Raw genomic sequence first — 270,212 nt, 5'->3', positions numbered from 1 at the left:
CCGGTTGAAGATCAAGGCGTTCCGAGCCTTCCATATGTGCCAAAGGAGGAGGAGCATGATGTCGGGACGAGTCTGATCTGGGAGGGGGAGTTCACTGCCAAGTGCCCATGGAGTGCGGTGTTGTCCAGACAGTGGCAGGTGTCCAAAACAAAGCCAAATATCTCTCGCACGTGGGCACTCAACAAAAATGTGAGCGTCAGTTTCCAGCTGTGTGTGGCACATTTCACAGTTTGACTCCTCGCGGGCTCGCAGATTTCTATGAAGAAGGTGTGCTCGAGTGTTTAGGCGGCCAAGGAAGAGCAACCAGCCGAAAAACTTAACCTTGCTCGGGAGCTTCATTTTCCAAATGAACATGAAATCCGTGGAGCCGGAGGCCACAGGGTGTAGAGCCTGATAAGCGCCGCGTGAGGTAAAGACATCATGTGGCGTATTTGACAGAAACCGCGTGTCAGGCAAGTCTCGGAGATGAAATGGAGCAAGGCAATCCCGCAGAATTTGGAGTTCTATAGTAGCAGCCGCAGAGAGCCTTGGCCGGAACAAAGCCACTTGTGCAGATGAGCAGAAAGACGCCACAGTGACGCCAGGCCGTATGTAGTGAGAGTAGAGCGCGGGGAAGGCCGAGGCCAGGGTACCACCAAGCAGCCAGCAATCATGCCAGAAGGAGGTCTGGGAACCGTCGCCAACCTTGACCACAGTGATGCTTCGGAAGCGTGGGAGCTCGGAACGGACCAGTCGCCCAAGGTAGGAGTCGCTCACCAGATCACTGGAATGAGAAAGGAACCAGCGTTTCCATGGTGGGAGCGATGGGCCGAGAAGTTTGTGGAGAAATTTCATGAGGAGGCAATGGTTGACATCCTCAAAGTTTTTGACACTGAGGCCACCGAGCTCCTTGGCAGTACAGACTTGATCCCAAGAGAGAAGGCATTGCGAGCCATTGCAGTGGGAGTTGCCGGTCCAGAGGAAAGCGCGGCGCTTTGCATCAAGCAAGCAGCGCACGCCTTTCGGAAGAAGGATCGAGGACATGTGGTAAATCAGTAGGCTGCTGCGGACGGCATTGACTAGAACCACACGGCCACCAGAGCTGAGAAGCTTGGCTTTCCACCCAGTCAAGTACCGATCAAAGGTGTCAACAAGAGGCTGGAAGTCGGCAGCACGAAGCTTCCAAGGGGAGAGCGAGAGCCCCAAGTAAGTTTGAGGGAAGCTAGAGGGGGAACACCTGAGCGTGGTAGACATGAGTGCGGTGGTGTTGGGATCGACATGGAGAGGAACAAAGGTGGACTTGTGATAATTGATTTCAAGGCCAGTGACGTTGGAGAATTCTTCCAACAGAGAACGCAAGACAACCATAGAGGACACATCACCCTTGGTCAAGATAAGTGTATTGTCTACGTACTGGAGAACCGGAGCCGGGAGAGAAGGGTCCACGGGGTGGCAGAGCAGGCCGGATCGTGAGGCACGGAGAATCAGGTGCTGGAGGACATCTGCGACAATGATGAACAAGTAAGGTGATAGTGGGTCGCCTTGGCGCAGCCCACGCCGGCAAGTGATCCAACGTCCCTGAACACCATTCAGAAGAATGGAGGTTTTCCCGGTAGAGAGGATGTTTGTGACCCAGCCACACCAACGGTCGTCGAACCCCCTGGCGAGGAGAATCCGATTCAGAGAGTCCCAGGAGACCGAGTCGAAGGCCTTCTTGAAATCCAACTTGAGGATGGGCTTGGCTCTTTTGTGGCAGCAGCTGAGTAAATCGGTAGCATACACAAAATTCTCAGTGATACTGCGGCCATGAACGAAGCCAGTTTGATTCGGGTCAATGAGGATCGGGATGGCGGGTTTGAGACGGTTCACCATGACCTTGGAGAAAAGCTTCATAGGGCATTTCTGGAGGGAGATGGGCCGGAATGCGTCGGCAGTCCGGACACCATCCTTTTTCGGGAGTAGAACGAGTAGGGCACGATTCAGGTCGTCTAGATCCAGTGTCCCCGCATGAAAATCATGGAAGAGCCGAAGCAAGTCGTCCCGAACAAGCGGCCAGAAGGCCTTGTAGAAGGAAGGGCCAAAACCGTCCGGACCCGGGCTGGAGTGCATATCCATGGCGAAAAGTGCAGCTGCAATTTCGTCCAAGGAGAAAGGGGCAGACAATGGTAATCCATGCACCGTAAGATCGGGGGACAGATCAGGAAGGGAGAAGCTCCAGGAGGTGTTCCGTGTGGTTCCGAGCAGGTTCGAGTAAAAGTTGAAGAGCAAGGTGCTTTTGGCGTCATGAGAGGAGATAGAGACACCGTTATGCTCAAGGCACGGGATCGTGTTTTTTTTGCGCCGCCCGAAGGCCCCGACGTGGAAGAACTTGGAGTTCTCGTCCCAGTCCAGAGCCACCTTAACGTTAAAACGTTGGAGCCAGTAAGCAACTCGCTCAACATGGATAGCCTGGAGACCATTGGCGGCAAGACAGAGGACCTCAGCTTCCTCAGGGTGCAGAGGACGGGCTTCCTCCAGGAGGTCGATGGCACGAATGAGGATTTTTGTGTCGTGCGCGCGCTGGTCAATGGGCTTGACGGCCTTGGCCCAGGAGTGGCAGGCGTGCCGGCAAAGCTTCAGACGACGAACGAAACCACGTCCAACAAGGCCGGGGATGGTGAGCGCGAGCTCGTGGCCTAAATAGGTTCTGGAGGCCCGATTGTGCAGCCACGCATTTTCAAACCGGAAACATCTCCCGCGTGGGATGGTGGTGGCAGCCATGGTTAGCAGAGGGACATGATCCGAAGCAACACGGGTGAGGGACGCCAGAGAAGTATTTGGGAAAATGGCCTCCCAATCGGTGTTGACAAAATAGCGATCAAGCCGGACGAGTGTGGGCACAGAGCGTTTGTTGCTCCAGGTGTAGGCACGATCAACAAGTGGAATTTCCACAAGGGCAAGGGAGTTGATCAGATCGTTGAAACGCCCGGCTTCAAAAGCGTTGAATGTGGTGGTGTTTTTGTCATTGGCGAACCTAGCTAGGTTGAAATCACCCATGATGATCCACGGTCCTTGAGCAAGGGTGCTAATCTCAGAAAGCTCAGCAAAAAAATGCGGACGGTCCGCACTGATTGTGGGAGCGTAAACATTTGAGACAGTGAGACGAGTGTTGTCAGCAGTGAGGTGGAAACAGGTGGTTAAGGAGAAGGTACGAGCATGGGTTGATTCAAGGCGGCATACGGTGGAGTCCCAGGCAGTCAAGATGCCCCCCGAGGCCCCCTCGGCATTGACCGTGGCACAAGAGGCCAGCCGAACAGGAAGGAAAGAGTTGTGTTTGACACCAGTGAGATGGGAGAGCTTTGTTTCTTGGAGGGCAACAAAGGATGGCCGTGTGCTAGCAAGCTCGGCGAGAACATCATCGCAGCGACTGGTGTGCCCAAGACCCCGAATGTTCCAAGAGAAAAAGGTCAACATTTTGTTCAACATGAGGGGGGAGAGAGCACCAGGTAACAGAACGAACTTAACATATAGCACGAGACAAACGCGAGAGTGTACATGTTACACCGGCCACCTCTAAACCGGGATCCCAACAACACACAATACTCGCTAACACAGCCGAGCAGGGACGGAGAAGAACTAACAGGAGAAACACCACGGTACAGGGAGCACACAACACAAGTAAGTAAAACAGCAACACTTAGGTGGGAGGAGCGCAAGCGCCGACAGCCCCTGGATAGCCCCAACCAGGGGCACAGCATCGACGTGAAGAGCAGCATCAGGCGACCGGAGGCGCCACCATTCCTGCTTCAGCGGGGGGGGGGGGGGGTCCTAAAGGCCGCAGATCCGGCCCAGGCAGCGCAGCTTGCCCGGGGGGATGCGCGCTGGTGGAGGACGCTCCAGGATGCCCGATTGAGCCAAGGCCGCATGCATGCGGTCGGAGGACCGAGAGAGGTCGAGTTGTGCCGACTTGACGCGGGTAGCTTTGGTGATGGCGTCGGCGTAGTAGGGGTCCTCCTTGGCAGCCAGGCGCCGACTACGGCGGAGCTTGGAGGCATTGTCGGAAGCGCGCTTGCGGCGAACGCGGCGACGACGGAGAGACACCTCATGTTCCTCCTCAGCGAGGAGGTCGCTGAGAGAAGGAAGGCAGGACGGCGAGTGTCTGGGCCGCGCGTCGTCTGAGGCGCTGGTGATCTCAGGAGGAGGAGGCACCGGGGCCGGAGTCCGTGGGCGTTGTGGCGTGGGCAGATCCCGTATCACAACATGGGGCACACCCACGAGCGAGGCAGCACGCGCCAGGGCCATCGAAGCGCCTGAAACAAAAGACCAGACAGGAGCAGAAGGGTAGAGCACCGCTCCCAGGGAACGGCACGTGTTGCGCGGCCAGGGGGTGCTAGTCGCACCGGGGTACCGTGCCGACGACGTGGAACCGCTAGTGCCCGGAGTGTGGAAACCGGGCGAGGACCACCCCGCCGCCGGAGGGTGGGGGGTGGGGTTGTCGTCGCTGGCGCCGTCATCAGAGAACTCATGCGAAGTGGGCAGCAGCTCGTCGGCTGGGTGGGCCTAGCAGCGCACCACCTGAACACAAGCAATCCCGGCGAGGTCACCCCCCAGGTTACGGACAACCAAGTGGGGGAGGACCTCGCGCTCATCGTCGAGGAGGACAAGCACGCACACGGCAGAGTAGTCGGCGATGTCGGCGACGCTATCGGAGTCCGCCCCGTCCACGTTGCGGATGCAGTCAGGATCCACGACGCAGACCTGCCCGTACACCTGGAAGACGCGAGTAATGCGCTCGCGCGTCCAGTGCTCGGGCGGGAAGTTGGTGGCGGCGAGCTCGGCCATGCGGTGGTAGTGGCGGGAGAAGCGGAAATCCGCCTCCTCGTGCCGGATGAGGCGCAGGGTCCGACCTCCCAGGTTGATCGGACCCCTGCAGATGGTGTCCTACCTGAAGAATGGGTGGCGGAAGACCACCATCATGACCCCGTGGGAGGAAGGGGCCAAGCGGATGGGAGAGTCCCCGCCCCGACGCTCCAGAGCAAGCCTGATGAAGAGACCGGGGTCAGCACACTCTGGCTCAACGAAGGCGTAGGCAAGCGTAGCCACGTCCAGCGGGAGAGTGGAGGGTGGGTGGGGAAGGAGCACGAGCTGGGACGAATGGAGTGGCAGACCGCCAGGCAGCATTGCGGGGGTGTGCAGGGGGAGGAGCAAAGGAGGCGCTGTCGAAATGGACGGCGGGAGAGCGTTCCCGAGCTGGAGGGGAGGGAGAGCGGCGGCGGGCAGCAAGTGGAGGGGTGACGGAGTGTCCGTGGCAAGGGTGGGGCGGAGGTCGATGGTGGGAGACCGCCAGAGCGCCGCGGTGCGGAGCGTCCACGAGGATCTCCCAGTCGGGAGAAAATGGGGGTGGCGATGGCGTCTCCTTGTTGGACGGCGACCGTGGCTGGACCGGGGACCGAGGCCGGTCGAAGCGGAAGCTTGAGCCCGCCATGGAGCACGCCGAGCTGCGGTGGCCAAAGCGGAGGCACGCCCGGCACCGGACCGGGTCTCTGCAGGCGGCGACGTGGTGGTCGGCGGCGAGGCAACGGAAGCAGTAACTATGGAGTGAAGGCAAGGACTTGCTGCGACGAGGACCAGGCCGCGGGGGCGAACTTATAGGCTGCTGGGCGCCTGAGAGCAGAGCTTCAAGGTATGGCCGTGCAGTTGGGGGATGTGATGGAGGAGTGCTGAGATCCAGGAGTGCAGAAACGGCGATCACCTGAGCTGGCAGACCTGCGTTCGGCGCGGGATTGAGACTATCGCACGGCGCGGGATGGAGACCGCCGTTCGGCGCGCGACAGGACGCAGCAAGCTGAGGCCATGAATGCACCTGCAGCTCGCTGAAAGTTCGTGGAGTCTCGATCGCAGGCGCGCGACAGGACTCAATAAGCCGAGGGCATGAATGCGCTTGCAGCTCGCTGGAAGTCCGCGGAGTCCGTTAGCAGCAAAAGATTGGATTGTGTGGGGACCGGGTAGTTCGGTGGAAGAGGAAATGAACTCTGACACAAGTGAGTTCAATGGCGAGGACAACGGCAGCGCGGGAGAGGTGGACGGCGGCAGGGCGCGGGCAGGGTCAGGGGTGGAGGAGCGAGGCAGCAGCCCAGTAGAGGCCTGGCACGGCCCGGCCCAACCGGAAAGGCCGGAATTTTGAATTCCGGATCCCGGGGGAGCGGCAGCGAGGCTCACCGGCAGGGAGACTCTGGACGTGACGGCAGCCGCCGAAAAGGCATCGCTGGCGGGGAAGATGAGCAGGTGGAGGTCCCCAACTTTGCAACGCCCGCGCGAGGCGATGAAACGGGCAATATTCCCAGAGGAAGCCCAAGAACATAATAGGGACGGTTGAACAACTTGCACCTTGAATCGAAATTGGGGGGGAGGAGAAGGTGAAGTTGATGGCGTTCTGTGCTTGAACGGCAGAGCAGGGACGGGAATCCGGCGCAGGGACAAGCCAGAGCCTCGCCTCCGGATCCGGAGAGGCGGTTCCGTAGGCCGGGACCGAGAGGGCAAAGAAGTTGTGGAGAATCAGGTCGGAAAAGGCCGCACCTGGTCGTTGGGAGCCGGCGCGACGTCGCGGGAGCGCCGCCCTAAGCCCCGCAGCCGGGGCAGTAAGGGGAGCAGGGAGGTTCGTCACATCCGCAGCCGGGGCGGGCGAGTTGGAGTAGGGTTCCTCCGGATGCGAGGTCGACGATTGGGCAAGGGTGCAGTAGCAGCAAGGGCGTGAACTGCGGGGAGAGGTGAGAGGGTGCGGGTAGGAGAGGAGGGGCGGAGGTGGCGAGGCGGGGATAGTCCGGCGAGGGGTGGGTACGGGGGCGGGGGTCGCCGCCCGCAGAGTCGCCGGGGGAGTCCCCGCACTCAGCCATGGCGTGGCCACCGGTGATTTGTTGGTTGCCGGGGCGGATCTTTTTATTCCTTCGTTTGCATTGCAAGGATGGTTGTGTGCGTTCATCGGATTTAAGGTGCCTAGGACGTTCCGAGGTGCTAGCTTTTGCAGCAGTTGCCAAGCGTTTGGTGTCCTTTAGTGCAGCGGGAGGAGAAACTTTTCCGGCCACCAGTTTTCTTGCTGGTGGTGGCGGATGGTGCTGTCCTTGTTTTTCTTTGTCGATGGAATGGTCGATGTTCTTTCAGTGGCTTTGGTTCGTCGTGGATCTGCTACGGTGACGGCTCTTGCGACATATCCAAGGCTTTGGGGTTCCATGGCGAGGAGGACTGTGGACTTGGATGGATTCCGGCGAGCTGGAGTCGCCGGCGTTCGAGAAGACGGTGGAAGCTCCTGGGTGTGTGTGTTTAATTATCTTGTACACCAGGGTGTTTCCTGCAAATACGCAGGGTTGTACTATATGTCTGCTTAATACATTATTCCCTTTCGCAAAAAAAAAATCACACATTTCTTTTTTTTTCTTATAAAACACTCTCGCAAAGTTCCACTGCTGTTCGATCCTTCTTAGAGTGTTCTTCTCTCCTAAAAAAACTAGAGTGTTCTCACCTTCTGTTGGCTAAAGTAAACTGATGGCAAACGCAGCACTGATGTTCCAAATGGAACCAGTCCTCTGCAGGGCAGTACTGCAGAAGAGTCAGAATGGTACACACATCTTTGAACTTTATTTTCAAATAATGTGATAGTGAAACACACCTCTCCTTTAATTATTTACCAAAATTCGTAGAGATTTTCTTACAGTATTAAAGTCCTTTCAAATTCACCCATTTTTTTTCAATCGAGAACATGACCAGAACGAAAGCGTCGAGGTGACACGGTAGCACGGCGCGCTGCCAACTGCCGCTGCGGGTTGCCCCGTCGACGCAGGTGTCTGTGGAGGCGCAGTCCACATGTCCCCCGCTGCTTCCGCGCCGGTCTTCTCCCACCTTCCCCGCCCCCTCACCCTTCCTCCAACTCCAATGCTCTCCACTCTTCTCCTTCGCCATCGCCTAACCGCCGCCGCCGCCGCCTCCTCGCCGACCCGCTCGCCTCTTCGCGTCCTCGCTGCCGCCGCTGGCATGTCGTCGTCCGCGTCCGCGTCCTCGTCCTCGCCCCACGGCGGGCGGAAGCCGAACCGCCTCGCCGCCGAGCACAGTCCCTACCTGCTGCAGCACGCGCACAACCCGGTGAGGAGCGCCCTTCTGTTCGTGCGTGCGGCCGTATCCTCTCCCCGTGGAAGGGATTCCGTGGTGCCAAGCCAAGTGGGTACTGAGCTCTCGCTTCTCTTAATTTCACTTGGCGCAGGTTGATTGGTATCCCTGGGGGGACGAGGCTTTCGAGAAGGCTCGCGCCAAGGACGTCCCCATCTTCCTTTCAAGTATGAACTCTCCTGACACAATCGGGTTAGATTAGTTGCTTTTGTAGCTGTGTAGTGCCAATGTGTGCCATGCCAAAACAGTGTGGTAATGATGTTGTCAAGAGAAAATTGAGCTAAAATGTTGCCGAATTCATCAATTTAGTTTCAGCCAAACCAAAATGTTCTCTATCTGACATTCTTATTTTGCTTCATGGCAAACGGGAATGTACCTGTGAAGTTGGCTATAGCACATGCCATTGGTGAGTTTTTATTATCCCTATATATTTATTTTCTTGGCATTATGCATTCTGCTATTTATGACTTGTGCTCACATGTTCGATGTTAACTTCGGTTTCTGTTAATTTCTTTGGGGGCTGAATTCCAAAGGTGTCATGTGATGGAGGTGGAGTCCTTTGAGAATGAGGAAGTGGCAAAGTTGCTGAATGATTGGTTTGTTAGCATCAAGGTAATAAAACATTTACTTCGTTTGATCCCACTCGTGACCAGTATTTTTTGTCTTCAAAACAAAAAACTATATGTGGCCAAGTTACGCACATGCAATGTGACCATACTTCTTTCTTTCTGACTATTAGTTTTGACAGGTTGACCGTGAAGAACGCCCAGATGTTGATAAGGTAGTCTCTTTGTGTGACCGTGCATTAGTTCCATTTTTAGGATGTTGCAAATTTGCAATTCCTTCTTTACCCCTTATTTTGTATGGTTAGCTCAAAAAGGTCTTTAAGTGTGTTTGTTTGGGTGCCACACAAGGTTATTTCTTGACTATAACCTCACATATTTAGGTATATATGGCATATGTATCGGCACTACATGGTGGTGGCGGTTGGCCTTTGAGTGTCTTTTTGTCACCCAATTTGAAACCATTGATGGGTGGCACGTACTTTCCACCAGATGATAAGTATGGAAGACCAGGCTTCAAGACTGTTCTGAGGTATTAGCTGAAGTACATAATTTCTGATATTTTGAAGTTATTACTGCAGGAGCTTAGCTTCTAATCATTTACTGCATAACTTCTCTTCAGGAAGGTCAAAGAAGCCTGGGAAACTAAACGTGATGCGCTTGAGCGTACAGGAAATCTGGTCATTGAACAACTTACGGATGCATTATCTGCAAAGGCTAGCTTGCAGGATCTGCCAAATGATCTGGCTGATGTTTGTGTAGATCAATGTGTTGAAAAGGTTTGAAAAGTACCTGATTGCATATTATTTTGCACCACCATTCTGATACATTCTCATACAAACTACCATCAAAATTGACTAATTGTTATATATAACTGTACTGCAGCTACTAAATCATATCTTCTCCCAGATGCTGAGCCCTAGGTCCTGATTTACGCCATTGTTTATTAAGCTACCAAAAATCCTTAACTCATTGCCATAGCTTGGTCAGACATGACCTCTGGAATCTCAGCTTCCTTTTTAGCTCTTATTTTTTTTCTTAACTAGCCTATAGTCCTAAGTTGCTACATGGATTCTGCTCTGCTATTCTAACTTTCGATGAGTACCAGTCTCCAGTGTGGTTGAGCTTTTAAGGCTTAATGTGGATAATTTGAAACTCGATCTCACATTCAATTTCAAAGGAATTAAAATAAGCTGGTATGTAGATTTGTCTTCAAAACATTCTCGAGTATGTGGTTGATTAATTCTCATGTTTTACTTGGTCAGTTTATGGACAGATTTTCCTGTCTTGCATGGACACCAAGATTAGAATTCAAATATAAGCTTACTGAAATTTGTCCTTGTCACCATGTACTTTTGAAGCTGCCAAACTAACAATTATAAATACTGCCTTTTGAATGCATTGATACAATATCGCTAAAAATGTTGTTGACATGGTTCTACTTATACAGATAACTTGACAAATATGTCCTCTATCATTTTCCTTAATAGCTTTTCTCCTTATGTCCTTACAGTTAGCAAGCAGTTATGATCCTAAATTTGGTGGATTTGGCTCTGCACCCAAGTTTCCAAGACCTGTTGAGGATTATATAATGCTCTATAGATTTCGTAAACTCATGGAAGCTGGGAAAGAGAGTGAAGCCAAGAATATAAAGAAGATGGTGACTCACACATTGGACTGTATGGCAAGAGGTGGCGTTCATGACCATGTCGGAGGTGGCTTTCACAGATATAGTGTGGATGAGTGTTGGCATGGTAAGTTGACCCTGAGCTCAAGGCGAAATTTCTTTTAAGCACTTTGCAGAATTATCCTCTCACATGTCCTCTTCATATTCAGTTCCACATTTTGAGAAGATGCTGTACGACCAGGGACAGATAGTAAATGTATACTTGGATACATTTCTGATTACGGGAGATGAGTACTATTCTACAGTTGCACGCGACATACTTGATCACTTGAGGAGAGACATGATAGGAAAAGAAGGTGAAATTTTCTCAGCAGAAGATGCTGACAGTGCAGAATATGAGGATGCTCCAAGAAAAAAGGAGGGAGCTTTTTATGTGTGGACCAGTAAAGAGGTACATCACTACATCTATGTGAATTTGTTGTCTACTCTCTCCGTCCTAAAAAAACACAATTCATTCTAGGATTCCAAAATTGTCGCAAAAAACATGTCATTTTACCCTATTTAGAAAGTGCATGTGCATGTAAGAATCAATTTCTGCCAAATATGGGTAATAAATAGGGGCAAACATGGTCGTTTTACCTTCTGGATAATCTTTCCTAAAATTTCTAGAATGACTTGTTTTGGGACGGAGGGAGCACTTTTCAACATAAAGTATACTTCTGATCTCTCCCTAGAAAATGGGCCAAGGGTTTAAACTGGCATACCATTATCAAGATCACATGAAGCCCGCGTGCTAAGCTTGAGTCCATCTCTGGAGTTTTGCACTTTGTAGTGCCGTTGCTTTGGACTTGATTTGCAGATTTTGAAGCTCTTCACACCTAGTTGCATCCACTTTGATGAACATTGTGGTCGCTAACTCTCTATTTAAGATAATTTTATATTTCACAATACAATAGTTACTCCAAGTAATTACACTTCAGGAACACTGCATTCAATTTTTCTACTTTTAGTTTTGAGTTTTTCAATTTTGATGCTTGGATTTCCACCTAAAGAGTAATAGTATATAAAAAAAATTCAACAAGTTGGGACCAAAAAGTGGGGTTGGGCTTGGCATAGAACTTGTTTCATGCTTAATATGCTCATGTTTACAAAGATAGAGGACGCACTTGGGGAGAACGCAGAGCTATTCAAGAACCATTACTATGTTAAATCATCAGGCAACTGTGACCTTTCACCAATGAGTGATCCCCACAATGAGTTCAATGGTAAAAATGTTCTGATAGAAAGAAAACCAGCTTCTTTGATGGCATCAAAGTCTGGGAATTCTCTTGATGAATATTCTCAAATCCTGGGGGCTTGTCGGCAGAAGCTGTTTGATATCCGGTCGAAAAGGCCAAGACCTCATTTGGATGACAAGGTACTCTTTTACCTGTCCATCTCTTGTCATTTTTAATCTTCCTACAATCTACTAACTGCAGTTAGTTTTAGGTTATTGTTTCATGGAATGGACTAGCGATATCTGCTTTTGCAAGAGCTTCACAAATTCTGAAGTTAGGACAAAGTGGAAGCAGATTCAATTTCCCAGTAGTTGGATGCAATGTGAGGCTTTACACTTCTTCCTCAGGATAATGCATTCCATCATCTTTCATTTACGGTTACTGTAAAATTCATGCACATAATCAATATGGCATGACTTCCAGTACTCATATGCTTACTTCTATTCTCGTGCCATTTGTTATGATAGTTTCCCTTGTCCAAACCAATTCACGGGAATCCACGATAATATTTTCAGAACTATTAAGTGGGAAGTGACTCTGGTAGTGCACCTTGTCAAAGGAAGTACCATGATGTTGTGTATCGTATTTGAACCAGTTATTCACTTTGTTGCTTCATATTTATTTCTTTGCTGCCATCTCTTGTGTATGGGAGGAAAATGTATCAGATATATTTGTAATCATAAGTCTCCAACTATAGCTTTGAGCACGTGTATTTGTTTCTTGACAAGTTGTATTTCCGGACATTTTTGCAGCCAGTTGAATATCTTGAAGTTGCAGAAAAGGCAGCGAACTTTATAAAGGTAAAACTTTATGATGCAAGCTCAAAAAGGCTGCATCATAGCTATCGCAATGGGCCATCAAAAGCACCAGGATTTTTAGATGATTATGCCTTCCTAATTAATGGCTTGCTGGATCTCTACGAATTTGGTGGAAAGATAGAGTGGCTTCTGTGGGCTATCCAATTGCAAGTCACTCAGGCAAGTTAGTTGAACTTGTTAAACACATCAATGCTGTATCTTCGCTTTATTAGTCCATATATTACATCCTGTCAAGTCATAACTTTTTGTCATCTGTAGGATGAGTTGTTTTTGGACAAACAAGGAGGTGGCTATTTTAATACTCCTGGAGAAGACCCTTCCGTTCTCTTGCGTGTTAAAGAGGATTATGATGGTGCAGAGCCTTCTGGTAACTCAGTTGCAGCAATCAACTTGATCAGATTATCCAGTATACTTGATGCAGCAAAATCTACTGGTTACAAGCGCAATGTTGAACATCTCTTGGTATGTGGTTATTTTATGCTAAGGTTCATATGCAGTTATGCACTACATTCTAGTAGCAGCCATTATGATGTCATAGTAATTTTCATTTTGTAGTAATAATGTAATATAATCCTTTTCACTAGAAGATGATGATAGGGTAGGGAATTTTTCTTTTCTTGATGACATGTTGTCTGGATACAGTTTATCCTATTGAAATAGGCATCAATATTAGAACTTCTTCCTAACATGAATCTTGGCTAAACATGATCTTAATGTTTTAAGCAAAATGTTGTAGCTTCATCACGTAAGAGTTCCAGAAGACCAGAATGCTTCTACATACAAGCAGTCATGTTTTGAGCAATATATCTTTGAATAACTTATTTGCTTATGTTGTTTGCAATTGTTGCTTCGCAGGCGGTCTTTGAGACAAGACTACGACAGCTTAGTATAGCATTGCCTTTGATGTGTTGCGCAGCAGATATGCTCTCTGTTCCATCGAGGAAGCAGGTTGTATTGGTAGGGGAGAAAGGATCTGCAGAATTCCAGGACATGGTAGCAGCTACATTTTCATCATACGATCCGAATAGAACAGTGAGTGACGACCGTTCTGAGGTCAAATTGTTTCATTTTGGTTGCTTACTGTCCGCTAATCATGCCTATATCCTGGGCCATTCCATATTTCCATGCCCTAGCCGATTCAGTACTTCTTTTGCACAGGAGGACCTAATGTCGACTAGACGTTTTGTAGTCAATTTATCTGACTGTTTTGCATTTGTTTGATTCATGTACGAAGTCGATATGGGTGTTATTCCTTCAAATCTATACATTCTTCTATGCATAATTTTTTTGTAGCTAGTTATATCACTCACTTTGGGCACTTTATTGTTGAACCAGGTAATTCAAATTGATCTCAGGAACACAGAAGAAATGGAATTCTGGGACAGCAACAACGCAAATATTGTGCAAATGGCACGGAGCAGCCCTCTGGGTAAGCAAGCGGTGGCGCATGTGTGCCAGGACTTCAAGTGCAGCCCGCCCGTGACTTCTCCCGAGGCGCTCCTTGAACTGCTCAACAAGACACTGGCCGCTGCAAGTTCAGCTGCCCGAATCGGTTTCCTTCCTGCTGCGACACACCCCTTGAGCCTGCTCAACAAGAAACTGGCCGCTGCAAGTTCAGCTGCATGAGTCTTCCTTCCTGCTGCCGTGCTGTGAGACACTCTTGAGCTGCTCAACAAGACACTGGCAACTGCAAGTTCAGCAGCCTGAAGAGTCTTCCTTCCTGCTGCCAATCTGTGTATATATTTAGTAACATGAAAAGTTGTTTAGACCTGTTTATCAGCCAAGGTTCATAGGATGTTGAAGCCTTCGCAGCTGTATATAGATCAATAGATGTCACAATAAAGCACGGTACTGAAATGCTCTCGTTTTCATCGCTTGCTCGAGTCAACAATTTCTTTATGTATGAAAAAATTACCATCATGGCAAAACTAAGCAAGAAAACGCTGCAACTATAGGAGAAAGCTGACAGTAAGAGTAAGATAGTGCATATTTCCATTACATAGCTCTCAGAAAAAATTACAGAGCATGCATGTAAATACACCAAACGGAAAACTTAGCGTAACTCGCCCCGTTCTGACTGTTTATTTAGGCTAAAAATAATATGAACAAGGAAAGTCATCTCTACAAGCTGAAACCAGAAGCACATGAGGATGCATCATCTCTTCTCCACGAGCCTTTTAACTCCAGAATAAAGCCGCAGGTAGCACTGAAATGAAAACGAAATAGTTCGTAGGAAAGATTATAAAAGTTTAGATCATATTCCCTTTTCCCCGATCCCCGGCACGTTAATTCCCACGAGATACCTTGCCTACTGGTGCATACGAACAAATGAAAACCATCTAACTACAAAGCTTGAGACAAAAACCATCTAACTACAAAACTAGAGACAATTTAAATATAGAACAGACTCACCATGCTTCATAGCAACCAGGTATCCACATGAACTTGGCAATGGGCATACGGCTAAACATAGTATATCATGCCCACTTCTATCAGGCTAATGTGCGGAATGTGCAGTGTGACCGATGGACCTCTGCAGTTCTTCCGGAGGAAAGAGTAGCCAACATCAATAGCAAACTTCTTCAGGAAACTCGAACTCCTCCTAGCTTTGATATAAGAATGGCCCATGATGTATGCCACCCCAGCATGTTTCGCTTCCACAAGTGCCATGAGCTCATCTTTCACTTGCTGACCCATATCATCATCCTCTGGAACCTCAAAGCGAACACGGCGCCGTCGGCTTACACTCGGGTATTCTTGCTCGTAAGAGGACTGCAGACTCCGAAGGCTCTCTGATTTGCTGCTCCTTGTAGTCAAGGAGTCAGCTATGCCATTGAAATCTCTCATGGCCAATGGAGTGCCAGCATCATCAGTGGTTGTTATGACTGCCATCCTTCCTTCATTAGCAATATCATAACTTGCTGAAGAAGAAGCATCCTCAGCTTCCATCATAATGAACTTTGCTATACTCATAACTAACATGTTCTCAAAATTGTCATCGTCTCTCTGCACATCTTTGTAACCATATCTAACAATGCAACGGTACATCCGATATTCTTTAGGTCCAATCCTACCCACAAGGTATCGCTCATCTGGTGAAACATATGGCACTGGTACTGACTTCACGCAAAGAAAGACTAGGACTTCATGGAAAGCAGGGAGATTAGTGACAAAATGTGAGAAGATGGAGGGTACACCAGTCACCAACTCTGTATAAATTAATCCAATACCAGGAACCCGAACTATGCCAAGGCTTGGACCCAGAGACAGGATCGATCTCATTGATACTTTGTTCTGTAGGTCAAATTGGTATTTCCTCCTTAACCCATAGTGCCAGATGTACATGACAGACATGAATATGAAAGCAAGCACAAGTGGCACCCATCCTCCCTGAGGAACCTTCATGAGAGATGACGAAAGATATACAGCTTCAATGGATCCAAAGAAAACCAGAAAAAATAGGGCAAATACTATGTTCCTTTGCCAAACAAAGATGACAATCAATGCCATCAAGAATGTAGTGACAAGCATAACAGTCATGCATGCAATGCCTGGAAAACACAGAAAATTAGTGCTTAGACTCCCAGTGCATGAGAATGTTGGGAAAATATTTTTTTATAAAAAGACTACAGACAAGAAAGAACTTGAAGCTTGCAAATCAATAAAAAGCTCACCATAGGCATTGCCGATAAGAGTAGTGTCACGGAATGCAACCGTAACAGCTACGCAGAGCACCATAAGGATCCAATTTATTTCTGGGATATATATCTGCCCATAGATCCACCTCGATGTGTGGACAACCTTCACTCGTGGGAAACATCCCAAAGCATGGCACTGTTTCACAATGGAGAACGTTGCTGAAATTACAGCTTGGCTACCAACAACTGCAGCGAGTGTGGCCACCACGAATACAGGCCAAAACACAGGTTCTGCATGATATTCCAAACTTAAATTACACTGTCCAGGAAAAAATAAAGGAAACGGGTGGGGTGGGGTTGGGGGGAAGAGACGCGAACCTGGGATAGTATCATAAAAACCTGTTGGCATGTGAAAAGTGTTCTTGGATAGAAATGCAGCATGGCCCATATATTGTAGAATAAGGCATGGATATATGACAGTAACAAAAGCCACCTGAGTCAAATGAGAAAACAATTGTAAACTTAAACATGATTTTTCTTCAGCAGAGGAGCATAGTTCAACAAAACATAAGCTGTAGCCTTGTAAGTACAAACAAGACAGGCAATTAAAAAAAATTAAAGGAATTTTACCAATTAACTAGGCGACTTCTTTTGGGTTTCTGATCTGTTGCAAATATGCAGGTTATATCCATTTCAAATGAGCATGTAGAATAGATTTGTTTCACATATATTTTGTTTTGTACATCAAATTTGCTGCTGTTTCTACAATGAAGCATATAGATTATATCTCAGTTATTTTTCATGTCAAGCATATAGATTATATCTCAGTTATTTTTCATGTCTGCTTCACCGCGCAGCTACAACCACCAAACAAATTACAGAACAGGAAGGATATATCCAAAAAGAGTGTGTATATTTTCCAGTGGAAAGACTAATGGACAGAGGATCATGCTAATTCAACTTACCCTGACAGAGGCACTTGTGAAGTGACCAAGGTCAGCAAACATTGCTTCACTGCCTGAAAAATGGAAAATAGAGCTGGTGTTTAAATCTTAACTGCATACAGGTTACAAGAAGCATTAAAGACAAACATTATACATCACCCCCACTGACCATTGTACGGTTAGCGGTAACTAACCTGTCATTGAAAGAAGAATCCCTCCTAAAGCAATCCAGCCATCTTTACCTGTCTTCCTAAAGAACTTAACCATATAATACGGAGAGAGAGCTTGATATATATTTGGGTTCCAATGAAGTATGTTGTATAAACCAATTCCACCAATGGAAAACAGCCAGATGATGACAATTGGTGCAAACAAGAATGCAACCTTCTGAGTACCTCGATGTTGCAAGGCAAATAGACCAACCAATACAATGCACGAAAGGAGAACTACAGAACCTGGAAAGCAAAAAAAATTGCATGTGAGGCACAATATGATCCATTTCTGAAGTAAATTGGTGTTTCAGAAAAGCATGATAGAGAATATCAGTATATGCAATGACAGAGGTACAGGGGAAAAAGGTATGTGACTTTTAGTTCATCCAATCATATTCTATGATAATACGTGTGTAAGCAATGTATATTGCGGGGAATGATTGGATTGATTGATAGAGGTGCACAATGGGTTACATATATAGGCAGGGAACCCTAGATGGTTTATAGAAACACCACCATCAGGGGACCCTGCCGCCATCTACCAAACATAGGAGGGGGCGGCGCCCCCAGCCAGGGAGGCTGAGCGCCGGCCACCCAAGGCCCAACAGGGCCTGCTAATCATAACCCTAATAGCCTTGCTAACAACGTGCAAAACATGTACAGTTCTATGATTAGAGGTCTAAAAAAATTGTAGTTTTGAGATAATTTGAGAACATAAGTGTAGGTCTTTTAAATTTACTCAATTTATCAAGGTAATTCACATATTACTGTAAATGCGCAACCGCTAGTACCAACAGTGTGTGTTTAAGTATTTTTGCGGCAAGGGGTTATGAATTCACAGAGATGATATGTACTTACGATGCTCTAAACCAGTAGCTCGAACTTGCAATCCAGACATAGATGACAGAACTGCAAGAAAAGAACAAGCAGAATGAAGCACGATAAATACACATAAAAGGTTGATGATTGCAGTTTTGTATACATGAGTGGCAATCAAATAGATTACTGTGGTAGTAAGTATCGACCTGAGATTGCTGGGGTAAGGATACCATCACCAATCACCATGCTAGCGCCACACAGAACTATGAGAAGAAGCACGGTTCGCATTTTTTTGTGCTTCTCTAGAAACCTTCTTAGCCAAGGCGCAGATCCATTGCGAGGGGCAAACCCATTTCTGTAGTATGTCGATAGTTCCTCATCAGCTGCTTGTTGATTTGGAAGCAAGCTAAGTTTTGCATGCCTACAAAGGAGCGAATACAATGCAAACGGTCCACCTACAAAAGTGTAAGCAGCTAATTATTTGTTTGCCCTCAAGTGACCAAATATAAAAGTGTCAAAGTAGGCCTTGTTTCAGAAGATAGATTAAAGGATAAATTTGCTATAAGATTCATCAGGATGATCAACTATAACATATACTTGTGTTGAATTACAATAAAGTTATTCCAGACATAAAAAGATAGAGAGGTTGTTTAACAAGAGATCGATACGTACCTTCGCCATTATCATCAGCACTCAAGACAATAGTGACATACTTGAGCAAAGGAATAAGAGTGAATGTCCAAAAGATGAGGGAAAGCACACCGAATACTGTCTCCTCATCTTGGTATTGACGGAGCTTTCCAGCGAATGTACTTTTATAAACGTAGAGAGGTGATGTGCTAAGGTCCCCATAAACAACGCCAAAGCTCTGGTAAGCTAAGAGTAATAAATTCATGTAGTACTGCCTCCGCTGAAAATGCATGGCAGAACAGCTACAATTAGAAACTAATTTCTGCAGCGGAGCAGAATAATGCTGCATACATTCAAAAGCAGTGCTCTATAGCATCAAAACATTTGCTACTCATGTAACCGAGAAATGAACAGAGAAAATGATTCAGCTAAAAGAATTGTTCACCTAACGTGGTGATAAATAGGGTCATCTACTTAACATCAGCGATCCAAACCGTGAGAGCTGGCGACGTTGCCGCTCCAATCCATCGTGTCACCGCAACAGAACCGAAATGCCCAAACCAAATTTGCGGCGGAGGAAACATAACAAGTGTCGAAACTAGCCTTCAGATTCGAACCCCGGGGGGGGATGAATCGGAGAAAAAAAATAGAGGGAGAGGGAGATTCCGTAGACGGCGCGTAATCACTGATCCCGGTGAGGATCCGGCAATGGATCCCTAAATCTCACCCCCAAAGCAATCCCAATCGCAATCCACGCCCAGCCCAGCCAGCACCAGCGACAGGACAGGCAAACGATAGAGCTAAGAGGAAGAGCAGAATCACGGGCAATGAGAGGCGTCCCCTACCGGCAGCTGGTCGGCGCCGACGACGCCGGCCTCGGCGTCCATGGATTCGAGCGGCGGCGCGAGGCGTCCGACCGGAGGAGGCGCGGCGCGGCGCGGCTAGGTTACGTCACGCAGGGTAGGCGGGGGAGGAGGGGGCGCTGGCATGATTGATCCCCATTTATTTATTGTTATAAATTATACTGTGCAATTTTACCCTCATTATCCCCTCGCAAGCGGGTGATAATATTTTCGCGCTTTTATCAGGGGCGTTTTCGCTAAAAAAAATACCGAGGGGAAATCGACCGAATCTTTTTTTTGTTTTTTTTAGATCAAATCGACCGAATCTGAAGCGGCCGTGATGCGTGGGTTGGTTTTTGTTTGTTGCGGACAAGTGGCGGCAGCCGACGACGATGAAGCGACGGAGCGCGTCGCGTCGTCGGAAGCAAGAGGGAGGACGATCGCCTGCTCTCCCGCCCTCGCATCTGGCTGAGAGATAAGATGGAGACAGAGACACACTGCTTGCTTTGCGATGCACGCATCCCTGTTCTGTTCTGTTCCTCCTGCAATACAATTCCATGACACGGAACGAGCTCGAAAGTAGGGGTCGCTTTCTCCACATTCCTGGCGCAATGCTTGGAGTTGGAGATGGACAGGTCTTTTTTTTTTTGAAACGAACCAGGCAGGAGAGCTGCCGATTATATTAAAAAGAAGAAACAACATCCAGACTGGACAAAACAACAACGACAAAGAAACCGACCAGTTGGATTTGGACACGGCCACTCCAACTCCACTCGAACTCTACTCAACAAACAACCGATTGGATTGGGACATCAACGCGGCCGCACCACTCCACTTGACGAGACTAGAAACAACCATAAACAACAAAGACCGAAAAATAGCACCCAAGACTAACCAGGAGGCAAAGTAAGCCCCGCCACAACATCCCAGAAGTCTTTACTTTTTAGATTCGCTAAAGACTTGAGAAGGTCTGGTGGCAACTCCTTGAGTATGTCTGCACAATCTTGAATGGCATCCTCGTTAAGCTTCCCATCATTCGCAATGATCCCCAAGTCTTTTAACGCCTTGCGCTGGGCAAGGCGAACACTTCGACGAACTGACGATTTGTCATAGTGCTTGCACCTACGTCTTGCTGTTGATGTCGCCAACGATGTCACTATTGATGGGGGTTCTGTACGAGTGCAAGCAAGCTCCTCAAACTTCATAGCAGTAACATCTGTCATGGACGTTGTGTCCATTGAAATGTTATGCACCTGTACGGGCACTTCCACCTTGATCTCAACTGTTGGCTGGGTGCAATCATCCGCATCAAGGAGGAGGACAATGGGGTCCTCAATCGCCGTACCCACATCCGAGGTTGGTCTTTATGAGTCCAAAGGGATTTTTTTTATATCAAGTTCAAAGGGATTTTTTTTGAAGTTCAAAGGGAATTATCAGCATCAGTTGGAAAATGAGAGCGTCAGCCGTCAGCTCTGCAGCCAGTAAATAAATAGAGAATAGGAATAGGAATACAAACACAAATTGCTCGCGACGGCCCAGATCAGCGCATGCTGGATGATAGGGCCCGATCCCGTTCACTCGAGCCTGTCAAGCGCGGTCACCGAACAGAACCCAGCCCAGAATGTAGGTTAAATGGGCTTGTGGGGGCGTAACAGCTACACGAAAATATAATAGGAAAAATGATCTTTTTGCCTCTTTGAATTTTGGGCCAAGTCCGTTCTTTCTCTCAACTTTGAAATCGGCCGACCAATCTCCTCGGACTCCCGAAACCGGTCGCAGGACCTCCTTGAGCGGGTTTGAGGGCCGTTTTACTATTTTTTATGTTATTTTAACTGAATTTTTGAAAAAATCATAGTAAATAAAAAATTCATAAAATAGAAAATTCAATTTTATTGGACTCCATATGAGTAGATATACGCAGCAAACATATTATATGGTATACTTTAGTATAATTTTTTACTATATCTTTAGATATATACTTTTTCTGTAATTAATTTATAGCTATAATTTTTGTCGTCCAATTATGGTGAAATTTTTATGGCGGACTAATCATTATATGATTGAGATGTAGTAAAAATTTTATAATTATTGGATAATGTTTGACTGATCTATAGATTTATTTATATAAAACTAGAAAAATCTATAGAAAAATCTAGACGAATCTATAGATAAACCTATATAAATCTATAACTCATTCATACATGATCCAATAGTTATAAAATTTTTACACTCAATCATATAATGATTAGCCCACCATAAAAATTTCACAATAATTGGATGACAGGAACTATAGCTATAAATTAATAACAGAAAAGTATATATCTAAAGATATAGCAAAACATTTATACTAAAGTATACCATATAATATGTTCACTGCGTATATCTACTCATGTAGAGTCCAACGAAATTGGATTTTCTATTTTATGATTTTTTGTGATTTACTATGATTTTTGAAAGATTCAGTTAAAATAAACATAAAAAAATAGTAAAACCGCCCTCAAACCCGCTCAAGGAGGTCGTGCAACTGGTTTCGGGAGTCCGAGGAGCTTGGTCGGCCAGTTTTAAAGTTCAGGGAGAAAAAACAGATTCGGCCCAAAATTTAGAGAGGCAAAAAAAACTTTTTCAATATAATAACACGATGAGTCAAAGCTTGCGGTCTTCAGGCATGGCTGTGACTTCACCGGCACAATTTCTCCTCCGAATCTTGTGCTGGTGTTTCTGAACAATGCATCAGCTTATCAATCATGTCTGTGCAGTGTGCGTCGTCAAGAGTGTCCTTATCCCTTTTATTTACTCGCTTATAAAAAATCGGCTGTCCGATGGCTTACTTTACAATGAGCTGTGTACAAAAATGAACTACCTTCGATGTGCAAAGCAAAACCCGGGATCAGGCCATGTACGCGCGCGCGCGCACATGAAAGCAACTGCAGGTTCGCCACCGCCCACCGTTTTGAACCATTAATTATTACAAAAAAAAACCTTGACACTTGCAAAATGTCACTAGCAATCTAGGATCGTCATTCAAGTGGTATTCATGCAAAAATAAACGAGTGGCGATTTTCACAAATGATTCTCTGACAACAGTGTTCCAGATACTTGTACAGAAGCAGCTGATTAGTCCTGATCGAGTAGTATGTAAGCTGCTGCGGCAAACGCTAGGCTCAAATGAGTGTTGCGTTCTTGAGACTTTGTTCCAGACACATGTACAAAAGTAGATGAATCATGATCCACCAATAACAGTCTTGATCATCATCCCGAGATATTTTAAATTACATCTCAATCTCGTAAAGGAAGCTATATTTTAAATTACTCCATTGATCACAGGTCACAGGAGGATGGTTTTGAGCCCCAGGGTTGCCACTCTAAGTTTAGGATTAGAGAAACAACTACGGACCAACCACCCAAAGTGTTTCGTCTTGCGTCAGAAAAGTCACAAATCATGTAGCACTAGCAGCAACGACCATCGCGAAGCAAATCTTCAGAGCTAAAGCGCACTGCCACCCGCTAGCTCTGAAAACATCCACTGCATTTGCTCCTTTTTTTTCTGCGCCTTTGGAAATTTCTAGAGCACAAAACGTGAAGAGCACAAATTGGACAGAGTGCTATTCCTCGCCTCTCTTGTGTCTGCTCAAACAGTCAAGCTTGCCGGCCCGCTTGATCCTCAAGCTTGCTTATGGCTGTGACTTCACCGGCACAAATTCTCTGAATCTTGGGTTCTTGGTTTCTGAACAAACAAACATCCACCCATCAGATTACAAGCCGTCATGGACATATCACGAACAGTATATTGGATTGCTGATGCCGCCTGCCACCACTGAGCTCGAATCGAATGCATGTGCCAGAACACTGGACTGGACGCACCATGGTGCCATGATGGTATGCACAGTGCAAAAAAGTGACCGGTCACTGTTCACAGATGGCGCATGGGGGCATGGTAGGCCAGCCCCAAATGCAACCTTCTCTCCTTCCACTAAGCTAGTGATGACCAAGTTGATGATCTATCGAAGGAGGACAAACAAATCATTCTACTTGCCAATAAATTGGACGGCTACGAGCAAATCCTGGTCCCCCGGTATACTCTCTCCGTTCCAAATTATAAGTTATTCCAAGAATCTTGGAGAGTTAAACTATCTCAAAATTTGACCAAAATTATAGAGAGAAACATAAAGACTTATGACATCAAATAGGTATACTATGAAAATATAGCTAACAAAAAATCTAATGATACTTAATTAGTATAAAAAATGTTATTATCTTGTTATATAAATTTAGTCAAACTTTAAAAACATTGACTCTCCAAAATTCTTGAAATGACTTATAATTTGGAACGGAGGGAGGGAGTATATGATTAGCCACCTCCAACAAAGATACCAATGCAAAGATCATCTTGATCTTCAAGGAAGATCTTGTCGTAGCATATGCTATGGCTGCTGAGGCTGAGATCAAGATAGGTCAGGTTGATGACGTCCAGGAGCTGCACCGGGCGGGCCTGGAGACAGTGCCGGATCGCTACATCAGGCCCAGGGATGGGGACGACCGGCCGGGCGGCGACAACGTCTGCGCTCTCGCGCACATCCCGGTGATCGACGTCGGCGAGCTCACGCGCGACGACGAGCTGAACAAGCTCAGGCTCGCCTGCGAGCAGTGGGGTTTCTTCCAGGTAATCGATTCTCGATCTGCTTGGAGAAGATAGCTTATATTATTAGCTAGGTCAGGTTGATGCAGGGGTTAGTTGATGAGTCTTTTACCTACATGCCATTATAAAAGATGCATGTTACCTCTATGCCATCGAAATTTTAAAATGTTCCTCCATACCATTGAACAAAGTTCCTTTTACCTGGGTGCCATTGCCGTCAAATTCACCCCTAACATCAGTTAACTTGCTGCGGAAAAGACCATTTTGCCCTTGCTTGTAGAATGCAGCAATTTTACTATTTTTCACTCTAGTGGCATTGCACAGGAACACAGGTTATATGTTTGCACATGAAAATTACACCCTCATCACATTATTGGTTATAACCTGTGTTCCTGTACAATGCCACTAGAGTGAAAAATAGTAAAATTGCTGCGTTCTACAAGCAAGGGCAAAATGGTCTTTTCCGCAGCAAGTTAACTGATGTTAGGGGTGAATTTGACGGCAATGGCACCCAGGTAAAAGGAACTTTGTTCAATGGTATGGAGGAACATTTTAAAATTTCGATGGCATAGAAGTAACATGCATCTTTTATAATGGCATGTAGGTAAAAGGAATGATTCATTCATATGCATCATTATATATATTTGCAGGCTGTGAACCATGGCATCGAGGACGAGCTGCTGGACGAGATGGAGAAGCTGACGAGGGAGTTCTTCATGCTGCCTCTGGAGGAGAAGGAGAAGTACCCCATGGCGCCAGGCGGCATCCAGGGCTACGGCCACGCCTTCGTCTTCTCCGAGGACCAGAAGCTGGAATGCTGGACTGGTGCAACATGCTGGCGCTGGGCGTGGAGCCCGGCTTCATCCGGCAGCCCAAGCTGTGGCCGACGACCCCGGCCAGGTTCAAGGAGACCCTGGAGAGGTACTCCGTGGGAATCAGGGCCCTGTGCCGGCGGCTGCTCGCCCACATCGCCGAGACGCTGGGCCTGGCGCCGGGCACGTTCGGCGACATGTTCGGCGAGGCGGTGCAGGCGGTGCGGATGAACTTCTACCCGCCGTGCCCGCGGCCGGAGCTGGTGCTGGGGCTCAGCGCGCACTCCGACGGGAGCGCGGTCACCGTGCTCCAGCAGGACATGTCCTGCGCCGGCCTGCAGGTGCTCAAGGACGGCGCCTGGGTGCCCGTCCACCCCATCCCACACGCCCTCGTCATCAACCTCGGCGACTCGCTCGAGGCAAGCAGTGAAACAGATCGATTTGCCTTGCCTTGGGTTTCTGTCTGACCAACAAGCTGCTCTCGCTGCACAGGTTCTGACGAACGGCAGGTACAAGAGCGTGGAGCACCGGGCGGTGACCAACGGCGAGCAGGACCGGCTGTCGGTGGTGACGTTCTACGCGCCGGCCTACGACGTCGAGCTGGGCCCGCTGCCGGAGTTCGTCACCGACGAGGTGCCGTGCCGGTACCGGAAGTTCAACCACGGCGAGTACAGCCGCCACTACGTCACCAGCAGGCTCGAGGGCAAGAAGACGCTCGAGTTCGCCAAGATTGATCAGACCACTACCACTGCTCCAGAAGAACCCTGTAGTTGCATATAGTTTGGTCTGGCTGCCTCTCTAGCTGTGCTTGGAAATTGCAGTTGCAGACAGATCAAGTAGTCCTGATGAGTGATGAGCCAGAGCCCAGAAGGCCAAAACTACCTCCTCTTAGTAGTTCAGAAGTATATAAGCAGTGCCGTATGCCGTATCCCCTTTCTTATCTCTAAAGGAAAGTACTGCACGGATACAGTATTTGGTGCTTGTGACTGAGGACACGTGTTTTGATCTCCTACCAGCTAGTATCATTTGGTGCCAGCAACAGAGCTACTAGTAGGTTAAAAGCATGCACCTTTTAGTTTATATGCTATCAAAAGGTGATTTTACGCCGAAGCACCAGCAAAGCTGCTTTAAACCCTGAACATCAACCAGGCGGACCCTACAGGGATGATCGGTCGAGCTTATCTCCTGAACTGGGACACCTTGAACGCAAGGCGTAGGAGATAATGGGAGCAGTACAAAAAGGCATGAGAATTAGGCCAATTAGCACTTCTGCAAAAGCTTGTGATCATCCTCCAAACCCAATGTTCTTTCTTCCAGGATAAGGGCGAGAGAAAAAGTTAAAAGGCAATATGGTACACGCTTGAGTGTAGAATATGGACACACTTGGATAATCACACGAAATCAACACAATAGGATAACCCACGTTGCTGCATCGCCATGAAACTGGCTTCAGAATAGAACAGTAATATCAGAATGCGATTAAAAACAGCACAGCTGCCCCAGGACGAACCTGCATATCCAGCGATCACAGCAATCAACACTCAAAAGCAATAAAGCAGTATCAACTCAATTCATCGAATAGCCAAACTAGACAAGCCTTCTCAATCAAGGGAATGGTTACAGGCAAGCAAAAGCGCGCACACCATTTACCCTGCTGGCATCCCAATCCTCAAACAAGTTTTAATAGTAGATGATAGAGAAACGAGTATCTTCATCACCAGAAATCTACCATCATGTGCATTTCCAACGGTGTTGGTTTTGCAGAATGACGGTGAGCGAGTTGTAACTCTTAGCTGTGCTCCGATCCCTAGATCCTGGAGCCACGAACAGCATATGTAGAAATCTCAACTGAAATCTCACCATTCAGATCAGCAGACAAATCTGCTAGACAAGTCAACAAGCTCTAGACTGGGAGCTGGGTAGCTTTGAGCTGTACCGAAAACGATGTAAGTCATGCAGGCCATGTTCTAAAAGATCTACTGTATGTAAGCTGGGTCATGGTGGATGTTAGGAAAAGTTGCCTTTTGTACTCCACTCAATCAAAAGAATTGCTGCCTGAACAGCCACCAAGCGTCAAGCTACTGCATCTGTCAAGCAGTTCCTCCTCAACAGTCTGAGGTGAGTGGAGGATGGGGTCAGATGTAAGCTAGTGGCAAAAAACAAACAAATTATCAAATGGCACCAGGGAGTGCAATTGGGTTTACCTTGTATGTTTGAAGCAAAAGCTGACCACCAATTTGTTTCTCACTTGCGTAACTGTCGTAAGTTTCCATCAATGGAGCATTAACAGCCTGCGATGAGAGTAGAATCAAGAAATTACCACATGTAGGTTGCATGCACCATAGGGGTGGTAATGGATCATGGCCCAACGCTGCCCCCTTCACAATCTAACTCAGCCCTTAATCATCCTTAGCTCAAATATATATAAAAATATGAGCCCAATCTTTAAAATTTCTAAGCTAAATTTTTAGGCCCCTTACCACCCCTATATCCATGTAGCGCACAGGATTCCATTCATAGGCAACAGCAGATTTTATTTTAGAATTCTAACACTTATGCTGGTAACCAAGTGCCTAACTTGCAAATGGGCAAGTAATACTAGTCCAAAATCAAATTTCCTTGCCCACATGCAAGTCTAGGCAAGGGCAAGGAAACCAAAAACATAAACAACAATGGATAACCTATACTAGTATCAACAGGCAACAGAAGCAAGTGGGACAAATACTATTGAAGTGGCAGTAGAATACCTGTAAACAGAGGTCGAAGCTCTCGTCACTTGAAATATTCAGATAGTAAGCCAGTCTATTGGTTTCCTTTTCCATACTTTCCTGAACCTATAGACAGCACGCACCAACAGTGTTAAGAAACCAAGAAAGACAGTATCATTGACGCATCAAATATTATAAATATACTGACCTTGGCCAGGTAATCTGGCAGAGAGTAGTGCACAATCCATTCAGAACTTCTAATGGAGTAGTAGTCATATGTGTCTTGAAGAACAGCATTTTGCATTAATGTTTTGACTTCAGAACGACATATGCCATGCATAACATCCAGAAAGCACTTAAGATCCATGTTATTTCCATCACGTTCTTGACGGATCTGGAATGAATTGTTTCTTATGTACAGAAGGAAAGCACTTAAGATCGAAACAAAATACAGCTATTTAATAATTACCATAGTAAGAAGAGCAGTTCTCACTTCATCACCGAAGTAGGAAAAGACCTAGCGAATGGGCAAAGGACATAATACAGGTTGCAGACACAGAAGTGGGTAAGCACTTCATCTTCACAAGCAACAGGAAATGTGGAAGCAAGTAAATTCGTTGCATGATACTCACTGGACCAAAGAAAGAAGTAGCAGCAGCATCGCTTAGTGATGGTAGTTTGTACTGCTCCACATAGCAGCGGTCCAAATAGCTAAAGAAGCCAGTTACACATCTAACCATGATGGCATAGTTTGACCACATTTTCACAAGCTCTCTAAAAAAGCTGTCATTTTTCTTGTGCATGAGATGTGGCAGAACCTAATAAGCATACAAAAAAAATTTGAAAAATGTCATGTCAAGCAAGGGGGGAAAAGAAACAGATATCCAAAGCTAAACTAAATTGGTTAGGTAAGCATGTTATTGCGTTAAAATGACATTATGGTGGTCCTACATTAAAGCAAAGGATATGGCAGTGGTACATCTCATCCTTCCTTTGTTTCTCTCTGATCCATATATATTGCATTTGTAAGTTGTAATAAACTATTATTTTTATTTTATCAATGAAATTTCAGGTAGGAGGCTCCTCTCTTGATTTTCTAAAAAAAACAGTATGTTTTATTATTTTGGTACATTGATACTATAAATATCAGAAATTGCACATGCCTACTTCATAACATCAATATAACAACACCATGAAAGCGTATGTGCTTGTACCCCTGAATCTTATTCGCTTTCTATAAAAGCGGGTTATCTTTCTCGAAAAAAAAGGTGTATGTGCTTTTGTTGCTAAGGCAAGAAGGTACATGATGGTTTTTGCAGCGATTCTTGTTGGTGTCAGCTCACGATTGTCTCAAATGAAGCCAAAGAAACAATAAATAAAAAGCACCTAAATATTGCAAGTAATAAACATTCAGCAAAAAGTCCAAACACAGATCTAAGTTCCATTTTCTATGGGCAGCAAGACTCTGCTCTAAAATACTATCCTGTCCATTAGTCAGGGTTTTAACTAAGGACAAATATAGCAATAGCGCAGAAGTTGCCATGAAATAGCTCTGACAACACACATCACAAGACACAAGATACGATACACTGAGGCAAAGAGATGGAAAGGAAAGAACTGCACCCACAGTGATACCTTCAGATATATGATTTCATTCATCAGCATTAGAAGTCAGCATGCTCAACTCTAGATATATTTTGCCTCAACTACAGAAGATTACACAGTCTAAAGCAAAAATAAATATTGTACCATTGCACGGACACAATCTGAAAGCGTTGTCTTGAAACCATTGTACATTTCCCGACAATAGTCCTGTTTCTGCACAGCCATCCTGTAAGAACAACTGGGAAAATAGAAGACAAAATGATGAACTGCAACTTTGAGAAACACATCGATAAGGTATGCACTGCATCATGAAGTGATAGAAGCATACTCATAGTAATTCATGTACTCAGCCACAGTAGGCCTTGTACTAGTGCACTCCAAAATCTTTGAGCATTTTACAATACCCTGTTCCAGGACCTTCCAGCCTTCCTCAAAGTTTAGGTGGCCGTTCATTTTGCTGCTTTGCTCTCACACTGGAACTGCAGTTGTAAAAATTGTATATTAAGAAGAATTCTTTTTTGGAGAACCCATGATAGCAGAAGAAAAAAAAAATTGCTGTTATGCAAGTGCTTCTGGAACACATGGATTTAGCATTGCAGCTGAAAGGATATATCAATCAAACATTATAAACCTCAATGTGAATGTTTTGTGCATACAAACCTATTTATATCCAAATTCAACTGTCAAAACTATCACCTCTCACAAATACGACATGTGTAAGCATGCGGGGAGACTAACTCCCAGGCTTCAACATCAATTAGCCATATTATCAACTTATCAGAACATAAAACAGTGTAAAGCTATTGAGACTAACATACTGATGTAATTCCAAACAGATGATGTTACAGCAATCACAATGTACTAGCCAAGGCAATGATTTCAAATCGAGCGACTAATCGCGATTAATCGACCTTATCGGTCCAGCGTGCTCGATTAGGGTCCACGACTCGATCAGGAAGCCTGATCGACCGATCGACCGACTAATCGGCGATTAGAGGCGATTAATCGTCCGACTAGGGGTGTTCTCGATTAGGTTTGTGTAACTGGGCTGGATTGCTTGTGGGCTGGTGAGAAAATGAGAGGCCCAAAGCCCACTAGGGCTAGAACTTAAGAAGCAAGACTAGAGAGGCTCCCAGCCAGGCAGCCACCATTCCGTCCCGACCGAGCCGCGCCTGTGTCGGCGGCCGCCGCTCCCTCCATTGCCGCCGCCGCCACGGCCTGTCGGCGCCGCGAGCGAGCTGAGCTGCCCCGACCGGCGACCTCCTTCCCTCCTTTCCCTCCAGCGAGCTCCCTTCTTTCCCCCGTTCCCTCCGGCGAGCTGCCCCGACCCGCGACCTCCTCCTGTCGGCGCACGAGCGCGAGCACGGGTGACGGGTCCGGCGAGCAATCCCTTCTTCCCTCCTTTCCCTCCTCTATTCCAGTGTGCCGATTTGTTGCCAAGTACCATTGCATCTTGTGATTCGTTTGCGTTTTGAGCAGAAGGGGAGCTGAGGCGCGCTATGGTGGAGGTTATAATGCTCAAACCAGATGCACCCAGTGCTGGTGGGAGTGGTGACGCTGCCGACCGTCCTTCAGTGGTTGCCTCCACTGATGTTGTTGGTTCTTCTTCCTCAACTGCTCCAGATTCTGCAGCATATGCTGAGAAGGCTATAGCAAAACTGTCACCGCACCTTGCTAGTACTTCAGTACTTAACTCCTATAAAGGGCGTACCCAGTGCCGTAGGCTTCCCACACTGTGTGGGGTCTGGGGAAGGGTTGTCTTTAAGCCCCAAGCCTTACCCACACAAATGTGCAGAGGCTGGGGCTCGAACCCGAGACCTTCCGGTTACAGATGGTAGGCTCTACCGCTGCACCAGGACCGCCCTTCAGTACTTAACTCCTATATTATACAATAATATAAGTATATATATATATATGTGGATCCTAAATGTCCTGGACGACTAGTGGACGACTAGGGTCGATCAGACCCGACTAATCGACCCTAGTCGACGACTAATCACGATTAGTCGTTTGGTCCACCCATTGTTCGACCAGACGATTAGGCGATTTAAAAACATTGAGCCAAGGCACGACCAGACAACAGATTGATTAACACAATTTCTAGCTGAAACTTCAAGGGAGGTGACGGAAAAGAAAACTCTAGCTGAAAAACAGTAGAGCTATAGATAGGTCACACGTAAGAGAGACAGCAAGCAAGAAATAGGCAAGCAATCAACCAAACAATCATACACACAGTCATGAACAAACCCTATAGGTGGATTCTCACAACAACTTGCAGAACTCATTGGTTAGCTTTCAGTCAATTCAAATTCTTAGAGAAACGACAACTACAAAATATTGGGGGGAACAAGAACCATCCAACCAGCCGATCAGCAGTAAGGCGAGCAGGAGGGCAACTGAAATCTCTATGAAAAGTAAATAAACATTCACGAAACGTCACAGCAGCACATCGTTCCCTGCACCAGCTTGTGCGATTTCTGAGCACATCATGCACCGCATTGGTCACATGTAACAATCGAAGCAGGTGCGACTTAATCGAGACACAGGGATTTAGGGTTGTTCAATCAAAACCCCTAAATTTTCAGAAAAATGAACCGCACGCGCACCATGGATTATGTTGATTTCGCGCGCCGAGGAAGAACCTAATCTACCCATGGACGGATCGAGGCGCACGGCGCGCAGCAAAGCGACACGTGGGCGACGAGACGGAGGGATTCCGATGTGATCGCTCGCGGGGCCGCGGCCATCTTAAAGGTTGGGGAAAAGCGAGACCGAGCGAGCAATCGGTCGGCCTTGGCGAGGGGTCGGAGGGGAGGAGGAGCAGCAGGGGGACGGGCTACTACCCACGGATGTAGAGGCGCCGGTGAGGATCTCGCGTCCTGCTCCCCGCCCCCGGCCGTCGCCTGCTCTGCCGCCCGTCGGTCGCCGCGCGCGCAGTGGACAGCGGCGGCGGCGGATGGTGTGAGGGGTTTTGAAGGGATTTCTTCTCTCTCCCCCCTCTGTCCTGCTTTGCTCGTGCCGAAAAGGCGGAGAAGGCTCGGTAGTGCGCCCCGGGGACTCGGCGAGGGCCGTGTGGGCTGTGCCCTGCGTAGCGTAGTTTATTGCAACTTTGCAAGGCAAAACTCTCCAAAAAAAACTTTGCAAGGCAAAATGTATTTTCAAAAAAAAACTTTGGAAGGCAAAGGGTTAATCGGACGGAAGAATCAGTTATTTTGCAGCGTTTTCTTTTGTATTTTAAAATTCAAATTCAAATGCAGCAAACAATACCAGTAAAATATTGTCGAAATATCAAATTAATATTTTAAGAAAAAACAAGGAACCGCCGTGTTTGCCTTTGTTCTCTGGAAAATATAAAGTGAAACGGAGTCCTCTTCCTGGCCCATATTATGAAGGCTTTCGGCCCAATACGCTTTGGAGGCCCTAGTGGCTGAATGGGCTGAATTCATTTGTTCGTGTAGAATCCTCCCACTTTCCTTTTCCAATATTTTCTTTCTTTCTTTGAAATTAGATGTTGCCGTGGGATTTTGATTTGAATATACGATTTTGAAAAATGTGACTCTGGTACCATAACTCGCTGTCGACACTAGGCTACAGGCCCATTGATGTGCACCATAAAAGATAATAACTAGAGATCGTGCCGTTGGCCGTTTGGGCCCAATGGTCTTCGGCTAGCCCTGCTAATGGGGCGGGTCGAAATGGGCATTTCGGGTCGGGTATTTGGATGGGGCTTGTTTGAGTGGGTGGAAATGGGTTGTAGGGATTTGCAGGTCGGAGCGGGTTGGATACAGTGGAACTGCGGGTTGGGGCGGGTCGGTTTGACTCCTCCCGTCCTCCGCTTGGGAAACAGCCATACGGGACTCGCGAGTCGCGAGCTCCCATGCGACTCTAGTCTCGGGAGACCGCCGCCGCCGGTCGTCGCCACCCCGCCGGCCTATTCCGCCCTCCTCCACAACAGCTTCAGATCCAGGTACACTCCTCCATACTCTGCATCGCCTCCTCCCCCGTCCTTTTCCTCATCAGCTCAACACATTCATCTTCTTGCTAGATCTACGGCGTATCGAGCAGGCTGCAAGAGCAGCGGCGGCGGCCGCCGCTCCTTCCCGTCGGCCTAAATTCTCGTAGGCCGTCCACGCCGGCCACCCTCACCTACGAACTCCGCTGCCGTCGGTGGCTCCTCTGTAGAAAGGTGCGCCTCTTCCGTACTTCACCAAGATTGATCCAATCCAATTCCAAAAGGGGCTGGGGAATCACGTAACTGCCTTTTGTTCGTCTAGGGCTGAGCTGCTGCCTTGGACTGCCGTTTGCACCTGAGCCACCAAACAGACCCCCAAGTATTGCTTCTTTTTACTTGTACTATTCCTCCTGAATACTGATGCATGTAGTGCTAGCCAGTTAATCTTTCCCGGTATGCTGGGGTGCTGGATTGCTGTAGCATCATGCTCTGGTGGCATGTAGGATGGTAGCAGCATGATGATGCATTCTGAGAAATTATTATGTTGTATGGAGATATATGATTCTTGCTTCTGTTTTCTGGAAGACATCAAGACTGCACTTTTACCATGATCTTGTTTTAGTTTGTGCAGGCTGCAGGATTGGTTTCAAATTGGTCTCCAGATATGTGTGATGCCAATTTGAAATGAAGCTTTTTTTAGCAGAGTATGAGCAGCCGTAGCAGAAGAACCTGGTTATTTGCAACATCCAGTCATTGACATCTCTTGAGAGATTTTGGGGCGCCAGAATCAAGACAATAAGCTTGTATCTTAGAAAAAAGATGAACATTGTGCCTGCCTGCTATATATACACACGTAGTAGTGTAGTACTATAATTCCATTATACTGTTTTCTTGAGAAGGATGAAGCCTGAGAATTGACAGCATCTATCCATCTTTAACTGAATTTTGTTCTTCTCCAAGCACAATTATCTGCAAATCTAGACTGAGCAGTGTGATCCTTGGTTCACTGGCACTAGCATTGAGCAGTGCAGGTTGGCAGGTCCTTGGTGCAGGTCGGCAGTGTATGAGCAGTGTGCTTGCTTCAGTACCGGCACGGCAGTGCTTGCTTCAGCACAGGGCGTTGTGCATGCTTCAGTACCGGCACGGTAGTGCTTGCTTCAGTACGAGGCGGGTTGGGGCATCTGGGGCGGGTCGGGGCGGGTGATGAAATAATTGGGCAGGGTCGGGGCGGGTGATGAAATAATTGGGCAGGGGCAGGGTGGGTGAAGGACTGCTCCTACAATGGGTAGAGGCGGGAGTGGGGTGGGTGAACACCCATTAGCAGGCGTATCTTCGGCTAGGCCTGCTGAGTGCTGTGTGGGCCGAATTCACTTGTCCATGCGGAATCAGTAACCAACCAGTTTTACCTCCCCTCTTTCTTTCTTTTTTCTTTTCGTTTTTTCACGTGTGTGCTTTGAATTGGATGACGCCAGATCATGCGTCACCTGTTATTTTTTTTTAAAGAGAAATATAATAAATGGTAAACTGAGTGCCTCAGAATGAGGTCACACCATGATTTGTCAGGGGATTTAAGCAGATCTGAACCAATCTGCACGGCTATCAGGTCAGCGACCCTCCTAGGCCCAGCCCTCGCGTCGCCCTCCTCCAGGGGCGACACGGGCGGCCGCCAACACCGCCGCCACCCCTTCCCAACCTCGTCCACACCTCGCCGCTGCCTGAGCAGGGGTCCGGAAGTCCGCGTCCCACCTAGGACGGCGGCAGTGGGGTCCTTTCCTCGCGTATGGGCGTGGCTGGCGAGGATCTGGGAGGTCTCGCGAGTGGCCCGCGATGGCTGTCGGCTTCAGGTGGGTCTGCCGGATCCGGTGGCCACGGAGTCGGAGGTCCCTTGTTCAGCACCCGCGGCGGGCAAGGCGGCGTTGCCGCATCGCTGGGCCGGCCGCGCGCGACCGAGGACGGCGGCGGCGGCAGCCACGGGCTACAGCGGTCGGGCTCCTCGGGGTCTTCCCGCATGGGAGTCCGGCGGCTGGCGTGCGACTCCAGCGGGTCTGGGGCGCGACTGGATCCGGATCTGGCACCGCCGGCTCTGCGGCCCCGTCTTCGTGGGATCCCGTCGGTGAGTCTTTGCTACAGCCACGGCCGGCTGCCGTCGGTGCGGTGGCTCGGGCAGCGCCGGGTTCGCATCCGGATCCGGCAGCCCCGGGGCAGGGGACGGTGCCCTCGGTGGGTGGCTTGCACAGAAGGCATTGAGGCGTGGTGGCGCTGGCTTCACGGAGTTGGAGGTGACCTCTTGGGTGATCTCACCGGCGTTTCCGACGCAGCATGGAGGTCTCGTTCTTCCCAGCGCCCGGCCGTTTTGGCAGTTCCGTGTGGTTCGCGATGGGTGGCTTCGGGGCTCCCGGATGCAGATCCGACGTCGGCTTGGCCTCCAGTGGCGACTCCTCTCCGGCAGATGCGCCTTCGGCTTTGGTGTTGGAAGGGCTAGCTCTGGATTTTGCAACTACTTCTGGTGATGACATCTTCAATTTCGCCTTTGTTTTTCATATAGACCAAGAGACATGAGTCACCTTGGCTTCATTCGCGGATTCTCTTACTCGAAGACGGATTTCATCTGCACTTTGTTCCGGTGGATTATGCACGGGTACCCAGTGGCTACTTTGCAGTATGGTATCTCAGGTTACGAATTCAAATGGTCTGCCAGATTTGGAGTTCGTGGCCGTTTAAAGTGGGTCAGGTCTGGTCTATATGGAAGCATTGGCCTGATAAGAAGGGGGAAGCAACACGGTGTGACTTTATCGTGGTGGTACTTGTTACTAATTCACCGGTTCCGGGAAGAAATTCCTAGGTCTGACCTTAATTGGTTGAACCTGACAGTGACCTTGTTGAATGCATTGTTTGGATTAAGATGAATTACTCCCTCAGGTAAAAACCTTTGATCTGGCCTTAATTGGTTGGGTCACTGCAATGTCGGCACGTGTGCGTGCCGTTTCCTCGTTGGAGGTGTTGTCTCGGGAGCCTACTTCATAGTCCAAGAGCTGCTTTGGTTTGCGAAGCGGATGAAGGTGAAGTCGCTTGCGGTAGTTTGCTGCGGCATGATCTTTAGGTCATGGCATTCTCTCTTTTTTTTCATAGGCTGTGTGCATCTTAGTTATGCAGAGGCCGGGATGGATCTTATATAATTGTATCATCTTGATGTAATTGTCTAATATCAATAAAGCTTTCCTTTTCCAAAAAAATAAAAATAAAAAAAATCAGGCTATGTCACTGCAACGGCTGTACAATCGTTATAGAGATGGTAGATCCTTTAATTTGGCAGAAGCTAGCATCCGTGCATACGTGAGCCGGCGCGCTGTGGTAAGTAGAATGCATGCGTGGCTGCTGCAGATCTAACTTCTTCACCAGCAGTTCCTCCGATTCAGTTGTACGTGTTACCAGCTCTGCTGGCTGCAGGCGCCCAAGCAACTAGCTGCGAGCATTCAGAGCTCCTCTCTTCAGCCCTTGCTAGTACATTGAGCCATGGAGCAACTGGTGCTTGCTGTTGCTGCGGCCTTGCTTGCTGCTCCCATGCGGGATGGACTCTGAAACTGTGGGCAGATCATCTAAGACTAATCTGTATTTGTGCTGACGACGTGTTAACCCTGAAAGATTGTATACGTAGGGGACAAATCTTTTAATCTTGTCTGAAAATGACTGCAACGATTAATTGCTGAAGCTGAATGATTTGGATTGATGGAGACACGGGCGAGCGCGCGCGCGCACACAGGAGCCGGGCCTATAGCAAGCAAAGCAAGTCGCTGGTCCGCACGCGCGCGACCGGCGTCCTGTGGGGTTTCAGTTCAGGCATGGAAAAAATGCCGGGTGTGTTTAGATCCATAAAATAGGGGTAAAAATGGTCGTATCGGATACTGTGGCACACTGTAGCACTTTTCGTTTGTTTGTGGTAATTGTTGTCCTACCATGATCTAACTAGGCTCAAAAGATTCGTCTCGTCGTGTACATCAAAACTATGTAATTAGTTTTTTTATTTATCTACATTTAATATTTCATATTTGAGGTAAAAGATTTGATGTGATAGATGAATAGTGAAATTTGGAGAGAGAAATTTTGGAGGTGAACAGCCTTGGATGCATCATGCATGGTGGAGCTGCAGCGGCAGGCCTGCGTCGTCGTCAATCGACCCGTCACCTGCTTATGCCATCCACGCAGCGTCAGACGGAGCATGTGCCGATGTTCCGAGGACTAGGCCCCGTTTAGATCCCAAAATCCTCCCAAAAAACCAAATTTTCTATCACATCTCCGTCACATTGAAACATTAAATGTAGCAAATGACCCATGTATGGAGTACTAAATGTAGTTAAATAAAAAAACTAATTGTATAGTTTTGATAGTTTTGATGTACGTTGCGAGACGAATCTTTTGAGCCTGGGATGTCGGAGGCGGCCCGTCGCGCGGGAGCCGAGCACGACGCCGCCATCCCCGTCGTCGAGTGTGCCGGTAGGGAGGGCATGGGGAGGCGGCGGTGGGAGGGGGCGTGGGGAGGGAGGGACGCAGGGAGGCGGCGGTGGGAGGGAGGGATGCGGGGAGGGCTGCGGGTCTACCCCTTTGTTTCTTTTTCCAGTGTGTGGCAAAATCGGCGCCAATGGGGATCGGACTCGCGTCGCGAGGCGCGGAGTGCGGAGGGCGGGGGCGGAGGTTTGATGTGCGGGATGATCCAAAGAACATAGGCCGTTGGATGGGTATGAGCCCATTATGGAAGAGCTGTGGATCGTTGATTTCGATGGAGGTGGATTTCTGTGTGTGTTTGTTGGGTGCATAAAGATTTTCCTACTCAACAAGGGACGTTTTCTATGTGGCCGTAGCTTAATTTGAATCGGTCCTTTAGGGTCGATAGATGAGCGAAAAGAGCGCCGATGGATCAACGACAAAATGTCGGCACGGGCACCACACCTCGATATATCTCTACTGGGACTGGACCATCTCACGGGAATGTCATGAGCGCATTAACACACTGTAAAGCCTCAATCCAACAATAATGCAGGGAAAGAAAGACAGCTTTGCTGAACGGCTGACGCTCCGGGCCCCGGGGACGACGCCCCCAGCTAGCTTCGATGTGACGCCCACCCCGGGCGGCTGCTAGCTGCAGCGTGCTAGCACTGGCAGGGAGCCAGCAGGGGCGGCGAATTGAAAGCCCAGGTCGACGCGTGCCGTCGTGCCGTGGCGCGTAGCTGCGCAAAAGTTTTGGACAGTGCAGCAGTCTCGTGTTGTGTGTGCCTCCATCACCGGACATTGCAGTTGCAGCCTCCTGCCTTCCTGTGCAGTGCAGCAGCTTCATCACCACCAGAGAGACTTGCCAACTTTGGACCTCAACGTTACATGCATGAAGAAGCTACTGCTCCAATGCAATAATACAATGCAGCTCGATCTCGATCAACTTCTAAACTAGTAGTACAAGTGTACAACCAAACAATATATACAAATCCTATACCGTACCCTCAAGTCCTCAACTAAACTGTACTATCTACAATTTAATTAGAAATGCCGCCGGAGCTACCAGCAAGTCACCTGCTCACCGTACCGTATGAACCAACCACGCTCGGCCGGCAATCATTCAATAATAACAAATGGAAATAATATGCAGCAGTTGCATGTGATGCCAGTGCTTTCATTCATATTCGCGAAAAAAAATTATGTGATTTTTTATGTAATAATAATTAACAAGCTTTCGCATAACCAACGTAACTGATGAACTTGCAGATATTCTCTCTTGCACTTTGCTATGCCGGTCGAGTTAGTGGTCCGGTTGCAGATATTCTCTCTTGCACTTTGCTATGCCGATCGAGTTAGTGGTCCGGTCAAATTGAAGAGCAGATAGATCATCGATCACCTTGTTGTTGCTTGACAGATGGATTGCCAATTTTTCTATGGTTAAGTACGGATGCAAACAAACCACACACCTGACACCAACAAACTCTGTCTCTTTGCGCGCGCTTTTCTTTTAATTTCTTATTACTTTCCTCTTCTTTTAATTTGCTGGTCCAACGTTTGGATCCAGCATGCAGCAACTTGCAGGGATCTTAATTACCCTGCTGGAATCTCTTCTAATGCATGGCATGCGGCTCCATTTCTTTATGCCTCCTCCTTTGTTTTGTCCAGTTCACTTATCAGAATACTCGACCAGCCTGTTCGGACGATAGAGCACCAGCTATCTCCAAATCTAACGAAAAGAGTAAAATATTTTGGGCATGACAAGAAAAAAGTGTCGCTGCTGCTTTCGTAGGGGCATATCGTCGAACGCTTTACCAGCAGGGGCGCAACCAGCGCCGTCCTCCTGCGATGAAGGCAGGATGCACCTATTCTCCCGTCGCCCATGGTCGTGGCTAGAGGAGCGCTGAGCAGATCCGGCCTTGATAGCTGCACCGCGCCGCGGGCCCTGCTGAAGCTCTTGGGCGCTCCTGGTAGTATTGGTGATCCACGCAATGGAGGGGAGGACCGCCGACGAGACGTGAAGTAGCGCCGTGACGGGTTAACCTTACCGGTGGGAACCGGACCGGATCCGGTTTCGGCCGGTATACAACCGGCCAAAATTCAAAATTTAAATTTAAATTCAAAAAATGAAAAATTCCTAAAAATACTTCAAGTTGCGATGAATCTAATGGTATCAAATTTTCGCAAAAATTCGTTTATTTAGTATAGTTTGCGGGGATTTAAAGTTAAATCAAAAAAGAAAAAGAAAAAAAATAGGCCGGCCCATTAAGGCCCACCAGTCAAACCGGTCAAACCGGCCGGTAAACCGGTTGCACGGGAGCTTTTGAATTTGGATTTGAATTCAAACTGGTCAAACCGACCGGTAAACCGGTAAAACCGGCCGATAAACCGGTCGGAACCGGTTGCACGGGAGCTTTTGAATTTATTTGAATTTGAATTCAACCGGTTCCGACCGGTAACCGGTCAAACCGGTCCGGTAAACCGGAACCGGAGCCCGGCGGTTAGCGGTTACCGCTCGGGAAATAAAACCCTGGCGCCGTCACGGACCTCGAGCCCATGCCATGCATCCTGCTATGCCAGAGCTGCGGCGTCACCGGTGGATTGCTCATCGCGGGTCCTGCTCAGGAACAAATCTGGGTGGCGATCATCAAGGAAATTTATTGGGATACTTTGGCGTGCATCCAGAGATGAAAAAATAGAAATTTTTGGAGTGGTTAATTTCGTAATCAATAGGTGGGTGTGCTGGCCCCAGAGCCGAGTGGAGCCGTGACATGGTTTTGGGAGCCGAGCCGTGCTGCTGGAGCCGTGAGCGGTGCGCGGATGATGGAGGTCGAATCGGGGGATCGAAACTGGCTATAGAATTACTTATTTTGTAGCCGGCTACAGGGTAAGACTTATATATATATATATATATATATATATATATATATATATATATATATATATATATATATATATATATATATATATATAGAGAGAGAGAGAGAGAGAGAGAGAGTATAGTAAGCTTCATTTGTTCTTGTTGCTACTGCTGTTGGTACTATATGTGTTTATTCTTCATTGTCTTCGACCCCCTCATACATGTGCAGGCATTTGCTCCGTCTTATTGGTTTATTAATTTATTTGGTCTAATTAATGAGGTGAGCCGGCATCACAGGTTACTTAATATTATTATTCTACACAAGCGCAATTGAGGAATTAACACATAGACCCAATCCATATAGAAAGGGGTCTAAAGTCCAATATCCTATATTTTAGATTAATATGGATGCCTCCAGGGGATCAAGATTCTTTCTATAGTTAAAGTTTGTACTAGTATGTATATATTCTTCGATGGAACCTGGCCTGGAGAGTGAACAACATGACAAACAACGAACTCATGTATATGGTCCCTGTTGTTGAAAATTTTGGACCACTGAAACGAGCATGGACAAAAACATAGACATTGTTAAATCTTGAAGACATATGATTCCATGTTATTGCCTCATATGTTTATGTTTGGATCCCTGGATCATTATGATTTGACCAAATTACATGTCTTAGGAATCTCCTCATGGATTGGGCGGCCTCACTTTAATTTTCTTCTCTTTCCTTGTTTTGTAGTTCTTTTGGGTTTCATCTCTAGCCTACCCCAACTTGCTTGGGGAAAAAAGCTATGTTGTTGTTGTTGTTCCTTGTTTTGTAGGATATATGACAACTTGGCCAATAGATGGGCAACTTCCCCACTTCACGCTTCTTCTAAAAACTATGTTTTTTCTTCCAAACATTCGCAACCACGCCAATTGCCAAACTTTATGGAAGCAGATAACTGAGATCTCTTGTAGCTCTAGTAGAGAAAGCCGCATTCATCCTCCTTATTTGTCTTGATACAATTTAGAACCGGGAGTAATATGAGCATTATTCCTGGGTCTAAATTTTATGGATGTTGGAACCCTTTTAATCCCGGTTATTGACACTAACTGGGACTAACAGTCACCCTTTATATTAGCCTTGGCTGGTGTTGACAGCCGGGACTAATCGGGACTAATGTAGACCCTTTAGTTTGGGTTTGTGTTATCAAATGGGACTAAAGGGTCCTTTAGTCACGAACTCACATTGTGGATCTTCTATGAGCTAGTTTAGCAAAAGTACATATCCTACGTAGGATCACATGTGTTCTGCAAGTGGGATAGTAGATATTTTGAGTTTGAATCCCGCGGACTGTAGGGTTTGGTTACGTTGGCTAGCCGGTTACCCAGGACTAAAGGGCTGAGACCTCTAGTCCCGGACTCCTAATCCTGATTGGAAAATCGGAACTAAAAGGAGTTGTTAACCGGGACTAAAGGTCGATTCTGCAGTAGTGGCTTACATGTTGCATGCTCTTTATAGGTCCTCCCATGCTCATAACTTGTGGACTAGAAAACATGCTATCAGTTCACCAAGTACTGGTAGGAAGATGACCCTATACTAATTCTACTTTTTGAGATGGATGAAAAAGTTCAGTGACCTTTATTAGTACCGGGTGGTAATACCAACCGGTACTAAAACCTAAACATTAGTAACAGTTGGTGTTATCACCCGGTACTAAAGTTTCCACCCACATTAGTACTGGGTGATAACACCTCCCAATACCAATGTCTAGGCTAAGTATATCGGTTGGTGTTACCATCCAGTACTAATATATATGTGCCGTGTCCTCCATAGATTACTTCAAAAGGGAAGTATCTCTCTTCCCATCATAAGTGTTGTGTAAGTGAGATGGTAAGGAGGCACCGCACGAGGCAAGAGGTCACGAGTTCGACGTCGCACTTGTGCGGGCCTTCTCACCCGGATTTAAGATGTTTATTTGGACTCGTACGCTTTTGGTACCGGGTGGAGAAAACCACCCGATATTAAAGGATGGCCCTTTTAGTACCGGGTCATTTACCCGGTGACAAAGATCAAGACACTTGTGCGGGCCTTCTCACCCGGATTTAAGATGTTTATTTGGACTCGTACGCTTTTGGTACCGAGTGGAGAAAACCACCCGATATTAAAGGATGACCCTTTTAGTACCGGGTCATTTACCCGGTGACAAAGATCAAGACTTTTATTTCGGTCTCGTAGTACCGGTTGGAGAACCGGGACCAAAGCTGGTTTCTAACCGGTACTGAAAAACGGTTTTCTAGTAGTGGGTGGTGCTTTATGATAACCAAAATTGCTTAGATGCAATAATCAATAAAATAATAATCTTCCTAGGGTCTTCAACAGAGGAATGCGTGCTATAATACAAAAAAAACTCTAGAAGTGTAAAAGCAAAAAAGAACATATACTCGGCGTGTTATATAATTATATTATATGTCAAGACTTGAACTTTGTGCGCATCTTTTCTGGAACATAAGTGTATACAAAGTTAATGCTCGTGTGCTCAGATTTGCATTATCGCTCCATGGAATAGTCCAAAGCGGCAAATTAAAGCCTGGCAAAACTGCATTGCACCTTACAAAACACACAACTAGTAATGACATGTGGAACGACTAGGGGGCCCACATGTCATGCATTGACATAATATATATGTAGTATATTTTTTTAGAGTGCCTGGTGGTATACTGGTAACATATGGTCCCCTTCCATATTCAAATAGTACTTATCTTTCTTTAGTAAATAACTAAATATATCAGCATATAGGAATCCGCATGAAGTACCTTTGGCTAAAACCCAGCTGAGTTCTCTGAGGCCTCCACCTCGACTTGTTGCCTAGTAGGTCTTCCTGGCTCTCTTGTCACTCTCATGAAGCATAGTGCTGTTGCCACTTGCTGCTTGTTGCCATTCCTATGGTCTGTCACGGCAAATAAAAGCAGCCCAAAGGCAGGAGTAGACGAGTAGTCCTACCAATGAAATGCCTAGCTTGCACATCACAAAAGCTGATCAGTACACACATACAGAAGCATGACACACACACATCACACGCCGCACTGCCAAGTGCCAAGACCCAAAAAGGCTCATGCATCGTGGACATGTTCTTCTATACATGGAAATTCTGTAGCCCTAGGGCTGTGTTTAGATCCGCAAAAAGTGATAAAAAGGGTTACATCGGATACTGTAGCATACTGTAGTATTTTTCGTTTGCTTGTGGTAAATATTATTCTATCATAGGCTAACTAGACTCAAAAAATTCGTCTCGCAACGTACATCAAAACTATGTAATTAATTTTTTATTTACCTACATTTAGTATTTTATGCATGAAGCAAAAGATTTGATATGATAGATAAATAGTGAAGTTTGGAGAGAGAGAGATTTTGCAACTAAACACAGCCTCGGTGCACTCCTTCCAAGCTGTTGAAATTGGTTTTGATGCAAACAAAAAGAGAGCCTTGCTTAAAAAAACAGAGAGGAGATACTATCGCGAGTGCACAGCTGGAACCGGGTCCACGTGGACTACACAGAACGCCGACACATGTGCACTTGCCCTATGCTGGCTTCTGTGATTGGTTCGTTCTGCATGCATAGGAGACTGTGCACTGTTTGTCTGTACGGTCAAAAAATTTTATTTTACCGCTGAAATTATCCGTAATGCTGGCTTCCCGCCCGTGTTCTATGGCCTCTTGCCACCTCGAGAGAGGTTAATGGAGGGTTAACTAATGGCTAAAGCGACAAAAAATCAGTGCTTAGCGATGCTAATCTCAAGCGATTCGTACGTTGAGTGTCCCCATGGCTAGGAGAAGAAGTTACATGTACTGCTGCCAGTAATTAACTCGATCCTGTGTATGCAGCCTAGGAGTAGCTAGCAAGAGACGCACATAGTGGTGGTGCATGTGCACATCGTACTACTATATGTATAGGGAGCAGGAGCACCACACTCTAGGCTACCAATCTTGGCAATTTAGCCACATGTTTCCAACCTCATTGTTCTCAAAGTGGCCAAGCAGAGCGAGAGGTTCCCATCTCGTTATCTGATCTGGTATATTTTTATTTTTTTATCTTTGATGTTGTAATCTATTTTATTCTACTACTAATTTGATACTCTACCTTCGTCCCAAAATAAGTGCGCATATTTATTTTTTGCACCTGGATAATAGCAGAGTCATGGAGTTTGGGTAGGATCGGAGGCCGAGTGTTGGTAGTGTGTTTATGTTTGGTCTCTTCTTGGTGATTATGGCATCTTAGGCAGAAAGCACAAGGCTAGCAGGGAATCAGCGAGCACTAGATAAAAACATTCCAATCCTTTTGTCTCCAAAAGAACAAGATTAATACTCCGTGTAGTACGTCTTATTAGCTTAGCACACAATGGAAAAGGGATTATATTCCTTTAACAAAAGTCACTGTTCTTGTCATGAACTGAGTCATGGATATATATCAGCTACACGTCTCATGTTGCAAGTGGACACAGGGCATGACATTGACAGGAGCCCTGCTACTAGCTTTTCCTTTCTTTCCACCTGCTAGATGGAGGTCGAGTGACCAAGGAGTACGTTAATTAGTTCATATATTGTTTATGTTATGTGCCTGCCTTCTCTCCCACTGTTACAGGTACTACAGGGTACGGAGACAAAAGAACAAAAAGGGTGTGGTAGACCTTTGGTTTGAACAGACGCCTTCGGTTGGCTCTCGCCTAATCCTCTCTGTATCTTGAAAAAGGAAGGGACAATATGGTTCTTAATCTATGGCAGTTCACCATGAGTTTATATAAATATGCATGGTATGCAACCACTCTGATCTTTTCATGTATATTGTGGCAGCAACATAACCACGCAGATAGGAACAAACCTACAGGCCTTGCTGACACAAAAGAGAAAAAAAAGAGCACACAAAATATTAAAAGTGTTCCTTTATACTTGCACATATACACTCGCACTAAGTTATTACCAGTTCTTATTAAGAGAAATTAACTAGAAACCACACCACAGCTATGTACCTACCCATCCAAAAGATACAGTTGGATGGGGTTGCCTTATTCTATTGTTTACGCTATATATATACTCTGTTTCCTTTTAATTTGATCTGTTGAATTTTACATACTTGGCGGTGTGCATGTTTACTTTTTTTTTTCTTGTTATCAGCTACTCAAAAAGACAAGGATGAGGTACACGTTATATATGCATGTATGTAATTATCTATTGACAAGACATTTAAAAAAAAACTGTACTCTGCTCTTCAATTCCATTGGTTTATGCTCCGGTTAGCAGTCATTTCATGCATTTAAAACACAGAACCCTTCAAATCATGTTGATACCACATATGTGCATCTCCGATGTGACGGTTATTGATCATTTAAACTAAACCCCATGGTAGTGTTAATTGTCCATCACGGTAACATTGTTTAGGTGTCCTTAGCTTATTTTGGTTGTTGCTCCTGGATGGAGTAGTCACGGTTAATGTCAGAATCTCTCACACTCAAGTGCTCACGCTCAGTCGGCGACTCTCACAACACTCATGATTTGTCCGCATACAATTATTTAAGGCGGCAGTTGATATATTATGCATGAACCCATTTGGAGGAAACGATCAGTACTAATTGTATTATTGAAACAAATTAATTTAGACTAGTAGTGGTTACCCTGATTGGGGTCTAGCTGAAGCAACAACCCAGAGCTAGGAAGCAATGCATGCAAGTGCCCAGTTCCCCGGCCCTTGGAACTCCAAAGAATATATATACCAGCTGGACAGCCACACGAGCATAGAATAATAACACATTGATGTATGCATATACTATATATATACTGATCGATGGCCGCGCCGCTCAATATATATCATCCACTGTACCTTTTTTGTAACTTGCGCGCAATGGACGACACAAGCAATATATATATATTACAATTGTTTAGTTACCTAGCCTTCTATATTTGGATCCTTGCCTTTGTTAAAAAACAATATATGTATAGTTATATATATATATATATAATTTATATATGTATATATTATATATATATTATATATACTCCACATATATGTGGGTGTGGATCGGATCTTCTAGTACTAGCTCCCTGTGCATAGACATGGAGGCCGCCCGTACTCAGCTACTACCACTAGTGCTGCTGGTAATGCCTCTTTTCGGCAAGCTGGAGCTGGAGATTGGAGCTGGAGTGGTGTGAGAGAAAAATATTGTTGTCTGACTGGTGGCTAGAAGCTGGTGTTAAAACGGTGTGAGAGGGAAATAATATAGGGCCGGAGGATGGTACACCAGGGCGAGGATCGGAGGAGCGGCGAGGAGAGCACCCACCCCTAGCGAGCGGCCGGCTAGCGCATCGATCGATCGATCACGTGCGCATGTGGACGCTCCAGCCGAGGCTGTACGGCGACCCACGCATTAAAATTACGGTGCAGGGAGAGCAGAGGCCGGCCATAATCGGCGGCGGGCCGGGCGGGCGCGCGGCATGAGCAGAAGATGGAGCTAGGTAGCTCGCGAGGGCAGGCCATACAGTATATGCAATGCATTCCCGATAAGTTTTAATAACCAACAACCCGGCCGGCTGCTACCAGCAAACCAAGAAGCGGCTACATGCGGCATGCTGCAGAGGTAGGAGGACTCGACTGGAGGAGGCAGCAAAGACAGAGACGGGGACCAGCCAGCAGAGCTGAGCATGGCAGGCATGGCTGATTGGCTCAATCCCTGAATCGAATGGGGAGGCCGGCCACATGCCTGTGTTCTGTGCCTGATTGGAGAGCCAGGCCAGCCAGTGATTGATCGAGCAATGGCTGCGTCTGGCCGTCTGCGTGAGCGTGGCTGCCGCGCGCGCGCACACCGGGCAGGGCACGAGATCGAATCGATACCCTCGATCTCTCGCTCTCTCTCTCTCTCTCTCCAGTCGGCCGCCGGCGGGCACTGCACCGCCGCGGGTACGGACGGTCAAGCCGCTCGATCTGGTGGTAGTACTAGGCAGCTAGCCCAGCAGCCAGGCACGCGGAGACAATTCAACGACCCGGGCGATAGGCTGGCGCGCGCGACATGGCCCTGGTGGGGTGTGGGGGTGTGGGCACAACCAGGCCACAAGCACAAGCGAGCCGCCCGCCTACTGGTCCAACTGTCTCTACGCCAATATATAAAACAAGAGAGCCACCGTATAAAACACCAGAGCGAGGCAGCAGAGAGACCGACCGACCGACCGATCGATCCATCGTCACCACTCACCACACCGGGCGAGCGGCCGAGACTAGTAGTATGTAGAGGGGGGCCAGCAGCCAGCCCGCCGGGAGCGAGCAGCTGAGCGGCCTATAGCGACAGCGACAGCCAGCAGCAAGAACACGCGAGCACGAGAGAGAGAGAGAGAGAGAGAGCGCCGCGCCTGGCCGGGAATAAAGCCAGCCAGCGAGCGCGCGCACGGCGGCGGCATCCATATGGCGGCCGACCACCACGGCCAGCAGCCGCCGGGGGCGGGGGCGGAGGCGGAGATCAAGGAGCAGGACCGGCTGCTGCCCATCGCCAACGTCGGCCGCATCATGAAGCAGATCCTGCCGCCCAACGCCAAGATCTCCAAGGAGGCCAAGGAGACCATGCAGGAGTGCGTCTCCGAGTTCATCAGCTTCGTCACCGGGGAGGCCTCCGACAAGTGCCACAAGGAGAAGCGCAAGACCGTCAACGGCGACGACGTCTGCTGGGCCTTCGGCGCCCTCGGCTTCGACGACTACGTCGACCCCATGCGCAGGCACCTCCACAAGTACCGCGAGCTCGAGGGCGACCGCGCCGCCGCCGCCGCCTCCTCCCGCGGGGGCGGGGGCTCCACCTCGGCCGGCCCCGACGCCGGGGCGGCAGGACCCAGCACCGGTCATTTCATGTTCGGCGCCGCCGTGGACAGGAGCGATAATAACAACAGCTCCGCCTCCAGGCCCTTTTAAGTTTTAATCCATCCTCCATCTCTTAATTAGCTTGCTAGCTGCTGCTCTTTCTTGTCATCGATTTCTTTCTACTCATTTTTGGTGGAGAGGTGAGGCGTCCAGCATGGCGTATCCAAGCCCCAATCAAGCTCATACCACTCCATATAGCAACGACCAGCTTAATTATATTATTCCTCATTAATTAATTATTAATGGTAGTGTCGCAGCAGCAGTAGCTAGCTAGCAGCTAGAGTATTATTATTGTTGATGAACAAGGTGGGGATTATCGATCGAGATGAATGGCTGCTACATACTGATCGATGTGATGTTGAGGTAGGCAGCAGCGTGCGTATTTAGATCGATGGGAATATATACCACAAGGGAGGAACAGGCTAGCTAGCTTAGCTAGTATATACTTATATGATGTGGGTGAAGATGCATGGAGCTAGCTGAGACCTACCGGATCATACCGGAGGTGTATGTTACTGCACTGCACTGCACGTGATCGATCGATCGATTCGGTCTGATTTCATTGGCATCGATCACAATGTTAATTTGCACTGTCTCTAGCTGCTAGCTAGTCTGCACATTTTTACGTATGTAGCTTAATTAATTTCAGTTGATTTTTGTAGCCCGCCGGTAAGAATAATGATATATTCTAGATTCAAAAGTTATTGATGCTGCTGCTCGATCTTGATTGGCTCGTAATTCTTTCTTGTGCAGTCATTATATATATTGATTATTGGTTCAGTCGGCAGGTTATTTCGATGATCCATCTAGCTGCTAGCTAGCTCACATATATCAGGCATATATATAAATCATCTTATTAGCTAGTAATCAAGATTATTATTATTCTAAGTCTTACTAATGGTTCGTTGATTCTTGCTCCAAACAAGACTCATTCTAAACCTTATTATTAGCTAGGATGAGCAACGACGACCTAGTAGTAGACAGTAAGTCAGTAACACGGTGTGATTAAGTAGCTAGCTTAGTGCTCGCTGGTTCTTGCAAAAATCTATCATTATATATCGAAACACCACTACACCAGTATATATATGGTTGATTCTTGCTACAATACAAGACTCATTCATTCATGTTAATTATTAGAGTGCATATATATTACTCAGTCTTGGTGATAATTTCTAGCTATAGTATGCATGCTTCTATGAACAGATAATTGTTTGCACATGCATTCTTCTGTTTAGACTGAAGCTGAGAGCATTTTTATACATGATGCATCTATCTCGATTTTTTTAAGTTTTAATTTTTTCTCATTTGGATCCTATGCTAGGTAGTAAAAAGAAGTAACCAGAAACTTTAATTTTGAGTATATGCATGCGGTAGTTATATGGAGTATATACTCATCATCTGGTGGTGCAGTCTTGTATTAAATGTTCATAGGACACAGAAATTGATGTTCCATTAACCACTGACATAATAAATGGCATACTCCAATCATACGAAAACACACAAACCAGTTGCAAAACTCCTGTAAATCTAAATGAGTGGCTTGATGAACGAGATAGAAATTGCCTTTTTTTTTTAGAAGAATCGTTTAGACGTTTGCAATATAGAAAGTCTCTCCTACTTTCTATAGTTAAATTATCCTCATTTTGTTTTGCTTCTTTCGGTTTAGTTTTCTCGTCTTGATCTCATTGACCATGTTACTTAATAATTAAGTACAATTGTTGAAATAATTGAACTATCAAGAACGAGTTGACCTTTCAAAGGCCTTACATATTTTGGCACTTCACATTTGCGAGATGCTTTTGGTCGAATCTATTGGAGATATGATATTCGAACGGACTAATCATACCATACACTTAGTGGTATTTTAAATGCACATAATTTGTCAAGACATGCATGCATGAATAAGAGAATTTAGGAGGGTGCAGAGTGTTCTTGCTACTTCCCAAGTTTCATCGTAGTCGTACCACCTGCTTCCAAACAATCATTTGAATACAATTGTACAACGTTCTACTAGAACCAGACGGATTGAATTAGTGGCTAAGATGTAGCCAAATAATACTTATTACATATATCCGAGAGGATGGTGATGTCATTTGTACAAACATAACGGGTGACGTAGAGCCTGCACGGTCTCTAAAATAGTGTATGTTAATGATAAGTTCCTGTGTGCAAAAAAAATGCATGGTAGTGGTCCTTTGAATTTGTTTGGACCCCGACCATTTGGAACACAACGGGATTAATGACACATGAATAGAAGAAATGTAGGATTGAAATAACATATCAACGTAACTTCAATGCAACAAAGAGAGCATAGGCAGGGGCGAAGCCAGGATTCTAAAGTAGAGGGGGCTGGAGGGTCGTCTTCAACCTCAGAACGGCATCTCAGCTCCTCCTACCTTGCAACAATGGCGAGAAAAATCAAGGGGGGGCTCAGGGGGGGATCCACTGCTCCGTAGGGGGTAGGGGGGCTCGAGCCCCCTCAGCCCCCCCTGTAGATCCGCCCCTGAGCATAGGAGAACGGCAAGAATGGTCTTCTGGATGGAGCAAATGGAGAAAAAAAAACGGTAATCAGATGGGAGAGGTAGCTGCAAAGGAAACTTTTCTATGAGGTTGGGATTTATTTTAGAAATCCTCCAAAAATCCTATACGAAACAAGACATAACTCAACAGAATTTTTCAACAACTCCATTCCTTTATCCTAAACTTAATAATAATGACCCTTGTAGGGAAAATTCCCAAGTTAGATAACCTTCAAAAATTGCTATGATAATTTTACAATCCAAAGAGGCATAATAAGGAGTTATTTGAATTAAATCATGGAGTACCCCTTATATTGCAAGTTTCATAGTACACCAACATGCTCTTATTTTTCTGTATGTACAACACTAATTGGATATTTTACTCTATATATATAATCCTTCCACAAATTGTACTAGGCCACCATTTTTTTTGAGAATAATGAATTATTTAAAAAAAACTTTGAGGTTATTATTTGCGCAATCATTTGAGTGCAAAAGAATCAATAATTGTGAAATGGGACGTTGTGACTGCTAAGATAATGATCACGATTCAGGAAGACTCTAGTACTAGTAAATTGCTTAATTTAATCAGTAGGACAACACATTGGCTTGTCGCATATAATTGCTGCTGATGATCGACTTGTCAAACCAACTTAGAGATAGAGTAGACCATTCGAACTACTTTCGGCCCTCTCCTCGTCAGAATATTTTTGAGGCATTAATTGATGCCGTCCCCAGCTATGAATTTTTTTTTTGCTCCCAAACAAGGGGCAGGACCACCACTTTTTTCTTTTCTTTTCTTTTCTTTTCTTTTTTTTAAAAAGGAGCAGAATCACTTAGACAAAATGTCAAGTGTTTAATAACTAATTAAGCTAGTACCATATGATCTGTCTAGTTGGCAGCAATATATTACACAACTACACAAGGTTTTGAGACTTGAGAGCCTGTTTTTTTTTTGAAATAAATTGAGAGCCTCTTTCACCAGGTAGGAGCATGAGCATATAAGAGGAATCTTACTATGGCCCTGCTTGGATTCTGAAGGATAAAAAATAGCTCTCTGGGTTCTCGATATTTAGAAGTATTAAACGTAGATTACAGATAAAATCTATTCCATAACCTCTAGGCTATTTTGCGAGACGAAATCTAATGACTCTAATTAATTCATGATTTGCAACAGTGATGCCACAACAATCATCCACTTATCATGGATTAATATATCTCGTTAGATTCATCTTGTGAAATAGTCCAAGGGTTTTGCAAGTAGTTTTGTACATATACTTTATTAAATACTCCCTCAATTCACAGATGATAGTCTTATTTCAAAATCTGAAAATTTCAAGATTGATAGTCTTTTTTTAGCACACCCACCTATTGCCTCTTGAGCCCAACACACATTAACTGTGTAGGAGTAAATTTATGCCTAAAAAATGACGTAATATGATAAAAACTGGTTGCATGTAGGAGGGGCACTAAAGATCATTTGTTTTCATGAGGTTTAATCATTAAATATCACTTCTTTTCACTAGGTAAATAATGACGGGATACATAGGATTAGGGATGGCAACGGGTCTAAACCCGCTGGGTTTTGCTTGCCCAAATTCGTGCCCGCGAATACAATACAAACCCGTTAGAAAACCCACTACCCACCACGGGTTTAAATTTGTACCCAAACCCGTACCCATCGGGTTAGCGGGTACCCACGGGTGGCCCGTGGGTTTACAGTTTATTATACTAGTTTTATCATAATAAATAAGTTTAATATAATAAGCATCAAATTTATAGCATACCGAAGTACATGATGAACAAGAAGTCTATTGTGTTCGCTAAAAATTAGTAGAAAACATAAAAATATAAATATCAAGTTTTATATTCAATGATCATAACACCAACACAAAGCTACCAATCCATTATATGCATATACAAACACTATAACTGCAAAGCAACAACACCCCTACCCACCACCAAAACATTGAAAGTTCATCAAAATAAGAAGTGAGGGAGAAGGGATGTTAAATTTATTAAAAAATCATAAATAAATTAACAATTGCATTGGGTTGGATCGAGTTTAAAAAAACCATGGGTTTACGAGTCTGGGTATTGTTGGAACAAACCCGTGACCATAAATCCAACAGATAGGACTTAATTTGTGCCCATTAACAAACCCACAAGTCTAAAAGTTGATTCAAACCCATGCCCTAATGGAATAAAACCCATCAGATTTCGGATACCCATTGACATCCCTGCTAGGATTGATAAATAAGTTTTTTTTTCATTTTGGTTACTATAGCCATCACAAATAAAACTATCATACGTGAATGGAGGGAGTAGTCTACGGTAAATAGTAAGATTCTATATATAGGGCTATTTTTTAACCCTTTGGATTCCGAGAGAAATGGTAGCAAAATTTAGTTAAAGTATTCAAGGATGGTTCCATCCAATGGGGAGGTTCCTAGGGAACATCTAGTTCAGCAGGTAGCAGCAGCAGATGCATCAAAAGATGAACTACTACTCTGTTTTTTTTTTGGGTCCTAATTGGCTACCCCCAGCTCCTGCAGCGTCGCTCCATCGTCTTCTCCTTTTGGTGTGTGTGTGAGAGAGAGAGAGACAGAAAAGCTGCAAAATTCGTAGCCTTTTGCTTGTAGTATGATCAAGTGGCCTAGCTACACTACACGGCGACTTGTCGTACTGTGGCTCCGCGGGAGAACAGTGCAGTGGTGTGCGCTCTCGCCTCAACGTTGATCCGCCTGGATCCACGGCCACGTGCCGCGGCGCTGGACGCCATCATCGTCGCCATGCGAGGGCCGCCCCACCAGTCAGCACCGGCCCCGTGCAAAAGAAGGGCCACCCATTGGATTGGATGGCCGCGCCAGCTGCATGGTCGCCCTAGGCTATTTGCAACTAGCAGCAGCCGCCCAAAAGGTTATTCTTCCGGCCTCCTCCTCCTACTGGGGTGTGGTGTCCTCCTCGCTCTCGCATAAAGTTGGCAACCCCTAGCATCAGCTTTCACGTATTTCGTCTCACGGCCGGATGTCTTGGGTGTCTATCTGTAGTACTATCTGAAACCTGAATGTACATGCGATTGTATATCGATGAAAACCTATCTAGGACTGATGTACTAGGTATATGATGACCAACACCGTACCTTGTGAAGTTTCAATCAAAGTTACAACATACCATCAGAAGCCCTTTGTCCATCAACTACCAAATCCATCTCTTTTCAACAAAATAATAATAATTTGTATCTACGGAAGGGTTGTCGGGTAAAATGATAAAGCTGATATTTTCCCAGCAAGTTGAATATTTAACAATGGAGAGACGAATAAAATGCAGAGCCATACATTTTGCTTTTGAGTTACCGAATCATCAACACGCGTGGTGCGGCAGACAACTCCAGTTACTCTACACCTCGATATAGCATTATATGCTTTTTGAGAGGATCGAGAAAGTTCAATGAGTAAGGCGAAAACCCTCTGCACATCTATGTGCATAAATAGGACTACTATCCCTCTCTTCAAAATCGGCGAGAGTATTGAGAAGACGGTTTGTATCCAATACAAGAGCGAAGCTATATAGCATATCGCAAAGTAGATCATATTCACACCTTACCATATCAAGATGAGCGAGAATTTCGATTTCACCGGCTTCGCCCAACAGGGACAACCCCAACCCCAAAACCTTTCAAGGGATGACAACAGTAGGGCTGGGCACGACAACCTCCTGCCGATCGCCAACGTCGGGCGGATCATGAAGGATGTCCTCCCGCCGCAGGCTAAGATATCAAAGCACGCCAAGGAGACCATCCAGGAGTGCGCCACGGAGTTCATCGGCTTCGTCACCGGCGAGGCCTCCGAGCGGTGCCGCCGGGAGAGGCGGAAGACGATCAACGGCGACGACATCTGCCATGCCATGAGAAGCCTCGGCCTCGATCACTACGCCAACGCCATGCGCAGGTACCTGCAGAGGTACCGGGAGAGCGAGGAGCTCGCGGCCGCGCTCAACAGCGGCGGCGGCGGCATCCAGATCGACGTGAGGGCTGAGCTATCGATCTTCAGGGGCGACGAGCAGCAAGGTAAAAATTAACGCTGACGTGTACTGTTCTTGCAGAATCATCAACGCTCTTCTCACCTCTGACGCGATAGATGAGATTGCAAGAAGCTCTCCCTGCGTGTCATGGAGTCGTGCTCCTTTTTTTTTTCTTGTCCATGTTTGGATCTCGATCTCGATCTGCTGTAATGCGTCTAGTGTCCGTGATCCGTGTGAACGAACGTTTTGGAGGAAGACGAGCTCGAGGGTGTGTTAAAGGTGTCCAATAAACCCCTCATTCTGGTTTTGTCAGTTGCAAATAATCACACGAATCGTTTATTCCTGTTTTACACTGTGTAGACACGCCAAAACAAATTTCTGGGCCTAAGCTAGCTCGCTTTCCGCGCCCTATGATGGCATGCATAGCTATCCTGTGAATGTTTTGGAGGAAGAAGAGGATAACACTGAAACGAGCAAGGATGGCCCATCTGCTCCTGTTTGCGGCATCCTTTTGGGTAAAGAGAGCCGACACATCCCGAGTAATTGGGTCTTTTGATTGCTCTCAGGTGTGGACAGGAGGTGTGTCTGTGCAGTGTCCTATGATGGGTCCGTACTATAAAATTCAAGTGACCCAACGGCACAACAAAAAAGTTGGATCGGTGAAATCAAAAGGCATAGCAAGTTAGGTATAGTTTGCAATTCACAATAAAGGTCAAGCTCTCGTAGGGACCATGGCTTGAAGAATTGTTCTAGAGCGGTAGTCTGGACCTCTCAGGAGGATGTGTTCCTCCATCGCAAAGCCGTTTTGTGTCGGACATCATACGCAGTCTATTTATCTGTATATCCTATAGAAAGATGTTCCGTGAAGTATAATATCGTACGACAACAAGTGTCAAGTTGCGAAGTGAGGATCGCTGTGGAAGCGCACTACCCGAAAAAACCATCTTGATAAATGAAAGAAATGATTAGATATTCGCATGCGGACGCGCCCCTTTTACAGCGGCGCGTTCACATGTTAGTTGGTGTCGCGTAAACTATTACTTGGTTGAATCGTAAATTTTGAATTGAATATTGGAGTAAGCCATTGGTAGAATAATAATATTTTCATTTTGCACCATATGTAACAAATCATTGTATGGCATAGATAAGATTTTAAGTTCTTTGTTATAAAAGTAGAGGACAACATTGTACATAGAAGTGCTTCACGTTGCCTTTCCATGTGTTTCAGTTGAATTATAGTTTGAACTTTGTAAACTTAGGGAATTACATAGCTATTTACGAGGAGTTGGCGGATTTTTGTAGTAATAAAAGAGAACATAAACCATTTAAAGTAACAATACATGTAGCTATGGCCTACAGATAGGAGAAGCATGAATGCTTGTTGGTTTCAAAATAACCACTCTAATCTTACTCTAGAGTATAGATGGATGATACTGCTAGACTGCTCCTAACCGCACGCTGTCTTCTTGATATCTACTATTTAGTTTATTTTTATTTTTATTTACTTATGGTACGGTAATGTTGAGAAGAACAGTTGAGATAATTAAGATAAAAAATAAGCAAAATGTTTAGTTGGAATGCTGATGGACGCGCATTTTTTTGAGGGGAATGGACGCGCGGTTATGTGCAGTGCACAACAGCACAGAAGTGCTCTCGGAAAAGGAAAACCCACAGCCCGAAGCTGTCCTGTGCGCATTGGGCTGTAACTGATCGTGCCAAAATAAGTCGTACAAACTGATCACAAACTGGGCTAACCATATGTATGCCGGCCCAAGTAACTGATAAGTTGTGTCCGCAATCGGACATTCGGCCCGGTTATTATATGGGCCAGATCAGCTCCTAGGAGATGCTGGAGGCCCATGAGTCAATGACGGGTTGACGTGAATTGAATTTTCCTCTCTTTTTTTTTTTTAAAAAGGCTCTTGCTTCGACGGCAGTTGATGCCATTACTTTGGACGGTCCCTCCTATTGTTTGGATTGCAACTTGTGGATGACACGACGCTGCTCCAGATATGTCGGACACTTGAGTAGGTGAATAGCTGCAGAATCTGGCAGCACCGGCTTTGCTTCCGGTGTCTGCTTCTTTGCAGTGCTGATGATACTGAGTACTGACAGTGATACCTGTCGTCCGGCTGACCGGCGACGCGGGGAGGAGCGGCCGGCGCCCAATCTTCTCCGACGACGTCAGGGAAGGGGATGAGAATGCTTTCCCGAAACAGGCACCCGGTTCACGTCGATGTTCACCGGCGACCAGCAGTGCCCGCGCGCAGAAAGCGGCTTTCTGCGGAACCTGACTGATCTCAGCGGTGGGGCCGCTTCTCACTCGCAGTCGTAGGATTAGGCTGCCCGCAGCGGGGCTCTGTATCCGATACCGGACCAAACCGCCGCAGCGGGGCTCTGTATCGAGCACGCAACGATTCCGGATGGCCCTCCATTCTACAAATCGAGCGCAGATAGTGGCCGCGCGCTACGCCGCCACCATGGCACGGGTCCCGCACCGTCCAACGGCCTCACGCCGAGAGAGAGGGGGAGGGGGGAGAGGCGTCCGCCGCCGCGAGGAGGAGAATGCGCTGGCGCAAGGGAGGAGGGGGCCTCGCCGTGGGGTCCTCCACCTCCGGCGGCCACCGCGCATGCAGGGCGGGTCGAATGCGGGCCGCCGCACTTGCCCCTTCCTTGTCGCGTCCGCCCGCCCGCGGCAGCCTCGTCGCGGCGCGTCCGCCCCGCCGTGCCGTGGCCGCCGCCATGCTCGGTGCAGCGCCCCACCCCGCCCTCCTCCGCGACGCGCAGCGCCGCCGTCATGCTCCGCGCAGCGCCGCATCCACGCCCTCCTCCGCTCCGCCCGCCCCGCCGCGGGAGCAGGGGAAGGGGAAGGGGCCTCCGCCACCGTGCAAAGTGCTGCCCCCCGCCGCGCAGGCCGTAGTCCCGCCGCTTTGGCCGCGCGGAGCTCCAGCCCTCGCTGGCCTTGGCCGCCGCCACCGAGCTCGAGCCCTCGCGGCGCCAGAGCTCGTGCACAGCCGGAGAGGAAGGGAGGGGGGCGAGCGCCGCCGGAGAGAGGGAGACAGGCGAGCTTGGCACGGCGCCATGGCCGCCGAGGGAGGGGCATCCGCGCGCCCGCGCCGTCCAGCCCGCCGGCGGCGAGAGAGACAAGAGGAGGCCCGTTGGAGGCCCTCCTGCGCGCACCACGCCGCCCTCCCCGCCGGCGAGGAAGGGGGAGGAAGGAGGGGCGCGGGATGCAAGAGGGGGGACGAGGGGCGCCGGCCGCCAGCCCCGCCGGCTCGCACAGACCGCTCGCAGCTGTTGCCGGCCCGCACGCGCGCACGCCCGTCTGCAGCCGCCGCCGGGCGAGCAGAGGAGGGCCGGCGTGGCGAGCAGCAGCAAGGCCGCGGCGAGGCGAGCTTGAGCCACAGCTCGAGCGTGGCCGTCGAGCTCCTCGGCGCGAGCATCGGCTTCGCCATTGTCGCGGCCGCGATGGCGGCAACCGAGCTCCTCGCCCGGCGCCATGGCCTCCGCCCCGCCCGTCTCCGCCCACCTCTGAGCCCCGCGCTAGCAGCCCGCACACCGCCGCTCCGAAGCTGTTGCTGTTGCCGCCGCCACCGCCCCGCGGGTACGCCGCCGCACCTCGCACGCCCGCCACCCCGCGGGCATGCCGCCGCTCTGCGCGCGCCTCGCCGTCCCGCGGGAGAGGGAGGAGGAGAGGGCGCCAGTCTCGCCGACATGGGGAGGGCCACCCTCGCCTGCTCGCCGGAGCTCCTGTGTAGCGCCTCTCCCCGCTGCGTCCGTCCGTCCAGCCCGCCGAGCAGGGGCCGCGGCCGCGCCTCGCCGTGCCTCCACCCGCGAGGGATGAGCGGCGCCATGGCCACGCCCCCGCCCGTGCCTCCGCCGCGTCCCCGCCGGAGGGAGGGTGCCGAGGGGAGAGGGAGAGAGGAGGCGCGGCGTGGAAGAGGAGAAGGGAGGAAGGGGGAGAAAAAAGGAAAAAAATTCTGAGGTGTGGGTCCCACATGTGGTAGTTGGTATAGAGATGAGATATAGAGAATAGATGGGTGCGGAGAAACTGAATATAGAGTTGAGAATCTTGATGACCAGGACGGAATATTCTGTTTAGAGAGTGAATTTGGAGTATGAGAGTGCGGAGAGCCTTAGCAGGCATCCTTGACTTTATAGCCACTTAAGCTCGCAGTCGTATGATGGTCAAAGTTGAACAAGTTTGACTTTGGCTAAACCTAAAAATGCTTATATTATGGGATAGATGGAGTATTTGGTAATTATTACTCCGTCATGAGTTAATTAGGCTCAAAAGATTCGTCTAGCAAATTATAGATAAACTGTATAATTAGTTATTTTATTTAGTTACATTTAATACTTCATGCATGCGTTAAAAGATTTGATATAATGAGAAATCTTATAAGATTTTGGAATTTTAAAGGCAACTAAATAGAGCCCCAAATCTGAAGAAAAACACTCTGTTCGCTGTTTGGTTCCTCCAACCAGCCAACAATATTTTTCTTTCACATAGTTCCAACACCAGTCTCCATCACCCATCAGTTAATATTATTTTTCTCTCACACCACACTCGCACCCGCCACCAGCACCAGAACAGCTAAGCTCGTGCCGTCAGGTCTACTTCCTGAAGATGCGACTGTCAGGTATTCGTCAGGCTTACGGAGCAGCTACTGTGTTAGGCTGCCTTAAACTTTCCTTGCTACCGCCAAGGCAATAATGAGCGCCGGGATTAGGTGTTGACGTGCCATCGATCGAGCGGCGAAGATTCAGGACGCGGTTCATTTATATATGATGAATCGAGGCGCCAATGATTTGCCACATGACCATAGCAGATTGCCTATAGCTTGCTTTAGTAGTGGTGTAAGACCGTCCACAGTGAAGAAACCAAATGAAGGATCAAATGTACTGTTTGGCACTGTAGACGCACTATAGATATATGTGAAGGGGCGCGGAAAACGAGGAGGAGCAAATTTACTTTTGCCGTTGTGGATAGCCTAAATTACCATGATTTACCACATGACTTACTCTCTCTCTTTTTTTTTACCTCTCGGCAGCCTGCAGGCATCTTCATAGCTTCTGAATGTCGTTGCACATCGCCAATACTAAATACGCTCTCTGTTATCTAGCTTGAGGCCTTGCTGTCAAACAGTGCTCATACGCATTCTACAACTCTGATGCATTTTGTCATCTTTCGTCTCCATCAAAGTTCAATTCACTGGCGAAATCCTGGATGAAACAGTCCATGCTTCCAAATATACTGGAATACAGTGTATCAAATCAAAGGTGCACCATCTGAAAATCTTCAGACGTATACGCAGGCAGTATACCAACTGGACAAAAGCGACTTCTGAATTTTCTTCAGATCTAAACGAATCCAACAGCAGGGAGGCCTCGCCTTGGTGATGTCTGCAGAACAGATGCCACCGTACTGTTCAATCACAGTTACGTTAACTAATAAGCTATCTCCTGGAAAAACAAGCACAAGATTGCCGCCGGCCTCGAGCCTCCGCGGCAAGAACGAGTGGTCCTTATCGTCAGCAAATTAATATTTTTCAGTTCCCCACAAGTTCTGACCAAAAATCTGCCTGCCACGGATTGAAAGAACAAGTAAGCTAAGCACGCACGCACAGTATGTTTCCTCTTTCAGAAATGATCACTGCAGCAAGCTTGGCCGGCTCCTCTCCTCCAAAAGAATACGCACCGCTGCGATGAAAACAAAACGGAGAAGACAAGTAAAGTGACAAGGGCATCTATCATCAGGACCTCTACAGAATATGCACAACAATGACAATGGTAATATACTGATGATATTCATTCCACGAGCTAAGCTCGTACGGAAGAAACTAAACTAAGCAGCTAACTAAGCGATTAGTCATCACTAGATTCGTTTTATAGGATGCTAATCTAGAGAGGATAGTGATCTATGGGGCTTGTACTGAATAATCAACCATTTTCGGCTACTTGCAGCTAGCTCTGAAAGAAAAGTCTGGGTGAAACAATACTCAAGGAATATGTTATCTTTCCTTTCCCTCTCCATCACTCCACCTCACGATTGACGTTGTCGAACATCCAAGGCACGGCACGGCGTCGCTGTTGGTGGCATACGGATTCAATCAATCGCGCTGCTGTCGACCGTACCTACATGTCTTGAAACAGATGTATGCAGTTCACTGAACCTGAATGCCTCCTTCAGTTCCCTGTCGCTCAGCCTATCCATCTAACCGCTGGCAACAGATTGTGATGCAGTGGTAGCTGCTTGTGAACTACTATCAACTGTAACTGCTTGGATGATACTACATCGGTAGATCTTTCTCTAGGTTGGGGGGTGCAATTGGTGACACTGTACATGTTGGTAGCCTGTAGGCCTGATAATGTAGCATTAACTACTACATGTTAGGGGTCAAGGGGTCCATGTCAATCAAGAGCTCATTGACAGTGGGTTTTGTTTTCTGTTTCAGAAAACAGAGCAGTCCTAGATATTGCTGTTGGCTTAGACTGTTCCAGTACTTTTGTTTCTTGTCATTGTGTACTTGTTCTTTGTAGAACAAGAACAAGACATCATTGGCGCATGCATCGATCTTGTTTCTTCTCAGGTCCCGTTTGGGAGGGCTTCACGTGAAGCCGCCAGTGAAGCCCTCCCAAACGTTTGTTTCAGGACCGACTTCACGTGTGAAGCCGGTTCTGAAGCCGTCGGCGGCTTACACAGGCAAGATTAAGCCATGAAATCGTGGCTTCACGCGGCTTACACATCAATCTAACAAGTGAAGCTGTTTTGTCAAACATTTTCTAAAACGGCTCCAACTCCACCAGAAAAGCCGCTCCATCTGAGGAGCCAGAGCCGGAGCTGTTTTTGGAAGAGCCGAAGCCCTACCAAACGGGGCCTCAGTGTGTACTTACTCGATCAGCTTTCGCAATCTATGCCGCAGACTAAACAAATTTCGGGCTCCCCAACAGGTGATTTACTTTATGCTTATATGTAAGTCATCCAATAATTTGTTTTTTCTGTTGGGTGACTGATATTTAGTTTACATATATAAGTCACCAAAACTGACTATTGGGTTGTAATCAAAGTGTTTGGAAAAAAATGACCCAGTCTAAATACCGAGTCTGCTAAAAATGACCCAGTCTAAATACCGGGTCTGCTGAGGTTTTTTTAGCCCGTTAACATATGTTGGCCCAATCTATTGCCCCGTTAACATGTCTGTTTTGTCTGTTGGGCTTTCTAATGTTGGCCTGTTAATCCTAACGGGTCTATTGGGCTTATACATGCTGTGCTGTAATTCTAAAGGGTCTGTTGGGCTTCTTCGTGTTAGGTTGTTTCCCGGTGCTATAGTAAATTTCGGCTTCCTAATATTGGGCTGTAATCCTAATGAGTCTGTTGGGCTTCTACATGTTAGGTTGTTTTCTGTGTATTTGTAACGATGCTATAGTAATTTTGGACTTTCTAATATTGCGCTGTTAATCCTAGCGGGTCTATTGGGCTTATACATGCTGGACTGTTATCTACTTGATAACATGCCTCACGCCACAACAAACGAGGACATTCCTCTAAAAAAACAAACGAGGACATTGAAAACATGAAAAAAAAGCACAGAACTAATTGTTTTTTTCAACATTAGAGGAAAAAAAGGCGGCAAAAAAGATTGTCTGTTGAATATTGATCCCAAAAACACCAACTGAAAATGATCAAGTCAATGAAACAAAATGATTTTGGCTCAAGATAAAAGACCACGAACCACACTAAATGTTAGTGGATCTGGTCATATAAAAGGCTTCCAGATTTCAAAACAATTGATCAAAAAGCAAGGGAAGCCATTATAACATTGATTAACTAGATAAAGACTCATAACTTAGATTGAAAAAGTAAAATAACACAGATTTCATAATAATATTAATAAAGTAGCACTTGAATATTACACATCCGTTTGAAAATGATAACTTAGATAGTTCAAGACCAGTTTGGTACTGCAGTTCAAATGACAAAACAAAAACAAAAGAACTGCAGAGTCCTTGCTTCTGCCAGCTTCTGATCTTCAGATTTTGCATAACCAAAGATCAACAACTCTTGCATGCTGGTTTACATCTTCATGAAAAGGCAGATAACCAATGTTGGAAACAACATCGAAGAATATCTTCTCATTTCCATCTCTGACATAACGCCCTCGAAGCTTCTCAGCTTCGTCCTCGTCAGGGCATAGAATGAACCCATGGTTGCATGAAGGGTCAGCAGCAATGCGGTAATCTCGGACTTGCTTTGATCCAACAATACTCTCCAAAGCTCTAATAGTAAGCATGTGTCGATCTGACACCTTACTGTTGAACGACCAAGCTAACACAAGGCAAGTCTGGGGGCCCTCCTCAATGCCTAGATACGTGAAATTCTCACGAGGCAAGAGGACCAATTCCCTCCGAAAAGATTTTAACTTCTGTTGAGCCAATTGGTAAGGATAAAAACATAAATCAAAAACTGGAATGACAAACTTACATAACATTTATGAAAATAAATCAAAAATGCAGAGTTCATTGAACAATATCAATACAAACAGCCGCGTTGTAAGTATAAACTACATAATATGAAAAATATGAAAGTATAAACTACAAAATACAATATCTGTCGTGGTGTGCAAACCCACAGCCGGGTGGCGTAGTGCACCCGCCTAAACCCTGAGGGTGCGTACTCGGGGGTTAGCTAGGATTAGCCCAATCTCGGTGGAAAAACGCGATGAACACAGCAGTTTAGAGTGCTCTCAAACTCTCAAGAGTTTGAGAGCAGGGTTGTTCGGCGTGAAACCGAGCTTGTGTTGTGAGAGTCTTAGAGTATCTCCTGTCTGAACCTGTGTTCTAGCGGGCGTGCTCTCCCTTTTATATGTCCAAGGGAAGCACGTACACTGAGCGGGGCCCCGACAGGTGGGCCCGGCGATATATTATAAACTACACTTTGGCCTTCAATGCCTCAGATCCGGAGATCTTGTCGTCAGCTTTCGTGCGTAGCTTCTGACCAGGGATGGTCTTGAGCTGTCCTGTCGGAGTAGAGTCTAGCCTCTGTAGCCGCGCGTCGAGGTCATGATGAAGCGCCGAACTACTGGCACAGTCCACTGTAGCAGCGTGCACTGTTGCTCCTAGTCAGTAGCTGGTCATCATGACTCGTCTCCCATGCGCGCGGCGCTGAGTCTTTAATACTTGCCTTGGTAACTGACGAGCCGCCTCGGTAACTGGCAATCCACAGTGTGGACAGACAAAAGCTGCCCCGTGCCCAGTGGCAGCAGAGCACGCCTCAACCACACGCACTTAATGCGGGTGGGTGAGGGAGCTTCCAGCGGAAGGCTTGCGCCCGCGCCAACGTCTGCGTGACACGTGGCGGCTCCGGACCCCTCCCGAGCAGTTAGCTGAGCCGAGAGCTCACGGGGGTCCGGATAGGCACGTGGAGGTCCCGGACCCATCTGTGGGAGTCCTGATGGCACGTGGAGGTCCCGGACCCACCTGCAGGGGTTCGGGTCCACGGCCACTGGTGCTGAGCATTTCCACCTTTGGGACACGTGGTGACACCGGACCCGTCCCCGAGCGGGAAGCAGGTCTGGGACCGTTGGTCCGGTGAGATGGAGTCGGACCCCAGGGGTCTGGCTGCTCAGCTCCTTAGGGCATAGTTACGGATAACTACGCGAGTCTTGGCACAGTAGGAGTGGGTACCCCAGCTGCAGGGTACCGACAATATCAATACATTCTGCTCAGAGAAATGCAGATTCAACTTACTGAATTTCCTTTTGATCTTATATACTAACTATTATTAATAATGCTCTGACTGAAAGTAGTAACATGAAAGTACAGTCATCAAATGAAAGAGAACTAAATTATATAAGATGTAATGAACTAACAGGATAGTTTACAGACCTTGTATGAGCGCCTCATCGTGCAAACCCCTTTTGATTTCGAAACAGTGTCGTCCCTCTTTGATAATTTCTAAGAAAACATGCAAAACTATCAACTAAAAAATTAAATAAGACCAATAATACAACCCTGTACACATTTAATTATTACATTTTAAGTAGAAACTACAACATAGATAAACACTGAATATCTGCAGACAGCAGAGTCAGAAAATTTAAGACTGTAGTCATTGGAATGCAGATTTTAATTTCAGAGTTAACAACCAGGAACAATTAGCAACTTTACTAACAAAATTATAGTATAAAAATTTAGAAATTACAGTGCTCCATGAGATCATAAAAACCATATACTAATACTTTAAATATAGCAGTGACACAAGTCTGAAGCAAACTAAAACATCACATCTAGAAACAGAAAACAGAAAAATGACAACTAAAGTAGAATTTTTTTTACCTGACTTCTCCTTGGCCTCAAGTGACGAACTCCACTCCTACAATCGAAGAAAGTAAAAAATCAGGGCAACAATAAAAAAGAAATGCACAAAGAACACGATGAATTGAAGTTGGAAATCCAGAAAGAACAAGAACACGAGCAAGAGGAGAGGCAATCCAGAAACAACAAGAAGACGAGGAAGAGGAGATGAGATACAAAGTGTGAAGAGCAAATAACAACGGCCCCCAAAAGAAAACACAAGGAGTGCAGTCACTCCTGGGAAGATCAACACCAACAGAAAGAAAAGAAAAACTAACAACATAGGAGAAGAGACAAACCTTTTGCAGACCTTCTACTCCAGTCGTCTGATGCACTCTACAGAGCTTCTCCCCTCTTTAAGAAGTCAGACCTTTTGAGTTCTCTTGGAACACTCAGAACAACAGCATAAAGGGAACAGGCAGGGAATCGTAAATAAAGACTGCGTGGAGGAAGATGAGAAGGCTCGAAAATCAAAGAGGCCAAAGCAAGGCATTAACAGCACGCGAGACCCAAAAAAGGAGAAGGGCAGGAGCCGTAAAAAACAATTCATATATAGAACTGCGTAATTGATGACATCAGTTTTTGGTGCATGGGCCGCCGCATAAAAAATGAAAGGCCCACATAAAACTAAAATTGAGTAAAAGCCCATAAGAACAGAGATAGACGCAGCCAATTCCTACTGGACTTGTTGGGCTATTTCTACTGGACCTGTTGGGCTATTCCTATTGGAATCGGGACAAAAGACAGACATGAAAGAAGGAAAAAATGAAACAATTTTGCCTCCAAATAAAAGACCAAGAATCACACTAACTATCAGTGGATCAGGTCATATATCCAAACACCAACCAACTAGTAAAATGGATGTGTCCAATGAAACACATAAAAATATTGCCTCGAAAATAAAAGACCACAAACCACATGAATTGTTAGTGGATCTGGTCAGATAAAAAGGCTTGCAGAAACCAAAAGAAATGATGGTTGACCAAAGAAAAATATTGCATCATCAAAATTAACCACACTTAGTGGATCTGAACAGACTTGATTTCAATTCAAAATTAAAAAGAAATTACACATAATGTTACTTGGCAAAAGTAGATAGTAGAAATAACAGTTTCCACGTCTTTTCCTCACCAACTCTGAGATAGTTCCAACCAAAATAACAGACCAATGAAACTACTATCCAACTAAAACTAATCTCCAATCCAGTTGCGGGCCCTTAGGTGCTGGTTGGTGTCATCGTAGAAAGTCATCTTGACAACACTTTTCACTAACTCGAAGAAAAACTTGGTGTCACCAACAGTGACATACCTAGCCCTCAATTTCTCAGCATCAGCATGATCAGGGCATAGGATGAATGCAAAGCTGCGATCTTGATCAACAGCAAGGCGGTAGTCTTGAACATTACGAGGCCCAACCAGCCTCTCCAAAGCACGAACAAACAGCGTCCAAAAATTGCATAGATCACCAGAAGGAGACCACGCAAAAATCAGATGAGTCTGAGGTCCTTCTTCAATGCCAAGATTGGTGAAGTTGTCGCGGGTCATTGGTAAGTCATGACGGACAAAAGCATTGGGTTGAAACTTGCGAGGCGGCATCTCTAAAGAAAATGAAGTAAAGAGAAAATCAGATTACAGGTCAACAGAAAAAAGATTCAGACCAATAACAAACAATATCAATATGATATGTGGGTAATAAATTACAACATAAACATAAAGATATTACAATGCCCAACTAAATACAATTACAGTATATATAGTGCATATAAATTCTAACTATGCATGTATAATGGAGTATTCAAATTAACAAACATAAGGAATCTGAATCAGATAGGAGGGATAACAGAGGAATTACATAAAGATAAGCATAGTAAAAATTGTAGGATGTTCATTTGTAGCAAAAAAAAAAGGAATTTGCTCACGTGACTTCTCTTTTGCTGAACTGAACAAGTCCACTCCTGCAATCCCAAAAAGTAAACAGATCAGGGTATATTCATCTATGAAAAATAAAATAAAGGGGACACAATAAGATTCAAATTTGTACATGCACAATACAAACAATGGTACATATAACTAAGAAATTAGAAAACAATCAGAGCACAGCTTCTCCAAAAACAAGCTACTGGGCCACAAGCCAGAAAGCTAAGAAATTACTTTATGGTGGCCAGGACATTGCTTTATCTTACATGTAAGAAATTACTACTGACAAATTACTAAGAAATCACAGCCCACCATCTTACAAGTAAGAAAATACTATTGACAAATTACTATCAGGTTGATTGCTTTATTCTGCAACTGAGAAATTATTACTAACAAATTACTAAGAAATCATAGCTTCTCCACCACAAATCGATTCGAAATCCGACATGAAACAAAACACTAATACAAATGCACCTAACACTCACGCACAGATCAAAACACTAATACAAACAAAATATTAACATGTACTAACAGAATTACAGCATAAACAAAAATAAATATTACAGTAAACTACACAAGCAACTCAGATGTTACACTACACTGAACAAGCAACACAAATAGATATTACACTAAACTACCGATAAGCATACTAAAAAAAGAGCAAATTCTTTACCTGACTTTTCCTTCCTGAAGTGATCAGTCTACTGCTGCAAATAATAAAAAGTTAACGTGTCAGGAAAGATGAAACAACAGTAAAGTAGATCAAAAAACCCCCAACAAGTGTAGACTGAATCTAGTGAACAAACAAATCAAAAGCTTTTGCAGAAGATGGGAATACATGCAGAAATGTAATCTACAGATTATATTTACAAAACAAAAAAGGAACACGAACAGACTTGGTCCTTTCGACCTGATTTTTTTGGGGTTTTGTATCTTTTCATCCCTTGGACCTATAAGCCTGATAATGATTATCTTAACATATATATTAGTCCAAGTGTTGTGTGTGACATCAATCGCCAAAACATTATATTGAAATATGACATGAGAGACCATTTTCGCTACACCGGCCTAATGGTGACTTCTGACCTCGTATTGCCAATCTTTTGACCCTCTGCTTCCTGATTATAGATTCATGATTATCTGTGATGCCAACTGCTGGCATTGCAACATTTGGTGAAAGGGAATTCCGACGTGAATGAATACGGGTGGCAACATTATCACCAGAGGCATCGGGCGAAGAATTACATGCATTCCTCTTCTTTCCTTTGCTACAACCTGTATACATACAACAAACTCACTTTTAAAATGGAACCAAATACACAGGAACAAAACAAAAATCAGATAAATTTTCCAATAGAAATACACTAACAATTCAATTTTACCTTGGGACACTTTAAATTGGTTTGAGACATATGGGGAGCTTGTTGCAACTTTAACGGTGTCACCAGTATACACTTGATCAGATTGAGTCTGACCACCAGAACATGGTACAATAACTGTCTCGCCACTCATACAATGAGCAATATCAACTGATTGTGTACAAACATGCACATCAGATAAATTTTGTTGAGCTACTTGCACAAGAGAATGACCAACCACATTATCAGTCTGCTCATCAAAATGTCCACCATTGTCATCTGCTCCTTGATCAGGAAAATCCCCAACCACAATATCATCATGGTCATCAGAATGCTGCACATTAACATCTGCTGCTTCAACAGGACGATCGCCCACCACGTTATCATGATGATCATCAGTATGATGCCCATTGTCTTCTGGTGTTTGCACAGGAGAATCCCCTGCCACATTGTCATAATGGTAATCAAAATGGAGGCCATTATCATCTCCTGTATTATTACCAGCAGCAAAAATATTTGAACAAGGAGTAGAACAGGTAGCTTCCGCACTGTTCGTTGACCGCCTGTTGTCATTGGACTTGTCTTTTTGCGCTCGCTGATAAAAGTAGTCAATGATATCAACAATAATACTTTGAGCATACACAGGTGACACCTCATTTGGAGCAGCAGCAACATGCTTCTTATACAAATCGGTGATATCTTCCAATGACTGCATGGGGGAACAATTAATAATTGAAAGGAAAAAATATAATCCATTAACAAACAAGACACGGAAAAATAACAATACCTGTGGAGAGAAGGTTCCTAGAACTCTTTGCAGTAGCTCATTCTTGAAGTTCATAACGCTGGCATCACAAATAGGAGAAGGAGTTCTAACTTCAGGGCGGCGAGCATAACAAGTAGATTTGAAAGGCAAAATCTGCACATAAATAAATAACAAATAAGAACACGACAAACAAATTTCAGAAAATAAGAATTACAAAAACAAACAATACTTACAGGACGTTTGCCAAAAGTATGGCCGCGAACACAGTCCAACTCAGAAAATTCTTTAATCATGCCTTGCTTCCAAACAAATATCCGAGGTAGCATAGCTGGCAACAGATCTTGGGGGCCAAAAACCAAGTGGTCCAGATAAAGAACCTAATTCAATCAACAACAATAGATCGCATAAAGTACAAGCAGGATGAAGAAACAAAAAAAATCAACCAAAAAAACTATGACAGGAACACTCACACAAAGCACGTACAAGCAGCCACCAAGAGTGATAGAATCGTGAGTCAATGACATCATGTTACGCTGATACTTACGAATATCTTCCATGAGCCAGAAGTGCACATACTTTGACCAATCCCAGTCCTTAGCATTCTTAATATCAACCAAGGGTAGGAGGTGCTCGGTGCTCAGATAAGTGTTGGAGTTAGGACAAAAAAATGTAGCCAAGACAACAATCAAAAAACTGCGGACAAGATCATCATCAGAAATATCTTTTTTCTTCAATTTATCACCAAAATACTTGAAATTTGGCAGTCTGCTCAACCTAAAGACCGCAAGAAATTCCTTCTTCCCTCTCTCTGCATCACATTTTGTAACTGAAGATCCTCCAATAGGAATACCAAGAATATCATGCACAGCTCTAACAGTAATGTGTATTGACTTATTCCTGACAACAATGTCACTACTTCTAACTTGAACTTGGCCAGCAATCCAACAAGAGAAAGCCAAAGGGATGGCACACTTGTCAAAGTACAGTAATGACCCAAATCCGTAAGTCTCAATAACTTTACGTTTCGGCCCATCCAAAGCTTCAAGAATTTCAGAAAAGTAGGCCACATTTAATCTTGTGACTACCTTTCGAACACGAGCATCACTAACACCACAGCCACTATTACGTCTTCTGTTTCTTGTAATATTGGAGGGTCCAGCTTGAGAACCATTTCTAGATCTCATCATTTGCCTCAGTGAATTGCAGAACTAGTGACATAAAAAATAAAAAAGTGAACTAAAATAATTCAGTTGTACGATCAACAATTCAGTCGTACCATCAACTATTTGTCTAGAGAAAAAATTAAACAACTAACAATAGATAGAACAAGTTCATGATCATCCAAACTTGGAAAACCATTTGAACAGTTCATTCTCACACTCCAGCAACAAAAAAAGCAAACATGGTCTGAACCGTATCTAAACAGGGGCTATCGCAACAGCATGGGTATACAACATTTAAATGCCAATCAAATAATAAAAAGAAATTAATCTAACTTAGCAACCGTATCTACAGGATATTTAGCTGGATAAATGCAAGCAACTTTGGTATCATAATTATACCAAATATATTATAAAAGGCTTAAATATTTGATTTCAGTACATACTAAAAGAAATAATCAGTGTCCAAAATGGATATCATATCCATTACAAATTTAACGCTGAAGAATAAAGAGCTTGGAAGACAATGAAATTGAATACACTTGGAACAAATGGCACAAGGATTGTGTGCTTATATGCGACACATGGTATGAAACCAAAATATAAAGCACCTTACGAGTAGGTACAACAATATTATATATTATAGAGACAACAGAATCAGGAATTCAATACTCATATAGAATAATGCAGAACTCATTAGAATAAAAGAATTGGGGGCACATACATGCTTTTTAAACAGTCCAAAAAAGCATCATCATCAAGCATTTCCTCATCCCTTTGACTTTCTGGTTCCTCTTCAGCAAATTCTTCAGCATCTTCATCATCAGACATATTATCGGCATCATCTTCAAATTCCTCGTACTCTTCATCAACCTCAACGTGACGCTTCCGACGTAGAGGAGGCATCGTAGCTCAAATAACATATAAGATGAACCAAAAAAATTATTAGTAAGCCTAAAATTACAGCTCAAACTGTCAAAGACTCTACTAATACTGAAATTCTGCAGCATGAAACATGGCTTGCATCATGTATAATGACCAGCACACTAATGCAGTAATGAATAATTAATTTGACATATAATCAGTTGTAGTCATTACTTATTGTAACATGAAAATGACATTTCACATACTCTGTGAGCAAAGAACACATTGCTATTGTATTGCTTACTTACATGAAGTCAAAAAAAGAAGAAGAACATGAACCATACGAGGAAACATAATAACAGACAAACAAATGCTGAGTTGCAGCCATTGCAGAATAAATTGCTATGGGGCCAACAGTGAGAAATCTAAGCAATGGGTAATTTATCAAGCAATGAGTTGTTCAACATCTTTCCGCAACCCAATGACACACCTATTCTCGCTGCAGAGGAAGGCCAAAATCTCTTAGCAACACTAACAGATGAAAACTAAATCTCTTAGCAGCAACAACACAAACAGCCATTTCGAGCATCCTGTATAACGAACACCACTATACTCGCCGATCAAACACAACACGTGCTCTGCTCTGGAGAAACCCTAACAAGCCAGATCGAAACCCTAACAAGTCACACGCAGAATAGAAGCGAAAAAAGGAAGAGCAAATCTAATGAACTCACCGGTCTTCATGTGCTCTGACGAAGCCCCCACGAGAAGGGAGGCCCCTCGTTGCCGATCTCGCAGCCTCGACGAGCCGCCGCGCCCTAGTCGCCGGAATCTCCGCCACAACGAGGAGTGCGCCCTGATCGCCACTCTCTACACCTCGTGTTCACCCAACGGGCAAAAAATCAAGGGAACAGAGCAGCCGAGACGCACCTGAAAGCGGACAACATAAATGCTAAACGGGTTTCAGTCCAACACAGTCTTAAACCCAATAACGTGTACAAAGGGGTCAACAATAATAGAAGCGGGCCCGTTAAGCAAAATGACGGGTCACAGCAACACAACAGGCGGGCCCGACAACACAATTCCACATCAACCGATCTTAGCCATGGATGCCACATCCAACCGTCCACGTGGGTGATTTACACCAAAACAAGAAATCAATCGCCTTAAAAAGAGTAAATCTGATTAGTTACTGGGTGGGACTGATACATCATCTCCTGACAGAGTTACGCGTGGACACATTCACAGGTGAATTACGAAGCATACAAGGCAGAATCAATATAATGTTCTTGAATAGAAAAAAAAGTTAAGTTCGTCAATTTCCATAGGTTACTTGAGAACTAGGTGGAGGACGTCGGCTTATTAGTTATTATAAACAACTTGCATTGTGGTTCGATCGATAGCTCCACACTATGCACATCTTTATCGTTCTTGCCACAAAATAAACTAGGTGTCTAGGACAGTTTTACCGTCACATGTCATGTGATGTTTACCACCACTTCGCATCTGCGTATAAACACCAGGGGTAGTACATGTAATAATTAACAACTGATGGTTATGCTCTGTACACTCTGAAAAGGACACATCAATGGTGATGAAGAAATCGCTAGCTAGCTAGCCTGTTGTAAGAAGGATTCGGCCTACATACAATGCTGAGAGATCAAATCAGCTTTGCAAAATTTGTCTAACTAACGAGCTGATGTAGAAAAGGCGTACAAGGCGTATTATTCCATTAAATATTATCATTTATGTGATACAAAATTGTAAATTTAAATAAAAAAAGGCGTACCCAGTGCCGTAATCTTTCCGCACTGTGCGGGGTCTGGGGAAGGGTTGTAAATTTAAATAAGTAGTATTTTTAATACGAATTCTAACATCAATTATTTGCATCATAAAATTAAGTATTAGTAGATTAATTGTTGGTGAAAGGCTTGACCTAAATTAACAAGAAAAAATTATAGCCGAGCCATGATATCATCTCTACAAATACAAGAATATACTGTTCCAATTAATGGGCAACACTGCTTATATTACCATTTCCACACAGTAGGTAGGTTTATCTTTGAAATAGTTATAAAGTTGTCGGTACCCTGCAGCTGGGGTACCCACTCCTACTGTGCAAAGACTTGCGTAGTTATCCGTAACTACGCCCTAAGGAGCTGAGCAGCCGGACCCCTGGGTCCGACTCCATCTCACCGGACCAACGGTCCCGGACCCGCTTCCCGCTCGGGGACGGGTCCGGTGTCGCCACGTGTCCCAGAGGTGAAAATGCTCAGCACCTGTGACCGAGGACCCGGACCCCCGCAGGTGGGTCCGGGACCTCCACGTGCCTATCCGGACCCCCGTGAACTCTCGGCCCAGCTAGCTGCTCGGGAGGGGTCCGGAGCCGCCGCATGCCACGCAGACGCGGGCGCGGGCGCAAGCCTTCCGCTGGAAGCTCCCTCACCCACCCGCATTAAGTGTGAATGGTTGAGGCGGGCTCTGCTGCCTCTGGGCACGGGGCATCTTTTGTCAGTCCACACTGTGGATCGCTAGTTACCGAGGCGGCTCGTCAGTTACCAAGACAAGCATTAAAGACTCAGCGCCGCGCGCATGGGCGACGAGTCATGATGACCAGCTACTGACTGAAGCAACAGTGCACGCTGCTACAGTGACTGAGTCTGTAGTTCGGCGCTTTATCATGACCTCGACGCGCGGCTGCAGAGGCTAGACTCTTCTCTGACAGGACATCTCAAGACCATCCCTGGTCAGAAGCTACGCACGGAAGCTGACGACAAGATCTCCGGATCTGAGGCATTGAAGGCCAAAGTGTAGTTTATAATACATCGCCGGGTCCATATGTCGGGGCCCCGCTCAGTGTACGTGCTCCCCTTGGACATATAAAAGGGAGAGCACGCCCGCTAGAACACAGGTTCACACGGGAGCACACACAGACGCACGTTGAACTCAGCACCAAGCTCTCGCAGACTCTCTCGAGGCAAGGCAATACAACACACAGTGGATGTAGGGTATTACGCTCCGGCGGCCCGAACCACTCTAAACCGGCTGTGTTCATCGTGTTCTTGAGCGAGATCGAACTAGTCCTAGCCAGGGTTTTAATTTCCGACCGGTCTCCGGTAACCACCGGGCTCCGGTACCGGTATACCAGTCCGGTTTGGCCGGTTACCAGTCGGAACCGGTGGAATTCAAACTTGAATTCAAATGGCGCAGTTCAACCGGTTCGTACTGGTATACCGGCCGATTTGACCGGTTTACTGGCCGGTTTGACTGGTAACCGATCAAATTCAATTTTTTTTCTTTTTTGATTTAATTTCAAATGCCCGCAAAGTATACTAAATAAATATTTGTATAACATATTTTAGTCTAAATGAACCCTCCAACCCTCTTTTGTACTACTTTTACATTGTATTTGTATACTTTTGTATACATGTTTTTTTGTTTAACTTCAAATCCCCGCAAACTATACTAAATGAACGAATTTTTGAGAAATTTTGACACCATTAGATTCATCGCACCTTGAAGTATTTTTAGGAAATTTTTGGAAATTTTTCATTTTTTTGAATTTAAATTTAAATTTTGAATTTGGGCCGGTTTGGTACCGGCCCAAACCGGAACCGGGCCGGACCGGTTTGACCGGTAACCGATCAAACCGGACCGGTTCCCACCGGTAAGGTGAACCCTGGTTCTAGCTAACCCCCGAGTACTCACCCTCTCGGCTTAGGCGGGTGCATTTCGCTACCCGGCTGTGGTTTGCCACACCACGACAAAAGTATTATTGGTTCGGACCAAATTATGAGAAGGCTCCACAATAGTCAAGAAACTGAGGTTAGTTGGCATTGCAAGAGAGATTGGTTTTGGGGATCGGTAACCGCACTTTTAAATTGCAATATAATTTTATAGACGCTCAATTGAAAACGAGGGCATGCATTCAGGCCAGGGCCCTAGGCAAGAAAACAAGGCAACAAGAAGGCGAATCAACTTGACCACAGGTTGCTGTCATGGCAAGCTATTAACCCAGGAAAGCTTTGGCATTATCTGTAGCCGGCCGATCGATCCCGAGGGAGCAAACAACAAAGGCCAGTAGATCCAAACGATGCACATACTGCTAGTATATAAATATAAATCAAAATCTCTCTCTCTCTCTACTTGACTCCTCGCGGCTATTATACCATACTAGATTATAGAACACATTATTGTTACAAGGCTCCTCTCTCTCTTTCTAGATTAATCTATAGACATATACTCCCTCCATACTCAAAAAACCTGACGTTTAGGACAGCGACACGGTCTCCAAAACACAACTTTGACTTCTTATTTCTCTAAAAATATTTATCAAAAAGTGATATATGTATACTTTCATAAAAGTATTTTTCAAGACAAATCTATTCATATAATTTTTATATTTTCAAACTCAATAACTTGAGAGTTATTCATGATTTATATTCTCAAGGTTTGACTCAAACCTTGTCCTAAACGTCAGGTTTTTTGGGTATGGAGGGAGTACTACAATACCATGCGCATTCAAGTCAGCACTGACACACATACGGAAAAAGACAGGCATTAGCAGCACATCGAAAGGTAATAATTTGGAATGTGGTAAGGTGTGAGGAGCAGCATGGGAAAATGCCAAGGATAAATACAAGACCAACCCCTGCCCTCCCTTCTACTGTCTCCCAGAACTGAAGAACACACACGCTCTCTCCCCCGGCCCCAGCAAGAGCCCAGAAACAAAAGCCTAGTGATGTAAAAGGTATAAGTCTTCACTGCCAAATTGTTGCCCTGGTACATCCTTGCAAGTAAGTGTGTGTAGCTTTGATTGGAGCTTGTGCGCGTGCGCGTGCATGCAAGCTTAGTTGCTATATATTGCCATCCATGTCGGGAGCGGCTGCAAGGGAGTGTGCCGGCAGCTTCTCTTCTGTGAGCAGCAGTAATACAGCTAGCAGGGAGGTGGAGGAAGAGTTCTTGCAGCATCAGCAGCGGCAGTTCCACATCAAGCCGCTCCTCGGTAGCCCGCCGGAGATGGGCACCGACGACGGCGGTGATGATCTCCAGCGCGTCACCGGCCCATCGGAGGCGCCGCCTGCCCCGCCGACGGTGAAGAAGAAGAGAAGCCTTCCGGGGACACCAGGTGCGTGCGTCCGCGATAATTCTTACTGACGCTTAATTAGTTATGGTGACCTGCAGGCTGCAGCATCATATCAATTCACGTATATATGTAGTTTGTTCTTGGGGAAATCGATATGATGTTGGAGTAACGAATTCCTTCTAGCTATAATCCAGCCTGCGGTCTTTGATCTGTGTTCTTTCGGAAATCCGAACAGTAGTGGCCTCTCTATGATTGATAGGACAATTCAATTGCGACTGTAACTGTTTATTACTACTAGTCCAAATTTCCCTTTCAGCTAGCGAAGACTAGCGTGATAATTAAGATGACGACAGGCATACTGTAAGGGAATATTTGAACATCGCTTGTGGAAATTTGAGTAAGATAGACAGATCCATAACACTATTCAGAACACTCGTCTGGTTATGTAGTGCACAGGTTATGAGCCTTCTTAATTATACATTGAACATGAGAATCCTAGCTACTTGACAAACTATAAACTCCACAAAAAATAATGCAACGTTCTTCTTGAAGAAACTAAAAAGTAGCTGACAGTCCTTGCATGTCACTTTGAAATGTTTTTTTTACAGAGAATTAATTTATCAGATAGACAATAATCACCCCGTTCGGCTGGTGGACAGCCTCCAGCTTCTACAGTATTTTCCTCTCACACAACTCCAGCTCCAACCACCAGCCAAGCAATAGTGTTTTTCTCTCACACAACTCCAGCTCCAGCCTCCAGCTCCAACCTGCCGAACGGGGTGAATGTTATCTCCTGGATATATCAATGCAATTTGACAGCATTATTTTGTTCTAGCTAGCTAACAATAATGTTTAAATCCCACGAATTGGTTGAATATATGTACTGACGCCGCACGTCTTGCGTTGCAATTGCATTTGCGCTGCATGCGCCTGATGATGATGTATAACGAACGAACTGACGACGACGACGATGAATTGAAGACCCTAGCGCGGAGGTGATCGCGCTGTCGCCGCGGACGCTGATGGCGACGAACCGGTTCGTGTGCGAGATCTGCCACAAGGGTTTCCAGCGCGACCAGAACCTGCAGCTCCACCGGCGCGGGCACAACCTGCCGTGGAAGCTGCGGCAGCGCGGCGGCGCGGACGGCGGCGCCGCGGGAGGCGGCGGGCCGCCGAGGAAGCGCGTGTACGTGTGCCCGGAGGCGTCGTGCGTGCACCACAACCCGGCGCGCGCGCTGGGGGACCTGACGGGCATCAAGAAGCACTACTGCCGCAAGCACGGCGAGAAGAAGTGGAAGTGCGAGCGCTGCGCCAAGCGCTACGCCGTGCACTCGGACTGGAAGGCGCACGCCAAGGTCTGCGGCACCCGCGAGTACAAGTGCGACTGCGGCACCGTCTTCTCAAGGTCAGCCGTCACCTTGCATTTGCATTCTCTATCATTCTTCTGACGACCAAATTAACTGTACTCCATCGCCATCAGATTCACATCGATCACACGCATGCATGCATGGCGACACACACCAACACTAGCTACTAGTACTAGACTACTAGCTGAGGACACCGATCGATCTTAGTTAATTTTCAGACAAGAATGTATGAGCATGTACAGGCAACATGGTCCCTTGTGCGTTCATGCCATGCCATGATCGACACCAAGAGCTAATAGCCTCACGAATACTACTGCATACTAGCTCTAGCTGCGTGTGCTGGGCCACCTGACAATTAACTAGATTTGACAAGTCGTCCAACTAAATTCGGTCCCAAAGTCCATGTTCCAGTGTCGCCGGGCATACATTATACACTGTGCATGCTCGTACTACACAATTATTTGCAACCTGTTAATGTTCTCTACTGCTCATGTTGTTTGGTTTTTTTTTTTTGATAGCCATGTTGTTTGGTTGGCACGCAGGCGAGACAGCTTCGTGACGCACAGGGCCTTCTGCGACGCCCTGGCCCAGGAGAACAACAAGCTGGCGCAGCCCATGAACATGGCCACCGTGGCCTCCGCCCTCCAGGGCCAGGCGCACCACCTCGCGTTCCCGCCGTCGTCCCACTCCCACCAGGAGGCCGACGACGACCTCGACGCCGCCGAGGACGACGACTTCGACCTCGACACCAAGAGCCCGCAGCTCCGGATGCTCCCCGCAGCCATGTCGGACGACGCCGCCCCGCTCCTGCCGCCGCTCAGCATGGCCGGCTGCATGCTCTCCAGCCTCGCCGCCGCGAGGCCCGCGCCCTCGCCGTCGGCAGCAGCCTTCTTCGCCGGCGCCAGGATAGGGCTCGACGGGCCTAGCGATCCCAACAGAAGCATGGGCGGCTCGGCGACGGCGAGCATGTCCGCCACGGCGCTGCTGCAGAAGGCCGCGGAGATGGGCGCGACCACGGGCGGCGGCTATGGCGCGGGCTTCGCCACCGTCGGCTTCGGGCCCATGCTGGGTGGGCCTGACCGTCTGCCCATGAGTCCGTTTGGGCCTCTGAAGGCTCCTCCGCCGCCGCCGCCGTATGATGATGGGCTGCTGCCGTTGGGCCAGGCACAGCTGGTTGGGCTGGACGCAGGCAGGCTGTTGCCGGGTCAGCAGCTCTTCTACGGTGGTGGTGGTGGTGGGGTCGGCTCGATGACTAGGGCCATCGGATCGCGGACGCACGGCGGCGGCCAGCAGCAGACGACGGCGACGGAGCACCGGCGGCCCGACGGCCTGCGCGTCGTGGATTATCTCGGCGTCGACGACCACCAGAGGAGCTTCAGTGGTGGTGGTGGTGTGAGCCCCTTCGGGCCTCACATAGGTGGTGGTCCATGGGCCTAGATATCTTTGTACCACAAAATTCAGTGTACTGTGGGCCTGGATGAGATGATTCAGTGGGGAGGGGAACAAAAGGAACGAAGAGGCAAATTAATTGGGCCGGCCCACCAAGAAGATAAGGGTATTCTGGTAAATTCATGTCACCATATTCCGGAAACCCTAACCCCACAGACCACCCTTATATATACGACGGCTCTTTCCCCTCCCCCTGTCTGCCGCAATACTCTCGGCTGCGGCCACGGGAATCACAAGGTCTGGTCAAAAATCCGAGGCGACGGGTGCTTGAGTCCTCGTTTTGTTAGGTTTTCCACACTTTTTCTTTGGATTTTTCTCTTTTTCGTTCTTGTTTTCATTTGTTTTTGGATCTGATGATTGGAGGCTGTGATGACCAAAAAATACCTACCTATTTTCTGACTCCTGACGAGAGAAACCAATGGATCCTTCTGAGCCTTCCATGATCTATGCAATTTCTTGTCTATTGATATTGATTTGTCCTTGGATTTTTCTTTGGATCTTCTGCCGATGGGTTTTACGAAAACACAGGATTTTGCGCGGTTGATGTGATGATAAGCTTTCACAGAAACTCTAGTGTTGACCAAAAATTCAGACTACAATTATCTGATCACCTCCAAAATCTTGTTCTGTTTTTGCGCCTCCTGATTTTTTTTCACCCTAATAATGACAAGAAGAAATGCTACGATCTGTGCACAATAAGCCGATGCTCTGGATACTGAAACAGGAAGGAAGCATGGTAGTGTGTACGGAGATGGAAAGGTCTGCATGTCTGCTTGCTGTGATGCCTTCGGGCTTTGATCTAGCAGGCCTGGATTTGACCTACACACTCTTAACAGATTGCTAGAAAAGTATGAGGGTTGTTGAATCTGTCAGAATTTACGGGCCAATAGTTGCATATCCCAAATACCTGATGTCAAAGAGAACGATAAGTGCAACAGGCTAACTTTATATTCTTAACGAAAGATTATTTTTTCTTTTCTAATTGTATGCGAAGCCAGTTCTGAATGAGCACTCTGCAGAATTCCCTCTGGGCTATCCTTAGTCGGCGATTGGTGAAGAACTGAAGATCCTTCAGGCATGCAGTTGCAAACTTACAACTGTGCTTGAGGGGCAGACGGGCAGTGTCAGTCCAGCAACAATTTTGCTGCTGCACAATTGTAATCGACTCACCGTAAGCACAAGTGCAGCACTATACGAGCACAAGGGCCCAGGCCGAGGCCATGATTGATCACTCCATTCCGAATGCACTAGTCAAATTGACACACTATGCTTGGACTGGTCACCAGTCACCAGCTCCATCACTTTAAGCGATGGCGATCGAGAGCAGTGAAGAGACGGTTTGCAGTCAACTCATAAGACGGCTCAAGTTAGTCTTGCCATACTTTTCTGGCCACGAAAATTAACCACTTAACCTTAGGCAAAATTAGGCAAAAAAAAAGTCAATCTATGACATGTGGGCCAAGCGACTAAGAAATCAGACGGGCTAAGTTGTGGGGGCAACCAAATCAACCAGGGTCGAAATATTTCCATAGTTATTGCGCTTCGAAACAAAAATCCGAAGAGACTAATTATCCAGTGGACCACATGAGGCAATTTTAATTTAGATATGGTTGTCATGAAGAATCAGAGTGGGACTAGCTGACAGCTACTACTCTCGAAGAGTCGAAGTCTCGATCGCACTCCCATTCCCTGATTGCTGCAGCAGCGCCTCCTCCAGCGGCGTCACCTACCGGCTCACCGGCGCACGTCCGGGCTGAGGGCGTTGCCGTGTTGGCGAGGACCAGGCACCTGGCAGTCGAGGCGCCTGCTGAAGCTCCGGCAGCCATGGAGAGCAGCCGCGACAAGCACTTGATCCTCGTGCACGGCCTGTCCCACGGCGCGTGGTGCTGGTACAAGGTGGTGGCGAGGTTGCGCGCCGCGGGGCACCGGGCGACCGCGCTCGACATGGCCGCGTCCGGGGTGCACCCGGCGCGCCTCCACGAGGTGGCCTCGTTCGAGGAGTACTCGCGCCCGCTGCTCGACGCCGTGGCCGCGGCGCCCGACGGCGAGAGGCTCGTCCTCGTGGGCCACAGCCTCGGCGGGCTCAGCGTCGCCCTCGCCATGGAGAGGTTCCCAGGCAAGGTAGCCGCCGCCGTGTTCCTGGCCGCGTCCATGCCGCGCATCGGCAGCCACATGGGCATCACCATCCAAGAGGTTATCGCTAAAATCATTCTTGGTAACTCAGTGCTATGCTAACATCACCGCTAAATACCTTTTCTTTGTGCTAGTTCATGGAGACGATCGAACCAGGTTTTTTCATGGACAGCGAAACGATGCTTCTAAATACAGAGCAAGGACCTCGAGCTGCAGTTCTACTTGGCCCCAACTTATTGGCGGCCAGAGTGTATGATCGAAGCCCAACCGAGGTAACAAAACTACTTTGTCGCAAATTACGGTGAACAAACGTCATTATATTTTATTAATGATACTATATGTTAATAACAGAGGTAACCAGCAAACGAACACCATTATTTCCTTTCCCCTTGAATGAAAAACAAAAGAAATTTCTGTATGTGCTCGAGTGAATAGAGTTCTAAAAACTGACAGACATGCATCATCCGGGCAGGATCTTGAGCTAGCGAAGCTATTGTTAAGACCCGGCAGTCAGTTCATGGACGACCCAATGATGAAGGACGAGACGCTGCTCACGGATGGCAACTACGGATCGGTGAACAGGGTGTTTGTGATCGCCAAAGCTGATAGCAGCACCACCGAGGAGATGCAGCGCCGGATGGTGGACTTGAGCCCTGGCGCAGAAGTTGAGGAGATCGCCGGAGCCGATCATATGGCCATGATGTCCAAACCGAAGGAACTCTGTGATGTTCTGGTCAAGATTGCCAACAAGTACGATTGAGAAGGAGATCAATATATGAACGTTTCAGGCAGCTATTGCCTATTACTATTTGCAGCTGGTGTCGAGCTGTGGGTGAAGCAGAATTTGTAACTGAGAAATGGTGAAGTCACAGACGAAGATGATGGCCACACGTCACACAGACTGAGACTGGAGTTGACCAGGTATTCAGGTTCGGCAATTTTTCACTGATATACGGTGTATCTTTTATGTAAGCTGGGCTCAAAGCTCCAAATAAACGCATGTCTTTATCTTTGCCATGTTTGACTGTTCGTTCCTTCTTGCTCCATTAGTTCGTGCACTCCTCTGAAAAATAAATCCAGTTTTTTTTTCTTCGACGACGACAACAACAACATTAGCAGTACCTTCTCCGAAACGGATAGCAGCCAGCAGCAGCAAGCACTTCATCTTGATCCATGACATTAGGTGTCGTGAAATGGAATAAAAATATAAAATGCTTGCGTTTGCTTCCACCGTCCTCTGCTGACGGCTCCGTGTTTGAAATTAATTAGAAGTGGATGGATGTAACAACCACCACGCGGACAGTCCGCGAGGTGACGGCGGACAGTCCGCGAGGCGTCGCCCAGATATTTATTTGGATGGGCTTGGGACCCACTCGTCAATCCTCTCTTCTTCCTCTTCTCTTGCAGAGCCGAGCGGAGCTCGAGCTCCCGCGCCATCGTCGCCCCTTGCTTCGATCTCCCTCCTCCGTCCACCAGACCTCGATTCCTCGCGCAGGAACCTTCCTCGTCACCTCATCCACCTTCCCAAACCCCTAAACCGGCTTATCCCCGGCCGGAATCTTTCCACCACCGCCGGACACCATTGGGGGTGCTTGAAGCTTGCTCCACCGCCGATCCGCCTCTCCGGTCGTCCTCCACTCGAACCGACCGCGGGAATGGATTCGTGGTGAGTCCCTTATGCTTCACAGCCTTTTTCCCCTTCCATGACGTGTCGCCGGCGCCGGAGCACGGCCTCCGCCGTCGCCGCCGCCCTTGCTGCCGCCTAGGGCGAAGGTCAGAAATTAGTTATCGCGGACGGTCCGCCTGGGAGGCGCGGACGGTCCGCCGGTCAGGTTAGTTTTTGTCCAGAGACGATGTCGTCTCTGGGGGTTCGCAGGGGTGAACTGCGGACGGTCCGACACTTGGGCGCGGACAGTCCGCAGTAGAGTCTAGGAAATTGTCCAGAGACGTTTTCGTCTCTGGTGGGTTGAGTACTTGAACTGCGGACGGTCCGCCAGGGGTGGCCGGACAGTCCGCAGGTAAAATGGGAAAAAGTTCCAGAGACGTTGTTGCCTCTGCTGGGTTGGTAGGATAGTGCGGCGGACAGTCCGCCACTCGGGCGCGGACAGTCCGCAGGGTATTTCAGTTAAAGTAAACTAGTTACATTCTTGGGCTGCACTCATTTAATTCATATGCATACGTGTAGCATCCGCATCTGAGAGAGCCGTCTTTGAGGTGATCGCGGCACCACAAGAGCAAACGACGCAAGCCCAAGAGGAGAGGTGTGAGCACCCGGCCCAAGGCCCGTCTGGCCCCAGTGTTGAGCAGCAGGCGCAAGGCAAGCCCCGGTGCACATCCTAGTATTTTAAATTAAGACACCTATGTATGTTTCTACTACTTGTGCATTAAGTTCAGGAATTGTTTGGAACCCTAGTTGCATGATTCATAGGATTCCCGGAGTTATACTAGCATGTATAGGACGATAGTTGTGCTAAGCTTAATGTTACCGGTAGAAGACGAGTGGTCTCCTGCACTCGCGAGATGTAGGATGTTAGGAGTCGAGTAATTTCCGGTTACTCGCGAGATACGTTATTATCTTTATATAATTCAGTATGTGAGATTGGTTTCGAAACGAACATGGAAATGTGAGACCGGGCGGGGATGATGGATAGGTATGGCAGCAGGACAGGGTTCCTGGGTGTCTTAGCCCCGTCTGTGTCGATTAAGGACCGGTGGATGTGGCAGTGCTGATCGGGGATTGAACTGTACTAACCGCATGCCGGGAGTAGGAGGTAGTCGAAACCGGTAAGCCGAGTACTGCCTTGCTTCGAAAGTACATGAACCCGCACCCAACTCCTGGGGCGAGTCGAGTAGTCGCGGAGAATTGGGATGCATGTGTTTACTTTTGGTGGTCTCACGTTGAGCTCGGCTGACCATATGTCGTTGGGCTGGTTCCTGTAGTTCGAGGCGGGGAGGGGAATGGTTGGTATGTATAGTCCGACGGGGCAAATACGTGCCGTGTTGGTTAGGTCCACCTTGCAAGGTTAAATCGGATCGATTCGCCGTGTCTCGCGGTTATGAGGGCCTTGGTCTCTTTGTCACACCGTAGCAAAAATGTAGAATGTGAGTTAGGTATGTTTATATAAAATATGGAGCCATTGTTTTATTTTGCTTGCATCACCATGATTTCTATAGTAGGTCTTTGCAAATATTAGATAAGAGTTAGTTTATATAGAATCTGAGGCTAAAATAATGAAAGTAAGGAATTACTTTAGTTGCCTGTTTTCTGCAAAAGAACCACCAGCCAAAAGCCTTGCATGTCTAGCTATGTGGGCTAAGTTATACCCACTGGTCGGGTAAGCCTTGCTGAGTATTAGAATACTCAGGGTTTGTTGCCAACATTATTTCAGGAAACGCAGACACAGACTTCTGTCCCTGCTGCGCCAAGTTCATCCGCCGGGATGCAGAGGGATGGGTGGTCGTGGAGCCGGACGTTTAGTTAGGGATCTCTCTAGGGCTCACTTTTGGTAGCTGTAGGCCCCGTTCCTCTAGACGAACCAGGATTTCAGTATTGAAAAGTTTGTGAATTATGTATTTATTCAAACTTGGTTTGTAAAACTTAAGGTCAAGTTCTATGTATATTTGTTGTATATTCAAATATGTGTCGTGCTTGTACCATCTGCGCCCACCTTCGCGTGGGACTATCGGTGATGTTTCGATCGGGACGTGGGTTGCGAAAGGATCGCCAAATTAAGCCGTTAAGCTAATGAGCCTGATGTGTTCAAGTGACGGCCATTACGCTTAATTAGAGTTTTAATTTGGCGGTTCCGTCACAATGGATCAGCGAATCCTGATCCTCAATTATTAAACGCGCGCATTACCGACTCAATATAGAACTGTCCATTATTCAGTCAGTTGATTCCACAGACCACGCTTGCTGCTGCTTCTTCTTCTTGCAGCAGAAGATGAGGCGATCAACTTGAAGGAGATTAGGAGAAGGAACACGCTGAGACGATTAATCTCTTGCCCGTACACCATCACCACTTCTATATAAACATCAAACCCTTGCAAGGCCGTGAATCCAAAGCAGACAGCATCCATCGATCACGAACCCCACACGGCCACACCAGCACGTACAGCAAGCAGATCAGCAATGGAGAGCGGCGGCGGCGGCAAGAAGAAGCATTTCATCCTGGTGCACGGGCTCTGCCACGGCGCGTGGTGCTGGTACAAGGTGGCCACCGCGCTCCGGGCCGCGGGGCACCGCGTGACGGCGCTCGACCTCGCCGCGTCGGGCGCCCACCCGGCGCGCCTGGACGAGGTCGCCTCGTTCGAGGAGTACTCGCGCCCGCTGCTGGACGCCGTCGCCGCGGCGGCGCCGGGCGGCGAGCGGCTCGTCCTCGTGGGCCACAGCCACGGCGGCCTCAGCCTCGCGCTCGCCATGGAGAGGTTCCCGCGCAAGGTCGCCGCCGCCGTGTTCGTGGCCGCGGCGATGCCCTGCGTCGGCAAGCACATGGGCGTCACCACCGAGGAGGTACGAGCTGACACGTCACAGACTGAGACTAGTAGTCGTTATGGGAGCATCAACACATATTTAATTTATTATAAAAATCACATATTTAATTTACTAAGTTTTTTTTGGCAGTTCCTGCGAAGAACTGCTTCTAAAGGCCTGCTCATGGACTGCCAAACGGTGGCCATCAACAGCAGCAACTGCAACAATGGAGTAGCAATCGTGATGGGTCCAAGATTCATGGAAGAAAAGTATTACCAGGAGAGCCCAGCAGAGGTACACGACGTCCTCTTGATTGTTTAGGCATCTGTGCTTATTTGTGACATGATCAACACCTGCGGTTTGTGCAACGCAAATGATTGCAGGACCTGACCCTGGCCAAGCTGCTGGTGAGGCCTGGCAACCAGTTCCTGGAGGACCCGGTGATGAAGGACGAGGCGCTGCTCACGGCCGGCAACTACGGGTCGGTGAGGAAGGTGTACGTGGTGGCCAAGGCCGACGGCTCCAGCACCGAGGAGATGCAGCGCTGGATGGTGGCCATGAGCCCCGGCACGGAGGTGGAGGAGATCGCCGGCGCCGACCACGCCGTCATGAGCTCCAGGCCCAGGGAACTTTGCGACCTCCTGCTCAGGATAGCCAACAAATAAATACGACTACAATATACGAAGTCTAATCTTGTGGCTTGTAGTAGCTAGAGCCCATCTCGTGATTCGTGAACATAAGCAGCCAGCTTACACGCTGAGCGCTGTCGTTATGGAATAAGATGCTTGCGCTTCCTTGGAATTTCAGAGCGTTTCTCGCTTCAATTGTTTGATGTTGCATGGAGCATGACTGGATCATATCAAATGAAACAATTAGAGCGTACTGTTGCAACATTTATTTGAACTATTTACAACATTGAGAGTAAAATACACGAGCAGTCCTCGAACTTGTCTCGTTGTGTCATCCCGATTCACAAACTTTCAAATTGTATCATTTTTATACCTAAACACTATTTGGGACTCATTAGAGGTCCTAACGCTGTTTGTGACTTGGCATGAATACTCGTATTTTTTAAAAAAATTATTCTAGAATTTAATCGGCGCTATTTTCAAGTGATAGGCACTTGAGATTCAAGAATATGCAGTCACAGCCATTTGGATGGTGGAGTGTGCGTGCGTCAGGTGGCGCCAAAAAGAACAGACCCATGTGAAACGGGCTCCTTGTCCGTGGCAAGCGATTCCTCTAACAGAGGACAGGACGCCTCTTGGTGTTGTTCTTGCCAAAGCTTGCGTTGACTTCACCATCCAAAAGTTGAGGGATGGAGGAGATCGGCAAGAGGCGGCGGCATCATCAGCACCACTTCGTGCTGGTGCACGGCGTCTGCCACGGCGCCTGGTGCTGGTACCGGGTGGCCACGCTCCTGTCCTCGGCGGGGCACCGCGTCACGGCGCTGGACATGGCCGCGTGCGGCGCCAGCCCCGCGCGCGCCGAGGAGGTGGCGTCCTTCGAGGAGTACAGCCGGCCGCTGCTGGACACGGTGGCCGCGCTGCCGCCGGGGGAGCAAGTGGTCCTCGTCGGACACAGCTTCGGCGGGCAGAGCCTCGCGCTGGCCATGGAGAGGTGCCCGGACAGCGTCGCCGTCGCAGTCTTCGCATCGGCCGCCATGCCCGCCCTTGGGAAGCCCATGGCCTTCGTCCTCCAAGAGGTATACTACTGCATTTACGAAAAAGCTCAACATCGCCGTTGACAATGATTATTGCAAATATGATAGTTTTCTCAAGAAACGGGGCCAGATTTCTACATGGATTGCAAATACGGCGCCAGCACCAATCCTCAGTCTCAGTATCCGGTGGAGACACTTCTGCTAGGGCCGGAGTACTTGGCCAAGAGATTGTATCAGCTCAGCCCTCCTGAGGTAGGTGACAATAGCCAGATGGCCACTGGTAGTGGTTCCTGACACGCATATCCCTGACAACAAGTGCGATGCAGGATCTGACCTTGGCAATGGCGATGGTGAGGCCATCGCAGTGGTTCGCAGACGATGTGGTGCTCAAGGGGAACGTCCTGACGGCGCAGGGGTACGGCGCTGTGAAGCGGGTGTGCGTCGTTGCCGAGGACGACGCGTCGTGGTCGGCTGACTTCCAACGGCGGATGGCGTCGTGGAACCCCGGCGCGGAGGTGAGGGGTTTGCAGGGAGCTGATCACATGTTCATGTTGTCAAAGCCAAGGGAGCTCTCAGAACTGCTCGTGGAGATAGCTGACAGGTACTGCCGACAAGCACATACACAAACCTGATCGTACACCCATCAGCAAAAATTATGGCCTTATGTCAGACAAAGTTTGCATCTATGTCATGTAATAATATTAGATTATCAAGGCCTCAAGGCTGCAGTGGGGAAAAACTGTGATATGCCGACCCGGTGTTGCTCTGGTTTATTGTTTGGACTGTGCTATGCTATAATTCGTAGGGGAATTCTAATTTACGGCGGTCGATCTTCCAACCGTCTTTTTTCCTTTTAAGTTATTTTTTATCATTTTTTGATAAAAGTTTTATGGAGAAACTTTTCAAGAAAAACATTTGGGGAGAAAGGAAAGACACTTTGATGAGAAAATGTTTGAAAGAGAAAGTTTTGAGAAAAATTGAAGAAATTTTTTTCATCCAAAACAAAAATTTTGAAAAAAAATGTAATAGAAAATGAAAATGAAAAAAAAACACCGCTACCCCGAAAGTTTGCCATCCCCGCGCGCGGAGCTCGCCCGATTGTAGATTTGTTTGGAGCAGCGGAGAGAGGAAAAGGGGAAGGGGAAAGAGAAATGAGAGAGGTGTGAACCAGGGAGAATGGAGAATGGAGATCAAGAAAAAGGAAAAGGTCGTGGGAACCATGGCGTCCAGCCGCGTCATCGACCGTGAGGAAACGGTCGACAGTAAAATCAGCATTGGGTGATTTGTATCATATTGGCAGTATGCATAAATTTCAACTAGTATAAGGTGGCCACCGTCATGACATCTGCCTCCCACCACTTTGTCCTAGTGTACGGGCTCTTTGGTGAAGAGGTTATGTCGTTATGGTTTTTCATATGGCATGAGGAATAGGCAGGACGGCTATACAGATTTGATCACTAATATTCCCTTCAGGCCTTTTTATAAGGCATAGTTTGATATGATATGGTCTTCCAAATTATAGTTTGATCATTCATTTATTTATATTATAGTTGTTATGATTATAAATTTAGAATTATTGGATAGTACATTTGATTACAAATCTGTCCATATCAAAGTTGTCCTATAATAGTAAAAAAATGGTGGCCAAATTATTGGTCAAAAATTGTAAAATTTGAATCTTAATATTCACGCGAACGCCTGGTGGAAGAGTAAGGCAGCGTAAAAAGACGAACTGACAAGGTTCCATACGGTGGAACCTGTCTGCGCCGGGTTCGAGCATGCGTGTGTGATCGTGGGGTCGTCAGGCAGAAGCGCGAAAAAAAAAAAACAGAGCCAAGTGAACCGGGCTCCATGCTCTTGGTGCTGTTCTTGCCAAATCTTGCGTTGACTTCACCGTCCGTGGTGAGTTCAGGCCTTCAGGGATGGAGGAGATCGGCAAGAGGCGGCGTCAACACCACTTCGTGCTCGTGCACGGCCTCTGCCACGGCGCGTGGTGCTGGTACAAGGTGGCCACCGTCCTGGAATCCGCCGGCCACCGCGTCACCGCGTTCGACCAGCCCGCGTGCGGCGCTAACGCCGTGCGCGCCGAGGAGGTGCTCTCGTTCGAGGAGTACTCCCGGCCGCTCCTCCGCGCCGTGGCCGCCGCGCCGCCGGAGGAGAAGGTCGTCCTCGTCGGGCACAGCTTCGGCGGGCACAACCTCGCGCTCGCCATGGAAGCCCACCCGGAGAAGGTCGCTGTCGCCATCTTCGTCTCCGCGCCCATGCCGGTGGCCGGCCGGCCCATGTCAGCGGTCCTGGAACAGGTTCAGATTGCTCCTTTCTGTATCGGTGATATATATTTACAGCAAGTATCAAGGATCCCAAAAGGAATACAAAAAACAAAAAACAATCGATTCTTATCTGAATCACTTTCTTCTTTGATGTTCCACGAACACTAGCATCTCCAAGGAGATTCAGCGCCGCATTTCTTCTTGGATTGCACATTTGGAATCGTGGAGACAGGCTCGGAGAATCCAGCGGAAACATTCCTGGTCGGCCCCGAGTGGATGTCACGGAGGATGTATCAGCTCAGCCCTCCAGAGGTAACACAAAGTCTCTACTCCTGATTGCTTGTTAACCATGAACGACAGGGTACTGAGACTGCGAGTTGCTGTGGCGACGCATTGCAATGCAGGATCTGACACTTGCCAGGTTGCTGGTTAGGCCGGCGCAGATGTTCCTCAGGGACGAGGCCATGACCGGGGAGAAGGTTCTCACGGAGGGCAGGTACGGCGCGGTGAGCCGAGTGTTCGTCGTCGCCGAGGAAGACAAGACGTGGCCGGCGGAGGAGCAGCGGCGGGTGGCGGTCTCCTGCGGCCCCGGCGTGGAGGTCAGGGCCATCGGTGGAGCTGATCACATGCCCATGTTCTCGAAGCCAGCGGAGCTCGCGCAACTCATCATGGAAGTAGCGGAAAAGTACAGTTGATCGGGAGGAAGAGAGATTAATTTGAAAAGGAATGAGAGCTGAGAGAGATTTTTTTTTAAAAAAAAACTGGCTGTTCAATCATTGAGACAGACATTGATGCTATCGATCTACCGACTCACAAAGTCAGAACAGGACAAGTCAGGAATCAATTGCCTATTAGCCAGTCAATATTCGTCTCCGACACAACAGGACAAGTCTGAATAAATAAATAAATTACTTTTTTCAGTGGAAAAAGAAGAATTATTTTCACCACATGTCCTCTTCTAGTCTTCTTCCTCCGACGAAGTGTTCTCGCGAGCCTTATCAAAATAAAAGAAAAGTGTTGTTGCGAGCAAGCCGCCCTGATCCCTCTAACCGCAGCGATCATGGAGAGCGGCAAGCAGCAGCGTCAGCACCACCACTTCGTGCTGGTGCACGGCGTCTGCCACGGCGCGTGGAGCTGGTACAAGGTGGCCACCGCCCTGTCATCCGCCGGCCACCGCGTCACGGCGCTGGACATGGCCGCGTGCGGCGCCAGACCTGGCCGCGCCGAGGAGGTGCTGTCCTTCGAGGAGTACAGCCGGCCGCTCCTCGACGCCGTGGCCGCGCTGCCGGCCGGGGAGAAGGCGGTCCTCGTCGGCCACAGCTTCGGCGGGCTGAGCCTCGCGCTGGCCATGGAGAGGTACCCGGACAGCGTCGCTGTCGCGGTCTTCGTGTCGGCCGCCATGCCCGCCGCCGGGAAGCCCATGACGCTCGTCTTCCAACAGGTAACAAACTAAAAATTTAACCAAGGCCGAGCGTTGTTTCAATTACTCAGAAAGGACAAGAAGCGTGGCAGATTTCACCCTATTTCAATCTAACCATGATTGCCTGGACTAGTTTTTGCAAGAACAACAGCGGCCAGAAGATTTCTACATGGACTGCAAAATCGAAACGAGCGGCGATCCCGAGCACCCCGTGGAGACCCTTCAGTTCGGGCCACGGTACCTGGAGCAGAGACTGTATCAGCTCAGCCCCCCTGAGGTAGGTAACGATGGCCACTGCCCACTAGCTTGCTAGTTGGACATGACGCATCCTTGAGATGATCTGTCTCGTTCTGCTTCCTCTGTCTGAATGATGGCGCGGTGCAGGATCTGACCCTGGCGATGGCGGCGGTGAGGCCGTCACGGTGGTTCCGGGAAGACGCGGAGATGAACGGCGCCGTGCTGACGGCGGAGCGGTACGGCGCGGTGAGGCGGGTGTGCGTCGTCGCCGAGGAGGACGCGTCGTGGTCGGCGGAGTTCCAGCGGCGGATGGCGTCGTGGAACCCCGGCACGGAGGTGAGGGGGTTGCAGGGAGCTGACCACATGCCGATGCTCTCGAAGCCAAGGGAGCTCTCGGAACTACTCATGGAGGTAGCCGACAAGTACAGCTGAGAAGCAATGTATATCTTTTTTTAAATCCGAATTACTCTGCAGAATGGTGTTCAAGTATGAATGTCAGAATCATTGTCCCGGAAAAATTGTCACGAGGAGTTTGCATCTGCATTATTTTCATGAAATAAGATTTAGAATGTCCAGGCATTTGTTGCAGAGGAAACTTCAGACATGATTGAAACATCAGACAGTAGTTGTCAAAACGAAACCTGCGGTTTTCGATTGCATGGACTTGCTACTGTATTTGTTGCTTAGTACATTTTGATGACTTATACTATACAGATCAATTTGTAAAATCATACGAAGTTGAAAATGGAACCGCTAGAAACGCTCGCACTCGCACATGCCGCGGCTTGAAACAGAGGACATGGCCGGCCGGTGCGGTGAACCAAATAGCAACATGCTCACGGATCACATGGCGGTGCTGGCGAGTCATCATGCAGCTCGGTGGGTGGGTCTGGATCATCGCCGTTGAACTCGGCGACACGCTTCCGCAGCTCCGGGTTCAGATGCTTGGTCACGTTCCCCCGGCACAACGGGCACGTCGGCTTCTCCACGAACCACTTGGAGATGCATCGCCGGTGGAAGGCGTGCGCGCAGCCCGGCAGCTCCACGGGGACGCCGCCATTGCTCGCCTCCCGCAACGCCTCCAAGCAGATGCTGCACTTGCCGTCATTCGTCGGCGCCGCCTCCTCGCACGCCGTCATAAGCACCCTTGGCGCGCTGTACCAGACGTGACGGTCCACCGTCAGATGCACGAAGGCGCTGGTGTGGTCGCCGCTGTCGCGGCCCCGCCCCAGGTGGGCGACGAGCTGCGGCACGACGTCCTCGGGCAGGATCGCCTCCCACTCGCCGTCGGTGAGGTCGAGGTCCCGCAGCGGCCGGATCGCCCTCAGCAGCCGCCGCATCACGCCGCGGACGCCGTCCTCGTCGCCCGGGATGTCCCCGGGCTGTAGGTGCGCTCACGGCCCCGCCCCGCCCTGATGTACTTGGTCACGACGCATGTCAGCTGCGCCGAGAACTCGGGCTGCGGGGGCGTGTCCAGGCATGTGGATATATTTATGGTGGCGGTGGTGGCCTCGACTCGGCGCCTGCGACTCCATCGCTGAGGCTGATCGGTCGACGCCGGCCGGCGGCAACGACGACGTACGGCCGACCGAACAGGTAGCTGCCGATTATGCGAGTTGCATTACTGCCGGCGCGCCACATACTCTATATATATCGTGCTCGCCGCGGCGTTCGGACAATCGGACTCGTCTTCGAGACGGCGCTATCGCTGACGGATTTGAGATTCCGAGTGTCCGATTGCAGAAACATATAACTACCGACACCGAGTCCGATCGACGCTAGGCGTCCGCGGGCCTCATTGTTTTTAGTAACTTGGGCCGGTCGATGGTCAGCCCAGTTAATCATCAAATTGCGCAAAACTTGCTTGGCAGTTAATGGTCTATCCACAATATTACTACTTCCTCTGCTGTGTGGCACTGCAGTCTGCAGCTCAAAATCTGACCCTGGCTATCAGTTAAGTGGTTTGTCAGGTACAGGTGCTCAGTTGTCATTCAGAAAAATGGTGACACAAGTTTGGATCGACACAATGAAACAGTATTTGATTCTCTAGTCAATGCATGCAGAAGAAAACATCAGACATGATTGTAATTCGTGACAACGGCATTTATGATACATTTCTCCTAGCCTATAAATGAAACCATGATATCAAAAACGACATGCTTGTGAAGTTACAAGCTAGTCAAAAAACTAAAAACGCTCACTGGGTACAAAACTGCCCTTCTGCTATATCAAACATCGTTCACTAGGCTGAAGGAATCCGCCATTGCAAAGAACTCCTTCTGAACCGCTTTCCATGACGACTCCGGTGCTTGCGCGTTCATGGTGTAAAGCTTGCCGTCCCTCGCGCAGCAGACCGCAACATTGTGCCGTCGGAAAGAAGGGCTCTCGACTCGGAACTCTAGCTTGTAGTATTTCACATTGTCCGCGTCTTCTCTCAAGGCAGCGTCAATAAGCGTCGCGTTGATATCTGGGCTTCGCCTTGTCCTCGCAATCCTTCTGAGCACCACTTCTCCCACTTCTTTCGGACCACCAAAAGCCTCGATCCTGTGTAAAACAGTTCATTGCTTGTTTAATGGGAAAAAAACTACATTACACCTCAGATTGATGGTTTCTGTAAAAAAAAAGTTCTACTAGTTAAGAGTCAGCATGTGTGGCAATTTTTCAACACAAGCTTAACTGATGCTCTTTAATTTCTGTGTCCCGCTGATCGTTATATGCAAACTAAAATACGATGTTTAAATAAGCTTTGGAGTTTGGAGGAGCCAACTGCAATTGAGAAATTGAGTGGACTTACGAGAAGTCTTGAGGTACTGGCGACACAATGACACTGACATTGAGCTCCCCATTGGATCCCGGGGGCCCAAATGCTGCCACAGGCTCACTGATGTTCCGAGGTCTAGAAGACAATCTCCCACTTTTCAGGGGCGGGGGGTCCAGTGATCTCTGCAATTCTGCTCTCTTTACTTCCCTATATAGCAGAGTCTGATCTCCTACCCAACTTGACGGATAAATGAATTCTGCATTTTTCAGAGACCTCACAGTTAATAAACTTTGAATGAAATAGCCTGCGCAGTGTTGCTTATAGACAGACACTTCACATAAGTCTTCTTATTAGCACCAGTTTTAATACAAATATTTTAAAAAAAAAAACATCAAGCTTATGGTACCCTGTTCCTCAAGGGAAACATGTAGCCAAAAAAAATCTTAACCCATTACTAGTTAGGAATCACCCACAGATGACAGCAATGATTGGTTGTGATTACATGGAGCCTAGGTGGCATGCCATTCCTGGTCCTAAATGTGGCACAAGATAGCCCATGATCTACACATACAACACCATTGGAGGCATGACATGCAGGTTGGATATAGTAACTAGCAGCACCAGGGACCACTTTTTGTAGCCACTCGTGCCTTTAGCCAATTTGGAATATATGAAAATATGCATACCAGAGGTGACCAGCTTTTCTTAGTTTAATAAGATGTTCCCATTTGAAAGGAAAAACATGAAGACTGGAGAATCGGAGGCCTCAGAGCCAAAATTGTTTTGATTCTTGATTCAGGATTCAGGAACATAGGCCAAAGAAAAATTCACTTCTAGAAGCATATTTCATATTTCTTTGTCTCCGCTCAATTGCTGGGAAGAAACTATAGTTCTAAATCAAATGAAATGAGGTATTAGAAAACTAATTCACCTTCAGTCTGATTAGCAATTAAGCAAAGGTGATCTAGGATCTGTATACTTTTTCTGTCCTCTTAATTTCTGTAGGTGGGATGTGCACACGAATAACTTGGCATCCTATTTCTGTGCATTCCTGTGGGGAAGAAAGTTGCTAGTTGACAACAACGTGCACACCCGAATTAATTTCGTGGCTGATGGCAGGCGGCGTCACCTCTACCTAATGTGACCTCAGATTTTTTTCCCCCTCCGGTCAAACACTGCAACTAAAAAGACATTCCAATGTATTCTTCGCCGTGTGAAATTGGTGATCGGTATCCACTAGGCCAGGTCACCATGAATCAATAATAATCATGTTGATGTAAAGACGTGAAGTGCGCGGTTGACTGGCGGGCAGGTAGTAGGTCTTTGTTTTTCTGAAAGATGATTAGAGTGGTTAGCAACATAGCATTAAGAAACGCTAAGGTTATGTGTAACAACACGTTTTAAATTCAGAGCAGTAGCTCAAAGTGACTCAGGAGGAGGGGGTTTTACATTTTTACCATTATAACGAATGGCATTTATCAGATTATCATCTTTATATTGGCACCTACAACTATACCAGCAGAGAGAAGTTTAACTTACAATTTTACCACTTTTGCACATGTGGCAAGCCACGCAGGCATGACACGCTGGCACCCAGTCAGCTCGCTGGTGTCAAATGTCCTTCCTACCCCTGACCTGCTCCTCTCTCTCCCCCTCTGACATCTGGTCCTACACATCGTCTCACTGGCAGGTGGACCCCACTCATCAGATTCATCTCCCACCTATGGTAGGAGACACCTCGAAGGCGGCGGCCATGGCGAGCGCGGCCGCCAGCTGCGCGCGATGGCCTCGCGCTCGGCGGCCACCATGGTGTCGCGTCCTCCCAGACCTGCGGCCGCTCCGCCGGCCTCGCCTCCTTGGCCCGCGGCGCGCCCCTCCGGCCTCGCCTCCTCGGCCCGCGGAGCGCCCCTCCGGCCCTCCTCAGACCTTCCTCGCCGGCGCGCCCCTCCGGCCCTCCTCGATGGCGCCTTTTCCCTCCTGGCGGCGGAGGGACCACGGCGGCGCTCGGCTGCGGCAGAGCGACTCGCGAGGCGGAGCGGAGGCCGGCCGGGCAGTGCGAGGAGCGGCGCGGCGGACGGCCCGCACGGCGTCCGCAGCGGCTCGGGGTGGCCCACGCGCGCGGCGGCGGCGGCGGCTCGGCGTGCTTGTACTCCCTCGTTCCTCCCTCTTTGGTGCCCCTCTCTCGTGGCTATGGCGGCGGCCGGTGACGGCGGCCATGGCGGCACGCAGCGGCCAGGCCATGGCGGCGGCCAGGCCATGGCGGCGGCCAGGCCGCGGGGCGAGCGTGCGGCCGCGGCGGCCTGCGCACGGTGGCCTCACGTGGAGGAACCGCCCCTCCACGGCGGCCCTCCTCGCACCGGCAGAGGACGGCGCGCGCGCAGGGCCCCTGCAAGGCCTCGTGGCGTGCGTCCGCGGCGGCGTGCGTGCGTCCGCGGCGTACGGCGGCGAGCGGTGGCGTGCGCGCGTCCGCGCGGGGCCATGGCGAGCGGCGGCGACCAAGGCGATTGGGGAGAAGGGGAGGGCGGACGGCAGCAGCGCGCGCGTCACAAGGGCGGCCACCATGGTGTCGCGCTCGGTGGCCACCATGGGGTCGTGGTCGGTGTCGTGGGGGATGAATCTGACGAGTGGGGTCCACCTGTCAGTGAGACGATCTGCGTGACCCAGCTGTTGGAGAGGGAGTGAGAGAGAGGAGGTTAGGGGTAGGAAGGACATTTGACACCAGCGAGCTGACTGGGTGACAGCGTGTCATGCCTGCGTGGCTTGCCACATGTGCAAAAGTGGTAAAATTGTAAGTTAAACTTCTCTCTGCTGGTATAGTTGTAGGTGCCAATCTAAAGATGATAATCTGATGAGTGTCATTCGTTATAATGGTAAAAATGTAAAAACCCCGCAATAAACGCTTCATCTCAAGTTCTCATCTAGACAAAACAATTGCACGCAATCAACCACCCTCAATTCAAGCAAATGCAAATGGCAATTGCCGAGCTGACAAGATGGGGAAGAAGAAGAGGAAGAGGAGCAGGCGAGATCGGCGCGCTTACCGAACCCATTGTCGGAGTCGAGGCAGCGCGTGAAGCCGCCGACGGGGTAGAGCACGTCGAGGCGGAGCGACCTGCCGAGCTCCGGCGACAGGCCCAGCAGGAAGCTGGTGACGCCGCCGAAGTTGGCCCCCACCGCCGCGGCCGCCGCCGTCGTGCCCCCCACCACGAGGCGCCGCCGGAACACCGCGGCCAGCGCCGCGAACTCCTGCGCCGGCGACGACGAGCACCGTATGCCGGCGCGCCGCGGGCCGGCGCGCGAGGGCGCCCCGCGACCGCGGTGCTGGTGGTGCCTCGCCACGGCCGCCGTGGCCATCGCGGGGGTGCGGGACGGGAACCGGCTCGGCTGTTCTGGCTGGCCTTCGCGCTGCCTGCCTGGTGCCTACTATGCCTACGCGTGTGGCCTTTGTCTCGACGGGACGCGGCCGAGCAGAGGCTGGAGGTGGGGTGGCTTTTTCTTGTGGTTTTCACGGCGATTTTTTGCGTGTTTTTCTCGCCCTCTCTGGAGGCGGCGAGGGGGACTGGTGGTGGAGCGTGTGCGCCGACCAGCGGCAGCCGCCAGTGGAGCGAATGGGATGCGTGTCTGACTGCGCATCATATTCCGACGCGTGAGCAGCTGCCGGAGTCGCCGATGGGCGGCGGCTCATCGCGCTCTCTTTCTAAAAAAAAAAGCGTGCGGGAATAGTTACCAGCCTTGTACTAGTTCATTTTTAGTTCCAACGAAATTTAACAGCCTTGTACTAGTCCATACCAGAGGGATGCCCAAGAGTGAGTTCAATTTGCCCAAAATTAACGGGTCGCGATTCGCGAATGAACACGAGCGAAGGGGGAGAAAAAAGGCCAATCGTTCGATTCGATTCGAGTCGGCGCATGTCTCTTTCAGTTATTCATTCATTCATTCCTTCTTCTTTCCCCTCTACAACTACATGGATACGTTTTCTTTTGAGACAAAACTAGATTGACTATGGCTTTTCTCAATGGCCTTTGTGCAATCACAAAGCCCAATGTAACGAATCAACAGGCCTCACATCAAATCAAAGAAAATCTCCCAAGAACTAGCTAATATACAACTTCTGCTATCTCCTCCAATGATGATCATACGATCTTCGACCATCACTCGGGTTGTAAGGATCTTGCTTCCCCAGGTTCCATTGCCTCGATGCCTCCGGGTTCTGGCCCTGCTGGCCGGAACTCCAAGGCCTCGAGGGCTCAACATTGTAGCCCTGACGCTCAGAGCTCCACTGCCTTGATGGCTCGGCAGGGGCGTAGCCCTGATGCGCAGAACTCCACTGCCTTGTGGAGGGCTCGGCAGGAGTGTAGCTCTGTTGCGCAGAACTCCATTTCCTCGAGGGTTCAGTATTGTAGCTCTGTTGCCCTTGCCCTCCACTCCAGTGTGTCAAGGGCTGTTGATTATAACCTTGCGTGCCACCATAGTTACGGTCAGCACTAGGATCAGGTGACCTTGAGTGTCGCTGGTAGCCATCCCGCGCCATCGTTTGGTACTCCATGGGCCGGCTGTAACCATTTCTGTCCAGTCCGTGCCCTGGGAGTACAGTTTGCGACGAGACTGCGGCAGAAACATAAGGATTGTATGCACTGCGCGTTCTTTGATCACCGTAAGCATTCTGGCTAGCATATGGCACTGTGCTTGCAGATGCAGTATTATATGAATTAGTTGTGCGGGCAGCCCATGGTTCAGCTATTGCATTTCGTCCAGTGTTGGTGACATGAGCTGGATTAGATTGCCAAGGGAGTGTTGTGTAAGATGCATCTGGCTCAGGCACCGATGAGTGCACTACAGAATGGTTCGGGATACTCTGGAGTCCATAGGATGATTTGTTCACCGCTGCTTGCTGATGCAAGGATATAGCAACAGGATCAGACGCCAAAGCATATTGCTGGCCATGCTGATGTACTGAAGCTCTATTCAGATGGTTATTCACAGGGGAAACATGTTCAATTGGCGGATTTATGGAGACCGCCAACTGAGGTAGAGATGGGCCATTAGCTTGAATCTGTGCCGGTAAAACCGAAACTGGAGCATAAGGTTGTGAGGGTAACGAACTGATAACATTTGAGAAGCTTTGCTGCACGGTATTTGCAATGGGAGGTGTATTCTCCCGATTTGACAATTGTGGCTGCTGCAGATTCGGAGCCCTCGCCTGTGTTGGGTGTTCTGATCCCCAGGCAGCCTGCCAAAGAATATCATATGAATAACACAAGACAGTTAAAATTGGAAAACACGAAAAGCCAGCAGACAAACCCTTGTTGTTTGGTCTGATGGAGTTGGTGATGGAAGCGAAGCAGGAATAGGTTCTGGCTCTGGCTCTTTTGGAGCTCCAGCACCATTCCCCAGTGTGCTGACCAACTCTGAGAGTCCAAGGCCAGTCCGCTTCAGTGTATCCAAAAGGGCAACAGTCTGCTCGCTTGTCACATTCTCCCCGTTGTTAGATGTTAAAGCAAAGACAAGCTGTGGATTCTTGAGTAGCACCGTAAGCAACTCAAGATCGGGCTCAGGATCTTCCCTATTCGTGCCGTTAGCAACTGAAACAGATGTCGATGAGGTAGATCCAATTTGCTTGTCCTCAACAGGAGCCACTGCATTTGGAGCTGCGCCCACACTATCCATTTCCATAGTGTCGGCATCTGGCGCCTGATCAATTGGAATTTCTGGGGTCAAACTGTCATCAAAGTCCATTTCCAGATCCCATGGGTCCTTTGGATTCAATGGGATGTCCTTCTGATTTGCATAAAATGTTTCCTTTTCACGCCGGTTTCTCTGTGTTTGAACCTCTAACTCCTTGCTGCTGTCACCAGCACCTACACTCCAAGAGGGGTCTATCCATACCGCTGCAACAAGAAACAATCAATTTCAAACAAAGATCAAGTAAGACAATAAGTCAACCTTTTAGCAAAATCTCGGAAAAGAACATTGCAAGTTACAAAAGCTAAACCCTCAAAAACTAGGCAATGGGTAACATACAATTGGATTTGCTGCGTAGTTCCTAGTGTTTAAACTTAGTTTCTAAAAAAATAATGATCATAATGGTTAGTACATGGCATTCTTTAGCAGGGTTTGGACAAAAAGGATTTCAAGTTTTTTCTTATGAATTAATAAACTTTGTAAGTTACAATTTCCGAAATTACTGCATCCCTCACTGATAGTAGCCAAAACAACAGTAGCATACATCACAGGGCAGAGCTTCGCATATCTGGGGAGTCATTTTTCCATATGGAAGAGGAACCCAGAAAGAGATAATATGCCTACCACAAATTACGCAACTATATCTCGAAGTCAAATAAGACCAAACTATAGGCACATCAGACTATGTAATGATACTTTTAAGAAACAAGGAAATATGGTAATCCATTGAATCAACATTAGACTTCCTAGTCAATGTAGCAACTACAACATCGGGTACAGAACACATCTCCAATGTACTGAGCATCTAATATAAGGAAGGAACGCAGGCCTTTCCATCTGCTAAGTCCCGGAAAATGGTCTTGAACACAACTATCAGGAACCTCATTCTCCATGAAGTAATCAAGTGGAATCCACCTCGTCAATGCTTTTTGAGCAAACAAATTTACACTGGTGCGAAGCGCAATTGTATGCAGAGGAATGTCAGGTGTTCTCTGATGAATACAAATTTACTGAATTTCAGGTTTTACCTTTTTACTCTTTGATGCATTAAATTTTATCAAACCTGTTAAAATTTTGGGTGTTTATGGGGGGGATGCATTAATATCTGCAGTCATTGTGTTTTCGCAGATCTGCAAGCGCAGAAAAAAACCCACCGTTCCGCATTAGTCAGTGCACAAGCATTGTGGGCTTGCAAACCTTCCAACAGAAACATGATAGATCCTTGTTTGAGGATACACAGTACATAAACATGGTGGTTAATATCTCAAGCCATTCCGGAAAGGTGTACTGCCATCCACTGTTCTTCCAAAAGTTTGATGGACAAATGACAATTTTTCCATTCTGAAGCCTTAACCAAATATGGATGGCTGCTTAACCAGCCCTACAGAAAAACTTCATTTCATTACCAACTTTTTAAGGGTCAGGACATGCGGTGCTAACTGTTACCTTAGATGAGTTGATTATGGCATTAGAAAGCACACACCACATGTACAGGATTAGGAAAAACTAACTTCCGCATTCTTCAACATGAAAGGTCCATGGAGGTGTATTGTTTCCATTTTGACTGAAGCTGGTTCATGGAAACACACCGATCTGAAGAACGATACCTAATACATGTACTCCGTATTTCACGGATGCTTGCACAGGTAACAACATGCTTAATTCTTCAATCATTTTCTGTACAACTTTACTGGTTCTCATTGTCCAATAAGCAGTTCAACATTCAATAAAATAGCAAATGGAGGAGCACAAAGCAAAAATATACCTGGTGGTATCCTCCAAGGAACTCTCCTGGAATCCAACTTCTCTATAACATTCTTTTGGGAACTTATGCTTAACTTCAAACCGCCTGAGATTTCTGGCTTATCAGGCTGAGGAACTGTACTCTGATTAGAGGTTGATGGGCTTGTGTCAACAAGTTGTGCAGTTGATCCAAGGGGCTTTCTGGGCACAGGCAATACAGTTGAGTTGACTAATCCAGATGTTTTTTGTGTTTCCAGTGCTTGTAGTTTATCACTCGCTTTGCTTGTGTCAACCTTGCCATACTTCTCCTGCATGAACATGGCACGCATCTTTGCCTTTTGAATATCATCTGCAGATAGTGGTCTGCTATTGTTTGTAGAGATGTTCCTGACGGAGTTAACATTCTTCACCGCAGCTTTCTTATTTGGAGGTTCTACAAGTAGAACTTTTCTTTTTTGTTTGGATTCTGGAGATTAGATAAGGAGATTGACTACGGCAGTTTGAGCTGTACATACCAGATAGGTGAACTATTCTTACAAAAAATGCAATTAATAATATAATAAAATATATGTAGCCTGACCTAGAAGTACTTGAAAAATAAATAACCATTGAATTTAGCAAAGCCTTTGTTCACTAAACATTAATTAAAGAACTAACATAAATTCGATTTGACAAAACCTTCACTCCCTAAACACAATTACCTCAGAAGAAACTTTTACGAAATACTGCTTACCTAAAAAATTATTTTATAAAGTGTGTAATACACTGCTAAGTAACCATGAAAAAACATGAACATCTTAGAACAGAGTAATACAAAATGCAAGTTGTTTACTTCAGATAAGTAGTATATGCTTGGATATTGCAGATGAAATTAACATTTCTTTAAAAGCCCTAAGTTTAACACCGAATGGTATTAGTAGAAGAAAAATTAAGTAGGTGAACTTAAAATTTGGTAAAGGATACTTGTTTGTGTAGCACTCCTTTTATTTGTCTCATCAGCAGCAGCAGTGAGAAGCATTGGTGTTTTTCTAGGCTCAGGCTTACTGCACCATAACACAGAAACCAAGTCGAACAACTTGTCAAATGGATACTAAGTAAACGATTTAGTTCCACTACAATTCAATCATGCTCCATGAAGAGAATATATAGGAAACATACCTGCTCTCATTTGCACCGTCAGTCAAGGCAAGTATCTCTTCCTGTTAAGAGCACAAAAATTAATCTTGCAAATAAGTTAATCTTCTGACATATGCTATCACTTATAGATACTTACAGTAATATCAACTTCAGATTTCCAAGACTCATCGCGGAGAATTTCACTTATCCTGCAAAGAAAATATAAAACCAAAATTTGATCCTTCGAAAAAAAATATAGAAACAACCAACAGAGACTAACAGCACTTAAGTGTTACAGTGTGAGAAAGCAAAACTCACCGTTGTTTACATATTAATTCCTTCTGAGGTTTCTTCAGTGCCTGACTCCTTACAAGCACTTTGCTCAATCTGGAAAGGAGGTTCCTGGCCCTGCTTGATATGTCTGATCTTGGAATCAGATAAGTTCTAATAATGAGGCCAAACAAACAGGAAAAATCTATATCCGCATAACTTAATAGTTAATGCATTGTTAGTGCAGGATAGGTAATGGAAACAAATGCTATGACAGTTACATCAGACAACATTCTGATTGAAATGGAATCTTGTCAGTATTAGAGGGGTAAGTGAACAGAAACAAAATGATCAAACTTCAAAAAGAAAATCTAAGCTTTACTCTGGTCTCTTTGCCACTTTATAATCAAAAGGCTCACTATCACAACATTAAGGTGTTTTATTGGAGTTTATATTTCATCAGCTTAATGGGATCAATTATTGGAAATCATCAATTCAAAATATCACGTGGAAGGGTGCACATTAACACCTTTTTATCCTTGACTACAAGATCACGTTTGAAATAATAGAAAAGAAAAAAATAACATTGAATAAGCATGCGCAAAATAAAGAAGACTTATGGTAAGATGTACACACCTTGAGTCCTATAAAAGCGCAACCTGTTAATAGTTTGAAGCACAACTGACATGTGGGCTGGCAAAGCCTTATGTAAGGGGAGGTGGAGAAGCACCTGACCAGTAAGATGAGTCAAAGAATTTACATAACACACATAAGTGCATGTTTTTACTAATGAAAAATATAAGAACCTTGAAAATAACAAGAATAACCGATGTTTGTTCTTCAATTGCTGCTAGACTCAACCATGTTGACATAATGGTTAAACCACCCATCGTTACGAACCTGAAAGGTAATGAAAAGGTAAAGCCAAGCATAACTATGATCATTCAAAAACTTTGTTCATACTAAAGAAGTACTATCTTACCAACTAAGAACTGTAACATTATTTATTTGGAGAATCCATTCCAGCAATTTGACCTGTACAGAGAATGTTTCCTCCTTCCGCATTAGGGCAAAGATACTTTCCAAGAACTTCTTATCTTCTGACTCAACACCAGGATGGACTTCCTCTTGCTTAATTTCCTTTTGAACAGAGTCGGAACTAATCTTAGCATCAGTTGGTTGCACACCCATTGTTCCAGATGGCATCACAGGGGCTGCAAAGTTCTGCTGGGCTGTTGCCTGTTGCAATGAGTTCTGGAAGACCTCCATAGGCTGCAAAAGCCCTTGTGGGAGCCCCATTGGTTGCGAAGAGACCTGTGGGACACCCATTGGTTGTGAAGAGCTTTGAGGGACCACTGGTTCTAAAGTCCTCAAAGGTTCGATAACCTCAGCATGTGCCTCTATGTCAAGAGGTATCTGCTCAGTGCTTATGGAGCACACATTGTCATGCTCTTTGGATGCTTCTACTCTCAATGCCTTTTCTCGAGACAGTTGAACAAATTTTCTCACTCGCGATCGTTGACTTGTAAAGAACTCCCTAACCTAAAATTTTACAGGTCATTAACTGAAAATTACAGAAAAGAAAAATGGACTAAAATGGAAACAAGGTGTAAAATTAGATGCATTTAACAGACAGTAATACTGAAAGCAATCAGAGCTGACAACTCTGAATATAGTGGAAAAGAAGAAAGAAAAGCATAGTCCACCAGATAGACTAAAAAATAGAGAGGATATAAGACATAGACCAGCTCTATGGATTCTTGTAATGATGGCATTTTCAAATGTTAAACAAGTTCATAAGGGCACGCACAAAAGCATAAAGTACAGAGCAATATCCCATGTGAGATGAGGAGCAGACCTGAGTAACAGTAACTCCACAGAGTAAACTAATTTCCCGGGTTTCTTTTTTGCCAATAGTATCCTTCAAAGCAAAAAGTGACTGCATGCACTTAACTGCTTTTGGATTCAACAAATCCCTTGGCCTTTTACCTGCACAAGAAATTGCAAGAAATATGATCATGAAAAACAGATCTTGTGTCAGTTTTAGACTCTACGTGATTGCAAGCACAAGCGCTTCATCTATGTCCACAGTGCATGACAGCTCTTCAGCAATTAGGTTTGGAGTAATAAAAAGTTGTTGTATGTTAGCTCCGCTGCACCAAGGTTCATGTCATTTTTATCCCTTTTATCAATATCGTAAAGACACCCACAAAATGTACTGTGCCAGGGTGAACTCAATTGACATGGATAAACTGACCTATCTTGATGGACAATGCACCAGCGGCCTGCAAGAACCAATCAAATGAAACATAAGTCCATGGCTGAACCAAAATAATTTAGATGAAAATACAGCAGCAAGGACTCGTGGACATACAGTGTGTCCATAGCCTATAGAAAGCTAATTGCACAAAAAGATGGTGAGCAAGCAAAACATGGAAAAAAACAAGTGTGTGCATCCAACAATGTTCAAAATATATCTTCTGCATACACTCAAAAGTTTCCTCTTTCGATATTCATGATTTATAACACTTTTGGCATTCACAATTCATAATACTGCACAATACATCACAGCGCATATACAGACAGAAAAACAGCAAGTTTAACGGTGTTTCAAAGAAACAAAGGACCTATCCTGAATATCTGCAGCTAAGGAAGAATCAGCACACCTTCTTTTCCTAAATAAATTGTAGTTTCGTATTGTCACAGTCAACAGCAGAACTTTGCTATTAATTTGTAAAATATAGCATGCTTTCAGAATCATCAAAATGTAACATTACAGATGTAATAGGATCTAAATATTAGATGAAATATATCTAGAGTTTTAGAATGCTATCTACAAAGCTATTATATACTGACCTAATTTCAGGAATACAAATAACTTTCTGCCATGGGGCACTACCGTATAGGAACTACAATGCACGAGTTAAAACTAGAGCTGCAAATTCGGATCGTATATCACCATTAAGAATCTATGCAAAACCCGCACCCAATAGCATATAATCCCCCAGAAGCAATTCGCATGCTACTTCACCAAAAAGTTACCCAACTCAAAGCATGAAACGGGGGAAACGTAAGAGAAGCAGCGGCTAGAAACAAGAGCGACTCACCATCTCCTGGGCGAGGGGGTTGACGCCGGTAAGGCGGCACTGGGCGACGACGAGGCGCTGGAGCTGGTCCGCCTGCTCGTGCAGCATCTGCTGCTGCGCGGCAACCATCGCCGGGATCGAGCCCGCGCCGGCCCCGGAGCCCGCCTCGACGAGGGCTCCGGCCGCGGGCTTGAAGGGGACGAGCTCCATAGCCCTACCGGGAGGCTGGGCATCAGGTTTCCGCCTCCGCCGCTGCCCTCTTCGACGTCGTGGCCGAAGGAGGCCGGCACGGCGGTGGGGTTAGGGTTTGGAGGTGGGCCGCGACGGCCGAGGAGGCAGCAGATGGGGACGCGAGGGAGATGAGATGGAAAGAGTTGAGGTGGGAGTTCTTTCTTTTTTTTCCTTCCCTTTTTTAGCCCTTCGGCTTCGTTATTAGTTAATCACTTGAGCTGAGCGGTGGGGTCACGATGTCAGTGTCTAACTTCTAGAAATGCTACTCAGGAATCATGAATTGATTACTCAGCTGACATCAGCGGATGGCATGGTAACAGTTGCCATGTTCGTGACGTGGTAACCGGGCTGCTAAAGAGAAAAGATTGATGAATGACAAAACCAGAAATTTAAAATGAAAAAAATAGCAGAATGTTATACTGTGAAATTTAAAATTTTACATAATTGCTCCTGGCTTCACCCTGCACCTCGGACAATATCGGATGCACAATCTAACGTTACTGCAGCCGAATAAACCGCATAACAGCATAAGCCATTAAGAGCCTGCGAAATAACGAAAATTAATAGCTGCGCATAACAGCATACTTTTCTAGTTTCTCTCACATTCATTTAATGTATAGCCCACCATCTGCATGAGGCAAGCTCTCCTCTTTCTCCTCCATATCAGCATTGCTTGGCTGTAAGCCAATTATTGTACTTGCTCTTACAAGACTTCTAAATCACAACTTTTACCAGTGTACTAGTTAAGAAGAAGAAACAATGCCTGCAAATGCAAGAAAAAGTTTAATCGCCTATAACAACCATACGATTACCCGCCAAAAAAAATGACTGCCAAGTACCATCACCGAAGCAACAAAGCTTACTGGCCAAAGGTCGGGGATGAGTTAAGATTGGCTTATCATAAGCCATCTTAGTAGCATACAATGTTTGCTCCTACTAACACGGTAACATGACTTCAGCAGAAAAAAAAAAAGAATCGTAACACGATCTCGACAAAACTGCCGGCTGCTTTCGACTTTCGTCATGTGTCACGATCTCTACATCAGTTTTACTCAGCCTCGGTGTTACAGACCAACGAATGCACTATCACCACATTAGGCAATGGGGGCAAAAAGAACAAGAAACAGCAAAACGGCTCTTCTATGTAAGGCTTTACAGGTATCCGATCTCAAGGAAATGTATGCACTTGATGATTGACCTTGCGGTCTCCATCCGCCTCCATGTCCAGAGTGTGGGAAAACATTTTCAAGATGGTATCTTGATCGCTCCATGATCCAACAAGAACTCACTCAACTCCAGCCTTGCTCCCAACCCTGCAAACCAGTTTCAGGTTCAGTGGCTGCTTTGCAGGCGAACTATCATGCGCACACAGGAATACATAGAATCATCCAGCAGATTTTTAGAAGGTTCCCTAACCTTGTTTGGACTGCAAGATCCAAAGGAACTGCAGCCTCTTTCAGACAAATAATAGTACAACAGCATGGAGATCGGAGAAAGAACATAGACAGTAACAGAAAAATTGGATGATAAAGAATTTACTGTATCGAAGATTTTCACATCAGTATCGACTCTAACCAGTCTGAGATGTATTCATATGCCACAAACGTCACAGCACCAGCAGGGGCCGATTTCACCAAAGAGGGGAAAAGCCCCTTATAAAGGCCTCCGAACCCCTCCTTTGCGACGATCTCTTTTAAGGCGTGGTACATGCCCTTATATGTGCTGCTTTCGATTCGAGCTCCATACCTTGGATGTCTTCTTAGTCCTTCAATCTGCACCATGACAGAGGAAACCTGATCATCCCATGGCCAGCAATCTCAAGATAAATGCATCTAGAGTATAACAGAAGACATGAAATCTGTTATGATCCATGACTCATTCTCAAGTAATTCATCACCACACCTAATTGGTGGTTTGCATAAGAGGCGATAAGGTGGACTCATTCTTCAATGCAGTGGTATAGTACCACATACTGGCAAGTGGCAATGTTGGGTGTCAACCAGGAGAAATGATCCAAATACCAATAGTGAGTATATGTAACATGAGCTTGAGGGTGCATCAAAAGTTTTGTGTTGTTTTGAGCAAGAATTTCTTTCTGCGCCACAAAGAACTAATCAATCTAGTAAAGGAATGGCACGTGCTTTAGTCTTAGAGAAGGTCATATCCCGCAACTGCCTTTATAGTTCGGGAATCGTAACTGGTCCGCCCGAGCTTTGGTGAGTGTTAGGAGTATAGAGTCCTTTATGTATACATTAGCACAGTAATTTATGTATAAGTTCATAGGGTCCTTTTTTAGCACTTGTATAGAACAGTAGCTTATAGAAAAGGACTCTACTAATGCATACATAAAGTACTCTGTACTCCAAGCAGTGAGAACTGACAGACAACCATAGTATGATGAACCACAGTGACTGCATCTCAAAACCATGCAGTATTAAGTTATTTGCGTATATCTAAATACCATGAAGCAAGTAGAGAAAATCAGTGACTTTCAAGACAAGACCATCACCTGGAATCTTTTCTTTACAACATCAAGTGGGTGGCATGCAGCCTTTGAAAATGTCCCAGCAGCAAAACCACAAAGAAACAACTGGAAACTTGATACTGAATCATCCTCGCTACCCAAGTTAAGACGTGAATATCTATATCTGTTCCATGTCTACATGGCAGAAAATACAGTTAGGAAGATTCAGTTTCACCCACAGAAACAGAGAAGTATTTGGTTTTCTTGACAAACATGTATTCAGCATAGAAGCAACTGTCCATTAGTATAAGTAGTATGCACAAAACGGCGAGTTTTGTGTCATTACCATCATTGAACGTTTGAAAGTGTCATATGAACCAAATTGCAAGCCGGCATATGGTATGATTTCAACAAGAGTTGGAGATAGACCAGAATAAAGCCCTTGAACACCACGAGTTTTGATTATATCAACAAATGCAGACCTCATATTGGGGTAAACCTACAAAGAAAGGTACAAGTCTCTGTGAATCAGCAAACCCTGTGTGGCATACATAAGTTCTGAAAAGAGTGCCAAAGTAGAAGAAAAACTCAACAAAATGCATTGAATTCAGTAATTCACTAATAAAAAGCAAATGAACACAGCATATTTTCGTATATTTGCAGTGATGGGACAAATTTTCTCCAAGAAACTACTTCAGCCATGAAACTAAAGCATTTGCGATGTAAGAATAAGAGCAGTTCCAAACTCAAGTTAATAGCGCCATAAGTCATAACTAAACAGGGAGTTTATGATGAATTGGTGAGGCAGGGCATAGGAAGTAGAATTCAAAGCCCAACACCTCATTTGGCAAAGGGGAATAGGGGATGGGAAATTTATGGGACATTATTTTAAAAACAATGATGAAGGGTCAAGATGCATCCATTCATCTTCAGACAGAAATGCCCTTCCAATTATGACTCCTCTACATGGGTTTGAAAAAGTGGTTGCAGGACCTAAAAACTCTGAATTCCCTTCCTGCTGAAATCCCAAACACACAGACCAAACAAAGAACTTTAATACCTTTAACACTGAATTTCCCATCCCTCCTATCAATTACACAACCAGACAAGCCAGAAGTGTTCAAACAAAAATAAAGCAGAAATCCCGAACACACACTGACCAAACAAAGAACTTTAATACCTTTAACACTGTATTTCCCATCCCTCCTATCAATTACACAGCCAGACAAGCCAGAAGTGTTCAAACAAAAATAAAGCAGTTTCACGGACCAGATATATATCAGTCTTACCTTTGGTTCACCCTGAGATGCAAGAATAGTTCTCAGAAGGTCAAATGGATATGACCCTATAGTTGCTGCACATCCCGCTAGAGCTCCACTTACATAGGATAAGTAAGGGCTCAAGTGTAAATGATCCTCTGAGAGAGAGAGAAAACTCAGCAGATTAAATAAGATTGTAGAGATGCAGATAATCACAATAGAGCTTCGATTTTGAACATAATTTTCTGTTATGTCAGTGAGATGAGTTAAACCAGCTAACCAACATTGAAGGTACCACATTTGAAAAGGCATCAGTTATAGAGATATAAGTTCAGGGAAAGTTTCAGATTATTCAGCTAACAACAAATTGTGCACAACACCAATTTGAACCACCACCACTTACTTAAGTTAAAACAGGTTATGCTCATGGCATTGTAAACTCCTATAAACAACACAAACAAACAAAACACAAATCCTGTGGAGGTCAAAAGTTTGGTACATGTACCAAAACTCCAAACGAAGTTCACTAAAAAAAACTCCAAACGAAGTTGTGAGCTACAAAATAGTCCCATTATTTTTGTAATTTAATCAGAAGACTTCATCAAAGATTCCAAAAAGCAGAATATGGGCAATGCTTGTATGCCACTGAGAACTGAAAACCTTTAGTCTTTCCTCAATGAAAATCGTAACTGCCAATCCATCAAAAGAAGAAAACAATAGATGAAAACTGGATTCCTGAGAACACATAGAATGAAAAAAAAAGGACAGAACAAAGATTCATGGAAACAACTAAATGTCGAAGGAGCACAATGGTTAAGCCTAGGTGTACTCTTTTCCTCTACAGTACCACACTTTCCGGCCCTACTAATATGATGTGCAGGTAATAGGCAAGATTTTAGCATGCCACGCAACAGAATGCAATCTCCAAAGGGGGAAAAAAAAAGACTGACTGTAAGCATTATCATTAAGGTTTGGGGAATGAACATCGAAGCTAATATTTCAATATAGAATGACAAATAAAGTTGCATGCATGCCTTATGCAGAAAAGATACCTGTTCTAGATGAACCAGAAGCGAATGTTTTTAGCTTGTGGAGAACAGTGAATTGAATAGCTGTATATGGCATATACATAAACAGAGCAGGTACATTTCCTCTCCAAAATCCCTGAAATTTGCCAATCTTGCATGGTAAGAACATATATGATTAATATGAAGATTCATATACTAATAAGTCGAACAGAAAACAAGAAAGACAAGAAATAGGACGTATGAAAGAAAAGGAAGACTCGACACAGAGTGACCCACGCTATGCCTGGTTTCTTTGTCTAAACCAAAAAATATTTTGCATGTGAAATACTAACATTTCATGACATCTTTATGACATCATGGTTTTAGTATCACTGATTTCAGGAGTAAAACACAAATATCCCAGGTTAAGGACTAGTGAGTACTCTACGCCAAAATTTGCCAGAGATTATCACACTTCCCTTAGGCAGGTTCGACAAGATTAGGCTGTGCTTGGTTGCCAGCGACATCTTAGGCCTGCGAAGTACCAAAACTTTCATGGCCCCGGTTTTTTTCCGCCACAAAACTTAGGCAAGTTAGACAAATTTGTTTGTTGAGAGCCAAACAAGCTTCAGTGAATTGTGAGGTATCAATATGTCCATGTCTCGACAAAAAGCTACCCAACAGTATCTAACAAGCAGATGGAGATGTCAAAGTTGTGGAAAACCCTAAACATGGTATATTTAGTTTAGACATAGTACAAGACCAACAGATACAAGTCTATTTAGTTTAGCACATGGTATATAGGCATGCAAGTGCAAAAGCAAGAGTATCTATACAAAGACTGTGGTTCTCAATATGGCATGAGCCAAGGAGTGTTCAAGTCCAGGCAGATACCGGCAAACCTTCCTCTCTTAGAATATCTTTAGTTGCCTGCAGAAGCCCAGTGTACTTGGAAGGTCCATATACATCCCTCTGAAGAACACCCCACGAGGTTGTGGGTTCTAACTGAACCTGCAAATATCGAAGAAGCCCCTGAGCATCTAAAATAACCATAGCTTGGCCAATATAATGTGTGAAAAATCACAATGTACAAAAAGGGTAAGGTTTCGTTTCATCCAATGATATTTACATATTATCATGAAAATTTAGTGGGGAAGCAAACAAATCAAGTATAACATACTGGTATAAAATTATGTTGCGACATAAATAGTCTCTTGCGGTCTCTTACTCAGATAAATTTCACTATTTCTTGATATTTTGCAAAAAAAATTTGGAAAGCTTCAATTTGCAGAGTGAGCAGGAAAGATCAACATTAAATTTTCTGACAAACGGGGCCCTCAAAACCATAATCAAACATAACACTACGGATTTTTATTAATCTTGCGCTCAAGCCTGATCCCATATTCCCATTTATCCGAAAGGCATATTAGCATTTGGAAAGCTTAAAATAACAGGCTTCCGGTAAGTCTGCAAATCCACTAGATTAAACAGAATTTCCCGCCCTCAGTTTCAAAAAACAAGCAGCATTTCCAACCGTCCAACCTCAGTAGAACTCACCAGAAGTTAAGGCGCCAGCAACTCGTCAACATTACTGAGTAAGCAAATGTAACATAGTAAGGAAATATGCTAAAATAGGCTACATCATCCTAAATAAATAGCCATCATGCTTAGCAGTTAGCTCAGCAACGAAATAGCCCTCGAACCATGCAGCTAATCTGCGTGTAGCCCATAACCTCAAGTGTTCGTATAGTCCGTTTCCAAATTGATCGAACCAAGTAGCTCCCCAACGCTCAAACCACAAATAGAGACGAACAAACACAGCCGCAGGCACCCACAAACCCCATTTTCCTGCAGATAAGCAATGCAGTCTCGAATCCGCGGAGCTAGACGGCTTGCAGACTTGCAGTATACATACACCAAACCTACATCCTCCCCCTAGACACACCAACATCCCCAAAAATTCTCCCACGTGATCCCAACCGACCGATCTTACGATATGTAGCTCCGGATAGAACAGGGGTCGGGGCCCCAGCAAGGAGTACCTCAGCAGTCGGGCCAGCAAATGTAACCGCGAGAAGGGAATAGCGATATTAGGGGAGCGGGGGACCTGGAAGCGGATTTTGATGACGTCGAGGGGGGAGGTGACGGTGCGGGAGATGCCGCCGGAGATGGCCCCCGCGAGCGAGTCCACCAGCGCCCGCCGCATCTGCGACGGCTCCTCCTCGGAGCCCATCGGCGGCGGCGGCGCGGCGAGAAGGGACGAGACGGGACGGGTCGCGGCGAGGCGAGGCGAGGCGAGGCCGGGGTGGTTTGGCTTTTGGAAAGAGGCGGTTTGGCTCTTGGGACGGCGGGGTGGTGGTGGACTGGTGGGGCGCGTGGCCCGGCTCGACCGCCCTCTGCGTCTGGTCCAGGTCCACCAGCGGGGAGGCGGACTGCTTCGACGAGACTTGGAGACGGGGCTGCTCCTTTGTTTGTCCAAGAGGAACGTTCTCAGCGTTTTGACCCGATCGCCCGAATAGAGATTTGAATTTCTCCTGGTTGGGCGACCGCGGGCATGAAACCAAACTGACGCGTCAATCAAATTGCTTGCGCGGAGCTTGTTTCCCCGCGTCTGACAGGGACTGGGATATTCTAGGTCAAGGAATCTACAGCATTCTACTTTGTAAATTAAAATTACCCAAACCAAGTTGGAATCATACATTTCATTGAGCATGTCAAAGTGTAGCTTTTTTTTGAAAAGGAAAGTGTAGTTTTCAAATATGGTTGGTATTCTTATCCTGGATGTTGCTACGAGAGAAAGATTTGCACGATAACAAAGGAAGAAAGTAATGTCGTGGGAGAAGTTGCACGATTACAAGCACTGAAAAGCTAGAAAAGATTGACACACAAAAAATTGTTGGTGATGTGCAACAAAGATGTGTGACAACAAGAAACAAAATGAAAAAAAATTGTGGCAGAAAACACGCGATAAAAGGAGAATAAAAAGGAAGAAAGCGTTGGTGTGCGAAAAAAAACTTAAATGATAGAAAACAATAGAAAAAAGAAGACATCAAACGTTGCTGGAAATAGCTTGTTGCTTTGTTGAATTTGGCTTCGGTTTCTTAATTCCTTTGAGAAGAAAAAGGATGAAGTTCATATTATTCCAAAATATATATCCCACCTTGTTATTACATCGAAAGAAGTATTACAATCTACTAAAGTGCTCGCCGAGCTCCCTTTAGTGTCATCCAAAACTTTAGATTTTTCGTATGTTATTATTATTTATTCGATATAAGAACATATGTGCAGATGCTTTCGGTAGATATGGCGTGTACTTCCTAGCAAGATTGCAACTATGGTAAGTTAGTATAGTGTCAGCCAAGTGATTTGTATAAATTGGAAAGAAGAGATAGCATAGCATATGCTTGTAGAATATCAAATGAACACGAAAAAAAAAAGGAGAAGTGTAGGTAGTGGTATAGAAGTCATGCAATATGAGGCGTGAAGCCAGGCTCGGTCCATGTAGGTCCAATATTTTTGTTTTCTTAGGGTGAGCCATTGTTCTGCATAGGAGCATGCAACCCCCCAACCCAAATGAAATGCAAATCTAGCTCATCTGGAGAGGTAGGGCGAGTGAATGTGGGCAAGACGATGATGATCTCACATGCACGACACCCCCCGTTTGCTGATCAAACGATCCATATTTCCATACTATATACTTTTAAAACACAACATTAACAAAAGACCCAAAAACTTTTTTATGAGAAAAGAACCTTTAAAGTTTGATTAAATGTTTGTTGGAAACCTACGCATGTTTGATTTCTGTGCTAGCGGCAGAGGCTAGCCAACGCGGAAAACCGAATTGGCTCGTCCAACAAAGAGATAGCAGCTACCGTTCATAGCTAGACTAATTACATGAAATTCAAGAGCGAAGGAACGATTATACCACTAATACGACCAAAATTTATTGTCCAAAGAAAAATAGCAAAGCCAATATTTAGACATGTAAAAGTTATTTCCTACTGCATTAAGTCACAATTCCAAGTGAGTTTTCAAGTCTATTTACCAACTCTTCACTTAAATGCCCTTCCATGGATATCACTGGAAAAAAAGATGCTTGAAGGAAATACATAGTCACATATTTTAGCTGATCTAAATATCAGGATAGGACAGGACATGATATTCTATACAATTCAAATGGTAAAATACTCAACTAGATATAGCCATCTTACTATCGTCCGAATTGTTTGTAAGAAAAATTTCACCTAGTACCATCATTTTTATAATTTTTTCATGACGCTGGAAAAAGCAATACAGCAATGATGAAGTCACGAGAAAGGAGAATATGCATCTATTCAGAGGAAGAAAGCCACATCAACGGATGAGCAGCGTCGTTCACGCGTAGAGCATCATCGTTCAGGCTTACGGCGATGCCCCCCACACTCGGCCCATTCCCCTCTTTCTTTGTTAGGTCGTGTTTAGTTCGTGAAATTTTTTAGGTTTTGACACTGTAGTATTTTCGTTGTTATTTGACCATTAATATCTAATTATGGACTAATTGGGCTTAAAAGATTCATCTCATGCTAATCAATTAGACTGTGTCATTAATTATTTTTTCAACTACATTTAATGCTTCATGCATGTATCCGAACATTCGATATGATAAGTATTGTAGAAAATTTTTTAGGAACTAAACAGGACCTATCCTCGAAGAGAATCGTCGCCTGCCGCCACTGACGGCTGAAATTCGCGGCGAGCCACACCACACGGTGCCGGTCAACGGCGCAGAAAATCTCCACCACTCGAAGCACCCGACGAGGCGCGTTGTTCGTGGGCAGGCCCTACGAGCCAGTGCTCACTGACAAGACGGCCCCGCCACCGCACCGAGCAAAGAAACAGTCCATGGGCCGGGCGCCTCCATCCGTTGCCTTTGCGGCTGATCCGCCGCGTAGGAGCACAAGATTCGGAGCCTCCTCCTACAGGCCGGCCCACTGTCGTGTGAACCCAGACCACACCGTGGGACCACGTGTCATACATGCCCCGCTAATGACGTCAGCGTGGGTGTAAACCCACTTGCCCGCACAGGCGCGTTCTAGAAGGGCCTACACCCCGCCAAGCATATCCACTGACAAACGATCCCACTGGATTCTTAGTCCCACCCGTCATGGACTAAGCGAAGGATGCGCGTCCAGGAAATGTCCAGGCAACCTCCTCCGATCCCCCACTCCGATATAGTATAAGACGAACAAGGCTTAAACCGGCGAAACAATCCCCAATTCTTTGTGATCCGGCGGCGCACGAGCCGATCGATTCAGAAGAACCAATCCCCATCTTGACTCCCTTCCCTCTCGTCTCCACCGAAAAGTCTGCAGCCATGGCGACGAGGACGCTGGAGCTGACGCTGATCTCGGCCAAGGATCTCAAGGAGGTGAACCTGCTCTCCAAGATGGAGGTCTACGCCTTCGTCTCGCTCTCCGGCGACCCCCGCTCGCGGCAGCGGATCCAGGCCGACCGCACCGGCGGCCGCAACCCCACCTGGAACGCCACGCTCCGATTCAACGTCCCGGCCAGCGGCGCCGGGTCCCTCCACGTCCTCCTCCGCGCCGAGCGCGCCCTCGGCGACCGCGACGTCGGCGAGGTCCACATCCCGCTCTCCGAGCTCCTCTCCGGCGCCCCCGACGGCCCCGTCCCCGCCAAGTTCGTCGCCTACCAGGTCCGCAAGATCTCCTCCGGCAAGCCACAGGGAGTCCTCAACTTCTCCTACAAGCTCGGTGAGGTCACCCAATCGGCCGCTGGCTACGCCCCCGCCCCCGCCCAGTCCGCCTACACCCAGCCTCCCTCCGCCTACCCGCCGGCAGGCAAGACCGACGCGTACCCGCCTCCCTCCGCCTACCCGCCTGCGGCCAAGGCCGACGCGTACCCGCCTCCCACCGCCTACCCGCCGGCCGCCAAGGCCGACGCATACCCTCCTCCAACCGCCTATCCGCCCACCGGCAAGACCGAGGCGCCAGCAACCGCTTACCCGCCCCCATCCGGCTACCCGCCAGCCTCGGGCAAGCCGGCTAAGGCCGGCGAGCCGGTGACTGCGTACCCTGCCGCCGGCCCCAGCACCGCGGCGCCCTACGCCGCTCCTCCGCCGCAGTACGGGTACGGTTACCCACCGCAGCAGCCCGCCGGGTACGGGTATCCTCCCCCGCCGCCGCAAGCCGGGTACGGGTACGGTGGGTACCCGCCGCAGGCCGGGTACGGGTACCAGCAGCAGGCCGTGAAGCCGCAGAAGAAGAAGAACAACTTCGGGATGGGGCTCGGGGCCGGGCTGCTCGGAGGCGCCGTCGGCGGGCTCCTGATCGGCGATATGATGTCGGACGCGTCGGCGTACGATGCCGGCTACGACGCCGGGTTCGACGACGGCGGCTTCGATTTCTAGAGCGTTCTGGCTACTGGCTTCATCCTACTACAGTAGAGGCCTTTGTTTTGCATTTGACTTTGTGTTTCGTTTGTACTCCTACCTAATTGTCTCAGGACCGAATCAAACTATGCATCTTACTCCTGATGTCTCAGGAGTACCTGATGCCATGGTAATGTAAATATGATGCCGCAGAGACAGTATATGAATTGCAATTTCGTTTTTGTTCTGAATCGCACTGAATTTCAAAGTAGTCCGCTCGACTGATGTCTGTAGTTTGAATCAAACGCTTGGTTGAGTTGTGTTCACAATCCAACTTGGAATCAGAGTTCAATGGCGGCTGGCGACGCGCATTTGAGACTTGACTGGACAGAATTAGATGTGGAAATTCCTGCATGGTTGCGTTCTTCAACAACCCAGAGGAAGCGTACACCGCTGTGCAGTCTTACAAGATGCACCTGCTGATTCCTGCATCTCCATTTCTTTTGTTTTTGATAATAAGCGCTGCATCTCCATTAACGAGTGCATCAGTTGACTCCCAGTTTTCTCTGGCGCTGACCTGACCCAGCTCGACATTGACGAGTGCATCAGCACTTCTGCACGATGTCATAACTTTGGCGTCAGCTGGAGTAATTAACAAAGTCAAGCAAATTTTCGATTTTTTAACAAAGTCAAGCTTTGTATGTGCGGTACTACCTGTAGTTTGAATTTTGGTGCTGGTGGGTACCACTAAGGATCAGAGATGCATATTATATAATTTTGGGTCATAGTGGATTCAAAAAGTTGATAAAATGAATGTGTAAATAATTTAGCGGAGAAATAAACTAGAGTGATATGCCATATTAATTAGAGCAAGTATTATGATGGATCGTAAGCAGGTTGATATTTACGTGGAGGAGAGAGAAATGAAGAGAGAGAAGAAGATAGACGTCTCGCGAGACGCCCGCTCAAGCCGGCGAAGACGCACCGCGCGTCTAGCTATTGGCTGAGCAGCACTTGCTATTGGCTAAGCATCAAACTGGGTATTAATAGAAGCCGAGCCCGCCACTATTGCGCTTGTGTTGCAGTCAGGTGCCGGTGAAATCCATAAGCCTTGCTCTTAGTCTTAGGTCATGTTTAGTTCCCAATAATTTTTTTATAATACTCCCTCCGTTCGGAAATGATCTACATATTTTGACTAGAGAAAGTCATTCGAAGTAAAGTTTGACTTATTAATCACTCTTAGAATATAATGTCAATTACGAATAACTCAATGTCATCTCAAAACCTCTTTGAATACATATGTATTGACATAAATTTTATAAACTAATTATACATATAATTTAACTAATTATTAGTCAAAGTTTATAAAGTTTGACTTTTCCTAGTCAAAATACGTAGATCATTTCCGGACGGAGGGAGTATCTATCACATCGAATCTTCGGACATATGTATGGAGCATTAAATGCAGTTAAAAAATAAATAATTACATAATTATTGCATACACATACATCCTTATAACCACCTCTCCCACGGAAAAAAAGATGCGCAAAGCCTACGGCCCCAACCGTTCGTGCCACTGCCACCTCTAACATTATAAATACCTGCGTGAGCTTCATGATTTTCTGTAAAGAGAAGTGCTCTTTATACTTTGCAATATTATTCGTCGCCGAAATGATGATTCGACGTTGATACACCAATAACCTAAAGGAGAATAATGGTGGCCGACCCGAATTGTCTACTAGAATGGCGACGCGCTTCCTAGCCAAACTTGGCGAAATAAGTGTTCATATTTTTTCCCCATCCGATTGACTCGACTTGATTGCGATCCTGTAGTTGATCGTTCTCTCCCTACTCCACTGGCACCTGTGACGCAAATTGCCTATCCTCATAATTCATGAAATCATGATCGAATCAATAGTGTGTTCAGAGGCGAGCTACAACTTGTTATTGTTGTCAGTTGACAACAACAGATTTTAGAAGATTCAGTGTAAAGTAATATTTAAAAACTGTATCTAAAGTTAATGACATCAGTAAAAGAAGTGTCTCATGAGGCTGGCTTCGCCTCGGAGTGTGTTCATACGTGTGAAGTGACGAAAGGTAGTTACGGCGGAGCAGCCCCTACGCGCACGAAAGCTATGTGCTGCCTTCCCCGCTATGCCTACCGGGGGGGACACGACACGGACACGGCCAGGGCACCTCGACGGCTCCGATGGCAACACCGTAAATAAACCCTAATTCCAGCCCCACTTGCCCCACCGCAACCCCGACCTCTATCGCTAACCCCCCGCACCGCCCAGGCAACCCCGTGGCACGATACCGGTCGCCCATCGCTAACTCCCTGCCCGTTCTGCCCCTCGCCCATGGCGACGCCCGCCGCCGCCCCCCCGGCCCCACCAAACCCTAACCCCGTCCCCGACGACCCGCCGCCGCAGCAGGAGGAGGAGGCGACGGAGCCGGTGCAGGAGCCAGAGACGTCGTCGTCGCCGCCGCCGCCCGTCCTCACCACCTCGATCGAGCCCACCCCGTCCGGCGACGAGGGGAGCGAGAGCGATGACTCGTCGTCCGTCTCGTCGGCAGCCTCCTCCGCGCCGGCACCCGCTGCCGCCGGGGGCGCGGCCGGGAGGCCTCTCCCGGCCGCGAAGGACCTGCTCCACATCTCCTTCAACCAGGACTACGGCTGCTTCGCGGCGGGCACCAAGTCGGGCTTCCGCATCTACAACTGCGACCCCTTCCGCGAGATCTTCCGCCGCGACCTCGCCGCCGAGGGCGACGGAAGCGGGGGAGGGGGCATCGGCGTCGTCGAGATGCTCTTCCGCTGCAACATACTCGCGCTCGTCGGCGGCGGCGACAACCCCCACTACCCGCCCAACAAGGTCATGATCTGGGACGACCACCAGAGCCGGTGCATCGGGGAGCTCTCCTTCCGCTCCCCAGTCCGCGGTGTCCGCCTGCGCCGCGACCGAATCATAGTAGTTCTGGAGAACAAGATTTTCGTGTACAACTTCGCGGACCTTAAGCTTGTGCACCAGATTGAGACGGCGCCCAACCCCAAGGGCCTCTGCGCGGTGTCGCAACAGCCTGGGTCCATCGTGCTGGTTTGCCCTGGCGCGCAGAAGGGGCAGGTCAGGGTGGAACACTATGGGGCAAGGAAGACCAAATTTATCAATGCACACACTTCCCGTGTTGCGTGTTTTGCGTTGTCGCAGGATGGGAGGCTGATCGCCACTGCAAGCACCAAAGGAACACTAGTCAGAATCTATAATGCTGCCGAGGGCAATCTTCTGCAGGAAGTAAGTTTTCTTAAAAATTAACATTTATGTAACTGTAACATGCAAGTCCTGTTGGGGAACTTCGAAATTGACAAAAACTGGTTTTGGTCAAGTGGATAGGGAAAAACATGTCTTTGAGCAGCTGCTGGATGCGAACTTGGAATAGTTTATGATATGTTTAAATGTGCTACCTTTTTTTGCTAGCATGGTATAATGTTGCCTCATGTGGATCGTTTTTACTGTGATGGTCTTGTAGTAACTGCAGGCTTTGCAGCTAGCTTGACATTATTTACGGGTTGTTAGTAGAAACAGAACGTAGCCTTTTCTGATCATGACCAAACATGAAATGATTACAGATTGGCCGTGCATGCCTGATTTAATTAATCAACCGAACATAATTTGAGAGGGTGATAAAAATTGCATACTGGTAGCTTCTTTGAGGGAACTCCATGAGTCCCTTTGAACATTTCTGAACTGCACATATTTGTATTGGTAAATGATAACTGGATTTTTCTAGTACAATTGGCCTTCAGCATTGTGTTTATTTAGTTGAACTTATACCTTAGAAAGCTATAGGTGTGGAACAGGACTTCAGCTAAAAGGTTGCTCTATGATGTCACACATTGTGTGCTGCAAAATCTTCTTGATGCTAGAAAATTTAAGGATTGCAGCTGCCCATATAGCACTTCAGAGCTTTGGGAGTGGGTTCAAATGTTTTTTTATTTTTTTTCCTCTAAAACGTCGACTAGCCTTTATTCCTTGAAGTAAATATACCTCACCAGTCACCACTGATGCTATGAGACAAAAATTGAATTTCCATTCTTAACGTATCTGAACTTTCAACTACGCAATCAAACGCTGACATGAAGCTCTACATTTTTGTTTTCTCCAAGATCAATTTATCAATCCAAAATTGCCAAAAGTTTAAATTCCAAAACTGCACATTCAGCACTTGATTTTGAAGAACCTTCACCAAGGGCATCCCACCTGCCCAAATCATGGCAATAAGAGCAATGGCACCGCTGAAACTGGTGGTGGATATAGTGACATGCATCTAGTTAAGTACTTAATTATGACTAGATGATGTTGTAAACAGCCCCAGCGATGCAAGACTAGATGGCTAGGATTTTTGGTACTACCTTAGTGGCAGGGTGGATACTTGGATGTGGTGTTGATGATGCTGGCTATTTTTTAGCGCGTAGGGAAAATGCAGGTCGTGTCTAAGGTAGAGTTAGGTATTACTGTGTTTGTGGTGAAGAGAAAGTGATTGTGACATCTGGTGCTCTTCAGAATGGGTTTACTTTTGGAGAGAAAAAATTGAATGCATGCCAACAAAGTTTTTTGTATGACTGTTTAGATTTGATATTGTTTTTTTTAAAAAAAAACACCGTGAATTGCTTCTAATTTTACATTTCTTGATCAAGTTTACTACTTATGAATCTTGTTGTGCAACTATGACTGACCTATGTTACTCTTTTGTATATTAATTCTTGTATATTTTCTTTTGTTTTAAGCATCGGCAAACTTATGTCGTGTTCTGTACATATTTTTACTGAGGAAATGGTTATTAACTGTGTCTGCTTTCTTCTGTATTAGGTAAGGAGAGGTGCCGACAGAGCAGAAATATATAGCTTGGCTTTCTCAAATAATTTGCAGTATTTGTCTGTATCCAGTGATAAAGGAACAATTCATGTTTTCAATCTAAAGATCAATGTGGGATCAACCACAAATGATAAGCCTATGCCTGCTCCAGATCCTGAAATTCCCCATATAAGTCCTCCTCTTTCATTCATCAAGGGTAAGTTTGCTAGCCGGCCATTCAAATATCTTGACTCAGAACACACGTCTTGAAATAGTTTCCCTTTTGGTTACTGTGAAATAGTTTCCCAGATTGTTTCTTTTTTCTTTTATTTTCCTTTCTTGAGAAAAGAATACACCTATTCACTTCAAATGGTTTATATTTTGATACTCTGGGTGTAGCTTGATACCAGGACATGCGCGGCTTTGCGGTCTTTGGTTTGTAGCATAACTTACTTACCCGGGATGAGATCTTTATCTCAATATTGAAGCATATTTGCTGTTTCCAATTTTCCTTTCCTGCTTGGGCTCATATTCACCTGTTTATTTTCCATCATTGGCAGGCGTGTTGCCGAAATATTTCCACTCTGAGTGGTCAGTTGCTCAATTCAGGCTTCATGAGGGTGAGCAGTATATTGTTGCATTTGGACACGAGAAGAATACCGTGGCAGTTGTTGGTATGGATGGAAGGTACGGGCATGAAATTGAACTTCAACATTTCAGTGCTGTATTTTGCATCCACAGATTTGAGCTTGATATTTTTCATTCATGATTTTGCAGCTTCTACAGATGCCAGTTTGACCCTGTTAATGGAGGAGAAATGTTGCAGCTGGAATGCTACAATTTCCTAAAACCATCGGATCAACAGTAACAACATACTGTAATGATAAGCTATTCATCTCCCTTGTACCAGGATTGTACAGTATCTTTGTGCGCTCTCGTTCACCCGAGGGCTATGGAGAAGCTCATATTTTATTTGTAAATATATCTTGCTGCTTCCGGAGTATGTTCTGTGGAGGGTCAAAACACCCTTCTGCAGATGAACATAATAATAGAATGCATCTTGTTTTATGATGATGAATAAAATAGCCTAACCTTGTTTCTACATTTGTTAATCAGGTGCGAGAAGCTTATTCTGCAAATGATCTGGCGTTCATTTGGCGAATAAACCCACTGGCGTAGCACGTTTTCCCGCTGCGTTTGATTGCGTGACTGATGTACTGATCGTTTTGGGTGATGTTTCGCCTGTTTGATGGCTCCAGATGGATGAGCAATGGCGACTTCTCCCCTCGCCCCTTGTGATGAAAGAGTAATCAGTAGGGATGTTGTGAATATTTTACTACCGTATTCGAATTTTATCCGGTTTGAAAGAGTTTTTATTCGTCTGTATCCGATTCTGATTATCCAATATCCGTAACCGATCTGTATCCGAATGATCAAAAGTTATATTTTTATAATATCGATATTCATTATAATTTTATCTGAGGTAATGTTAGGCAAAAACTAATATTATCTGTATCTGACTCTGTATTCGAATACAAATATATAAATAAATATATTCGAAATATAAAAATAAATATCCTAGTAGTCAGCACGGGAAGCTAACGCTGTGCTGCAGGTGATGTCATCGAATACCCGGCATCCGCCCAACGACCCCGACCCAGTTCCTTCCGCCATTCATGCGCGCAGCACCGCGGCCCTACGCCGCGGTGCGCCATCAAGTTGACGCAGGCAGGCAGCTTCCTCCCCGCGCCGCCCCAACTTGCACACCGACGATGATTGAATTCACATTGAGGGTGTGTTTAGTTCCACCCATAAACGCAAAAAAACTATAAACGCATTAAAGTGAAAATGAATTTTACTAATTTGAAGTACTAAATAAAGTCCATTTATAAAATTTTTTGCATGGATGGCCTGTAAATCGCGAGACGAATCTAATGAGACTACTTAATCCATGATTTGCAACAGTGATGCTACAGTAACCATTCGCTAATTATTGATTAATCATAGATTAATTAGCATCATTAGATTCGTCTCGCGATTTACAACTCATCTGTGTAAAAAGTTTTATAAATAGACTTTATTTAGTGCTTCAAATTAAAAAGATTCGAAACGCAAAATTTTTTTGTGTTTACTACCTACCGAACTAAACACGGCGTGAGATTGCGGTGGCTGAGGAAACATCGCGTCTGCTCCGACGCCTGTCGATGATAATGACGTGGGCGCCATCCGGACTACTGGCCCGCCGCCTCCGCTGTCTTTTGTCTATCTATAAAAGAAGCGCGCGGGCCTTCTTTCTTCCCCCATCCGTCCAGCCATCCATCAAGCCATTCATCGCAGTGTGGACGCGTGCGACTCCCTTCCCTAGAATTGACTGACTTGCCCTGCCCTGCCCTGCCGGCCTTCCCCAGCGAAAGAGAGAGAGGAGGAGCCATGGCGCCGCGGAAGCTGTACGGGATGCCGCTGTCGCCCAACGTGGTGCGCGTGGCCACCGTGCTCAACGAGAAGGGCCTCGACTTCGAGATCGTCCCCGTCGACCTCCGCACCGGCGCCCACAAGACACCGGAATTCCTCGCCCTCAACGTACGCCCCGCTCCCTTCAACTCGGCTTCCATTGCTTTTCTTCTTACTACACATCCTCTCCTCATCTGCTGTTGTTCCCTCCTCGCACGCAGCCTTTCGGCCAGATCCCTGCGTTGCAGGACGGAGATGAAGTTCTCTACGGTATGTAACGCAACTGACGGACATCCCTGCTCCTTCACCGCTTAGTTGTTTACTAGTACTCCCTCTCGCAATTGATTAATGATTATTATCAGCTCACCACTCGCCATTTTAAATGAACCAACCACTAGATCCTGATCTCTCTCTCTCTCTCTCTCTCTCTCTCTGAGACCACCACTAGATCCTGATCTAGGAACAGTATCTATCTCCGTTGTACCTTACTACTAATTCTGTGTTTTATTTTTTTTAAAGAATGAGCCTAATACTTGCTAGTTGACTACTAGTACTTTAATGATTCCACCTGTCTGGGGAAAAATTGGTGGAAATGAGACTGGATTCATCGTACTGTCCGAACTCCCAACCTTTGTTGACGCTAATCTGAACAATTCTGAACGAGCGCTCGCATCGCATTGCATTTGCATCGCAGAGTCCCGGGCCATCAACCGGTACATCGCTTCCAAGTACAAGTCGGAGGGCCCCGACCTGCTCCCGACCCCGTCGGCGAAGCTGGAGGTGTGGCTGGAGGTGGAGTCGCACCACTTCTACCCCAACGTGTCGCCGCTGGTGTTCCAGCTCCTCATCAAGCCGCTCCTGGGCGGCGCCCCGGACCCCGTGGTCGTCGACAAGCACGCGCACCAGCTCGCCAAGGTGCTCGACGTCTACGAGGCGCACCTCGCCGGCAACAAGTACCTCGCCGGCGACGAGTTCTCGCTCGCCGACGCCAACCACATGTCCTACCTCTTCTGCCTCAGCAAGACCCCCAAGGCGGGCCTCGTCGACGAGAGGCCCCACGTCAAGGCCTGGTGGGAGGACATCGCCGCCCGCCCCGCCTTCAAGAAGACCGTCGCCGCCATGCCCCTGCCGCCGCCGCCGCCATCCCCCTGCCGCCGCCGCCGCCGTCCGCCTGAGCTCAAAGCTCAATTAGCTAGGTGGTGGTACATCATCCGTTGAATAAAAATAAAAACTGCGCGTTGGATTGGGTGTGCTCAATTATGTGAAAGAGCGCGGTGATGTGGAATTTGCCTTTAATTTACTCCTCACTCCTCAGATATTATTCTCTTCGTGCTGGCTTCTAGTAATTGTTCGTGTGATTAACGGTATGCCAGGTGTTGTAGAGTTGATCATTTGGGAACTTCGATGATCGCCTTTTTTCCCCCCTTATTTACAGTTGATCGCGCGTTTTCCCTTTTCTCTTTTTTTTTTTTTGAGAAAACCGGGTTGCATTTTATTGATTCATATAAAGTATTACACATACATCCTTGCAAAGACATTCCTGAATAAAAACAAAATTACATACTGGTCTTTGCAAAGTCTTCCCGGTCGTCTTCGTCACCAGGAAACGGAGCCACCACTCGACATTGGAACGAACACCGAGATTGCAGCTTGAGGCCGAATCCCACCTCAACGAAGAAGCTTCGAACGAAGCAATATATGGTTTTGAAGCCACATCGATCGGCACATAACTAGATGTGCACCTTGACCGCTGAACGCCCGGGCCAAAGCTGGCCAGTGGCCAAATCTTCGCCAAGAGTACGGGATCGGATGCCACAAGCACTGCTGACGACCCCGAAACACCCAATGACAAAGCAACCCTAAGGGAAAGCAACCACCTCGATTTCTCAAGCAGGGAGAAGACAAACCACCAACCCGGCTGCAGGAGTAGGTGTATTACATACCTCACAAGGTAATCGTCGGCAAAGATTGCACGGCGGTGGTCCATGGTGCCGTCCCTTCACCAGAAGTACCTCGGAGGGAAAAAAAACTGGTGGATGTCTCAGCCCACCGGGAATCCTAGACTACAGAACCTACCTAAACTATAGTATATCTATGCGACCAGCCGCCGATTGACCAACCCCCTCCACCTCCGATGCCGGCGAGGGCATCAGATTTGGAGGCGGAGGTCGAATCGACGGCGGATCGGATTTTCGCCTTGGTTTACCGTGCGGAGGGGAAAGAAGACTCGAGAGAGGACGGTTGTAATAATTCCCTTTTCTCCTAGATGAATTTGAGCTGCGTTTGGGTCTTTTGGGAGACCAAAAGGATTCGCGCCGGTACTAATCCCCGGGGCCGTGCCTAGGACTCAAGCCTGTTGGGCCTTTAGGCGCTTGGGCTGCGGACACGCCGCCGCCGAGCTGGTGGGTAATTAGAAAACAAATAGTGTTGGGCCATTTCTTCTGATGGACCGGACTTATTTTGTCCGTGCTCAGTCAGAAATCTCTCAGGAAAAAAAAAATCTCTCAGTGCTGTTCCATCGTTCAGAAAAAACAGAACGGCACAATACGCCACAGTTGAATCACGCCGCCTTGAGTCACCCGATCATTATAAAGAAGAGGTTGCGAAGAAACTATTTCCTTCCTCAAATCTTTGCACATTTGTCAGTGCTTAGCTGCTGGGCTCGAAGAAAAGAAGATTAGAGAGCTCGGCCTTGAGTCGAAGCCCACCGACATTCGAACCATTTATCATTTCTCACGGCTTCTGCAGAAATGTTTGTACGAAAGATATGATGCCAATGTTAGAGGTCGTTCGATCAGTGTCCGAAGGCAGAGGAGACCAGAGGACAGCAAGTCAGCAACATATATTCTCTGGTGTCCCCATGGGCTTAGCTGTATCCTGTCCTTTGCACCCGTGGATGATGAATGGTCACCATCGAGTACTCTTCGTATTTGGTTGGGGGCTTGGGGCTCTCGGTTTCCGATCGACGCCATGGCTACCAGCCGTCCGAGAATACAATAGCCATACGTACTCTACTACATACAAGTGCCATTAATTATTCGGTAATATACGTACTGCTTCTACAATGCTATGCATACCAGCCTAACAAGATCTAATGGAGAGTGAAGCATTGTCCCTAAAACTCTTTAGTAGCTGACTGAAAAAAAACTCTTCAGAACTGAATAATTTCATTTCCTTTTTTTAGACTATGGAAAAGTTCCGACCTTGATCATTATTCACAAGCGAATGACTACAGCCAATAATTCCTTTTCTTGAGAGCAACAATTGATGAAGCATTGACAACTCATGAGACTGAACACAGATCTTGAGTCAGTACCATCGAAACAACTCTCCTTATTTGAGAAATTGAAAAATTGAAAGGTGACAAAGAAACATCGCAGGAACGGATCAGTGCACACTTGCACGCACGATGAGATGCAAGAAGGCACAAGGCAGTGAGAAAAAAAAACGTTTTTTAAAAAAGAAGGCAGTGAAAGAGAACAACCACACGAAAACTCAGTACTACATACCATACTGGATGCGCGCGCGCGCGCGCACACACCACGACCACGGCAACCAAATCGATCCATGAATACTGACTAGAGTACTCCCTATGCAGGCGCGTATAAATAAATATACGTCGACAAGCCGCGTACACAAAAGGTACGTACATATACGTGAAAGCTAGATTGCATACGAACGAACGTACAAACTGATGATCTCGATCACACGTACACACTAGCTTAGATAGATGCAAGAAGGCTAGCTTGACGACGATGAGGAATTGAAGATGATGATGATGCAAGCGAGCGAGCGAGCAGCAAGAAGCTAGCTAGCTAGGCGTCGATGACGCGGAAGGCGTCGCGGTTCTTGACGACGATGTCGTACATGTGGACGGAGCCGAAGTGGGCGAAGTCCTTGGGCAGCGAGATGAGGTCCACGGAGGTGCGCTTGTGGTACTGCAGCATCCCGTCGCCGCCGCCGCCGGCGTAGTAGCGCTCCCACCCCAGCGCCGCCAGCTTGCGCTCGAGCGACGCGTAGGAGGAGACCACCTCCCCGGACGGCGTGTGCAGCAGCGCCTTGCGCTTCCCCGACGCCGACGCCGCCGCCCCCGACGTCGGGTTCTCCACCAGCCGCACCACGCCGTTCCGGAACACCCACACGCCCGACATGCTTCGATCTGCTGCTGGCTCTGGCTGTCTTCTCTTCGATCTGCGGGCAGGCGGCGCGGCGGGCGGCCCGGCCGGGGTTGGGATGCGGAGGAGAGGGTGTGCTGGGAGACCGGCTATAAATACAAGGGGTGGCGCTGGGTGGATTCGACAGACCGGCCGGCCCGCCCGCCCGCCCGCGTGCGCGAACCGTGCTTGCGCGCTGCGCCGGCCGTTCGGCGCGGCCCCGGCCCGGCCGGCTGTCAATAATGGACGGTCCGGGAGGCGTCAGATCTCCGGCCGTCCGGTAAGGATTGGTTGCCGTGGGGATGGAATGGAAATGGAACAGGAAGAGAATCCGTGCCTGCGGCTGCGGCTGCGGCTGCGCCCACCCCTAATGGTCGATCTGCTGGATTCATATGCATCGGCGCTAACGTATTTGCATCGTCATGATTTACGAGATACAGGCTTACGTAGATCAGTACGTAGGTTTGGCATGATCCGTCCTGTGCCTACCTATACAATACAACGGAATCCCAGCCGGCAGTGAGGGAGGGGATGGACGGATAGATGCCATGCGTGCACAGTGCGGAGAACAGTGATGTCGTCCATGGAGGAATCCAATCCTCGCTCGATCCACGAAGCTAGCTAGGTACCCACACCCGCGCACCTAACTACTACCTAAGCTAGCTGGCATGCACGCATCGCATCGCATATGGCCGGAAGCATCGATTCACCGCCGATGGATTGCAGCCGATCGATCGAGCGCCGCGGATAATGCGTCACGGGCCACAGCTAGCCAAAACAAATCGACTGGTGATCGATGCGAAATCTAATTCCTCCCTATCGTCGTCTCATCTCTCTCGATGGCGATCATCTGTTGATGAGTGAGAGCCATGGCCTGCCCAATTAAAATTAATGAGGCGGCCGGCCGGAGCGGGAGAAGATGGCGACCCATGATGCCAGTCGGCGTCAAAATTCATAACCCGACGCCCGCGTCGCTCCTCGGGGCGACTCGGGCGGACTCGTGTCCCGAGCGCCGCCGCCCTCTCCCTCTGCTTCTCTCCCTCGCCCGCTGCCCGAGCAGGCTGGCGGAAGTCCGCCTGGCTGCAAGGAAGGCGGCGGCGAGGCCCTCTTCCTCGTCGAGCGGGCGCGGGCGGGTCACGCTGCAGTGACGGTGCGGCTTGCCGCCGGGCTGGCGGCGGTGGCGGCGTGGCCGGATCCGGAGCCCCCGCGGCCGGATCCTGCCGCCACAGGGCCGGATCTGCCTGCGGGCGATGACGGCGGCACTCCGCGAGGTGGTGCGGCAGCGGCGAGGTATCCGCAGCGTGGCGGGTGGCGACGGCGTCTGGGGCCGACTCGAGTGCACCACGAGCGGCTGCGCGCGAAGGCGGGGGACGACGCGGCCTGCTGCTGCTCCGGCCAAGCTCACTGGCGGCGCGGATGCTGCAGGTGCGGCGAGCGCGCAGGCGGCTCGGCTCCGGCGGGCGTGGCGAGCAAGCAGGCGCAGGCATCGCGGCAACGGCTAGCGCGACAAGGCAGCCGTGTGCGTCGGTGGCGCAGCACCAGCAGGAGCGGCAAAGGGCCCGGTCTGCGTGTGTGGTCCAGTCGGAGGGGGTGGCGATCGACGCAGCTGTGCGGCTGCGACAACGCGGCCGGCGCGCCGACGCCCCTCTGGAAGGGCTTCTACAGGACATCAGGGCAACGATGGCGGTGGTGGCGAGCTAGGGTTCCGCCATCCTGGCGCGACGATGGTGCTGGGGCACCTTGGGCAAAAGCCTCGACGAAGACGCCGCCTGTGGGCGCCGTTTTCCCAGTTGAGGGCGTCGTATTCCCAGTATGTCTTCCAAGGGTGAAAACCCGGTCTATTGACGAGCGGCGGCGGCGGCATCGGCGTCGTTCCCTTCCTGAAGGCGTCGCTATTGGAACTCGTCTCGGTCAGGATATCGCTTCTGGTGGATTCTAAGCTTCTCGACACCCAATCGACGTGAGGAGGTAGGGGCTTGCTGCGTGAAATCGGAGCTGCTACGTAGGGGGCGTGGCTTGGCAACGATAACACAAAGCGAACTCCTCCTTCGGTGTTCGGTCTTTGGGAGGTTCAGCACTCACGGGGGGCGAGGCATGGGTCCTTTGCACGGAGTCGGAGCTGCTCTTCTTTTGAGCTTGGCAACGGTGACTTGTCGTTGCCTCTTGCTTCGGACTCTCTTGTTTTTGGCATCACTAGTTGTCGGGGGTCAGCCCTGGGGAGTCGGAGCTGCTGGCTACAACCATGCTCGACAACGATGACCTAGGGTTGTTGTGTGCTCTGCTGCGTCGTGTGGGTGGGCTAACCTTCGGGGGCCGATGTGAGTTTTCTGCTGATTTTTCTTAATTAATCGTGCGTTGCACGGTTTTCGGGCCTAGTTTTCCTTATAAACCGGATCAATTCTATTCTTCTTAAGTGAACTGCAGGAGCTCCCTGCCCTTCGGAAAAAAAAGATGGCGATCATTATCTCCATGCATTTCGATGGATCTCAGAATCTCACCCGGCCGGCCGGCGGCCTACCTGGTAGTTGAGTGAGAATATGGTATGGGCATGGGCGAGCGGAGTGATCCCCAACCTGTGGCCTGCGACTCTGCGTACGTGAGCTACAGAATATGCGGCAGCCTTCTTCCCCATGTCCTACTGTCCTGTGTCCACTGTCCAGTGCAGTGTGCCTGCCAGCCAACAGGCTCTGCCTCACGGGCTTGGCAGACTGGCAGCGGGCCAACGCCTGCCGTGCTAGCGGTACGAACTGAACGTCGCCGGCCAGCAGGGCACGCGTGCAAGCAACAATGGAGGCCAAGGCGATTGCTTGTCGTTGTACCAAGCTACCCTCTCCGTCCTCCCCACGAACACCACCCAGCGTGTAAGCAACCTCTCTCCATGAACAACTGACGGGCATGTACTAGTAACCTCTCCTCTTCTAGAGGGCTGTTACTCCAGCACAGTAATAATAACAATACGACGCCTTAGGCCTCCTCCAACGCCCGCGACGTCGCCGGCTAAACTAATTCTTTAATCGTTTAACAGTGGTAAATACCTCTAGCTAGCGCTCCAGTTCTCGCTGGGCGAGAACACCCTCCCCTCACACGCATGTAACCCGATGCACTGCTGCTACTATATTACCCAACGAAATCGACTGTGATGGCTGCAACCATTGGAGGAGGCTTTAGAGGTGCAAATTGGTAACTCTTAGACATACATCCAATCTGTTGTAATTCATCCAATATTTCTTTCGAATAGACTAATTTACACCCGTCGACCCACCGAGCGATTCATGGTGGGATCCCGTCACCCCCACCTACGGCGCGCCGCTGCTTGTGGTGTCTGGATGCCTGGGTGGCCTCGCCGTGATGGGGCTGGACCCTGATCCATCATCCATGATTGCCCACCTGCTGCCGCCGCTCCCACCACCTCCACTCCATGCTGTGCGCAGTACGCTACTAGGCTCTGCGCCGGCCCGGCCAGCCGAGACTTGCGGTCGTCGGCGTCAAGGAAGGTCGCCGGGACGATCAAATCAGATCTCGGTCAGCATGCATGCATGCAGGTGGCAGGCTAGCATTGATGTAATTGATGATCAGTAGAGTAGTAGTGACCTGCATGCGGGCCCGTCCCGTCTCCATCTCGCCCGCCTGCTCCGGCCCATCCCATGGGGGGATCATCCCAATTCTCTCTCTCTCTCTCTCTCTCAACCCAAGATAATACCAGTAAAAGGACAGCACAAATCCTCCATATCCAATGTAAAAAAAAGAAGAAGGCACAAATCCTCTAGCCCGACGGGGCGGATCTGGAACTGGAACCGATGCGCGCAGAAATGGGCGGATACCAGAACAACTTTTCCTCATTGGAAAAAGGCTTTGCATATATCATGGAACTGATCGAGACCTGCGGCATGCATGAATATGATGAGCGAGCGAGATTATTACTCAATTTCTACGACGGCGGCATGCAGATCGATCGAGATGTGCATGGATCGAATCCTTCCTTATCGCCTCGGGCATCATGTTACGATCGAGATGCTCACTGCACGCACGGCCAGCTTCCCTTGGAAGATGCTTACTCGCATTCAGAGCGCCGGCGGTTCATCGTATCGAGCGCTGCGCTGCGCTGCGGTCACATGCCCACAGAAACGATTCTTTCCGTCCTTGCATGCTTTCTTCAGGTTGCAGCGGACAATATGCATGCATGCACTGCACTGCATGTTGGTGGTTAGGCGGGCGGGCTTCAGGTGGGCTGGAGAGCAGCATGTTCGGTGGGCTAACTTGATTTGATGTGCCTTATCATGATTTGAAGCAAATGGGCCTATTTCACTTCATCGATCGCGACTTTATGGTATGGGCCAATGCTGATTATTTGTTCTCTGAAAAGTTGGGCCTATGCTGACTTGATGATGGGCGCGCAACGTTGTTGCCCAATCCGATGTAATCACGCCCGTTAAGGCGCTCGTTACTGCATTTCCTCTATACTTTTTTCTTGCGACCTCTAAACTTACAAATTTATTTATTTATTACCAAAGGTGAAAGATGCTTGATCAAACACGCGCGCGCGCGCACACACAAAGAAAAAAGGGGTGAAAGGCGCGAAAAATGTAGGACCAACATATTATCTTAGGAAGATCGGCCACAGCCTTTGTGCAGAATCAGAAATACGCGTCTTTGGTGTAAGGCTATTTATATTGTGCAGAAGCAGAAATTCGGGAAGAAAAAGAAGGATGAGTGGATGTTATATTGTGATCCAAATTCTGATGGGAGATTGTTGGAATTTGGGCTTGGCCCATTAAGGCCCATGTGGTGCAAATTTTTAATCCCACATTGCTAGTAGAAGTTGAGGAGACCACATGACTCTCCTATATATCTAACCCATAGGCTTCACCGGAGAATATCAATCCTATTATTCCTCTTGTAAGCCGCCGCTAGGCGTTGTACACAAACACCCGATATAGTGAAGTTCTTGCTGGCTGGCGCCCGTGGTTTTTACCCTTCGCATTGGAGGGGTTTTCCACGTTAAATCTTCGTGTCTTTCTGCGGTTTGATCTTTTTATTTTTCATCGTTTTGTTCGCCGTCGCTTCTAACAAGTGGTATCAGAGCCGTGGTTTCAAGTTTGGGTTTCGTGATGGCGTCGATGAAGTATGATCTACCGATGTTGGACTACAAGACAAGGTTCTCGCTGTGGCAAGTCAAGATGAGAGCTATTCTGGCGCAAACCAATGATCTTGATGAGGCGCTGGAAAAATTCGGGAAGAAAAAGAAGGATGAGTGGACCGATGAGGAGAAGCGCAAGGACCGTAAGGCTCTTTCTCTTATTCAGCTTCATCTATCTAATGATATTCTACAAGAAGTGCTGCAGGAAAAGACTGCTGCAGAATTGTGGCTAAAACTGGAATCGATCTGCATGTCGAAGGATCTTACCAGTAAATTGCATATGAAGTTGAAGCTGTACACGCTTAAGATGCAGGAGGGTGATTCGGTGATGGGTCACCTATCTGTCTTCAAGGAGATCGTTGCTGACCTAGGGTCGATGGAGGTTAAGTATGAAGATGAGGACTTAGGTCTTCTTTTATTATGCTCTTTGCCAAGTTCTTATGCAAGTTTCCGTGACACCATACTATTAAGCCGTGATGAACTAACCCTTGCGGAAGTTTGTGAGGCACTCCAGTCTAAGGAGAAGATGAAAGTCATGGTGCAGACAGATGGCTCGTCCTCTAGGGGCGACGCTTTGCATGTCAGAGGCAGATCAGAGCAAAGATCCTCAAGTGATAACAACGATCGTGGCAAGAGCAATGACGGTAGAGGCCGCTCCCAGTCCAAAGGTCCCAAGAAGAAATTCTGTAAGTATTGCAAGAAGAAATCTCATATGATTGAGGATTGCTGGAAATTGCAGAATAAGGAGAAGAAGAAAAATAAATCTGATGGTAAGGCTAGTGTTGCTTCTGCTGGTGAAAACTCTGAGTCAGATTGTTTGGTTGTCTTTGCTGGTTGTGTTGCTGGTCATGATGAGTGGATTCTTGATTCTGCATGTTCTTTTCATATCTGCACTAATAGAGATTGGTTCAGTTCCTATGAGTCTTTGCAGAACGGTGATTTTGTGCGCATGGGAGATGATAACCCGTGTGAGATTATTGGCATTGGCTCTGTTCAGATCAAGACCCATGATGGCATGATTCGCATACTGAAGAATGTAAGGCACATACCAGGGATGAAAAGAAATCTGATCTCGTTGAGCACACTTGATAAAGAAGGACTCAAATACACCGGTTCAGATGGAGTTGTGAAGGTATCTAAAGGTTCTCTTGTATGTTTGCTGGGTGATCTCAATCCTTCAAATTTATATGTTCTCAGAGGTTGTACTTTGCATGGTTCTGTTTCTGCTGCTAATGTTGCTAATGCTGAACCTAGTAAGACTGACCTTTGGCATATGCGTCTTGGACACATGAGTGAACTCAGTATGGCAGAATTGATGAAGAGAAACCTGCTGGATGACTGCATTCTGAGTGGCAAGAAGTTTTGTGAGCATTGTGTATTTGGTAAGCATAAGAGGGTCAAATTCAATACCTCTATTCATACCACAAAAGGTACACTTGATTATGTTCATGCTGATTTGTGGGGTCCTTCACGTAAGCCTTCATATGGTGGTGCTCGTTATATGCTTACCATTATTGATGATTACTCTAGAAGAGTCTGGCCTTATTTTCTGAAAAGCAAAGATGATACTTTTGCTGCTTTTATAGAATGGAAAGTTATGATAGAAAGGCAAACTGAGAAGAAGGTCAAGGTGCTTCGAACTGATAATGGTGGAGAGTTCTGTTCGGATGCTTTTGATGATTATTGCAGAAAAGAAGGCATTGTTAGGCATCACACCATACCATACACTCCTCAGCAGAATGGTGTGGCCGAGCGTATGAACAGGACTATCATCTCGAAGGCTCGTTGCATGCTGTCCAATGCCCATATGAACAAGCGTTTTTGGGCTGAGGCTGCTAATACAGCATGTTATTTGATCAACAGATCGCCTTCTATTCCACTCAACAAGAAGACTCCTATTGAGGTATGGTCTGGTACACCTGCAGATTATTCACACTTGAGAGTTTTTGGCTGCACTGCTTATGCTCATGTTGATAATGGAAAATTAGAGCCTAGAGCTATTAAATGTCTGTTTCTTGGTTATGGTTCGGGAGTCAAAGGATATAAATTGTGGAATCCTAAAACTAGAAAGACTTTTATGAGCAGAAGTGTTGTTTTCAATGAATCTGTGATGTTTACTGACAGTTTGTCCACAGATGATGCTTTAGTTGAGAAATTGCAGTCACAAGTTAGTGTGCAGGTGGAGCTTATGGATGACCAAGAAAATGAAGTTGTTGGTAATGATGTTTCAGAAAGTGTTCCTGATACTGTTCAGCACTCACCTCCAGTTTCACAGTCTGATTTGCAGCATGAGGAGGATGTAGATTTACCTATTGCTCTTCGCAGATCAAAGAGGAGTTGTGGACCTCCAAACCGTTTAATTGAGGAGTGTAATATGACTTATTATGCTTTGAGTTGTGCTGAACAGGTGGAGGATGCTAGTGAGTCAGCAACATATTCTGAAGCCATTGATTCAGTTGATAAGGAGAAGTGGATCTCAGCTATGCATGAGGAGATGCAGTCTCTTGAGAAGAATGGCACATGGGAGATTGTAAGTTTGCCTGAGAAAAAGAAGACTGTTCGCTGCAAATGGGTCTTCAAGAGAAAGGAGGGTTTGTCTTCTAGTGAGCCTCCAAGATTTAAGGCAAGGTTAGTTGCAAAAGGTTTCAGTCAGATTCCTGGTGTTGACTATAATGATGTGTTCTCTCCAGTTGTGAAGCATAGCTCAATTCGGACTTTCTTTAGTATTGTTGCTATGTATGATCTTGAGCTTGAGCAGTTAGATGTGAAGACTGCATTTTTACATGGAGAGCTTGAGGAGGAAATTTACATGGATCAGCCAGAAGGATTCATAGTGCCAAGCAAAGAGAATTATGTTTGCAAATTAAAGAAATTCTTGTATGGTTTGAAACAGTCTCCTCGTCAGTGGTATAAGAGGTTTGATTCATTTATGTTGTTACATGGTTTTAAAAGATTTGAATATGATAGCTGTGTTTACATTAAGATTGTTGAGGAATCACCTATATACTTGCTGTTATATGTTGATGACATGCTTATTGTTGCCAAGAGCAGAAAAGAAATCACTACAATAAAGAAATTGTTGAGTAGTGAATTTGATATGAAGGATCTTGGTGTTGCTAAGAAAATTCTAGGTATGGAAATTACTAGAGACAGAAAATCTGGTTTATTATTTCTTAGTCAGCATAATTACATTAACAAGGTTCTTCAGCGTTTCAATATGCATGATTCAAAGCCAGTTAGTACTCCTATTGCACCTCACTTTAAATTGTCAGCTGCTCAGTGCCCTAGTTCTGAGGAGGATGTTGAATACATGTCAAAAGTCCCATATTCTAGTGCTGTTGGTTCTTTGATGTATGCCATGGTTTGCTCTCGCCCAGATTTATCATATGCTATGAGTTTGGTTAGCAGATACATGTCTAATCCTGGTAAAGAACACTGGAAGGCAGTTCAGTGGATTTTCAGGTACCTCAGAGGAACGGCAGATTCTTGTTTGAAGTTTGGGAGAACTGATCAGGGACTCATTGGTTATGTGGATTCAGATTATGCTGCTGATTTGGATAGGCGCAGGTCACTCACAGGTTATGTGTTCACTGTTAGCAGTTGTGCTGTGAGTTGGAAGGCTACTTTGCAGCCTGTTGTTGCTATGTCTACCACAGAAGCAGAATATATGGCTATTGCTGAAGCGTGCAAGGAGGCAGTTTGGCTGAAAGGTTTGTTTACTGAGCTGTGTGGAGTTGGTTCTTGCATTGATCTATTCTGTGACAGTCAAAGTGCTATTTGCCTTACTAAAGATCAGATGTTTCATGAAAGGACAAAGCATATTGATGTCAAGTACCATATGTTCGTGATGTTATTTCACAAGGTAAATTGAAGGTATGCAAGATCAGTACTCATGATAATCCAGCTGATATGATGACTAAACCAGTTCCTGTAGCTAAGTTTGAGCTTTGCTCAAGCTTAGTTGGTTTGACAGTTTAGCCCAAGAGGCTATTTGGCGCCAGAAGTTCTGTTCTTTGTTGTGTTTAGGTGATGATTTTGATATGCTACAAGAAGGAATTTGTCTCAAGGTGGAGTATGTTATATTGTGATCCAAATTCTGATGGGAGATTGTTGGAATTTGGGCTTGGCCCATTAAAGCCCATGTGGTGTAAATTTTTAATCCCACATTGCTAGTAGAAGTTGAGGAGACCACGTGACTCTCCTATATATCTAACCCATAGGCTTCACCGGAGAATATCAATCCTATTATTCCTCTTGTAAGCCGCCGCTAGGCGTTGTACACAAACACCCGATATAGTGAAGTTCTTGCTGGCTGGCGCCCGTGATTTTTACCCTTCGCATTGGATGGGTTTTCCACGTTAAATCTTCGTGTCTTTCTGCAGTTTGATTTTTCTATTTTTCATCGTTTTGTTCGCCGTCGCTTGTAACAATTTTGGGTGGCAGAGGGAAACTACAACATTCTCATTCTCGAGACAGCGGCAGTAGCCTCTGCTTTCCTTTCTTCTCAATGACTCAATAAAAAGGAATCTTCTTCAAATCAAGAAAGAAAGAAAAAACTCTGCTTTTCTTTCCAATGTCGCATGCTTGCCATCCGCCAAACGCACACCGCTGCTGGCGGCCCCGCCCGGACGCCGACGCACGTGTCCATTTCTTGCGTCTGAATCTTCTCCACCCCCACTGCCCGCTGCCGCCGTTCCAATCCTTATCACCTTCCTTTTCCAATTCCATCACCGCCGCCGCATACGTGCCCGTCCGAGCTCAACTCCACGTCATGGCGATCGGAACGGCGGCCCGGCGCTGGCGGCCATATTCCTCCCTCTCTCAGCCCGGGACAAATTAAAACCCACAGACGAGACGGCGGCGGCGGCGACGCAAACCGCTTGCCAGAAAAGCATGGAGAAATGGCGGTCCGCGCCTGCCAGACGATCGCCACCACCACCTCTCGCCCTCTGATCTCGTCGCTTTTCATCGAGCGCGTCCCCACTGCCGCTTTCCTTCGTCCTCGCCCTCCTTTAATTTGCATTGCTTTCGCGAGCGTGCAGCTACCGGTCCGTGCCGTCGCTGTCCGTGGTATCTCTCCGGTTTTATTTTACAGCTAAGCTGGGAGGAGGAGGAGGAGGAGGGGGAGGGAGTGGTTATGGGAGGATCGGAGGAGGAAGCAACTCGGCGAAGGGGCGGCCATGGCAGTGCTGCCGGGATGGCGATCCGGCATCTTTCTTGGAGGCGTCACCGTGTATGTTCGTGACAGGAACGGAGAATCTCTGGTCTTGACTGTTTGGGAAGCTGTTTGGCGCTTTTAGAAAAGGATCATAACTAGTAGCTAGCAGCTCAAGACCAAAGCTATGCTTCCATAGCGATAGGATCTTTCCCAGCAAGTCCCTTATCGAAAAAAAGGATCTTTCCTACTAAACTGCTTGCTCAAAATCGACGGTGCTCGACAATTTAAGGGTCAAGAGTCTCCTTTTCCTTTTCATTTGTATCGGAGCGCCGCAAGGAAATGCACGGTTTGGATGTCACAATCTCGTTGACGTCCCTCCCAAGTCCTCCCAACACGTCTATTTCTACCGTCCGTTGAATTTTTGGGGTCCAACGCTGATGTTTAACATCCCCACGCATCGATCAATGTTTAATCTCGGCGTCCTCTATCTTCTCTGATCTTGTGGTGATCAGTAATAATCCACTCTCTAGTTAAGGGCACATTCAGATTCAGTACAATCCGCATCTAATCTTCAGAGTCCAAAACTAACAGGCATGTATACATGATCTGCATACCACTTTCCACAGCTAATGCGTGATCGCCTAACAGTAACTTTGCCAATTATAATTATAACCAACATAACGCATGCATCGATAACCGAACAGTATGATGCAAACCAATTCCAGATCACTCCAGAATTCAGCTTTTGCAAATGTGGCCAAGCCCCGGCATCAAGTTGCGCCTAATGATGGCTTAAATAAAGCGAGATACAATTAACTAAACACCCCCACGGACAACCAGCAAAGCATTGTCAAAAAAGGCTAGCTCGTCGTCCCCTGGAATCGATGCTTTCGTCCGCTAGCTCCTCCATGCAAATTAACAAACTAAAGGCGTCGCCACACCCCTCGTCAGTGCCTTTCGATGGACTTTCTGACGAGGCAAAACAAAACCCTTCTTCAGTTCCTTGGCACGGCCGGGGCAAATAAAACATTAACAAAACTACTCGTACAAAAGCTTCTGCTCAAACAAAGAGAGAAAAAAAACTTCAAAATTAAATTAAGCAGCGGCCATGCAATGGTTTGGTTATCTGGCGGCGTGACGAAGCTGGACACTACTAACCCGCGGTTGCCCGCAACGCTACAACACTTGTGTGGGAGGGCAAGGAATCTCGGCAACACGAGTCATGTCGCTGAATGCTATTTGGTTGCTCTTTGTGTTTGTATTTGTATTTGTAATTGTTAGTAGTGCCGTCCCCTTCAACGAGTTGCCTTCGCTTTTGTTTGTTTATTAAGACGTGAAACTTTGACTATACACAGTTAATAATAGTATGAAAAAGTTAGTTAAGGTGCTGAAAAGCGTACAAGGGATAGGGACGCATTTGTTTGTTTTTATTTTTCGGTGCTTTAGTTTTTTAGGAGAAGAGCATGCGCGGACAAGAGCGATGAGATGTGATATAGTTGGCGTTTATATAGGATTGTCAAGCAAAGACCATTGCGTACCAAGGAAAAATTGCATGCTTGTATGCCTGTCTTTGTCTGAACATAACATTTTTTTTTTGTTCCCAAGCGTGTCAATTCCATCTAGGGGAATTCTTTGTTGACTCTCTGTGAGCACACGTATCTAAAAAGTCTTGCTCTGCAAATACCTCACAAATGTGGATATTACATGAGGATTCGATGAAGGCACCGTATCTTATGAAAACCAATCCTCTTATACAAACTTTGGAAACTCCAACGGAGGCCACCGGATCCTCATCCGAGGGCACTGGACAGAGGTGGGGACATTTTGCATTTTGGCGCCTGCCTCTCCCCCACCCTGGCCTGCGAGTTTTGCAAAAGGCCCCTCCCTCTGAAACCCCACCGTCCGTTCCGTCTGGGCCAACCGCACTGTTCAGAGCGCACGCGTTCCGTCTCCCTCAGCCGCCGCCACCCTAGGGCTTCCCCTGCCCTCCCACAGCGCCGCCGCCCTCCATCTCGTCCACCTCCGCTGCCCTCCACCTCCTCCAGCAGCACCGAGGGCGGCCATGGAGGCCGGCCTCGAACTCCAACAGCGCCGCCGCCCAACAGCCATGAAGCCGGTGGCCGCCCGCAACGCCATGGAGTTGGGCACTGCCCGCCTGCGAGTTGGCCCTTCCCGCGCTCGATTTGGCGTTGAATGCTCTGCCACTGATTGTTTGCTCTGCCGCTATGGTTGCTTGTTGTATGCAGCAATCTTCAGTGAAAATTACGTCTAGATGTTGAGTTCCAATGAACTGGGAAATTTGATTCGTTGATTGTATTGCCTTGATTCGAATAAGCTTGAGAAGCAATTCTTTGTGTGATCCTTGTACTTGTTTTTTCAATATATATGTTTTGATCTGCATATTTGCAGTCCAGAAATCCTTGTACTTGTACCTGTTTATTGGTTGCAGGTTGTAACCCAAAATTGACACACAAGATTGATCTTTGTGTGATTTGCAGTCCAGATATCAATATTCTTGTAGTTGCAGGTGATCATGTGTTGTAATCCAAAATAGACATGGATCTGATGTCGAATTTATTTGGAATATCTGAACCTGCACATGAATATAGACAGGAACCTCTTGCATATCACATAGAATTGCTGGCATCATGAATCTCTTGCGGATCACAGAATGCTAGCATTGCAAGAAGACTGAACAATCGCCCACACTACTTGTAAATCAGGCCAGCGCAAAATCAAATAGCCATAACTTAGATTCAAACCACAAAACTTAATTTAGATAAAAGTCGACCAGTACTCAAGAATCTGGTCTGGACACCAAAATGTTTCCATTTCTGAAACATGCAATGATCCTGTACAGAATCTGAACCAGTATCAAACTGTCACCACAAGCAAGAATCTGGTTTCCACTTGAGTCAATGTCATTATCAAATGCTGAATACAATTCCATTACATATTTTCAGATGACAGAGTACAATTCAATGTAATTAATTTCAAATGACAGAACACAATTCAATCTCATCAATTATTTTTTTACAAATGGTGGACTGAATGTACAAACAGCTGGTCAATCATTTTAGTACACAATTCAATTTCATCAATTCTTCCCTCCTGAATTGCTGGGCAACAAACCAATTGTGCAAGGATCCTGATTCCTCTCAGGTATAGCACAACTGTTGTTATCCAAATTCATATCAACAACACAAAAAATAGAATCGATGTAGGAGATGTGAGTCACAAAGTATCTTCCTGTGTTGATCTGAACTATGGCTTGCCCTGAACTATAGATGTGCAATCACTACAAACTGGCTTGTATGCTTGAACTCCACATCCAGGGGGATCCCCACGTTGACAGGATACACTGCAAATCGAAACTCCACATCCGGCGTGGCGAAAAGGGCGACGGAGGCTCGGCGAAGGGGCGGAGGCGTAGGGATGGGTCGGCGGTCGCCGCGGTTCGGCGAAGGGGCAGCGGCTCGGCCAACAAATCGGCGGTGCGAGGATGGGTCGGCGGCGGCTCGGCGAAGGGGAAGCCTCTCGTCGGCGAGGGGGCCGCGGCGACCCGTGCGACGTATGCGGCAGCACTGCTGAAGGCTGTGGAGGGCGACGGCGCCTGGGCAGAAGGAACCATCAGCGCTCGTGACGGTGCTATTGGCCCAGTTCAGTGCGGGGGGGGGGGGGGGGGTCTCGTAGGGAGGGGCAAATTGCAAAACTTGCAGGCCATGGTGGAGGAGAGGCGGGCGCCTAATTGCAAAATGTCCTCACCTCTGTCTAGTGCCCTTGGATGAGGATCCTGTGGCCTCAGTTAGAGTTTCTAAAGTTTGCACAAAAGGATTGGTTTCCATAGGATACGGTGCTTTAAAGGAATCTGTCCATGCATGCATGTGCGTGTATCTATGTCAATATTTTACTCAATCAGTCATGGAATGAAGAAGAAGAAGGAAAAATCTCTCTCTATTAGCACAACGACCAGCAAAAAGAAGAGATGTCCAAGTGTAATTCTCCAAACAAAAAGCAGCTTTAGTTGCCATCGTCATCAAAATCTCAGCTCTACTGTACAGCTCATGATGAGCTCTGAATGAAAGAAAGAAAGAAAGAAGGAAGGAAAGAGAAACAACGAAAGAAGAGCACCACTAGCACCTAACCATCACCACCTCCATACGTTTGGTTTCACTTTGACAGCCATCTTTACCTCCTCTCCAAGCCTCGAAGGGTGTGGTGTGCTGTGCTGTGTCCAATTTGTAAAGCCGCCTCCCCTAGTCACGAACCGACTCAAAAAAATCACACGGCCAACGAACCCTCCACTAGGCTTCTGTATGGAGGCTGTTTCGATTCCTTTCACTTGATAAATTAGTGGGGAGTATATATAAAATCCTCTTCGGCCCTTCCCCACAGTTCACGACTCCACCAAACACACTTTCCCCTCCTCTGGTCCTCCGGGGAGCACCTTCGCCTCGCTCTCATGGCCTCAGAGCCTATAGAGTGCCAGGTACCTGTATTATTCTCTCTCTCTGGGCCTAAATTTTCAGTAAATGTTATGACTTTTTCAGAGCAATTATTCCGGTCATCGTTCTGATTCTCGTTCAGAGGATCCCTGTTCGAGCCACACTGATTTCTTTCTTTTTTCTTTGTCGTGATGATGTTCTTTAGGGCTGGTGGTTCATGGTCTGTTCTTTCAATTGATCATCTCAGCGTGCTCATACTCTTTTGGTTCGTGTGTCCTGTTTCAGGTCCTGGTGTTGAGGGTATCCATCCACTGTGAGGGGTGCAAGAAGAAGGTGAAGAAAGTGCTCCAAAACATTAATGGTGAGTTCTGTCTGCTCTCCGAATTGTAGTGTAGTACAACAATTTCTTACCATGTACTAGCTGCACATTTTTTAGTAGCCTTCCAGAGAGTTCCTCATGTCGCAAAAGCTTTTGGGTCTTGAATTGAGTTAGTATTTCACGCTGAATAACTGACAAGATGTAGCCTTGTTTGCAAGCGTGTGCCTCGTTTATCTGCATGAACATCCATAATCCATGACAGTAAAGTGAACACTGGACACAACAACCAACCTAAAATTGTTTTCTTATGATCTTGAAGGCGTGTACCGATGCGAGATCGATGCCCGGAGCAACAAGGTCATGGTGACGGCCTCGACGAAGCTCGATCCCTACGCCCTCGTTGCCAAGCTGCGCAAGTCCGGCAAGCAGGCCAGCCTGTGGCCCGAGCAGCCGATGCAGCAGCAGCAGCCACCACCTGCTGAGAGCCAAAGCCAAGAGCCCAAGAGCCAAGCCGACGAGCAGGGCAAACCCAACGAACCCGTCGAGAAGCCGGGCGCCGACAACGCCGGCGCCGCCAGGGCAGAGCCGAGCAACCCCCAGCCTCCACCGGAGCCTAAGCAGAGCACCGCCGGCGAAGCCCCAAAGCAGGAGAGCAAGGAAACCTCCGGTGCCAATGCGAACGCCAGCGGCGAGGCCGCGGCGGCAGCAGAGCCGCCGCCGCCGCAACCCAGCGAACCAAAGGGGAAAGCGAAGCAGCTGCCGCCGGAGCTGGAGAAGCAGCCGGTCGACGCCCGGGTGACGGTGGAGTACGACCGGGGCGTCGGCGGCAGCTACGGGAACCACATGTCGCCTCCGCAGCATGTGGTGATGAGCTACAACCAGGCGCTGCCGAGCATGAGCGCGTCCTACTACGCCCCCGCGCCGGCGCCGATGGCGAGGCCGGGGCCGTCGCAGGGCTACATCGACGAGCAGTACACGCCGCCCTACTACGGCCGGGCCTCGCCGTACGAGCCCTACTACTACAACGCTCCTCAGCCGTCGCCGTATCGCTACCAGTACCACCAGTCCGCCCCGTCGGAGGACTACTACTACAGCGCGCCGCCGCAGAGGAGCGCCTTCTCGCCGCCGCGGGACGGCTACGGCGACATGTTCAACGACGAGAACGCCAATTCTTGCAGCATCATGTGAATTGTGAAGGGAGAAGAAGGAAGCTAGTAGCTCGCTGTCATGTGATCGAGCACGGCTATCATGTTGCTAGAGGTTAGGATTAGTACACGTAACCAGTATGTATTAGCACTGCTCGGTCTTCATGGCGCTACAATAAGATGAGCTGAGCTGAGCTTGAATGCAGGAACAGCACTGGTGTTCATCCATCAGAGCAATTTTGTAACATTTGACTTGGTTAAACTGCACTGGAGGTATCCAATCCAATCTCTTCGAATCCAGTAGAGAACTTTTGTAAAAAGAAATATGAGCAAAGACACGAGCTATCATGTATCGTTGTTACCCTGTCAATCTTAGTACATGACACTGTGCTATGTTAATCGATCAGCAGGTTAATTAAGTGAATGTATTTCAGAAGTAGTATGCTTCTGTCTAGAATCCTGTTGGGAAAGTAATAGCTAACTCCAATATAAAGTTTCTTCGAATTCCTCGAAAGAACTTAATGAACACTCTTTAACTTTTTCATTGTTCCTTCTCCTTTCGTTTGAAACTTGCTACTGCTCCTACTATTTGTTTCAAAGAGTTGAGCCTCTCGTTTCCAAAAAGAAAAAAAGAGAGTTGAGTCTTGGGCATGATGCATTGACTCTGATCCCGACCTGAACAGAGACTCATCCAGAATGGAAGACAAGAGCGGCAGACAAACAGTGAACCCGGATAAGCTTGCCCCAAGTACAATGCAGAGTGCGCATGCAGGCATCATGATGCAGATGAGTAGGAGATGGCGGCTGAAACAACAGCAAGAAAAAGTTCATGAGCCTGATGTGGGTGGGGTCTAGATGGCGGCTGAAACAAAAGCAAAGCGGAGGAAGGAACAGATAACGGCGCCGGGTAATTAGGGGCAGCAAGTAGAGGATAGTATCAGACAGGGCCACTGGGACCTGTGATCTCTCTGAATATTCTCGACAGCTAATTGCTAGGATTCTAGAGAGCAGCAGAGGCGTCTGGGATTGACACGCCTCTGCTTCGGGTTTGCCGGAGGGACACCAATTATGGATTCCAAAATGCGGTTAGTTAACTGATACCGATGGTTGTGCGCTTTCCTTCACGATCCCCATGAAAGCAAAGCAGCTAGTACGTTAACAAAGCTGTTTCTTTAACCAAAAGCAAAGCTGGCATGAAAATTGCCGTCACAGTTTGCCATTTAGGAAGCAGGGGCTGCTAGTTTAAGCTTGTAGTTCCTCGGGGGAAAAATGTTTAAGCTTGTTAAAACATGGTGCCCGAGTCGTAGCTGCTCTGATAGAGTGGTCAGCTGATCCCTGTCTGAGAAGTACAGGGCCAAATACATTTTTCCTCACTCAGGAGTCAGGAAAGAAGCACGAGTCAACTCAAAAGTCAGAACATCAACAGTAAATTCATAACAGTGTAACATACTATTTTTTTAGGAGAGTTAACGGCATAATTTGGTTACACTAGTCTATCAATCCGTGCTCCCGCACGGGCTAGTTAGAGATGTCTAATAATTATCTATCTCACGCTCTTTTTAATCAATTAAATATTCTAATACAGTACTGCAAAGATACATATTTATTATTATATAATTGTAATAAGTGTGATAGATTTATTTACTAACAATTTTTTTAACTTTGCATCACAGCTCTATATATGTTTGATATGTGTTTAATTGAACACTTTGTTTGAGCTATGTAAACAATATAAAAATTGATATTCTTATCTCTTCTCTCGTACATGAATATATGGTGACAAACAACTTATGGTTAGTGTGTGTGTGTGTATACACACACACACACATACATACATACATAATATTTTAATAATGATAAGAATAATAATTTAAAATTTTATATTGATGCGCTATATGATTTTATTAAAATAACATAATTTTATTTCAGATTTGGGGTTGATTTTAATTTTTATTATGTTGTCATTGGATAATATATATGAAAATTTAGGTGGTTATTTGATATTATTTTATAATGGCATAAGTGGGTAATTTACATGAATATTAGGGGGTTACTTTAGATTATTTTTTATAATGGCAGAGGTGGATAATTTAGATGCATGTTTAAGGGGTTACTTTAATCTATTTTCATAATGACAAAGGTGAGTAATTTATTAAAAAAGATAATAGATCTAATGGCTATTATAATTAGAGTTGTCGAATTGATGGCTAGATGTTTCTGATTTTTATGAGAATTCGTAGGATTTCTCTATTTTTTTAAACTGTCCACCTAAAATCCTAGGTGGCTTCACCTGGAGGGTTCAAAAAGAACCTCCAATTAGTAATAGTAAGATATCATGTGGGGAGGTAAGGAGCCAGCCCAAAAAGGAGCTATCTAAAAATGTATTCAAGTGCTGGGCTGTAAAAAAGCAAAAAGTTCAGCAGCCTAATACTCTGGGCTTCTTCTATACAAACGATTGTTTGGGCCTCTGATGGGCTAAACACTATGGGCTTCTTATATACAGTCACGGCCTCCCGGCCCAAAAGTGATGCATTATGCATATCTCAGAATAGGTATCAAAACAAGGGATCTTTGACCTTTTCTTATCTGCACCGATGAACATGAGCTGTTGCTCCTTGCCAGTGCAACGCTTCAATATAATGATAATCACAGCGACAGCGGTGAGCGGTGAAGTGAGCCGGGCATGCCCCATTTGAATAACCGAATCTAGCCAGGCAGCTGCATATGCAGATGTCCGCCGAGTCTGGCACGCCGCTCGCTGCATATCCAGAACTGATGAGCAGACGACGAGACACGCAAAAACTAGGGCTGCACCGGAGCATACATCCAAACCAAAAACGGGGCGCCGGCACGTGCTCCCGGCCCCCGACGTGCCAGAAGCAGCCGGCGCGTCATGTGCCCGCGGGCATGGCGCCCCGCGCGCCCGTATAATAATATTAATGCCCGCGCGGCCGGCGTGCCATGTCGCCATGGATCGGGATCGTCCATGATCATCGCTCGCCGGCCACTGCGCATTCATTAGCCGTTTGGTCTCTCGCTGCAGAAAAAAAAAAACAATACGAGCAATGCCGCTGCCGCGCCGCGCCGCGCTCGCCGTCGCCGCGGCGCTTCTCGTTGCCGTGGCCGTGGCCGCGCCGCGGGCAGCCGGACAGTCGGCGGATCCGGACCGCTGGACGGCGTGCGCGGCGGGCACGGTGGAGGAGTGCGCGGGCGGCGGCGGCGGCGCGGCCAGGAGGGAGCTCTGGGGCAGCCAGTACATCAGCTACGACGCGATGAGCCGGGGGCGGGTGCCGTGCTCGTACCGCGGCGCGTCCTACTACAACTGCCGGCCGGGCGGGCCGGCCAACCCCTACTCCCGCGGCTGCTCCCACATCACCCGCTGCAGAGGCTAGCCAGCGATCCGGCGCCCGGGCCATGGCGGGCGGCATGGTCTCGTCTCGGTTCTTGCAGCAGCACCTTGTTTGTAAGGCGAAACTCCTTTTCTCTTCTCTTCTCTTCTCTTCTCCTTTGGTGTTCTATAGCTGGGTTTTGAGGGATGGATGGATCATTTGACAGGGAGCAAGCTTCTTCTTGCCCTATATTTTGTAATTGGCATTATTAATAGGCGGCATGTACGCATCAAGAGGTCCTAATGATTCGTTATGTTCGTGCATACAATGCTTGTAATCTTCCATGTTCATTGGGGTGGCGAACTTGATCCCTCCTGGGTTCTTGCTAATGGTGACTAGTAACAGCAATTCAGGGATACTCGCACAAGATGTGGAGATAAAAAGGGACATCAAGCCTCGTCTCTGCTTAGTTCATCAGAGGGAATCCGATCAACACACAAGTGGTTCGGTTGTGGTCCTGATCCTGTCCTGTCTGTTATATACAGGCGCGATTCCTTTCACATGGAATCTGATCAGTTCGTGCACCGACACTCTTTACGTGGGCGCACTTTTCGCAGCCCAGATCAGAGCATGGGGGGCAGATTGAGAAATAGTAGCCGCTGCAGCAGTAGTGTGCTTTGCAGGGTAAATTTGGTTGGGGTCTGGGCTGGAGAAGCAGTGCTTGCTGTGCTGTGAGTCTGTGACTCCTGGACATGAACAGTTGAATTCAAGTTTTACCGGAATGCCATGTTTGGTTTGCCTTGAAAAAGTTTTCATAAAAAAATTTCGGTGCTTTGACCACTAATTAGGGGTGTCGGCGTCCTGACCCGGCGGCCCGGACCCAACTAGTAATGATGCTGCGTGTTCCTCGTCCCAGATGTTGATGCAAGAAGCAACACAGTCGCGCACGAATTTATCCTGGTTCCGGCCGTGGGGCCGTACCTCCAGCAAGGGGAGTGGCGAGTGCCAATATCGGGGCTCAAAAGAGCGGTTTGGCCTCTGTGAGCAGTGCTGAGTATTGTGTTCTACCGGATTGGCCGACCCCCTAAAGAAAAGTCTGCCTCCTCCTTTTATAGACACAAGGAGGGGCGGTGTACATGCACAGGAAGTCGTGGAAGCCGCCGTCTCTTCCCCGAATCGCGGGGGTGCAGTGGTCGAGCACTGTGGAAAATATACTGTGGGGTATGGCGCCCGGCGTGGCCATCATCCTGGGCGTCGTCCTTAGCCTTGCGGAGATCGCGCCGGTGTCCCTGTAGCTCCAGCATGCGGCACGGTCGTTGCTGTAGGGGGTACCGTCCTCCAGGCGTGGCGTGACGACGTTCCGAGGGTCCTGCAGGTCAGGGTCTTGCCCCGGTCAAGGCCAGAGCCACCTCCGAGGGTCGTGCCCATGCCATTCGAGGGCTCCGCGGAGGGGAAAGTACGAAGAAGGTATGGGGAGTTGGCAGCACAGTGGCTGGAGCAGTGCCGAGCACGTCCTGCACTGCGTCGCAGGTTCCCACAGTGTCGCCACAGCGTCCGGTATGACGGAGCATTGACCGGAGTTGGCAGACGGGACTCCGGTCACTGCCACTATGAGGAATGGCGGCCTGACGCCGTCTGACCCGGGCGCTGTGGAGGAGTGGTTGGAATTTAATGCCTCCGTACGGCGGGCGGGTGAGCCGAAGGGCCGTTTGTCCTTTCCGTCGAGGAGTGGCCTCAAACGAGGCGGAGATGATTCGCTCCTCCGAGGGTAGGCTCGCTACCCTCGAGCGAGGCGAAGACGCGGGGCGCGGTCGAGGGTCTCAGCGGGGAGCCCTCGAGCGAGGCGGAGATCGCCCCGCGAGTTCGAGGGTCTCAGCGGGGAGCCCTCGAGCGAGACGGAGATCGCCCCGCGGGTTCGAGGGTCTCAGCGGGGAGCCCTCGAGCGAGACGGAGATTGCCCCACGGGTTCGAGGGGGGTGCGGATGGGCCGCACGGTGTACGTGGGCCGCGTATTGGGCTTCTTTGAGTCTTTTCCTTTCTTCCGGATTAGAAGGAGGCTGTAGACCTTCGTGGGCCTGGTTGCCTAACATGTGTTTGCGTTTTTAAGACGGTTTTAGTCCCATGACTAGGGTGTCCCTAATCATGGTACCCGACAAGGGGTATTAAATAAAATATAATTACAAAAACACATCCACAACTATGCTACTGTAGCAGTTGGTGTAGCTAATGAGGCATTTGACCGTACGGGTAGGGAACGATTAGGCGCGGTTACTGTAGCATTACTGTAGCCAATCATGGTGGAACTTGGCTCATTAGATTCGTCTCGAAAAATTACACCCATACGTGAAAAGGTTTCGCAAATAAACTTTGTTTAGGACTCCATACATGAATTCATCTTTTTTTTAAAAAAAATCATGGTGTAAACCAAACATGGCCGAGCATTCGTCTTGCTGAAAGCTTTGGTCGATCGAGCTGCTGCTGCAGGTCGTTGCATCTGGTGTGGGCCAGTGGGCTTAAATCCACAATCTGATAGAAACCCAACACCTCTGCCGCAAAAAGGCCCAAATCCATTATCATCACGTTGTTGTAGCCCCGCACGCCTTTTGCGTTGTCCAAAGGCAAAAGTCTATTTTACCTCCTCCAATTATCACCAAAGTTTGGTTTTCCTCCTACAACTATAAAACCGGGTATTTCACCTCCCTCAACTTTTCAAACCGTGCATTTTACCTCCCTCGAGCGGTTTTGAAGACTGATTGCTACAGTTACCGTAGTTTTGTCTTTTTCTTTTTTAAAAAAATTTCAGTTGAATCTTTGAAAAATCATAGTAAATCACAAAAAAATCATAAAATAGAAAATCTAATTTTGTTGGACTCCACATGAGTAGATATACGCACTTAATATATTATATGGTATACTTTAGTACAATTTTTGTACTGTAACTTTAGATGTATACTTTTCTGTAATTAATTTATAGCTACAGTTTTCGTCGTCCCATTATGGTGAAATTTTTATGGTGGGCTAATCATTATATGATTGAGCTATAGTAAAATTTTTATGATTATTAGATCATGTATGACTGAGTTATAGATTTATCTATAGATTCGTCTAGATTTTTCTATAGATTTATCTAGTTTATATAGATAAATTTATAGATCAGTCAAATATGATCTAATAATCATAAAATTTTTACTACAGCTCAATCATATAATGATTAGATCACCATAAAAATTTCACCATAATGGGACGACGAAAACTGTAGCTATAAATTAATTATAGAAAAGTATATATCTAAAGTTACAGTAAAAAAATTATACTAAAGTATACCATATAATATATTCACTGCGTATATCTACTCGTGTGGAGTCCAACAAAATTGAATTTTCTATTTTATGATTTTTTTGTGATTTACTAAGATTTTTCAAAGATTCAACTGAAATTTTTTTAAAAAAGAAAAAGACAAAACTACGGTTACTGTAGCAACGGTCTTCAAAACCGCTCGAGGGAGCTAAAATGCACGGTTTGAAAAGTTGAGGGAGGTGAAATACCCGGTTTTATAGTTGTAGGAGGAAAACCAAACTTTGGTGATAATTGGAGGAGGTAAAATAGACTTTTGCCTTGTCCAAATGGTTGTGCTATGAGAATGTCCTTCTGGGCCATGTCTTTCAACGCTAACAGCAAAAGATGTGGGTCGAAATGACAGCACTACTGGGCTCGGCCTTGCAAACGTTTGTGTTGGCTGCAGATGCCCGTGAATATGGAACTGAAAGCTTGGGTTAAGTATGGAAAGAAAGAAAGAAGAAGCAATGGTGAGATGCCACTGAGTTAAGTACCAAGGATTCCGCTAAACTCGGCACAGCTAAGCACGATTGCAGCTACCAAGTCAACTATAATAAGCCTATAAGCTTCTTCCCAAGAGGCCCAGCCAAATAAGTCAACACGATGCCACGAGGCGGATTCAACTTCAAAAGGATTCTGGCTAACAATGTAATTTTTCTATCCGGCATGTTACCACCGACACATTTGCGTGAATCTCGTGCAACGTTATTGCTCATGTATAGACAAAAAAGTGCACTGATCTTGTCATGTGAGGAATACAACATCTTAGCTTTTAGGTGTTTTTTTTTTTGGGGTGGTGTGGCCGTGTGGGGTGTGTGTGTTGGGGGGTGGGGGGTGTTTCCCATAAATCTTAACTCACCATGATCATCAGCAGCGCTCGCCGTAGATGCCAGGCTGCGCTGATCGGCTGACTGTGGCTGATGACTGGTGCTGATTTGCTGTGAGAGAAAAGTTCTGGTGGCTGGTGCTGATTTGGCGTGAGAGAAAAACACTGCTGCTGATTGCCAGCAGAACAGAGTGTTAGGATCCCATTATACTACTATGTCAACTTGGATTGAGCAAGTACGCTCAAGTTTCCAAAAGTAAGTTAAATATGAAAAATTCTTTTTAAAAACTTCAGATTTAATATAAAACATACATATGGAGTTCTAATAAATCCGGTAGAACCATACATACAGTTCGATTGTATCAGGCAAGAGCGTCTTGTACTTAGGATCCCGATTCTAACACCTAAATTTGAATTACAGATGGTTGAATTGGCCCAGTTTTTGTTTATGCTTGACACTTGTATGGTAAGTATAGGTAGTCCATACCCGCATCAGATCTAGAGCTACTACTTATAAAAAGGGTTAAAGTGTTTGCGAATTTCCACATGCCCCTCTCAAATATTTTTAACCAACTCGTCCTCGGATCTTTAAGCTGCCCGGGACACAAGCAGAAACACAGACAAGCAGAGGACTGCAGGGCAGCATTCTACTGCAGCAGCAAGAGTGCAACACCCGGCAGACGGCAGCCGGGTCGGAAGCGCACGATGCCGCCGCCACGGCGCCGCGCGGCGCTCGCGGTCGTTGTCGCTGTCGTGCTCCTCATCGTGGCAGCCGCCGCCCACGCGCCCGGCGACGGCACAGCGGGTGAGTGCGTGGACGACGAGGGTGCGGTGGCGAGGAGGGAGCTGGGCGGGAACGGCTTCATCGGCTACGCCGCGATGGGCGCCGGCAACGTGCCGTGCTCGTACCGCGGCGCGTCCTACTACAACTGCCGGCCGAGCGGCGCCGCCAACCCCTACTCCCGCGGCTGCTCCGCCATCACCCAGTGCAGGGGCTAGCGATCGACCTGGGTCCATGGCGCGCCAGTCTGAATCTGATGTCCATGTACTTTGTTCAGTTCTTTCACCTTGTAAGACGAAGTTTCCTAGCTGTTTTTTTTCTCTCTTTTGTTTTCGCTTTTGATTTTTGGTGTTGGTGCTCTTGTATGTGTTCTATAGCTGACACGGAGAAAGATTTTTGCTACATAATTATTTTGTTATTGGCATTAGATGGATATTTGATCTTCGTGCAATGGTCAGTCGCGACGACTCTCACCTTGGTCGGGCGATACATTCCTCTCACTACGAGCTACCGATTCTTCGTTTGAATTTTTGATAGCCACCAGCGGCTCCTCACCATTTAGCTTGCAAACGGCTAAGAATTCACCAGGAAGTTTTTCTAAACGAAAAAGGAGGTTTGACTTTTGAGTTCGGTTTTGAAATACTGCAAAGACACTCGTCATTTTTAGGTGCATAAAAAATGGCAATTTTACAGGAATTCCGTGATTACTCGGTGGTGCATAGCATCTCATGGTGCATGAGATATTTTAGAACGATCTCAATATAAAATATATAGGAGTATTTTTTTTTTAAAAAAAGGCCGTGTTTGGTTTCCGGTGAATTTTTTTTTACGAAAAAGGAATCTTATATGCATGGAGTACTTCTATGATTAGACTTTATTTAACACCTCTAATTAGTGGTCAAAGGTGCAAAAAGTTTTCGCGAAATTTTTTTCATCCCAAACCAAACAAGGCCAAAACTAAGATAGGTTCCTAAATTAATTTTGTTCAATTTACTCCCATGATTATGTCAATCAATCTAATTTACCTCTTTAGCAATTCCTCCCCGCCAGGTGGTAATCACATCTACTAAAAAAATATAATATGAATTTTTCATTACTTTTTTATAGGATTATGCCCGCAACAGACATGTGCAGTAGTAACGACGAAGGAACACCTCAATACTAGATGTTATATGGAAGATTTTGCGAAGTGGACGTCCCTCGTTCAATTGTTCTAGGTTTTCTTTTTGCCCGTGAACTCGTGCTACTGACTACACTCCATAAAATTACTGCAATGGTCAAGATAGCATCCATATAATAAAGGACTGTGTCATGACAATGATTTTTCATTTGGAAAACTCAACAGCTGCTACGAGTCCACATGGACCCAATTTGAGTCCAGAGCTTAAAGGTTCGCCTATACATCAAACACGAGCGACTATACAACCCTTATTACACACTTCGAGGGCATGAGCACATGATTAAGCAGTTCGGCATTTGAACGAGGTATATATGAGGAGAGTTATTTCGTAGGTGTCAACTACATACACTGCTGTGATATCACCAACCTTGCAAGTTGTTTTGTGCAACTGTTGTTTTAGACGAGCTGGACTACTGCAGCGATTCGCAGGGCGCCACCCTGGAGAAGATCCGCAAGCTCATCAAACAGTATAGCAGTGCGCCAGCCCCAGCCCTTTGGGGCTTTTGGTAGCAGCGTCCCAGCCTGCTTCAGGCTTCCGAATATCATGACCTCTCTCTTTGATGGACATATGAGCTACGAGCAACAAACAAATTGGCAAATTAGGCCATATCCACAGTACCTCGGCAACAAATGATGAACAGATGAAAAGAGGATAGTACCTGATACCGAGCAGTAACTTTTTCCCGAGGGTCGACGTACATGTGAGCCTAAGGAATACAGTTGATCAGTTAAGTGAACCACAATATCCACTGAAAAGTGAATTCAGTAAATTACTCACCTTCCTCAAAGGGTCTAAAAACTCAGCCTTGCGTCGGTGGAGAAAAAGTCCTGCATTGCCAGTTAAAGTGGTGCAAGACATTACTATATTTGTACAGTCATCAGAGGCAAGAGTTAAGATGTGAGAAGATGGTAATAAAAAGAATACCAAGGGTGCGTCGCCCATGAGGATCCTCATCATTGAATGCTTGAACACTCACCTGCAAATGAGTATACCACTTAGCTGGGCCTATAGAAGGATGGATAAATTTAAGACAACAAAGCTAACCTTCCACAGAGAGCCTGCATAAAATACTTCAGACGAATGTTTCACCTGACCATCAGCAAGCCTGTGCACATCCTCAAACTCAACCCTGTGAGCAGCAATAAGCTGGTCAAGTCATGCCAGAAAGGAATCAATGTGCACATCCAATTCTAGGTCATTACCGCCTACGATGATAAAGTATAAATACCAGAACATTGCTGGGCTAGCCTTATTGTTTTTTATGCAATAATTTATTTTTCTTATTCCTGCCATGGCATATTTATCAACAAGGCAACAACCCAACTGGTACTCTAGAAATATTCAAACGGATTGGGAGATATTACTTGACATTCAGGAAACGGAAAGTTTTTCCTAGAGTAGTCTACACAAAACTAAGTAATCTTACCCAAAGCGGAAAGGAGGAAAATGGCTAAGTGGTGTTTTCATGTCTAATGATATAGTTGAGTCCTCTGCAGTTTCCCAATCCGATCCAAGTTCATGCTCCTTTGACTCCTGCATCTGGACCGAAGAACCACCTGGAGTGGAAACAGATGCAACACTGCGATGTCTCGTCTGCATGCCAGTCTCAAACATACTTTCAGCCTGCTGATGGGCAGCATTGTTTTCTTGGCTAAGATTAACCAATGCATTCAGGCCATCCGCTGAAATATCTCCATTGCGGTCAATTCTAGGTTCTGATTCATCATTGGCAAATTGCTGACCATTTCTTGAACCGAGCCCATAAGGGACACGGGAGAAGACATAACGTGTAGGAGCCCAAGCTGCACCAGGCACATTTGAGTTCCCTCCTCTTCCAATACCAGCAAGTCCATCAACTGCTCCTCTTACATTAATACGGACAGGCCCAAGCACACCATTCCCATCACCCTGGGCATCTGCAAGATAGATATTACCTACTGTGCCAGAAGCACTGCTCCGGTCATGCTCCTGCCTGTAGTGTGTATGCGAGCTCACATATGCTTGCTTGCAGGAACAAGAATTACTAGTTAGGCAACAATTTCTGCAAGTATCAGCAACTATCGCTTGCACTCTGTGACACAGAAGCATCTGCAGTAATAAAGCATCAAAGTTTTTAAAAGGTCATAAAAGAACAATGTACTACGAGGCAGAGATTAGAGTACATACCTGTAGCCAAAGACCATCATTGACAGCTTTGCAAGGGAATCCAAATTCTTCAAGTTGCTTTCGAACGCTTAACAGCGCATCAAATGACATGTTGCAGTACAGAAGAGAACCCCTCTCAAAGATATTCATAAAAGCATTATATTCATCAGTAGATAGACAAGAGGCACCCCTAATGCATCTAACTTGCCGCCGTCCAACAACCCTACCACCCCAAAGTGGTGCATTAGGCCTTCCCCACTCAGTAGGAACAACCCCATTACTGGAAGTTCTTGAGAAATAATTCTTAGTTTGCTCACTAGAAAGCCAGATGTTTTCATTAAACTGAAATGAAGTGCTTTCTCCAGATGGTCCTCCAGTTGAACAATCATTCTCCATCCTCTTGGAAGCTTGACCATTCTAAATTTCAGAAAAACAGCAGAGTCTTAGTGCAGTTTTCATGCTTGATGTTAAATATAGCATATTGAACAAAAGGCAGAAATTTTGAGCATCGTCTTAGTTATGCAATGGGGTATGATATGATATTCCAGGGGATTACCATGTCTGAAATAATGCTGTGGGCAATTTCTGTCTCCAAGTTATCATGCAACTTCAAGTTCAGCAATTCTGACTCAATTAGCTGTTCCTCGCCAGGTTCATTCATTGGAGACTTCCCCTTCCTCATGGATCGATCAGCATTCGGTGAGCTTGCTTCATTTCCACTAACTTGTAACTCACACACGGTAACCTTTGCAAGTAGAGTAAACAATGCTAGCTCAAACCTTCAAGTACCAAGATAAGTTGTCATCACAAAAGGGGTCTTCTAATATCATTCAGCAGACAGATAAACACAACACATACCGTTTCTCTTCATTAGGGACCCACAATTCGTCAGACGTAAGGAGAGCATGCAAAGTTTGTGAAGAAAGCTTCGGTAGCACCTTTCAAGAACAAAATAAAATAATACTGTGAGTAACAAAAAGCCCCAGCATGTTGACAATTAATATAGAACGTATATTGAATAACAAATCCTAGCCAAGACTACCCAAACATGCAAGCACTCATGTTGATGAAAGAAAAAACTAAACTCGGATAATGCAAAATAGAATAGTTTTCTCAGCATTTTTTGTACACCCAATGGCCTATACAATACCTATTCACTACACAATAGAATACATGCTATCTGATGTAAATACCAAAACAAATACTCACAGCAAGACATTGCTGGATTTTAAGGCATGGATATGGTCCTTAAATACCAAAACAAAAAAGATCTAGAAGAAGTCAATAAAAATATCTTGGAAAGTTTCCATAGCATTTCAACAGCCAAGGTCCTAAAAATGATAAGTACCTCTCGTAGTTCCAGTGTGGCACTTTGACAAAGATAACCCCAGCAGGCATTTCTGACACGTTCCCCATGACTACCATAATCTTGACTTTCAGCAAACAACTATTGTCAATAACAAAAAAGTTAAGACCAAGGCAGATGATCAAGGAGAAGAAAGCAAATATTTTAATTTAAAAGAAAGTTGATCTCATCAATTTATCAATGTATACAGATCCAAGGAAAAGCTATACAACAATAATGACCTTACCTGATATTGTAAAAAGTTTGATGTCCAAAGCTCAGAAATAATAAAATCTGTACATATTGTACATAAGTCCTGCAATTGACCATATCATATGAGTCAAAATAACACAGCAGAATAGGGCACAAAGGAACATTACCAAATAAATAACTGAAATTTGACCTGAAGATCCAGAAATGATGCAGCTGCGAGCACCCGAAATGCATTGTTATCATTAAGCTTGGGAGGTTGCCCATAAAGATATGCCAAAGCGATTGCAATTGCCTCTGAATCAACATTGGCATCATCAATGTGCAGGACCACGGTAGGTGCTCCAGCCTCTCTCCAAGGACCATGTAGCATATTCCTTTTGGTCGTTTTTATAAAGAATTTGTTAGTATTTTACTCATTTTTAACGACAAGAACATTATATGTGCTAGTAGGAAATAATGTACGAAAAAGGCAAAATGGATAAAGTGTAGGAATGGATCGAGCAAGATCCCTTTTGAACTTATATAATTGTATAGAGATAAATGTACCATCAAGCTGAAGCGCAGAGACCATGACCATATGGTTAACGTCTAGTTGAATTGTATCATATGGGAGAAGGACTACATCTCTAAATTTTCTCCTAAAAGTGATAAGGGAAATATGCGTGCACAAATCTGATGGGATCCCTAAAGGGACGAATATAATTTCGTTTTTCAGGTACCACAGCCCACAGTACAGTACTCGTTGATGCCTAAGCTCCCATCCACAAGTTCTCACCTTGAAATCTCATGGAAACACTAGCTAGGAATCATTCTGTCAGATCAGTGTTAGCTTCAATAATGAATTAATGATTGACACCTTAAATCGGGAATATGGAATTTACAAGTGATAGAAGGAGAAAACTAGGTTCTATTGAACCGAAGGCTCAACAACAAGACATGCCAGCCTATCTATAACACAGAAGAGTACAAAGTAAGGTCTTACAGATTTTAAATCGACATGATATTTGCATAATGGATAAGTTCAGATTCTAATATATTAAACAATTCGAGAGGGATCAAAGCACATGAAGATTTCACAGGGAAAGGGATCGAGACGTCCCAACCACGCAACCAAACAGACAAAAATGTCACTTAGAAATGCAATTAAGTACTCTAGGCAGTTGCAGACGATCAGATCCCAACAGACGCTTCCATTCCCAAGGAATCGAAGGCGGTAGGAGCGTCAGGGCTCTGCATTCGAGAGCTCACCTGAAGTAGGCGCTCCGGGAGAGGATGAGGCGGTGGAGCCGGTAGGTGGCGCCCATGGCCTCCACGACGACATCGGAGAAGGCCCCGGAGCCGAAGCCCTCCGCCTGGACGTGGTCGCAGAGCGCCGCGAGGTTGCAGTCCACCGGTCGGAGCTCGGCCGCCGCGACCGCCACCTCGTACGGCCGAGGCCCCGGCGGGGCGGCGGGCAGGGGAGCGGCCGGTGCGGCCCCCTCCTCCGCCGGCGGCGGCTGCGGCTGCGGCGGGGCGGCCATCAGGCCTGGGGCGGCTAGGGTTTTAGCGCAGGCGTGTGACACGCCGCGTGTCGGTGGGATGGGGGAGTGGGAGCAGGGGCTGGGGTGGGGTGGGGAGAGGCGAACGAGTCGGGAGGTTGAAGAAAGGCGAGGGAGGGGAGGAAAAAGGCGATCGCTCGGGGTTCGAAGAATGCGCTACGGTTATTACAAACAGTCGCGAGATTTTCTTCTCTTCCATTGTCTTTTTTTTTCTTGCCCAGCAAGAGAGAGCTTTTTAGTGATCCTCAAGATGTGGATAAATAAAACTAGAATGACAAAAATAGGAAATATTTTATTTCTCGAGGGAGTTACCTAGACTAGAATCTTAAGAACTGTGCCAATAGAGTGTCATAGTGATTGGTACATTTCTTGAGACTCATATTTTTTCTCTCCTTATGCTATTGGTACATATTACCAAATTTAATATCAATGACACTCTTATGACACTCCTAAGATTGGCCTTATTAGAACATTGTATAATGTTCAACTAGCATATCCGATAATATCATGTTGCATATCTGAATATATGCATGACATTTGATAATTATATGCGGCAACAGTAAGAACTAGAATGAATTTCGAGCCATCGCTACAAAATTTATAAATGTGAGCAATCCGTATGCAAATTTGAGAGCTTGAAATTTGTCGAAACACAACCTATGGAGCCCAACCAATTAAGATCTCAGACCTAACTCAACCAAAAAAAAAAAACTAGATGAGGCTACACGCCGGCACCAGCCTCAGGTCCCACGGCGAGACTGAGGAACGGGCCGCCGCCGTCCAGGCTGCATTGCTGGCTGGAGGACAGCTCCGTGCTGCAACACCTGCTTCGTGTTGCCTGGGACTTGCCTGATGATTGGCGATGGGGCTCTCTCTCACCCCAGCCATCTCAGGTAACACGCGTCTTGCTAGTTAGTTGCTACGGGATCGTCTCCGTTCGTCTGAAGTGCTGTGCATTCAAGCAGCAGATCAGTTCTCATTCGATATCTCTGTTTTTTTTTCCAGTTCTTTCTGCCGTACAGGGAATCCAATAGAGGTCTTCCAACATCAAACAAGGTGAGATTAGTGGATCGTTTCCTCTGTTGTATTGACATGCATCTGATTCTGATAGAAAAGCTGTCAATAACTGTCAAATTGACCGACAATCTATTTTGCTATACCTGTTGCAGAGCATGTTGTCATCTTGAGCGTGGCCATCCTGCTCCTACTGTTCCTCGTCAGTGATTTGGCACCAACAAAGTGAGCGCCTCCTTCTCCCCCATCATGCTCGCGTGGTTCGGATCCATTGCCATGACCGGGGTTTGCAACGAGCCAACGACATAGCCAAGCTCAATCCACCTGTTCTGAAAGCTGTATCACCCCAAAAAGGTCGTCTGAGAGCAACTTGGAGCCATCATCCTGTGCATCACAGGCGAGAGATCTAAGCTGTATTATACCAATTTATTAGAAAAAAAAGGAACCGTAACGTTTTCCCTCTTCTATTTGATTTAGTTGGTATGAAATCTCAACATATTACTGAATATTTGTGATTATAACCTGGTGCTGAAGCTATGTTTGCAGATTTGGGTCACTTCAACAAGTCATCAATCCATGTAAACATATGACTTACTACCTATGATGGTTTCTTATTTATGCGTTTCCCAGACCAAAAAAAATGCTTCTTATGAAATTCCTGAATGCTAAAAAAAATGCTTCTTACGAAATTCCTACATTTCAAACTTGTGTTCTTGCCTTCCATGCAGGTGGCATTAATTTTTACAAAATGAAAAATCACCTTTGAAACCACCCTAAGGGCCAAACATGCCCGGTTTCGACAGTTGGATGGCATTCGTTATCTGGTGTGTAAACTGGTTTTTTTTAATGATAGTTCGAGTGTGTAAACTGGTTTTTCTCCTAGTTAATTCATAGTGATAGCGTGGGTGGCTTGGTTGAGCTCCATTTTGAATCCACAAAACCAGCAGTGACTTCAGGAGGATATCATCACTAACTGCAGCACTTCAGCTAAATACAATAGTTGTCCTGACCAACACCCAAGAGAGCTGAAAGTTCAACTTCTTCTCCAGTTTTCTCTCCTACAAAGGTTTGAAGAACGTGTACTTTGTAAACGGATTGCCTTCATTGTTGCACCAACTATTTGGAATTGCGAGGCAAGGGTTTGGTTCTTTATCTGAATCCAAGAGGAAACAGGTAGCGCGTGGGAAAAGATGAAGATAAAAGGCACGCACATGACAATGAACAAAGGGTACGAAAGTACACTGAAAGTGGGATCAGATCTTTATATGGGAGAAAGCAAAGAAAAATCGTAGAACTCTCCATCGACAAAAGTACATTGAAAGTACTGTCACTCACACACATAGTTCAAAAGACCCGCAACCGAAGGATGAAATAAAAACAAAAATTAAAGAAAGAAGATGACTTTCTTTCTCAAAAAATACTTTACCCTTCGGGTGGGGAAAAAATGTTTCTAAATCATGTAAAACCAACTAAACTCTGAAATGTTTCCCCTTTCCTCAATGAGTAAACACTGCAATTACCGCAAAAAAAAGAGTAAACACTGCAAGCAGCTAAAAAAAAATGGCGCCAGCATCCCTCTCCAATCTCCACCCATCAGATGCAGCGGCTGAGGAGGCCACACACGACCACAAGCCCGACAACAAGCAGGCGATCCGCCGTGGGGCCCAGTGTCAGGCTCAGGACGTCTTCTCCCAGCACCACCCCTGAGGCTTGCTCCAACGGTGCCCTCTATATGGCCCCCCACCCCACGTAGGGGGAGCTTTGGGGCGAAATCCGATCCAACGGTTCCCCCCAAAGCTCCCCCTATATACGGGGGAGTTGAAACTCCCTCCATATATAGAGTGAGTTTCAACTTCCCCCTATATCTCTAATCACACCGTTTTTTATGATATTAATCTCGTTTGAGCCCCGTAACATAATGATAATGCGTATTATGACAGTACAAATACTGTATGATTTTTTTAAAATTCAAAAATGATAAATAAATAGTTAGTTAATGAGTGATAGTATATAGAGGGAATAGATATGAGGGGAATGGTTGGAGAGAAGGAGTTATAGAGGGAGGAATCTTTTGGAAGGAGGTAGTAAAATATAGTAAATAGTACGTTTGGGGGGAGTTGGATGGGGGGAATGGTTGGAGATAGCCTTATGCTTCCTCTTCGTCTCCGCCACGAACTCGCCATCTGCGGTGGTGATTCTGTACTCTGATTTGTGTGACACGCCGTCGACCTTGTAAACCTTCCCACTCATACAAACTGTCACTACAGCGCTGCTGCTGTAATGCTCTCCCTTCCTCAGAATTCGATGAGCCTTCTGAACGCTGAACCATGGCTTGGAGTTCTCCTGTTCCAGGCCTGCAGGGCCGTGGTTATAAGAGTAGCCCTTCCATGTCTTGAACACCCCAAAATTCTGCAGCGAAGATCACACAATCGAAGTGTCAGTTATGCTGAAACTTCATCAGAGAATGGAGATACGGTAACATCTCGTGCATCTACCTTCTTGAGCAGCTTGATCAGCGTCTTGCCGTCACTGTCCATCACGTACACCTCGCGGCTGCGGCTGCAGGCGTAGTTGTCAACACGGTAGGCGACGCGTCCGTCCTGGCCATAGATCGTGCACCCGTGGCCGTTGAACACCAGCGATTTCATCCACACCGTGTAAACCTCCTTCTCGACCGGATCAGTCGGAGCAGCACAAGGTTGCAGGTGAGCAGAGAGCGGCTGGATCCTAACGATGGCCATTATGTGTTCTGAACTTCTGATGAGATGAGCTTCACTGCAAAGCATCTGCTGCATTTATACATGCAGGCATATGGCCGGCCACAACATGCTTGAATTTCAGATGCTACAATACTCGGTGTTAGATATGCCATATTTAAAATTTAAAAATTAGGTGACCAGCAATGTTCACAAGGGTTAATTAGAGAAAAAAAAGGGTTTAAGCGGTCAGCCAGGATCAGATACTGCACTCTATCTTTTGGTGTTCCTTCTGGAAAGTGATGTTGCATGTACATTATACACTTTGTACATGTTGATGGTATCCCATGTCCTGTCAAGTATTTTCTGTTCTTTCCTCCACATGTTTTTGTTGAGAACACGTGCACTGTCGCAATAGAGATATATTTTCTAATTTGGTTTGCTTTGTAGCAGGAAGACATCTATAGTTCAGACTCCAGAGTTCAGAGGCTGTATCCCCAACCGACTTTTTTTTCAGTGTGGGATTTCGTTATGCTTAAGCAATTGCTCTACACTGCTTTTCCTAGAATGTGTGTGCATTTGTAGCAGAACGTTGAGCAACAAGACTCAGGCGCAGCTTTGTGTGTTCACTTTGAAAAGATGTCCGTCATAGATTTGCCTTTATTTTCACATATCATTTTTATTTCTCTTATGCGAAAAAGAGGCCAAAATTTTACTTTAAAATAGTCCATAGTCCTACATAAATGTTATAATAGCATAATGCTATTATGCTCGAATTAGATATATCATATAAATTTTTTAAGCAAGGTTAGTTTTAACAGAATTTGTTTATGTAATAGTCAGGGATCAGGTGCTGTACCTTCTCTCTCTTTTGTACAGTATTTGGAAAGTGATGCTGCATGCACGATGGTTTCCCATGCCGTATCAAAGTAGTTTATGATCTTCTCATTACAATATACATGCTTTTGCTTAGGTGCATTGATCAGCCGTTATATTTTAGCTTTTTTTGGGCTCTGTAGCAGGAGAACATTTTTCTATAATTCTTCTTTTAGATTATTTTTAGCAGAGCATCTGTATTTCAGAGCTCAGAGACCTGTAGGTGCTCTGCTATATGCCTTGCTGTCCAGCTGCTTGACATTTGTCCATTTCCTTTTAATTTTTCAATGCCTGCATATGGGTTATTTTGTTATGCTTATAGATCTACACTCCTGTAGTCCTGTTGTGAGAATATAGCTTTATACTTTTTTTAGTATACAAACAGAACTGTCTAGAAACAAGACTCAGGTGCAGCTTTGTATATTGGCTATGAAAAAAAACGTCGGTAATAGATTTACCTTTAATTTCAAACTTTTGTTTTCTTTTTCTTGCCTTTATGAAAAGAGGCCACTGTGATCAATACCTGAATAAGAGGCCCCAATTTACTTAAAAGTAGTCCACACCTATTTTTATTTGACCAATTGATTTATTGGCAAGCGGGTAACACACATAAATCAAGGTAGGGGTATTTGTATTCTTGCCCCTACTTTACAGCGCAATTGTGATTTTACCCTTAGTATTCACACATCAACACAATTTTGCCCTTAGTTGACAGTCAAAACAGGGGCAAAACCGTGTTGACTTGTGAATAGTAAGAGCAAGTTAAGGAAAACGGGGGTATAATCATAATTGCACGGCAAAGTAGAGACAAGAACATCAATTTCTCATCAAGGTAATTCACCACTGCCATTTTTTTTTGAAAAGACCAACGCCAGATTTATCCTCTGTTTTTTAAGATAAGAGCCCGCTTACACTGGAGGATTATCAAAATAATATGAATAAGGAGTTATTTTTGTTCTATACAAATTATTAATGCTTATTTTTGAAGATAAGAGCCTACTTATTTCTTGATCCCAGAAAAATTCATGCACTAATCCGATATTAGAAAGCCAATGTACAGAGGTCTGGTCACATTTGCATTTCGGTTCTCACCTGGTATCTCTATCTAAGGAAATATATTGATATACTTTTTATTTTGTTTTATTTTTTATTTTACTTGCAAGAAGTTTGGAAGAGAATGAAGCATATGGTTCGGTCAACAATGTTTTTTTTGCTGCGTATTATTCAATCTCAGTTTTCAAGTTCAACTAGGAAAATATGCTGATTTTCAGTAGCCAAAAGATTCCTTCTGTCTTGTGAGCACAGATTATTATATTGCACTACATACCTTGAAGAAAAATAATTTGGGTAGATAGTCTTCAGAAGTCTTCCATGCATGCCATCACATCGATTGATGGGGTGCAACTAGTTTATGAACATTATTAGCTCAGATGCTAATCTGCACGAGCCTCCCAAGTTTCTGGCAGGCCTTCCATCAATTGTTAAATCTAATGACGTCTCTTGATTATCTTGTCGAGCGGGAAGCTAATTATGTAGCTAATTATGAAAATTAAACTTGCTAGTTAGGTGCTACTCCCTCCATTCTCAAATATATGATGTTTAGGACAAGGACAAGTTATTTAGTTCAAAATGACCTAATTTTGTTGTCCTAAACGTCATATATTTGAGAAAGGAAGGAGTAGTACTTATCCTTCATGGATTGATCCATTAATTTGTTATTGTAAATAGCACAGAATAGAACAATCTAATCAATATCAAATTCAATATATCGCACATGATCGGTGATCCCCATTGCTTTGATATTAGCTCGTAATCCTGAATTGCATTGGATGAAGCAAGAACATTATGAGAAGTGAAAAATGGTCATGAAAAAGTATGAGAAAACAAACAAACATTATATTAATCCAAATTAAATTCAATATACCAAGGCACAAAAATCAATACCAAATCTGATGTGTAAACAAGAACAAGAACAAGAACAAATTCAGTTGAAAATGCAACCTGAAAATTAGATATAAGAAGTAGAAGAAAGAGAAAATGCCACTGTTCCATAGCGTTTGAGCTTTTCACTTCTACCATAACGTTTGAGCTTTTCATTTCTAAAATACAAACTGTATTTGATGCTGAACTTTTGGAGGATAATTTTCCATGACCATATTTTCAGCATACACTAACTACTAACTAGCATAATTTCCCACAATCATATTTTCACTATTTTTCAAAAGATGATGAGCAGGGGAGTATGATGGCTTCTCGTTTCATGCGCATTCAAGCGCCAAACTGCCAAAGAACATGGAAAGTCTCGCCTCTCTGTTAAGCATGAAGAATCCCAACTGAATTTGTGCTCTGAGGGTTGTCTCTATACTCGCTCATACCTGCCAAACAGTAGAGCGCAGGTGTCTGAGTAGCATACTATACCCTGCCTAGTATAACCCTGAAAGTTTTTTGTTGCCTTAGCACCCTACGATCGATTAATCAAAGCAAAACTCCCAACCATCGGACACCGGGTAATAAAAACGTGATGCTAATGAAGTTGCTCGCTCATAGCTGACTCGTACATACAGAGGTAGATGAGCATAAGCAGCTTTAGTACAGCACTATTATATCATACAGTGCATGACGCGTATAAGAACAAGTACCCAGTGACCCCATTAATTTTTGAGTAAATTACACCCACGATACAACAACTTGTTAAGTAGGTGCAAATTGGTCCAACAATTTGTAAAATGCTCAATTTAATGCAATAACTTGACACATGGGTGCAGATCTGTCCAAGAACTTGTAAAATGCCCAACTTAATACAATAATTTGGCAAATAGGTGCATTCACAGTCCAAACATTACACGGCAATGTAACTAACGCAAAGTCTCAAAAAAGATTATATTCATGTCAGGATAAATTATTAAGTATTATTTGACCATTCATTTTTGTGCTGCGCCTACGTGGCAATATACTTGGCTAGGATAAAAACCCTCACTGTTTAGAAATTAATGTTACGTCTTTACATTAATTATTTTTGTATAGTGATTTAATTTTAACTAAAACTATTTAATTTGATATTCAATATTGAAAAATTCACCTTTACTGTTTCCAATATGTTTGATTATATGCATTGTTAACTAAAAAAGCCAATACGTTGATAGAAACTATTGATACCTTTTAGGAGCTTGGTACATATATTTTTAAAACATCAGATTCGTTAGAAAGGAAAAATGAGCTAAATAAATAGAAACAAACATGAGCATTGTTGAATACATGAGCAGAAGCGCAGAAGAAACCTAAGGTTTCATGATCTCTCTTATCGACCTCAGTATTTGAGTGATGCTAATGGTGTAATTCCAAAATTTGTTTGCATTTGAGCTAATAAAAAATTGTACAATCAATAATTTCTATTTGTAAAATTTAAGAATTATTGACGTTCATCTACTTTGCTTAATATGTTGTTGTTGTAATAGTGGTTAAATAATATATCAACTTTAATAAAATCATAATTAATTTATTTTGAGAATAAAATTATTGGTGTCCATTGCGAGTTTGCGACACAAAACTCTACGGTCAAATAATATGTTCCGACGTGAATATATTCTTTATTGTGACTTGACATTAGCAAATATATTGTCGTGTAATGTTTAGATTGTGAATGCACAAATTTATCAAGTTATTGCACTAAATTAAGTATTTTCTAAGTTGTTGGATCAATCTGCACCCAGTTATCAAGTTACTGTACTAAATTGAGCATTTTACAAGTTGTTGGACCAATTTGCACCCACCTGCCAAGTTGTTGTATAATAAATGCAATTTACTCTTAATTTTTTTAGTTGGGTTTCCGTAATATATATGGGCGACCTGCAGGGCACTGCCACACCATCCTCATCATTCGCTGCAGCTTGCCACCAAGATCCAGCCCTTACCTGCAGCCTCGCCGTCTCCGTCCGCCGCGGATGAGTGCCAAAGCCTTCATCCGCGAGGCGAGCAGGTGTACACGGTGTGGATGAAGTCGCTGGTGTTCAGCGGCAACGGCTGCACGGTGTACGGTGCCGACGGCCGCGTCGCCTTCCGCGTCGACAACTACGGCTGCCGGGGCGGCCGCGAGGTCTTCTTCATGGACCGCGACGGCAAGACGCTCATCAGGATCCAGAGAAAGGGCTTCAGGGTGTTCAAGAGATGGGAGGCCCGCCGGTACTTCGACGACGGCGAGGAGGCGAGGCCGTGGTTTACCCTGCACAAGGCTAGAAAAGGCGCCGCCGCCGTGACGATGCACGGCGGCGGCGGGAGGACGTACGCCGTCGAAGGGTGCTCGCGCAAGTCCGACTACAAGATCAAAGGCGCCGGCGGCGCCGGCGTGGCCGCGATCGCGCGGAAGCAGACGGCGTCCGGGATCGTGCTCGGAGAGGATGTCCTGACACTGACGGTGGGGTCGGAAGTGGATCATCTGCTCGTCTTGGGGATGGTCGTCGTCTGCGGCCTCATGAACCGCTGCATGTGACGGCCGATCGAAGAGGACGGCCGAGAGGATTCTCCAAGAGTGTGCATCACATGAACGAATATGTTCTCTTTTCATGCGTTTTTTTTCTGCTAGGCTGATTCTTAGGAGGACACATGCATAGTGAGAGTTTGCTTCATATAGGTAATAGCTGGTCATTTTTCCCCACCAATTTGAGGACACATTTCCCTTTTTGGTGGGTGTTTTTTTTCCCGGATCCTACGGATGTACAATTGTAAGGCTATAATCTATGAAGCAGGCTTGTTTTTGTTACACGCTTTAATCTATCTTTTCTCATCGGTATTGTTTTGATCATAAGTTTAGCATGAACAACCAAAGTTTGATATGCAAGTAAATTCCTATCCCGTTTTGCATATCCAGGAGCTACTAGCAAAGAAAGCCTGTACAAATTGGCTCGTGGAGCATAGCTGACTTGCATGTTTTTATCCACACGAAATGTTTAAGCGTGAGATGAATTCAGAGATGATTGACAATATGTCAATACAACATACTTTTTTTTTTGCTTGGTTAGCCTTGTAGGAGAGCATCAATATGTATAGCTCTCTGACTTCAGATTCAGAAGGCAGTTTCCAAAAAAACACTGTAGCATGTAGGCAGTAGTAGTTGTTGCTCTGCTCCCTGCCTTTTGTTGAACTGGGGCTTTACCCTTGCTTATCTTTATTTTCTGAGGATAGCTTTATACTTCTTCTCGGAGGACATAGCTTTAGAGTTTAGTACAGTAGAGTTGTTGTACCTTCTGAAGCTAGTCTATTTTTGATGCAATTGTATGCTGGTATATAAATTGATTAACCACTAATTGAAAATAAGAATAAATTTCAGATACAGGACTGAAAAGAAAAAAAATAATAGGACATATTTTGTTCTATAAAATCCCTGTAGAACCCCTATTAATAAGTTTTCTGCATAATCTAAGCTAGCAAGGCATTGCTGCTAACCTCCGAATACTTTGATCATAAACTTGCAAACCACATATGCTTTATGGAGAACGTGCAACGTGTACTTTTGTTCCCATCCAAACGTTGAGGTATCTTTATTTCAAAATGTTAGTGGATCAATTTATTTCTCTTCGGTACTAGTTCACAAGAAGTTCTCTTTGGCTATTTATTATTCAAACTCAATTCTCAATTCCATATATCTGCTAATTTTCAATACGCAAAAGATTCCTTCTGTCTTGTGTATATGTAAACATGAGTTTCATGCCTTAGAGAAAATAATCTTCAGAAATCCTCCAACTTCCAAGGCATATCACATCGATCGATCAGGTACAGCTGCATCTGCAAATACTTTACCCGCATTATTAGCGCAGTTGGTAATCTGCACAAGGCTCCCAATTTACTGGCAGCCTCCACATTGTTTAAAATTTAATTTGATGGCTCTTGTGTTCATCTTGTCCTTGCCGTTTGAAAGCTAATCAATTAGAGTACCAACATTACACATCTATTTTATGCCATCACCAGTAGCTGGCCATTTCCCAAAATGCAGGACAATTCATCTCAAAAGCACAAGGGTGCATGCACTCTAGGAGTCTAGGTAGTAGATCAGGGACATGATAGAGATTGTTTATTGTTATGGTACTCTGCCATGTGTGGATAAGTATAATATGTAAACTAAGTTATGGGTGTCTGTCCCTGTACATGACATCAGAGAGAAGGGAGGATGATCAACAATATAAATCGGCCGCCACATCATTTCAAGGAGAAGCCGCCAGAAAATCAAGCAGGTGTGTCAGTGTCAGCACTTATCCTTCACCATGCTTCCTTGTATATTTTTTTTTGCAAGAAATGCTTCCTTGTATATATAGAGCTGAAAAGAACAATGTTAAATTACCTGTCGGTCTGAGGTCAGATCGAAATCCTGACCTGCTTTTGAGCAAGTCATGGCCTGTCAAGACTCATCTGTTACTCTGTTTTAGAAACTTACTGGTACTGCTGAACTTAAGTAGTTAGTACTGGTTAAGTGCACATTAGTTGGTTTTGACATATATTGATATTCTGTACTTTTGTATGGAGTAAGAACCTAAACTGGACTTGGGTACTGACACTATAGAACGCATGCATGAGCACACAACGACACAAATAGAGCATTCATACACAAATCCAGCTGTTCTCTATGCGTTCGTTGACGCCATACATGATAACATGAATCACGAGCAGCTAGTAATGTCTAACACGAACTCTAGAGTCTAGAACACTGGGTTAGTTGATATGAAGTTATTAACACAGGCATGCTAATCCAAACCTGCCTGTAATAGTATAACTATAGCATTGGCATGGCAAGAGTTCTCTGAACTCAAAAGGCACTTGGTAAACGTGGTGCTAAACTGCTCATTGCTGACTCGTACAAGGCTAAGATTGAGCATATAAAACTCCGGTATGGCACTATTATATCATACCGCGTGACGCGTACAAGAACAAGGACCCAAAAACCTTCATGTGGTTTTTTAATCAAGCCTCAAAAACTAGATGCACCTATAAATGTGTGTGGGTGCCGGGCCACTGGTTCCCCACCCTCACCATCTCACTGCAGCCTGCAGGTAGCTACCGGAAGCAGCAGCAGAAGTGCAGAACCAGCGATCAGCTCTCCTCTTCCACAGTTCCACCCCTCCAATGGCCAAGATCCAGCCCCTGCCTGCAGCCTCGTCGCCTCCCTCCTGCTCACCCTCCGCGGATGAGCCCCAAATCCTGCAGAAACAGGCAGCGTACACGGTGTGGATGAAGTCGCTGGTATTCAACGGCAACGGCTGCACCGTGTACGGCGCCGACGGCGGCGTCGCCTTCCGCGTCGACAACTACGGCTGCAGGGGCGGCCGCGAGGTCTTCTTCATGGACCGCGCCGGCAAGACCCTCATCAGGATCCAAAGAAAGAGCTTCGGGGTGTTCAGGAGGTGGGAGGCCTGCCGGTACTTGGACGACGGCGAGGAGACGAGACCGTGGTTCAGCGTGCAGAAGGCTGGCAAGAACGGAGCCGCCGCGAGGATACATGGCTGCGGGAGGACGTTCGCCATCGACGAGTGCGCGCGCAAGTCTGACTACAAAATCACCGGCGCAGACGGCGCCGTCGCGGCGGCGATCGAGCGGAAGCAGACGGCGTCCGGGGTTGTCCTTGGGGAGGACGTCCGGACACTGACAGTGGGGTCGGGCACAGATCATCTGCTCGCCTTGGGTTTGGTGGTCATATGTGGCCTCATGAACCGGTGCTTGTGAAGTTTGGAATAGCTGCTGAAGATCCTCCATGGAAGTGTGCTGCATCACAAAGGCGTCAAGAACGAATTTGTTCTTTTTTTTGGTGTGGTTTTTGCAGCTATACTTTGGTTGTTAGGGAGGATACATAGTGACTTTAGGGAGAGTTTGATTCATATGTGCCAGTTTGGGTCCTTTTTCCCCACCAATCTGAGGATGATTTCCCTTTTTGGAGGATGGCTTTTACTGGATCCTACCTGTATTACAAGATTGTAAGGTGATAACCTTGTCTTCACTGTAATTTTTATGGGCATTATTTGATCATAAGTTTAGCTTGAGCAAATGCAAGGCCGCCTTGTGGTGGAAAAAAAAGAAGTGGTTATTACTGATAAATATAAGCCCCGTTCAGCATGTATTAGATAGGATTGTCCTCTATGGAAAGACTGGTTCATTGGGATCGATATACAAAACTTCTTTTCCATGTATGCCTTACAAGTTTCAAGTCACAGTGGTGAGGTTTGTAAAATTGTTTCGTTCGAATTAATTTATTTATTGCATATATCGTTTCAAGAAAACAAAAAAAAGAAGAAAATTCTAGAAACAATGCAATGGCCTGCCGATATTATTGGTGCACCCATGCCCGGCCTCATAATGCCTGCAAATTGCTAGATGTGCATGAGTATGGCTTAGATCATTGCATGCTTATGTTATAATACTTAGTATCAGATATATCATATTTATTTTTGAGAATTAGACGTGCTGTATGCAATGTTCACAAGGGTTAATTCAAGAAAAGATTGTTGAAAGGAGCTAATCAGGGATCAGATACCGTAGTAACTTTATTTATTTTATTTTATTTTTGCCTTTTGGAAAGAGATGCCGTGTGTACATTATTATACACTCCGCGTACGATGGACCACGAGTATAGTGAAATATTTCTTGCGCTTTTCTATGCAATTGTTGAGGAACTAGTCAAATCTTGGCAGCATTACAATGTGTCAATATCAATATTTTTTTTTGTTTTGACTCGGCTTTGTAGAAAGAGAGCGTCTTCATAAGGGAGCAGTAACCAGTAGACAACAAATTAATTAACCAACCTGTACTTGTCTGCTATATACCTTGTTCAGCTGCTTGGCATTGCCCATTTCTTCCATTTATTAATTTGGTCTTGTATTAGTCTTGTTCATGTGCATATAAGTTTACTTTTGAGAATATATAACTTTACAGTTCAGTATAGGAGAATGGTTGCATCACATGACTCTGCTTCTTTGTGTTGTTTTGCTTTTAAAAAAGATGTCAGTCCATACATGTCCATTACTGTTTGCTTTTCAGCTTTCTTCCAAGGCTCTTGCTTATTTCAAAAGAGGCGCTACACATCACTTGAAATTGAAATATAGCCCATTGAAACATTTTAAGGTGACCAATCGAGCCAACAGCAAGCCCGGAAGTGGATCTATCCGCGGGATTTCACTGCTGCCTAAACTAAACTGAATTGCTGAAACACTCTTTAAAACAGTATTAGAGTAAGCTTTTGTGCTAGTTGGAGGATTATTGATAAAAGAAAATGGTATATGTATACAGATTATCCTTTATCCACACAATGCGTTAAAATGGTTGGCTGGAGGCAGGAGAGTGGAGACCGTATACCTTGAATTTGATCATAGACGACGTGCAATATGTATGGAGAACAGCACGTATATATTGTACTATTGTACTATTTATTTGCCAGATCCAAACGTTTAGATGTATTTTTCTTTCCTTTTTATTTATTTGTGAGAAACAATGATTCAGTCAGCAATGTTTTGCTACTCATACATTATTACTGATTATTCAACCTCAACACCGTATATATACATGCAGATATTCAACGCCCCGAAGGTTCCTTCTGTCCTGAGAGCAAATTTTAATGCAAGCATGGGTTTCATGCCCATAGAAAATATTCGAGCAAATAATATCACATCGTATCCGATACAGCTTCATCTGCAATATGACCATAGTTGCTGATGATCTGCACAAGTCTCTGAATTTTCTGTTAGAGCCCTTCAATTGTTTAATCTGATGATCATCTATCTTATCTTATATCCTGCCGAGCTGGAAGATATAATTAGCAAATTCATGATCAGTGTTGCGCTTACACATACAGTACCTGTTTTATGCCGTGTCACTCACGAGAGAAAAATGCCGTTTCCTGAAAAGCAGGAGAAACATGCCTCAAAAAAGAAAAAAAAAAGGTGCGTGCACGCGGATGTTACTGTCATGTCGGAATCGATCCGCCTCCCTCACAAGCCACATCCTTTTTTTTAAAAAAAAAACGAGACCTCACAAGTCACATCGATCATGGCATTTTTTTATACTTGATCATGCCATTGAAGAGAAGTGGCCGGATAGAACAATCTGCAATACATTTATATCGATGTGTTGAAATCTCATATCGCACCTGCATTTTCACCACGCGCGTTGCTTGACTTGATGTTTGATCGTAGTTTCGAACTGAATTTTGATATAGGAGATCGTAATCTCGAACTGAATTTTGGCGTAGGAGATCGTAATCTCGAACTGCATGGCCGGAAGAAGGAAATCTAGGTCATGCAGTGGTCCTAGTTTTATGAACAACTGGTCTTAAACTCCATTTGTGCATGCAGAGGTCTTAATCTTAACTGAATTCAGAAGTTAGTTAATGTGTATTCTCAGTCAACTATATCTTTAATTTATAGGCACGCATTCAAACTGAACTTGTGTCATGGGGGATGCACATATATATAGTATACTCTTTTCAGAAGGCATTGCATTCCCACATGCACGCTTCCACAAATCCTACCGTTCATCCAAGGATATATTCACAACTTGCATGAACCACCAGCAGGTCATGTCAGGCATACACGGGGCTCTGGATCTCTAGAACATCAAGTACACGCTTGTCTCTGATATGGTGAACACATGCATGAATACACACTAAGAGCAATTGCATTGGTGTCGTTTTAAAGGTGGTCTCATACAGTGACACATAATCTTGAGACGACCTACCAGCAGACAGCTTCTACAATATTTTGTGTTTTTAGTTTTGTCTCATAGTTATATCATGTCACTTGATTATTTTTGGATGAAATAAAAAAAGATTTTGAGTTACATGGCAACAACGACTCGTACAATGGTGGAAAATAGTCTCATATTTCTAAATTTTAGCCTATGATACGGTTGTTTCGCGAGGCAACCACCTCTTTCTCTCACCTTGCTCTCTCTTCTCCATATCACCAAAATCCTATGTGGCATTGCATGAGACAACCTATGAAACTGCTGAGGTGTAGCAATGTACCTGCCCTAACTGTTGAATCACTCACCTACAACCGCCTGCATGCAGAAGTATATATATCACTGAATTTCTTTTCGTTGGCCACTACTACTGTGTTTGAATTGGCATTAATTCTTAGATTATATATGATGATATAGATCAGTCTAAACTCCAGAGCGAGGCACACCAGGTAAACGTGACGTTTCTTCATTAGTTTTGCTCATCATCGCTGAGTGACTGGTGAGTCGTACAAATACAAACTAAAGCTTGAATCGAGCATAAACAACCTTTGGTCATCCGTCCTACGCTATAGTATCACATCGCATGACGCGTTGACGGCGCGTATGATGAGATAATACAGTAGTTAAGTTACCCAATGGCACATGCAACTCATCTTTTTTAGTTAGGTCTCCCGAAAGTGGAAAAAAATGAGAGATGCAGCAAGCACATACACTCCTATCCTATAAATACGCATATATATGGAAGACCAAGCAACTGGCAATCCCCATCCTATTATTCCTATTCAACCAAGCGGCCAACAGCAACGGAGGTGGCGGGACGGGCGGTCAGCTCCCCGGCCCCTCCAATGGCCAAGGTCAAACCCTTGCCTGAAGCTGCTGCGGCATCATCGCCGCCGTCGCAGCAGGGCGAGCAGAAGCCGCCGGCGGTGTACACGGTGTGGATGAAGTCGCTGGTGTTCAGCGGCAACGGCTGCACCGTCTACGGCGCCGATGGCTGCCTCGCCTACCGCGTCGACAACTACGGCTGCCGGGGCGGCCGCGAGGTCTTCTTCATGGACCGCGGCGGCAACAACCTCATCAGGATCCAAAGGAAGGTAGTACGCATCGAACACGCCGCCATGATCGATCTCCCAGCTGTTTTCCGGCTAGAAAAGTTACTGTTAGAGACCAAACTGTCTCTCTCTCCAAGAATCATCCCGGCCGTTTCAACGTTATCCTTCTTCTGTCGCCATTGTTACGCAGAGCTTCTGTATGTTTAGGAGATGGGAAGCTTGCCTGTGCTTCGACGATGGAGAAGAGACGCGGCCGTGGTTCAGAGTGCACAGGACTTGGAAGAACGGCGCCGCGGTGGCGATGCATGGCAGCGGGAGGAGGGCGACGACGTACAAGATCGACGGGTGCTCGCGCAAGTCCGACTACAAGATCAGCGGCGCCGACGGCGCGATCGTGGCGGCGATCGCGCGGAAGCAGACGGCGTCCGGGGTCGTGCTCGGGGAGGACGTTCTGACGCTGACGGTGGGGCCGGAGGTGGATCATCTGCTCGTTCTGGGTTTAGTGGTCGTGTTTGGCCTAATCAACCGCTTCTTGTGATGGTAGCGGCGGCCAATCAAGGAGGTAAATTGTTCTTCTTTCGCCAGGGTTTTCTAGGATGGTGATAAAATGTATATAGTTGGTGCCGAGACTTAATTTGTTTCAGTTTGAAATTTTTCCTCCATCATACCGATCGAGGCCAATTTGTACCTTTTTTGGTGGATGATCTTCCCCGGCCCCTTTCTCAAGTCAATCAAGGGCATAAAGGTTGTACAATTGCTTGCAGAGTAGCTTCTTCGATCATCGATGAATTGGTCCTAAACTAATCTGAACATAAATAGCAATGATTTTGCTTTAAACAAAAGAATCGATTCATTACATATGCCATAAGCACCGCACGGTACAGATATTATTTGTTAAGTCTACTGTCGATTCGTGCAAGCTCAGCTCGGATTTTTTTTCTCGATAAACAAACAAAACATTGACCCAGTTAATTAATATGATAAAAAGGTACGGTAATGGGGGTAAGAAGGCGCATGACAATTACAGGTTCAGATAGTTATTTTTTCCCCGTCAGTTATTTAAGGGAAGTTTAGGGTTTAGAGTAATGGGAGAAGTTTCATAGGAGTTCTATGAGTATTAAATTTTAGGTCATATCAGCAAATCTGATGACATGACAGAGTCGATCCGAGGAGAGCTAGAGGAGGAGAAATTTCAAGAGATGAGAGAGGACTTCATGTCACTCCTCCGGCCGCGTGTTACCAAGTTCTCATTTTTTATAACTGTGCAATGATACTCCCAACTGAGACTGACCTAAGAGGATGTTTGCATCCAAGTGCTTATGCGCGCTAAATTTAGGACTAGTATATCCAAACAGAAGTGCTAATGAAGTTAGCTAAACTTTAACTAAGACTCAAAAGATTTCAGCAAAAGTATGAGTGCTAAGAGGTGCTATTAAGTTTATTAGCACTCAACTTTAGCTCATCCAACAGATCCAAAAGTAGTTATAAAGCCCTATTTGGATCCAAGTGGTAATAGGTAAAATGCAAAACTTTAGCATTAGTCTATCCAAAAGAGTGCTGAAGAGGTGAACTTTAGCCAAGACTAAAAACAAACTTTAGTAAAAATATATAAGTGCTATAAATTTAGCACTCAAATAAACCCTACTAGAGTGGTGGCCTACGCCACAAAGTTTACCAAGCCTTCTCAAAAAAAAAAAAAATTTACCAAGGCACACGAGCGACGCTTTTAATTTGAGGCCTAAGAGATGAGCATGTCGCTGTCGAATCCCGTACACACTGCAGCTAAGCAACAACCACGTCGGCGTATCGAGCAGTTTATTATTGGATAGGCAATGAGATCGGAGTGGAACAGCGCAACGCCCAGGGCGATTACGAGTTACTCCCTCGCTTCCAAAAAAAAAATGTAAATCTCGTTTTTTGAGGAGTCAAATAATTTCAACTTGATCGAATTTATACAAAATAATACTAATATATATATATTACAATATAAGTATCTTTAGATTAATCATGTAATATATTTCTATACTACATCAATTCGAAGACACAAATATTTGTAATTTTTTGTATAAATTTAGTCAAAATTAAAAGTGTTTAACCTCTCGGGAAACGAGATTTACATTTTTTTTATACGGAGGGAGTATTACGATCCGATCCTGCAACACGAGCGGCGTGTCCATATAGTAATTAATAATACTGAGTGCGTGGCTGCTGATTAATCATTATCATTATGCAAGCGATGAAAATAAAGCATACACAATGGAAATGTCATAGTAGAGGATTTTATAACATTAAATATCATTAATTTTGCTGATATGGTAAGAAGAGAGAAGAATACGAGTAGAATTTTATGGGATGAGAGGAGAGTTTCATCACCATAAAACTCATCTAGCACAGTTACTATGAAACTCCTACTGAGACTAGTCTAAGTGCGGCCTGACACTACTCCCTCCATTCCATGTAATATAGATATTAATATTAAATATCATATCAAATCAGCAAATTTACTAATATGACAGTATTATTACACGGAGAGGAGAAATTCTATAAAATATGAGATGACTTTTATCACTGTAGAAACAATCCGACACAATTATCTAATTTTTAGTCTTAATAATTGTATGTTTGGAGAGAAAATCACCACAAGATTTTCTCCGCATGGAAAATAAAGACGCAGGCGTGCCAGTGTATATAGAAATACACAAAAAAAACAAAAGATAGGAAACACAAGCTTTATTCATATTTTTAGAAATACAAATACATGTTCCCTTATACAAGTGCACGCTCCATAGTCTGCCGTTGGGCAGATCTGACTTGGGCGATGTGGTCTTCTGGTTCCCAGGGCCTCGAGAAGCTCCCGGTTAATTACTCAGCAAGCCTAACTTGCTAGAGTACCTCCGATTAAGCTGCCGTGGTCGTCGTTTTCAGTCTTCGCTTCATGTTCTCCATGCATAATGATGATGGTGATGTAGATAGGGGCGTCGGCGTCGTCCATGGCCTCATCGGTGTCCATGAGCCGGTGTAGCGTAGCTGGAACAGCGGCGCCCGCCTATGTCGTTCGGCCTCGTCGGTCTCGAACGGCGGAGTAGTCGTAGTAGTAGTAGGGGTATGTTGGCGATACATGGTCACATGTGAGCTAGACTGAGTCGATGTCGCAGCAGCTTGTCGCAGTGGGTATGGATCTCCTGACACCAATAATGGACTGTGGAGGGTGCGCTTGTCGAGGATGAACATGGAGGAGACCAGCGGCCGCTCCGCCGTCGGCCAAGCTGAAGTAGCGGCCATCGATGATGAAGGGTGTCGCCGCCCCGCCAGCAGCCGAGCCGAAGTGGTCGTCGACGTTTGAGGGGTGCCGCTCACCGCTGGCAGCCGAGCCGAGGTGGTCGTCGATGATGAGCAAGTGGATGTCGATGACGAGGCAATTCTGCTTGCTTCTGCTTTCGTGGCGCACGTATATCTCCGCTGTGCATGCCGCTGTGGCTTTTGTCTTCTCATCAACACACGTGCACTCGCTAGCTTGTAGCAAGGCACGCATGAATCCATGGTTCCTTCACGTACGGGTCGCTCAAGCTAATCTTGGCAGCCTCATCTGCGCACTTGCCGAGGGCCTGAGGTGGGCGCGAGGATGATGGGCACGAGGGGTACGGCCGCTCCGCCGGTGGCCAAACCGAGTGGTCGTCGATGATAAGCAGGTGGATGTTGTTGACGGGCAGAGTGCCACCCGGCGGGGCGTGAATGCATGTCGACGATGAGCAGAAGGGTGCCGCCGCTCCACCGGCGGTCGAGCCCAAGTAGTCGTCGAGACGCTCGACGATGAGGAGTGCCGCCGCCCAGCCGGCGGCCGAGCCGAATTAGTTGAAGGACCGAAGCCGGCGATCAGAGTGGGGTGAATGGGAGCCGATTAAAATTTCTTCGAAATTCGAATCGTCGGCCTATGTCCCAAAATCACCTAAGCCTTCAGGTGTTCTGACCAGAGTTTGGAATAGCTATGGAAAAGCTAAACCAACACAAAAGGCCTCGTACGAGCGAGCGAACCCACGAAGCAAATCGGAAGCGAATTGTGAAAACTGCAGAACTGATCTGCCTGGACCGGTCTGACCGGTGCACTGGACCGGTCTGACCGGTCTCGGCTGTTCAAGAACTAGCAGACCGGTCTGACCGGTCTTGCCTACCGGTCTGACCGGTGGCACCCAGAAAACCCCCAAAAACTTGGATTCAAACGACGAATCTCAACCAATCGTCCACGAAAATCAATGAAACTTGGGGGATAGCTTCGCCCCTACCCGTGATCATATCCATAAAAGATCTCGTCCTAAAGATCAACGAATCTTGAGAATTATGGGGGAGATCAAAAAGAATTGGGGTTTTCTCAAATACTCAAGAACTTCAATTCTGATGAGCTCGTGATTCCAGAAGGTTTGACACGAGGCTAGAAGCACGGGAATCACTCCAAAGAGCTCTACGAAACGTCGCAATCAAGTGCATCAAAATCGAAACGAAAATCCATCACAAAAAGCACAAGAGGGACACAATTGGATTGATTCAAAAGCCCAGAGGGCACAAGGAGGATGTGGCCTCCTTTCCCAATCAAATCCAATACAAAATCTCACAAATCCATGGACAAATCCTACTCTAAAGAGAGGAACGGAGGGAGAGGAACACAGGGGCGGCGGCCTGGAGAACATAAGTGTCCACGAACAGATTACAAAAGCCGCTATTGACCTAACACAAGTGAAGGAGTATTTATACCCGCGGGACCGGTTAGACCGGTACGCTGGACCGGTCAGACCGGTTGGTTAGACCGGTCAGACCGGTGCCAGGGACCGGTCAGACCGGTTGGCCTGCAGCACCCCCTGTACACGATCTCATCCGACGGCCGAGGTTCTTTCTTCGGAACGAAGTCTTCTCCACGATGCCGCCGTCTTGATGAAGATCCAGTCCGCGGTTTTGGAGGGTCCGCGAAACCCGGGTAAGTGGCCGGTTTTGAGAAAACCACCAAAACCTCACGCGCGGGAAGATTCCCGCCTCCACGCCGTGGCCCTAGACGCCGTTCCTGCCTCGGCCTTCTGACGGCCCTAGACGCCGCCCGACGCCCGTCACCTCCTCGCCCGCAGCGAGGCCCTAGACGCAGTCGACGCCTGTCGCCTCCGTCAGTCCCGAGACCGACGCCCGTGCCTCCACGACTTGGCGTCTTCAACCGCCGTCCGCCTCCTTGGTTTTGTGGCGCAAACCAAGAAACCCGCCTTCCGTCGCCGCTTGCGCCCTCGATCCAGGAGTGGACGCCACAACTGCCAACCGGTCCGAGCTCCGGTCCCGGCTGCCCTTCACCGCACGGTCCATCGGCCACAGCACCTCCACGGCAGCTCCCCGTCGACACTCGACGCCCGTGTACCTGCAATCCAAAGACCAAGCGCACGATCACACCGCACGATTGACAATTCACTCATTACAAGCAAGATAGAGTACTCAACATTCCTCAGTAGTCGTGGACCGCCGACGAGTTCGATGATTACTAGTGATGCCTCGACTCCGGCGCCCGGGCCGGCTCCCTTGTAGTGGCGCACGTACACTTCCATGCATGCCTTGTGTAGCTTGCTAGCTTCTCGTACATGTGCATTAGTGGCTGCAACAATGTGTGCTTGGTCTTGCATATGAGCGCGTGTTTAGGTGCCGAGGTGCAGATCGACCCTTCATCACAGCGTCATCTGCCGTCTCGATGTCACATCTTGTTTCGGCGTTCTTCGCGGCGGCGGCGACTGCTGGGCTTGAACGTGCAGCCTGTGACAGACCCGCCGAGTAAAAATACTTAATTAAGCGTAACCGCCATCATTTGAACACATCAAGCGCATTAGCTTAATTAAGTATAAGGACGATCGAAACACACCAGAAGTATCGCACGAAGGCGAGCGCAGAAGGTACCAGCACGATATAAACTTATAAAAATAGTAAACTACGTTAAGACTTTTATAAAACAGCTTTAAATTTAAAATTTACAAACGAAAAGATAGCAGCGGAAAAGAATTTAACTTACAGAGCATTTTTACTAGAGAATAAATAAAACAAACGAAATAAATCGAGAACTACCGAGACGTGAAGACAAGGCGCCACATCGAGCCCACCGATATGACACCTAGTTAGCTCCTAAACCTGAAATATGGTAAACAACAAACCCTAAACAACTAATACTCAGCAACACTTACTCGACTAGTGGGTATAACTTAGCCCACATATCTAGACATGCAAGGCCTTTGGTTGGTGGCTATTTTGCAGAAAACCGCGACTAAAGTGGGTCCTTAATTTCCATATTTTAGCTCCAGATTCTATACAAATTAACCCTAATCTAATATTTGCATAAACAAACTATAGCAAATATGGTGGTGCAATCAAGAATAATTCAAGGTGTTCAACATTATATATATATAATTCACCATCTAACATTTTGCTACGATGCAGCAAAGAGATTAAGGCCCTCATAACCGCGAGACACGGCGAATCGATTCGATTTAACCTTGCAAGGTGGACCTAACCAACACGGCACGTATAAGCCCCGTCGAACCACACGCACCAACATTTCCCCTCCCCGCCTAGAACTACAGGACCGCCCTACCATCATATGGTCAGCCGAGCTCAACGTGAGACCACCAAAAGTAATATATGCATCCCCGTTTCTCCGTGACTACTCGACCACCCCCAGGAGGTGAGATGAAGTCCTGTACTTTCGAAGCAAGGCAGTACTCGGCTTACCGGTTTCGACTACCTCCTACTCCCGGCATGCGGTTAGTACAATTCAATCCCCGATCAACACTGCCGACAACGACCGGTCCTTAATCGACACAGATGAGACTAAGACACCCAGGAACCCTGTTCTGCTGCCATTCCTATGTATCCTCATCATTTCCCGTCCGGTCTCAATTCTCCATTTATTCCATATCAAATTCGACATCTCATGTACTGTAATATAATTATATCTCATATCTCGCGAGTAACCGGAAATTACTCGACTTCTAAACATCATATATCTCGCGAGTGCAAGAGATCACTCGTCTTCTACCGGAAAACCATTAAGCATAGCACTTCTATCGTCCTATACATACTAGTATAACTCAGGGAATCCTAGGGATCATGCAACTAGGGTTCTAAACAATTCCTAAACCTAATGCACAATTAATAGTTATGTATATAGGTGTCATAATTTAAAATAATAGGATGTGCACCAGGGCTTGTCTTGAGTCTGCTGCTCAGAACTGAGGTGAGCTGGGCCTTGGGCCAACTCCCCACGATCCTCCTGCTGCGGGGCTTGCCCCTGCGGCTCCTGTGCCTCCGCAACCACCTTATCACCTCTTCCGCGGCGGCTGCTACACGTATGCATATGCATATGACATGAGAAAGGCATGCATGATTTATAAAAATTACAAGTAACCAATAACCAAATCAATTTTTATCTATTTTCACTAACAAACCCTGATTTAACCCTCTCGGCCCTGATAGCACCGGTCAGACCGGTATACCAAACCGGTCAAACCGGTCTTGCCGGTTTGCGACTCAAGACCAAAAATCCGGAGTATCCGGACGTATTCTCGGAGTATCTGGACTCCCAAGTCTGGAGAATTCGGACCTAAACCCGGAATGTCTAGACTATCCCAAATCCGGAGTATCCGAACATATGGCCGGACTGTCCGGACCCCTACCGGTCAGACCGGTCCCTCCGACCGGTCAGACCGGTCCTACCCAGACCAAAAACCTAGGATTCCTTGGCGCGGCGAAAATCGCCCACAAATTCTTAAACCCTTATAGCCACTAGTCCAGGGATACATTTGGATGTTTTTGACCAGAGGGAACTACCTGAAAACATCTAGAACTAGAAATCGACCATCACAAGCTAAAATACCTTGGGTGAATGTTTCCTCCGTGAAGAACTTGGATCCGACGCACTCCTGGGTAGGGAATCGTGGAGGAGACTTCCCACGCCGATTTGATCCTTTACCCGGCCTTGAGATTGAATTTAGGGTGAGGATTTGAAATCCTAGGGTTTGGGAAAGGAGGGGCTCGGGAAGGGAGTGAGGGAGCTGAGTGAGGCGAGTGAACTGATGAGGGAGAGAGAGAATATTTAAATGCTGTGGGGCCCAAAGTGGTTGAAACCGGCTCAACCGGTCAAACCGGTTGCCTCAGCCAGTCAGACCGGTCTGGCCAGGCTGACAAAGAAAATGCTATCTTATTTAGGTTTGAAACTAATTATGATTAACTTTAATTAGGATGGATTAACAGCGGGGTGTTACACAGCCCCGGCCTCACCGCCGGCTGCACTTACCGCGCCTCCGAAGACAAACGGAGGCGCCATGTCCTCGTCGCTGGACTTGTTCCTCGGCCTCTGCTCGGTGCCGGCGCGGTTGCTGACTCCGGCTCCTTGCCGATGGTGGACGGTGAGCCTGAAGATGACGGGAGGACGAGAGTCCCCGCCGGCTTGGTGCAGACAGCGAGGAAGACGAAGATGATGGCGGGATCGTCGCTAGCGTGCTGCAGACTCGTGGGCTCGACGAGGAAGCCGGAGGCGCAGGTGAGGTTGCCACGAGAGATGCTGTTGCTCCAACGGCAGCCGGGCCAAGGCGAGGCGGTGGACATCGATGACGAGCAGGAGGCGCGACGCCGCCGCCCTTGTTCTCTGTCGTGGATGGAGTCCTGTGGATGGAGTCCTGATGGCCGGCTCGATGGTGCCGGAGGCGAAGACCGCCGGACAGCCAGAGCGAGTATGGGCGTAAAGGATGAAGCCGTCTCCTGGCTTCTCCACGCATTAGCTTGGCCATGGTGATGGTGTTGGAGACGCCGTCTGCTTGGGCATGGGCTCCCTTGATAGACGCGGCTCGGACAGCGAGCCTCGATGACGACGAGGGCGAGGGCTGCCGTCGGCGTGGTGCAGATGACTAGGAAGACGAGGTCGTCGCCGGCGTGGTGCAGACTTGGACGAGGATGATCAGCAGGCGCGATCTCTCCTCTGCCTCTACTCTTCTTGCGTCCTCTTGTAGATGGATTCTTGATTGATGAAAGATGGATTTGATCCACAGTAATCTCATCTGTGTGTTCAACGAGCCGAGGTAGACGTGGATGACAAGAGGCAAGGCGGCGCTGCTCCGCTCAGTTGCCGAGCCGTTGATGACGAGTAGATCGATGGGGCGGTCGGACTCCTGCTCCTCCGTGAGGACCTTTTCTCGGGCGCCGGTGGCGGCTTGGGTGACGATGGATGCAGAGAGGATCAGAATGTCTCTCCTGGCTGCTCCGTGCTCCGGTCCTGGTGAAAGAGATCACCTAAACAACAACAAGAATCTCACCCTGGAAGTCGTCCGGTGGTCCGAGACGGCAAGCTTGATGGCGCGGCTGCCGATCCGGGTCTGACACGGGCACACGGCGAGCTCGACGACGGCCGGTGATCTCTCGACTCTGGTGCGGCTGCTGCGTGTGTGACTTCGGCGGCGATGGACGAGCACGCCCGCCTTCTTGGTTTCTCCGCTCGTCAAGGCGAGCAGGAGGGGACACGGCGTCGGCATCTTCGGTTGGAGGCGCGCCTCGCTCCCTGGCTTCTTCACCTGGCTTCTCCCCGTGGAGGAAAAAGAAGACCCCTGGCGCCGGCGGCGGCTTGGACCTGACTTCGTGCGCCGGCCTTGAATCCAAAAAAGAAGCCCCCCAGATGGGAACACACACATGCGGCCTTTATATAGACAAGGATTAGGGTGACGTGCTGCTGCCTCAGGTCTCCCATCCAGCGCCGCCGGCTTTCAGTTGAGAGAATTCCGCAGGCCTTATCCGCTCGGCGTGCACAAGAGAGCGCTGCATATCTGTAATTTTAAACAAAGAAAAGATAAGCATCCCGGCCATCGGACTCGCTGCATCGGGAGCCTGGCACACGTGCGTGATGGGAAGCTAAGAAGCTTAAGAACAATGCGTGCACGCGCATTCCTATCCCGGCCGTCTGCGTACGCATGGACTTCTCTTGTATGCACCGAGTCGCTGTCACGGCGAAAGTGTTCGGGAAGTCTCGATGCTTCTAGAACCTTCCAGGCCACGCCGGCTGTCACGCGGGCCCGGCCATACAACCGTTCCTCCACCTGTATATCGTACCGGGTTTGAGTACGTGTACGCGGCCTCGTACACACGTGCCGGAACTCCATACACGAGCTTCTCATACACATTGGTGCATGCATGGAGCTCTCCTAGCTCTCTTGATTTGCTTTGAGCTTCACATGCTAGCTCCCGTAACATGGAGTCCACACAGCTAGTGCTTAGTTATTTTTTTTTTGTTTTCTTCTCCGGATTCTCGTATGGCCCAAATATGGTTCATACAATTTATACAGTTGTATTCAAAATTATTGTACAAAATCTCGTCAAACACTGTATTATTAAATCGTGCACGGTAACAAGCTTAATAGCCTGACACTTAGCCTATAGCAGCAGCAGGCCAGCAGCTCCCCGTTGGGTCGGGATCACGAAACTACTACTGGCACAATCAGTTAGCCGAGGCTGCGAGCCTATTTGGGATGGCCCCACCAAGCCAGCGAGCGCGACGGGGCAAGGAAAAAAGGCGACGCTGACCGCTCGTTCGACGTTGGGAGTTTTTTTTTTTTTGAGAATTTCCACGTTGGGAGTTGGGTGGGACTCTCCTTCCCATCCAGCGGGGTCGTTCTGGAAGCCCAGCTCCTCCCATCCTGCCTGCCGTCCGTCGTCCCTCACATGAGAACTGGGGGCGCAACTCTTTTCCCATCTGTCCCGGTGTCCCCCCGCCCCCTCCTCCACACCGACCACCACCGCCCCCGCCTCTCCGCCGACGCCGACCGCCATGCCGCTGCCGGCGATGACCCACTCCTCCTCCTTCCTCCTCCCCGCCTCGACTACTACTCCCCCGCCCAACGACGCCGCCACGACCTACGCGCTCGTCGTCCTCAACCAGCGCCTCCCCCGCTTCGCGCCGCTCCTCTGGGCCCGCGGTGATGCCCCTCTCCTCTCCCTCCCTCCCTCCCTCCCTCCCTGCTTCCATGCCTCGCTTTGGCCATTGCCAGCGTGCTTCCTGCTCGCCTGATGGGTTCTCGCCGTTGCTGACTCGTGTGCTGCTTTTTTGCTCGAGGCAGCGCGCCTGCGCGTGTGCGCGGACGGGGGCGCCAACCGCGTCTTCGACGGCATGCCGGAGCTGCTGCCGGGCGAGGACCCCGCCGATGTCCGTGCCAGGTGATGCCGACCTCAACTTTGCCTCTGCTTCCGTTTGCTCGTCCCGTGCTTCGTATGCGTGTGTGTTTGACTAAATGCTCCTCATGTGCTCGATGTAATGGACCAGAGGCAGACAACCATGAGCTCTTCTCTAGTTGTCTGCTTCGGATGCGCCGCGAGAGCGACGTAGCTGTTCGCATGGCGCCAACGAGTGCCTTGCCGAATCCGGTTTCTAGTTGCTTTGATTCCCAAATATGTTTATTGCGTGTGCATCTGCAGTGTCACCTTTTGGAATACATGTTATAGCTGGTATCGTTTTCACTTTTGATAAAATTGATTGAAGACCCCCCTGGCCACCATGCTGTGGTTGATATTTGTTGCCATGGAACACCCGGCTGTTGGCGGATGTTTGGTTTGCTTGCCTTTCCTTTGATACAAGACAAGTAACTCCATTAGCTAACGAATTGCTCTTTCAGTTCTATTGTATCTCTAATAGTGTTGAAGTATGCTTGTTTTCCCCTGCTACCTATGTCTATGTGTGCCGGAGTGTTTATGGGCACTCTTTGGGCTTTGGTAGGTTGCCATAAGTTTGAGGAACTTGGATGTATTTCCTCTCAGATTCGAAAATTGTTATTCCAATCATGATTAATCAGCTGAAAATATTATGTATGGTGGGAAAATCGTTATGCCATCAGGCAATGGAGCATGGCTGGTTGTTTTGTCATACCTTACCTGTAGTCTAGTTGGAAGAGATTTAAGACACAGTTTGATTTGTTGGTAGTCGGGAAGGATTCAGGATGATTTTCATTTAATGTAATCTTATCTTCCTACAGGTACAAGCCAGATGTAATAAAAGGGGATATGGACTCAATAAGGCCAGAAGTGAAGGAATATTATTCCAATTTGGTAACTATTTCAATTTATATTTAACATTTCTGGCTGACAATGACATGCTAAGGATTGGTAGCCAAACCATATAGTTGTGCTGCATTCAAAACTGCCAAGGACAGTTTCCAGTGCACATGAATAAATATATCAACATTTTTGCCCCTGGCTCCATGTGAGACGTGACATGTGTTTGAAATTCTCCTTTTTCTGGTTTTTGTTGGCAAGCTCAAACTGTACATCAGACCAATCTGCTCCCTATTATTCCAAATGCAAGTTGTCTTGGGATCTCTTTTTGTCAGATTTCTTTCTTTCGACCATCAATATATCAACAACTATATAAATTGCTGAGAACATAAATTTGATGTTACTAGATTCGTTGAAAATAGCTTTACAACATATAATCACTTTCAATTTCAATTTGATGTTAGTGCCCTAAAGACTTGCATTTGTAATCAGGCAGTAGTATGTGAAGTGAAAGCAAAATACTAAAATTATGCGGAACATCTAGGCTAGGCATATGGTCTGTCCAAACTTCCTAGTCAGGAATGAGGCGATGCCTTGTTTTATTGTAGAATCTTGTCCAGAGAATTCTGTATCAAGAGAAAGGAGCGTGTAAGAGAAGTGCAAATGTAATAATGCTATGTTGTTTCATTGTTACTTTAAATGCTGCACCTCAATTTTCCTTCTGGACAAGTTTTGGAATATCCTCAGGAATTAGGCACTTTGATATCGCCTGTATTCTTGTTTCTGATTAACCTTCTGAGAAAATTCATAGAGGCCATTGGTGAATTGAGGAAGTACTTATTTTCTGGTCCACTTTCTGCTGTACCATTTCCAGTGTTACCTTAAATTGCAGCCTGCTGAATTCCGATTCCTGCAGCCTTGACACTTGAAGCTCTTTTGTTGACGACGAAAGGAATTTTTCCTGATGTGGCAACTGATACTTTTTTTTGTTTGGTTGCAGGGCACAAACATAGTTGATGAATCACATGATCAGGACATAACGGACTTGCACAAATGTGTATCATTTGTCACAAGAGAGCTCCCTGTCCCAGACAAGTCTAACGTACTCAACTAAATTGATCATAAATGTCCAGCTATGCAACGTCAGCTTAACAGTTTTTCTGTGATTGCAGCTGTGTATTCTTGTTCTTGGTGCACTTGGAGGAAGGTTCGATCATGAGATGGGGAACATCAATGTATTATACCGCTTCTCAGACACCAAGATCGTCCTCCTATCAGATGACTGTTCAATCTTTCTGCTTCCCAAAACGCATACTCACGAGATCCATATTGAGAAATCGGTCGAAGGTCCTCACTGTGGTTTGATTCCAATTGGTGGACCATCGAGTAGCACCACAACAACCGGACTTAGGTGGAATTTGGGTAAAAGCATCACAACTTATGCCCTCTTTCTTGTATTGGTGTATGCCAGCATCTAATAGTTAGGCTCCTTTTCCTTTCAGATAACACTAGTATGAGCTATGGTCGACTGGTAAGCACATCTAATATCGTGGATGACGATAAAATAACTGTGGCTTCAGATTCTGATCTGATTTGGACGATATCACTTCGGAATTAAGCTGAAGTAGCCATAATTTAGCATGGTTCCATGCCCAAATTTTGTCGCCTCAGTGTTACATGAGTTGAGTTCATATTCTGTAACGTGGTGTGATGTTTGTCTTCCACTGCATTTTGCAGCTGGATTGGTGTTCATATGTGTGATGTTCTGGTTCATAAATCATAACTGAGGGTTCCACTTTATGAAGTCCTCTACTGAATGCCTCTGATCTATTCAACTCAACTGTTTCGGCATCTTATCACCATTTTTTTTAAGGTCATGATTGCAACCATCTTTGTATTTTAAGATGATTTTCTTGGAAGGTTTTCGAACGCACCTGGGACCCGTCGCCGACGCCTTTCTGACCTGTAAATTCCTTATCCAATCACCGCTCGGGCATGCCATCATCCTCTCACTGCCACTGGGCCCAACTGGACAACTGGTCCATCTGACTGGGCCCACACCTGATATTTTCCGGTGGCTCTTCTTCTCTGCACCTGGGTCCCGCCACCTTCCCCGTCCTCGCTTTCTTCCTTGTTTGATTTGATGCAGCACCAATCGCAAAAGGCTTGGAAGTTGGAACTCTAAAAAATAATCCCTTCTCGACGCCTCTTGAAGGCTAGCAGCTAAACCCAGACAGCATCAATTTTTTTTCCCGACCGAAAGCAAACCCTAACCCTAGCCTGCAATGGCGGCCGGCGGCGGGGCTCCGTGGGCGGAGCGGGCCCGGGTGGTGGGGACAGATTCGCAACAGGTTCCGCGTGGCGCCCGTGGATCGCCGGTGGCTGTGGCGCCGGGCTGACGGCCGCGTCGCCACCGAGGCGGTCCGGCGCTGGTCGGATCGCGTTCGGACCCTGCTGCAGAGAGACCGGGCCGTGGATCAGAGCTCCACCTCGCCGGAGACGTCTATTGGGGCGGCGGCGAAGCCCTCGTCCAGTGCTTTGAGATTCTACCGAAAGAAAGGTATATAGCGGCGACTTATGCTCCAGTTTGGTTCAAACACGTCATAGTGATGCATGTAGCTATTGGTTCGTCGATTTGAAGCTAGTTAGTGTATTCACTTCAGTATTGTAGTGGTTGCTGCGTGTAAATGTTTACAGCTTCGAACAATACTTGGAATCATTTTTGGCAATATTTTAGTATCGTTTTTGGCTATTGGAAATTTGGAGCTGCAGCTCAGAGAAGCCTGATTATTTAGTAGTTTCAATTCTTTTTGGTTATTTCTCATATAACAAAAATAAAAAGAGATCCTACTGATTAATTATTTTTTTTGTTAATCAGTGGGCAAAGAGGTTGATGGTATTGAAGACTCTGTTATTTTCCGTTCACTTCAAGCATTGGCTGTTCCTCTTATTGGCAATGCCTGCTATCTTTTTATGCCTGGCCTTAATTCTGTCCAGGTATCCTAGTTGAAAATAGAACACTTGAGTACTTTAGTCTAGTATTCTCGTTTGTCTAATCTATGAGAGTGTACAGATTTATGGTGCAGAGAAGCTTCATCAGGCATTACAAGAGAGACCTAAAGGAAAACCGCTTCTAACGGTATGGAGCTTAATTGCAATATATCTGCTGTGTATAGCTGGGATGTAGCTAATACTCAACAAATCTGAATGCTCTTAGATCGTATCATATGTTCTCTTTTAGATGACTTTTGGTACCAGATATACAATAACTCTCCATTTGAGATCTTCCTGACATGCCAGATGTCTTCTTCACTGTATATTTCTTAACTATCCATTCTTCTATCCGTGTGCTCTTCTATCTTAGTTGTTATTTTCATTTACAGGTCAGCAATCATGTGGCAGCAATGGATGACCCATTCGTAATTGCCTCCCTTCTCCCACCATCTGTTATGTTGGAAGCGCAAAAGCTGAGATGGACACTATGTGCAACTGATCGTTGCTTTACAAATCCAATTCTGTCTACATTCTTCAGGTCTGTTAAGGTGTTACCTGTTTCTCGCGGTGATGGTATCTACCAAAAGGTATCCATCTTGTGGTTTATAAGTATTCACTGCATGGTCTAAAGTTTTTTAAATATTGAGGAACCAATTATCCATGTGGTTCATACTGTGAAAGCGTAGGTATTTAATTTAGTATGTGTGTTATTTTGGGAGTGTATCACTTTACTTCAACTCATGGTTCCCATCAATGATTTTGCAATGTGTAGTGTCACTCCTTTTAGTAACATGCTATACTTCTGGGGAATAATGGTGGGAGTACATAATGAAATTAAACCCCATGCTTTGCAACATTTCACAACCGGGAGGGAATTGTGACAGGTACAAGAAATATTAGAGAACAATTAGCAGATGTGGATTTGCAAATTATTATATGGACTAGGGAGTTCCTTGATTGAATAGTAGGAATTACAAGACAAGGGAATAAAAGTTACTGGTAGTTTGCTTTCTGTAAGGAAGTACTACGCTGAACCCAGCCCTCTTACCTTATACAATGTCAATGGCTTCATGTATTAGTATCATAAGTCATCTCTTTCTGATCCAAGATCATGGATGTATGGTTGAGTGCATTTGGATGTATTGAGTCAGATGCATCTCTAGGATTGCTCTTCCCTCATAGCCTCTCTTTTTTCCTTTGTTCAGGGAATGGATATGGCTCTTTCAAAGCTTAACAGTGGTGGGTGGGTTCATATATTTCCAGAAGGAAGCCGTTCAAGGGATGGAGGGAAAACTATTGCTCCCGCAAAGAGAGGTGTTGGAAGGTTAGAAAATTTGTTCCTTTCAACTGTCCTTTTTTGAAAAGAATACTTGATCATCGTTGATTTGCTTATGTTTTCGTAACGAAACCTGCATCCTGCTTATGCATATACATTTTAGCAATTAAGGTTCTTCTTTATTGATTTTGAGTTTTTACTTAATTTAATTTCCTCTTGTTGTGCCAGATTGGTTATGGATGCTGACAGCCTTCCAGTTGTAATACCCTTTGTCCATACTGGGATGCAGGATATCATGCCTGTTGGAAAACGTATCCCAAGAGCAGGGAAACAGGTGAGTGTCCCTATATTATTGAATGCTATAAAAAAAATCTTTTTGGAACTCTACATTATTTATTTGATTTTCTAGGTGATTGTGGTTGTGGGTGACCCAATCAACTTCGATGACCTGATCATTGACAACAGTGATGACACTCAACATATCTCTAGAGGTATCTTGTATGATAAAGCAACACAAAGAATTGGGCAGCGGTTGCAGGAACTGAAGGTTGAAGCTGACAGACTTGCATCAGAGCAGCAATCTGAACTCCGCAATCATCACATGCAAAATGTGAGCGATGATGGATACAGGCTGTGGCAGCAGGTTGATTGGGAAGGATTCGGCATAGGAAGCTGAGCCCGAACCGCCAGTGGAACAAAGCCTTTCTCCAGCCCCAAGTGCAGCAATCTCATTCAATGTTCCACACTGGTTCCAGCGTCACGTGGATCCTTCTGAGCTCATGGGGTTTGCTGCGCGTGGCCTGATCAAGAATGGAAAATTCTTAGAGGAAGGTTACAGGGAACTCCAAGAACCAGCTACACTGAACAGCTGGTGGCTGTCTCAGGCTAACAATGCTGTGCCAAGATGGAGCACTGCCTGACTGAGGCCGCACGCCCCCTGCCTTTGTACATATAAATCTCAGACAATTTTGACAGATTCCAATTTCTCTTCTTCATAGTGTTCGGAAAGTTGGAGCTTGGGTGATGACTGTACGCTCCATACAATACAATGTCTTACAGAGGTTGTAGGTGTTATTTGGGTTTTGGGCAGTAAATGCCATCTTCCATCTACTCGATGAAAATGTCTCAAATGCATAAATATGGAATCTCAAGTCTCAATACGTTTCTGATCATTTACCGGAAACACAAACGCACCATGTGCTTGTTGCCAAAATTTTGAACATTTTCCGTGATTACTTCATCTTTGTGGGGCAAGCGGTGGGAAACCCCACTAGCAAATGCCAGTGTTTTCTCGGCTAGTACTTTTCGCAGGTTTCCCCCAGTTTATCTCGTGATCATCCATGATTACTGCAAGCAGCTGTTCATGTTCACTTTTTCAGGAGTTCAGTTACGCCATATATCCACTCACTTCGATTATTTCTCTTTCACGCTAGGCGTGGCTTCAAAATTACTGAATAGGTAGATCAAAGACTGCTTCGTTTTTCTATAAAAAAGAAAAAAGAAAAATCAAAGACTGCAGGTCTCATCTCATAGGCCATACTCATCTTGTGATTTTGCTTCGGTTTTGATTTTTGAAAAAAAAATCGTTTACAAAACATTTTGGCAACGGTAAAGAAAGCTCAAAGCAGCATCACAAGCTCCCAACGTTCATCCGCGAGTTTGAACATTTTATAGCCGTTGGACGCGGCCGTGCATTCCATTCCCCACTCCTCCACCCTCCGCATTTAAAATTTCGAAGGCCCCTCATCCACCTTTCCATTCCCCCCTCTCCACTCCACCAGCATCACTCGCCGCCGCCGCCGTCGCCCGATCTCCATCTCCATCCTCGAGCACCATTCCAAGAATAGCAGCCGCATCCGGCGACAGCAACCCATGGCACTCCGCGCGCTCGACAACACGATGCCCGCCGCCGTCGAGGAGCGGCCCAAGAAGGTCGCTAAGGTGGCCGCCCCCGCCGCGGCCGCCGCCGTCAAGGCCGCCTCCCCCGGGAGCGGCAAGAAGAAGAAGAACGACGAGAACTCGGCGCCCAGGGCCACGGCCGCGGCGGGGGAGCAGGCCATGGAGTACATCCCGTCGGAGGAGCTGGAGGCGGCGGCGCACCCCAAGGCCAAGGCCGCGGGGCTGGTCGCGGAGCTGGACTCCAAGGACTGGATCCGGGCGTGCGAGGCGCTCAACGACGCGCGCCGCCTCACGATCCACCACTCCGCGCTCCTGAACCCGATCCTGTAAGTCGTCGCATTTGCATTTCTCGATTGATTTGGGAAATTTTTTGAAAAGGCCCTGATGCCTGACCTGATCCGGCAGGGAGAAGGTGATGCTGGCGATCGTGAAGACGATGAAGAGCCCGCGCAGCGCGGTGCTGAAGACATCCATCATGGCCTGCACCGACATCTTCAACTCCTTCGGCAACATCCTCTCCTCCGTCTCCGACGCCGCCTTCGACAAGCTGGTACCTCCTCTCGCATCCCCACCAAACAAGGAACACAGCCATGGGCTCTGTTTGAAGGGAAGGTGCTGAACAGCGATTCATCTCTGGCTGCAGCTGCTCCAGCTCCTGCTGAAGGCGTCCCAGGACAAGCGGTTCGTGTGCGAGGAGGCCGAGAAGGCGATGCGCGCCATGGCGGCGTCGATGCCTCCGCTGCTGCTGCTGAAGAAGCTCAAGGCGTACGTCCACCACGCCAACCTCAGGGTCAGGGCCAAGGCCGCCGTCGCCATCTCCCACTGCGCCGCCAGGATGGTACGCCCAGAACTCAAAATAACTCGTCCATCTGATCAATTTGAATGTAACGACGCAACACGATTCGGAGAGAGACGTGATGGATTGGTGGGTGGTCGCGCAGGACATCGCGGCGATGAAGGAGTTCGGGATGTCGGCGCTCCTCCAGGTGGCGGCGGAGCTGCTGAACGACCGGCTGCCGGAGGCCAGGGAGGCCGCCCGCAGCGTGGTGGGGTCGATGCACGGCGCCTTCGCCAAGGAGGCCGCAGCGAAGGGGAAGGAGGAGGAGGAGGCGCCCTCCGTGGCCGCCTCCTGGGAGAGCCTCTGCTCGCTCAGCCTGCCGCCCATCTCCGCGCAGGCCGTCGCCAAGATCGCCGCCACGCAGTCGCAGTGACCAATGCGCTGCTAGTTTGGGCTTCAGCTGGTTCACTTTAGAAATCAGAACCCGCTGCATGGGGCATGGCCCAACCGTTTACTAGTTTTTTTCTAAAAAAATTATTGCTGCAGCTTAATGTTTCGTTTGTTTATGCATGCTATCTCGCATGGTTTTGTTCTGTTTAATGTTTATCCCTTTGAGTTACTACAAGTAATAACATAGTGTTCCCATACTCTCTCCGTGCAGCTTTGTGGAATTTTTTTTTCAAACACAGGATTGCATTTTTCATGTTCTCCAACCCTACTGCAAAACTAAAAAGAATTGAAAGTGCATCAAAAAATCACCAATTTACGCTCTTATAAAGTTTCAAGTTTGAACACCCGATCGATCATTTGTGCATAGATAAACATCATACTTCTCCCAAAGCCTGCAGTGTCTACCGAAAGGACCCCTATTCCGATGGTGCATGAGAGCAAGGCTAATGATTTAGTTCATTGCTGGTTGTAAAAAGTTATACAGCTCATCTCTTAGCCAATTAATATAGTGGTTTAGCTCTCCACTATTAATAAATGATCCACTTGTCTATCTCATAAGTTTTTTTTGTTTCTTGTGTTGAAACTGGCTGCAAGCTTGCATCCCATTTCTCCTCTCTCTCCTCTTCTTTCTCCTCCATTTCAATATTTAGTATGCTTACAGCTTGATATAATACTTGCTCTTAAGCGCATGCGCACCGGGCTCTTCCGGCAAATGCAGGAACACCAAACTTCTCAATCCCCCGAACCTGTATGCGCACCGGGCTCATCCGGCAAATGCAGGAACACCAAACTTCTCAATCCCCCGAACCTGTCGGCTGTCGCATCCATCGGAAAACGACGCCACAATCGTCATCCTTCGCCAAGATTTCAGAACCCAATGCGTGCACTGCATTGCTAGTTCACTGCATTACTATAGCACATTTTATTATTACTTGACAAATAATATTCAATTATAAATTAATTAGATTTAAAAGATTTATCAAGTGCTAATTAATTAGACTGTATAATTGATTATTTTTAATTGCATTTAATGCTCGTTCAAACATTCGATATGACAGGTAGAAATTTTTTTGGAACTAAATGGGGCCTCAAATTTCAGAACCCAATGCGTGTTTACTAATTCCCCCCTGTTGCCTAATGTTTCGTTTGTTTATTATACACATGCTATCTCGCATGATTTGTTCTGTTTATCCCTTTGATGTAACTGCAAGTAACAAATCAGTTGTGTTCATATGGCATATATTGTTATGTTCAGAAAAGTTTCAAGTTTGAACAGGACGATTGATACACCTTGTATATTGTGGAGAGTAGCAAGGCCAAAACATTCAGCTTCAGAAATAAACAACATAGTAATTCTCCAAAAACCTGCAGTAGTGTGTTTATACATGCAAGCGGGGCGGGTTGCGGCTGCCCGCCCCCCGTCCGCACCAGCCGCAAATGCATTTGCGGGCTCATGCGGCGGCCCACAAATCGCTGCGATTGTTTTGCGGATTTTGCGGCAACCCGCACGCTGCCGCGTCACCGGGACTTGGCCGCATTTTCGAGCTTTACGCTGCGCGTGGAACCTGCTGGTTCGCTGGCTGAAGAAGATGGCTGCTTGAAGCAACCATCACAATCATTTGCGGCCAGATGGGAGTAGCGCGCGGCGGCAGGCGAGATTGGCAGTGGCGTCTATGGCGGCCGCGGTGTCTCTGTCGCTGGAGTCGAGAGTAAAAGAACAGCAAGAATGGGGATTGATCTGGGACCAAAAATTTGCACGCGAAATCTAGAGCACCAGGAACGGAGAGATTGAAGCCAAGAGAGAGGGGAAATGAATAACTCGATTTACAGGCGGGGAGCAAGGGATTTGGCGCTGGCAATGAATTTGGTGCGGGATTTGACGCCAGCGCTGGATTTGGAGGAGGGAGAGCGCTTGGAGATTTTGACGCGGATGGTAGTGGATCCACCGGCTACCGGCGGCAGCGGCGGCAATGGAGCCAAGAAATCCCGGCAGCTATGAGACGCCATGGCTAGTGCATGAAAGATGGGGACTGCAACGGCGACCGCTTCCTCCGCCTCGCTCCTAGCTGGAATAATTTGCAACGAACGTAGATCCGCTGCCAACAGCCGGCGGCGGCGACACACATGTAGACGGCGACGCCATGTCCCGGGGCACACGCGGATGGCACCCTCGCGCAACCGGCGAGGAAGCAGTGGGAGACTTCGAGCTGGACGGGGTGCTTCTTCGGGCCGTCGAGGAACTGCAACGCCTCGAGCCCGTCGTTGCCGGGAAGATGATCACGGGGAGCGGCCACCACCGGAAGGAACAGGCGCGCGCGAAGGTGGCCGGGACGGGCGGACCAAGCAGCGAACGGCGGCGGCGGCAGCACCTACTCTTTTTTTCTTCGGTTCTCTGGAGGTCGCGGGCTTCGCAGCGCCGCTGGGCCCGTTCGTACGCCGCATAACACCCCGCTTCAATTAGGATTTTTTTCATTTTTATATTTTAAAAAAAATAGAATTTCAAAAATATATGGCGGTTTCGAAAAATTTCAAAACTATACCCATGTCGCCCCCTGCCTGGGCGACAGGGGGCCTGTCGCCCCCTGGCTGGGCGACAGGACCTAAATGTAAAAAAAATTACATTTAGGTCCTGGCACCCGGGACGCATTAAACAGCGAACTTGTAAAATCGATATAAAATTGTATAAAAATTGGAAAAAAATACAAACTCAACTGTTCTGGATTCTATGAAATAATATCTACAACTTTTGTTATATAAAGTTTTTCATTTGATCAATGTATCTTGCTCTATTTTAAATACTATTTTAATGCACTTTTATTTAAATCTCAAGATCCATCCTTTGGATGCATGTCATCTTTGGCCAGAGTGTTGTATATGGTGAGCATAGGCTTGCACAAAATTGGTAGATCCAGAAAACATTTCTAGGATAAGTTTTTAAATTAAATCTTGCAATATGTCTAGTTTAAATGGGTTATTTATCCATGCTGCTATACTGAGTTTTAGAAACCATAACTTTTACAGTACCATTATTATATTTCCTAAGAGCTATGAAAAAAGTTTGGTAAATTTTAGATAAGCACAACTAGACCAAATGAATTATGACTAAGGTAAATGCACTAAATCAAGAAAAATAGTTCTTGTACCTAGAAAAATTTGAAATAATTCATCAACACGGGTAACCGCTCAACTATACTCACTGGCCAGTTGGATTGGGACATCAACACAGCCCAACTCTACCCACAAGACGACAGAGAGACAAGGCTCAACCGCAGTTTCCACCCATCATCACAATCATGTGGTTATCGAACCACTGAAGTGTTCCGGCATTGATAGAGGAGCAGAAGGGGCAGACACCATCGCACCAAGAGGCCACTGCCGTGCAGGACCCAACGCCGCAGTGCTGCTGCACCCAACTCAGCCGCCCGACGACAAGAAAACACCAAGTCCGGAGCAAACTCAACGCGCGGGGGCCTCGCCACTTCCGCCGTTGGACGCCTCTCTCGCGTGCGCGCTCCCATGTGCGGGGATCTCCAACCCGCCACACGGCACCACGCACCGGACTCGTCTTAGGAATTGCCGTCGAGGTAGCAAGAAGAAGTGCCCCGCCCCCGGGACCTGGACCAAGCCGCCAGACCACCGCCGTGGTTCGAAATCATCTCGTTTCTTTCCCCCTCGCACGAAGACGCCGCCCGCAAGCCAGAAGACCGAAAAAGTCACCCGCGCCGTCTTCCGACGTTGTACCGCACCGGTAGGCTCAGCTGCGCTGAACAAACCGCCGCGATCCGCTGCGGGCCAAGCCATCACCGGCTGTAGTCGCCGCAAGCGCCGTCCTTCAACGCTGTCCCACACCGCACTGAGGTTGCCACGCAACACTAGGCGCCGCGGAACGCTGCAAGCAGCCGAACAACTGCCAGAGATGACATTCGGCCACCAACAGGGGAGCAGACATCTTGGCGTGAGGTAGACAACCCCCATTTCGCATGTCCAGCGACAAAATTGTCACCGCCGATCGAGGTAGCCGCGAGCAGCAGGCCAGCCATGCCGCCGAACGAACAGTGTCTCTAGAGACGACGCCTCCAAGGAGGTCACGACGCCCGCAGGTGCCGCCGTCGCTCGTCCAGGAGCTGGACCGGGTTTTCACCCAGAGACTTGTGCAACAGGATTCTTGCTCCAGAATGACGCCCTCAACAGGGAGAGCGACGCCCGAAGGCGTCGCCGCCATTCCACCAGAAAGGATCTGGCGAGGGCTTTCGCCCGGAGCTCCGAAACCCCGCTGCACGTGTTCGCCGTAGCGAGCCGACACCATTGCCACGGCCTTCCCAACCGGGGGACGCAACTGTCGCAGCACCAAACCAAGCCGCCGCCGAGCTTCGTCTCCATGCCGCCGTCCTCCGCACCCAAGGGGTGCCGCACCGCCCACACCGGTGCGCCCTGACCGCGAGCACCGGCGACGGATGCCGCACAGCCCGCACAGGCGCACTCGCGGGCGTGGGCACCGGCCACCACCACGCGCGTTCCCGCGGCCCCGACCGCCGTTGAGGAGATTCACGCGCAGGCCTTCTCCGCGCGCCGCTCGCGTCGGTCTTCTCCGCATCCGCGCAGCCCCAAGCGCCAGCTCCACCCCAACGGTAGATCCGCCGGCGCAGTCGCCGGATCCGGCCATTGGGGGCCCGGATCCGGCCTCCCCGGCGGCGACGGCGCGCAGCCCGGCGACGAGCCCCTCCGCCCTCCATGGGCATCCGCGTCCGCCACGAGAGGGAAGGAAGGAGTCGGGGAAGCCACGCCGCCGCCATCCCGGCGGGCCGCACGGGCTTCCGGCGGCCGGCTCCGGCGGCGGCGCGGCGGGGGAGAAGGAGGGAGGGGTGGCGGCGGCGGCCGGGGTTGGAACCGCCCGAGTCGCCCTACGCGGGGGCGCTTACAGCTTAAATTAACGCAAATGTCTCCTGTACAGACATTATTGTGCTTCCATTTGTTCAGAATTGTGTGGATCGTATCTGAATTGCAGCTCGCAGGCCCTGAATTTGACACTAGCTGGTCAGCGCTCATGCCACCCTGCAAGCCGAGAGAAGCTAGCATGAGCCCTCAGGGTCAGAGCGCATCATGTCATGCACGGCCATGTAGCCCGGCGGCAGGTACTGAAGCTTGTCGTCCCGGCAGACCGGGCACGCCGCCGCCTTCTGGAACCACCTGCCGATGCACCGGCTGTGGAAGCCGTGCGCGCACCCCGGCAGGCGCGTCGCCCCCGCGTCCCGCGCCATCTCCTCCAAGCAGATGGGGCACGGCGGCGCTGCGCCGGCGCCGGCCGCCGTCCCCGAGGTCATCAGGGCACCGGCATCGGCGCACGCCCGCAGCAGCGCCGCCGGCTCGCTGTACGCGAACTCGGCGCCGACGCGAATGGAGACCTCGCACCTGCAGGCGCAGCCGGCCGGCAGTGCGCGGGCGCGTTCCGCGACACGCGCCTCGACGCCCCGGGGCACGGCCGCGTCCCAGTCGTCCGCGGACAGCCCGCGGAACCCTTCATCGCGGAGCACGCGCATCACCCCCAGGACGATGAGGCGGCGGCAGACGGCGGCGCTCCGCAGGTAGTCGGGGCCGGAGCTGGACAGGGGCAGCCGTTTGTCTCTGGTCAGGCGCCTGGGACGGCGGAGCCGCCCGCCCGCGCCTCCGATCCCGAACCACTGGTGGGTCTCCGTCACCGGCAGGTGCAGGACCAGTTCGCTCCACTGTCCGCCTCCCGGCAAGGTCACCAGGTCTAGCCCCGTCGTCTCGGCCGTGATGCCGTGCCCGTTCGGCCAGGGCGCCGCCATAGCCATCGCTTGCACCTGCGAGCCGTGGCCAGTGAATTTGCCTGAGCAGATGCGACGGCTTCAAGGCTGCTATATTGTGCCGTACATATGACAGGCGCGGCCATAAATCATCCAAGATCGTGGTCGGACTCCGATTCCGAGATCCACGTCAAAATTAATTGCACAGTTTGGATGTACACGACGAGACGAATTTTTTGATCCTAATGTTGATCTTAATTAGTGTATAATTAGTCATAAGTGCTACAGTAACCCATATGTGCTAATGATGCGGTCAAAGACTTCAAAAGATTCGTCTTGCAGTTTTCAGGTGAGTTCTGAAATTAGTTTTTTAATTATTATTTAAAAAACCCTCCCGACATCTAATCAAATTATTGATGTAACAAAAAAAACTTTCTATTTGGAACTAAACGGCCCCTTAGAACAGATCGATCGAAACCGTTTTCTGAATAATTAATTTATTATTAGAAAATGAAAGTACGAGACGAGGAGTTCAATGATGCCAGCCAATTCAAGCGCCGTCGACGCAGCTAACAGCAGCTAGCAAAGGCAGGCTAGGCGGCAATGGAGCGGCCGCCGTCGGCGCAGATGACCTGCCCGGTGATGTAGGAGGCGGCCGGCATGCAGAGGAAAGCGACCAGGGACGCGATCTCCTCCGGCTCGCCGATGCGGTGCAGGGGGACCCGCGCCATCTCCTGCTCCCACATCATCCGCGCCACCTCCGGGTCCAGCTTGATGCCGCTGCTGCCGGCGATGTCGGTCCGGACGCCACCCGGCGCGACGCAGTTGACGCGCACGTTGTCCTTGGCCCACTCGACGGCGAGGCTCCGGGTGAGCTGGTTCATGGCGCCCTTGGTCGCCGAGTACACGGCAAGCGACGGGTAGGAGACGAGACCGGCGATGGAGGAGACGTTGACGACGCTGCTGCTCGCGCCGCCGCCCGACGCCGCCGCGACGAGGAGCTGGTGCGCGAGCTGCGCGAGGTGGAAGCAGGACTCGAGGTTGGTGGCCATGATGCGCGCGTAGTCCTCCGCCGTGGTCTCCGTGACGGGCCGGAACATGGTCTGCCCGGCGTTGTTGACGAGGATGTCCAGCCGGCCGCCCAGCTCCTCCCGCGCCGCGGTCACGAGCCGCTCCCGGTCGGCACCCACCGCGACGTCGCAGGCGGTCCCCGTGACGCGCGCGAGGCGGCCGTCGGCGCCCCAGCGGCGCAGGCACTCCTGCAGGTCGGCGTCGCCGCGGGCGCAGGTGTGGACGCGCACCCCGAACCCCGCGAGCTCCTCCACGATGGCGCGTCTGCAGGGCGGCCGAACCATCAGGACCGGAGAAGAAGCACGGACGCACGTCGTGTCGTATGTGTACTCACCCGATCCCTTTGCTTCCTCCGGTGACGAGCGCCGTCTTGCCGGCCAGGCTCCACCGCTCCTCCCTGCTCCGTCCGCTGGCCGCCATAGCTAGCCTGTCTTGGGTCTGAGACTCTGAGGCAGAGCGAAAGATGAATGGATGGATCGTTGTCCATGGCAGTCGCGGTCCGGACGGGTATATATGGCATTCGTGAGCATGATGGTGGTGGTGGGTGGTGGCAATCACTATCGATCCCACTGCATGCGTTGGATTCTCCGCCGTGGCCCGTAGGATGAGCAGTCAGATGCCTTGCTCCGTGGCTTGTCCTCCCAGGATCATTTATGCCGGCCGGCTCCTGTTAGCTAGGCATTGACGACCCTGGCACTCATTGGCTGTGTTTAGATCCTCCAAAACGGGTAGAAAAAGGTCATGTTTGGTTGAAGGGTGGAAAAGTTTTGATGAAAGAGAAACGATGTTTTGACTACTAATTAGGGGTATTAAATAAAGTCTAATTATAAAATTATCTCCACAACTGTGGTACTGTAGCAGTTGCTCTAACTAATGAGGTCTTTGACCGCATGATTAGAGGATAATTGAGCGCGGTTACTGTAGCATTACTGTAGCCAATCATGATGAAACTTGGCTCATTAGATTCGTCTCGAAAAGTTACACCCATTCCTAAAAAGTTTTTGCAAATAAACTTCGTTTAGTACTTCATGCATGCATTCGTCTTTTTGTGCAAAAATTTTCGTGGAATCATCCAAACATGGCCAAAGTTACACAGGATACTGTAGTATACTGTAGCATATTTTATTTGTTTGTGGTAAATATTGTCTTACCATGACCTAACTAGGCTCAAAAGATTCGTCTCGCAACGTACATCAAAACTATGCAATTAGTTTTTTTAATTACCTACATTTAGTACTCCATGCATGGGTTATTTGCTATATTTAATATTTTGATATGATTTCGATGTGATGAAAAATTTAGATTTTTTTTGAGAACTAAACACAGCCATTGTTTTGTCATGGAGGACCCCCTGGATCAGGGTGCGAGCAGAAAAAAAGATCCACTTTGTTCGGCTGCGAAGAATATTTTTCTCTTACATTAAATTAAATTAGTACTACCTACTAGCATCAGAAAATCAGCACTATTTTTTTACAATAAATTAACACCAACCTTTCGTTGTCCCTACGGCTACGGGGAGGGTGCGAGGATAGTTATCTTGAGTGCTTCGTGTTCCTCTCTTCCTCTGGGCGTACGATACGGGTTGTTTCGTGGGCTCATGCGCAGGGTTAAGGAAACCGGTGGGAACAGGTACCGGTCAAATCGGTCCGGCCCGGTTATAGTTTGGGTCGGTATCAAACCGGTCTCAATTCAAAATTTAAATTTGAATTTAAAAAAAATAAAAATTCTCAAACCGGTCAAACCAGCCGGTAAACTGGTCGGAACCGGTTGCACATGCGATTTTGAATTTGGATTTGAATTCAACCGGTTTCTACTGGTTTCCGGTTAAACCGGTCCGGTAAACCGCTACCGGAGGGCGGCGGTTTGACCGGACCGGTCGGATTTGGAAACCCTGCTCATGCGCCAGCGACGAAGTGGTCATTTCTTCCTCTGTGTTTGGTTGCCGCCCTGAATTTTTTTTAAAAAAGACGAATGTATGCATAGAATACTAAACGAAGTTTATTTGTGAAAACTTTTTACAGATAGATGCAACTTTGCGAGCTGAATCTAATGAGTATAATTAATTCATGATTTGCAACAGTAATGTTACAGTAATCTTCCTCTAATCATTCTCTAATTATACGATCAAAGGCTTCATTAGCTACAGCAACGGCTATAGTACCATAGTTGTGGAGGTGGTTTTGTAATTATACTTCATTTAATATCTCTAATTAGTGATCAAAGAGATGAAGAGTTTTCGCGAAATTTTTTTCCACGAGCAACCAAACATGGGCCTTGTTCGGATGGAGGGGTAAATGGGATAAAAAAGGTAAAAGGAGCTACTTTTTACTTTCAACATCCAAATATGAGAGTAAAATGAGTTGAAGTAAATATTTTACCGCTCAGATTTTCTTTACCCTTTTTAGGTGTCAAATAGAGGTAAACATTTTTGTTTTATTTTACCTTCTTAATATATAACCAGTAGACCAGTAGAGGAGTACCTCTCCTGTTTCTTAAAAAAAAGCAATTATTGCCTGCTCTCTCATGACTATCCTACCAAGTCTAGCTACCTACTAAACATTGAATGTTATTCTCAATCACATTTACCTCTAATCCAAACACCTTTATAGAGTAAAACTATTAGAAGATAAATGGTAGGAGTAAAATATTTACCTTGAGGTAAATTTACCCCAAATCATCCAAACACAGCCATGGTCTTTGCTGTTTATCTGCCTAGCCTGCGCTGCGCAGAGTGAATGCAGAATGAATGCGCAGAATGAATGGCTGTTGCCTCGCCCATCATTCACTTTTGTCACCTAGTGCTGACTATGAACCTGCCATTTTGGGAGGCATCTCATTTATTTGCAGCCATCCGTCACTTGTGCAGCTGTTCAAAGTGTCACGACCCAAATTTGTTAAACATGATTAGCATTTAAAGCACACTATCATGAGCATCATTTAAACATAACAGGCATATGTGCTGGCATACACTTATTTAATTTTTGTGCCTTGTTTGAATGGTCACTTTGTGAAGGAAGTTTGTAAAAATCGCCTAATTTGAGACTGCTTTAAGCAAATCATTGGTCATCATTATTAAGATGAGAGATAGAGCTAGCACACGATCGCCTAAAAGAGTGTCACATGCTAACCCACATTTAGAGACTCCGACAATTGACACGACATTCACTTAAAATTATATCAAACATGGTATTCTCGGTATGTGCTCCACTACATGCCCAAGATCATGCGCACATACCGTTTATAATATATACATTACTAATGATAGTGATTATCTTAACAAGAATATGGCATCCAAAGGTAAAGCAGAAAGAGTCTACTAAGGTGATGAATAGTCGAAGGAAAATCAAACCAAAAGAAATAAATGTGAAGCTGAAGCTATAATCAAAGATTTCAGAAAGAAAAAGATTGTCTCAGCTAGTGCAAGTTGGTTCGCCCTCTGTAATTGCAGAAGGGTCCATGAGACTACCTCGAAGTGCTAGCTCTAACAAACTGCAAAATCTATGAACGGAGAACCCGTATTAATCTCGAGAAGCACGAAGTATGCATTGAAAATGGAGTATCTTTTGTCCCAGGGCTGGATGATAGCATCGTTAGAAAAATGCAGGATGTAGAATAATATCCTTTCAAGTACGATAAGCTTGTGCAGAACATAAGATACAGAACAGATCAAGTAGACTTTGACCTCGTTTAGTTGCGGGGTATAAATTTTTTGAAATGAAATCTTTTCACATTTGAAGTATTAAATATAGACTAATCATAAAATTAATTACAAAACTCGTCTATAAACTACGAGATGAATTTAATGAGCCTAATTAATCTATCATTGGCGCTTGATTACTGTAGTAATTACTGTAGCAATTTAGTGTCTAATCATGATCTAATTAGGTTCATTAGATTTATCTCATAATTTACAAGCAAACTATGTAATTAGTTATTTATTTTGTCTAGATTTAATACTCCATGCATGTAAAATTTCCGTTTAATGTGATAGATTTGAAATTTTGAATTTTGCAACTAAACAAAACCTATGTATTGAGCCACCTGGTTTTCATGGATTCCCTGGCTTGCACGGACTGCCTGGTGGTGTTGCCGGCTACGGGCCACATTTGCACCTGGGCCTGCTTCTCAGCAATTAACCTAGCAGCAATCCCAGCCTGGGATTCCAATATATATTTAAAAAAATTCTTCCCCATCTTCCACTGTTTGAGATTTGTACAGCCAATCTCATTCACTGGATCCTCATTCCTTCCCTCAACCCTACCGCCGTCGCCTCCATCTCCCGTGCATGCGCCGCCGCCGCCGCCCGCCCCTACGCCACTGAAGTTCCACCGCCGTCGGCCGACGCGCTCCTGCGCGGGCTTGCCGGATGAGCACCGCCGTCAGTGCAGGGAAAGAAGGCCGTCGCCAGTGCTGGGGAAGAAGGCATATTAGGCTTTCATGGTCTTTCGTGGACTTTAAAGATAGATGCCTTAACCATCTTGTGGAAGGTATATTAGAGACCAACATCTCGTGAACGCCTTTAGCACGATGATGACCCTCATCTCCGCCCCTGTCCCAATTTGTTGATTGATTGGTACCTTTACTCTGGTGCTACCTCACACATGGCCTCTAACTCTGGTGTTCTGTGCCACCATTCTCCACTCTTGCTCTACTCCCTCTGATGCTAGTGTATTGCCCGTGCTTACCCTACGATAAACGTCATATATTAGAAAATAAAGCAGAGAATAAGATAGATTAAGATTCATACCAAAAGAGATATCATTGAGAATAATATCTTGATTCACCATTTATAAGTCGATTGTCAACTATCAATGAATCAGGGGTTTTGGAATCAAGAATGCATCCTTTCCCAACACATTATAAAAGCTCACGTTCAGCTAAAAAAAATCTGAGTGAAGAGAAAAGACCTACACTACTGAGCAACAACTTAGTTACAGACGTGCTCGTGACATGCATCGGCACTGGACTACTACCATTGTTGAGTCATCATCTGAACTGCTTCAAGAATTCAGTTACCACGAACTGGCCAAGAGTGTCCACGGACAACTTAAACTCGCTGATCCCTTTGTTGATTCCTGAAATTCTTTGTAAACACAATGGTGTGAGTACCCAAATATGCACAACGTTTGCACCTATCGTGCAATGGAGGAGTGGATTGCTCATCATACGGAACACACTGCGCTGGAAGAGAGATTATCCCTTGTGTTGAACCTGCCACAGCAAAAAAAGTCCCTGTACAGAAGCAGACAACTCACTTTCCAGCTAGTGAATCTGGTGAACCAGGTGATCGATCACCAACGTGTCAAATCAAAACTTTCCTTCTCCTCTTCCGGTATCAACACCGGTAGCGACGCCAACAGCACTACACGATTCCTCGTGAGTGCTTGTGACCGCGTTGGGCCGAGGCACTGATCATCATCGCGGTGTGTCTTCCGAGGCTCGTCAAGGCTGCCAAGCTTGACGGTTGCTGGCGACGGTCTCGCGTACGATTTCAGGATAGGGATGTTGGGCCGAGTCGCAGATTCCAATCATCCTTCCGCCGCCACATGGCGATAATATCTAGAGTTAACTCGTACTCGCACGGTGAGACGGAGGGAGTCGGGCTATTATGTCAGTCTGAGTAAGGGTGTTATCGGCACAGTTATCAAAATCATGAATTAGTTAATTGAGTTGTAGGAGTGCGGTGATGACACTTCTCTCACATTTCATGATATTCTTCATCTTCTTTTTCACAAAAATAATTTTGTCATGTCAGCAAATTTAATCCTCATGATATTCCTATGGCATTCTCATTGAAACTGATCTTAGCCCTCGTAACTGCGCCACAATCATCCGGGGGCTCCTATCTATCTTCTACTGGAAGATAGATAAAATATTCATCTTTAAAGCCCACTTTGACCCAATTATGTGCTGCAAATATATTCAACATTTTAGTAAAATTAACTCAACATTTTGCTAAATATATTCAACATTTGGCTTTCAAGATGTTGAAACTGTAAAGGTGAAATGTTGAAATTGAAAATTTAAAATGTTGAAAATACTAAAATAGAAATGTTGCGTGGGTGGGCACAGCAGCAGTAGCAACAGCGCGTAGTAGCACGCAGCAGCACCACCAGCGCGCTGCGCAGCAGCAGCAGAGCAGAGCAGCTTGCAGCGCGCAGCAGCGCAGCAGCTCGCAGCGCAGCAGCAGCAGCAACGCGCGGCAGCGAGCAGCTCGCGGTGCAGCAGCGGTAGCGGCAGCAGCAACACGCGGCGGCGGTGCGCGGCGGCGGTGCGCGGCGTGCAGCAGCAGCAGCCGCGCAGCGAGCAGGCGGTCGCGGCTGGCGGGGCGGCGGCGGCGCTCATGAGGAAGGGAGTTGGAGGAGGAAGATTAAAGTTGAGAAGATCTAACGGATGAGATGACTTGCACGAATCTCAAACACTAGAAGATGAGGAAAAAAAATCTTTCGAAAAATGTATAGAATTTCCGCAATCATCCACCCTTCGTTGGGGACTGGGCCACACCCATCACAAACCATTGGGAATCAAGACCCATATGAGAGTGATCCCCGGCCCAGGCCTACGAGAGCTTGCAGCCCAGAACATTTGGGAACTGAAGAAAGAGGAAGTATATATAGATCTAGCAGCATGTGGATACTGGTGGTTCACAGGGCATTTGGGAACCGAAGAATGAAGGTCGTCATGGGCGCAGCTTGATCCCTTCCCTAGGGCGCAGGCTCCCACCCTGCTCGATCGCCATAGCTCGGTCAAACCATGGACAAGCTGTCAAACAAAGTACAAGTTGTGTCCGATTCTTTCCCTCTCGCACTAACAGTCTAGCGCTAGAGTCGACTCGCCATCAAGGCCGCGAGTAAAAAATAAAACCAATTGCACAGTTTGGATGTACGCGACGAGACGAATTTTTTGAGCCTAATTAGTGCATGATTAGCCATAAGTGCTACAGTACCCACATGTGCTAAAGATGTGGTCAAATGTCTCAAAAGATTCGTCTCGCGGTTTCCATATGAGTTCTGAAATTAGTTTTTTAATTAGTGTCCGAAAAATCCTCCCGACATCTGGTCAAACAGTCAATTTGACATCCAAAATTTTTCATTTTGGGAACTAAACGGCCCCTAAATAAATCATCCAAGATCGTGATGGGACTCTGATTCCGAGATCCAAACGGGTTGACTGAACCCGGCCATAATAATTAATTGGGAAATTTGTGTGTAGGACATTCTGAAAGAGTGGTTTTGTGTGAGGCACATCTTGAAAGTTGAATTTGTCTCCAACACATCGTGAAATTGCAATTTTGTCTCCAACACACCACGCCAAGTATATTAATCATTTTTAGCTGAGTGAAGGTGTAAAAAGACCATTTTACCCTCGGGCCCACCTGTCATCTTCTTCCCCCTCCGACAGGCCACCGCTGGCACTCCCCCGCACCCGCTCCAGCACGTCGACCGCCGCCGCTAGCCCGCGCCGCCGCTCCTCGACACTGGTCCGCGCCGCCGCTAGCCCACGCCGCTGCCGCCCCTTGACCCGGCGCGCGCGGAGGCCGGGGCACGGGACGGCCGCCGCGGCAGCGCCGTTCGGCGACGCCGGCTGGTGGCCCGGCAGCTGGGGGCCCGGGGCACGGGGCGGCAGCCTCCGAAGCGCCGTCCGGGGGCGCGGTGGCCGGGGCCCAGGGCGGCAGCCTGGGAGCGCCCTCCGGCGGAGTAAAGGCCGGGACACGGCACGGCGCGGCGGTCTTGCCTCACGAGTCCAGATCCGGCGGGGACGCGCTCGGCGGTGCTGCGGGACCGCGGCCCGCGGGACTGCGCGCTATGGCGGGGCACGCCCACGGCCCGGCGGCGCGGCTTGGGACGCCGGGGCACGCCCGGGTCCCCCGGGGTGGCACACGACGGCGGGACGCGTCCACGGGCGGCGTGGCAGCGCGCGACGGCGCGGGGTGGCGGGGCGAGGCAGCGGTGGCTCCGGCCCGCGGTCTTCCATCCTGTCCACTGCACGCGCCAAGACCGCCACCACGAGTGCCTCCCTCCACACCGCGGCGGCGCCGCCGGGGGCCGTCCACAGGAGCTCCAGCGCGAGCTTCGCTTCTTGCTGGACACAGGCCCGGCCGAGCCGGAGGGCCCGGCGCCGCCCAGGGACATGCCGCTCACCGCGCCCGTGGCCGACATGGGCCTGGCCATCCCGGACAGGTCGTCGCCATCGTCACGCCCGCTGGACGGCAGCGCTAGCGGCCTTGTGAGGGGGACGGGCTCGCCGGGCGGCTTGTGCGGCGCCGCGCTGCCGAACCCGGCCACCAGCGGCGGGGTTTCGTAGCTGGAGCTCACGGGCATCGGCGCCATCTCGTCGCCGTCGTCGTTGTGCCTGGCCTGTGAGCCGCGGCGGCACAGGCAAGCAACGGCGAGCCGCGGGCCGTGCAGGCGGGCAAGGGGACGGCGGCGAGCCACGGCGGAATGGGCAGGCGAGCAGACCGGCACGCAGCTTGGGCTTGCTGAGGGCAATATGGTCTTTTCGCTTTTTATCTGAGCTACAAACATTTACATTATTCGGTGCGGTGTGCTGCACACCAAGCCACTTTTTCATGGTGTGTGAGAAACAAAATCGGCATTGGTAGTGTGCTTGGTACAAATCCACTCTTTGGCAATGTCCCACACACAAATTTCCCTAATTAATTTATTTTTAGAAAATGAACGTACGAGACGACAAGTTTAATCATGCTAGCCAATTCAAGCGTCGTCGATGCAGCTAACAGCAGCTAGCAAGGCCTACTGGCTAGGCGGCAATGGAGCGGCCACCGTCGGCGCAGATGACCTGCCCGGTGATGTAGGTGGCGGCAGGCATGCAGAGGAAAGCGACCAGCGACGCGATCTCCTCCGGCTCGCCCATGCGGCGCTGGGGGGCCCGCGCCATCTCCGCCTCGCCCATCTTCCGCGCCACCTCCGGGTCCAGCTTCACGCCGCTGCTGCTGACGATGTCTGTCCGGACGCCACCCGGCGCGACGCAGTTGACGCGCACGTTGTCCTTGGCCCACTCGACGGCGAGGCTCCGGGTGACCTGGTTCATGGCGGCCTTGGTCGTGGCGTACACGGACATCGCCGGGTAGGAGATAGTCCCGCCGACGGAGGAGACGTTGACGACGCTGATGGCGTTGGCGCCGCCTGACGCCGCCGCGACGAGGAGTGGATGCGCGAGGTGGAAGCAGGACTCGAGGTTGGTGGCCATGAGGCGCGCGTACTCCTCCGCCGTGGTCTCCGTGGCGGGCCGGAACATGGTCTGCCCGGCGTTGTTGATGAAGATGTCGAGCCGGCCGCCCAGCTCCTCCCGCGCCGCGGCCACGAGCCGCTCCCGGTCGGCGCGCACCGCGACGTCAGGCGGGGAAGGTCCCCGTGACGCTCGCGAGGCGGCCGTCGGTGCCCCACTGGCGCAGGCACTCCTGCAGGTCGGCGTCGCCGCGGGCGCAGGTGTGCACGCGCACCCCGAACCCCGCGAGCTCCTCCACGACGGCGCGCCTGCAGGCCGAAGCATCATCAATATATAGTAATAATAATCCGGCGATCGCAACGACGACGTAACAAGTGAGTATATCAACTCACCCGATCCCCTTGCTCCCTCCGGTGACGAGCGCCGTCTTGCCGGCCAAGCTCCACCGCTGCTCCCTGCTCCGGCCGCTCGCCGCCATAGCCAGCGAGCTTGTTTTTGGTGGTCTGGGGCAGGAGACGAATGGATCGTTGTCCATGGTAGTTGCGCTCCTGACAGGTATATATAGCATTCGTGAGCATGATGGTAGTTGCGTTGGATTCTCCTCCGTAGGATGGGCAGTTGCCTTTGCTTGTTCCGGCTTGTCCTGACGCGGGACGCTTGTGGTGTGGATGGGTCCTGGGATGCCGGCCGGCTCATGCGGCGTCGCCGTCGCGGCATTCTCAAAAGTCAATGCTTAGCTACCAGCTCCCTCAGTCAAAATGCAACTATCAAATTCCCAAAAGTCAAATAACTTTAAATTTAACTGAATTTAATTAAAAACATTTTATATGTTAAAATATATTTTGTATAAAAATATATTATATAACTACTCTAAACTATTTATTTTATAATATAAATACTCCTCGGAAAGTGAAAGTTGTTTTTTTTTATAACTGAGGGGCTAGGCATTGACCAGTTCGCTCATTGTTTTGTGATGGATGTGGATCGGTGTGCGAGCGGGGGGAACCACTACCGAAAATCCCAGATTGTCGTGTGCCAAAATGTTTGCAGCAGTATGCGTAAACTCGGGCACACGGCAAATCTGTCCTTTGCCGTGTGCCAGTAGAAACAGCACACGGCAAACGTGATGTTTGCCGTGTGTCGGAGCAAAAAAACTCACGGCAAAATTCTAACCCGCGACAAACGTCGAGGTTTGCCATGTGCTGAAAAAGAAAGCACATGGCAAAACTTTAGCACACGGCAAAGAAGCAATGTTTGCCGTGTGTCTGATTTTTTACACATGACAAAATTATGAAAAAAATAGTAGATTCTGCACTCTCAATTTTTTCTGCTATACATATACAATATATTGTACTCCTTGTTAAAATTTGATATATTTCTCGTTATTTTTGCTATATTTAGTCATTTAATTTCATTTGTTTTTAAATCAACTATGCTCCATTTGTTCTTCTTACATGTCATAACTTGATGATGTGCAGGTGTCTCCGTGGTGGATTGCCTCGGATCATCCGTGCTGGGAAATGATAGTGGACCGGTGATGCTCGCAAGAATGGCTGGAGATGCACGAGGCTGCCCGGCAGCGGCGTTTGATGATGCCAGATGCATCGCACCATCAGAGCAACCGTAACCTCAAGGCGTACGCGGCTAGATATGTATGTGAATTAATTTCTTTATTCTAACGCTCAATTCTGCATAATTTCTAATCATCTTCCTTTTTTCGCAGTCGGCGGCACATGGTGGTGTGCCTTGCTTCCAAGTCCAGGCATACTATTTGGCCCACAAAGGGAAGGCGACGTCCGATGTCACCTTCAACCCGCATGATCCGCTCGAAGCGTACAGCAACGCAAGCATCCACAACCGTCTCAGTGGGTATACCTCGATGGCACAAGAAGTTTATGGACCGGAGTTTGATCCGATCAATGAGCCTATTGATGGAGAAGTCGTCATGAGGGCGGGAGGAGGTAAGAAGCATGGACGGTACTGGTTTGGCGACAACTTACACTCCCACTCTCTCGCAGATTCGAGCTAGGAGTACTAGCTCAAGCTCGGCCATACGCCCACGGCCAGACACTACACAGACTCAGATTGAGGTTGTCAAGGTTATTTTTGTTTCATCCGTCGTTCCTCCATTTTTACATACATTTTGAATTCTCACCCTGGGATCAAATCCTGTATGCCCAGATGGAAGTAGCCTTTCAAGCACGGCAGGAGGCGGCAGAGGAGAGGTGGCAGGCCGAGCAGGACGAGATGCAGTAAAAATTGAATCAAGCTCTAACATATATGCAAAGCCTGGGCTCGGCGATGGGTATTTCGCCTTCACAATTCCCTCTGGCCCCACTTGCTCCTCGGGCAGAAACTCCTCCTACCATAAGTGGCTTTGACTCCTATCGAGTTTCATTCGTCTTAATGACTTAGCATTAATCTAGAATGACTTAAAAATAATGCCTTATGATACATCTACAATGACTTATAACTTAGGATAATGCTTGTAGTTTCGTTTCTCACAATACACATGATCGCAACTTAGGATACAGTTAGAATAACTAAGTTTGAATGCCCGTAATTTAGTTCTTATGTAACACATGCAATACTTTGAATTCGCTTATGTGCAGAATCAGTCGGCGGCATCCAATGATGGGCTAGTAAATCCTAACTTCTTGCCTCCGGTGCGGCAACCTCAGCAGCCTCAGCAACCTCAACAGGTTGTGTGGCCACCGCTTCAATAGGTGGCTTGGCTTCAGCAGTAGCAGCAGCAGCAAGCTTGGTCGCTGACGCCTACATGGCCGCCCCCGCCGATGTGGCCGTAGCACCCGCCGCCGCCGCCGGCCCCGTGAGTTACGTTGTATGGACTTGCTTTGTACCAACTTGTATGGATTTGTATGGACTTGATTTGTTTGAACTTGTATGGACTCGACTTGTACTTGTGGTTGTCATGAACGAAACAAGACTTTATTTGTATCTGTATATCAAATGCCTCTGATGCTTATTCTGATACATAAAATGGTCATTGTGATATATATGAAATGCTTGAGGTACCATATACGTAATCAACAAAAAAATTGAATCTGGGACCTTTACCGTGTGCTTTTACCATGGCACACGGTCGTGTGCAAAAATCTCAGCACACGACAAAGTTTGAATCTTTGCCGTGTGCCATGTTGGCAGGGCACACGGCAAACTCACCCCCCCCCCCCCACGTCACATTTACTGAATTCTATTTTTTTGTCGTGGGCCAAGCTTTGCACCCGACAAAGGCTTTGCCGTGTATTGGCCGGTTTTGCCGGTGCCTGAATGCCGTGTATTCTTTGTCGTGTGCGGCACACGGCAAATACTTTGCCATGTACATATCGGCCTTTGCCGTGTGTCAAAACAGACGGCAAATTCGCTGTCTTTCGTAGTGAAAGATGGTTTCCTTTCGTTCTTCTTTATTACTGGTCAATTGCGAGCAGCATGGCGGCCGGCGCAAAGCGGTCGGTATCTGATTTACCGTCCAGGGATAGATCTTCTTCAATGGTGCCAAGTCAACTAGCTTATTGAATTAAGACATAATATTTTGTCAAGGTGGAAGAGAGAACGAAAGGAGCCATCTCTTGATCATCATCGTGGCTTTTCCTCTGTTCTGAATTCATCAACACATGAGACAAAGTTGTCTGTTAGCCCAAGTCATTTTCAAATTCTCAGTACTTTTTTATGCGGACTATAGTAATACTTGTCAATCTCGATCTAGCTCTCCCTCTGTAGTATTTTTCTTTTCAGCGACAGCCGACAGATGAGTTCCATCGCTCCATCTATATTTCTTCTCTTTCTATGTGCATACAGGAGAGAGTTTAAGGTCTCGTTTGGTTTTTTAAGTTGCTATCACATCGAAAAATTATATCTCAATTCGTTTAGATGCCAATTTAATATAAAACTAATTGTATAAGTTGTAATTAGGACGCTAGACGAATCTATTAAGTATAATTAATGCATAATTAATGGATGGTTACTATAGCAATCAGTGCTCACATTATGAACTAATTAGGCTTAATAGATTCGTCTCGTGATTAAGTTACGACTTATAAAATTAGTTTTGTAATATGTCTATATTTAATACTTCTAATTGGTGTGTAAACATGTAATATGACGGGACTTATAATTTAAACTAAAAAAGCCAAACTAATCTAAAACTGCAGCTCATAGTCACATCCAAAGAAGAGAGACTCCATCGCCACGCTTGGCGAGCTTTAGACTAGATGGGTGCATACGGCGGGCTGGAGCCCAGGTCCGGTTGCTCGGTGCGGATAGCGTACGTATTCAAGAAGGTCTTCAACGACGAGCAGCTGGAAAATGCTCCAGCCGCCGGACGAGGAAGAAATGGAGGCGCTCCACCACCTCGCGCAGAGCCGGGAACGCTTTGTTTCTTGACTGTCAGATGTTAGCATTCATACCCGAATGATAGTTGTAGATGACGTTCCAACAAATTTTCTGGATCCTACAGTGATAACTGCCTAACTGGATAGATGGAAAGGTTTGACACGTTCTTGCAGTTGCAACTTGTGTGCTCTGACAAACCTTACGTATGTAGGATGCCTGATCGACTGAAATCGGAGGAGCCCAATTCTACAACGCAAACCAGAACATGAAATTCAGATAATCAGAGTGCTCTCGAGTTAAACCAGAACATGAAATTCAGATAATCAGAGTGCTCTCGAGTTTTTTTTTTTATGCGAGCTGATAGCATCGAGACCCTCAGGTTTTACATTTGACTGAGCAAATCATTGTACTGGCATATGATGAGAATGAGATCACCACTAAGTTCTGATACACAAAGACTTTAAGAAGCTGACTTGTTGGGATCTTAGCTTTTTAGACGCCCAGACAGGGAGCATAAACAGTATGAAGATGACAATGAAAATAAGTGCTGAACTCTCCAATAATAATCAGAAAATTCGACCCTTTACACTGTGGAGAGAGGGGGCTATTTATACCCCTTGACTTCGGCCGGGTTTCCCTAAACTGCCCTCTTCTAACTCATTTACAGCTAACTTACAACCGGTTTCAGGGTAAAATTACAAGGTTAGAGGTGTACAACTCCGACCTTCTCATGTATTCAGGTGTACAAATCCGACCTTCTCACGTAATCACGTTTTACACGCACGCCTGCACCAGGTGAAGGTTTTCATATCCTTCGGGGAGCTCCGGGGGCCACAGTCATGAACGTTCCATCAACGAGCGATCAGCCGTCACCTTCGTTCCCGAAGTTGATCCCTTTACCCGAAGGTCCTGGTCTTCGAACTTGTGCTTCTGAGCAACCGTTCGTCACCTTCGGCCGGACGAAGGCGATATCCTTCGCCACCGAAGGTATTGGTCTTTGAGCTTGCGCTTCTGAGTGTCCATCCGACACCTTCGGGTATGCTTGGCTTCCTCTCGTTGGGGCCCTGCAAACGAGTTAGGGAGCGTTTCCGAGGGTGAGGGCTTGACCCGAAGGTCCAATCCCCAACAGTAGCCCCTCGAGGGCGAGGTCCGAAGCCGACGGTCCGAACCCGCATTGAAGAAGAAGATTGCATGTAACCTTCGGGAAGCTCCCGAGGAAAAACGTCTCCCGAACCGCCGGCTGTAACAGTCAGTTTTGGTGGTGTACGTGTCGGGCTCCTATTGCGCCGCTTGGGCGGCCGACTCCTCGATTTTACTGTTGGTACTGTTGCTTTCCCTCGCCTATATAAGCGGAGGGGGGGGGTAAATTTTGTGCCCTTTCGAGTTTTGCTTACCTTCGGCGCTTTCCACTATAAAGCATTTCTTTCGAAGGTTCCGCTTTCGTGCGTGGTCAAGCTGGTCGTTTTCCTCGGTGTAAGTGGATTTGTGGTTCATGGCTCGTACTAAGCAAACAGCGAGGTTGATCGAAGGTTCGTTTGAACCCTTTTTCCAAATTTGCCTTTCTTCGTTTTTGTGTAGATATGGCATTCATTAAGAGGGCGGTTCTTCGTGCAGACTCTGTTCCAGCTCCCGAAGGAGAGGCGGGTGGTTCACAGCCTTCTCAGCAGCAGCAGCAGCAGTCCAGCAAGAGCCTTTCGGCGGTGTCCGCGGACGTGTCGGAACTAATGGCTCCGGAGAAACGTAAGACTTTGCTTTTCGAGCCATCTGTCATTTCTCAGAGCATGATAGACTTCTACGTTTCGAAGGGCTATTTCGCCGAGGGGGTTTGTCGCCCTCAAGGGGCAGAAGTGATTCCTGTACCGGAGACCGCCGAGGTTGTGGTCTTTAAGGATTTTTTTACGGCGGGGCTTAGGCTTCCGATGGATCCAATTGTGCCGAAGCTTTTGGAGCCATTTAACGTGAAGCTCCACCACTTTACCCCGAATGGGATTGTTGCATTGGCCATGTTTCTGTGGGTGGAGCGGACCTTCGGAGGGGAAGTGTCCGTGGATGCCTTTTGTAGGCTTTTTCAGCTGCACTGACAGCCTCGTAAGGCCTATGTAGATGATGATGCCGAGCCTAGCGAGGTTCAAAACGGCTGCTGCACCTTCGTTCCTCGCAAGCCGAACAAAAGGACCGGCCTAGTGAAGGTTATGCTCTCGACAGCTTACAAGAACAAGTGGGAGGGGAACTGGTTGGGATACTGATTTTACGCCAAGATTGGCTTCCCTGATCCCGAAGGTTCTGTCGAGGAGAAGTATATGCTGTCTTTGGACATTGAGATGTTTGATCACGTCTATTAGCCTGCCTTCAGCAAGCGTGGGCCGGGTTTCAAATCGTGTCTTGAAGCCTTCATGATGGCTTGCCAAGTTTGTGGTGGCAGGGATGCTGTCGAGGAATTTCTGGCTGCGAAGGTTTGGCCTTTAGCTGCTGGTTGGTCTCCGTCGAGGTTCGAGCGCAAGCGCTTTGCTGGTTTGAAGTATGATGTGACTTCTCTGGTTTTTGGGCTTCGAAGGCCCGAAGGTTCCAGTGACAAAGTTATTGTGGGTGAGCTGGAGCGGTAGGCTGCGGAGATACTGGGTCCTTAGAACAAAAAGGAGTATCATTCTTTGGTGGAGGTGTGCGGTGGTAATCTTCGGTTGAACCAGTGTTTGGCTGAGATGGGCGTGGCCTACGAGGCTCGGTCGGTACCGGCGAACGCCGTTGCAAGAATGACTCCGCCGGGGAACGTTGGTTCGGAGGTTCCTGGGTCGAAGTCTAGAGGTAAGGCTAAGGTGGAGGAGGCGGGGAGCTCCGGGGCTGTTGGCATGTGAGGTTGCGGGCGCGGTCGGAAACCTTCGGGCACGAAGGTTTCTATTGCGAGAGCTGAGAGCGCCAAGAGGAAGGCGCAAGATGAGGAGGTTTCTTCGGGCGACAGCGGTACGCCCTCATTCATGTAAGAGCTCATGGGGACGGTGGGCGGGGACATTGTAGTTCCCGAGGGGAGGCTTTTTAGATCCTGTTATGATCTCAGCGATTAGTACGGGACCATGCTTTTTGGTTCCGGCCGTCGGGTTGAGGTGGCGAGAGCTCTGATTAACCTTCACTGTTCCTCCGAAGGTACGATGAAACGCCGGAGGATTCAGAGTCTTGTCAAGATTGGGGCCAAGCCTGCGGACATTCCGAGGCTGCCTGAGCCTAGGCCTACTGGGCCTGTGATTGGTGTCCCGAAGGATGCAGCGCCGACGGCGGCGGTCGCCACACCTTCCCTTGCGGCGGGTGCCGAGGAGGAGATCGCGGTTGGTGAGACGCTGCTCTCTCTCAGGGGCGTGGATTTCCAAGGCGGAGCCTCAGCTCTACCTTCGGATAGGGAGGTGGATGTTCTGGAGGGGTTGAGCTTCGATGAAGCCGGTAAGCTTTGTTTCCTTGGTTTTGACAACCCTTGGTTTGTTTGTGATCTGAGAGGGTCCCTCTTTTTATTTACTTTGCAGCTATGTCTGCGTCGATGAAGCAACTTTTGGCGGTGATGCACAGGCCTGGAACGACTGGGATTCTTCCCCCTGAAAAGGGTAAGGCGGGGTCGGATTGTGTTTAGCTTTTGTTCACTTTTTGTTGTCCCCGAAGGTAATTTTGTGTTTGATTCATAGTTTAATGCAGCCATGGCAGAAACGTCCACCTCCGATGCTGCATTCATCGTGGCAGACCCGAGCAAGAAGCTTGCCCACGCTAGCCGTATTTTGATGCAGAAGGCCAAGGCGGACGCTGACCTTCGGGTCAAGAGCGCCACTGAGAACCTGAGCCTATCGGAGAAGCTACGGCGGGCTGAGGCGGAAGTTCTTGCTTTGAGGGATGAGAATACACAACTGAAGGGGAAGTGTACCTGGCTGGAGGCGGCAGCGAGGGACAACGAGAGGGTTCTTGAAAACCTTCGGAAGACGGTAGAGGATGACGCCAATGAGAAGAAAGCTCTTAAGGATAAGGTTAGTGAGTTGGAGGCGATTCAAACTAGGGTGGCGGAGCTCGAGGGGGTTTTCTCGGAGGTTGCCGCTCGGGCCGGCGCGGTGTACCAAGAGTACAAGAAGGCTCTTGCTTCCCTTGGAGCGAAGCCTTTGCCCTTGCCTGAGCCGGCCGAAGGTCCCCAAGTTTTCTTTCAACTTTTGGACTGGTTGCTATCAGAGTTCGAGGGGCTCGGGAGGTGATGAGCGTTGCGAATGATAACACGGCGTCCGTCTCCTTCGAGGGGCTTGTTGGGAACCTTCTCCGTGCCGGCGCCGTCGACTTCTCTAAGATCGAAGGGGACTTTCAGTACATTCCCTATGAGGGTTTGTCCGAAGAGGTTGATAGGATTCAGAATGTCAAGATTGCATAATTCGAGCGCTTCTGGGAGCCTTCGGGGAAGGTCGCTGTTAGGACCCTTGCGGTTGCTGCGGCGGGGGTAAGCTTTCTTTCAGATGGCTCTGAGTTTTTTTGGTTTTTGGCTTTCTCGTGGTAAAACTTTGTTATTTGTGTGGGAATTAAATCCTGATCAACCTTCGGGGGCCGATGTGACACACGAAGCGAGCAGGTCTCCTTTGGGATGCGAAGCGGACGGATCGCCGAGAGCTCAGGTGTAAAGATTAGCTTGTAGGGGTTTGTTTTGGGGGCTTTAGAACTTGTTTGTAAATATTCCCATGCTGCAGGACGTGAACAACACTAGGGTTTCGATGAGCTGGGAGGCTTTCAGCCTTGCTCGTCCCGGATGCAGCGTTGCAGAATACTTGTGCTGGTCCGGACGTGATTCATTGTAAACTTTTTTCTTTCGTTCGAATGTTAGCTTCGCGTTGCTTCTCGATGTGTATATACTCTCGGGATTGTTTTTCCCGGGGCTTCTTGTTGCGCATCCTTCGGGCTCCCTCTCTATGTGCATCCTTCGAGATGCCTTTGTTCGGGCATCCTTTGAGATGACTCTTTGAATGCATCCTTCGAGTTGCTGTGTTTTGTGCACCCTTTGAGGTGCCTTGTGATGTGCATCCTTCGAGGTGCCTTGTGATGTGCATCCTTCGAGGTGCCTTGTGATGTGCATCCTTCGAGGCAACGCTTGTTAGGGTTTTGTTTTGGGAAAAACGTCTCCCCCCCTTCCTAACGAGCTGTTGCCCGGAGGCATTTTGTGTAGTAAGGTGAGTTCTCTTTTGTGTAACTTTGTTAGACTATTTGTTTACCACCGAGGCAACGCGAGGAAATTTCGAATTTTTTGAGAAAACGTCTCCCCCCTTTCTTGTGCGCTGTTGATTTCGGGGGGTTTTGTTCTTTTTGTTGTGTGGATCGAGTAATTGATGCCGAGGGGTTTGAAGGAAAAACGTCTCCCCCCTTTCTGGCATCCATGTTTCGATCTTTCTGAGGGTATTTTTCTTTTGGTTTTTTGCCGAAGGTCTTTTGGTTTGGTTCGTCTTTAAAGTCGAAACCCCCCTTGGCGTTTTTTTTGCACATTTCGTGACTTTAGTGCCGAAGGTTTTTTGGTTCAGACCTTTAAAAAGCCGATGCCCCTTGGCGTTCTTTTTACACATTTTGTGACTTTATTGCCGAAGGTCTTTTGGTTCGGACCTTTTTGAAGGCCGAAGCCCCTTGGCGTTTGTTTTGCACTTGTTGTGCCTTTTGTGCCAAAGGTTTTTTGGTTCGGACCTTTTTGAAGGTCGAAGCCCCTTGGCGTTTGTTTTGCACTTTTTGTGCCTTTTGTGCCGAAGGTTTTTTGGTTCGGACCTTTTGGAAGGTCGAAGCCCCTTGGCGTTTGTTTTGCACTTGTTGTGCCTTTTGTGCCGAAGGTTTTTTGGCTCGGACCTTTTTGAAGGTCGAAGCCCCTTGGCGTTTGTTTTGCACTTTTTGTGCCGAAGGTTTTTTGGTTCGGACCTTTTGTAAGGTCGAAGCCCCTTGGCGTTTGTTTTGCACTTTTTGTGCCTTTTGTGCCGAAGGTTTTTTGGTTCGGACCTTTTTGAAGGTCGAAGCCCCTTGGCGTTTGTTTTGCACTTTTTATGCCTTTTGTGCCGAAGGTTTTTTGGTTCGGACCTTTTGGAAGGTCGAAGCCCCTTGGCGTTTGTTTTGCACTTATTGTGCCTTTTGTGCCAAAGGTTTTTTGGTTCGGACCTTTTTGAAGGTCGAAGCCCCTTGGCGTTCGTTTGGATAAGTATGCAAAGTTTACGGATTCTGTATACTTTGTTAACTTATTGTTTTGTGTAGCATATAGATGCTTGCCGAAGCTTGCCATTTGGGCTGCTTAGGCGAAGGTGACACTTTGTTTGGGGGAAATTCATTTCATTGAAATGTTTTACAATGGGTCCGCCTCATCAAAAACCTCACGTCCGGTGTGGAGTTTCCCCCTGTGAGGAAAAGAGTACGGCCCTTTTACAAAGTAAAAAGAACTAAAAAAGTCTGCGAAGGTCCGCGATCGCTTATAGTTTCGCGATGCGGCCTTTTCACAATCTTAAATGTAGTACTTTTTAAGGCTATCTGCATTCCAAGGATGCTGCAGCTCATTGCCTTCGGCGTCAGACATGTGATATAACCCTGGCCTGTTGCTCTTGATTACTAGGAATGGCCCTTCCCACTTGGATTGAAGTTTGCCGGAGGTTTTGGTGTTTGGCTTTCTTTTTAGGACCCAGTCTCCTACTGTGATGCTCTTTTTTACGACCTTCTTGTCCCTCCACTTCGTGGTTTCTTGCTGATACTTTTCTAGGTTTTCCGAGGCTTGTAGGATGTCTAGCTCCATGAGGTCTTTGTCGTCCGAGGGGATGGCCTCAACTTGGTGGGTTACCCTTAGGCTTCGGTTTTTGAGCTCCTCTGGTGTCATTGCTTCGGCACCGTAGAGTAGCCTGAATGGGGTGAACTTGGTTGTTCTTGATTCTGAGGTGTTGTGCGACCAGATGACCTTCGGGAGTTCATCAGCCCATTTGCCCTTTTTCTGATCAAACATGCACTTTTTGATGCTGCTGAAGATTATGCCGTTGGCTCTTTCAAAGGCCCCGTTGGATTGCGGGTGGTACACCGAGGCAAAGATTACCTTCGTGCCCACACTGTAGCAGAATTCTCTGAAGAGCTGTGAATCGAATTGTTTGCCATTGTCGACAGTGATCTCCCTTGGGACCCCGAACCTGCAGATGATGTTCTGCCAGAAGAATTTTCTGATTGTTTCTGATGTGATGTTGATGAGTGGCTTGGCCTCGATCCACTTTGTGAAGTACTCAACAGCAACTGCTATGTACTTGTAATTGCCCTGAGCTGTGGGTAGAGGTCCAACTAGGTCAATTCCCCATCTTTATAGAGGCCAAATCGGAGGTATCAGCTGAGTTGACTCCGAAGGTTTAGAGGACTTCTGGCCCATCATTTGGCATGCTGGGCATGTTTTCACTATGTGCTGAGCGTCCTTCAGCGCCGTTGGCCAGAAGAATCCTTGCCTAAAGGCTTTGGAGACAAGTTGGCTGAAGCCAATGTGTGATCCACAAAACCCGGAGTGAATTTCCTTGAGGAGTTCGATTCCTTCGATTGTCGAGATGCACTTTAACAATGGGCTGGTGACACCTGACTTGAACAACTCTCCCTCGGATAGCCCCTCGCCCTCTGGAACATTTTTTTCTCCTCTTTCTCATTTGACAGCTCGATGTTTCCTCGAAGGTACTCCATTATAGGTGTTCTCCAATCTTCTGGTGAGATGACTGAAACTTGTTTTTCTTTTTTCGGCTTGACCGAAGGTTCTGTGATTTCTTCGAAGAATACATCCGAGGGTAATTGTTCCTTTCTAGATGCTGCTTTTGCCAGTTTGTCAGCTTCGTCGTTCATATGCCTCGGGATATGGACGATGTCGAAGCCTTTGAAATGCTTCTCAATGGCTTTGATGGCGTCGAGGTACTCGATTAGTTTTGGTTTTCTTGCCTCTGCGTCTTTTTCGACGTGGTCTCTGATGACCTTCTTTTTCGACGTGGTCTCTGATGACCTTCGAGTCTGTCTGACTATGAAATTTTGATGGCCAAGGGCTTTTATTTTGCGAAGGCCCAGGAGCAAGGCTTCATACTCGGTGGTGTTGCTGGTTGATGATTCGAGTTTGCCGAAGCTTAGCCGTGCTGCGTATCTTGTTTTTGCTCCCGAAGGAGATTCTATGATTGCAGCAATTCCTGCTCCTTTGTTGCACCAGGCCCCGTCGTAGTGCACGGTCCAGGTTTCGGCTGAAGGTTCCTCCTTGAAGATTGGGGATGTCCAGTCGGCAATGAAGTCTGCCAATACTTGTGACTTGATGGCTGTTCTCCTCTCGAAGTCTATGTAGAACTCAGATAGTTCTAAAGCCCATTTGGCAATCCTGACCGAAGCCTCCCTGTTGTTGAACAGGTCATGCAGAGGTTGATCTGTAACTACGATAATCTTGTGGGCTTCGAAGTAGTGTCGAAGCTTTCGAGCAGACATGACTACTGCATATGCAATTTTCTCTAGCTCTGAGTACAGGAGCTTCGAGCCAGCTAGAGCTTCAGATACGAAGTAAATTGTTAGCTGCTTCTTCTTCCCCTCGGTTTCTCTCTCTAGCACGAGCGCTGCACTGACGGCAGAGTAGGATGCCGCGATGTACAGGAGCAACATATCTTTTGGGTCAGCTGAGGTCATTTTGACCATGTTCTGGAGATGGTTTTTGAGTGCCTGGAGGGCTTCGCTTTGCTCGGGGCCCCACTCGAATTTGTTTGCATTGCGAAGGACCTTGAAGAATGGTAGGCTTCGGTTAGCAGAGCGAGGGATAAATCTGTTTAGGGCTACTATCCGCCCTGTGAGCTTCTGTACGTCCCTGATGGACTTGGGCTCCCCCATGTTCCAGAGAGTTTTTACTTTGTCAGGATTTGCTTCAATGCCTTTGGTGAACACGAGGCATCCTAGCACCTTTCCTTTGTGAACTCCGAAGATGCACTTGCTGGGGTTCAAGGACATGCCTGCTTTTCTTAGGCTTGCGAAGGTTTCAGCCAGGTCTGCCACATGATTGCCTCTTATTGAGCTGGTTACTACAATATCATCAACGTAAGCCAGAACATTTCTTCTGAGTTGGTGCTCCAGGACCACCGAAGACATTTTTGAAAAAGATTGTCCTGCATTTTTCAATCCTTCGGGCATCCTCACGAAGCAGTAGGTGCCGAAGGGGGTTATGAAACTTGTTTTTTCTTCGTCTTCTTTCCTCATCCAAATCTGATGGTATCCGGAGAAGCAATCCAGCAGAGACATCAGTTGACTGTTTGCCGCATCATCGACGACTCTGTCGATTCTTGGCAGCGGGAAGTCATCCTTCGGGCAGGCTTTATTGAGGTCAGTGAAATCGATGCACATGCGCCACTTGCCATTCTTCTTTTTAACCGACATGGTGTTTGTCAGCCATGTCGGGTATTTGACTTCTCGGATAACTTTTGCATCTAGCAGTCTCTGAACTTCGGCCTTGACTGCTGCGTCTTTTTCATCTGCCATTTTGTGAAGCTTCTGCTTCTTTGGCTTGATGTTTGGGTTGATATCCAAGCGATGCTCAATGATATCTCTGCTGACACCCCGTAGGTCACTGGCGGACCATGCGAAAACATCTTGATTCTTGCGGAGGAATTCAAGAAGCTCTTTTTCTTCCTCGGGCTCGAGTGTTGCGTTGATGGTTACCATTTTGTCTGGTAGATGTACGTCAAGGGGGATCTTCTTGACTTGGCAGTCTTCCTCGAAGGTGACTTTCTCGTTGTCTCTCTGCTGCTCTTTTGAGGTAGCAGGCTTAGGTTCAGTCCGAAGGTTGTGGACATTTTTCTGGCCTGGGGTGTATCCCCGCTCTATGTCCCGTGCAAGCTGCTGGTCCCCACGGACGGTGATGACCCCCGCGGGAGCTGGAATCTTCATGCACAAGTACAATTGATGAACGATAGCTTCGAACTTGTTGATTGTTCACCTTCCTAGGATTGCGCAGTATGGGTAGGGCATCTCTACCACGTCGAAGGTGATGTGCTCTGTTCTTGCGTTGGCCGTGTCTCCGAAGGACACAGCAAGCGACAGTTTGCCGATTGCATTCACTCTCTTTCCTCCGAAACCCATTAAAGGGATATTCGAAGGCTGAAGCAGATTTCGGTCGATGCCCATCTTGTCGAAGGTGTCGGAAAAAATGATGTCTGCAGAGCTGCTAGTGTCAACCAGTATCTTGCCAATCCTCCAGCCCTGAATGTTTGCCTCGAAGACAAGAGCATCTGTGTGTGGGTAGCTGATGAGGTTGACATCTTCTTCAGAGAAGGTGATCGGAGAGTGTGACCACTGGGTTCTCTTGGTTGGACCTTCGGAGACGATGCAATGGACTTGCCTGAAGTAGTCTCTGCGCTGTCTCTTGTTATCGAAGTGTAGGGTGGATCCTCCGGAAATGGGCATGATCGTTCCGAAGGTTGGCAGTGCCGCGGGTTGGCCATTTGTGGTTTGGTTTTCTTGTTTTGATGTGTGGGCTGGGGGTGGTGGTAGCTGCTCTTGTGTTGGTTGAGCTTGGGTGGTAGGTTGACTGGGTTGTGTTTGCGGGTTTGGCTGCGGCTGCCAGTTGTGGTTGTAGTGGTAGTTGAACATGGGTGGGAGGTATGCTTGGGTAAATGTGGGGGGTGGAGCGAACGAAGGTTGTGTATACTGTATTTGTTGAGGAGCTTGTGGAGTCTGGGGCCATGTAGTGTGCCCAACTAGCTTGGCTTTTTTCTCGGACTCTATTCTGTCGAGGGTCTTTTTCTTCTCCGGGCATTGGTTTGTTCTGTGGTCGGAGTCAGACCCGTGGAAGTGGCAGAAGAATTTTTTGGGTTCGCGCGAAGGTCCGCAACCTCGGCCCCTTCCTCTGCCGCGACCTCTGCCTCGTGCCCCGGACGAAGGTTGCTTGTCGTTTGAGCGTTGGGGCTCCGATTCTGGCGGTGTTATGAAGGGATCGAAGGTTATCTGATCCTCATCTTCATGCAAAGGTTCCAGAGGTAAGATGAGCTGGTGAGCTGGCTGCTTCTCTTGCAGCCATGTTTGCTGGTTGTATTTTTCTGCCTGACGCATGATTCTTTTTTGCTCGACCCTTCTGCGGTGGTCGGCGTCTGACTTCGCGTACTTTTCTGCTTCTGAATAAAGCTCCTCTAGAGTCCTCGGGGGCTCTTTTATGAGGTGGGAAGCAAGCTGGCCAGGCAGGAGACCCTCGATGCATTTCTCTATAGCATCTTTCTCTGGGAAGTTTGGAGTTTGAGCCTTCTTTTGGACGAACCTCCGGAAATAGTCATAGAGAGGCTCACGGTCATGCTGGAGGCATTTGAAGTCTTTCACAGTGTTGGTAGTGAGCCTTCTGAAGCCCTGGAAGTCCTGGAGGAGCCTTCCTTTCAGCTAATACTAGTTGTTGATTGATTGCGGAGGCAAGTACGAGTACCAGTTGGCCACAGAACGTTCGCAGGCCATGACGAAGGACTTGGCTATGGTGGAGTCGTCACCTCCGGCAGAGGCAATGGTTGCTTCGTAGGCCATGAGGAACTGAGTTGGATCTGCTGTAGCGTTGTACTTGGGGAGCTGTGTGGGCTTGTAGCCGAGCGGCCATGAAATTCGCTGCAGAGCGACTGAGAGTGGCGAGGTCGGGTCAAATGGGAGGTTGACCGGTGGTGCCCTTTGGTTTCATTGTGAGCGAAGGCTGTCTGGAGGATGACGCGGTTTTCTTGCTGGGATGAACCTTCGGGCATTTCTTGGTATGCCCTCTGCAGGCTCTCAACTTCTGCCTCCATCTCTGCTAGCCTGCGCCTAGCCTCGGCTAGCTTGTTTGCCTGGTCCAGTGCCTTCTTTTTGGTGGCAAGCTGAGCTTCGATGTTCTTTTTCTTCATTTCAAGGGCCTTGCGCTTGAGTGCTGCTTCTGTGAGTTGATGAGCTTCGGTGTTTTCAGTGTTATCAACCGGATCTCCATGAAGAGCAGCTTCGTTGGTGATGTCTTCAATTCGTGTGTTGGCTCCTTCGTGCTGCGGTTGAGGGCCATCGAGGAAACGGCCAGGCTCAGTGGAGGTGCTTGTGGTGCCGGCGGTGGCTTTCTTCTTCACTGGGGCCATCGTGGGTTGTCTTTCGAGCTGGAACGGTGAGCGCTGCTGTTGGAATCTTAGCTTCTTAGACGCCCAGACAGGGAGCATGAACAGTATGAAGATGGCAATGAAAGTAGGTGCTGAACTCTCTAATAATAATCAGAAAATTTAACCCTTTACACTGTGGAGAGAGGGGGCTATTTATACCCCTTGCCTTCGGCCGGGTTTCCCTAAACTGCCCCCTTCCAACTCATTTACATCTCACTTACAACCGGTTTCAGGGTAAAATTACAAGGTTAGAGGTGTACAACTCCGACCTTCTCACGTATTCAGGTGTACAAATCCGACCTTCTCACGTAATCACGTTTTACACGCACGCCTGCACTAGGCGAAGGTTTTCATATCCTTCGGGGAGCTCCGGGGGGCCACAGCCATGAAGGTTCCATCAACGAGCGATCAGCCGTCACCTTCGTTCCCGAAGTTGATCCCTTTACCCGAAGGTCCTGGTCTTCGAACTTGTGCTTCTGAGCAACCGTTCGTCACCTTCGGCCGGACGAAGGCGATATCCTTCGCCACCGAAGGTATTGGTCTTTGAGCTTGTGCTTCTGAGTGTCCATCCGACATCTTCGGGTATGCTTGGCTTCCTCTCGTTGGGGCCCTGCAAACGAGTTAGGGAGCGTTTCCGAGGGTGAGAGCTTGACCCGAAGGTCCAATCCCCAACATGACTATAAGAAACAGAAAGAAACAATGTATATGGTTACGTGTTGAGATGCTTTGCCCGTCAAACATTTGGGGGTGATGCCGCTGTCCACCGTGCGTCCTTACCTATGACTGGACGACGCGGCACCAAGCACCTTCCTATTGTCGTCCTGGTTTGAAGAGCCTCCTTGCGTAGAGTCTTCTGCGCCGGCAATTGGACTTCTCAACGCCAATGACAGGAGGGATGGAGGTCCCGTATTTTGCGGATCTAGGAAGAATAAGTTGACGCCATGGCTGGACTGGGGAAGAGGAAGATGGTATGCTCGGGCCAGGTTTTGCAGTGAATCAAAAGGTGGAGTTGTTGGGCCTCCAACTTCTGCCTGAGTTCTGCCTCGCTGAGTTGCTGAGCTGTAGTTCTGCCTCAGTACTCTACTCGTTCAGGCATGAAACGGGCCTGACGAAGGGAAGTGGTGGGACTAGCTTCGTACCCGTTCATCAAGCTGCACAAAAACTGATACACATCTACGGTAACAAACTTACTCGCCCGGCACCTCCGGAATAGCCACACGACTACCCCTCGTTGTTGCATAACATATACTGATTTCACGTCAACATAGACGCAATGCTTGCGATGTACAATGGCGATGGTGTGGTCTTGGTCATCGACATCGAGTGGATGGTAGTTGTGGCAGAACTGTCCAAATTAAACTGATTTAAGTACGCTAACTATCATCTCAATAGATAATCAAGTTACCACGCACTTAAAAATGATGCAATCTAGCAGTCTGTCAGATAAATCCCAATAAACCACGGTATTCGTGGATCGAAACTGTAACGTCCTGGGTTCCGACCGGTCCGACTGGTATGACCGGCCGGTCGACCGGTTGCGCTGCTTGCCGCGCGTCGAGCATCGCCGCCAGCGAGCGACGCCACATGCCGGCCATCCGCGGCGTCAACGCCGTCGTCGCCTCACCATGTCCCTATCCCTCTCCCGAAGCTTCTCCAAGCCGGCACTTCCTTCTTCCTCTCCCTTTCTTCTTCCCCGCGCCAGGGGCAAACCGAGCTCGAGCAGCTCGCTCTCGCCGGCCAAATCCCCGGCCTCCGCCCAACCATCTTCAAATCGCCGCCAACCACAGCTGCCCCACCTCCCTAACTCCCTCCCCAGCCCCTTGGAACTGAGCTCCGGCCGCCGTACGGCCGGGAAATGAGCATCCTCCGGCCGTCGGCCATCCATGGCCATCGAGCTCCACGTCGACGTCGAACTCCTAGCTCCGGCCACCGTTTTCTTCGTCCAGCAGTTCAAATCGAAGCTAGGTGAGACACTGATGCTCGTGCTCTCCTCGTTCTTGCATGTTCCATGAGTTTCCGCGCTTGTTCATGGCATTGCCGCCGCCGTACGTTATTCTACAGCTCGCTGCAAGCTGCAGGTGCGCTGCCCCTGCGTCGCGCCGCCGCGTGCGCCGGCTTCGCCCGGCAACGTTGGCCGCCGCACCGCCCTGCACCGCCGCCGTCTTGCCTCACCGCCGGCGAGAGCCGCTCGCCGCGCCGCCGGCCATGGCCCTGTGCCATGGCTATCGTCTCAGGCCGGTCTAACCGGTTGTATATACCGGTCTGACCGGGGGCGCCCTTTTATTCATTTGACGAAAACTCGTAGGTTGCATAACAATTCGAGGAAAAATTCTAAAAATACAAAGTTAGTTTTGTTTGAATGTTTAGATCTAAATCTCCAGGGGAAAAATGTTAATTCTTGTGAAATGACCTTTTTGCCTCCGTTAAAGTTTAGGTTGTTTTTTAGGCGTGTTTAATTAGTTTCGGCAAATATGTTAATATAAAAATTATGAAACTAGGGCAGTGGCTTGTTTTAGGAATGTGTAGTCTGCTGTAAAAGTTTCATGTCTAGAAAATATAGTTTGAGGTGTTAGTTGGTTTCTCCATGTGTTAGTATATTTAGAAATTAAGAAATATTTTACAATTAAGAAGAATTATGTTAAATTAAAATAGAAAGCTATACCAGTGTTTTACGACTTACTTAGAGTTTGTTTTAGGCCAGCCGGTCTGACCAGTGCTTGGACCGGTCTGACCGGTAGGGGTCCGGACAGTCGGGCCATTTGTTCGGATACTCCGGGTTTGTGGTGGTCTAGACACTACGGGTTTGAGTCCGAATTCTCCAGGCTTGGGAGTCCGGATACTCCGAGAGTACGTTCGGATAATTCGGATTTTGGGTTCAGAGTCTCAACCAGTCACGACCGGTCTGACCGGTTTTGTAGGCCGGTCAGACCGGTATTAGCAGTAGCCGAGTTGGGATTAATAGGAGGTAGAGAGTGCAAACTGTTAGCGTTTTTCTCGGTTATTGGTTGCTCTGTAATTATATAGATCATATTTGCATTAGTTTATATCATGTGCATACAAGTAGATTCCGCTGCATGCGATCTCGTGACTGCGGAACAGAGTAGCCGTGAAGCCCAAGAGCTAACGAAGCAGGCTTAGGAAGGAACCTGTGAAGACCCGGCCCAATGGTCGGAAGGGCCCAAGGCCTTGCTAGTATTAACACTAACTTAGTGTTACCCTTAGGCAAGCCCCGATGCATGCACTACTTTAAATTATAAAACATTATATATATATATTACTTGTGCATTACGTTTCAGGAATTGTTTGAAACCCTAGTTGCATGATCCCTAGGTTCCATGAGCCTTATACTAGTATGTGTAGGTCGGTAGCGCGGCTATGCTTAATATGTCTCGGTAGAAGTCGAGTGATATCCTGTTACTCGCGAGATATAGGATATTCTAGAGTCGAGTAATTTCCTGTTACTCGCGAGATATAGAATGTCTCTATAATTTGAATATATGGAATATTGGAATATGCAGGAAAGGAAGGGAATTGGAGACTGGACGGGGAATGTTTAGCCCCGTCTGTGTCGGTTAAGGACCGTCCGTTGTCTGGCCCTGCTGATCGAGTTTGATATTGTACTAACCGCATGCCGGGAGTAGGAGGTAGTCGAAACCGGTAAGCCTAGTACTGCTTTGCATCGAAAGTACAGGAACCCGCACCCAACTCCTAGGGTAGTCGAGTGGCCGCGGAGAAAGGGGTTGCATATGTTTACTTTTGGTGGTCTCACTGTAACACCAAAAAATTTCAGATTGTGAATTCAAAAGAATTTGATCAAAAGGTGTTTAAAGTTTGAAAAAAAAAACAAACTTTTCCCTCTCTTCCTCTCTTCCCAAACCAGCCCAGCCCACCCATCTCTCAACCCCTCTCTTTCTTTCCCGCGGCCCAACCCATCCCCCAGCAAACCAACCCCAGCTGGCCCAACCCGCCTTCCCCCTCCCTCTCTCTCTCTCTCACTCACTTCCACCTAGGGCCCGTTTGTCAGCGTCGTCCCCTACCTCCCGCACCTTCCTTTTCTGGTGCCTCCCCCTTTTTCCGTCGTGGACGCGCCCATGACCGTGGCTCTGAGTTCGCCGCGCCCTCTTTGAATCGCCGATTTGATGGCCATAACGGCCCCGCGACGCGCCTCCCCCTTCCTCGCGCGGAGAAGCCGCATCATTCACTGCCGTGACTGCCGCCAACGAGCTCGCCGCCTCCTCCCTGGCTCCCGGGCGCACCAACCCTCCCTTCCCCTATAAAACCCACGCTCGAGCCTCCCCTCTCTCCCCTTTGCACTCCGCGACGCTCCCTCGCTCTTGCATAGCAGCCAGCGCCGCCGCCGCCGAGCTCTGTCGCCACCGAGCCCCGCCGCCGCCGAGCTCTGTCGCCACTGAGCCACGCCGCCACCGTCGATCCACCATTCCGCCCCGTCCCTTCGCCGCATGTTCATCGCTCCCGCTCTACCCCGACGGGAATTGCTCGCCGGAGTTCCCTCTCCGCCCATCGTCGTGGCGCACCTCCTTCCGGCCACCGCCGCACCCCCTGGACCCCTGAAACGAGTTCCCCACGATCCTCTGTCTCTCCCCGGCGCTTCCTCCACCCGAACTGAGCCCTGGAGCACTATTTCCGGTGAACTCTGGCGACCCGCGGCCACAACCGCCTCGCCGTCGGCGTCCTGCGCCGCCCGCCCGAGCCGCCACCTCCCCTGAGCCGCGAGCCGAGCGAGCCAAGCCGCTAGCGCCTCCCCCGCACTGTCGGATCTAGATCCAACGGATCTGCACCAAACACGAGCCGGATCTGAGCCGCCCACCACCCTTTTGCAAATGAACCCCTAGATTTTACCAAAATCAACCCGCCGTCCAGATCATTTCAAAAATAATTCCAAAAAGGTCCTTTTGTTTCTATTTTAACCCCTGAGCTTCCAAGAATTAGAACCCGCCATCCCTGGACCTTATTTTTGAATGCTAGCCCCTGCGTATAGGGTTTAATTAGGTTTTTAGCCCCCGGTTTCTTTGTAGCTAGCCCCTGGAAGTTCTAAACTCTCACAAACAAGCCCCTGGTGCACTGTTTTAGCCATATCTTTCACGTTTTAACTCCGTTTTCAGCAATTCTTGCGCTCACACGATCCTTGCTTCGCGCTCTACACCTTTTTAACCTTTTCCAGTACTATTTTTACTGTTTTATGTGCTGTTTCTTATTTGTATTGTATGCTTTCCTTGTGTGATCGTGTAGACGACATGCCGTTTGAGGGTGATCAAGAGCAAGCTTACGAGGAAGATTTTCAGCAGTTAGCCGAGGAAGGCAAGTGGTTTCCCCCTCTGCATATTTTGATTTGTCCTATTAATAGCATGTTAATTCACCTTTACTTTATTGTTCTATGCATAAACTTGACGGGAACACCTATTAAGGACTTTACCTAGTCTTTTTACCTCAACCTTGAACACCGGGTTTACTATCTTGTTGGGTAGTTTTGCTTAGTTGCTTTACCTTGGGTTGGTTGGTATAATCTTCAAAAATATTAAATATGGCTTTATCATGGTTAAGGGAACAAGATCACTTCGATTAATTGGTACATAGAGAACCACTCAGGAAAACAGTGCAACCACAAGAACTATTTGGCTATGGTCTTGGCTAATTAATTAGAAACTCTAGTTTGAAGCAGTCTTACCGAAAGGGCAAGAGGGGCGGTGGTTGATGGTGTATAACCTGGTCCTCTTGGGAAGTGGGCTTTGCTAAGACACTATGCCCATTAGGGAGGCTTATGCTCTGCTACTGCTCCGGAACCTTAGCGGACTACTTCTTATTAGAGAATCTTTGTAAAGGCCTCGTAGCGTCCCTATGCAACCACACATGGTTGGGTTCAAAGTTCTTCGGAACTTTTACGCGACTTGTGGTGAAAGTGTACAACCTCTGCAGAGTGAAAACTGATATATCAGCCATGCTCACGGTTAAGAGCGGCCTGGACCCTCACATGATAATTGAACTTGAAGAGTAATTAAATCCTGGTTCTTTGGATTTTGTTGTTGGATCCTTTATGCTTATGCTTAAGTGGGTTGGTATAAACTTATACCTAATTAATAGGTGCTTGCTAATAAAATGTGACCAACTAAAATTGCTAACCGCTGCAAACCTTTAGCCCTTCTTGTTTAACCTTGTATGTTCCCCCACTTCCTGAGTACCCACCATAAGTGTACTCACTCTTGCTTAAACTGTTGCTCAGAAGAGAACTTTGAAATGGAGAACTTCGACGATTTCGAGGAGTTCTAGGCGTTCGTTCACCAGTCAGCTGCCTGTGGGAGAAGAAGTGCTGTGGACTTCAGCTAGGATGTCGGTGAAACGTTTAAGACCTTTTGATTCTATTTCGTTCGGAGTGTAATAATGTCGATTTACTCTATTAATCCTTTACTTTTCGAGCATTGTCTTTTGATACATTCACTCGACGTTGATCATATGTCTGTAAACTTGATCCTAGCGCACATATGAGATGCATTCGGTTTTGTTTTGAAAACCGGATGTGACACTCACGTAGGGCTCGGTTGACTATATGTCGTTGGGCTGGTTCCTGTAGTTCGAGGGGGGGGAGGGGAAGTGTTGGTGCGTGTGGTCCAACGGAGCTTATACATGCTGTGTTGGTTAGGTCCACCTTGCAAAGTTAAATCGGATCGATTCGCCGTTAGTCGCTCTCGGATATGAGCACCTCGGTCGTAGCACCGCATCGTAGTAATATGATATGGAACATGGATTATACATTTATGATGTTGGTTATATTGAATTATAATATATTTGCTCTAGCATGTGTGCTCTAGATATTATGCCAATACTAATTTATGATTAATTTATAAAGAACCTTGAGCTAAAATATGGAGAATAAGGATTCATTTGTAGATGCTTTTTCCACAAAACAAACTACCAGCCAGAACGTTTTGCATGTCTAAATATGTGGGCTAAGTATACCCAATAGTCGGGTAGTCTAGCTGAGTATTAGTTGCTCAGGGTTTGTTATTTACCCTGTTTCAGGTATAGGAGCTAACTAGGTTTCACATCGGAGGGCTCGATGTGGCGCCTTGTCTTCACGTCTTAGTAGTTCTTGATTTATTTAGTTTGTTTTATTTATTCTCTAGTAAAAATGCTCTGTAAGTTAGATTCTTTTCCGCTGTTATCTCTTCTTTTTTAGATTTCAAATTTAAAGCTGTTCTGTAAAAGTCTTAATGTTTTACTATTTTTGTAAAAAATTTATCATACTGGTACTGTCTGCGCTCGCCGTTGTGTGAGACTTCTGGTGTGTTTCGATCGGCCTGTGGGTTGGAAACAGTCTGTCAAGTTGTATTTAATTAACCTAATGCGTCTGATGCATTCAAATAATGGCGGTTACACTTAATTAAGTGTTTTAATTCGGCGGGTCTATCACAGAAACAAACCCTGGAAGTCTCACGCAAAGACAAGAACATATCATACAAGCATACAAAGGTTCTCAAATTAAATTACAATGCAGAGCTTTACAAATTAAATTTAAATAAAATAACAGATTTCAACATGCAGCGGAATTTAAATACCAATTCAGTTTAAGAAGAACGATAACTACAAAGACGTGAGGATATCATATCGAGCCAATCGATGTGAATCTTGATTAGCTCTAACCAGCAAAAGCTACTCCTAAAATAGGGTAGCAACGGATGTAGCTAGATTTCTCTAATACAATGGTGAACATGGCAAGCTTTTCTAAGCATTCGATAAGAAGAAAAAAGAAAAAAGAAGAATCGCCTCTTGCTAGATTCATGCATTTGCTCTTTTTAAGAGAGAGAGAGAGAGAGGTATCCTGTGACTTCACCTACCTGAAAATTGAACCTGATATATTATTGAATTACTGGTAGATGTTATAAATCTGGACCATTGAGCGAGGTAGTTGTTAATTCCCATTGTCATGCTCTAAACACTTCTTAGGTTGAAAAAGTCAACTGTAAGGTTACCTCTTGCAGATTTCAGACAGTCATTTACTTCTTATACTCCTCTATTTATATTTACATGTCACATTAGGTTTGTTTTGAGTTAAATTTGGTCAACCTTGCATTTGCATCTGATGGATTTTCAAAGGTTCCATTAAATTTCTATTTTTTGTGATCTATAAAATTTATGTGTTTTGTTAGTATGTTTTTCAGTCTTTTTTTACTATTTTTGTCATGAATTTATGTTCATATTTTCGATTTTCTTCCTGTTTTATTTTGGTACGTTAGTTTTTGATCGGATGGATACAAAATTCGGGTGATGGCTACCTCTGTTTAACTCGACCTTTTTTTTTGGTAATTTTGAGTAATTTGAGCGTCAGAAACACTCGAGTGATGGTAGACTCCAAATCAGTCGAGTAAGGAATAGATGGATCCTAAATTTATCAGAAAATGAAAGTACGAGACCAGAAGTTTAATCTTGCTATAGCCAATTCAAGCGTCGTCGATGCAGCTAACAGCAGCTTGCAAGGCCTACTGGCTAGGCAGCAATGGTGCGACCACCGTCGGCGTAGATGACCTGCCCGGTGATGTAGGAGGCGGCCGGCATGCAGAGGAAAGCGACCAGCAATGCGATCTCCTCCGGCTCACCCATGCGGTGCAGGGGAACCCGCGCCACCTCCGGGTCCAGCTTCAAGCCGCTGCCGCTGACAATGCCGGTCCGAAGTGTGACAGACCAGCCGAGTTAAAATATTTAATTAAGTGTAACCGCCATTATTTGAATATATCAGTCGTATTAGCTTAATTAAATGTAACTTGATATGTTGTTTTCAACCCACAGGCCGATCGAAACACACAAAAAGTCCCGCACGACGGCGAGCGCAAACGGTACCAGCATGATAAAATCTTACAAAAATAATAAATTATATTAAGATATTTACAAAATGACTTTTCACATTAAAGTGCACATAATGAATAATAGCAGCGGAAGAGAGTCTAACCTGAGGATATTTTTCATTAGAAAGCAAACGAAATAAAATGAAATAAAACAGTAACTATGAAGACATGAGGTCGTCACATCGAGCCCACCGATATGAATCCCGGTTAGCTCTTATACCTGAAATAGGGTAAACATCAAACCCTGAGCAACTAATACTCAGCAAGACTTACCCGACCAGTGGGTATACTTAGCCCACGTATCTAGACACGCAAAGCTTTTTGGCCAGTGGTTTGTTTTGCAAAAAATCACTAGAAGTGCATCCTTATTTTTCAAGTTTTAGCTCCCATTTATATCAATAGATTTACTAAATCATCTATGATCTGCAAATCTACAACAATCAAGTTGAGCAAACCATTAATTAAATAACATCAGCCCTCATTGCATCACATCTCCTTTTTCTCCATTTCTTTTCTACGATGTGACCAAGAGATCAAGGCTCTCATAATCGTGAGACACGGCGAATCGATCCGATTTAACCTTGCAATGTGGACCTAACCAACACGGCACGCATAAGCCCCGTCGGACCACACGCACCAACTCTTTCCCTCCCCGCCTCGAACTACAGAACCGCCCCACCTACATATAGTCAGTCGAGCTCAATGAGAGACCACCAAAAGTAAACACATGCATCCCAATTCTCCGCGACTACTCGACTTGCCCTAAGGGGTGGTGATGAAGTTCTGTACTTTCGACGCGAGGCAGTACTAGACTTACCGGTTTCGACTACATCCTACTCCCGGTATGCGGTTAGTACAATTCAATCCCCGATCAGCACAGCCGACAACGGAACGGTCCTTAATTGACACAGACGGAGCTAAGGCACCCAAGAACCCTGTCCTGCTGCCATACCTATACATCGTCATCATTCTCCGTCCGGTCTCCAATTTCCATTCATTCCATCTTGAATATAGTAAACCATATAATGTAATATAAAGACATCCTATATCTCGCGAGTGACAGAAAAGTCACTCGATTTCTATCGAGCCCTATTAAGCATAGCAGTGCTACCGACCTATCCATACTAGTATAAGACCTAGAAAAATATAGGGATCATGCATCTAAGGCTTCAAACAACTCCTGAAACGTAATGCACAAGTAATAATCATATATAATGATTCATAGGTTGAAATAGTAGGACAAGCACCGGGGCTTGTCTGAGGGTAACACTAAGTTAGTGCTAATATTATTTTCGGCCTTGGGCCCTTCCGACTTTGGGCCGGGTCTTCGATTGCTTCAGCGGGTCCTTCCATTTTCTGGAGATGTCCACCGAACTCCGTCTTGTGGTTCGGCTCCAACACCACGTGCTTCACGTCCACACGTTGCATCCACACGTATATCTAGCGTACCTAAATGAGGTGCAATAATGCCTATGAATAAATGCATGGATGATGCAACAAAAAGTGCAGCCATACAAACACAAAGTCACTATTACCTAAACCTAAACAACTACATAAACGGAGGTTAATTAAACCTTACACGAGTCTAACAAAGTTAACCCAACTGATTTTATATTTTTAGCACTTTCCTAGCTCCGATTATGCATTTACAAACTATAGAAGCATTTTATCTAGCATAATTAAATATACATAGTAAAATTTGTCAAATAACACATTTTATAGTTCTATTATATAGAGAATAAAAATACGAAGCTAACAAAACTAGTTTTGTATTTTTATCATTTTTTTACAATTTTCTACGTATTTTACAAACACTAAAGGTCTGTGCTGATCGGATGATCCGACCATAGGCCGGATGATCCGGCCCAATAGTTGCTTTTGCCACTGGAAGGTGCCGAATGATCCGGCCCTAGGCCAGATGATCCGGACCTGGGCGCGCGGGCGGCGTGTGGCAGTGTTCCGGTGAGAAAATCATGGGGAAACGGGCTGGGAAGGTTGAGGGCTCACCGGGGAGTCGATTCTTGGGGTCTGGGGCAAGGAGAAACGGCTGGAGGGAGCAGATCGATGGTGGCCCCAAGCTTCGAAAGGCTCCAATGGTGAACGGCCGGAGGAGGGTCGATTCCTGTTGATTCGGTCGGGGATGATCTCGGCCGGGGTTTGGGGAAAGTTGAGGGATGCATATAGAGACGATTGAGCAAAGGAAAACACTTAGAACCTCCTAAAAAGATAGATCGGGCCGGCACAAGTTGGAGTACCTTGAATGAGCTTTTCTTGCACGAAGAACTCAAAAATCGAAAGCTCCACGGGGAGGAGCACACAGAGAGGAAGGTCCCCCACACCGATTTGAAGCTCCCTTGGCCTTGAGATCGAGTCGGAGTGGAGGATTTGAAGTGTAGGACTTGGGGGAGAGGGAGAGCTCGTGAGGGAGAGGGAGTGCACGGTGAGGGAGTGAGAGGGAGAGGGAGTGCACGTGGGGGAGAGAGAGTGAGAGAGATAGAGATAGTGAGGTTGCTTTCCATTTTAATGACCGTGGACCGTCCGGAACAACCGGTCTGACCGGCGACTCACACCGGTCGAACCGGTCCGGCCCGAGTTAAACAGCAAAGTTTTAACTAGGGGATTTGTCGTCTAAATTTAAAACTAACAGCCATGATTAAAATTAATTATAGGTGATTAACACCCGGGGTGTTACACGGATGCCACCCGGCGCGACGCAATTCACGCGCACGTTGTCCTTGGCCCACTCGACGGCAAGGCTACGGGTGACCTGGTTCATGGCGCCCTTGGTCGCCGCGTACACGGACATCGCCGGGTAGGAGATAATCCCGCCGATGGAGGAGATGTTGACCACGCTGTTGGCGTCGCCGCAGCCTGACGCCGCCGCGACGAGGAGTGGATGCGCGAGCTGCGCGAGGTGGAAGCAGGACTCGAGGTTGGTGGCCATGAGGCGCGCGTAGAACTCCGCCGTGGTCTCCGTGGCGGACCGGAACATGGTCTGCCCGGTCCCGACGATGTTGACGAGGATGTCGAGCCGGCCGCCCAGCTCCTCACGAGCCGCTCCCGGTCGGCGCGCACCGCGACGTCGCAGGCGGTCCCCATGACGCGGCGCGGGCGAGGCGGCCGTCGGCGCCCCAGCGGCGCAGGCACTCCAGCAGGTCGGCGTCGCCGCGGGCGCAGGTGTGGACGCGCACCCCGAACCCCGGTCTTACGGGCGCAGGCACTCAAAATTCGTGATATATATATATATATATATATAATAGGTCTATTTGATCTCCTGTGTATGGAATAGCTTATTTCATACCCAGGCCACCCTATGCACCCGATCCGATTCGCTGCTCCCGGTTTTTCCTTCCCCGGGCCCGCCCCGGTTTGACTCGCCCCCACTACCTCCTCCCCACTAACCCACGACGCCTAGCTCCCACCACCCCGTGCTGCAGCAACTACCGCTCGGACCCCTGCCGCCGCCGCCCCCAGACGCGCGCCGTCGCCTCTTCCCCCGGACGCGCCCCCAATCCCGTTGTCCTCCCTCGCGCCGTCCCGGCGGTCGTCGCCGCTCCTTCACCCCCAGATGCGCCCCCAATCCCGGCGCCGCAACACCCTTATCCCGGCGCGTCTCGGCATCGTCGACCCTCGCGCCGTCCCGGCGAGGCGCTGCGCCGACGGCTTCCGTACCACCCCGACGAGGACGACCGCCTCCACGAGCAGCCGTTTGAAGCAGCTTCCAATTTCCTGTTCAGTTCCCCTTCCAATCCCGCTCGCCTGGACTGAAATCGCATTTCGGGGCATTCTTCTCCGTGGCGTCAGGTTCATATCCCTACGCTTTGGTGTGCATTTTATTTGGATTGATGGACTATTCTTCCGTAGCGTAGATGCCCATGCCCTCTATTCTTCTCCTCTATAATTTCAGTTGATTTTGACTAATTTTCCATGGAGGTACCGATGATTTTTTGAAGGTGGTAGAACAATATTAGCCTTAGATTATTGCAGTCTCGTAGTTGCGTGGTCCTTTTGCTTGTTTGCCTTTTGATTTATTAACATCTGACTTTTTTTCATATTCAAATTTGATCTGCAGTACCATGAATTGGACAGCGCTGCCAGCGGCATGCTATCGAATTCGTCGGTGTCCGTCTGCCGCAGGGCGAGTGAGGCCGCCTGCACCTGCCGCAGTAGGCTGCAGTAGCACATTTGGGGCACGAGGTGAGGAGGCTGTCGCGAGACGTTGTCACACCAAGTACTGTGGAGTTGCTGCTGGTGCCGTAGTCGAAGAATGATGGCCGCGAACTACGATGCTTCACGGTGAGGATACTGTACCAATGTCTCTTCTCTCCTCATCTGTATCAGGTGGAGCAAGGAACGAGGATACTGTGCTACTATCTCTTCTCTCCTCATCTGTATCAGGTGGAGCAGGGAATAGCGTATCTGGTTACATCAGTGTTCGTTGCACGTCAAGTGCTTGAGCAAATGCCAATATGCTATGAACTTAGTGGTATGTTGCATTTTAAGTTATTGTTTTCCTATCATGTACTTTGATTATAACTAGCATCCATCGATTCTGTTTATGAACTGTAACTATGTAATCTACTTAGTCATCACAATTTATCAATGTATATAGTTTAATTTTATAGTATCCTTGTTCTTCACAATTTATTATTAATTCAGAGTTGATGCACACCGACACAATGGAAAGGGTGAGCTACGCCGAGAGTGGATGTTGTAGCCTAGCAAACATGGCAGGCAGATTAGTGTGTTGACTGTTGACCATCATCATTTCTTACTCGTTGTGTATGTGTGCTTTTGGTGGATGATTAGATGAATCATCACTGATGCATGATCAGTGTTTGGGTAAATATCCCCATGTTGAGTTGACACAGAAGGTGCAAGAGGCCGTCAAGAGGAGAGCAAGATTGGGAGCTGGAAAAGGTGTCGTGGAGACATTTTCAGATGCTGAAGAGACATCCATGGAAGAAACTACAGCAGCAGCGGTAGCAGCATACCAAAACAGCATAGGGATAGATTAGATAGATGGTGTATATGTAGTATTTCTTAGAACGAATCCCGCTGTTATCCGTTTTATAGAATAAAAGTTTTTAGTATATTGTGTCCTCAATCTTCTTTTCCTAGCACCTTGCCGTGTATATATTCTGAAGGGGAAAAAGTTTACATGTATTTAGAATTATTTTTACTGTAGACCAGAATGTTAAACTGCTGTGCCTGTAATCCATGAGGAAATACCAAAGACAAAATTATACTACTGTAGGTAGGATAGAAGGCACACGCCAGCATGAGCGGTGCGTCAAGGAAAAACCAGGGACTTGACGACAAGCTAGAGACAGAGACGGTGCGGGCCCGTCAGGTCGCAGTCTCCAACTGCTCGCCAAGACGTGGGACGGGGAGGAGAAAATACAGCACGGGAAAAACCGGCCAGGCGAATGCGTCCGGACGGAGCGCGCGGACGCACGGCTCGGGCGGCTCGGGTATGGAATAGCCTATTCCATACCCAGGGTGGAGATTAGCTCTGAATATATATATATATATACTCCCCAACGCAAATTATTTCTTTATAAAAATTGGCACCAACATAAACAAGATTAGCGTGCACAACACCCGACCATCGCCCAAGTCCCTAGATGCAGTTGGCAGCGGCTCGATCATCCTTAAGACTGAGTCCAACATGTGAGGCATCGGATGAGGCAATTCCATTTTTGCCTCACCACCGGGTACTGTAGCGAATGCAACCATCTCCAACAAGAGATGCAAACGGAGAGGCAGAATGCCTCGGAGGAGAGAGGCGATGGAAAAATGCGCTCCCTCTCTCCTCCGACGCATTTGCCTGCGCGGGGCAAGCTGGAGGGGGCGCCGCCGTCCCGCACGCGGCCCGCCTCACCGCGGGGGAGGAGAACTCCGCGGGGGGGAGGAGTGCGCGCCCACGGCCTCGGCGCGCCATCCCCAACCGCCGCTACCAGAGCCGCCGCCGCTTCGCCCGGCCGGCCCGCTCGTGCCGCGCGCCGCGCCTCCGCCCCGCCGTGTGCCGCCGCCGCTTTTGCCCCGCCGGTCCGCACGAGGCCGCGGAGCTCCAGGCCATCGAGCTCGAGCTCGCCGGTGCGTGGCGGAGCAGGGGGAGAGAGGCCGGGCCGCTGCCGCCTTCGCCTCGCCTTGCGCCGTGCGCCACGGAGGGCTCGGCGCACGCAACCACGCCCGACGGCGTGTCCGAGGCGAGGCGCGGCTGCGGGGCGGAGCAGCAGCGGCCAGAGGCGTCGAAGGAGCGCCAGTGGAGGGCGGGCCTCGGCGAGCTTCCCCTGCGGGTCGAGCTTGGCGGCGTCGTGGCCCGGTCCCCTCTCCCGTGCCGTCCTTCCCCGGCGGCCGAGCTCGCCGACTCCGCGGCCGAGCCCTCCGCGGCCAGGGCCCTCCGCTGCCTCCCCGCTCCTCCACGCCGCGGAGGCCACTCGGCGGCGCGCGGGGGCGCTCTCCCTTCCCTCTCCCGCGCCGGGCCACGACGGCGTGCGCTGGCCGGGCCGCGAGCTCCGCGTGCACGGCGGCCGGGCGCGCGGGGGCGAGGCCGAGGTGGCCGGAGGCGGGCGGGGAGGTGGAGGCGCACAGCTCCGCGCTCGCCGCCGGGGAGATAGGATTTCCTTTTGCTTTTGTCTCCGTGTTGTTGGAGATAGGATTTTTGCCCACGAGCTGCATCCACTGTTCACGAGAGGCCAACTCGATTTGCCTCTCCAAAATGCACCTCGACTGTTGAAGTCAGCTCGATTTGCCTCTCCAAAATGCATCTCGACTGTTGAAGTCAGTCTAATCATGGCGGCGGCTCCGGCTACCAAGACTGGTGCAGACGGCATCGGGGCCCTACCGGAGGAACTCCTCTTGGAGGTCTTCTCCCGCGTGGGCAGCGTCAAAGACCTCTTCCTCTTCGCCGTGACATGCCGGCGGTGGCTGCGCCGCTTCACCGACCCGGCCTTCCTCCGCGGCCTCTGTCCGTACTCGGGCCAGGGCCACCCCTCACGCCTCCTCGGCTTCTTCTTCCGGCCGACGAGATTCGTGCGCTGCGACAGGATGATCAAGATGCGGATGACGCAGCGCACCTCCGTCTCCGCGCCCACCTTCTGGCCGATGCCGGGGTCGCCGCTTGGCCCCACGGATCGTGCCCTCACCTCCCTGGTCGCCGACGACGACGGCACCTTCAACTACGCCGAGCCCCTCGCGGCGCGCCGTGGCGTCGTCCTGATGCAGCTCGTACCCCGGACCTTCGGCCTCAACCCGATGACAGACACCAGCAGCAGCCACCTCCTCCTCGGCCTCTGCAACCCTATCACCGGTGAACGCCACGTTCCCCCGCCTATCTGCTTGGGCCGATATTACGTGGTGGGCGGCTACGCCATCGTCACGGCCGCCGACGGCGACCTCGACGGGGAGCAGCGGCCGTCGCCGTCGTCAGGGTGGCGCTCCACGCTCTCGCAGCTGCTCATCATCACCTACCTACGCGGTGACTCCAAGGGGCACCTCCACTCGTACTCCGCCACCGCGGGCACCTGGAGCGCGCCCACCGTGTGCCTGGACGGCCACCGCTTCGAGCTGGCGGGCGAGAGATCCGCCGCCGTTCACCGGGGCGCGGCGCACTGGCTGTGCACCGATCGCGCGGCCAGAGAGGTCGCGCCACAGGGTGATGATTACCTGTACAGGCTCAGCGCGGAGCTGGGCGGCGCGGCGCGCGTCTCCCTGGCAAAGCTCCCCATCCGCACAGGCCGCACCTCAGGGTCGGCGGAGACGACAAGCTCACAACTGCCTGCTTGTACCCCATGCACGTTACCGTCTGGGCCCATCAAGACAGGGACGGGGCGAGGCGTGGCTCCGCATTCGGGTGATCCGGATGCCGGTGGCGGCGCCGGGCCCGAACGGCCTCCAGCGCGAAGAGGAGTGGTTCGAGTTGAGCAGGGGATCGATGCTCGTGCTGTACAGGGGCGACGGCGCCTTCGTCGTCGACCTTGAGAAGGGGGTGATGGACAAGGTCATGGACTTCTCCCCGTGCCAGTTCATTGATAGGTTCGATAGATACACGCGTGTTCTGTCTTGGTTGTCTGTGCACAGGATAGTTTACACGTGTAACTTTCGATAATCCTTCTGGCCCATGACTTCGAATAATCATGTTGCGTTCCTGAACGAAGAAGACCAACGGGCTATACAGAAGAAAGCCAGCTATTATAAGGCCCATGGGCTCAAAATAAATGGGTCAGTATATGACTGTGTTGGGCTCTATAATCAGCCCAGCTTTCCTCTTGCACCTCGGAATTCTTTGTGTCAGTTATTTCCTCTCTCTCTTCTACTCCTACGGTCCTACCCGTCGATCCCTCTGAAAAAAAAAAATCAATTGTCGATCACTTCTGTGGGCTCTGGCATCATGACGGCACATATACAAGCTACGATTTGCCTGATGGACGCTGTCGCTCGGCAGAAAACCATGCCGGCCTCGCACTACCTGACCACTTGATCAGCCGAAGAGAATGGTGAAAGGGACTAAAAGGCCAGTGGCCACGGCACCGCCTGAAAAAACAACAATACTTGCGTGTGTGCGCTGCGATCTTCTCTTTTAGCACGCATGGACTTTCCGGGGTTCAGAATCCTCCTTTTCTTTTCCCAAGCTTTCCAGAACAGAAAAACTTGAAAGGGCAGCGCAAGTGGTCAGACACGACGATGGATATCTAGCTTCGACCCGTTCCCTGCTAAAACCGTTTTTCTTAGTTGGCCCGCGAGCGCTGCTAGCACATAGCAGCGAACAGACATACTAGTCTTAATATTTTTACTTTAGCTGATTATATTCTCTGTCGCCAACGGACATCTTCATGGAACATGGGTGTTCGCTTGCAACTGTAGCAGCGAATGGCGAGCCAACTCTAGTTGGAACCACGTGGACTCTTTTATGTCCTCTCATTTATCATCTTTTCATTTTTTTCCGTTTTGATTTTTCTCTGCAACATGAGCAACACGCCAACGGTGCATTTTTTTATAAGTTGGAATGTCTTCGTAGAGCTTTTGTATGCACACATATCTCATATTTCTAATACTACAAGCCGAATTCCTTATAGTGCGCGCGCGCGTCGCTACTTATTGCCACTGCGTCGCTACTTAGAGATACTACTTCCCAATTTCTGCTTCGGATTCAGCCCGTATCGACCGAATCTCAGCTACCGCTTCGTATATATATGCACCTTTTTCCTAACTTTTCCCCCTTTCCCCTTCCTTTGGCCCGGCCTCGAGCTGCAGGCGAAAGGGGATCGCCAGATTTGAGAGATTCGAGGGAGACAGGGCGGCGAATCACCAGAGACCCGCGTTGATCTCCACGTCATGAGCCTCACTTGCCGTGCAATTCATCCTCGCCGAGGCGGAGTACGCACGGGAAGCGAGCGGAAGCCGCGCCGAGCTCGTCGCGCACTCCGTCTCGTCTGCTTCATCGGGGAGTAAGCCAGAGACGAGGAGGCAGCCACCGCGCCGAGCTCCACCGCATTTTGTTCGACGCCGGAGTCGAGGAGGCAGCCGCGCCAGCTCACCGCGCACTCCGTCTCGCCTGCTTCGTCGGCGATATGTGTAAGGGTCTAGTTTTTTATATTTTTTCATTTTTTGTTCCAATTTGAGATGTGTGTATTATTAGTCAATTTGTGATGAGGGTCCTAAAATAAATTAGGTTATGTCAAAATATATATCTGCTGGAAGCTATTGTACACTAATTTCAAAGTTTTACATCTCTGGGTACAAAGTTTTCAATATATCTGTCCAAAGTTGTGCCCCCCTCCAAAACAAACTCCACATTATGACATGTAATTCTTTTTTGTTCGGCATATAGGTTTAATTAGTGCTGTGAATTGAGGGGTTCAAAGTTTTCATTCCATGGCTTGATATATTTATTACTTTTGTAATCATTTATCCAAAGTTTTTATATACATAATTTGAAAGTTCTCAATATTTGCATTCAAAGTTTTCAAGTAGTCAGTTTAGAGCCAAAAGCTTGATATATAAGTTTGGACATGTGATGTTTTATATGCTTCATAGTTTTTTTCACAAATAAAATTTCAAATACGTGCATTTGAAGCTAGGTATTCTATAAAAGTTTTCCACACAAGAGCCAAAAGCTTTCAAGATTCTACTATAAAGTGCCATATGTAGAACTTTAAGAGTCAAATATATGTAAATATTTGTAGTGTGGAGTGCATAGCTTACAATTTGGCGGTACATAGTTCCATATATTCATAGTGCAAAGTTTGGAATTACAAGGCCTTTTTTTCCATAAGTACAATGTTTTGAAATGTGCAAGCAGCAATCCTCTTAATATAGAATGTAAAGATTAGAATAAAAGTTTTAAATTTAGTTGTAGAAAATTCTGAAATGTAGTTTACAAAGTTTTGGAATTACACAGTCGCGGAGTCTGGTGTAGAAAGTTTGAAAGTATATTAGTAGAAAGTTTCTGAATTTAGAGTGCAAGGTTTGAATTAAAATTTTGAATCTGGGAGTACAAAATTTAAAATGGGCTAATAGTAGGTTTTCGGTGATAATAAAATTTATTAATGTGATAGTAAAAAGTTCACAACATCAGGTTTGAAAGTTTTGGAACTAACAAGTTATTATTATTATTATTATTATTATTATTATTATTATTATTATTATTATTATTATTATTATTATTATTATTATTATTATAGTACAAAGTTTATAGTTTCAAATTTTATAGTTTTTTAGAACTACAAAGTTATTAATGTGCTAGTACAAGGTTTCACAATTTTCAAATCTGAAAGCTTTGTACAACTACAAAGTTATTAATGTGCTAGTATAAACTTAATTTTTCTGATTTAAAGGTTTAGCAATTGTAAATTCTTATGTATCTAAACATATAGTGTAGAATAACAATGTTTTATATTTGGAAATACAAAGCTCCCAAAATTCATAGTGCATTTGCATTCTCCTTTTATTTTTATTTTTAATATTTTTTTATGTACAATAATATTTTAAATACAATTTTTTTCTCAGTTTTGCTAGTTCTACATGCATATGGATGTGAAATCCCCCGCTCATTCACTCACCCACACACCCGCTGTCCCGAAAAAAAAGAATAGAGTAGAAGGTAGAGTAGAGCACGGAACTAGTAAGTCAAATATTTATTCACTACTACTATTGGTATTGCACGTGCACTGCTTACTAGTTGGAGCGCTCGTTCGCTGCTTTATTGCCGCGGCGCACGATCGCCAAATAGCGCCCCCTGCTAAAACGAACTCCATGAGAGAGAAAATTGTCTCAGCTTTTTTTTTTGTCTTTTCATGCGGTCCGTTGCCCCTTAACTGAGGCGTGGATGGCAAAACGGGTGAGGACGTAACTGAATCGAAAACCAACAGTTCGAGGACTAATTTGGCCTACGGAAAAATATGAGGACGAAGTTGACCCTTTGCTAAGAGGTCAGGGACGATTTTGCCTATTTGTCCTTTTTGAAACGAGCTTTTTGCAGCGTTCGCAGTTTCGCACCTGTAGAAATTAGCGATGGATCAATTTCTTTATTCCTCGCGGAAAAAGGAGACGAGATGCTGGCATCTGCCGATGATTTAGTCAGTCCATGTTGTTTCTGCCACTTAATGAAAAACGTGCTCAGACATGATCATAGAAAAAAAAAGTCCATGTTGTTTCTGCTCTTTAGCCCTTCTTGATCCAGGAGGATGTCGATGCCCTTTTCTTGGAAGGCTTGTCTCTGCTGCATTCCGTGCAGCGGCAAGGATGGCTAATGCAAAATTCCGTGCTCTTGACCAACTGCCTGCATGAAAAATTCCTTGTCCCTTTGAATGGAATTGCTGAAGTGTCGCATACTTCCACCAATGGACAAAGCTAATTGGACCTGCCGCCGCACGACCAAGCCTGAGTTTTTTTTTTTGGTTCTGAAAATCTTTGGTAGTGGCAATATAGATTAGAGGTTGATGGTTAACTGCACTGCACAAAGTATGTAAGAATTATGCGGGCTCTAATCTGGTCAAATCTCAGGTCTTCATTATAAAGTCCTTGGGACTTAACTGATCCACTGATGTATGGTTTGCGGCTCGGGGTTGCTTATCTGAACAAGTGAAGAACAACCAACCCATGTATGGTTCACATTATTGTTTGCCAAAAGGAAGGCCCTCACGTTGTTCTCCGTGCCTGCTTTCCCCTTGGGGTCCTGTGAAAAGGACATGTTCTGGTGTGAGATGAAATCCGGGGAGATGGCTCACGGCTGCTCTGGCCGGTGTTGTCAAAAGGTCACCAGGTTAAGGCTTTCTCCAACCATTCCCCCATCCAACTCCCCCCAAACGTACTATTTACTATATTTTACTACCTTCCTCCAAAAGATTCCTCCCCCTATAACTCCTTCTCTCCAACCATTCCCCTCATATCTATTCCCCCTATATACTATCACTCATTAACTAACTATTTATTTAACGTTTTTGAATTTAAAAAAAATCATACAATATTTATACTGTCATAATACGCATTATCATCGTGTTACGGGGTTCAAACGGGATTAATATCACGAAGAAACGGTGTGATTAGAGATATATGGGGAGTTGAAACTCACCCTATATATAGGGGGAGTTTCAACTCCCCCCGTATATAGGGGGAGCTGTGGGGGGAGCCGTTGGAGGGCTCGCTCCCCCCAAAGCCCCCCCTACGTAGGGTGGGGGGAGGGATACGGGGTGCCCTTGGAGGTAGCCTAAGGAAACAAGATGCGAGCGACACGTGGCTGCCGCCAACCCGAGAGAAAACATAACTCTTGGATCATCTATTCATCCGATTGCTTTGGTATTGAGATGATTCCCCTGCAGCTTGATGCATGGTCGCATGGAGTTGCCTCTTTGTCTCTGAATTCTGAATGGTCCAAATTAAAACATTCAGAGAAAGGGATCAGGGCACTTGTCCACCGCTCCCCAGAGCTGCTATTTTCCTGATAAAGGGTGCATTTTTTTAGTGTGGCATTCTTATGTGCCAACTTACAGCCGGCAGCAAACGGGCGTCCCGTTTTGTGGAAGAAAGAACAAAAACTGCAGGCCGGCATGGCTGTAGAACACGGTGCAAAGGAACTCTCTCTCTAAATGAAGATTGATGCAGCATTGGCGCCTGAAGGAAATACTGATATCGTTATTCATTTCCTGATAGAAGAGGAGACGAAGTGCTAATATCAGTCGATGTCGGTGATCCAGTCCGTGTTCGTTGGCACTGTTTTCGGATGCAGTACCAGTACGTGCAGAGCAAGCTCTTGGCTTGGACTTTTGCAGCAGCAAGCAGCTAAGGATGGCAAACACAGAATTCCATTCTTGAGTCTTGACACCTCTACACAGCTGGTAGGAATAATGCAGAATACTACTACTCAGGGGATTCTTCTTCCCTTCGAACCAAGGAGCTGGATGGAGTATCGCTACTTTGATTAATTAATCAGCAAAACCAAAACTGGATCGACATGGGAGACCAAGATTAACTGTTTCCCCGTAGCAACTTTTTTCTTCAGGAGTACTAGTAACATGAAGTCATGAACTAGCTCTAGAGGAGTTCTTTTTTTTTTCTTTCTCCAGAACAAGAGCTGCAGAGGAGATAAGATAATCAGGCGCCTTCATGAAGTGTGGATTAGTTGGCCTTCAACATGGTTGGGCTAAAAAAGTAATACTATACTTTGGTCACAAGTCCAAGACACGAGCGTGAGCGTCCTGTCGAAACCGTGGCGCTCAGCGCCGGCCGCCGCGTCGTCCGTCAACTTCACATTGTTTTCCGTGCCCGACGCTTTTCTTCGTCCCGGTCTCGTGTTCGCCGTGCGTGAGGTGAAATGTGGCGGGACGGCTCGTCGCTGCTAGCACTTTGTCTTTGATCAGGGTCGATCGGCATCGCCGTCAGAGGTCACCGGATTAAGGAAACAGGATGTGGGCGACACGTGGCAGTACTGATCTTGATCTGCATGCTAGCTGCTGCCGGCGATCCTAAAGCAATCCCTGATCCCTGTCCGCATGCATGATCGCTGCCACGCGGCGCCGGATCTCATCACGCTACTACATACGACTCCAATCGCCAGGACGCGTGGCGACGGTACACTGTTGCCTGGCGTGCAAGTAGTGCGTGGCCTGCTTTCATCTGGAATCGTGACCCGAAACTAACAACCGCGAACGACTCAGGCACGGGCAGACAGCCCGGGCGGTTGCAAAGAAAAGAAGGCGAACGGCGTGTGATCGAATTCGATCGCTCTCGGGATCCATGCATGCATGCATGCATGATCCGTCCCAATCCCCTGCCGTGCTTTGGCCCGTGCAATGCGCGAGCGGCGGTTGGGAGGGCAGCAAGCAAGCGTCGGAACCGGCGGCGCACGCAAAGCAGCAGCAGCAGCTAGAAGGAGAGAAAAAGGCAGGCTCACCGTCCGTCGGCCACCCCTGCCTGCCTTCCAGGCTAAGCGAGCTACAGCATCCCTTCCTGCCGTGCCCGCCGGTGTTGGGTTTATATATACCTCCACGCACCACCCAGCACGGCAACAGGTACCCATTGCCAAACAACACGACGCCCCACCACTCCCCCGGCCCTAATAGAATGGAGGTGCACTCGGCGCCGGCGGTGGGGAAGCGGATGTGGAGCTACCTGCGCGCCGTCTTCTTCATGGCGCGCAAGGGCCTGCTCTCCAACAAGCGCAAGCTCCTCCTCGGCATGCACCTCCTCATCAAGCGCCGCAACAAGGCCGTCTCGCGCACCGTCGCCGCCCTCCTCTCCCACCACCACCGCCACGGCCACGGCAGTAACCACGCGCTGCGCCGCCGCGGCTACGAGTTCTCCTGCACCAACAGCCCGGACCCCGCCGCATCCAGCAGGCGCCACCTCGCCTACTTCCCCTGCCTCGGCGCCGTGGCCGAGGAGGACGCAGCCGGCAGGATCGAGTACTACGGCGCCGCCGCCGCCGCGTCCCCAGCGCCGTCGTCGTCGCCGGGGCTCCTGCTGCGGGAGGAGCTCGCGCCGGGGGAGCCAGCCGCAGAGGAGTCCTACTGCTGCGCCTGCGCGTCGCCCGCGCTGCTGCTGGGCGGCGGCGACGGCGCATTCTCGGTGCGGGTGTCTAACTACTCGTCCGAGGACGAAGGGGGCGCCGCCGCCGGCCATCAGGCCGTGGACGACGAGGCGGAGGAGTTCATCCGCCGCTTCTACGAGCAGCTCCGCCGCCAGAACACCGTCGCGCTGCTCCCCTACATGCACGAGTCCGCCGCCGCGTGATCCGATCCATCGCGCCGGCCCTCGCCACGCACGCTCGCGTGCATGCACGCCGTCACGCAGATGGCCATGTCATCGATCGAGTTGATCTTGACGATCAGCAGCAGCAGCCGCCGCGGAACTTTAATTTGGACGGATTGCTTGGCGTGGCGTGCATGTAAGAAATGAATGTACAGAGCAATGCATGTACAATAGTATGTATACGTGCCCACGTACGTTTTGCATGTATGTATGTGTACGTATATATTGTAATGTGAAGAAAGGAAGATGTTGATCAGCCCCCCATGCTGGTTTTGGTTGCTGTTACTAGTTGCATCACACATATTGTACACCCTGTTTTCCCTCTCAGCATCTTCAATGTCTGTTCTCAGCATCTTCAATGTCTGTTCTCAGCATCTTCATAAGACAGATGATACGTCATATCTATGGATGTAACATATGGTGTGCAGATCCGGAATATAGTACATGTCAAGTACAGTGCTTTATTTGCCACCTTAAAAAGTGTCTTGTTCATCACCATCCGGAAAACGCATGATTTGTATGATGTGCAGGACCAGAGTTCCATCGTCCTTTGCTTTTTGAAATGAACTACCACTAGTATCTTACTATTTGCTAGTCTTTGAGATGAGTACTGAAGATCATCAGTTAAGTACCTGTGACTGGGTAGTCTCCGCGCCTTCAATAAAATGAAACGAGAGGCTAAATTTTCTTCAGAGTTCAGAACTCCGATCCATCCTGACACTCTGTGCAGAATACATTCACCGTGTTCGGTGGTGGGTAGGGCTCCAGCCCTACAGTAATTCCCTCTCACACCACTCCAGCTCCAGCTCCAGCCACCAGCCACCAGCCAAGTAACAGTGTTTTTCTCTCACACCACTCCAGCTCCAGCCTCCGACTCCAGCCTGCCGAACGTGGTGATTCCTAGCAATTGCAAGTGAAGTGCGCCATGCATGCCCCGCACCTGCAAGTGATCAAGATTGCACAGAGCGTACGAGACAAGACTCTAGTATCATTTCCATGGAATCGCCCATCACCACGGAAGACGTGTGCTTGATGACGATGTGGATAACGGATAATCCTCTCCTTAATCACTCGATCGATCCATGCCAGGCAGGCAATTATTAGAGACACGAACGGATCGGATAATTGAGACCGACGCGGGAGCTAGTGCCTAGTGCCGTCGTTGGCGCGCGAGTCCTTCCCCGGCACCTGGTTGTGTTTGCTTTACACCTTCAGACCACGTCCAACCTGGTGGCAACCTCTACCCGCACCTAAAGAAACTGCAAAGCAATGCGAAAGGGCAAAAAAAAAAAAAGGGGCCACCTGACAGCGCAGCGCTGTCGTTTGGTGCACGGCATCGCTAGCTGCACTGTGCACAGCAGCACCGGGCTGGAGCTGGGCAATGATCAGGTCTAGTTCTAGCAACTACTAACATATATAAATATATATACAAATATACAAACCTTCACCAGCTGTGGCCAATGCCTGCCTGCCTTAAATCTTAATGCGACTTTATTTTGCTGCTAATTATGTGTATCATGATAGCTGATAGCAGCTCAACCTAATCCACACTCGTGTACAGAACAAACTATCGAGTCTGGAGTCGTGAATTAATTAGTCAACACAAAAATTGTACTAGTACTAAACAAAGCAGAGCAACACGTTAGCTAGCTGCCCGATTCTGTTGGAACTTGGAAGAAATGTATTGTATCGGTAGGCATGCACTCTGTGCGTAGCTAGATGCGGCTGTCTGCCCGACGTGGCTCCATGGTCTCCCGGTCCTCCGCAACAAACAAGGGACGTGGAATCTGACTGACTCGCCACGAACAGCAGACGATGCATGTCGGTCTGAACTGAACCGTCTGTCGATTGACTGTCCGAGTCAGTGCTGCTGCGCTGTGCATTTCTCATCCAAGCCGTATATAATGTCGGGTCTGTCTACTTGGTACCCGGGTGTTTCGGAAGCATCTGACACCCGAGCATTGAAAGTGGACAAAACACCCGGATAAAAAGCTCATGATGATTCGTGTGTTTTAAAGGTACCTAGCACCCGAATTTCCTAACCATCAGATTTTAATCAGAGGGCTCTAATCAACCAAAAAAATAATTGAAACACTGGGAAAAACATCATATTCTGAATTTGGTTCATCAGTTAAAAATAGTCGTATTACAGTCAGATTAGAAAATAGAATATGACTGAACTTGTGCATGGACTCTGCATCTCTAGGTTCAAAGCTGATAATAAGCTAACAAAGTTTCATAGGCTGTTGATCAGAAGCTAACAAAATTTTATAGGCTCACACACGAGAAACTCTAGCACCAAATATATTCATCAGATTGTATTTGCCACTTTCACATCACTTGAAACAAGAAAAAGAGTGCTTAATGGCTGCAGAGCTGAAAATATCTTCAGATGCCCAGTCTCCTGACCACAGTCTGAACATGGTTCTTGATTTGCAGGGTTGGAGGTTGGCATTCACAAGAGTTGCAAAAATGATTTTAGCTTCTCTAACGTCGTAGACACATCCACACTCCTGTTTGACAACATGATCATGTATTATATGAGACAATGGACAAAAGATTGAAGCACTGAAAGAAGTAACTGATGATAAAAAGAGAAAAGACCGGCACATAGCCACAGTTGGAACACCACATGCTTCTTTAACTGTGCGAGTCACTATCCTCACCAATTTGGATGCCAATAATGTGGAAAACATAAACATAAGTTGATTGATCCTGCAACTGGAAATTAACAGGCAGCACAAAAATGAGAATGCCTTTCAGATACATGTAATGAATCACTTTCAAACAATAATAGAAACTTTCAGATGTAATGAATATAATCAGATCTAGTCAAACATTCAGATGGATAAAATCCATCATTACACTAGAAAGACAAAGAAGTATATCAGATCGATTCTAGATTCATAAGAAAAGGAATTTATAGGGAAGGATATAAAAGCAACAAAAGAACTGACCAGAGGCCTTCTCAGCTGCAAGTAGAAATGAAATCTTAATCTTGAAATAAAAAAAAAATCTAGATTCTATGCCATGTCAAATTACAGATAGTTTGGGTCCAAATTGAAATCCTAAAATACAAATGACAAATTTGAAAAATATCAAATGTTCAGAATTTTTTATAGTCTATCAAACAACAGATAGTTTGGGTAATGAGTGAAACCCTACAGATGCATATGGCAAATAGGCATATACAAATATAGTGGACTATTACATATACATTATGTACAAATTACACTAGTCATGGCACCATAATTATAGAGCAAATGCATAGTAAGTAATAACACTATGAATTATCAAGGAGCTATAACATAAGAGGTCAACTGAATTTTAAACTATATCTTTGAGGAAAACATATAGTTCATCTACTTCCCATCTAATGAAGAATACAACCTTGAGGAGAAGCACGTATCTTGACAAATGTGTAATACATTTAAGTGAAGTTTGCTGCAAACAGCGCTAGCTAAAGCTCTAAATCTCTAGAAATAAGATATTTCCCTAAAATGATAAAACGATTGAGTATATACAAATATAGAAATGAACAGCAGCATAGAGATGAGAGAAAAGATTAATTAAAAGAAATGAATCTGCAAAAAAAAAAAGATAAATGGAACATAAATATAGATTATCATCACCCATGCTAATAAATTAAACACATATCTGGACATACATTTATATTGCTCTCTAATTACAGTTTAGGAATAGAAAATTAACGGTTACAATTTCACTGTAAAATTAGAGCAAGTTAACTGTATCTGAACCTATAATAGCAGCTGATCGCACATGTACAAAATTTCTTGGTGAGGACAAAAGAAATACCCAAATGTGCTCTAGGTTTTACCAAACTATAATTGCAGAGCTATTTTGACATTAAAATCCATTACAAATGGGTAATGACTGACACATTGGTTATGTTAAAATGATAATGTAAAAAACAGTACTGTCAAATTCTAAAAACTAAAATTTAAAAAAGATTCACATCTAAAACATCAGGACATAACTCATTTTAACAGGAAATACATACAAGGGAGTAATAACTTACACCATAGTTACTTTGAAATGACAGTACAGAAACTCATGTAAATGTAGCATATAGTTGATGTAAGTTGGCTGACATTAAACTTTTATCAGATCCTCAGGTGGTACCGCAGCCATTCACTGAATTGGTATTAGGCAACAATGTATTTGAGGTGATTTACTTGCATTTATATTGCTCTCTAATTACAGATTAGGAATAGAAAATTGACGGTTACAATTTCACTGTAAAATTAGAGCAAGTTAACTGTATCTGAACCTATAATAGCAGCCGATCGCACATGTATAAAATTTCTTGGTGAGGACAAAAGAAACACCCAGATGCTCTCTAGGTTTTCACCAAACTATAATTGCAGAACTATTATAGACATGAATATTGAAGAAACTAGAAACATGTGTAAAAAGTGAAAAATCATATTAAAGATTGATGAAATTGAGAAGACAAATAGCAGACCAGCGCTTCTCCTATTTTTGTATATTAACATTCCCAGGTACCTTCATTTCAATTCACAACAACATATGTTACCTCTCCCATGCAATGATATATACTGTGATAGATCCCCCTTTCTACTAAGCATGGTGCTCCAGTTTCTTCATTATCAGTAGCTTATGCTCTTCATTATACAGTCTGGTATATCACTGCTATACCGGTTCAAAATCCTTCTATAGCGATTATCCCTACATAGGAGAAACTAGCATATCCTGCTATCTATGCATTCTGGTTGAATATACAGAAAAAATTGAGAGGAAGAGAAAAACTATAACCACATTCATTATAAATGAACTGAAATAAGGTTGTTTCCTCAAAGTACACAACCATATACAAAGCTACTGGAAAGAGTCACAGATCTACGTGCGAAACCAACTGGCCCATGAAATTTGAAATCGATAGTGGTAGCTGAAACAGTAGAACATGAACAATCAAGCTTACTAGCCAATAATGAAATGGTCAAATGGAATACAAGTTGAAGCATTAGTCGAGAAACAAAGTAACCAAACCCCAATCAAATGCAGGCATATAGAACTCAGAACAAACGGATTCAAACCTAAAACAAACATGAAACATGTGCTGTGCAATTGACATGGAATAAGAATAAACTCCAACCAACAGAAATGGATGGGCAATCATCCTTCAATGAATCAACTAAAATCAGAGCCAGAGCCACAAATCACCAATCTTAGGCGTATAAAAGGAAAATAATCTAAATCCTACACAATTTCTCCTCAACTGGCACTCATGTGCTCAGCAGAGAACGAAGTGTTCAGATGATGTAGCTCGAAAGCAATGCATTCCAAAAGTCTAAAAAAATGTTCAGCCCCACCTACGATCATTCAGCGACTCGACAAAGGGGGAAAAAGTATCCAAATAATAAATCACAAACGAGCTAGCCCTAAGCAGTCAAATCCAACTATGATTCAAGTGGGTGAACATACAGATTAAGTAGATCTATAGCAACAAAATCAAACAAATCAATTTAGATCGAGAAATCAGACTACAGAGCAACGCTACAGAGAACAGACGAAGCTACACAACCGAACAGAGTGGCCGGGGTCAAGCTGAATAAAACCAAACATCATATCGACTAAACTAATCTCATGAACAGAGAACGGAATGAGTTTTGATGAGGAACAACTACAGGACCAAAGCACAGCAGCAATCGATCAAAATCAGCCAAACAGCAGAGCAAAAACATGAAAAAAATACAAGGGAATAAGAACAGCAAGGGAGGAAATATTCGAATCGCGGTAACCTGAGCTCCTGGGGTGGGAACGCCTCAGCTCCAGATGGAGAAACAGAGAAAGGGGAAAACGAAGGAATGGTTAGAGGAACCCAAAAAGCAACAAACATGTGGGGCCCACCACATGTACAACTGCAGAACAGACAAAGCATCACCAAACAGATCCAACGAATAGAAAGGATCCAACGTGAGTATCGAACGCTCCAGAAATCGAGCGCTGGCAGCCGGAGAAACGCTCGAGCAACCTTTAGCTTTCTCCTTTTTTTTATTCTTTTCTGTTCATGGTATGGTAGGTCAAGCAGCATTTGCACGAAACGACTATATCTTCTACATACCTAGTGCAAAAAAGTCTGCAAAAATTAACAAAAACATCGACCACCGGTACTAATCTTGCAGCGAAGCACTGTCACTCTGTCAGGATAACCGCTGCTACCATCGATCACCCGTCAGAGCATTACGATGAACCGGGTCATAATGTACCGTGAATCTCTTCCGGGCCAAGCCCACATCATCGATGCGCTTCGAGATTTTCGTTTCGGGACCCCCGCGCCCCGCTGCCTGCGCCGCGGCTAGGGTGCCTTCTCGCAGGCGCGGCGCGAGTTTGAAATTTCTCTCTCCACCGCGCTTCCGCGGCAATCGGCGGCGATCACTTCGGTCTCTCGGTCACGCCTCGCGGGCGGCAGCTCTCTCTGATCACCGCTGGTTAGCTCGTCCCTCTCACCGCGGTTTTCCCCCGTTCCATTTCCATTTTTTTTTTGCACCCGAACTCTGACACGATCGGCCGGGCACGCACTCTGATGAATCGCAGAAACGAAGTGGCGGATCGGGTACCCCTCGAGGTAGCAATCGTTCACTCGAGCAAGTGTGAATCAGCCGGGGGGCGGGACGCCAAGGTACGATCTCGTCAACTGTCACGGTGTTTCAGCATTTTTTTTTGTCTGTTCCCCTTCAGATGTTTGATGAAATGCCCGTGTCCAGTCTCGACGCTCTGTTTTAGCACCGTGCTAATGTTTGTTTGTTTTCGATCGGGACTTGTGAGATGGTTTGATCCTGTTGGTAGATTTGGTTCCCCAATCGCTTGCCGATTTGGAGACTCGAATCTGTGCCAATAGTTGATGTGTGTTTTGTCCGCATCTGCTTTTAGAAACAGAGTTGGGCCCGTTTGTTTTTAGTAAGAATTTGCCCACATCTGTTTTTAGGACTGACGAAATAACAATATAACACCACATACAATCTGTAAGAGTATACTTATATGGATTATTTAACTTAAACAATAACTAGTTATTTTCCATTTTACCACGTGGCAGTATGCACTTTAGACTAGTTTTCTAAAGAAAACGGTTGATCAATACCACTAGGAGCACAATTACAATGCGAAACGCGTGCTTTCTTCCAGTTTCTCCATCTGTAAGCATATAGAACATTAATCCCTTTAAAGATCACTCCAGTATGCTGGTTACTTGCCTGTACCATTTAGCATTTACCTTTCCTTGATTGATACTGAAAAAAGATCTGCTCAGTTGTCAAGTATCTAACTGCCTGGGTGTTTTTTTTACCAAAGTATGGTATTTTACCAAGTCTAGCATTGCTCTAGATCTCGTATGTCATTCCCACTCGTAACAGTCTGTTATGAGGGACACAGGTTATCTTCTCTGGTTGCCTGAAGTTCTTCCTCATGAAATTGTAGGCGTAGTCGACTATTATCTTCTTAAAGAAATCTGCATTTGGCTCTGCCACCACATTAGTTTCTCCTAGCATATGGACAACACCATCCTCCATCTCTTTCTGTATTATTTGGATTTCATCGATGCTTCCATTTGGTGAAGTTGTGATTCTATCTGAAAAACTTTTGGACAATCTTGCCTTTTGAACTCCGACAGAAGGCTCTATTGTGTCTCCTAATTCTTCTGTTAGATGATCTCCTCCTTGGCTGTAGAATGATTCTTCATGTATGAATTGTTTCAAATGTTCAATCAGCGAGCCCTCGAATTCTCCTGGATCTTCTACTTTATCATTGTATCCATAGCGCACCACACATCGGAATACCCTGTAATCTGTTGGCTCCACATACCGGAACAGGAACCGTTCGCTTGTTTCTATCTTGCTGATCGGTAAGTACTTTATTGAGATAATCACTAGAACTGAATGGATGCAAGGTACTTTTTCTACCAAGTGAGGAAGTATGGGTGGGATGCCTTGCACTAGCTCAGAGTACAAAAAGCCTATTCCTGGCAACCTGGCCAGATTTCGCCTTGAGGCCAATTCTGCCACATAGTTACTTGAGACTTTGTTTTGGAGCTCATAGTTGTATCGATGAACATGGACATAGTGCCACGTGGCCATTATAAACATTAAGATTGCTGCAAAAACTAGCGGCAAGTACCCGCCTTCAGTAAACTTGTAGAATGCTGAGGATAAGTATATGAGCTCTGCTCCACCAAATATTACTGGAAAGAGTGCAATCCATAGCAGGCTTGTCTTCCATATCATAACCATTACTAAAGTGACTAGAAGTGTTGTTATAAACATCACAAAGACAACTGCAATACCTGCATAATATGATAATGGTATGAATATCTGATCATATATGTAACTGATAATTTATGGATTGAATAAGACGATGAATTTAGGGATGAATATCTTTATTCTGCCAGCAGATTCTCAGGACAGCTGGATTTTCAGAAAATCGATTCTCAGAAAAGCTATAACAAACAGGGCCCTTATATTATCAGGATAAGCTAGCAGATTGTCTCCCTACTTGATCTAACAAAAAACTAACAGATCACCATGCCATTGAAAACCGTACTATTTTTTTAGATATAATCAAATTGTCTTCATTCACACACTAGCACATCTTACTTAGGGGCTACTACATTGCTAACAATCTACGACGGTTTCATTTGTTCTGCTTTCACCTTATAGTACTGATGGAATAATAACCTATCTGTTTACAATCTAAGGCAGATATATGAGAATGCATATCAAGTTGGAAGCAATTTTAGTGCATCTTTTAGTATTGAAGTCCATTTGACGTTAGATAGCTTCAAGCAATAGATACATGTTATGCACGACTAATAGAAAACTTCACCAATCAGATGATTGTCAAAGAAAAATTATATCATTAAAAATGATTCTTCGGATACTGAATTATTATTTCCCTACTTTATATGTTGGGAGGGATACTTGTCTAGAGTTGAGAATTTACCATATGCATTGCCAATCTTTTCTGTTGTTTGGAAAATAGCTGTAACAGCTACACATAAAATCATCAATGCATAGTTGATCTCTGGGATGTAGACTTGTCCTTCATACTTTGTTGACGTGTGGGTCACACGAACACGTGGAAAGCAACCTAGAACTTGGGATTGAGCAATAATTGCAAAGGCACCAGATATCATAGCTTGACTTGCAATTATTGCAGCAGCTACAGCCACCACAAATGTTGGCCAATATAATGGACCTGCCAACAAAATTCATGAGTTCACATTAGATTTAATCTTCAATCCCTAATCTATTCCATTCCTTAGTTAATTATTATATGCTCTTACCTGGAATTGATTTGTAGAATGTATTTGCAACATTTTCCGGGTATACACGAAGATATGCTGCTTGTCCAATGTATGCCAGCAGTACTGAAGGGAACAGAACTACTGAAAAGCCAATCTGCAGTGCCAATGTGCAATTAAACTTTTTCATAAATATCTAGCTGAAGCAACATAGAAAGCAATTTTGAATTTCAAGCTTAAAACTATTTCTTTTAGAAGGTGAAATAGTATTTTGCTTTTTAGGATTGTTTTCTCCACAAGCACAGCTTGCTGGAATCCGTTTCCTCCATGGCTCAGTTTTTGTGTGCATGCATTCAGAAAATAAATGGCTCAGACTTGGGAGAAGTTCTCAATTACCTGAATGGCTCTAACATTGAAGTGACCAAGGTCGGCAAACATAGCTTCCGTTCCTGTTTTATAAAAATGTAATGCTCATTACAAAACTTTTGATAAAAATTGTACATCTTTTGTTGCTTAGCAAAATATTAAGGTGATCTCATAGAGATCAGAGTATGTTGCAGAGTTCTATCATGGACTCTGGGAGCAAAAGTACCTGTAATGCATAAAATAACCCCTCCTAGAGAAATCCATCCCTGTTTACCATTTCTTTTGAAATAGTCCACAATATATTTTGGATTGAATGCTTTCAGAACACTGGTATCATGTTTGGTCAAATTATAAATTCCAATACCAGCAATTAACATGAACCATGTCAAGATTATAGGGGCAAATGTGTACCCAACTTTGTCTGTGCCAAAGTGCTGAACAAGAAAGAGGACAATCAAAATGGCTATTGCAATGCCAGCAATCTGTCCTGTTGATTGGTAAAAAAATGTCAGATTAAGTTGTCATTGTAACTTGTAAAGTTATTTAAACTGCTGTATCTCGTTGGCATGATGCATAGATTGGTGTACCTTGAGTCAGGGTTGTTGCTTTTTGCTTGATCCCCCCAACTGCACTAAGCACTGCAAAAAAAATATTTATGGGTTTCTTTTTGAAAAACAATCCTTATGAATATATTATATTGGCTAATGAACATGCATCGCCTGTCAGAGTAGTAGGATAATAGCTCTCTGTTTTGTTATTCTGATTGACAGTTTCCCTCTTTCATATTTGAAATCAGAGGACACTTCGAGCATTAGTGTATGTGTGGAATTAGTTCATTAGAGTGATATCATTATTATTTATTTGAAGAATCCAGATGTATTCAACTATCCATTGTATGCAACATTTCTTACCAGATATGAGCAAAAGCAGAAAGGAGACTGAACTCACCTGAGATACATGGGGTTAGAACGCCATCACCAATTACCATGGATGTTGCCAGGATTGTTACTAGGAAAAGCATGACCTTAAATTTTGGACTGTTTTCCATCTTGTTCTTGATCCAATGAGCCCTCTTGGTACGATTTGTGGGGGACTCTAACTTGTAGCGAGAGACCATCGCATCTTCAGCCTGCTGATTAGGTATCAAGCTAATCCTAGCATACCGTGATATCAATGAATAAAGTGCAAATGTGCCTCCTGCAATATTATTAATTGATAATACATATCAACCTCTCCCATGAAACAAATAATGATGTTTGATTGTGGTACTTTTAAATTTTTCTTAGCAATTAATGCTCACGGACATACTTATATATCCTTATGTTTAATATCTTCATTAAAGGTAACCCTACTATGTTTTTTAAAATTTTAAAAAACAAAAAGATACTGTGATGGAGACTTCAGTCTAGTTGATTTATCAATTTTTCACTCATCTGGCACTTTGTGACCATTCATTTCTATTTTTTTAACATTCTTTTTAAGCAAGAAATTGTCTGTAAATGGGAAAAAAAGCATTTTCTTCTCCAGTTCTTAAAAATGCTTGTCTGTAGCCATACTAGAAGTTGCATTGAGAAGATTTTTGGGCATATGGAGCTTATTTACTTACCATCACCGTTGTCATTAGCTCGCAGGACAATAAAACAATATTTTATCAACGGAAGGAGAATCACAGTGTAGATAATTAGAGACATGACTCCAAGGAGGTCATCTGTGTTGTTGATCCCATCTGTAAAGGTGCTGGAGAAAACGTAGAGAGGAGAAGTCCCCATGTCGCCATAAACCACGCCTATGCTCTGGAATGCGAAATGTAGTGTGGTTGCCCAGCCAGCCTTTGGTATTAAAGTGCAAACTTTGAATCAGATTGTGTTTGCCTCAAAAAAAAAAGAAAAAAGAAGGCCATACGCTTTTAATCATGCAATCCTTAGATGACTAAGTACCTGCTACAGTGGTATGTTTTTTGTTTACATAAGATGGTGCTGGACATGATAATTCAATGATTACTTCAGGTGTTAGCAGAACCATGCTTTATTACCAAACTAAACATATATCGTCTAGACAGTTTTGTGCAAAATGATATCTTTATATGAAAAATATACTTTGAAAATCTGCTTAAATTGATGAGAACAAAAAAATCTCCTTGCAGTTATGCAACTTCAAGCAATAGAAGGATTCTTGTCTAATTGAATAAGAGGTAACTGGAGAACATACCTTGGCTGCATGTGTTGATACACCAGGGATCTTTCCAGCCTCCATATGCAGTGAATCGAATCTCTGTAACCTCTTTGGTTTCATTTTCTCTGATGCAAATTGTGGGTCCACATCACCATGAGCAGCTCCATTGCTGCTTGTGTGCTGAGATTCAGCCATCTCTAAGGTATGGAGTCTTGCTCTGGCCGACCTTTTGTTCTATTTTCCATAAGTTGGCTTTTATAGGCGTACTGGGAGGGGCCAAGCATGATACCAGGCAGTTGTTTTCTTGCAGACGTAGGTGCCTGGCTTGCAATGCTGGAGTATGAATGCGCGCTCTCTCCTTTTTCAGAGACCAGTATGAACATCTTCTGGGATAGACAGGATGCTCGTGCAACAAACAGATTTCTCATTGTGTGCTGTTGAAGTCAGATGCTGTTATCATTCACTTCACTTGCCAAAGTCTTCATTCAACGCGGCAGCCATGAATCTTGTGATGTGCTTTACATAAGCCAGGAACGTGGATGGGTGGGAGGGCATGGTGACTTTTCTTCATCAGCAGTAGTTGTCACTCGCGAATAAGTGTGGAGTTGCACTAAAACTTTCCATAAGCATCGGCAACATGGCACTTCAGTTCCAATTTTACACATATACTCACTGACAATGAAAAAAAATCCTATGTAGACGACATGTATAAGACTAAAAGAAAAATCAATAAATCATGTTGAGTGATATATGGATCAATTTTGTAGAAGTCTAAAGCCTATTTTAAATTCTTTGATAAAACCTGTTTTTCAACACATATAGAATATAAACATATTTCTTACAACTCTGAAATGAAATTTTGTCACAACAACCCTAAACAGCTGCCTATCATATATTTTGAACTTTGCTTTCCTATTGTTGCACTTAGAGGTTCATTTAGGCAAGTTTTTATTTTCATTACCAATACATGAGAAGATGGAGGTTAATAGGAAGTTAGAGCTGTGGAGACGCACGTTAGAGTCGAAAGGGTTCAGACTTAGTAGGACCAAGACCGATTACATGATGTGCGATTTCAGCGCGACTAGGCATGAGGGGGGAGACGTTAGTCTAGATGGGCAAGTGGTGGTCCAGAAGGATACTTTTCGGTATTTAAGATCGGTGCTACAAAAGGATGGCGACATTGATGAAGATGTTAGGCATAGAATTTCAGCTGCCTGGTTGAAATGGCGGTAAGCTTCTGGCATCCTTTGTGATAAGATGGTGCCACAAAAGCTAAAAGGCAAATTCTATAGGGCAGCAATTCGTCCGGCAATGTTATATGGTGCTGAATATTGGCCTACAAAAAGGCGACATGTCCAGCAACTGAGTGTAGCAGAGATGCGGATGTTGCGGTGGTTTTGCGGGCACACAATGAGGGATAGAGTCCGGAACGAAGTTATTTGGGATAGGGTCGGGGTGGCACCAATTGAGGAGAAACTTACTCAGCATCGGCTGAGATGGTTTGGACATGTCCAACGAAGGCCTCCTGAGGCGTCGGTGCGTAATGGGGTTCTTGAGCGGGTCGATAATGTAAAGAGGGGTAGAGGTAGACATAAACTGACGTGAGATGAGTCGGTTAAGAGAGACCTTAAGAATTGGAATATCTCTAAAGAGATAGCTTTATATATGAGCACTTAGAGACTAGCTATCAATGTGCTGAACCTTGAACTTATTTCTTTCAGGTTTCATCTTTAGCCTACCCCAACTTGCTTGGGAAAAAAGGCTATGTTGTTGTTATTGTATACATGAGAAGATGGGATCTTTGAACAGTGTGTAACGGCCCAAAAGAGGCTGCCAACAGTATTGACTTTGAATCTTCAATACTATGAGCAGCTATAGTTGGAAAATATCAGAGCCCTAGTGTTCCTTTGCAACTTGGTAGTTTTAACTCACTTTCGTGCTGGGCTGTACCGTGGACTTGACTATTCTTTCTCAATCAGGATCCGTTTGGGGGGAGAGCTCTTTGTGATAGTGGCATGTGGAACATACCACCCACAACCAAGTATGTGAATTCCTCGAAAGGATTGACAGCCTCAGCGATTGACTGAGGGGACAAGATCTTTGACCATGTGCGCAATTTGGAAGGTAAGTTTTGGCAACTAAGCTGCTTCTAGTCTGGATGCTTCTTAGTACACGTAGCATGGCCAGTGGATTAAGAACTTGTAAACGCCATAATGTTAATGCTGTTAGTCTACTTTCTATAATTCCGTTGTGAGCTCGACTTTGGAAATTGTCCTGAATAGTGTTAGCTGTCGTTCTAAAGAAATAGTGTTAGCTGCATTATCAAGGCTTAGAAAAGGATGTACTTGGATGAGCTGTGGCAAAACTCGTAATGACGAATTAGTGATGACTTTCTAGGTGCAGCCTATGCAGCATTCTGTTACAAGACTGTGCTGTAGTGATGAGATTGCCTTGGCATCTTTCTCCTTATTTTCTCAATCTTGCACTGGAATAAAACTACGATTGGACAAACTGGGGAGTTCCTTGCTTGCCGATTAAGATATCTACTTCGGTTGGCACAAATCAAGAAGCGGTAAGTAAGCTAGCTTTTGGGGTTGTTCCTTTCGCTGGTCGTGTGTACGAGTGATGCCATAAATGCTCTCCGTTATCCAGTCTCCTTTTGGATCCAGTTGCAGCCATCCTTCCGTTTCAAAAGGTTGCAGCCATCCTTCTTGAACCTTGACCAATTATCGTTCGTCTTTTCCTTTAAAGAGCAGCCGCAGCATGGCTGCAAGCCTGCAACCTGTATATGGAGACAGTAGGAGTTTTACTTCCTCTAGTGAAAAGGAGGTTCTTCTTGTCAGATGCGATATACATTACAGTCCCAATTAACGTCATATTAACACGTGCCGGGATTTGAATGTTGGATTTCAAGTTAATCCCGTAAATGTTTTGGTACGAAGACTATTAGCAGTTGTGGGCTTGTTGCAGTCCTGTTGCTCCCTGATATTATTATCTCATACGTCCGGCCTGAATAATCAACAAAACTATTGTAAAGGTAGGGAAGCGCACATGGTAGCCACTAGCCATTTAGCCAACTAGGTGATTTAGCGAATCCAGTGGGCTACTGGTTCGGAGAGACGAACACCCACATCTACTGGGCTATGAAGCCCATTTTTTGAGGAGTTTACTGGGCCTTCAGGTTTTGCTTCCCTTTTTTTTCGGGGTAGCTTTTGCTTCCTTTGACTTGTGGGCTGTGGCCAACACCCTTCCTTTTCAATGGCACATAAACTTCTCTTTTTTTCCATTGCTCAGTGATTGCAATCTTTACTGTAAAACCTCAACTTTTTCACGTCTTCACTCATAGAATTTTAACACGCTGTGAAATTCTTGTTGCTCTTCAGAAAAAAAACGCAATATGTCATACGAAATCCAATTTTATTGGATGTCTCCGAAGAGACTATCATATCAATTCTGTATGATGTAAGGACAACTCCAGTGGGCATCTGCTTGATAAACTCCCAGCTGACTGACTGCAAAAGGTCAGTTTTAATCCTGTAAAACACCTGACAATAACAAAAGTTACGTTTCAATTTTTTTCAGCTTATAATGATCTTGACTTTTTCATACCTGAAATTGGTATTGACCCCGTAAATTGTGACTGAACTCCCTTGAGTGTAGTATTTGGATCAACCTTTTATTTGATATTCGTGTTGTCTATGGATGTCGTTCTCAGTGTCACACTATGGAATTTAAATACTAGTAGTAGCAGTACACAAGTGGCCCCCTCAGGAATTATGCTGCAATTGTAGTGGAATTCCGAAGGGTGTCTCTTGCCTTTTACAAGTGGGATCCTGCTTTGTTCCTTCCCCCTGTACAAAGCAATTCCATTTTGTTCTTGCTTTAGGTGAATCGCTCTTCCTTAGGTCACCCACGTGGCAATTCCAAGCACGTTAAACTGCTAAAGGTGATGGCAACCAGATCATCTGAGCTGTGCTTGACTGCATTTGACTAATCCAGTAATCCCACATGAAACTCCACTTGCCATTGCCAGATATTCTTGTATCCTGTAGCTTAGTGCCGATTCTAATTTCTACCTTATTTGCATGTATCCTCTATTTAGTATATACGTCCTTGGATAAGCAGGAAATTTCTATGTGAAGTTCGAATCCAAAGGGATAAGCTTAGTGTTTCTCGTTTGCTTTGTTTATAAGCATGTTGCAGTCAAGATAGAAAGATCCGTATCTGATGACGTTGTGACACAGAAACAGTAGCTGGGCATTGCTAACGCGTTACCTCGAACCATTTTCTTGCAGGGTCACATATTATTTTGAAAATGCTTCGCCTATGTGGTGATTCAGGTAGCAGTTCAATGCTGACAGTGACGATGACGGAGCAGTTATGTGGAAGTTGAGAACGCCCCAGCGACATGTCAAAGTCCAAATCCTGGGCAATGGTATTTGAGCTTGACCTGCTTAAATTGAATACAAGCTTTAACTTGGTTGACAGAAACAACAAAGAGAATACTTAAAGTTTTAACTTCCAATCGAGCCTGCGTTAGATTTTGCAGTCGAATAGGAAATGAATTTACCGTCTACAGTATTTTGGGTTAATATCAAGGGACTTATTAGCAGAGTTAGGAGTACGAGCTCTTCTCTCTCTTTTTTTCCAAACAGATTTAGTAGTCTTTAGCGACCGAGTCTAGCATAAAATTTCCAGTGAATGAACTCAAACTTCCTTTCACAAAAGGGAAATCATTGCCGAGATGATGGTACAGTAGCATTAGGTCCGGAGGATAGCATCAATCATTTATCAGCCACACCGCACCGCACTTAATGGCGATGGATGACCTATCTCCCTGGAAGAACGCCCTCGTTTCTCGCCTGCCGAATAGATAAAAGAAATGAGGAAATGGGAGGCGATGGCGACAGGAATCGGGGAGAGCGGAAGCAGGGGATGCATCCGTCCAGGACACTAGTGGGACAAAGGCCCAAGAGTGCACGCGAGCACAAACGCGCCTTTCATTTCCTGCCTTCTGAATCGCCAGCGACGAAGCTGTATAGTCAAGCCCCTCATGGCCTGGTCAGACTAATGGGGATAATCGTAGCTGTTGACACCCCGGCCCAACCTTTGAATACTCCTACTTGAACAGTTCAGTACTAATCCATGTGTTAGATTCTGCATCAGATTATGTTGACAACAAGATTTGTCCTCGTTCGCCCATAATTCAGATCTGTCTCTTCTTAAAGAAATGAAAAGGAAAGGCAAACACCTACTTTGTATGTATACAGATGACACAGTAGAGGAAAGGAGGAGGTAAAATCAGACTTTAGAAACTCACCAGGTGGACTAACTAATAAACTATAAACAAACACTGGGTTGGAGTAGTAGAAAAAACCAAGCACTCAAGACAGACACGACACTAACATGATGGTAAAACCAACAACAAGAACAAGGCGACCAGGCAGAGACAAGCGCGCACGACTTGCTTTGCTTGGTTGATTCTGTCGCCGGACAGGCGGCCGTCACCGTCACCCGGGCGGCGGCGTCGCCTCCTCTGCCTTTGCCTTGCCGCCCGCGCGCTGCTCCCCTTCTCGTTCGGGCACGACGCAGCTTTCTTCATGGGAAGCTTCGTCCGCGGCGGATGCGACCCTCGGATCCCGCGAATCGTCGCGCATCGCATCCGGAGGGCGGGACCCTCGCCGAGAGCGACCCTTCGCTGGGCGGGCCGGCACGTGATCGGCCGCGGTGAATCACGGCGTGGCGCGGGGAAAAGGAGGCGGTTGCGGCTGGACCGGGGTTCCCACAGGCTTGTCCGGCCGTCCGCGTGTGCGCCCGACGGCGACGCGGCCGGCGCAACGTGGTGGCGTGCGCATCGCAGGCCGAGGGCGGGTCGCCGTCCGGCGGTGGATGATGGATGGCGCTCCGTCGAAGCCGAGGCCGCCACGCCACTCTCTCCTCCTCGCGGTCGTGTGCGCGGCGTGCCTGCCCGGATCGGAACCGGCGACGAGGCGGTCAGTCAACGGCGCGTGCGGGCAGCGGCGACCGGCGACGGAGGTGGTGGGGTTGCCGGCCGCTCGCTGATTTCCTTCCCATCCCATCCCATCCCACTGTCTATGACTACTACTACTCGTGCTGCGGAGTACAGGAGGGATCTCGGTTTGGAGGCCGGAACAGCTCAGCCTGTCGAGGACGTAACGACTTGCTTGCTCCGGCACCAACCAGCCGGAATCCCGAAT

General features: G+C 47.2%; 31 protein-coding genes, 4 long non-coding RNA genes, 3 other non-coding genes and 5 pseudogenes across 45 annotated transcripts; 29 read left to right on the top strand and 14 right to left on the bottom strand.

Moving 5' to 3' along the window:
• The first annotated feature begins 7,775 nt into the window (after positions 1-7,775).
• On the top strand, positions 7,776-14,273 carry LOC120709184 (spermatogenesis-associated protein 20-like). The gene is made up of 15 exons (XM_039994729.1): positions 7,776-8,091; positions 8,210-8,282; positions 8,500-8,521; positions 8,649-8,727; positions 8,864-8,896; positions 9,062-9,210; positions 9,301-9,457; positions 10,192-10,432; positions 10,515-10,756; positions 11,459-11,722; positions 11,794-11,904; positions 12,335-12,559; positions 12,659-12,862; positions 13,256-13,432; positions 13,736-14,273. The coding sequence occupies exons 1-15, from the start codon at positions 7,816-7,818 to the stop codon at positions 14,024-14,026; spliced, it is 2,544 nt and encodes an 847-aa protein (XP_039850663.1). The 5' UTR covers positions 7,776-7,815; the 3' UTR covers positions 14,027-14,273.
• Positions 14,274-14,329: 56 nt separating this feature from the next.
• Positions 14,330-19,688, bottom strand: LOC120709186 (probable potassium transporter 2). Its single transcript, XM_039994730.1, has 10 exons — positions 19,489-19,688; positions 18,686-18,923; positions 18,220-18,468; positions 18,053-18,103; positions 17,177-17,437; positions 17,004-17,056; positions 16,417-16,531; positions 16,075-16,329; positions 14,813-15,951; positions 14,330-14,606 (listed from the first exon to the last, which is right to left on the bottom strand). The coding sequence occupies exons 1-9, from the start codon at positions 19,528-19,530 to the stop codon at positions 14,864-14,866; spliced, it is 2,352 nt and encodes a 783-aa protein (XP_039850664.1). The 5' UTR covers positions 19,531-19,688; the 3' UTR covers positions 14,330-14,606; positions 14,813-14,863.
• Positions 19,689-23,775: 4,087 nt separating this feature from the next.
• Positions 23,776-25,968, top strand: LOC120709187 (annotated as a pseudogene). Its single transcript, XR_005689587.1, has 3 exons — positions 23,776-24,145; positions 24,772-25,352; positions 25,426-25,968. The product of XR_005689587.1 is annotated as a protein SRG1-like (transcript).
• Positions 25,969-26,474: 506 nt separating this feature from the next.
• On the bottom strand, positions 26,475-32,313 carry LOC120709188 (cullin-1-like). The gene is made up of 9 exons (XM_039994731.1): positions 32,090-32,313; positions 29,575-29,725; positions 29,391-29,484; positions 28,274-28,459; positions 28,111-28,158; positions 27,850-28,035; positions 27,681-27,767; positions 27,138-27,224; positions 26,475-27,046 (listed from the first exon to the last, which is right to left on the bottom strand). The coding sequence occupies exons 2-9, from the start codon at positions 29,697-29,699 to the stop codon at positions 26,969-26,971; spliced, it is 891 nt and encodes a 296-aa protein (XP_039850665.1). The 5' UTR covers positions 29,700-29,725; positions 32,090-32,313; the 3' UTR covers positions 26,475-26,968.
• Positions 32,314-33,487: 1,174 nt separating this feature from the next.
• LOC120710830 lies at positions 33,488-34,157 on the top strand. Its single transcript, XR_005690022.1, has 2 exons — positions 33,488-33,577; positions 33,821-34,157. It is a non-coding gene; the product is annotated as an uncharacterized LOC120710830 (long non-coding RNA).
• Positions 34,158-47,718: 13,561 nt separating this feature from the next.
• Positions 47,719-55,269, top strand: LOC120709183 (nuclear transcription factor Y subunit B-2-like). Its single transcript, XM_039994728.1, has 4 exons — positions 47,719-48,299; positions 49,033-49,047; positions 50,878-50,920; positions 54,639-55,269. Exons 1-4 carry the CDS (start codon positions 47,975-47,977, stop codon positions 55,018-55,020), a joined length of 765 nt encoding a protein of 254 aa, XP_039850662.1. The 5' UTR covers positions 47,719-47,974; the 3' UTR covers positions 55,021-55,269.
• Positions 55,270-75,905: 20,636 nt separating this feature from the next.
• On the top strand, positions 75,906-80,243 carry LOC120709181 (zinc finger protein GAI-ASSOCIATED FACTOR 1-like). Its single transcript, XM_039994726.1, has 3 exons — positions 75,906-76,511; positions 77,451-77,874; positions 78,379-80,243. Exons 1-3 carry the CDS (start codon positions 76,256-76,258, stop codon positions 79,271-79,273), a joined length of 1,575 nt encoding a protein of 524 aa, XP_039850660.1. The 5' UTR covers positions 75,906-76,255; the 3' UTR covers positions 79,274-80,243.
• On the top strand, positions 79,643-79,725 carry LOC120710862. Its single transcript, XR_005690038.1, has one exon. It is a non-coding gene; the product is annotated as a small nucleolar RNA R41 (small nucleolar RNA).
• On the top strand, positions 79,824-79,898 carry LOC120710886. Its single transcript, XR_005690055.1, has one exon. It is a non-coding gene; the product is annotated as a small nucleolar RNA Z155 (small nucleolar RNA).
• LOC120710921 lies at positions 80,006-80,112 on the top strand. The gene has a single exon (XR_005690090.1). It is a non-coding gene; the product is annotated as a small nucleolar RNA snoR100 (small nucleolar RNA).
• Positions 80,244-80,920: 677 nt separating the features above from the next.
• Positions 80,921-82,452, top strand: LOC120709182 (probable esterase PIR7A). The gene is made up of 3 exons (XM_039994727.1): positions 80,921-81,478; positions 81,553-81,690; positions 81,891-82,452. The coding sequence occupies exons 1-3, from the start codon at positions 81,110-81,112 to the stop codon at positions 82,176-82,178; spliced, it is 795 nt and encodes a 264-aa protein (XP_039850661.1). The 5' UTR covers positions 80,921-81,109; the 3' UTR covers positions 82,179-82,452.
• Positions 82,453-85,238: 2,786 nt separating this feature from the next.
• LOC120710829 (esterase PIR7B-like) lies at positions 85,239-86,785 on the top strand. Its single transcript, XM_039996400.1, has 3 exons — positions 85,239-85,931; positions 86,043-86,186; positions 86,276-86,785. The coding sequence occupies exons 1-3, from the start codon at positions 85,551-85,553 to the stop codon at positions 86,555-86,557; spliced, it is 807 nt and encodes a 268-aa protein (XP_039852334.1). The 5' UTR covers positions 85,239-85,550; the 3' UTR covers positions 86,558-86,785.
• Positions 86,786-87,193: 408 nt separating this feature from the next.
• Positions 87,194-88,334, top strand: LOC120710828 (probable esterase PIR7A). Its single transcript, XM_039996399.1, has 3 exons — positions 87,194-87,597; positions 87,664-87,807; positions 87,882-88,334. The coding sequence occupies exons 1-3, from the start codon at positions 87,211-87,213 to the stop codon at positions 88,185-88,187; spliced, it is 837 nt and encodes a 278-aa protein (XP_039852333.1). The 5' UTR covers positions 87,194-87,210; the 3' UTR covers positions 88,188-88,334.
• A 908-nt stretch (positions 88,335-89,242) lies between these two features.
• Positions 89,243-90,622, top strand: LOC120709179 (probable esterase PIR7A). The gene is made up of 3 exons (XM_039994724.1): positions 89,243-89,858; positions 89,994-90,137; positions 90,230-90,622. The coding sequence occupies exons 1-3, from the start codon at positions 89,478-89,480 to the stop codon at positions 90,518-90,520; spliced, it is 816 nt and encodes a 271-aa protein (XP_039850658.1). The 5' UTR covers positions 89,243-89,477; the 3' UTR covers positions 90,521-90,622.
• A 145-nt stretch (positions 90,623-90,767) lies between these two features.
• On the top strand, positions 90,768-92,095 carry LOC120709180 (probable esterase PIR7A). Its single transcript, XM_039994725.1, has 3 exons — positions 90,768-91,266; positions 91,379-91,522; positions 91,630-92,095. Exons 1-3 carry the CDS (start codon positions 90,886-90,888, stop codon positions 91,912-91,914), a joined length of 810 nt encoding a protein of 269 aa, XP_039850659.1. The 5' UTR covers positions 90,768-90,885; the 3' UTR covers positions 91,915-92,095.
• Positions 92,096-92,318: 223 nt separating this feature from the next.
• Positions 92,319-92,822, bottom strand: LOC120710314 (putative RING-H2 finger protein ATL61). The gene has a single exon (XM_039995945.1). It carries the CDS (start codon positions 92,820-92,822, stop codon positions 92,319-92,321), a length of 504 nt encoding a protein of 167 aa, XP_039851879.1.
• Positions 92,823-93,494: 672 nt separating this feature from the next.
• LOC120709178 (psbP domain-containing protein 7, chloroplastic-like) lies at positions 93,495-97,727 on the bottom strand. Its single transcript, XM_039994723.1, has 3 exons — positions 97,285-97,727; positions 94,277-94,499; positions 93,495-94,026 (listed from the first exon to the last, which is right to left on the bottom strand). Exons 1-3 carry the CDS (start codon positions 97,595-97,597, stop codon positions 93,711-93,713), a joined length of 852 nt encoding a protein of 283 aa, XP_039850657.1. The 5' UTR covers positions 97,598-97,727; the 3' UTR covers positions 93,495-93,710.
• A 411-nt stretch (positions 97,728-98,138) lies between these two features.
• On the bottom strand, positions 98,139-106,543 carry LOC120709176 (homeobox protein LUMINIDEPENDENS-like). The gene is made up of 13 exons (XM_039994718.1): positions 106,162-106,543; positions 105,312-105,339; positions 104,913-105,043; positions 104,037-104,596; positions 103,861-103,954; positions 103,691-103,784; positions 103,103-103,205; positions 102,942-102,993; positions 102,827-102,867; positions 102,632-102,711; positions 101,691-102,134; positions 99,545-100,131; positions 98,139-99,473 (listed from the first exon to the last, which is right to left on the bottom strand). The coding sequence occupies exons 1-13, from the start codon at positions 106,348-106,350 to the stop codon at positions 98,358-98,360; spliced, it is 3,519 nt and encodes a 1,172-aa protein (XP_039850652.1). The 5' UTR covers positions 106,351-106,543; the 3' UTR covers positions 98,139-98,357.
• A 669-nt stretch (positions 106,544-107,212) lies between these two features.
• LOC120709177 (mitochondrial thiamine diphosphate carrier 2-like) lies at positions 107,213-113,455 on the bottom strand. 4 transcript variants are annotated; one of them, XR_005689586.1, is made up of 8 exons: positions 113,209-113,455; positions 111,996-112,112; positions 111,147-111,258; positions 110,125-110,252; positions 109,182-109,334; positions 108,881-109,030; positions 107,788-108,143; positions 107,213-107,684 (listed from the first exon to the last, which is right to left on the bottom strand). XR_005689586.1 is itself a non-coding variant. In XM_039994721.1 (8 exons), the coding sequence occupies exons 1-7, from the start codon at positions 113,332-113,334 to the stop codon at positions 107,925-107,927; spliced, it is 1,005 nt and encodes a 334-aa protein (XP_039850655.1). In that variant the 5' UTR covers positions 113,335-113,455; the 3' UTR covers positions 107,213-107,684; positions 107,911-107,924. The 4 variants fall into 4 exon arrangements, 3 of the variants coding, with proteins under 3 accessions (XP_039850655.1, XP_039850653.1, XP_039850654.1); XM_039994721.1 differs by having other exon boundaries at positions 107,911-108,143; XM_039994719.1 differs by having other exon boundaries at positions 107,947-108,143; positions 113,209-113,447.
• A 2,880-nt stretch (positions 113,456-116,335) lies between these two features.
• Positions 116,336-117,719, top strand: LOC120709174 (protein SRC2-like). Its single transcript, XM_039994717.1, has one exon. It carries the CDS (start codon positions 116,455-116,457, stop codon positions 117,505-117,507), a length of 1,053 nt encoding a protein of 350 aa, XP_039850651.1. The 5' UTR covers positions 116,336-116,454; the 3' UTR covers positions 117,508-117,719.
• A 2,018-nt stretch (positions 117,720-119,737) lies between these two features.
• On the top strand, positions 119,738-123,795 carry LOC120709173 (autophagy-related protein 18a-like). 2 transcript variants are annotated; one of them, XM_039994716.1, is made up of 5 exons: positions 119,738-120,758; positions 122,334-122,535; positions 122,879-123,005; positions 123,096-123,195; positions 123,435-123,795. In XM_039994716.1, exons 1-4 carry the CDS (start codon positions 119,829-119,831, stop codon positions 123,184-123,186), a joined length of 1,350 nt encoding a protein of 449 aa, XP_039850650.1. In that variant the 5' UTR covers positions 119,738-119,828; the 3' UTR covers positions 123,187-123,195; positions 123,435-123,795. The 2 variants fall into 2 exon arrangements, with proteins under 2 accessions (XP_039850650.1, XP_039850649.1); XM_039994715.1 differs by having other exon boundaries at positions 119,779-120,758; positions 123,096-123,795.
• An 812-nt stretch (positions 123,796-124,607) lies between these two features.
• On the top strand, positions 124,608-126,197 carry LOC120709171 (glutathione S-transferase 3-like). Its single transcript, XM_039994713.1, has 3 exons — positions 124,608-124,898; positions 124,991-125,039; positions 125,464-126,197. Exons 1-3 carry the CDS (start codon positions 124,749-124,751, stop codon positions 125,985-125,987), a joined length of 723 nt encoding a protein of 240 aa, XP_039850647.1. The 5' UTR covers positions 124,608-124,748; the 3' UTR covers positions 125,988-126,197.
• Positions 126,198-128,089: 1,892 nt separating this feature from the next.
• LOC120709172 (flowering-promoting factor 1-like protein 2) lies at positions 128,090-129,160 on the bottom strand. Its single transcript, XM_039994714.1, has one exon. The coding sequence runs from the start codon at positions 128,918-128,920 to the stop codon at positions 128,585-128,587; it is 336 nt and encodes a 111-aa protein (XP_039850648.1). The 5' UTR covers positions 128,921-129,160; the 3' UTR covers positions 128,090-128,584.
• A 14,285-nt stretch (positions 129,161-143,445) lies between these two features.
• Positions 143,446-145,526, top strand: LOC120709170 (heavy metal-associated isoprenylated plant protein 35-like). Its single transcript, XM_039994712.1, has 3 exons — positions 143,446-143,707; positions 143,949-144,024; positions 144,302-145,526. The coding sequence occupies exons 1-3, from the start codon at positions 143,681-143,683 to the stop codon at positions 145,168-145,170; spliced, it is 972 nt and encodes a 323-aa protein (XP_039850646.1). The 5' UTR covers positions 143,446-143,680; the 3' UTR covers positions 145,171-145,526.
• Positions 145,527-148,039: 2,513 nt separating this feature from the next.
• On the top strand, positions 148,040-148,781 carry LOC120710826 (rapid alkalinization factor-like). The gene has a single exon (XM_039996398.1). The coding sequence runs from the start codon at positions 148,193-148,195 to the stop codon at positions 148,517-148,519; it is 327 nt and encodes a 108-aa protein (XP_039852332.1). The 5' UTR covers positions 148,040-148,192; the 3' UTR covers positions 148,520-148,781.
• A 4,456-nt stretch (positions 148,782-153,237) lies between these two features.
• On the top strand, positions 153,238-153,785 carry LOC120710825 (rapid alkalinization factor-like). The gene has a single exon (XM_039996397.1). The coding sequence runs from the start codon at positions 153,324-153,326 to the stop codon at positions 153,615-153,617; it is 294 nt and encodes a 97-aa protein (XP_039852331.1). The 5' UTR covers positions 153,238-153,323; the 3' UTR covers positions 153,618-153,785.
• Positions 153,786-154,664: 879 nt separating this feature from the next.
• On the bottom strand, positions 154,665-159,906 carry LOC120709169. Its single transcript, XM_039994711.1, has 13 exons — positions 159,532-159,906; positions 158,474-158,657; positions 158,318-158,386; positions 158,074-158,172; positions 157,584-157,663; positions 157,282-157,504; positions 156,747-157,142; positions 156,007-156,668; positions 155,625-155,709; positions 155,505-155,556; positions 155,358-155,407; positions 155,239-155,286; positions 154,665-155,152 (listed from the first exon to the last, which is right to left on the bottom strand). Exons 1-13 carry the CDS (start codon positions 159,801-159,803, stop codon positions 154,976-154,978), a joined length of 2,397 nt encoding a protein of 798 aa, XP_039850645.1. The 5' UTR covers positions 159,804-159,906; the 3' UTR covers positions 154,665-154,975.
• A 2,265-nt stretch (positions 159,907-162,171) lies between these two features.
• Positions 162,172-163,637, bottom strand: LOC120710313 (protein LURP-one-related 3-like). Its single transcript, XM_039995943.1, has 3 exons — positions 163,331-163,637; positions 162,981-163,244; positions 162,172-162,563 (listed from the first exon to the last, which is right to left on the bottom strand). Exons 1-3 carry the CDS (start codon positions 163,628-163,630, stop codon positions 162,429-162,431), a joined length of 699 nt encoding a protein of 232 aa, XP_039851877.1. The 5' UTR covers positions 163,631-163,637; the 3' UTR covers positions 162,172-162,428.
• A 3,525-nt stretch (positions 163,638-167,162) lies between these two features.
• On the top strand, positions 167,163-169,163 carry LOC120710312 (protein LURP-one-related 11-like). Its single transcript, XM_039995942.1, has 2 exons — positions 167,163-167,188; positions 168,260-169,163. Exons 1-2 carry the CDS (start codon positions 167,163-167,165, stop codon positions 168,891-168,893), a joined length of 660 nt encoding a protein of 219 aa, XP_039851876.1. The 3' UTR covers positions 168,894-169,163.
• Positions 169,164-171,320: 2,157 nt separating this feature from the next.
• LOC120710824 (protein LURP-one-related 11-like) lies at positions 171,321-172,428 on the top strand. The gene has a single exon (XM_039996396.1). The coding sequence runs from the start codon at positions 171,518-171,520 to the stop codon at positions 172,112-172,114; it is 597 nt and encodes a 198-aa protein (XP_039852330.1). The 5' UTR covers positions 171,321-171,517; the 3' UTR covers positions 172,115-172,428.
• Positions 172,429-175,890: 3,462 nt separating this feature from the next.
• Positions 175,891-176,794, top strand: LOC120710823 (protein LURP-one-related 11-like). The gene is made up of 2 exons (XM_039996395.1): positions 175,891-176,214; positions 176,363-176,794. Exons 1-2 carry the CDS (start codon positions 175,966-175,968, stop codon positions 176,708-176,710), a joined length of 597 nt encoding a protein of 198 aa, XP_039852329.1. The 5' UTR covers positions 175,891-175,965; the 3' UTR covers positions 176,711-176,794.
• Positions 176,795-186,855: 10,061 nt separating this feature from the next.
• On the top strand, positions 186,856-190,065 carry LOC120709168 (thiamine pyrophosphokinase 1-like). Of its 2 annotated transcripts, none has more exons than XM_039994708.1 (6): positions 186,856-187,142; positions 187,284-187,380; positions 188,193-188,265; positions 189,212-189,313; positions 189,384-189,633; positions 189,714-190,065. In XM_039994708.1, exons 1-6 carry the CDS (start codon positions 186,995-186,997, stop codon positions 189,827-189,829), a joined length of 786 nt encoding a protein of 261 aa, XP_039850642.1. In that variant the 5' UTR covers positions 186,856-186,994; the 3' UTR covers positions 189,830-190,065. The 2 variants fall into 2 exon arrangements, with proteins under 2 accessions (XP_039850642.1, XP_039850643.1); XM_039994709.1 differs by having other exon boundaries at positions 186,898-187,142; positions 187,280-187,380.
• Positions 190,066-190,369: 304 nt separating this feature from the next.
• Positions 190,370-193,653, top strand: LOC120709165 (annotated as a pseudogene).
• LOC120709167 lies at positions 192,891-195,805 on the top strand. The gene is made up of 4 exons (XM_039994707.1): positions 192,891-194,706; positions 194,786-194,930; positions 195,024-195,218; positions 195,322-195,805. Exons 1-4 carry the CDS (start codon positions 194,354-194,356, stop codon positions 195,589-195,591), a joined length of 963 nt encoding a protein of 320 aa, XP_039850641.1. The 5' UTR covers positions 192,891-194,353; the 3' UTR covers positions 195,592-195,805.
• A 6,033-nt stretch (positions 195,806-201,838) lies between these two features.
• Positions 201,839-203,067, bottom strand: LOC120709164 (noroxomaritidine/norcraugsodine reductase-like). Its single transcript, XM_039994706.1, has 2 exons — positions 202,779-203,067; positions 201,839-202,708 (listed from the first exon to the last, which is right to left on the bottom strand). Exons 1-2 carry the CDS (start codon positions 202,862-202,864, stop codon positions 201,967-201,969), a joined length of 828 nt encoding a protein of 275 aa, XP_039850640.1. The 5' UTR covers positions 202,865-203,067; the 3' UTR covers positions 201,839-201,966.
• Positions 203,068-211,103: 8,036 nt separating this feature from the next.
• Positions 211,104-212,146, bottom strand: LOC120710822 (annotated as a pseudogene).
• A 24,425-nt stretch (positions 212,147-236,571) lies between these two features.
• Positions 236,572-240,130, bottom strand: LOC120710311 (annotated as a pseudogene).
• A 161-nt stretch (positions 240,131-240,291) lies between these two features.
• On the top strand, positions 240,292-242,034 carry LOC120709163. Its single transcript, XR_005689585.1, has 3 exons — positions 240,292-240,731; positions 241,000-241,413; positions 241,587-242,034. It is a non-coding gene; the product is annotated as an uncharacterized LOC120709163 (long non-coding RNA).
• A 1,691-nt stretch (positions 242,035-243,725) lies between these two features.
• LOC120710309 lies at positions 243,726-245,129 on the top strand (annotated as a pseudogene).
• A 6,220-nt stretch (positions 245,130-251,349) lies between these two features.
• LOC120710821 lies at positions 251,350-252,531 on the top strand. The gene has a single exon (XM_039996393.1). It carries the CDS (start codon positions 251,493-251,495, stop codon positions 252,159-252,161), a length of 669 nt encoding a protein of 222 aa, XP_039852327.1. The 5' UTR covers positions 251,350-251,492; the 3' UTR covers positions 252,162-252,531.
• A 1,748-nt stretch (positions 252,532-254,279) lies between these two features.
• On the bottom strand, positions 254,280-258,079 carry LOC120709161. Its single transcript, XR_005689582.1, has 2 exons — positions 254,784-258,079; positions 254,280-254,692 (listed from the first exon to the last, which is right to left on the bottom strand). It is a non-coding gene; the product is annotated as an uncharacterized LOC120709161 (long non-coding RNA).
• A 193-nt stretch (positions 258,080-258,272) lies between these two features.
• Positions 258,273-264,743, top strand: LOC120709162. 2 transcript variants are annotated; one of them, XR_005689583.1, is made up of 5 exons: positions 258,273-258,652; positions 258,759-258,843; positions 262,737-262,962; positions 263,966-264,196; positions 264,305-264,743. It is a non-coding gene; the product is annotated as an uncharacterized LOC120709162 (long non-coding RNA). The 2 variants fall into 2 exon arrangements; XR_005689584.1 differs by lacking the exon at positions 262,737-262,962 and having other exon boundaries at positions 258,280-258,652.
• On the bottom strand, positions 259,179-264,324 carry LOC120709160 (potassium transporter 5-like). The gene is made up of 9 exons (XM_039994705.1): positions 264,031-264,324; positions 263,429-263,651; positions 262,771-263,019; positions 262,410-262,460; positions 262,049-262,309; positions 261,853-261,905; positions 261,499-261,613; positions 261,156-261,410; positions 259,179-260,499 (listed from the first exon to the last, which is right to left on the bottom strand). Exons 1-9 carry the CDS (start codon positions 264,187-264,189, stop codon positions 259,541-259,543), a joined length of 2,325 nt encoding a protein of 774 aa, XP_039850639.1. The 5' UTR covers positions 264,190-264,324; the 3' UTR covers positions 259,179-259,540.
• Positions 264,744-270,212: the final 5,469 nt, after the last annotated feature.

Source organism: Panicum virgatum, chromosome 5K (assembly GCF_016808335.1).
Source record: "Panicum virgatum strain AP13 chromosome 5K, P.virgatum_v5, whole genome shotgun sequence".
Lineage (NCBI taxonomy): Eukaryota > Viridiplantae > Streptophyta > Magnoliopsida > Poales > Poaceae > Panicum > Panicum virgatum.
Note: the sequence above shows the minus strand (reverse complement) of the source record. Positions and strands in the feature narration are given on the sequence as shown.

Coding starts and splice junctions, on each gene's coding strand:
- LOC120709168 (XM_039994708.1), top strand. CDS start 186,995: ATGCCGCTGCCGGCGATGACCCACTCCTCCTCCTTCCTCCTCCCCGCC. Junction 187,143..187,283: donor GCCGCTCCTCTGGGCCCGCG/GTGATGCCCCTC, acceptor TGCTCGAGGCAG/CGCGCCTGCGCGTGTGCGCG. Junction 189,634..189,713: donor CGGACTTAGGTGGAATTTGG/GTAAAAGCATCA, acceptor TTTTCCTTTCAG/ATAACACTAGTATGAGCTAT.
- LOC120710314 (XM_039995945.1), bottom strand. CDS start 92,822: ATGCGGCGGCTGCTGAGGGCGATCCGGCCGCTGCGGGACCTCGACCTC.
- LOC120709186 (XM_039994730.1), bottom strand. CDS start 19,530: ATGGACGCCGAGGCCGGCGTCGTCGGCGCCGACCAGCTGCCG. Junction 18,469..18,685: donor TGCTGATGATAATGGCGAAG/GTACGTATCGAT, acceptor ACACTTTTGTAG/GTGGACCGTTTGCATTGTAT. Junction 17,438..18,052: donor AGCTACTGGTTTAGAGCATC/GTAAGTACATAT, acceptor TTTGCTTTCCAG/GTTCTGTAGTTCTCCTTTCG.
- LOC120709171 (XM_039994713.1), top strand. CDS start 124,749: ATGGCGCCGCGGAAGCTGTACGGGATGCCGCTGTCGCCCAACGTGGTG. Junction 124,899..124,990: donor CGGAATTCCTCGCCCTCAAC/GTACGCCCCGCT, acceptor CCTCGCACGCAG/CCTTTCGGCCAGATCCCTGC. Junction 125,040..125,463: donor CGGAGATGAAGTTCTCTACG/GTATGTAACGCA, acceptor TTTGCATCGCAG/AGTCCCGGGCCATCAACCGG.
- LOC120709188 (XM_039994731.1), bottom strand. CDS start 29,699: ATGAACGGCCACCTAAACTTTGAGGAAGGCTGGAAGGTCCTGGAACAG. Junction 29,485..29,574: donor GAGTACATGAATTACTATGA/GTATGCTTCTAT, acceptor CTATTTTCCCAG/TTGTTCTTACAGGATGGCTG. Junction 27,047..27,137: donor TTTTGCTTCAAACATACAAG/GTAAACCCAATT, acceptor CACTCACCTCAG/ACTGTTGAGGAGGAACTGCT.
- LOC120710829 (XM_039996400.1), top strand. CDS start 85,551: ATGGAGAGCGGCGGCGGCGGCAAGAAGAAGCATTTCATCCTGGTGCAC. Junction 85,932..86,042: donor TGGGCGTCACCACCGAGGAG/GTACGAGCTGAC, acceptor TTTTTTTGGCAG/TTCCTGCGAAGAACTGCTTC. Junction 86,187..86,275: donor ACCAGGAGAGCCCAGCAGAG/GTACACGACGTC, acceptor AAATGATTGCAG/GACCTGACCCTGGCCAAGCT.
- LOC120709181 (XM_039994726.1), top strand. CDS start 76,256: ATGTCGGGAGCGGCTGCAAGGGAGTGTGCCGGCAGCTTCTCTTCTGTG. Junction 76,512..77,450: donor AAGCCTTCCGGGGACACCAG/GTGCGTGCGTCC, acceptor GATGAATTGAAG/ACCCTAGCGCGGAGGTGATC. Junction 77,875..78,378: donor TGCGGCACCGTCTTCTCAAG/GTCAGCCGTCAC, acceptor GTTGGCACGCAG/GCGAGACAGCTTCGTGACGC.
- LOC120709176 (XM_039994718.1), bottom strand. CDS start 106,350: ATGGAGCTCGTCCCCTTCAAGCCCGCGGCCGGAGCCCTCGTCGAGGCG. Junction 103,206..103,690: donor GCGCTTTTATAGGACTCAAG/GTGTGTACATCT, acceptor TTCCAAGATCAG/ACATATCAAGCAGGGCCAGG. Junction 102,135..102,631: donor AAGGAGTGCTACACAAACAA/GTATCCTTTACC, acceptor TCTAATCTCCAG/AATCCAAACAAAAAAGAAAA.
- LOC120709178 (XM_039994723.1), bottom strand. CDS start 97,597: ATGGCCACGGCGGCCGTGGCGAGGCACCACCAGCACCGCGGTCGCGGG. Junction 94,500..97,284: donor CGACTCCGACAATGGGTTCG/GTAAGCGCGCCG, acceptor TGAAAAATGCAG/AATTCATTTATCCGTCAAGT. Junction 94,027..94,276: donor CCAGTACCTCAAGACTTCTC/GTAAGTCCACTC, acceptor TGTTTTACACAG/GATCGAGGCTTTTGGTGGTC.
- LOC120710826 (XM_039996398.1), top strand. CDS start 148,193: ATGCCGCTGCCGCGCCGCGCCGCGCTCGCCGTCGCCGCGGCGCTTCTC.
- LOC120709173 (XM_039994716.1), top strand. CDS start 119,829: ATGGCGACGCCCGCCGCCGCCCCCCCGGCCCCACCAAACCCTAACCCC. Junction 120,759..122,333: donor AGGGCAATCTTCTGCAGGAA/GTAAGTTTTCTT, acceptor CTTCTGTATTAG/GTAAGGAGAGGTGCCGACAG. Junction 123,006..123,095: donor GTTGTTGGTATGGATGGAAG/GTACGGGCATGA, acceptor ATGATTTTGCAG/CTTCTACAGATGCCAGTTTG.
- LOC120709167 (XM_039994707.1), top strand. CDS start 194,354: ATGGCACTCCGCGCGCTCGACAACACGATGCCCGCCGCCGTCGAGGAG. Junction 194,931..195,023: donor ACGCCGCCTTCGACAAGCTG/GTACCTCCTCTC, acceptor CTCTGGCTGCAG/CTGCTCCAGCTCCTGCTGAA. Junction 195,219..195,321: donor CCCACTGCGCCGCCAGGATG/GTACGCCCAGAA, acceptor GTGGTCGCGCAG/GACATCGCGGCGATGAAGGA.
- LOC120710312 (XM_039995942.1), top strand. CDS start 167,163: ATGGGTGCAGATCTGTCCAAGAACTT. Junction 167,189..168,259: donor GCAGATCTGTCCAAGAACTT/GTAAAATGCCCA, acceptor GGCGACCTGCAG/GGCACTGCCACACCATCCTC.
- LOC120709160 (XM_039994705.1), bottom strand. CDS start 264,189: ATGGCTGAATCTCAGCACACAAGCAGCAATGGAGCTGCTCATGGTGAT. Junction 262,310..262,409: donor AGCAACAACCCTGACTCAAG/GTACACCAATCT, acceptor ACCAATCAACAG/GACAGATTGCTGGCATTGCA. Junction 261,614..261,852: donor TCAATGTTAGAGCCATTCAG/GTAATTGAGAAC, acceptor TTGGCACTGCAG/ATTGGCTTTTCAGTAGTTCT.
- LOC120709179 (XM_039994724.1), top strand. CDS start 89,478: ATGGAGGAGATCGGCAAGAGGCGGCGTCAACACCACTTCGTGCTCGTG. Junction 89,859..89,993: donor TGTCAGCGGTCCTGGAACAG/GTTCAGATTGCT, acceptor CACGAACACTAG/CATCTCCAAGGAGATTCAGC. Junction 90,138..90,229: donor ATCAGCTCAGCCCTCCAGAG/GTAACACAAAGT, acceptor ATTGCAATGCAG/GATCTGACACTTGCCAGGTT.
- LOC120710824 (XM_039996396.1), top strand. CDS start 171,518: ATGGCCAAGATCCAGCCCCTGCCTGCAGCCTCGTCGCCTCCCTCCTGC.
- LOC120709184 (XM_039994729.1), top strand. CDS start 7,816: ATGTCCCCCGCTGCTTCCGCGCCGGTCTTCTCCCACCTTCCCCGCCCC. Junction 10,433..10,514: donor TGTGGATGAGTGTTGGCATG/GTAAGTTGACCC, acceptor CTTCATATTCAG/TTCCACATTTTGAGAAGATG. Junction 10,757..11,458: donor ATGTGTGGACCAGTAAAGAG/GTACATCACTAC, acceptor ATGTTTACAAAG/ATAGAGGACGCACTTGGGGA.
- LOC120709182 (XM_039994727.1), top strand. CDS start 81,110: ATGGAGAGCAGCCGCGACAAGCACTTGATCCTCGTGCACGGCCTGTCC. Junction 81,479..81,552: donor TGGGCATCACCATCCAAGAG/GTTATCGCTAAA, acceptor TCTTTGTGCTAG/TTCATGGAGACGATCGAACC. Junction 81,691..81,890: donor ATGATCGAAGCCCAACCGAG/GTAACAAAACTA, acceptor TCATCCGGGCAG/GATCTTGAGCTAGCGAAGCT.
- LOC120709177 (XM_039994719.1), bottom strand. CDS start 113,334: ATGGGCTCCGAGGAGGAGCCGTCGCAGATGCGGCGGGCGCTGGTGGAC. Junction 111,259..111,995: donor TAAGAGAGGAAGGTTTGCCG/GTATCTGCCTGG, acceptor GGCAAATTTCAG/GGATTTTGGAGAGGAAATGT. Junction 110,253..111,146: donor TTCTGGTTCATCTAGAACAG/GTATCTTTTCTG, acceptor TCTCTCTCTCAG/AGGATCATTTACACTTGAGC.
- LOC120709183 (XM_039994728.1), top strand. CDS start 47,975: ATGGCGGCCGACCACCACGGCCAGCAGCCGCCGGGGGCGGGGGCGGAG. Junction 50,921..54,638: donor TCAGCCCCCCCTGTAGATCC/GCCCCTGAGCAT, acceptor TGACAACAGTAG/GGCTGGGCACGACAACCTCC.
- LOC120709169 (XM_039994711.1), bottom strand. CDS start 159,803: ATGGCCGCCCCGCCGCAGCCGCAGCCGCCGCCGGCGGAGGAGGGGGCC. Junction 158,173..158,317: donor CAAACTTTTTACAATATCAG/GTAAGGTCATTA, acceptor TATTGACAATAG/TTGTTTGCTGAAAGTCAAGA. Junction 157,505..157,583: donor GTCCCTAATGAAGAGAAACG/GTATGTGTTGTG, acceptor TGGTACTTGAAG/GTTTGAGCTAGCATTGTTTA.
- LOC120709164 (XM_039994706.1), bottom strand. CDS start 202,864: ATGGCGGCCAGCGGACGGAGCAGGGAGGAGCGGTGGAGCCTGGCCGGC. Junction 202,709..202,778: donor GGAGGAAGCAAAGGGATCGG/GTGAGTACACAT, acceptor GCCGCCCTGCAG/ACGCGCCATCGTGGAGGAGC.
- LOC120710823 (XM_039996395.1), top strand. CDS start 175,966: ATGGCCAAGGTCAAACCCTTGCCTGAAGCTGCTGCGGCATCATCGCCG. Junction 176,215..176,362: donor TCATCAGGATCCAAAGGAAG/GTAGTACGCATC, acceptor ATTGTTACGCAG/AGCTTCTGTATGTTTAGGAG.
- LOC120709180 (XM_039994725.1), top strand. CDS start 90,886: ATGGAGAGCGGCAAGCAGCAGCGTCAGCACCACCACTTCGTGCTGGTG. Junction 91,267..91,378: donor TGACGCTCGTCTTCCAACAG/GTAACAAACTAA, acceptor TGCCTGGACTAG/TTTTTGCAAGAACAACAGCG. Junction 91,523..91,629: donor ATCAGCTCAGCCCCCCTGAG/GTAGGTAACGAT, acceptor GGCGCGGTGCAG/GATCTGACCCTGGCGATGGC.
- LOC120710825 (XM_039996397.1), top strand. CDS start 153,324: ATGCCGCCGCCACGGCGCCGCGCGGCGCTCGCGGTCGTTGTCGCTGTC.
- LOC120710821 (XM_039996393.1), top strand. CDS start 251,493: ATGGAGGTGCACTCGGCGCCGGCGGTGGGGAAGCGGATGTGGAGCTAC.
- LOC120710313 (XM_039995943.1), bottom strand. CDS start 163,630: ATGCAGCAGATGCTTTGCAGTGAAGCTCATCTCATCAGAAGTTCAGAA. Junction 163,245..163,330: donor TGATCAAGCTGCTCAAGAAG/GTAGATGCACGA, acceptor TCTTCGCTGCAG/AATTTTGGGGTGTTCAAGAC. Junction 162,564..162,980: donor AGACGAAGAGGAAGCATAAG/GCTATCTCCAAC, acceptor GGGGCCATATAG/AGGGCACCGTTGGAGCAAGC.
- LOC120709172 (XM_039994714.1), bottom strand. CDS start 128,920: ATGTCGGGCGTGTGGGTGTTCCGGAACGGCGTGGTGCGGCTGGTGGAG.
- LOC120709170 (XM_039994712.1), top strand. CDS start 143,681: ATGGCCTCAGAGCCTATAGAGTGCCAG. Junction 143,708..143,948: donor CAGAGCCTATAGAGTGCCAG/GTACCTGTATTA, acceptor GTCCTGTTTCAG/GTCCTGGTGTTGAGGGTATC. Junction 144,025..144,301: donor AGTGCTCCAAAACATTAATG/GTGAGTTCTGTC, acceptor ATGATCTTGAAG/GCGTGTACCGATGCGAGATC.
- LOC120710828 (XM_039996399.1), top strand. CDS start 87,211: ATGGAGGAGATCGGCAAGAGGCGGCGGCATCATCAGCACCACTTCGTG. Junction 87,598..87,663: donor TGGCCTTCGTCCTCCAAGAG/GTATACTACTGC, acceptor CAAATATGATAG/TTTTCTCAAGAAACGGGGCC. Junction 87,808..87,881: donor ATCAGCTCAGCCCTCCTGAG/GTAGGTGACAAT, acceptor AGTGCGATGCAG/GATCTGACCTTGGCAATGGC.
- LOC120709174 (XM_039994717.1), top strand. CDS start 116,455: ATGGCGACGAGGACGCTGGAGCTGACGCTGATCTCGGCCAAGGATCTC.